The following is a 244,203-nucleotide window of genomic DNA, read 5'->3' on the forward strand; positions in this document are numbered from 1 at the left end:
GCGAGAACAACATATTCTGCAACACCAAGAAGTATTGATGCATACCTGCCTATAGAATCAGGCCGACATGTTCACCTACAAATTCTCAAGGGCGATATTACTACTGAAGACACTCAATTAGTAGTCGTCTACAGATCCAAAGACAATAACACTGCAGAAGGAGATTCCTTGCGATTGCTACAATCAGCAGGAGATGGAATAGAGACAGAGTATCTGAATGCTAAAGCTCAAGGAGGAAGGTATGTAGAGAAGGGTGTTGTGATGACAACAGCCGGAAACTTGCCACATCCACGACAAATACAGCATCTTCTGTTGGACAATGAATCCTCGCACGCTCCGGTCAACTCTATTAACTTCACTGCGTTTTGCTGAAAAGCAGGGATTTAAATCAGTCACCTTCCCACCACTTCTGGCTTCTCAATTCCGTTTTGATGAAGAGGAAATCAAATTAGAAGGAGGAGAAGAACCAGAATTAAGACTATTGCTGAAGAAAATGCTTACATGTTTTGAAGAATTCACTCAAAACGATCGGCCCATTTGCCTCAACTTCATCCAAGTAGTAATAAAGGATCCCGATAGTGATAACCTTACAAGGCAAGATGCACGGGCATTGTTCATGTTATTTGATATGTTCAGGAATTTGTTGCTTTTGGAAAGGTATCTAGCGTTCGCAGAAGCGGAACCCACAAAGTCCTATGGTATTACTGATCATCCTGATAGTTCATATTCATCTCAGTCTCTGTCAAAATCGCCAAATTCGACTGAATCGCAGAGCACGAGCTGTCTGACAACCCAGAAAAACTGCAACAATTCAGATATTACCTGTTCATCGCAATCCCCTCCAAATTCATCAAAATCAACAGAATCGCAGAACACAAACTTTCAGAAGAGCCAAGAACATTGTAATAATAGTACGCATTCATCGCAGGCTTTGTCAAAACCATCAACAGAACACATAAGCAGTCAGGAGAACCATTGTGATCTTGCACGAAATGCCACCATCTTGGCCGCAGGATTTGGGGTAACAGGGTGCGCCATGATGCTATCAGCCAAGTCGCAAAGCACATCACGCCCACCGCATCAGGAACACGGCAACGATCCGCATTTCACGTACTCAAACCAATCCCAGCCAGAATCTTCGCAGAACACAAACTTTCAGAGGAGTCATGTTGAACATGGTGATATTATGCGTTCACCAAAACAATCAACAGAAACACAAAATGCAATCAGTCACGAGAACCAATGTGAACTAGTACGAAATGCCACTGTCTTGGCCGCAGGACTTGGAGCGACAGGATCTGCCATACAGTGTCAACCAAATCGCAGGGTACATACCCTCCACATGATAGTACCGGGTGTCCCAAAAGTAACTTAACATTGTGAATTTGCCATAACTTGCGTTAGGGTAATAGTGTTGTTACAAAAATTGCACAGTATGTAGATAATTCTTTTAGAAATGTTATGACATCAAACATGCCTATGTGGTCATGACCATTTGGCATGAAATTAACGGATGTCTACCGTACCGTAAAACCCACTTTTATAAACGCAAAATAAGTCTCGTCATTTGAGACGGGATAACACGACATAGCGTGTTATCGTTTAAAAATCTGTTTTGTTTAATTTTGCTGTGTTTGTTTGATTGTTTGTTTGTTTTCAATGCGTAATCTTCATTTCCTGTTTTATCTGGATTTTGTATGGAAACTGCTTAAGATCTTTTCTGAGGATTCGATGACCAGTTGTACGCGGTACGTTGTTCTCCATTGAAAGTCGACGTACTGATCGCCTTGGGCTTTTCGCCACCGCTCTTCGTATGACATCGATGTTTGTAGCTGATCTTCCTGTTCTTCCACGTCCTGCCCGAGGTATATCATGAACAGATCCAGTTGATAGGAATTTCTGCACTAGTTGCTGGATTGTATTTCGCCTGGGTGCATAATATACATTACTGAAAACGTTCCTTAAACTTTGCTTGAGTGAGTTTGTCCGACTTTGTCTCGGCAAAGAACCATACGATCTGATTCCGTTGATCTATAGGAAATTCATCTTCACTTCAACGGTTTTAAAGTAAAGTTTAATATTGTCAATATATCCTAATTATAATCTAAAACAGCAGTCACGCTTACGCTAAGCCATGTACCGTAAAATGGGGTAACTTTGGGCACTTTTCAGAGTTTTTAAACCACTGCTTCCAAACAAAACCAATTATAATTCTAATTCACTCTTTTTTATGACATTAGGGTTCCCTTCTACACCTTGAAGTTGAGAAAGATTTTTTAATAATTTTGTAAGGGTGTCCTAGGGGTTAAAAATAGCCTGACCAAAGTTATCCCGCATTTGGGGCAACTTTGGTCAGAGTATTACATTCCATGAAGGAAAAAAAATCAAAAAATTGATCTTCGCTGTTTTTGGGCAAGTTGTTGTTTTTTGTGACATTTAACCCCTTGCAAAATTAATCAAGCACACATCCTTGCTCACAAATATCGATATTTATTTTTTCTGAAAAAAAATGTAAAAAAATGCTCATTTTTGGTCAAAATTCCGATTTTTTCGTAAATTTCGAGGAAATTGGACATGAGCGACTATTATGTCTTCCAAACATATTTCTTAACAAATTAACACCAAATATGACTAAAAACAATATTGCTGTACGTAAATATGACCATTTCAAAAAATATATTTGACCGACCAAAGTTACCCCGCTGACCGAAGTTACCCCATTTTACGGTAATCCATGAATGTTCATACCTAAATGTAGCGTGTGCAGTGAGTAAACCAACTCTATTGTTCAGGGAAGCACATCGTTCATGTGCTTGAACAAAGAACATATGAGCTTGCTTTTGTGGGTTTGATACACACATATCTACAGTCGCACAGTGAGGTCAATGGGTCATCAATAATGCTGTTTTTGGTATCAGAATAATTCTAAAAGATCAATCTATGTGAATATGTTCTCCATTTTGGTATGAAGTAGGAAATATTTAAGACACGGCAAATTCACAATGTTAAGTTACTTTTGGGACACGCTGTACATACTCGCATCCATCTTCGTCAAAATCATCAAAAATGCGAAATGACACCATGGTAGTCCTAAGCGGGGCTGCAGTGGCTGCAATGGGCGCCACATTTGGTCATGATGATTTTGGACATCGCAACGAAAATACGCATGGACCAAGACCAGACCACAATAAAAACTCATCAGAACAATATGCTCCCACGTGCAAAAATAGTTCAACGCCAACGTCGGATCGTTCAACTTCGTCCATTACAAACTCATCACAACAATGTGCCCTCACGACGAATAGTTCAACGCCAGCGTCGGATCGTTCAAATTCGCACGTGAATACTGTAGACAACGGTACTGATTTGAATACAGTTCTAGGCATGACAGGCATAACGCCCCTTTACTCTTTGTTGAATACCCCTAATGTCGGCCGAAGTTATTTGGGGTTTTGTATTTTTCAGTGTTTGCTCTTGTTTGCATTTCGGGATACCGAATTTGAAAGTTATTTCTGGATTTTTCTTATATATTCGTTGGCGCAATATCCATGTGTTGAGTTTTATTTGCTTTTGTTTAGTTCCTTACTCATATGTACACGTTTGCGTATATATAGTAATGGCTCATTGGGTCTTGATGTATAGGCCTATTTTATAGGCCTACTGTGCTTGTTTTTTCTGTTATATTTTTCATGGTTATTTCCTACACTGTCTGTGTATATTTTGCTTTTATGTGTTTCCTTGTGTGTTACTCTTATGTTAATAGATGGGGTTTTACTAGCCATTCAGTACTTAGTTTGATCTCGTACACATGATTTTTTAAAGCAATGGTAATTTCTTTCACACGCCCTGCCAAAACTGGTACTCCTTAGAACACAATGCCCTTTCGAGATGAGCGGTCACACGGGAGGGCGGGCGGGCGGTCACAGGGACTTCGTTAAATTTGTGTAACTTATAAGGGGCTGTGCAATAATTATGAGCCCTGGGGAGGGTTAAATGGGGGGGGGGGGGGGTCGAGGGGATGCAAATTTTGGCAAGCCAAGAGGGGGGAAGCAATTTTTGGCACATATTTTCATGGGACGCCTTTTAAATAAAACTATCTAAAAAGGCTTAGGAAAAATTTCCTGCTCGTTGCGCTCGCAATATTTATCTAGACCATTTAAGGTTTGCAAATTAGGATCCAAAAATTTTGCATGTACAAGGGAGGGAGGACAAAGATTTATTGGCAGGCCGAAAGGAGGATTGCGATTTTTGGCAGGCGAGAGAGGGGGTGCAAGCAATATTTGGCATGCCGTTTGAAAAATCTGACCCCGGCTCATAATTACTGCACAGCACCTAAATATCACGTGAAAAACTACGACTGTGAAGTGCTTTAATTACAGTAAAATTTAAGTTTTTATATTAAATCCGGAGATCTCAGGTTTTATTCAGAGTTCGCCGATCGAGTGATGGCTAAACACATCGCGTACATGTGTATCATTAAATCAGTGCCGTATAAACTGTGTACATATCGCTATTCGTCTTACGTCTTGTTTGTATATACATACCAGCTGCGTGAAATCATGATACTAATACGATCGGCGAGCTAATACACGCATTGCCAGCTCAACTAGCTGCAGTTTTCAAAAAACTTCTGAAAACTCATTTGTTTTAAACTGAATTTGTATTTTTGCTTTGTATTATATTTCATGTAGTATTGTTTGTTGTATTTTGTATGGCGCCTTGATCAAATTGGATATTGCGCCTTATAAGAAATTAATGTATGTATGTACACTACGCAAAAAAAAGTTTCTTTATGGTTAGGCAATTTACCCACTATTAAAATCTAGCGACTAATTTTGTACGTGTGCTAATTAATCGCATGCGGGTGATTGTCCTGCGCATTTTGACACCTCTATCCTTACTCCACGACACTCCTGAGAAAAGATATGAATGTTTAAGTAACACGAGGTCGAAAAATTTCAGGCATCATACTGCCGCTTCCAACTTCACTTGAGATTAATCTCTTTCTTTACCAGTCTTTCAATACTTTGTGTGTCCACCGTTGGCTTCCCTTACAGCAGCCACGCAGCGTCTCATGCTCCTAATGAGGCGTCGAATGTTACCTTGCTCAACCCCGTTCCACTCGTTGATAACGATGCGACGCAATCCCAACAGAGTTGTATCTGCCTTTATCTTCTTGTTGACTTGTCTCTTGTGCTGATCCCAAAGGTTATCCAAGTAAGATCAGGGCTTCTGGAGGGCTACTCAAGTGTCTCAATTCCTTCTGCTTCCAGGAATGCAGTTGTAATCATGACCTGTTTTGAATCCCTTTTCCAAATCCATCTCTCAAAACGTAAATGTCTTAGTACCCACTCACCTTTGTCTTTGATCATTCATCTGCACAATAAGCAAAGGATTATCTAACATGCATCAATTAAAATTTAAATTGAAAAGGCGGGAATAATGAAACCGTCTTGGATCAGTGAATCAGCTCTAAAACCATTGAATAGGCTTCTTTGCAATTTTCATTTTTCGACGTTTTTCATATCTTTTCTTAGGAGTGTCGTAGGGTAGTGATTGAGGTGTCCAAATGAGCAGGACAATCTCCCGCATGCAATTATTTAGCAAACGTACAAAATTGGTCGCTAGATATTAATAGTGGGTAAATTTCCCATAAAGAAACTTTTTTGGCGTAGTTTATGTATGTATTGTATTCGCTGGAATGAAATAGCAATTCTCTTTGTTTTATACCTCATTTGTTTGGCTCGAAATTAAAAGGGGACAATGTGATCAGTGAAAACTAACATTTAAGTAGGAATCTATTCTTTACGTAAATCACACATTATTGCTATAAGTTACGCGCGTCGATATCCTCGATGGTGAAAGTATATTAATATAAAACTTTTCAATTATAGGAAATTGAAGTTAACGTTACTTAGTTTTTTACTTCACTTACATTGAAGTGTTCACTCTATGGCACGTGGTCCTCAGATCAATCTTTCATTATGCTGTCACTTAGGTTTCTCTCTGTAACAGAGTACACCTCACTTGTTCTTTTGTAATTTAATTTGGGCTGGTTCAAATAATACCAGTCTAATGGAGTGTTCATAAATACTTTGGTGGGGGATTGGAAAATATAGGGGGTTTAAAAATATTGGTCCTAAAAAGGGAGGATCAAAAAAATTTGAGGGTAAAAGTACGTGGTGCAATGTACGACAAGGCATGCACATTACAAAAAAGAAGAATGTTAAGTATTCGATAGTGTACTCTCAAGCTTCAAATCAATAAAATTTGCGCACTTTACAATTCGGATGTAACTCTAATGAGTAATAACTCCAAATGGTCATTTTTAGCTAATGAGTTTAACATAATAACATATATTTTTGTGTTTTTTTCTTTAGGACATAGGACATGAAGAGGGATCACAAAAATTTTAGACCATAGAAAGGGGAATAAAAATATCCATCCTTTTTAGGGAGGATCTAAAAAAATTTTGATGTCGGAGGTTCCAACTTCTCCAATCCTCCACCAAAGTATTTATGAACACTCCTTAATAATTCTTTTTCTGTTCGAGATGCATCTCAAATAGAAAAGAATTATTAGACCTTGTTTCCTCACATGCATTCTTTATCATAGTATTAATATTAAACTATAATCTAGTCAACTGGACTTACTATTTTTGAGTGGGAAATTTTCACGTCCAATCCTGAACGCATCATCAGCCCTACTGATGTTGTGGCGGCAAAAGTTCATTGACCTGTGAAACGGATGTTGTAGTATCACAGGTCACCACCTTTGAGTTCAACCTGAGAGGTATCTTCCTGATCGCTGAACTGTAGGCCCCGGCCAAGTTGTGACGTAGGCCGCCTCCCCTGTTAAGTGAAGGCTCCTCCCGTTTCACGTAAATCGCTTCTTTGACCCCTCTCTCAAACCATCTGCTTTCCAAGATTTTCACATCCTTGTTATCAAAAGATACCTGTGATACTACAACATCCGTTTCACAGGTCAATGAACTTTTGCCGCCACAACATCAGTAGGGCTGATGATGCGTTCAGGATTGGACGTGAAAATTTCCCACTCAAAAAATAGTAAGTCCAGTTGACTAGATTATAGTTTAATATTAATACTGTTTACTACCTGGATGAATGATAATCTTCACAAACGTATTCTTTATCATACTTTATATATAAATTAGTAATTTATGCTATTCGTAGTTTATTCATCATGTTCATGTACAATAATTATAATTCTATTTTCAATAATCTTCATCACAATTTTGTTCTAATCAGATTCATTCATTTTATGGCTATTCCTCCCTTGCCTCAAATGTATATATCGTCCTTGCAACTTTGATTTTAAATTGCATGCAGTAGCGTAGCAGGACTTTTTCGAAGGGCTGGCAAAGGGGGGGGGGGATGTCAACTTTCTCGGTAGGGGGGGGTACTATAATTGTCAAAACTGGACCAAAAAGGATAAAAAGAAGGCCTAAATATCTTAAATATTAGGGCGGCCACTCAGCAAGGAGGGGAGGAAGGGGCAAGAGTCAAAACTTCTCACGGGGATGGCATGATGCCTCTTGCAGCTTACCCCCTGGCTACGCCACTGTCTGCATTGCAAGAAACACAATTAAAGACAGGGTCCTTATGATGGAATTCTGTTTGCTGTTAACTTAAAGGGGCATTCAGCGATCAGTCATTACCAAACTACGCAAACTAACCCCTACAATGAATAAGCTATAGACATTGCGTAACCTTTCACATTTTTGTCGATATTTTATAAATAAAATGGTTTAATGGTATATTCTCTCGATTTACCAACCATTTAGAATATTCCACAAACTTTATTTTAGATCCATGCCATATCTCTGAATGTCCCCTTAAAGGCTGGGGTATGAACGTTTGGACAGTATTTATTTTGGGACATAAGAGCACATCGGACATATCGAATTGCATTCTGAATACGAAGAATGTCATTCTGATATCAAATAATTTAGATTTTTTGAAATTCGCAATTTGATACATATTTGATACATATATATCAAAAATTTGAAAAATATCAAATTTTTATAATTTGTCATAAAATTTGTATTATATTGTGATTAAAAAAAAATGAAAATTATTTGATATCAGAAAGACATGCTTCGTATTCAGGATGCAATTCGATAGGTCTGAGGTGCTCTCATGTCCCACAAAAAATACTGTCGAAACGCAATAAACGCTCATTTTGGATCCCTTAAGATGATGATAAAGTATTATGTTTTTGTATAATATACCGGTACAATGTTTTAAAAAATAAATAAGGCAGCCGTTACAAACAAGTATATAGCTCGAGAACTACATGTATCATTCATATTCACAATGTTTTAACATGGAAAGACGGGTAGTTTATTTACGCGCATTTTCATACCCCCATTTGCCCAATTTCGTTCCACTTAAGGGTTGGGGTATGAACGTTTGGACAGTATTTATTGTGGGACATTAGAGCACATCAGACATATCGAATTGCATTCTGAATACGAAGAATGTCCTTCTGATATCAAATAGTTTTGATTTTTTGAAATTCGCAATGTATACATATTTTATGGCAAATGATTAAAAATTGATATTTTTAACGAAGTAAACTTTATAAATCTGATGATTTATACTTAAAGTGTATGAAGGTGGGATGAAAAGCCGACGATCAATTGCAAATTTTGACCTTTCGTATTGAAGATATGGATTTTTTCCCAAAACACCCAAAAAAATTAGGTCTTTTTGTGAAAAAAATCGATAATTATCTTCAATATGAAAGGTCAAAATTTTCAATTGATCGTCGGCTTTTTCTCTCAGCTACATACACGTTAAGAATATATCATTAGATTTATAAAATTTACTTCGAGGACTGTTATATATCAAAAATGTGAAAAATATCATATTTTAATAATTTGTCATAAAATTTGTATTATATCGTGAATTTCAAAAAATGAAAATTATTTGATATCAGAAAGACATCCTTCTTATTCAGAATGCAATTCGATGTGTCTGATGTGCCAATAAAAAATACTGTCGAAACGCTCAAAACGCTCATTCTAGATCCCTTAACAACACAGCAGTATCTTTGAAAAAAAACGGATTTAAAAGTCGCAGTACATTCGGTCATTTCAAATGTTTAGTTTTGGTTTCTCTTTTGTTCAGAAACCAAAAATAAAGGGATTAAAAAGTAGAGCAGATCTGGTCTACAATCATAACACTATTATGCTGGGAGGACACAGTATAGGATATATAACCAGAAGTATACAATAGCCTATTGTGCTAACATAATTATTATCATGATTGATATCGGAAATCTATCCCACGGACGACAGTTGATGCTCTCTGTCGAAGGTGGCATATCCCCCACTCACGAGTTCTAGGCCTAGAAATCATATACATGCGCGTATATTGAAGGATGGGTGGTGGGGGCTTTGTTTGTTTGTATGAAACATAAACGATGCATGGAGATGATTTGATTATGAATTAGTTTATTATCCCCGGAAGCACAACCCATACCTCTTTAAGAGGAGGATCCCTCCTATATAACCACCTCTTCCCTAAGTGACTCCCCGGTGACTCCTTCTCCCCTCCTCCCCTACATTCGATATCTTCATCTCGAGCTCTCCTCCCCTTCTCTTTCACTTCCAATGCTCTCTCCCATCTGTTTCTCTTTCTCCCGGCCCATACCCCTTGCCCACCCCCCACCCACCCCACACACACATACACCACACAATCTCTTCTCCCCTCTATCTTCTACTTTTTGCAGTTTAGGTTATTAGAGGTCATATAATGGCCTTCCATCGATTCTGGTACATGGGATTAAGGACATGAATCGATTTTGTTTACAGCACCTATACAATTACAATAGTGGCCCTTTTGTAATGTCGAATGCAAATATTTCGATGGCCTATATTTTTTCACAGGTGAAATAGCCTAGGCTTATTCGATTTTGTAAACCACGTCTTTCAATGTAGATTACCATGCTTGATTTCTCTCCTTGTGAATATTGCACTGCGAAATTTAAACATTTCTTTTGTATACTTAGAGTAGGTAACTTCAAACTAAATAATTTTCTTCTTCACACCACTTATAAGAAACTGAAACCAAAACCGAAACTGACTGACACAAATGTTCAGTTTTTAACAAAAGGTAGAAACAATGAGTTCGATATCTTATGATTCAAGTGGTTAGGCAGGAGAATAGGAAACCACGTGACCAAAACCAAAACCAAAACTAAAACTAAACATTTGAAATGAGGCAGAGTATTAATTGGAATCCGGCGCGAAGATAATGGCAGGTTTTACATGCCACAATGCTTGCGTTTAATAATCATCGTTGGAAGTGCAGCTTTTAAATTCATGGGTTTTGTCCTTGAAAATAATGATGTGTTGTTAATATATGCGTTCAATTTCAATTCGTATCCCCCTGGTTTAATTTTGGTGCCATAATTAGACTTATGTTCTCGCTCTCGGCATCATCCTAAGAATCATTTGAATTCCTTAAAAAACGGATCAATATTAATTAACTGTAGTGTGTTCTAAACATAAGACTGATTGTCAATTTGAAGCCATATACCATCTTTTTAAATGGATTTTTTTTTTCAAACCTGATTTCTGGTATCTTTTAATTGTTTACACAAGTTATAATGATTTTTTTAAATGATTAAATAGATATCCACGAAAACAAGCTTTATTCAAACAAACTTTATTCGCGTATAAAATTTACAATTTACACAGAATCGTGGGGGGCATGTAGGTCTATTATAGTGCCCCATATATGCAAAGGCTACTGTGTCAATTGGTATCTACAGAAGATAGCAATAAATTTTCAATTGCTTTCTACAGAAGATAGCCATAAATTGTCAATTGCTACGGAAGATAGCAATAAATGTAAATTTAAAGAAGATAGAAACAGTAATTTATTGCTATATGCTAAAGAGAACAATAAATAATTGTCAATTCGTAAATACAAATCTAGTAATAAATTGTCAATTGCTATCTACAGAAGATAGCAATGAATTGTCAATTGCTATCTACAGAAGAAAGCAATAAATTGTCAATTACTATCTACATAAGATAGCAATAAGTTGTCAATTGCTATCTACATAAGATAGCAATAAATTGTCAATTGCTATCTACAGAAGAAAGCAATAAATTGTCAATTGCTATCTGCAGAAGATATCAATAAATTGTCAATTACTATCTACAGAAGATAGCAATAAAATGTGAATTGCTATCTACAGAAGAAAGCAATAATTTTTTTACACCACCCTTCATGTCCTAAAAAGGAAACCAAAAATATATGTTATTAACTCATTATCTAAAAAATACCGTTTGGAGTTATTACTCACTGGAGCTCCATGGAGTTATAGTGTTACATGCAAATTGTAAAGTGCGCACAAATTTTGTTGATTTGAAGCGTGGGAGTACTATTATAGGCTAAGACTTTTTAATGGTTCAGCCAATTTTAATAAATTAAATTTATTTTTTTATTTAAAACCTGGAATATCCATACGAGTATAGGCCCTAAGTATTGTGAAATATACCTTCTTATGCTTAGACACCTGCGTGGAATTTTAACTTGCAAGTTAAATTAATTGCAGGCAAATAATAATAATGATGTATACCGTGGTGCGATACAAAAAGTGGGAAAATCCCAAAACAATAACCAGGGGACTGTTGTCCTTGAACTAGCTTCTTTTCCTTTGCAGGCATTGATCATATTATGTTTTACTGAAACTATTTTTATAACTATATGTTATGATTGTTATTGTGTTGTTGCCCCGCGAGACTGGCAGGTTACCAAGTGATTGCTCAACCGCTTGTTTTGGGTTTTTTCCACTCTTTGTATCATGCACCACATCACGCCACGAGGAAATATACAGACTGAAATGTATAAAGTAATTATCTGAATAAAATTTCAGTACAAACATATGTTACAGTCACAAGTCAAAATGGCTGCGAGAACACCAGGTCGACCTTCTGCAAGAAGTACTGATGTATACCTGCCTATCATAGGGTCAAGCAGACATGTTCACCTACAAATTCTCAAGGGCGATATTACTACTGAAGACACTCAATTAGTAGTCGTCTACAGATCCAAAGACAATAACACTGCAGAAGGAGATTCCTTGCGATTGCTACAATCAGCAGGAGATGGAATAGAGACAGAGTATCTGAATGCTAAAGCTCAAGGAGGAAGGTATGTAGAGAAGGGTGTTGTGATGACAACAGCCGGAAACTTGCCACATCCACGACAAATACAGCATCTTCTGTTGGACAATGATCCTCGCACGCTCCGGTCAACTCTATTAACTTCACTGCGTTTTGCTGAAAAGCAGGGATTTAAATCAGTCACCTTCCCACCACTTCTGGCTTCTCAATTCCGTTTTGATGAAGAGGAAATCAAATTAGAAGGAGGAGAAGAACCAGAATTAAGACTAGTGCTGAAGAAAATGCTTACATGTTTTGAAGAATTCACTCAAAACGATCGGCCCATTTGCCTCAACTTCATCCAAGTAGTAATTAAAGATCCCGAGAGTGATAACCTTACAAGGCAAGATGCACGGGCATTATTCATGTTATTTGATATGTTCAGGAATTTGCTGCTTTTGGAAAGGTATCTGGCGTTCGCAGAAGCGGAACCCACAAAGTCCTATGGTATTACTGATTATGCTGATAGTTCATATTCATCTCTGTCTCTGTCAAAATCGCCAAATTCGACAGAATCGCAGAGCACGAGCTGTCTGACAACCCAGAAAAACGGCAACGATTCAGATATTACCTGTTCATCGCAATCTCCTCCAAATTCATCAAAATCAACAGAATCGCAGAACATAAACTTTCAGAAGAGCCAGGAACATTGTGATAATAGTACACATTCATCGCAGGCTTTGTCAAAACCATCAACAGAAACAGAACGCACAAGCAGTCAGGAGAACCATTGTGATCTTGCACGAAATGCCACTATCTTGGCCGCAGAAATTAGGGCAATAGGAGTTACCACGCCATCATCAAAATCGCAGAGCACATACCTACCGCAGGAACACGACAACGATTCAGATTTTATATGCTCACATACGGAACAATCCCCGCCAAAATCTACAGAGTCGCAGAATACAAATATTCAGAAAAGCCAGGAACATTGTGATAATAGTAGGCCAACGCGTTCACCACAATCTTTGTCAAAGCCTTCAACAGAAACACAACATGCATGCAGTCGGGAAAAACTAAGAAATGCCGCTATCTTAGCCGCAAAAATTTGGGCGGCACGGTCTGCCATGTCATCAGCCAAATCGCAGAGTACACCAGGCTCACCGAAGGAACCAGAAAATGATACGGATTCTACATGCTCTAAACAATCCCCGCCAAAATCACCAGAGTCGCAGAACACAAATATTCAGAAAAGCCAGGAACATTATGATAATAGTACACCGCAATCTTTGTCAAAGCCTTCAACAGAAACACAATGTGCAAGCAGTCGGGAGAAACTAAGAAATGCCGCCATCTTAGCCGCAAAAATTTGGGCGGTACGGTCTGCCATGCCATCAGCCAAATCGCAGAGCACATCAGGCTCACCGCAGGAACACGACAATGATACGGATTCTACATGCTCTAAACAATCCCCGCCAAAATCATCAAAATCAACAGAGTCGCAGAACACAAATATTCAGAAAAGCCAGGAACATTGTGATAATAGTACACCGCAATCTTTGTCAAAGCCTTCAACAGAAACACAATGTGCAAGCAGTCGGGAGAAACTAAGAAATGCCGCCATCTTAGCCGCAAAAATTTGGGCGGCACGGTCTGCCATGCCATCAGCCAGATCACAGAGCACATCAGGCTCACCGCAGGAACACGACAATGATACGGATTCTACATGCTCTAAACAATCCCCGCCAAAATCATCAAAATCAACAGAGTCGCAAAACACAAATATTCAGAAAAGCCACGGTTATTGTGATAACAGTACGCGTTCACCGCAACCTTGGTCAAAACCATCGTTAGAAACACAATGTGCAAGCAGTCGGGAGAACGATCTCGTTCGAAATGCTACCATTTTAGCCGAAACAATTGGGGTCGCAGAGTGTGCCAAGCCATCGGCCAAATTGCAGAGCACATCGTGCCCACCGCAGGAATACAGTAACGATTATGAATTTAGATGCTTACAACAATCCCTGCTAGAATCATTGACATTAAGAGAGTCGCGGAACACCAACTTTCAGAAGAGCCAGGAACATTGTGATAATCATGATGTTATGTGTACACCGCAAGCTTTGTCAAAACCATCAACAGAAACACAAAGTGCAAGCAGTCACGAGAATCAATGTGATCTCTTACGAAATGTCACTATTTTGGCCACAGATGGGGCGACAGGGTCTGCCATATGCATGCCATCAGGAAAACAGGGCCCACCACAGGGACATCCCAACGATACAAGGCCAGCGTCGAACCTTTCAAATTCACACGTGAATTCATATTTAGGCAACGGTAGCTATTGGACGGTTCTTGGCATGACGCCGGGCATAGTTCCCCTTTGGTATTTGTTAAATACGCCGAATGTAGGCCTAAGTTATTTGGGGATTTATATTTTGCAATGTTCGCTCATGGCTGCACATTGGAATACCAAATCTGTATTCCTGGACGCGGTTTTTTCATATTTTGTTTACTTCTCAATTGCGTATTTTCCATGTATTGAGTTTTGTTTGCCTTTGGTTGATATTTTACTCTTATGTTTCTATTTGCGTGGTAACAATTATGGCGAATTGGGTCTGATGGTATATTTTATAGGCCTACTATGCTTGTTTTTTCTGTTATATTTTTCGTGGTTGTTTCCTACGCTGGCTGTGTGTTTTTTAATTTTGTGTGTTTCCTTGTGTGTTACTGTTATGTTGATAAATAGAGTTTTACTGGTCATTCAGTACATTTTCAATAGCTTCTAATTTATGGAAGTTACCATAAAGGTCATATCAGAAGTACTGCGTATTTGGGTCCCGGGGGGGTGTACGAGGCAGACTATTCAACACTTAATCTAGTTCTCAATTTTATAATCTGGGCAAGCGCCTGTTCGCAATACATAGCTATACATGCAGTGCTCCAAAATTTCAGAACGTGAATTTGTGAGGGACTGTGTGGGATAAAATAACTATTGTCGGGACTGACGACGGTGAGTGAACCGGAACTGATCATGCAACCGTTGAGCTAAACTGAGATTATCGGGATCGATGACAATAATGTGATTATTTGAGACCCGTCCAGTCTTTTAATTAGAATACAATGTAAAACTGTTCTTATCATAGGAAAAGTTTTAATAGACCCTGAGAACTGTTATATATCAAAAATATGAAAAATATCATATTTTAATAATTTGTCATAAAATTTGTATTATATCGTGAATTTCAAAAAATGAAATTATTTGATATCAGAAAGACATCCTTCGCATTCAGAATGCAATTCGATGTGTCAGATGTGCTCTCATGTCCCACAAAAAAATACTGTCGAAACGCTCAAAACGCTCATTCCAGATCCATTAACAACACAGCAGTATCTTTGAAAAAAAAAAACGGATTTAAAAGTCGCAGTACATTGTATTAATTGGAATCCGACGCGAAGATAATGGCAGGTTTTACATGCCACAATGCTTGCGTTTAATAATCATCGTTGGAAGTGCAACTTTTAAATTCATGGGTTTTGTCCTTGAAAATAATGATGTGTTGTTAATATATGCGTTCAATTTCAATTCGTATCCCCCTGGTTTAATTTTGGTGCCATAATTAGACTTATGTTCTCGCTCTCGGCATCATCCTAAGAATCATTTGAATTCCTTAAAAAACGGATCAATATTAATTAACTGTAGTGTGTTCTTTACATAAGACTGATTGTCAATTTGAAGCCATAATGTACCATCTTTTTAAATGGATTTGTTTAATTTTTTCAAACCTGATTTCTGGTATATTTGAAATGTTTACACAAGTTATACACAGCAAAAACACTGTTTAAAATGTCGCTGTTTAAAACGAGGTTGTTCAAACTTTGAACAACATTGTTTAAACGACAGTCCTTGAATTTTAAACAGGGTGTGTTTAATTCATGAATAATACCAAAAAAGGAACTTTTAAACAACGTTGTTTAAAAAAGATCGAATTTTGCAAAAGAGGGGTTTCCTTCCTTGAAATCAGGGTCAGATTCATCATCATGGCGGATGACTATGTGATTGACTTGCTCCAAAAGTGGAAAATGCCAGACCTATTTGATACATTCAGAGGTGAGTGTTTGGTTTAAATATTGTTTGATGTGATAGAGTATTATATGAACACACAGTTGTGTGTTGTACATGCTAAATGATGCAAGCTGTGCAGTAGTATCCAGCCGTGACAAGTACAGTGTGAGTGTAAGCTTAACCACATCAAACAATATTTAAACTAAACACTTACCTCTGAATGTATCACATTCACACTGCTCATGCACAGATGCATGGGCCTGATGTGCATGTTTTACAGTCAGTTCTTCTTGCCCATTCTCCCAAGTAAATTGATTTCAACAAACAAAAATGTTAAAAACTTTTAAACAACAAGTTTAAACAATTATGTATGTTTTAAACAATTGTTTTAAACAACAGCCACAAACAGCTTTAAACAACTGTTTGTTTTAAACATTTGTTGTTTAAAATACTTTAAACAACTGTGTACATTTAAACAACTAAAGTTAAAAAACTCAGATGTTTAAAAGCTGTTGTTTAAAAAATTGTTTAAAATCTTAAACAATTGGATGTTTAAAGTTTAAACAACCCAAGGTTGTTTAAACTTTGAACAGAAGTTGTTAGAGTGACCGTAACAGTGTTGTTTAAAATTTTTAAACAGTTGTTTAAAAATGTTTTTACTGTGTAATGATTTTTTTAAATGATTAAATAGATATCCACGAAAACAAGCTTTATTCAAACAAACTTTATTCGCGTATAAAATTTACAATTGACACAGAATCGTGGGGGTGGAGGCTACATGTAGGTCTATTATAGTGCCCCATATTATATACATGCAAAGGCTACTGTGTCAATTGGTATCTATAGAAGATAGCAATACATTTTCAATTGCTATCTACAGAAGATAGCAATAAAGTGTCAATTGCTATGGAAGATAGCAATAAATGTAAATCTAAAGAAACATTAATTTATTGCTATATACTGAAGAGAACAATAAATAATTGTCAATTCGTAAATACAAATCTAGCAATGAATTGGTTATCTACATTTAAGATAGCAATAAATTGTCAATTGCTATCTACAGAAGATAGCAATAAATTGTCAATTGCTATCTACAGAAGAAAGCAATAAATTGTCAATTGCTATCTGCAGAAGATATCAATAAATTGTATTGGCTAACTACCGCAGATAACAATAAATTGTCAATTGCTATCTACAGAAGATAGCAATACATTTTCAATTGCTATCTACAGAAGATAGCCATAAATTGTCAATTGCTACGGAATATAGCAATAAATGTAAATCTAAAGAAGATAGAAACAGTAATTTATTGCTATATACTGAAGAGAACAATAAATAATTGTCAATTCGTAAATACAAATCTAGCAATGAATTGGTTATCTACATAAGGTAGCAATAAATTCCCAATTCTCGCTATTCACAATAAGGGCGCCGCCAGCGGTTTGCGATGTAATCGTGATGTATCATGGGAAAAGGTCGACATCCAAGTCCGCGCAATACGAATATTACCATGCTATTACATAGGAACACGTGACAATATTTTTTAGTTTGTCAAAATAAAGGTGTTACACGCGAATCGATACTCAATAATACTTAATAATGTGATTTGAAATGTGCACAATTAATTTTTTCTCTATCGATTTGCGTGTAATACCGTTATATTGACAAACTAAAAAATATTGTCACGTGTTCCTATGTAATAGCATGGTAATATTCGTATTGCGCGGACTTGATGTTCAAGCTGGCGGCGCCCTTATTGTGAATAGCGAGAATTGTTATCTGCAGAAGATAAAAAATAAATTGTCACTTGATATCTACGGAAGATAGCAATAAATGGTCAATTGCTGTCTACAGAAGATAGCAATAAATTGTCAATTGCTATCTACAGAAGATAGCAATACATTGTCAATTGAGAAAATAGCAATAAACTCAGTTGTTATCTACAGAGAGCAATAAATTGTCAGCTTCTAAAATTTCCTACGAAACCACACACGGAAATAAGCACCTTGCTAGTAAAACGGGATATATCGATTTTGCTCAATTTTAGATATTAACGGCAAATATAACTCGTCAAATATAAAGAACATAATATTAGTAAACATGTGCTGTTTTTGATGCATAGTTTCAAATATACATTGGATTTTATGTCAACTAAAATCTAGCAATATTATGGCAGAAGTTGAAATGGCGTATATCGTCTTTTACATCTGAACTCTTCAGTCCTGTTATCATCCTTAAGCAACTTTTGTCTCCTTGCTTGGTTGCATTTAAGCCAGCAGTGGTTATTGTTTGACTTATTGTTACCATGGTTACCCATTAGGCCTAATCATTCCCATTAAAGCTTATATAATGTTCGAACCTTTTATAATGAATTTGGTTTGTTTGTTTGTTGGTTATCTGTTGACAACAGCACGCTCGTCTGAGGTGAGTTTTGTTTCATACAAGCTACCTTATGTGAATCGGCTTAACATGACCAGAAAACCTTCCTGATATCATTTCAAACTTCAAAAAAATAATATCAAAATTGAAATTTGACCGAAATCGTACAAATAATGGCTTTAATCATATACAAAGAAGAAACGAACAACCAGTATAAAACTGTTACAGAGACATGTTTTGATTTGAAATAGTTGAGGGCGCATTACCTTTTATTCCATTATGTGTTTTAACTTGGAATAATAAAAAGTTTACAACTGTAAATATGTAAATAAATTCACTATTTGTCACTCATCATTAAGTATACAGAACAACTTAACTTTGTAAATGTTTGTAAATTATAAGATTTACAGATTAATATAGTATAGGAAATGATAATAGACAAATGATACTGTAGTTGTTTGACACTACAGAGTTTCTTCAGACACCATCAGGCTTGAAAATCACACCCAAGAGTGTATTCAAATGTTTCAGGTGAATATTTGAGGAGAGGGGCATGCATATAATTGTTTGCAATGCTATAGGTCTACCCCATAATGGTTTGCTTGTTTTTTAGACATGTCCAGATCCAGAAAAAATTAGTACTGTACTCTTCTGGAATCAGAAGTAGTGTCTGCAAGTCAAAGTGGAGGTACATAGGGCTATCTGGGTGGGACCCTGTGAGGCACTTCCTGCTCATGCTATTGTGCCCGTGTTTTCATAAAATGCTTTGTATTTAAAAGTGTACTTAGATTTTGTTTCAAATATCAAGATGTTATTAATAAATTTAACGATTGCATGTGAAATTGGCATTGTATTATACTTGTTTGTTTGCTTATGAGAAATAATTTCTAATGCAAGTCTCCGCATAGTACTGTACATAAATGACCATTGAAAACACCATTCCAGTTGATCCATACACCCCTATGGAAGACATGACCTTAATTTTCCACACAGGGGGTGTGACTTTCAAATGGGGTTTACCTGAATGGGTCAGTCCATTTGAATTTAGGCCATGTCTTCCAAAGGGGGTTTAACTGAAATCATGTGATAAATTATGTTGTAAAATGTGACCCAGCGCAAGCAAATGATACCAATGTCAGAAACGCGAAACTGGGGGGATTAGTATAACAGCAATATCCATCATATGGAGCAGATAGTAATAAATTCTTAATTGCTATCTTCAGAAGATGACAATAAATTGTCAATTGCTATCTACACAAGATGGCAATAAATGGTCAATTGCTATCTACAGAAGGTAGCAATAAATTGGCAATTGCTATCTACAGAAGATAGCAATAAATTGGCAATTGCTATCTACAGAAGGTAGCAATAAATTGGCAATTGCTATCTAACGAAAATAAGCAATAAATGGATAATTGCTATAGCTACAAAAGATAGCAATAAATTGCCAATTGCTATCTACAGAAGATAGCACTAAATTGTCAATTGCTATCTACAGAAGGTAAAATAAATGGTCAATTACTATCTATGGAAGTTGGAATAAATTGTCAATTGCTATCTACAGAAGATAGCAATAAATTGTCAATTGCTATCTACAGAAGATAGCAATAAATTGTCAATTACTATCTACGAAAGATAGCAATAAATTGTCAATTACTATCTACGGAAGTTGGAATAAATTGTCAATTGCTATCTACAGAAGATAACGAAAAAAGCAATAAATGGACAATTGCTATTTACAGAAGATAGCAATAAATTGTCAATTGCTATCTACAGAAGATAGCAATAAATTGTCAATTACTATCTACGGAAGATAGCAATAAATTGTCAATTACTATCTACGGAAGTTGGAATAAATGGTTAATTGCTATCTACATAAGTTAGCAATAAATTGTCAATTACTATCTACGGATGATAGCAATAAATTATCAATTGCTATCTACAGAAGATAGCAATAAATTGTCAATTACTATCTACGGAAGATAGCAATAAATTGTCAACAATGCTATCTACAGAAGATAGCAATAAATTGTCAATTGCCATCTACAGAAGATAGCAATAAATTGTCAATTACTATCTACGGAAGATAGCAATAAATTGTCAATTACTATCTACAGAAGTTGGAATAAATGGTTAATTGCTACCTACATAAGTTAGCAATAAATTGTCAATTACTATCTACGGATGATGGCAATAAATTGTCAATTGCTATCTCTAGAAGGTAACAATAAATTATCAATTGCTATCTACAAAAGATAGCAATAAATTGTCAATTGCTATCTTCGGAAGATAGCAATAAATTGTCAATTGTTATCTAGGAGGGCGAGTTAGCGCAGCGGTAGTTCCCTCGCTTTGCACCACTGAGGTCCCGGGTTCAAGCCCCGGCGCGGCCCAAGGACTCATGTGCACTTGGTTTATCCCGATTCCATGCTCGCTCTCGCAGGTTTTCTCCGGGATCTCCGGTTTCCTCCTGTATCGCAAAAATTGGTGATTAGTTGTTTGGTTATCAAAACTTCCTTCACCCAATGGAATTTGGGGAGCTGCACAGATAATTGGTGGATGTTACAATCTAAATGCGGATAGGTGTGCGCCGTTCGGCAGCAACTGGCCTAGTTGATGCGATCTGATTGTGATGATTCACCATTGCAGCGAAATTACAGCGCTTTGAGTCCTCTAAGATCTGGAGAAAGGCGCTTTATAAATCCAAAATTTATTTATTTATTTATTTATTTTATCTACGGAAGTTAGCAATTAATTGTCAATATCTATCTGCAGAAGATAGCAATAAATTGTAAATTATTATCTACGGACAATAGCAATAAATTGTCAATTACTATCAACATATGTGATGCGATCAAGCAAAATCAGTCGGAACTCGGCAGTAATAAATTTTCAGTTTCCTATTGGATTGTAAAAAGTATTTATAAAGCTGGATTTCGCAGAAAACCCCATTGAAATTGAACAACCAGTTCCAAAGATATGAGCAATTAAAGAGTTTCCAAAACAATAGGAAACAAAGGGAAAATTTGTCTTTGTTTGGCTATATTTCAAAATCAATATTTACGAGTTCCGACTGATTTGGCTTGATCGCATCACATATGATAGTAATTAATGTCAATTGCTATCTACGGAAAATAAAAATATATTGTCAATTGTTATGTATCTACAGAAAACAGCAATAAATTGGCAATTGCTTTCTACGGAAGATAGCAATAAATGTCAATACGAAAGATAGCAATAAATTGTCAATTGCTATCTATAGAAGATACAATAAATTGTTAATTGCTATCTACAAAAGATAGCAATAAATTTCCAATTGCTATCTACGGAAGATAGCAATAAATTGCCAATTGCTATCTACGGAAGATAGCAATAAATTGTCAATTGCTATCTACAGAAGATAGCAATAAATTGTCAATTACTATCTACAGAAGATCGCAATAAATTGTAAATTATTATTTACGGACAATAACAATAAATTGTCAATTACTATCAACATATGATAGTAATTAATGTTAATTGCTATCTACGGAAAATAAAAATATATTGTCAATTGTTATGTATCTACAGAAAATAGCAATAAATTGGCAACTGCTATCTACAGAAGATAGCAATAAATTGTCAATTACTATATACGGAAGATAGCAATAAATTGTCAATTGCTATCTACAGAAGTTAGCAATAAATTGTCAATTACTATCTACGGAAGATAGCAATAAATTGCCAATTGCTATCTACAGAAGATAGCAATAAATTGTCAATTACTATCTACGGAAGATAGCAATAAATTGTCAATTGCTATCTACAGAAGATCGCAATAAATTGTAAATTATTATTTACGGACAATAGCAATAAATTGTCAATTACTATCAACATATGATAGTAATTAATGTAAATTGCTATCTATGGAAAATAAAAATATATTGTCAATTGTTATGTATCTACAGAAAATAGCAATAAATTGGCAATTGCTTTCTACGGAAGATAGCAATAAATGTCAATACGAAAGATAGCAATAAATTGTCAATTGCTATCTACAAAAGATAGCAATAAATTGCCAATTGCTATCTACGGAAGATAGCAATAAATTGTCAATTGCTATCTATGGAAGATAGCAATAAATTGTCAATTACTATCTAATATGCTGAAGAGCACAATGAATAATTGCCAATTCGTAAATACAAATCTAACAAATATATTATCAATGGTTATTTACAGAAGATAGCAGTAAATTGACAATTGCTATCTACAGAAGGTAGCAATAATTGTCAATTGCTATCTACAGAAGATAGCAATAAATTGTCAATTGCTATCTACAGAAGATAGCAATAAATGGTCAATTGTTATCTACAGAAAATAGCAATAAATAGTCAATTGTTATCTACAGAAGATAGCAATAAATTGTCAATTATTTTGTTATCTACAGAAGATAGCAATAAATTGTCAATTGCTAACTACAGAAGATAGCAATGGTCAATTGCTAACTACAGAAGATAGCAATAAATTGTCAATTACTAACTACAGAAGATAGCAATAAATTGTCAATTGTTCTCTACAGAAGATAGCAATAAATTGTCAATTATTTTGCTATCTACAGAAGATAGCAATAAATGCCAATTACTAACTACAGAAGATAGCAATAAATTGTCTATTGCTGTCTACTTTTTGAACAAACAAAAGAGTAACAAAATTAAAATTTGACCGAAATCGTACAAATGTGGCTTTAATCATATGCAAAGTAGACTACCCCGTAGTCCACTTGCCCATTGTGCATACTCTGGATATTGTATTTAAGCTTAAAACTCTGATTTAATTAATGTGTGCACAATTGATAGATTTTCACATCTGATCAGTCACCCTACTCCCTCTGTTTGTTAGCTTCCCAAGTGGACTACTGACATTGCCTTGTGGTTAAGATTTTTAACACGGGACTCTATGGAGAGTTAGGCCAATTTCTGGCCTAACTAAAATTGGCAATGATGTAATGCATCTTTAAATTGATCTGCCTTGTGATTGGTCGCCCATACCTCGCTATGGTTTAAATCGTCTGGACACGCGCCATTACCATTAACTACACCGTAAACAACTGTCTGTGGTATTTGCGGCGCTTTTGTGTTGACGCGAAAGTTAATCTCTCATCAAACATCTAGCGCGTACTTGTGGCTAATGGACTGATAAACAAGTATGCTTGACAGTGTGTTTTTAGAAAGCAAAGTCCAGGGGGTAAAGTTCTGCTTACAATTCAAAGTTCATAGTCGAAATTTCGGGGTTCGCTATCAATAAACTGGTAGATTCCAAAATCAGAATTGTTCAGTATTAAAGTGAGCCGTTATAATTATGCAAGATAATGTTGCATTCAATTATTTTTATTGTCACTAATCGTCTGATACTTTTAACTCTTTATGACCATTTTACTATTGAATACTTTAATTTTAATAAACATCAGTATAATTTTGAGTTCAACGAAATGGGTTCATCATGACTAATAATAACATATTTTTAATAAAATTCGACTATGGCATAGTCTATATGCAAAGAAGAAAAAAAGGCTGAAAAAAGCTTGAAAAAGAAACCAAAAATATAGCATATTAATTCAATAGCTAAAATGACCGTTTGGATTTATTACTCATTTAGTGTTACTGTTACAGTGTTACATCCAAATTTGAAGTGAGCTATCCCCCTATTAATGACTGAAATCCTTTTGATCCCCTTTTAGGACCCAACATTTTTTGATCCCCTATATTTTCCAACACCCTACCCCAATATGAACACTCCCTAACAACATGGCCGACTCACATATGCATAGACTATAAAGTGATAGACTAATATGAGCTGAGACCATTTCATGAATCAGCAAAAATCTGGAATGTCCCTACGAGTATAGGTATTGTGAAATATAACTCCTTTTATTTCTGCCAAAGTGAACTACCGGTATGCTAAAACACCTGCGTCGAATTTTATTTGTAAGTTAAGATAACTATAGCCAAATAATGAGCGGCGTGGTGCGATACAAAAAATGGGGAAATCCCAACAATTATAACTCGATATTAAACGGAAACAGTTGTGGATGTCACTAACGGCTGTTGATTAGTTGTCCTTGAACTTCTTTACATCCTTTGCAGGCATTGATCACTGTTATGCTTTACCAAGAGATTGCAGCAACCGCTTGTATTGGGATTTCCCACTCTTAGTACCACATCACGCCACGGGAAATGTATCAAGTAATTATCTGAATAAAATCACAGTACAAACATTATGTTATAGTCACAAGTCAAAATGGCTGCGAGAACAACATATTCTGCAACACCAAGAAGTATTGATGCATACCTGCCTATAGAATCAGGCCGACATGTCCACTTACAAATTCTCAAGGGTGATATTACTACTGAAAACACTCAATTGGTAGTTGTCTACAGATCCAAAGACAATAATACTGCAGAGGGAGATTCCTTGCGATTGCTACAAGCGGCAGGAGATGGGATAGAGACAGAGTATCTGAATGCTAAAGCTCAAAGAGGAAGGTATGTAGAGAAAGGTGTTGTGATGACAACAGCCGGAAACTTGCCACATCCACGACAGATACAGCATCTTCTGGTGGATAATGATCCTCGCACGTTCCGGTCAACTCTATTAACATCACTTCGTTTTGCTGAAAAGCAAGGATTTAAATCAATAACCTTCCCACCACTTCTGGCTTCTCAATTCCGTTTCGATGAAGAGGAAATCAAATTAGAAGGAGGAGAAGAACCAGAATTAAGACTATTGCTGAAGAAAATGCTGACATGTTTTGAAGAATTCACTCAAAACGACCGGCCCATTTGCCTCAACTTCATCCAAGTAGTAATAAAGGATCCCGAGAGTGATAACCTTACAAGGCAAGATGCACGGGCATTGTTCATGTTATTTGATATGTTCAGGAATTTGCTGCTTTTGGAAAGGTATCTAGCGTTCGCAGAAGCGGAACCCACAAAGTCATCGGTTATTACTGATCATGCTGATAGTTCATATTCATCTCAGTCTCTGTCAAAATCGTCAAATTCGACAGAATTGCAGAGCACGAGCTGTCTGACAACCCAGAAAAACTGCAACGATTTAGATATTACCTGTTCACCGCAATCTCCTCCAAATTCATCAAAATCAACAGAATCGCAGAACACAAACTTTCAGAAGAGCCAAGAACATTGTGATAATAGTACGCATTCATCGCAGGCTTTGTCAAAACCATCAACAGAACACATAAGCAGTCAGGAAAACCATTGTGATCTTGCACGAAATGCCACCATCTTGGCCGCAGGATTTGGGGCAACAGGGTGTGTCATGATGCCACCAGCCAAGTCGGAAAGCACATCACGCCCACCGCATCAGGAACACGGCAACGATCCGCATTTCACCTACTCAAAACAATCCCAGCCAGAATCTTCGCAGAACACAAACTATCAGAGGAGTCATGTTGAACATGGTGATATTATGCGTTCACCACAAGTTTTGTCAAAACAATCAACAGAAACACAAAATACAATCAGTCACGAGAACCAATGTGAACTAGTACGAAATGCCACTGTCTTGGCCGCAGGACTTGGAGCGACAGGATCTGCCATACTGTCAACCAAATCGCAGGGTACATACCCTCCACATGATAGTACATACTCGCATCCATCTTCGTCAAAATCATCAAAAATGCGAAAGACACCATGGTAGTCCTAAGCGGGGCTGCAGTGGCTGCAATGGGCGCCACATTTGGTCATGATGATTTTGGACATCGCAACGAAAATACGCATGGACCGAGACCAGACCACAATAAAAACTCATCAGAACAATATGCTCCCACGTGCAAAAATAGTTCAACGCCAACGTCGGATCGTTCAACTTCGTCCATTACAAACTCATCACAACAATGTGCTCCCACGAATAGTTCAACGCCAACGTCGGATCGTTCAAATTCGCACGGGAATACTGTAGACAACGGTAGTGATTTGAATACAGTTCTAGGCATGACAGGCATAACGCCCCTTTACTCTTTGTTGAATACCCCTAATGTCGGCCTAAGTTATTTGGGGTTTTGTATTTTTCAGTGTTTGCTCTTGTTTGCATTTCGGGATACCGAATTTGAAAGTTATTTCTGGATTTTTCTTATATATTCGTTGGCGCAATATCCATGTGTTGAGTTTTATTTGCTTTTGTTTAGTTCCTTACTCATATGTACACGTTTGCGTATATATAGTAATGGCTCATTGGGGCTGGATGTATATTTTATAGGCCTACTGTGCTTGTTTTTTCTGTTATATTTTTCGTGGTTATTTCCTACACTGTCTGTGTATATTTTGCTTTTATGTGTTTCCTTGTGTGTTACTCTTATGTTAATAGATGGGGTTTTACTAGTCATTCAGTACTTAGTTTGATCTCGTACACCCATTTTTAAAGAAATGGTAATTTCTTTCACACGCCCTGCCAAAACTGGTACTCCTTAGAACACAATGCCCTTTTGAGAACTTCTCACAGGGAGGGCATGGTGCCTCTTGCCCCTGGCTACCCTACTGTCTGCATGGCAAGAAACACAATTAAAGACAGGGCCCTTATGATGGTACTCTGTTTGCTGTTAATTTAAAGGGGCATTCAGGGATCAGTCATTACCAAACTACGCAAACTAAACCCTACAATAAGCTATAGACCTTTCAAATTTTTGTCGATATTTTAAAACAAAAATAGATGGTTTATATTCTCCCGATTTACCATGTTTAGAATATTTATTTTTGGTCCACGCCATATCTCTGAATGTCCCCTTAAGATTATGATAAAGTATTATGTTTTTGTATAATATACCGGTACAATGTATTTAAAAATAAATAAGGCAGCCGTCACAAACAAGTATATAGCTCGAGAACTATCATTCCTTTTCACAATATTTTAACATAGAAAGACGGGTAGTTTATTTACGCGCATTTTGATACCCCCATTTGCCCAATTTCGTTCCACTTAAGGGTTGGGGTATGAACGTTTGGACAGTATTTATTGTGGGACATTAGAGCACATCAGACATATCGAATTGCATTCTGAATACGAAGAATGTCCTTCTGATATCAAATAGTTTTGATTTTTTGAAATTCGCAATGTAATACATATTTTATGGTAAATGATTAAAAATTGATATTTTTGATATTTAACAGTACTCGAAGTAAACTTTATAAATCTGATGATTTATACTTAAAGTGTGTGTAGGTGGGATGAATTGTCAATTGCTATCTACAGAAGATAGCAATAAATGGTCAATTACTATCTACGGAAGATAGCAATAAATTCTCAATTGCTGTCTACAGAAGATAGCAATAAATTGTCAATTGCTATCTACAGAAGATAGCAATAAATTGTCAATTGCTATCTGCAGAAGATATCAATAAATTGTATTGGCTAACTACCGAAGATAGCAATAAATTGTCAATTGCTATCTACAGAAGATAGCAATAAATTGTCAATTGCTAGCTACAGAAGATAGCAATAAATTGTCAATTGCTACCGGTAGCTTTCTACAGACGGAAGATAGCAAAAATTCTCAATCTATAGCAGATAGAAATACATTTTCAATTGCTATATAATGAAGACAGCCGTAAATTGTCAATTACTATCTACGGAAGATAGCAATAAATGGTCTATTTCTACCTACAGAAGATAACAATAAATTGTCAATTGCTATCTACAGAATATAGCAATAAATTGTCAATTGCTAGCTACAGAAGATAGCAATAAACTCAGTTGTTATCTACAGAAGAGAGCAATAAATTGTCAGCTTCTGTAAAAAAAAGTGTCAGATCGGCCCAAACTCTTTACCCGTCAATCGATCCAGAATGTTCAAAATTTTCTACGGAACCACACAAGGTAATAAGCATTTACCTTACTAGTGCATGAAGAGTTCAGATGTAAAACGCGATATATCGATTTTGCTCAATTTTAGATAATGGCAGAAGAACACAATATTAGTAAACATGTGCTGTTTTTGATGCATAGTTTCAAATATATATTGGATTTTATGTCAACTGAAATCTAGCATTAATCTAGCATTAATATTATGGCAGAAGTTGAAATGGCGTATATCGTCCTTTACATCTGAACTCTTCAGTCCTGTTATCATCCTTAAGCAACTTTTGTCTCCTTGCTTGATTGCATTTAAGGGATCTAGAATAGAGTGGCAAGTTTTCCATGATTTAAAACACCGAATTCCGCGATTTTCCGTGCGTGGTTTTGAATACTAAATTTCGTGATTTTCCGTGATGTAATTTAGATTCCGTCACATTCGGGGTATAAAAAGAAGTTCCTTGCCGTTATCTTTTTAGTTGTTTTAAGCCTGATATCTTTCGAAACGGACTTCATTTTCATTATTCTAACCTCACATCTCATTACCTTTACTTCATTATTTTTTTTCTCATGGAAAAAAACACGTTTTCCGCGAATGTCCGTGTTTTCCGTTTTTTTTCTTAAATTCCGTGAATTTGTCCGTTTTTCCGTGACACGGAAAACTTGCCACTCTAATCTAGAATGAGCGTTTATGGCGTTTCGACAGTATTTTGTGTGGGACATGAGAGCACCTCAGACGTATCAAATTGCGTTCTGAATACGAAGCATGTCTTTCTGATATCAAATAATTTTCATTTTTGAAATTCACGATATAATACAAATTTTATGACAAATTATTAAAATTTGATATTTTTCAAATTTTGATATATAACAGTCCTCGAAGTAAATTTTATAAATCTAATGATATATTCTTAAAGTGTATGTAGCTGGGAGGAAAAGCCGACGATCAATTGAAAATTTTGACCTTTTATATTGAAGATATGGATTTTTTCCCAAAAAGACCTAGTTTGTTTTGGTGTTTTGGGAAAAAATCCATATCTTCAATACGAAAGGTCAAAATTTTCAATTGATCGTCGGCTTTTCATCCCACCTACATACACTTTAAGCATAAATCATCAGATTTATAAAGTTTACTTCGAGTACTGTTAAATATCAAAAATATCAATTTTAATGATTTGCCATAAAATGTGTATTACATTGCGAATTTCAAAAATCAAAATTATTTGATATCAGAAGGACATTCTTCGTATTCCGAATGCAATTCGATATGTCTGATGTGCTCTAATGCCCCACAATAAATACTGTCCAGACGTTCATACCCCACCCCTTAAGCCAGCAGTTGTTATTGTTTGACTTATTGTTACCACGGTTACCCATTAGGACTAATCATTCCCAATAAAGCTTATAAATGTTCGATCTTTTTTATGATGAATTTGGTTGTTTTTTCAACCCTGATTTTTGGTCGTAATGTTAACATATTATGTCCAATCAATTGGAAAACCTTCCTGATTATTTCAAACTTTGTGAAAAAACAGTATCAAAATTGAAATTTGACTTAAATCGTACAAATATGGCTTTTAATCATATACAAAGAATAAACGAACAACCAGTATAAAATACACCGTGATTGAGTCATCCAAACCAGAAACAGAGCTAAGGGAGTGTTCATAAATACTTTGCAGAAAAAAGTTAAGAGTCCCACGTAACATCGCATGGTAAAAAGTGAAAAGAAATTGAACAAAGTGGTGTTGTTATACGATGTTTTAATATAAAATTATACACTGACGTTTCGTACAAAAGTACATTATCAAACTACTTTGATAAAGTACTTTTGTACGAAACGTCTCAGTGTATAATTTTATATTAAAACATCGTAGAACAACACCACTTTCTTCAATTTCTTTTCATAAATACTTTGGTGGGGGATTGGAAAAGTTGGAACCTCCAAATTTTCAGATCCCCTAAAACGGAAAGTGGATTTTTGATCCCCCTTTTTATGGTCTATTTTTTTACACCACCATTCATGTCCTAAAAAGGAAACCAAAAATATATGTTATTAACTCATTATCTAAAAAATACCTTTTGGAGTTATTACTCACTGGAGCTCCATGGAGTTATTGTGTTACATGCAAATTGTAAAGTGCACAAATTTTGTTGATTTGAAGCGTGGGAGTACTAATATAGGCTGAGACCATTTAATGGTTCAGCCAAAACCTGGAATAGCCCTACGAGTATAATAGGCCCTATAGTATTGTGAAATATACCTTCTTATGCTTAGACACCTGCGTGGAATTTTAATTTAACTTGCAAGTAAAATTAATGATGTGCCGTGGTGCGATACAAAAAGTGGGAAAATCCCAAAACAATAACCAGGGGACTGTTGTCCTTGAACTTCTTTACATCCTTTGCAGGCATTGATCATATTATATTTTACTGAAACTATTTTTATAACTATATGTTATGATTGTTATTGTGTTGTTGCCCGAGACTGGCGCTGGCAGGTTACCAAGTGATTGCTCAACCGCTTGTTTTGGGTTTTTTTTTCACTCTTTGTATCATGCACCACATCACGCCACGAGGAAATATACAGACTGAAATGTATAAAGTAATTATCTGAATAACATTTCAGTACAAACATATGTTAAACAGTCTCAAGTCAAACACGTCAAAATGGCTGCGAGAACACCAGGTCGACCTTCTGCAAGAAGTACTGATGTATACCTGCCTATAGAATCAGGCAGACGCGTCCACCTACAGATTCTCAAGGGCGATATTACTACTGAAGACACTCAATTGGTAGTCGTCTACAGATCCAAAGACAATAATACTGCAGAGGGAGATTCCTTGCGATTGCTACAAGCAGCAGGAGATGGAATAGAGACAGAGTATCTGAATGCTAAAGCTCAGGGAGGAAGGTATGTAGAGAAGGGTGTTGTGATGACAACAGCCGGAAACTTGCCACATCCACGACAAATACAGCATCTTCTGTTGGACAATGATCCTCGCACGTTCCGGTCAACTCTATTAACATCACTTCGTTTTGCTGAAAAGCAAGGATTTAAATCAATAACCTTCCCACCACTTCTGGCTTCTCAATTCCGTTTCGATGAAGAGGAAATCAAATTAGAAGGAGGAGAAGAACCAGAATTAAGACTATTGCTGAAGAAAATGCTTACATGTTTTGAAGAATTCACTCAAAACGATCGGCCCATTTGCCTCAACTTCATCCAAGTAGTAATAAAGGATCCCGAGAGTGATAACCTTACAAGGCAAGATGCACGGGCATTGTTCATGTTATTTGATATGTTCAGGAATTTGCTGCTTTTGGAAAGGTATCTAGCGTTCGCAGAAGCGGAACCCACAAAGTCCTATGGTACCGATACTGATAGTTCATATTCATCTCAGTCTCTGTCAAAATCACCAAATTCGACAGAACAGAGCTCGAGCTATCGGAAGACCCAGAAAATCGGTAACGATTCCGGTGTTACCTGTTCACCGCAACCCACTCCAAATTCATCAAAATCAACAGAATCGCAGAACACAAACTTTCAGAAGAGCCAGGAACATGATGATAACAGTACGCGTTCACCGCAAGCTTTGTCAAAATCATCAATAGAAACAAAAAGTACAAGTAGTCAGGAGAACCAATCTAATCTTGTACGACTGAATGCCGTGATCTTGGTCGCAGAAATATTGGCGGCACGGTCTGCCATTCCATCTGCCAAATCGATGAGTACACCAAGGCCACCGCAGGAAGGTAACAATTCGGACTTTACCTGCTCACAACTATCTCCTCCAAATTCATCAAAATCAACTGTGTCGCAACACACAAACTTTCAAAAGAGCCTGGAACATTGTAATAATAATACGCGTTCACCACAAGCTTTGACAAAACCGTCGACAGAAGCATGTGAAAGTAGTCACGAGAATCAATGTGATGTACGAAATTCCACTATCGTAGCACCAGTATTTTGGGCAAAAGGGGCTACCATTCCATCAGCCAAATCGCAGTGCATATTAGGCCCACCACAGGGACATAATTACAATTTGGATTTTACATCCTCACAACAATCCACTCCGAAATCATCAAAATTAACAAAGTCGCAGAACACAAACATTCAGAAGAGCCAGAAATATTGTGATAATATAGATATTACTCGTTCACCGCAATCTTTGTCAAAACCATCGAAAGAAACACAAAGTGCAAGCAGTCACGAGATTCAATGTAATCTTGCACAAAATGCCACTATCTTGGCCACAGATTTTGGGGCAACAGGGTCTACCATGCTATCAACCAAGTCACAGAGCACATCACACCTACCGCAGGAACACGGCAGCGATTCGCATTTCACGAATTCACAACAATCCCCGCCAAAATCATTAAAATCAACACAAAATTTTCCGAAGAGTCATGTTGAACATGGTGATAATATAAGTCGTTTACCGCAATCTTTGTCAAACCCATCAACAGAAACACAAAGTGCAAGCAGTCACGAGAACCATTATGATCTTGTACGAAATGCCACTCCTGTCTTGGCCGCAGGAATTGTGGTAGCAGGGTCTGCCATGAAATCAGCCAAATTACAGAGCACATCAGCCCCACCTCAGGAACATGGCACGGATTCGGATAGTACGTACTCAGTCCCACATCAATCTCTGTCCTGGAAGGAGCTGTGGTCAAAATTATCGAAAATGCGATTTGCCACTATGGTGATCCTAAACGGGGTTGTATGGGCTGCAACGGACGCCCCAATTGATCATGATGATTTTGAACAAAATACGCATGTACCAAATCCAGACCAAAAGGTGTCCAGTACGAACCCATCAGAACAATATGCTCCCACGCGCGAGAATAGTTCAAGACCAGCGGCGTCGGATCGCTCTAATTCGCGCGCAAGCAGATCTATAGGCATGGTAAATTGGAACGGTAAAACATTGGAGACAGTCCAATGTATGACAGGAGGTCTGACCGGGGGTATGAAGACCTTGGGGATAATCCCCTTTTGGTATTTGTTGTACCGTTTGGTAGTGACGCCTATTGTAGGCCTACGTTATTTGGGGTTTTGCATTTTGCTGTGTTTGCTCTTGTCTGCATTTTTGCATACCAAATCTAGAATTCTGGCCGCTTGTTTCTTGGTTACTCTTATGCACTCACTGGGGCAGTGTCCATATGTTGAGTTTTATTTGCTTCTATCTGTTGCCTTATTCTTTAGTGCATGTTTGCGTAGCAATAATGGCTCATTGTGTCTGGCTGTACTGTCCTTGTTTTTTCTTTTATATTTTTTGTTGTTTCCTACACTGTTTGTGTATTTTTTGCTGTGTTTTGTTTTGTGTTTTGTTTCCTTGTGCGTTACTGATGGGGTTTTACTAGCTATTCAGTATTTATCTACGTATAGTCTAGGCACGCGTGCTGTTCGCACTAGTGGTCCAAAGTTTCATAGATGTAAAAGAAACTCATGTCTCCCTTGTATATTAAGTAGATATAATTCTAATATACATATCCCTGTTGATGACAAAATTGAATGCAATTTATGCAATTCTGATGTCATTGATACTGCATTTCATTGCTTGTTTGAATGTACTTTCTTCAATCATGAAAGACTCAAATATTTGAAACCATACTTTCGGACAAATCCTAATACACTTAAAATGAAAGAGCTTTTTAACTCAAAGGATTTCACAGTGCGCAGAAATCTTGCAATCTTTAAAAGGCTCATCATTCTCCAATTCAAAAAAAGAAGATAATATTAGTTTAAAACACTTGGTTTATGTATGTTTTTAAAAGGATGCTCGTATCGTGTATTTCTATGTTACCCTGTGCGGGGTCAAGAAAGTGAGACTTGAGTCACGTGAATTCTTGACGGACAGTGCGGGACACATTGTTGTCCAGATTGCGGATGGAACCAGGACTGTACCAATAAGTTCTTCGGGGAGGGAGAGGGGGAACAAAGTGAAATGGGGAACAATTTGAAACTGTTCCTAAAATTGGGCCATTGTATTCCAAAAGGGAAGCGGAAGAAGATAACGGACCGTCTAGTACAGGACCAGGCTGTAGAATCCGTGACCAAATCATAGAACAAAAGTTTGAGAGTAATTTTGGGATCTTTGATTGATTCTGAATAAATTTAGCTTTGGCTCACCTCCTGAAACTTCCGGGCATTCCTGGGAGCGGTCAATCAAGGTCACATGGGGGTCAAATTTTCAGAATGCTCCAATTATGTCAAGTAATATATCAAAAAAAATTAGATCTTTTTGGGAAAAAAATCCATATCTTCAATATGAAAGGTCAAAATTTTCAATTGATCGTCGGCTTTTCCTCCCAGCTACATACACTTTAAGAATATATCATTAGATTTATAAAATTTACTTCGAGGACTGTTATATATCAAAAATATCTAATTTTAATAATTTGTCATAAAATTTGTATTATATCGTGAATTTCAAAAAATGAAAATTATTTGATATCAGAAAGCCATTCTTCGTATTCAGAATGCAATTCGATATGTCTAATGTGCTCTCATGTCCCTGAAAAAATACTGTCGAAACTCGCAAAACGCTCATTCCAGATCCCTTAACAACGTCTGATTTTGGTAATTTTGGTGTCTAATTATGTTTTCTTGCATGAGAATACAACTAAGCAAATAAAAAAACTATACAAGGAACCGATGACCCTCTTTTGCAACATGGCTGCCAAAAGCATCCATATTGTAATAAAAATATTAATCTAAAGACTTCCCTCTTTCATGTGCACCATCAATTTTGTACCTGTGGTCAATATTTCTAGGCAAAAATTGACAGCAAACTTCCCCCATTTTCTCGATACTTGCTACTAATATTATTTCATAAATATTTGGCAAAGAACAGCAAAAATTTAAATTTGACCGAAACAGTATATTATGACTTTAAGGAATGTCAGTTGTAGATACAAAGTTGATGATCCTGAATGAAGATATTATTTCGAATCTTTCAAATGTTACAAGTCTATAAGTTCTTCGGGGCCGCAGAAAATGTTAAATGTATACATACAAGCTGTATCAAAATGATTGGTACCCATCAGTTTTCATTGATAACGGATGAGCTGACACATCAAAATTAAACATAAAATCCAAATAAGTTGTAGATTTATTGTATTACAAATCTATACATTGTGGGCATTCCAAGAGTGTCCAATGTTGTATTTGGAAGAGGCAGGCTTTTGAATAAACATCAAAATTGATGGGTACCAAACATTTTGATACACCCTGTATTCAAAATGGAACGGAATAAAGAAATCTGAATAATTATAATAATGTTAATAATATTTTAGATTTCAACTCAAATGAAAATTGTCTACAGAGCTGGGTGGATCTTTATTTGACCATTTTGGTAATTCCCAAATCATTTGCAAAGAAACCTAGATAGAATACAAATATGACATTACTGCGCGCCAAGTCAATGCACTTGTCGAACTTACACGAGGTGATGACGTATCCGGCATTTTTTAATCAAAGGATTTTGGGGCGTATAAAAAGGTAATGGTAGGACGTAGCCAGCTTTCTTGGTCGGCGCGGGTTGGGCAAAATAAAAATTTCAATGGCAAAGACAAAACAATTCCCCGGTTGCATTATTTTTTATTATCGGTGGAATATATATACATATAGAGACTGTATGTAAAGTTTTGTTGTAAAGTCTTCCAGTTTAAAAAAAATGTTTTATCGGGACAATGTGCGCGCGTAGCGCCCACAAATTCGTTTAATTAAGGGAAGGGGTATGAACGTTTGGACAGTATTTATTGTGGGACATTAGAGCACATCAGACATATCTAATTGCTTACTGAATACTGACTGAATACGAAGAATGTCCTTCTGATATCAAATAATTTTGATTTTTGAAATTCGCAATGTAATACACATTTTATGGCAAATCATTAAAATTGATATTTTTGATATTTAACAGTACTCGAAGTAAACTTTATAAATCTGATGATTTATACTTAACGTGTATGTAGGTGGGATGAAAAGCCGACGATCAATTGAAAATGTTGACCTTTCGTATTGAAGATATGGATTTTTTTCCCAAAACACCAAAAAAAATTAGGTCTTTTTGGGAAAAAATCCATATCTTCAATATGAAAGGTCAAAATTTTCAATTGATCGTCGGCTTTTCCTCCCAGCTACATACACTTTAAGAATATATCATTAGATTTATAAAATTTACTTCGAGGACTGTTATATATCAAAAATTTGAAAAATATCAAATTTTTATAATTTGTCATAAAATTTGTATTATATCGTGATTTTCAAAAATGAAAATTATTTGATATCAGAAAGACATGCTTCGTATTCAGAATGCAATTCGATACGTCTGAGGTGCTCTCATGTTCCATATAAAATACTGTCGAAACGCTCAAAACGCTCATTCCAGATCCCTTAAACGTTTTAAGAACATCTTTTTGTTTGCTGGGATATACGAGGGTCATTAAAAAAAATATTACCTCCATCGTCACGTGCCTGGATATTGAAATTACCCATGCTTATAGACGAATCCAACGAGCCAAGTCATGGTCAGGATTTGGTCGGCCATCTTTGGTTTCCCGCTAGCACCAACCTGGGGTTTTGAGCGCCCGATTGTGCAAATAAAAGCCGCCTAACCCCTAGAGAAGATGCAAAGACGAGGAGGTTTAATAGAATAATATATACAATAGAGGTAGGCCTAATCCTGTCGCATCTATTCATACATATAGTCCTTTTGTTCATCCATTTGTACATCTATGAATAGATGTGACGGGATTACCTGCGGAATTATCTCTATTGTATTATTCTATTAACCCTCCTCGACCTTCTGTAGGTGTAAGCCGGCTTTTATTTGCACAACTGTTGGAACTGTATTGTGTTGTTAAATCATTCTTTTGTCTACCTATGTTTTCGCGTAAGGTGTAAAACGGGTGATGGAATGCAGTTTAAAATTTCCGCCAAGGCCGAATCATTTCACATTTTGGATGCATTGTAGCTGACGGGGACCCAACTAAAGGCTGCTAGTCAGGTGTAGGAATGCGTGTATTTGGATTCGTCTATAGACGAATCCAACGAGCCAAGTCATGGTCAAGATTTGGTCGGCCATCTTTGGGTAGCCGCTAGCACCAACCTGGTGTTTTGAGCAGGGGCGTAGCCAACTTTCTTGGTCAGGGGTGGGGGAAAAATAAAATTTTGGGGAACAGACGAAAAAAATTGCAGTTGCATCATACAATACATAGAGACTGTAAGTCTTGGAGCTTCCCGAAAAGGGCCTTATTGGGATGATGTGCGTGCGTAGCCCGCAAAAAAAGGTATTTTACACTATTTTCGCCCATTATCCGGCTAAATGTGACCTAATGTGCGCGCACATTGTCACAATAAAGCCCTTTTCATCCCAATTATGGGCAAAAATAGTGTACAATACAAAACTTTTCCGCGCTACGTGCGTACAACGTCCCAGTAGGCCTAAAGCCTTTTTGGAAGCTCCACGACATAATAGTCTTTAAAAAAACCGGTTATGTATGTATGATGCAAATGCATTTTTTTTGGGCTGTGCCCTCAAAATTTTATTTTGCCACCTCTGACCAAGAAAGCTGGCTACGCCCCTGCTCCTAGTAACCTAATTGTTTGATCACGTCACGAAATCATTATGTCGAGGTTTCAGACTCTAACTACACGTATCCTTAATGCTGTTGGGATTTTACAAGGATGGCGCTCTCACATTTCTATAAAGTTCATAGCGCCATTAGGCGAACGTTTACGGTATATAACCCATAAAATTCCTTTTGTGTGTCAGCTTTATTTGCCTCAATATTTGAGTGCAAACACCGCAAGGACATGCTCCCATCTAGAAGACCTGGCCTAGATCATCTAGGCCATGTGGGTCTTTATTCAATCAGTAGGCATGTCCACAAAAACACACCGACATACATTATTTTAATGTACATAAGAAATAAAAAGCACAAAAACTGACATGAGCAAGCAAACCAATTACACGTCCATGTAGTAGGGCCTAAATGTTTTACAGGTATAACTTGTTATACAGGTTCACACTTTTTGATATGAATACAATTTTAGGCCTTATCTTTGCTCAAGGAAATGTCTTTCTCTACTATAAAATGTTAACACTCTTTGAAATAAAAAAAAAAATGCTCAGTTTTAACTCTTGAACTTTTCACATATAATACTCTATTTTATCTTGAGCCTCAATTTCATACTCCTGGGTTCGTTTCAAAATAGATTAGTTTGTAGCATAATTTGAATAAATTCATCCTGGTTAACCATCCTATCGCCATTCAAGTCTGCTTCTTCTATCATCTCCCATACATCCTTGTCTGTAAACTTCACTCCGGCTTGATGGGCCGCCCTCTTCAGGTCTGTGTAAGAAAGTTTGCCTCTGTTTCCTACAAGTAATAGGGGAAAATTGATTGAGTGATATATTGATTGATAAATCGGTTGATTGTTCATTCATTAACCGATTGATTGATTTAAAGAGTGCGTGAGCGATCTTACGACTGATTTTCATTGATCAATCGATTTATTGGTGCTTTATTTATCAACAAGCAATTATTGGTTAATTGATCTATCGGTTGATTATTTAATTGCTTAATTGTTTGATTGGTTGATTAGGCAAATGAGTGATAGATCGATTGATCAATTGATTTTATTTATTAAATGATCAATTAATTAATTGAAAGAAAATGTAAAAGGAGACAATGCAGATTCATGGATTTAATAAATAATTTCAGACTTACCAGTATCCATCATTTTAAAACCCTGCAAATATAGAAATAAATAAAACCAACAAAAACTGTTAAACATCAGCAAGCTAAATCAACCTTTTAAAAGAAAATAAACATCTTATTATCGGTATTAGAACGCGCTTGTTGAGGTAGACTTGTGTTTCGTCAAACTTGATTTCGATTAACTGCGGTAGTACTGCGGTAGCCGATACTACTGCGGCATGGTCATCGTGCAGCTTATGCCCGTTACTTTACGGTACGTGTTGTTACCCTTTCGGTAAAATAAAATAAGTGATATGCGTGACAGTGTGGGTCACTTGATATGGTCATCACTTGAAACCAATTTACCTGGATGAGTTCTTCGTATGGATCTCTGGAGTCGCCTTGTCTCAGAGAAACGATTTCCAAAAAATCACTAAATGTTACAATCATCCTTTAAAAGAAAAAGAAAAATCTTGAATAACAACTTTGAAAATAACATCAACAATGTAATAGCTTGAAGTGTGAAGAAACAGGGTAATTTAGTGAAAAAGATTTGTGGTAGTGGTCCCGTTATATTGCCCTTGGTATTTTACCAACTTTTCTTGTTTTGTTTACTGCAGATAATATACCAATAATGCAGTCAGACCATGAAGGTAGTAGAGAAGGAGTGAGCTCGCGCTAAGCGCATTATGTAAATCCTATTGTAAACACAATAGAGACAGATATACCTTTGATCTAATGATCATCGCCGATAATTTCTGGAATGACTCCGTCTCATGGGGGGTTCATATTTAGTTACAAGTAAATCACGTATGCGCAAAACATGTATTATGGATGCGCATACATTTTCTTAGCTGTTGAACTTGAATATTCATATTTCATTTAATATATGATGTTTTTACGATTAATATGTTGAAACATGTTGTTCCATAATGTTTCGAAACAGTTTATTATGGAATGGTGCAGTCCACACACATTTTAGGACGGGTAAAATTGTTTTAACCACTGTTTTAAAAATACGAAGATCTTATTAAAACAAATTGCGCATTGTTAAGTTGAGGAATTCTCCCATCAAACGAGATGTATCTCAGTGTTGCCCAGTACTGCCCGGGTTGGTCCGATTTTATTTGTTTACCCAAAACTTTAACAATTGTTCCTCCCCCGAGGTTTCAAAATAAACCGCGTCCTGAGCCCTCTTTTAAACTAGGCAATGAAAGAGATGTAAAGCATAATGTGCATCATTCTCATCAAGTTAGAATGACTTATGCTGTTTCATCATATTTATAGCGCACACAAATGTGCGACCATGCATGTATACAACACAAAAGATTATAAGTGATAATCGTGTTACATAATCAAAACGTTGATCTGGAAACCTCAAAGGGCGGCAATTATGATTGTACAATAGAATGCGTGCGAGCTTTCTCCTTCTCTACTACCTCCATGGTCAGACACATGCAGTTCTTCAACACCAGAGCCCAATTGATCATTTCAAGCTATACATTAGGCCTACTCGTTGACTGCCGATAAAACGCCCAATAAAGACTTAGTCACCGGACCGCGCCGGCCAGTTAAAGTACATGCCCTATCAGACCACTCCACACCATACATAAATTCTCCCAGTCACATTTCCCAAATATGAAATTAAAAAAGTCAAATTTTAATTTACTTTTTTAAAGTTTGGCAGAGGCGGGGTTCGAACTCACGGCGCAACGCTTAGTACTCTATGAGCCTAGCGCCTTAGACCACTAGGCCACTTGTCTTCTTGTTATTCAGCTGAAAAAAATAAAAAAATATAATCGCAACTTCAACATAGGCCTACCACGTGACAAGCAAAGGCAGAAAACGTATTATATTTTGGAATTTTATCTGCTTAAAACATTAATGTGTATTATAATAGAGCTAAAATTATTTATATTGTTGAATTCTCAAGCGCATAGAGACAATTAATACGAGCGTCCTATGATACATACACAATACATAAAATCGATTTTGATCTTCGGCATTACTCGGTGACCTCCGATAAAACGCCCAATAACGCCGGTCAGTTAAAAAAAATGCTTAAGTAAATGCCCTATTGAGATAAGCAATCCTTTTGTGATATGTCCATTCATCCATATAATTATAGCAATCAGATTTTTGGATGGATGTTTTACACAGTGATTGGAGAAGAAGCTATGTAAATAATCAAAAGTACATGTCTACAAATTGACAAGGACAACTCCTTTTGTCAAAATTGTTTTCACCTATTGCTCAGTATGTTAATTAATCCGATTAATTACGTAATTTCGCCAGCGTATGATATATCAGTACTAATATGTAGGCCCAAGGAGGTTAGATATAGAAAGAAGAGGAAATAGATTACGTATCGCATATTGGTCCTTTGTGCCTATTAGAGTTTCCGCCAAGGGGAGGAAGAAAAAAGGAAGGAGGGGGGGGAAGGAGAGAGGGAGAGGGAGACCGCGGGAGTCACAGGGCTCTAAATTACATAGGCGTAGATCGGGGGGGGATAAATGCCACAATATTTTGCCAGGGGGATGGTCAATATAATCACCCCCAATATTGACGCCTGTGTATTGCACACCATCATCATCCCTATATCTTCGTCTTAAAAATTGCCGTGGTAGTACGATAAATCCTCACGTTTTTCAACAACTACGCATGGTGATTTTGAGCTATTTTGTTCGAGATAGGCCGTGCGACTCAGGCTATGCATACAATTTGAGATTTTGAGAGCCGGCCACACTGTTTCTATTCTATGTTTTACGATTTTCGCATGATCAGTATATGGCTGGCCGTAACCGCCACAACGTGGAGCTGCTACGCGTAGCTTACTTTTCGCTTCGCGGAGCTAAATTGACCAATCATGTTAGATCTTTTCATTACGCGGAGCCAGTTGATGCATCATCGTTCCAGAGAGAAAACTCTTGCCAAAATTAATGTTTACTATGTGGATTTTAAATGAATCGAATGTAAATAAACCACAAACAGTTGTACAGGATCAATACCATTGTTTGATTAGTGTATAGTCAATGTTATCTTGCATGCATGTGCCATGTGTGTGGCGTGTTTGTTTGTTTGTCTACTGTGTCAGGCCAGGATCACTGACACCCACGGTAGGCCTACTGATACTGTCATACTATCACGGTGATCATATTGTTGAATGTTGTTGACTTTAAAATAATCATGATGCAGTCATGTCTACAGTAGAATTCACCACGACCTTTGAAGGACTTAAACCACATTAAAAGCTATTAAACCAAGATAACACTCAATGAAAACAGCTCAACTATGTTACATCAGATCTTCTCTGGTTAAATACACACTGCACTTGTGTCTGTTTTACCTGTGCAATGAACAATGAGCTGGTATTATAGTTTCAGTTGGGTGAATGATTATAAAGCGAACGCAAGGTAACAATACTGTCTGGGCTTTTGTTTACGAAATGAGACAATAGTCTGCTTATTGTTAACCAGCGTTCTTGAAAATGAGAAGCATAATGGTTTGCAGACTTAACACAGTTTAGAAATAATTTGTTCATATTTTTTGGTGTTATCTGTCGTTTACATATCCTTCCTAAAACACAAAAGTACCAATATTTCCAAACACCTAAATTAGCTAAAAATTTAGGAAATGTTACAAAACTATATTTTCTAGAATTTCAGAGAATACTTTAAATATTGACTGGTTATTTTTTACACAGTGACGTCATATAGGCAATGGCATAAAACCTTCTAACATACACTAGGTCACGCGTCAATGGTGAGCGCACTGAGTATTGTGTATAGGAAAACGGGCAGTACCGTAACTACAGTATGTATGGCCTACTACTAGTATATAAAGTAAATCCGAACTGGTTTGCTGAAGGTCGAATTCCGTAGGCCACGCCGCGCAAGATGTACAAATCAGCTCCCGGCGATACACTGCAGATCGCAGAATTGTGTGCATGGTTTACCACCACTCTGCCTAGCTATATAGTTGTGTACAATACTGTATGAGTTTCTTGTGAGTGCATGTCCATCTTAATAATAAGTCGGTTCGTACTTTTCATAAATTACTTTTTGAATCATAACTATCGTGACCGAGGATATCTTGCAACTACGTGAAGCTCGTCTGGCAAATTCTTAATGACTAAATTCGCTTCACGTAATGAGTAAGTCGTACTTGATTGGTCAGTTTTACCTCCGAGTAATGAAAAACTCTAACATGATTGGTCAATTTGGCTCCACGGAACAAAAAGTCAGCTACGCGTAGCAGCTCCACGTTGTGGCGGTTGCGGCCTACCATATCAGTATCCCATATGATATTTCTATTGTAAGAAAATTTTATTTGTTGTCACGTAAATCACAGGTTTCGTTTAAATGTACTAACTGGATATTAAATGTACTAATTGGTGAGGACCGGTATTTTGCTGTGGATATGTTTAACTGCAATTTTGATGTAAAACATTTGAAATCCGCTGTAAAAATTTTGATAATATTCAACTCTTTGAGAAAATTATTTTATAAAGGAATGCTGGTAAAACCAGGTGCAATACAATGTACATTATTGACACACTATCACGCTCTTTATCTTCGTCAATAATAGAATAATCGATTTCAATCGAATTGAATGCATGAGTTTGTAGTTGACTACTGAGCGACCTAAGCGATCGATTGCTAGCCAATCAGATAGAACTCCTTTTCTTGCGTTCAGTGAAATACCACTCGCCTGTCGCTCACTACCACTCGCCCGTCGCTCACCAACGGAGTATTAAATTTATATTTATCGTATAGGACGTCGACCGTGTGTATTGGTTTGTGTCGAAATTAACCTCATATTTGGCCATTTTATAGCCACAGAATGCCATTTTTAGCGCTTTGCGCGAATTTATTCCACTTTTGTCCCATATTTCACCAATTTAGTTTCAATAGGCCTATGCTAAAATTTTCGCGCGCATTTGTACCATAAGGTTCACTGTACTGGGTACTTTTAAAAAATCCTAACCTAACCTAAAACATAACTTTAACCCTTAGATTGGAGCTCTACTAGAAGTAAAAATATAGATAGTGAACGAATTTAGTATTTCTATATCTATGTGAGAATGATACAATAGAGGCCCTGCATGAAATTATTGATTGGCTCCAAACAAAGGTTTTCAACCGGTGTCCTTCACCGTAGTTATGGCGGAGTGCAGTCCATTCAATCAAATGTTGTCATCAACCTATTTGATCGTAGTGCAGGATTATGTGTGTGAGACGAACTGTCACGGTAGATTGCAATCATGCTTTTGTTGAATGCATTTGAGTAGTCCGCCATATTTACGGGATGATACGTCGCATGCAAGGCCTCTATATGACATGATGAACATAGTCATTGATGCATCAGTTTTAAAATAGACTAGGCGGTTACCCATATTTGGCGGTTCTCGGCTGGGCGCGATTACCAGGCTGATGGTGACATGCCCATATGACAATTTTTACTAATTTGACCTCAGATGACCCCAGGGTGACATTGGATGACCCCAAAATGACCTAAACTTATAACTCTAAATGTTGACTGTACCTACCAAGTTTCATGCCCATATATGAGCTTTTACTAATTTGACCTCAGATGACCCGTGGTGACCTTGGATGACCCCAAAATGACCTTCAAAAAATGCTGCTTTAAATGTTGACTGTACCTACCAAGTTTCATGCCCATACGACACTTTTTAGTAATTTGACCTTAGATGACCCCTGGGAGGGGACCCCGTGGTCGGATGACTTAACGAACATAAACATCTTCTTGCCAGGACAGAACTACACCCACCCACCGAGTTTGAGTCCCGTACGACCTAGTTTCATGTCCATATGACAGTTTGTAGTCATTTGACCTCAAATGACCCCTGGGAACGGGTCCCGGGGTCGGATGACTTAACGAACATAAACATCTTCTTGCCAGGACAGAACGTCACCCACCCACCGAGTTTGAGTCCCGTACGACCTAGTTTCATGCCCATATGACAGTTTTTAGTCATTTGACCTCAAATGACCCCTGGGAGGGGGCCCCGGGTTCGGATGACTTAACGAACATAAACTTCTTCTTGCCAGGACAGAGCTACACCCACCCACCGAGTTTGAGCCCCGTACGACCTACGACGGCCTCACATTAGCAGTCACAGACAAAACCTAAATCTACAGAATATATCCATTACTCGTCGATACTCGAAAGAGCTCAAAATAAATAACTTAGAAAATTTTCTTGATGTCCTTTAACATGTTTTCATAGTTAACCATCGTTAGCCATGGATATCTATCATGAGAACTGACCGGTGACTAAGTCCGATTTATTGGGACGTTTATCGGCAGTCAACGAGTAATGACATACCCATTTCGCTCATCATCAAGGTCCTCTGAAAACAAACCATAATAAAAATTCCCTTTAAAGGGAAAGCCAGCTTCAATGCAGAAGATGCCTTGTAATTAGTTTGGGTGGTGGCATTTTTAGGATCACTCTTTTTTATGATCCATCATGTTTCATGACAGTCCACCAAACCATCAGGCATCAATGATGAGAACATGCACACAGAAACAGCAAACCAAACAACTCCTATAACTTCCTGTCAATTAATTACTCCAAATTGTTCTGTCTTTTTGTCTTTTCTGCCTTTTAGGCTACCCTTAGCTCATTATTAATATAAAGAAATGCAGTTTTTAGTTAATTGGCTAAAACTGCCATCCTACTTTGCCTTATAGGCCTACATGCACATTAATTTTATATTAATTCGCAATTTATACTTAATATAGCACATTATAAAATGTATAAAGACTGATATTGTTCAATTATAATAGGCCTACATGTATATAAATTATACCCATATCAAAAATAGGCCCTGAAATTGCATCGAATTTTTCCCGTTGAAAAGACAAAACTGATGTTAAGATTATTTCATAAATGACATTTTGAGTCATTTTTATCCATAAAACGATACAGATTATAGGATATTTTTACTTTGACTTTTACGTCCATAAAGGTTTTAATCATGTTATCAATACACTCACATCTCATGCTGTGCTGATCTCCAGGAGGTCTGCGAATGTAAATCTAAGAACGCCTGATAACAAGGATTCTATAATTTTCTTTCGTTGATATGCTGTGGAAACTATTATAGGCCTGGCATGAACTTTTAATGTCATATTTCCTTCAAACCATAACTTTTGAAATTCTCACTCGTTTTCATTCGTTGAAACGGCAAAATATACTTTCTTTTTCTTACAAATCCAATAACAGGTCTATTATATATTTTCACCATAAAAAGTTCCGCAAAGTAATTCAAACCAATGCTAGTACCCCGTAATCTCTTTAGCAAACAAAGACGATCTCCGAATTAGATCATAGCCAGCTAACGCTGGCGAAAAGAAGGGATTTTTTTAATTATAAACAAACAACAAATAGTATATCTGAAAGCTGCCGCCCGCGTTCGTTTTGCGACGCAAATTTATTACGGAAAAATTGTCAAGTAAACCCTTTTTCCAAGTTTTTCTAACAAAAACATCGGTAAAATATGTTTTAAATCATTTGAATAATTGTGTCACTTTGAATTGGTGAATATATTTCAGTAATTATATGAATGTAAGTTTTGAATGTTTAGAGCATTTCTAGACTATGCCATAGTCAAATTTTGATAAAAAATATGTTATTATTATTTAACCATGATGAACGCATTCCTTTGAACTCAAAATTATACTGATGTTTATTAAACATGTTAAAATTAAAGTGTTCGATAGTAAAATGGTCATAAAGAGTTTATATAATTAGATGATTAGTCATTTTAGTGACAATAAAAGTTATCGAATTCAACATATCTTGCATAATTAATATTTATAATGGCTCACTTCAATACTAAGCAATTCTGATTTTGGAATCTACCAGTTTATTGATCGCGAAAGCCCCAGTAAAAAATCCTGGAAGCTAACAAACAGAGGGAGTATGGTGACTGAAAATATCAGATGTGAAAATCTATCAATTGCACACAAATTAATACAAATCAGCGTTTTATGCTTAAATGTAATAGCCAGAGTATGCAAAATGGGCAAGTAAACTACGGAGAAGTCTAGTGCATTTCAAGCTTACATTCAACTGCTTTTGAGTCGGGGGGGTTCCACGTTGGATTTTAAAATCTTCGTACTATATTCTCTTTGGCAGAGCACTTATAGAAACTTTATGTGGATTTATTTTGACGAATCACAGCCATATACGGTTAGGGTACAATTTCGAATAGTGGTCGCTACCCTAACCATCATAACCCTAACCCCGGCAGTTATAACGTTTCAGCATTCATTTGTTTGTTTGATTTATTTGTTTTTTACAAAAATTGTAGATAAAAATTTATTATAGCTGTTACTTACCAACCATTCTAGTTACTGTTTTCATAGATACCTTGAACCCGAGTACCCTCAATGCACGGCGAACATTCACAACATCTATACACCTTAATTTGAAACAAAAGAAATTAATCAAATATTAAATCAAACCGAATGCATTCACGAAATACTAATACTTAAACGACGCATCATAACTTTTCCATTGATTTTCATGTTAGAATCAAAATGGTTTAGGAAAGGGGTATGAACGTTTGGACAGTATTTATTGTGGGACATTAGAGCACAACAGACACATCGAATTGCATTCTGAATACGAAGAATGTCCTTCTGATATCAAATAATTTTGATTTTTTGAAATTCGCAATGTAATATATACACATTTTATGGCAAATCATTTAAAATTGATATTTTTGATATTTAACAGTACTGAAGCAAACTTTATAAATCTGATGATTTATATTTGAAGTTTATGTAGGTTGGATGAAAAGCCGACGATCAATTGAAAATTTTGACCTTTCGTATTGAAGATATGGACTTTTTTCCAAAACACCAAACAAATTAGGTCTTTTTGGCTTATCGTGAAAGTTCATAAAATGAAAATTATTTGATATCAGAAAGACATTCTTCGTATTCAGAATGCAATTCGATAGGTCTGATGTGCTCTCATGTTCCACAAAAAATACTGTCGAAACGCTGAGTAATCCGTGTCCAGATTTCTCGTCTTCTCTGATTCGGATTCACCTTTTCGGTAAATCCCATAAGCCTTTGCGAATACACCTGAGACCTCGTCATTTGACGTCACGCCGATCTGCGCCGATGCGCACATCGTTTATCGAACATCGTTACTGCGCATTGCAAGTCGGCATGACGTCAAATGACGAATTCTCAGGTGTACTCGCAAAGGCTTATGGGATTTACCGAAAAGGCGAATTGAGTCCATGGTTCGCTCTTTCCATAGTGTCGATTTTTTGGTGTTCCGAAATGAAGTATTTCCCCTCAAAATAGCCAAATTTAGTGAAAATTGTACATAATGATTGGAAATGGCAAAAGTTTTAATACCCGTCGATCATGCCACTGTTTTTGAATGGCAAGTTTTTCTACTGCGCAAAATTTCTTTTTTCACTGCGCTTCATGGCCTAAACTGCAACTGAAATAGCACACATCCTTTGAAGATTTAGCGTTGGAGCTAGCCTGCATGGTTGCTTCAAAAAGGTGACATTATTATTTTCGATGACAATTTAGATTCACTGTTTCGTAAAAGCTTGACTATATTATTACCTGGTGTTTGATAATTGCAAATTACAACATTTTTCCATGGAAATGTCCATTTTGATTTTCATCAATATGCACTCACCCTGTATTTTCTTGATCAAATGTGTTAAACACCATCTCCAGATCTCTTATTTCCTGTGCTGTAAATTGTGACCTTATAGCCTCATCCTCAGCAGTCAAACGCTCTTCTTTCTGCTGTACCGGTACTTCACTGTTAATATCAATACCACTGGCAAGTAGTAACGAGTCTTTAAAGTTTTGGGGGTGCTGCTCATTGGAAGAATCGGGTGTGGATTTGTATTCAGACGACATTGAAGACCTGGCTTCGTCGGCTGGATGAGACGACATCCAAGACTCGGGTTCGTCGGCCGGGGATGGCGGTAGACCTGATGGCAACTTTGTTACTTTTGTCGATCTTCGTGTAGACATTTTGAAAAAAAAGTCAGTACTATTGCGTGCAAATCCTAAACAGCTCTTTTCAGAGCCACTGGTGTCTCGTTAGATGCAGTTTAGCACATTTGCTCTCATAGATTATCCTGGAGAAGACAGTGCCGAGTTAATCCTTGGTTATAAATCTTACACTGCTGAAACATTAACCCTGTCGTAAAATTGTATCATAGGCCTATCCAATATCACACAGAACGTGTCGCACCCGGTATATAGCTCCCGGTGACGCACTGTAATGCTGAAAGAAAACAAAAGTATTTTTTGGCACAAACCTTTCAAAATGGTCGTTCGGTGCGAAAATGCATTGAGTCAAATTTGCGCTTTACAGTGCCCAGGAAAAAATGGAAATATGCATTTCTGGCTGATCAATTGGCAATTATGAACACTTCAAATGCTGTTTGATGTTTTACGTTGAACTGAATTTATAGCCTACAGGGTGTCCCAGAAAAAATTACCAAGTGAATAAAATTGAACATAAGTCGAGAAATAGACATCAGAATCAAAAATTTTAAAATGTAGTGCATAGCCTATTTTATTGTGCATCACATGCGAAAATTTTATTTGATTCGGTTGACTGGTTGGCAAAGAAATTAACGATTACACAATACGCGCATCAATGCAGTTCATTCCAAGTTTGATCAACAGACGCTTTTTTCATACTTGCTCACCGCTTCCTAAAGTTTGCGTATCTCATTCAATTTAGTCCACATTATCTATTTCATAATCCGACAGTATTATGTTTTCATGATTTCACTGAAGATGAATAACAGTTTGTCCTAGAAAACTCTGATTTCTGTAATTCGAAGCTTTCCAACTTTAATTCCTTAGGTTGTGCAAATATGTTATATTTTAACTTTCCAAAGAACATTTGAGCCGAGAATGACAATGATCAAGTTTTAAGTGTGATTTTTGATACCATGTAACATTATTTTTGAAGTTTTAAAAGATTTAAACTTTGCATTACAAATTCTTGGAAATATTCCAAAAACATTAATGTTTGTGAGAAATTTTTTAAGCTAGCTAGAATTCTTTATGCAATAATTCTTTATGCAACATTTATATCAACATTAACGAAGATTTAGCCCTACAAGTACCGAGCATCATCTTACTTGCAAGCTTTCAAATTCAATATCTTGCAGGTTTTCAAATTTGAACAAAACCTAATTAAATGTGTTCAAGAAACAGATTATTTAAAAAGAACGAAAAGGATTTCACAGAACAAAATATGAAGCCCATAAACAGTTATAATAATCACTAGTGCGCAATGTGTTGAATAATCTTTCTTTCAAACTTGGAATGAAGTGATTGAATTGACACACGCGTTATGTAATTGCTCATTTCTTCGCAATCAGTCAACCGATTTTAGTAAAATTGACGTATAAGATGCAGAATAAGATGGGCTACATACTGATGTTTAGAATATTGGATTCTGATATATATGTCTCCACTTATGGCCAAATTTATTCGCACGGTAATTTTTTCTGGGACACCCTGTATATGGAAACGGGAACGTCAAATTTATTGCACTTATTGGTACAGTGTAGTCTTAATTTAGTCCTTTATAGTATAATAATAATATATATAACATTGAACAGTGCTCAAGCCGCTGACTCAATATTTTAATTTGAAATTATAAAGAGGGAGTGAGCAAAGAATTTCAGAAATAAGCAAAGATTTTTTTAAAAGAACTTCCACCTGTATTTTTGTACACCTCATCTAATGTCAGTCATGACCTAATTTTATCTTTGACGAATTCATTCCAATATTTTTGCTTAAACGTAATAAAGTTTGATCTTTGAAGTTTTCAAAACACACGCCTATTTAAACTTACCTTCAGAAAGCGATTATAGACATCCACAATGGTTTTGGTGGAACGAAGATCCAAGCAATTAATATTGCTAATTAATTGCAGCTATATCATTAATCAATATCATCACGGATTATGTAGCTACCCAGGGGGGGCCACTTATATGCTTTTATGTGTTGTCATCATCAAGCAGGCCCTCAAATTTCACACCCTAAACACGGATATCGAGCATGTGAAAATACCTACCCTAATCACTGACCTTCTTGTAATAAAGGGAGGCTTTTCACTGACCACTAATATTTAGGCACCCTTTTCACCCCCACCATAAAAAGGTACCATTTCCACTGACCAGAAATGCCAGAAAAGGTGGTCAATAAACCGGCCCTTCATGTCCTCCAAATCCATACCTTCAATCGCCGACCTCATGTCTGTGAAATGGTGAAATCCATACCCTAAACGCTGACCTTTGTTGAAATGTATACCCTTTTTCCCAAAGTAGCATGAAATAGCTACCCTATTCGCGGTCCGCGACTATGCGTGAAAAAAGTACCCTTTCCCGTGGATTTCTGCTCGGTGATGACAACACATATGTATTGAGTGGTCCCCCCGGGTGTAGCTACCCTAACCTCCTTGTAGCTACCGTACGCGTTACCAACTTGCTCATGCACATTGGTCATACAGATCTCTAATGTTTAGATTTGAGCAAACCAAGGCGACATCGAAACCCAGGAAAGCAAATAGTTGCATTAGTAATGAATGACTATACTCCATGCTCTCATGAAATAAATACATGCCATGTTTAATTTAAGAACAAAAACGATCCAATGTTTATTTAAAGTTGGGTAAATAGAATGAGCGTTATTGTATGCTCGTATATGTAATGCAGTCATCGACGAACAAAAACCACTTATAATATATCTCCAAGACTCCCTGAAAATAATGCTGCTTTCTTTTATAGGCAGTTCTGCCTGTTCATTTCGCTTATCAAATGAAATACATTTAAAAATTATTATTTTTTAATATTACATAATTTTTATATAATATAAAAAAAAACCTTATTTAATATTTGGAAAGTTCACATGGAAGTATTAAAAATCAATTGATTTTGCAAACAAAACCAACTCATGAATAACAACATGCATCGCACCGGTAATATGTAATAGACAAGGCAAAACGTCAGCAAAGTAACATTGCTAATGCGACACAAGACTTTATTCTCCACCATATTTTTTAAAGCTTAATTTCCACGAGCCTTTTACAATTTCAAAGAAGCGTTGCACATTATAAAAGAAATTTTTTATCATAATACACACGCGCCATTCAAAAATAGAAACATTTTGGAAATATTATAAAGATAACATGAAAAATATGAATTGAAGCAACAACTGCTGCACGGAAATAATTTAGTACCAAACACGGCGTAAGTATTCAACTTTGTATGACTTTATTTGCTTGCATGTTAAAACATTTTATAGCACAATAAAACCAAAACGTAAAGGACTCCCAGGAAGGACTCTCCACAAACCCCGAAGATTTGCACACCTTGCAGAGTGTTTGATTTTGATCAAAAGATCTTGCAATATAATGTGGCAAACGAGTTTTTAATCAATCGATTTATTTGCAAACACAGAATTGGACTGCATGTCTGTTATTTATTTTACCAGGCAACTCACTCGCACCTTTCATGCAGTCAGTGAGCAGAACTCTCGGAACGAATTGACAAATATGTGAGTTGGTAATAAACATAAAGCGTAAATCGGGGTGGGCGGTGGTAACCCCATTATTTTGATAAGGGTAAATCGTCATCATATTTGGCTATTTCAGCCTAAAAAGTGCCAGTTTTTGCGCTCTTCTCAAAAAATCTGCCCACATTTGCACCATATTTCCCCATTACATCTTCACTAAGCAAACTTTTTTTGTACCAAAAACTTATTCTGTCGCCAAAAGGTGTATTACGCGTTTTCCTGTTGATTCTGAAATGTTTATACTTTATCTGGAAATAATTACAACATTAAAACGTCCACTAATGAGTAACCATCTTTTTTTTAAACAAAGGAAAAAAAGTAACAAACTAGATCTAGCTATACCTTCTTGGAATAAAAGAAATATTATCTTGTTTTGCCAAATGACACATAGCTAAATCCCCTAGTTCCAACTGGCAATAAAAATCAAATTTTAGTATTTTTGCAATTTCATGGAAAATGGGCCAAAAACATGCATTCTTACAATTGTAGTCAGTAGTCACACAATTCGAATCGTGAGAATAGGCTAAGAGTTAGCCAACATCATAATAAAGAGACTAGAAAATGCATTTTACAAAAACAAGAATGTATAACTTGATACAAGATTCTTTGTACAAGTCTTTGGGCTTGATTGTCACAACATACGAAAAACGCCCTAAAAACGCATGTTTTTTACCCTTATTTTCAAAAAGTATCCAACAATTAAAATTTTGACTTTCATTGCCAGTTTGCAATAACTAAAGGATTAGAATTTAGCTGCTTCATTTGGCAACACAGGCTAATATCTTTTTAATTAAAAAAAATGAGTGCTGGTTTGTTTTCTGGAATAGGGAATACATCACAGTGACATAGCCAGGATTGTCCAGTGTGAGTGTCAGGAACAATTTTATAGTCAAATTACAAAATCGAGTACAAATAGTAGCGTCACCACAAATAATTGTCCAGGAAGGCAATGTCACAAAGAGAATTTTTTGTATGTATGCCTACAAAAAGTTTTTCTGTGAGTTACCCATTCCAAACTAGGGGAAACCAGGGGAGGAAGAAAAGTTGAAGGTTTGGTGAAAAAGGCCCCAATGGCCCCACCACTGACAATATATTTTAAAAGACAAAGCAACACACAGAATTTGTGTAATTATTGTGGTTAAGTTTTATTACAAATGTTTTCAAATATTATTTATTGTCACATTTCAATGTTTACAATGTACCAGAACTTGACTATACAAAGTTGGAATGTCAGGGGTTCATAACTTTGATTGATGGCCAACAAAGGGTCAGACAGATTTCAAAGAAACATGACAGTCCTTACAAGTTAAAATACAATATCTCTCAAGAAATAAGGCTAAAACAAATGCTAAGTCTCAAAGCAGTTTCAAAAGTTAATGTGGAATGCATTTTTTCTTCTTTTTTAAAGATTTTTAAAACTTACTTTTGAATTAAGATGTCATTTGTGAGTGTTTAGAAGAAAATCATGAAATTGTTGTTCCTTTAAACAGAGTATAAATACAAATTGTTTTGTACCTATAATCGAATGAAGTAAATTTTCTTCAAAATATTTTTCAGAACTTCATGATTTAACGGCAAAAAACTAAAATAAAAGGGGAAATAAAAACTGAATTTGCCATTTCAGCTGAAATGGTCGCGCTAGGAAAAACAAATGTGCGCGAGCGCTTTGAGACATAGCATTTTTAGCCTAACATAGCAGATACTATACTTTGATCAGCTCGTAGTCGGTGGGCCTTATAACGGGTTAATATCAAAATATTTTCTTTCAAGAATTTTCTTGTGACATCTCGCTAGAAGCATCACTAATTATTAATTCAAGTCCTATACTTTGTCTACTTTCTTTGAAACACAAAATTTAGACCAGACAGGTCAACTAATATCACTCTTTACATGGGTCTACTTTTCCCGATTACGAGCTGATCAAAGTATATCTCTTTTACTTGAGAGGCAGTTGGTTTTGAATCATTCTACTCCCAGCCAAAATGCAGCATCAACAAGTGAATAACATAGCAAATACTGTGCATTGGGTTGGGAGGCTGATTAATCGGCTTCCAAAGTAAACTGCAGATATGGCATTTTCACTTGAGAGGGCAAGAATGAACTATTCCATTTGAAATCCATACACCCCCTATAGCAGACATAACCTTAATCTCCCACACAGGGGTGTACATTTCATATTGGAGTCACTCAATCAAATAACACCATTTGAAATTCACACTCCCTGTGTGGGAGATTAAGGTCATGTCTTCCATAGGGGGTGTATGGATTCAATTGGAATAGCTCATTATATCTCATGCTTTGTCTGAAGCTCTAGGCCAAACATCATCAAAGTGAAGGGTTGGTTTTGTCTCATGGACAACCTGCCTGATATACACTCCTGGTCATGTGACATGTGTGCATTGAATTTGCAGGTATATATTGTCATATTCAGGGGTGCAAGAGATCACAGATAAACAAATCTGAAACAGAGTTTGAAAGTCTGAAAAACTCTTAAATTTGGAAACCTCCTATACGTTTGAACAGAGCAAATGAAAGTAAAGAGTTGAAATCAAAATACATAAGTCGGCATTCAGAGGTCAATTTGAACTCTCACACCCCTGAATATTATACAGTCTGTCATAACTATTGCTAATATTCCATGCAAAAACAATATTGTACATCGGTGGGTGATAATACTGTTATAAATTGTGCAGGTACAGCGGTTTATTTTGGGCAGTTTATCATTGCCCCATCTACTGCAGATAACTGGTACTTTATCAATGCCTGCATCTGTTGATATCAGGTAGTTTATCAATGCTACTGAAAATAGCAATGATCTATCTACATGTACTGAATATACGTCGTACAGATCGTGTGAATGTTCCAATAGCACATCGTGCTAATGCTGCTAAGAATATCTCATAACATATCGTGTGACTGTTGCTGAAGATAACTAGAGTTTGAAATAAGGCGGGGCCTTGAAATCACTGCGGTAAGTAAGTCACTCCTCTTGTTTCAGCTTGATTTGTCTCAATATTTGAGTGTAAACCCCACTAGGTCATGCTCCAATTCGGCGCCTCTTTTAGAGCATGAGCAATTCTCATCAAATTAACCTATTAGTACTAGGGATGACCAATGAACCATCAACTTGCTTAGAACACTCCCATAGACATGCAGGGAGCTCAGCTGTGCACAGCTTGTACAGATATTTCTAAATGGAGCTCATTCTTTTATTTTGCAATATTTTTCTGTAAAAATTAAGGAAGTTAATGCCAATTATATTGTGTAACTATCCTGCAAATTACAGCAACATAGGTTATTTCGTTTTCCTGTAAGTGTGAGTCAAAATTGGTCCATCGCCACAGTGCGCTTAATTGCCAGTGGCTGAGTTCAGCACTGCTCAAGAATGGCACAAAATATTCAGATCAATAAGATCAGGTGAAAACCTTGGCCTACTGAGCTGTAATTTAGCAGAGTTGCCAGTAATACCTCTATCATACCCTCTGTAAAAAGGTTAAAAAATTTAACAAGTAGATCTGGAGTTACAAATTAAATCACCAGCTTCCCTTTGGAATTTCCATACTCCTTTCGAATAAATGTGAAGTTTCGTGCTCATTCGATGTATTTTTCACCTGATCTCAACCCTAAACGATTTCTTATATTTAGGCCTATGCCATCTACAACTTGCTGCTGGCTACACCTTGTTTAGGACTTTCAAAAGCAGTACCTGAATGTGCAACCATAATTGTTTCAAAATAGCCCGCGAAAGTCATGCAGGTAACTCCGAGGTCATGCATTGAATTGGTTTGAATGAGGAATACTACTGGAACCAGCGCCTCTTGTTAGAAGTCACACATGAGTGAAGTGGATAACCTCTCTTGTTGTGAATGAGTCTATGAGCTTCAATGGCACTTAAGATTTTGTTTGCATACACCTACTAATTGGTCATATTAAACTCAATAACATTTAATTTATTGGTTGTGAAAAAAGTTCACCTGGACTTAGTGCAATTTTGATTTTGTGCCATATCGGCCATCTTGGATGATTTTTGGCAAATGTTCTCTAAATGCATGATTTCAATGAAAAAAAAAAAAAAAATAATTTATGCCATTGACTAGTAAAGTGCCATTTCATAAGAAACCCTTTGATACTTTCACAATATGCTTGTTTCATGTTTGCATATATGTTAAAATAAAGAAATATATAAAGGTAAATATAGACGAATCCAACGAACCAAGTCATGGTCAGGATTTGGTCGGCATTCTTTGGGTATCCGCTAGCACCAACCTGGTGTTTTGAGCGCTCAATTGTGCAAATAAAAGCCGCCTAACACCTAGAGAAGATGCAAGGACGAGGAGGGTTTATAGATTATTACAATGGAGACAATTCCGCAGGTAATCCCGTCGCATCTATTCATACATAGTCCTTTTGTTCGCAAGTACATCCATTTGTAGCGTTTGATATGGTGTATGAGACAATTTGCACGCTGGAATCGGAAATATTTCCATGTTTCTATTCTCTCGGTCGGGGCCACGTCACATCCATTCATGCATTGGGTGTGAAAACAATATCGCATATTTTTGTTTGCAGAGAGTCGAACCTGGCACAATTCGCCAGCGAAGTGGTTACATAACTGCCTGGTAACTGGATCACGCACCTTTTGGAATTGATAGTACATGCCATAGACTTTGTGTTGCGATCATTTCGATCGTGGTGCAGAACTCAAAAGCGTGATCCAGTTGACATGGTGATAATCGGATTACACGTAACACTTCGCTGGCGAATAGTGTGATAGCTTGTGATACACTCCAGCATGTCCAGAGTTCAGTAATGCGAATGTTGTTTTCACTCCAGTGCTATTGTCAGCCGGTTCATGCCCGGATGTCCGACCGACAGAATAGAGGCCCTGCATGAAATTATCGATTGGCTCCAAACAAAGGATTTGAGCCGGTGTCCTTCACCGTAGTTATGGCGGAGTGCAGTCCATTCAATCAAATGTTGTCATGTCATCAACCTATTTGATCGTAGTGCAGGGTAATGTGTGTGAGACGAACTGTCACGGTAGATTGCAATCATGCTTTTGTTGAATGCATTTGAGTAGTCCGCCATATTTACGGGATGATACGTCACATGCAAGGCCTCTATAGATAATTTGTTTGAAAGTATTAAAGACCCCCCCCCCCGAACAAAACAAAATTGTAAATATAGGCCTATAACTTAGTTTATGATTGTTAGCATTTTTTCAGAGAAGTGATGATTATTGATCATTTTTATTTTTTTTCCTGTATTTTCGGTGGTTTCCTGAAGCCTGATAATCAAGATATTCTGGTAATTGACAGTATTTTGATAACAGGCTCATGAGGCTGAAAGTGACAATGCATAGATACCGCGTGTAGTTAATGCGATTATTATGTCACTTCAACAGCGAGTAGACCATGTAGAAGCTGTGTGTTTTGCCGAAGGAACTGTAGGGCATATTTAAAACTTTAATCATTCTTTTGCCTACCTGTGTTTTCGCGGAAGGTGTAAAACGGGTGATGGAATGCAGTTTAAAATTTCCGCCAAGGCCGAATCATTTCACATTTTGGGTGCATTCCCTCATTTCAAATCATTAGTTTTGTTTTGGTTTCTCTTTTGTTCAGAAACCAAAAATCATTTGATTAAAAATTGAAGTGGAACTTGTCTGCAATCATAACACTATTGTGCTGGGAGGACACAAGAGGGTATATATAAACAAAAGTATAATGGCCTATAACCATACGTATATAATAGCCTATTGTGCTAACATTTTCATTATCGGATATATATCAACGCGGGCGACAATTGATGCTCTCTGACGTAGGTGGCACACTTTCATGACACCTTATAATTACACCCGAGTTCTATATACGAGGCCTACATGTAGAAATCATGTGCATATTGAGGGGTGGGGGGTGGGGGGTGTTTTGTTTATTTGTCTGAAATATAAACGATGCATGATGATGTAGATGATTTGATTATGAATTAGTTTATTCCCCGGAAAGCACAACCCATACCTCTTACCTATGCTCCCTCCGCCACCTATATATAACCTCCTCCTTCCCCCCTCCCGTCTCCCCACACTCGATATCGACTCTTCCCTATTATTCCACTCTACTCTTGAGCTCTCCTCTCCCCCTCCTTCCCTTCCCACTTCCAAGGCTCTCTCCCCTCCTGTTTCCCTTTCTCCCTTGCCCTTAACCCCCCCCCCCCCACACACACCCTCTTTCCCTGACGATCTCTTCTCTCTCTTCTCCATCTTTCTTTTACTCTAGGTCTAGGCCTATCACATCATGCGATACCCAAATTAATAAATAAATTGAATAAAAGTCAATTTAAACCAGCTTTCTATGATATTGATCTTCCGTCATGCGACATGCACATGAATAGAGTTGTGTATAATAGTGTTTATATCACTGAAGTGCATATTATATCACTCAAGTGTATAATCTGTCAAGTGTCTATTGTAATGTCTGTGGAAATATTTCGATGGTCTATATATTTTCACAGTGAAATAAGCTAAGGCTATTTCGTAGTCTCAAGTCAATGCTTTCAAACTAAATCAATGCTTTCAAATGTAGACTGCTTTGTTCGACTTCTCTGCTCGTGAATATTGCACTGCGAAATTTAAACATTTCTTTTGTATACTTAGAGTAGGAAAACCGAAACTGACTGACACAAATGTTCAGTTTTTAACAAAAGGTAGAAACAAAGAGTTCGATATCTTGTGACTCAAGTGGTTGGGCAGGATAATAGGAAACCACGTGACCAAAACCAAAACCAAAACTAAAACTAAACATTTGAAATGACCGATTGTAGCCGACTGTTTGGTAGCCGACGGATACCCAACTAAAGGCTGCTAGTCAGGTGTAGGAATGCGTGGATTTGGATTCGTCTATATGCTTATGCCAATTTTGCTCCCAATTGCCATTTTGGACTTTGTCATTTTATTTTGTTCCAATGACCGGTCAGAATGGGAAACTTTGAAAATTCATAATTCGAAAAGTTTTGACCGATTTTGACCATTTAGCCACCAAAATACTTCTGTTGATGAGTTCTATCCAGAAAACAATCTTTTGTAGCAATAGGAGCAACATGAAATTGTGATAGTATTAAGTTGTATGCCTAGTTATACATTGATCAGATTCGTGAACTGTTAGGCAAACAATATTGTACATAATATCTCCAGTCAGTGGTGTGCGCAAAGGGTGGGGGTGTGGGCAGGGGCACATTCCCCGGTTTTGTCAAAAGCCGGGGAAATGCACCCAATCGGGGAGGGAATTGGGGAATTAGCTATTACGGTTGCGAAGCGAGCCGAAAAATTTAGAACAGTCGGTTATTGAAAACCTGAGTACGCTAGTGTCTCCAGGTGCGTAGCCATGCAGGTGTTTGGAACCGGGAAGGGGCGTCCTGGAGCACAAACCTGTGAATGTACCGATAAAACTGCACCGACGAGTGTTCATGTCAAGCATGTAACGTCAATGCTCTCTCCCAAAAAATATCTGAATGATTTTAATGCCTACTGTAACCAAATGCGCGCAAAATTGTGTGCTCAATGTTTAAATAAAACAGGTCAAAATGAAGAAGCACATCGAAGAATTTGGGCCAATTTTGTTACTATGAACTGTCGGTACACACGCCGTGGGACGCTTAATTTCTTTTTGCAACCGTAATGGGCAGCAATACCACTAACCCTTTTAACCCTTATGGTTAGGGCTAGGTTAGGGTATAGGGTTAGCGTATTGCAGCCCACTATGGTTGCAAAAATAAATTCGCGCCCAGGACCGTTACCAACAATCTGCGATGTACCGACGGTCAATGATTGGGGGCCGGGGGGTGCCCCTGCCTAGTGCCCCTACCACATGAAGCTACATGACTCCCTGCACACGGTTTATTCGCCATCTTCAAAAATAACGGTCTCAAAGATTCTTTTCAGAGTATCACTGAAAGAATACCCAAACAGTTCATAATCAGTCCGATAATACTTTCGTAATTTTTTCATCAAATCCAACGGTACTTTTTTATATTTATTAACAAGTTCATATGCCGCTCTTGATGCTTGTATCGGTGGATACTGAACAGCTTGATTCGCCCCGAAGAACTTCAGCATATACGGTGCCTCCGTCGTTAAATTTTCAAAATGACCAATGAAGTCGTAACGAATCGCGCATGGAGAAGCTATCAGGTTTTGCGGTAGAAAATGATCGGATATATTATCTAGGCCGATATGCCCCTCTTTATCCGTCATGAATTGAATAAACTCTGTAAGTGTTATATTCAGAAAAGGCATCGGTCCTGTATCATTATTCTGCTGTGCATTTGGATTAAAGGCACATCGGTACAGTTTGACGATATCTCGTCCATATATACGCTCCCATTTTCGTTGCAACTTACCAAAATTGCGCAATTTACCCAAATACATGGAGAGTAACCTCATTATTGGCTCTCGAACAAATACAGCTTTACGATAATGTGCAAGTCTGTATTGTATTTCTTCTTCCGTATATGAATCAAGAGTCACTTTAAATAATCTATTTGAATTATGTGTATGACGTAATTGGCGGAAGACACTTTTCCATGTCATACTAGAAATCTTTGGAATAAAGTTGAAGAGAAATTTGTATTCATCATCAACAATAAGATGACTAGTGTATCGAGTATTCAAGTTTGGAAGCGACCGAGATAAGTTGAATTTTTCACATCCTTCATCTAAAAGTTCGCGACGTCTTTTTTGTTCTATTTCCATCAAAATGTCGTCTCTCTGTTTATAAAAGAAAGAAAAAATGGTATATTGTTAACGGGGAATTTCAGGATTCTAGCATCCTCATTTTAAGTATTCACACAAAAAGATTATCTCCAAAAATTCAGTTGATTTGGACATTCAATATGAGAGTTGCGTGTATTGCTGTGTCGCATAGACAATTAACTAAATTTTATCTTGTAATGTATGCTTGTCGATAGACGTTGGACGACAGAAAAAAATACAAACTGGACAATGTCGTTATTGTCAAACAATCGAATCTGCAAGAAAGGATATGCATTCAAACATTATGTACCGGTAGCTCTATAGGTTTCTGATGGTTTAAAAATCTCAGTTTATTTGGAGTATAAGTGGGGGATGAGGCCGTGGATCACGAAGTTCACCTTCAAACAGACGTTTGTTGCTAATGGGAATATAATTATGATGCTTCAACACGAAGAACTACATGTATTTAAGATTTTATACCGTAAAAATAGATGTCGTACGTTTACGGATATTTTTTAAAAATATCATTTGGCACAAAGCAAGGCACAAAGCTATTAATCTAACAATACATTGAAGGATTGCTTGCCCTTACATTAAAATCAAAACATTACTGGAAAATACATTATATATATAAAATACATAAGCAAGACAGTATAAAATAAAGCAAACATAAATTACGGTGAACTAGTTAGAGGAAGTGGGACTGAATGGCCAGTAAAGGCCTGGAGGGAAGAAGTATTGACAATAGCCTCAGGGAGATTCCAGTCTTAGGTCATTGGTTTGTACCAACTCTGATGCGATGCGGGTACCCGTTTATTCAGAGGATTACGTCCAGATCCAGATCCAGAGATACTTCCAGATGGAGGAGGTAAACGGATAAAAGGATCTCTGGGACAGTGACAGCCGGCGGAAAGGATCTACAACAGCACGGGAATTGAGGTTAGCCCTACTAGTATAGGGCCTTTTGACGGTGGTGATCCAAAACCATATAATAAAACCTGGCTATATCCAGAGAACTCAGTGACTGCTATTCCTCAGTAGGTTTTAGCGGTTCTCGGATATAGTGTGTTTAAAGGGCCCTAGTAGGGCTAATTGAGGTTTTTCGTAGACCGGGTCTGGGATGAGACTGGAAAGGGTTGGGAGAAGAACAAAGTTTGGCAAAGATTTTAAATAAGTGACACAGAGAAGCAACATCACGACGCTTAAGAAGAGGCAGGTCAGAATCCAAGAGAAGGTCCTCATGGGAGAGGTTCCAAGACTGAAGAATGCCACGACAGGCAAATCTTTGAGTAGACTCAAAACGGTTGGTAAGGGTTACCGTATGTTCAGAGGATGCCAAATAGTACAACCATACTCCAGAATGGGGCGAACCAAGGCCAAGTACAAAGAGCGGCGGTAGAAATGGTATAGAAATACATGATATTCTATGAGAATATAAATTCGTAGTAAACTTGCTAGACGGGGGAATAATGAAAATAAGGGGGGTTACGTCAAAAAAATTGCAACAAAAGGTTTTTTAACTGATTTTGGTACTATGGGACCTCAGGAATAACAGAAAAAAAGTCCTGAAAAATCGGGCTACCGGAAAGTGGTTTTCCAAGATGGCGTCCAAAATGGCCGCCAAAAAATCTTTAAATTACTATAATTCATTTATTTTTCACCACAGAGTTGGAATTTTGGTGTCTAAACCCATGTTTTGGGGGTCAATGATTTTATTATGATCAACAAAAATATTGCAGAGTGATCAGATAACCTAGAAATCCAAGATGGCGTCCAAAATGGCCGCCGATACCCTTAAAATTGCTATAAATCACTTATTTCTTGTCATAGAGCTATAATTTTGGTGTCTATCCCTATGTTTGTGAGTTCAACAAATCCATTGAGACCATTAAAACTTTCACCAAGTGATAGCATCCATCTTGAATTTCAAAATGGCTGCCATTTCTGATATATTTTGCCAAAATGGCAAGTTTTTGAAAATAGCAGAAGCTATACATTATATTTTTAATGTTTTATAAAACTGTTTTATTAAACAATTAAAAAAATAATACAAAACAAATAAAATGGAATCATTAATTTTATTAATAAATGATTAATTCAATATATTTCCATCAATAAGGATATTGATATCTTATGGGAGCTCTCGATCAACTTCAAACAAGCAACTCCTAATTGGCCAGGAATGATGCACACTATCCATAGAGGAAACGAGCACCCGGGTCAGTCGTCGGTTGTGTTTTTGCCTATGATAGACATGTATTCAGGGGATAAGATCTGTATTCTTTCCACATTGGAGCCAGGGCATTGGAGTTCCTTTGCAGTTTGGCAATGAAATATAACCTGTCACCAATAGTCATATTTGACCAGCCCCTATGCTGAGATCATCCAATATTGCAGAGTGATCAGATAACCTAGAAATCCAAGATGGCGTCCAAAATGGCCGCAAAAAAAATCTTATAATTTACTTATTTTTCACCCATGAGTTGCAATTTTGGTATCTACACCCATGTTTTTGGGGTCAAGGATTCCTCTTTGACTAACAAAAATATTTCAGATTAATCAGATAAGCTATAAATCCAAAATGGCTGCCTAAAATCTAGTATTTAGGCGATAGTTTTTAACGCAATAATGATCTATTGAAAGTTGACATTTTAGTATCTACACCCATGTTTGGAGGTCCAACCAAAAATTGTTTTATACTGTAATACCTGTCGTTTCAGGTTGGTAGTGACGTGTCTCACTATGATTGGTTGGTAAAGTGAGAAAAACCTTAAAATGGCTTGAACTGTATTTATATTATCTTAAAAGTACTTCCCAGTGGGTAAAGACAACCGCCAAAGTTGCCAGCACTGATGGAGTCGAAAAAAAGGTGACATCCCGCTATCTCTAAGGTCCGCTATCTCAAAGGTTCGCTATCTCGAACTAACGTGTAAAGTCTATGGAGATCAGAATCCCGCTATCTCTAATAGAGAAAAAGGTTCGCTATACCTAAAAAAGGGTCCGCTACTTCTAAGGTTCGATATCACTAATTTAGAATAAGGTTCGCTAGTTCTAAGGTTCGATATCACTAATTTTAAATAAGGTTCGCTATCACTAATTTAAAATAAGGTTCGCTATCACTAATTTTGAATAAGGTCCGCTATCACTAATTTATTGAAGGTTCGCTATCTCTAAGGTTCGTTATCACTAATTCCAATAAAGGTCCGCTATACCTAAGGTTCGCTATCACTAATTTTGTTTAAGGTTCGCTATCCCTAATTAATTAAGGTTCGCTATCTCTAAGGTTCGTTATCACTAATTTTGATTAAGGTTCGCTATACCTAAGGTTCGTTATCACTAATCTTAAATAAGGTCCACTATCTCTAATTTAAATAAGGTCCGCTATCTCTAATTTCAAATAAGGTCCGCTATCTCTAATTTTAAATAAGGACCGCTATATTTGAAATTAGAGATAGCGAACCTTATTTAAAATTAGAGATAGCGAACCTTATTTAAAATTAGAGATAGCGAACCTTATTTGAAATTAGTGATAGCGAACCTTAGAGATAGCGAACCTTATAGATAGCGAACCTTATTTAAAATTAGAGATAGCGAACCTTAGGGATACCGGGATTGTTAAAATTAGAGATAGCGGACCGTATTTTAAATTAGTGATAGCGAACCTTAGAGATAGCGAACCTTAGAGATAGCGAACCTTATAGATAGCGAACCTTATTTAAAATTAGAGATAGCGAACCTTAGGGATACCGGGATTGTTAAAATTAGAGATAGCGGACCGTATTTTAAATTAGTGATAGCGAACCTTAGAGATAGCGAACCTTCAATGAATTAGTGATAGCGGACCTTATTTAAAAGTAGAGATAGCGAACCTTATTTAAAATTAGTGATATCGAACCTTAGAAATACCGAACCTTTTTCAAAATTAGTGATATCGAACCTTAGGTATAGCGGACCTTTTTGGTAATTAGTGATAACGAACCTTAGAGACAGCGAACCTTAGAGATAGCGAACCTTAGAGATAGCGAACCGTAACCGAAAAAAAATGCAGTGCGATGGTTGGTTGGTTGGTTGGCTGATATCCCTACCATCCCTATGCAGGAGTACTGAGACAAGTCTCCTAGTTAAGCTGAAATAGATTGCCCAATTTCAGCAATGATAAGATAAAAGTCAATATTGGTGAGACACAATAGGCAGGTCAAATGTTGGCTGTCATAAATTGGCTAGTCAAAATTAGGTAGAGGCGTAATCCCATTGGCTTGTAAAGAGTCTAATTTGGAAAAGAGTTCACAATATTATGTAGACTTGGACACAATTGGTAAAGAGAGTTCATACAATATTATGTAGACTCAGACATAATAGGCATAAAGAGTTCATACAATATTTTGTATACTCAGTCATACATATTATAGGCACATAATGATGATGATGTTTTACTAGAAGCCTTCATTTTCAATATCATATGACGTCCCTTACTCAGGCAGGACTAAAATTCTGATCATTTTAATTGAGTTAATTAGCTATAGTACATCAATTTCACTCTCCATCACAATCATCTTCCATAACTATTTGATTGCTGTATGGGTTGTCACATGAGTCAGTTTGGCAGGGTCCACATCCAGCATGACATGGTAGTCCGTATATCTTTGGCAGTTGCAGCGAGGTGGGCACTTTTTGCAATTACAGTGGATCATTTTGAGTAGGTTTTCAGGGGCAGCCTTCATGTCAGTCATGATCGGAAACATCTGATTGCTGTCTATTCCCAGTCCAAGACATCCATACCATTTAGACATAACTTATTTATAACCATTGTTTCAATACCATCATTACCATGTCATTATTATCATATACCATAATATATACTATAGTATGTTTGTTTATTATATCTTATTCTCAGTATACTTTGCATATAATATTTATCTAATATGTATAGGCCTTAACATTTGCAATTACATGCATGTTGCATAGTATAATTTGTGCTATACAGATTAGTATATATTTTTGTATTACACTGTATTTATATGCTTATATTTATATTTATATTGTACATGCCTTGTTGGATGAATAAATTTGATTGATTGATTGATTGATTGATTGATTGTTAGTCCCCATCCAGACCATAATCTGGTAGTAAACTCTGAGGCAGTGACATTTGGTGGAGGATGCAGTAGGAGGCAAACGTTCAGGAGTGACAAACGATTTTGCAGATGTTATACTAGTAGCGCAGGGTTGCAAGTGAACTCTCCCCATTGCTGCCAAACATAACAGCCATAGCTTTGCTACCAAAATCCACAATGATTTGCCTTGACTGGTTTGGGAGAATGGGTTTTGAGTCGTTGGTGTGTATTGTCTTTGATGGACGGACCTCCACCATACCCATCAAAGACCACAGTTGCCAATCCATAATGGAAAACAGTGAAATCTGCATATGACTGTGCAATCAACCCATAACTGTCTCCAGTTGTCCATGGTACGCGATGCAACAAGGAACCGCCATCAAGGACGTAATGATAAGTAATTGGATAAGACTCTTTGAGGACTTCGTAATCACCTGACGTCACGTTGCTTGAATGTTCAGCGATAGTGGTAGCTATTTGAGGCTCATCTGCTTCTCGAAAATGTTTCTAGCCTCAAACAAGGTGGGAGGAAATGTACTGAGGTCGTAATCCATAACCTCTTGCATTGAAAGCTCTCCTGTTTGCTACACTACTACAAACCGTTGAAATAAGAGGGCGGGGTCAATGGTCTGATCTGGAGCAATTGGTACAGCAGACGAATCTCCAAGGATTTTGCCTTGTCTTTGCGCTTGAATGATACTTTAAAGGCTGTTTGGTCATGCATTTTGGCTACAATTGCCATACCAACTGACTCATACTCATGAACATTAACATCGGCATCGGCCACTACACCATTCACAACATTTCTTAAGGAAGGGTCTGAAGAGAAGTGTGAGTAAGTATCCAACTTTGAACTTAATTTGGATAAGTCTAATGTATCTCTATTGATCCTTTATGCTGGTCACTTGTAGAGTAGGAGAGGCGATTGAATTCCTGCATGGCATTGTTATCATCCACGGTGATCGCTGCTCATCGTTCATACCGCTTCACGTGTTACTTCGATTACTAGATCTGAACTTAGGCCTGCCCAAAACTGATTACTGCGGCGAATGACATGGAAGTCATTGGAGAATTCCTGGAAAACGTCTGGATGTTTGGTCTCAAGCTCACTCATCTCTTGAATGTAGAGATATGCCGATTTCAAGTAGTTGTAATGTCCAGCTGCAGCAAAAATTGGAAGGCAGTCAGCAACAGCACTTAGGTACATGGACACACATCCGGTGCGATCTGCCATGATCAAAGCTCTGGTCACTCTCAACATCTTCAAGTTCTAGCTTGATCTTGAATATATATCAGATGTCTCAATACTCTCCAATGTTGTTTCCCTACCATCAAAGAAGAGTACACATCTTCAGATTCATCCATCAATGTCTGAAATTGGGGATTATCATGCAGCACATCTGATACAATCATTTGGTTTAGACACTTGTCTACCAGCAGGTGGTCCTGGAATGCTCTTTGGACAGACTTTCCAGTAAACATAAGCACAACAGCATTTTCACCATACACAGATTCTAGGATGTCTTTAAGTCCTGTCCCTTGCATTAGAGTACCTATTGCTCCAATTAAATTCATGAATGTATGAAAACAACCCAGCAGCAAGACGATCCTTTTCAATGGGCTGTTCTCCAGTGCATCATGGATGATCTCAGCATAGGGGCTGGTCAAATATGACTATTGGTGACAGGTTATATTTCATTGCCAAACTGCAAAGGAACTCCAATGTGGAAAGAATACAGGTCTTATCCCCTGAATACATGTCTATCATGGGCAAAAACACAACCGAAGACTGACCCGGGTGCTCGTTTCCTCTATGGATAGTGTGCATCATTCCTGGCCAATTAGGAGTTGCTTGTTTGAAGTTGATCGAGAGCTCCCATAAGATATCAATATCCTTATTGATGGAAATATATTGAATAAATAATTTATTAATAAAATTAATGATTCCATTTTATTTGTTTTGTATTATTTTTTTAATTGTTTAATAAAACAGTTTCATAAAACATTAAAAATATAATGTATAGCTTCTGTTATTTTCAAAAAATTGCAATTTTGGCAAAATATATCAGAAATGGCAGCCATTTTGAAATTCATGATGGATGCTATCACTTGGTGAAAGTTTTAATGGTCTCATTGGATTTGTTGAACTCACAAACATAGGGATAGACACCAAAATTATAGCTCTATGACAAGAAATAAGTGATTTATAGCTATTTTAAGGGTATCGGCGGCCATTTTGGACGCCATCTTGGATTTCTAGGTTATCTGATCACTCTGCAATATTTTTGTTGATCATAATAAAATCATTGACCCCCAAAACATGGGTTTAGACACCAAAATTCCAACTCTGTGGTGAAAAATAAATGAATTATAGTAATTTAAAGATTTTTTGGCGGCCATTTTGGACGCCATCTTGGAAAACCACTTTCCGGTAGCCCGATTTTTCAGGACTTTTTTCTGTTATTCCTGAGGTCCCATAGTACCAAAATCAGTTAAAAAACCTTTTGTTGCAATTTTTTTGGGGTCAAACCGTATATTCCCCCGTCTATGCGTCTTTTGACAGAAAATTACAGATCCGAAAAGTTTGCTGCCGGAAATGTTGTCAGTATTTCAAATATATTTCCATGCAGAATTAATTACCACAAATTATCACATATTACAGTGATATTCATTTGTATAAAGTTCAATCGGCATCATGCATGTACTAGACCGTCTGAATGTTGCTATCTACTGAAGAAAGCGCATTAAGTTGTGTGAATTTTGTTATGAATTAGGTATAATACTGAAGATACCTCAGATCATATCGTGCAAATTTTGCTATCTATATAATACTGAGCTATCTACTGAAGACCGTCTGATTATTACTCTAAGATAGCTCATATCATTGAGATCGCGCAAATATTGATATCTACTGAAGATAGTTGAAATCAGATCGTACAAATGGTGCTATCTACTGAATATATCAACATTAGCACGATCTGATACTGAAGATAGTAACAATCAGACGGTCTGATTTGAGCTATCTACTCATATCAGATCACATCATATTAGCTCATATCAGATCGTGCTAACGTTGCTATCTACTGAAAATAACTGAAATTAGACCATCGGGTTTTTACTATCTACTGAAGATAGTTCATTACATAATTTGGGAATGTTGATAGCTACATGTACTACATATAACTCTGATCAGATCGTGTGGGTGTTACCATCTACTGTTCAAAGATAGCTATATTTAGATTATAGATTGTGTGATTTTTGCTCTCTAGTAATAATAATAATAATACTCTTTCACATGCGCACAAATCCGCTTAATAGCACCCATGATCTCGAGCAAAGAATAATGAAACCAAAACAACAAGAAAACAAGAATTTATATTATCCATAACTTTTATATTCATGAGGTGAGTTTTAAGAGATCATTTAAATGAGGTATGAGTTCCACAGACGAGGAGCTTCCACTGCAAACGCTCCTTCCTTCACGACCGGAATGATTTTTGTTCAACACGACAACAGGAAGCTCTTTCATCTGAGCGAAGCCTGTGCACGGTGTATTGCAGTCTGCAGATTATATAAATTTATGATGGCGCAATTCAATTTACAGCGCGATAATGTGAGAAGGAGCAGCTTCTATTAAAATCCTCGTTTTGGGATGTGATTCAATGATATACACACCAAAAACCTTATTGCCAAAATTTCGGACATTGTATTTACGGGTTATGCATAATTGCATTATTACATTGCCCCACAGGCCACTGTGTTGTATTCCCTGCCTCGACAGTCCGAGAATACAAAGTGAACGATATCTTTGTCAAACTACTGAATCTGCAAGAAAGGTTATGCACACAACTATTATGTAGTCCCAGGTTTTTTTGATGTATAAGAATCTCAACTTGTTTGGAGTAACTTTGGGTAGGGGTGAGTGACCTTTAATGCAAAACAGGTAAATTGGAGTTAACGTGACTCGAAGGTTTGGTTAGACTGGCCCCCAGTCTCGGTTCGGTTCCATCTCTGGATAATGTAACAATAAATAATTACGTAATGCCCTATGAAAAAAAATGCCAACTCCCCCCTTATTTTCTTCAATGCCAAAAACCCATTCCTCTTCATCCACAAATCGACGCCACTAATTACACCCACCACAGTCAACCATGCAGCAATATAGAAATATACTCGTATTATAAGTGAACGCGAAAGTCCATTGAGCGCTGATTCCGACTGGCCCCAGTCTCGGTTCGGTTCCATCTCTGGATAATGTAACAATAAATAATTACGTAATGCCCTATGAAAAAAATGCCAACTCCCCCCTCCCCCCTTATTTTCTTCAATGCCAAAACCCATTCCTCTTCATCCACAAATCGACGCCACTAATTACACCCACCACAGTCAACCATGCAGCAATATAGAAATATACTCGTATTATAAGTGAACGCGAAAGTCCATTGAGCGCTGATTCCGAGACTGGTCCAATCTGTTAGAGATCTCACTTCCAAATATTCGTTCAACGAAGCACGGTGATTCCGATGTCAATTACGAAAGCCCCGCCCCAGTTTCAATTCAAATATGGTAGCACAAAGCTATGCCGCGGGATGTGACGCAAGATCGGATGGGACACTTGTCAACAACTGAGAGGTATTGAGCTCAAGTGGCACGCGTCTGATAGACCCATGGTACGCGCAATAATAAAAGGCAACCACTCGACTCGGACTTAGGCCTATTGTCCATATTGCGTACATTATCGCGTGCGGTTTGCAAATGTTTGCACATTATTTAGCTAGGGAAGCCTTTTCAAATATCCCCGCGCTGCCAAGCTGCGTTGATTGGTCGGATACAATATCGTTGTTTAGTCGCTTACACAAACGTTAATGTAGTGAAAACATGGACGTGGTATATAGAAAGATTGCGTGACTCCAAATCCGTAAAGTGAACTTCCAGCAGTTTGTGGGAGCTGGAAGTCAAATTGCCTACAGACTGGGAGGGTCCGTGTATTGGGTTGATTTTTAATGCTATGTAATCTACATTACCAGTCGTTCTCCACGGACCCGAGAGAGGGTTGATTTTTAATGCTATGTAATCTACATTACCAGTCGTTCTCCACGGACCCGAGAGAGGGTCTAAGGTTTGGTGCGTGTGACAAGACGAACAGCTTTGTTTTGAATCAACTGCAAATTATAAATTTGTTCTTTAGGAAGTCCAAGAAGCATTGAAGAGAGCTCACATTGAAGTGAGAGAATTTTGTTATCTACCGAAGGTAGCTCATAACAAACTGCGGTAATTTGTTATCTACTGCCGCAGGTGGATTAGGTGTATGTGTACTTACCTTTGAATCTGATGTAATTTCATGTGCAAGTTCCCTTTCAATTTCTTCAATTCCTACAAATAATGGCATAATTGGTAATTTAAACTTATGATCTCAACACAAAATTAAGACGTACCTCAAATACCTTTGACCTTCATCTGGACATTGGCAACCCAAGTTTGGGATTAGTGACCTTTTGGACACTTGACCCCAAAACCCGGTCGTACACTCTTGGTAAATTGTATCGGCCCCCGTCGCGGTTGAGAGATGGTTGGTTGACTCTGATGTAAATTGACTCCTTCACACCCCTTTCAACCGCTGATCCCAAACTTGGGTTGCCAGTCTCCAGATGAAGGTCAAAGTTGTGACCGAAAATTTGAGGTATGTCTTAATTTTGTGTTGAGATCATAAGTTTAAATTACGAATTAGGCCAAAAAAAAAGGTTTGTCTCAAAGCTCGCGCGCGCATTTGAATACCTGAGTGGAAGAAGGGCCCAACTCCAATTTTTTACAAAAATGAGTTTGACCCAGCATTTTATTGCCAACAGACTGTTCTTCCTTGTGTGTGAAAGATGAGTCAAAATCCACTCTCCAAATAGTCTTCCATGTAGGCCTACACTAAATCATGGTTTTTATGGAAGAAAGGCCCAACTCCATGGAGTTGGGCCCTTCTTCTACAAATATTGGAATATAAGAGAAATTTTGTTCACCCATGAAATCTGCTTTTCACTACAATAAACTTTCTTGCTAACATATTACATGCTTCTACTTGTGCTATTAATGGATAATTATCAAATTTCTGTGGCTATTTATAACACATCTGCTCACAGAATTAGCACTTGCGGTATATTAGTGGAAGAAGGGCCCAACTCCAGCTCGTATTAAGACCTGTACCGTTGCCATGGAAATATCACATGTAATTTCGAATGTATGTAGTATTGTATGTTCATGTATTAAAGGTCCTCTGAAGATGAAACCATTCTGTCTATAACACTTTTCCAAATATTAAGTTTTTTCTTAATATCTCAAAAACAGTTTTGATGGAGTTGGGCCCTTCTTCCACTCAGGTATTCATTTGTAAAATCGCGCGATTTGACAAAAAAGAAATGCGGAATTTTTTTTTATTTCAAAAAAAAAAATAATTGGGCGAAAATCAGTCTTTTTTTTCAAAATACCATAAAAAGTCTGGAATAAAAAAAATAAAAAATCGCATTTCGCATTTGTTTTCAACCACTCGTGAGCTTTGAGACAAACTTTTTTTTGGCCTTATGAAGTTTACCAACACAGATGAACTTTCATACTAATGCGTTATATCATAGTTATAGATAAAAGAGTATACGCATGTGTAATTTCAATATCCTAGCACGTAAGATAACAGAGATGTGATGATGGAGGTAGAACTTTCTGAAAGACCCTCGTATAACCACTGCACTGAGCAATTTAAATGAAAACAAAATATAGGAATGTTTGGATGACCGCCGCTCCGCCGTACGTACATGATGCATGTAGGTAGAAAACAAAATGTAATTATGTTTGAGATCTTTAAATAAAAAATAAAAAGCGCTTTTCAATTACCTAACGTTATTTTGGAAGAAATATCTATGGAACTATGAAGTTCTGTTTGGTATAACCAAAATGCAGCTAGTAGTAGGCTGATGATAGCGACACATCCAACACTATAATGTACAATAACGCGTCCATGCGTCATCTTGGTTAGAAATATCTGCAGTATAAATAAGCAAATTTGTAGTTATAGTGAGAATAAGAGGATCAGATCACTGGAGACGTCCGAGGGAGGCACTTCTCCATCTTGGGTTTTGCTCCCTCCCCCACCTACATCCTGGTGCCGCTACTGTATACAATAATTAAGACAATGCATACCGTAAAACGTCATCTACAAGCAGTGTTTTTGATGAAAGCTAAATTAATATACGAAACAGTCGTTAATATGCCACGGTCTTACTTGTTATCGGTAATTTGCTCAAACTCCATACTGTTATTACCTTGTCGATCATGGCGCTTGGATTAATTTAGCTTTCATCAAAAGCACGCTATATGCTTGTAGACGAGGTTTTACGATATACTATGGAAATATCTGGTGAAATGACAAACAAACAAGAATTGTCTTTAAAAAAGACTAAGTTCACGGATCAAGTGTACAGGCGGTATCAAAATGATTGTAATTGGTACACATCAGTTTCTAGTGATTATGGACATCACTGCCACATCAAAATGCAACACAGGATCCGCATAATGTGTTGATTAATGTCATAAACAGTCACAAAAGATTTATGGTCTGGTCATTTTATCACTTTAGGGACGCACCATTAGATTCGGGGGGGTAGGAAGTTTTGAAAAAAAAAATTCCCCACTACATGAGCAAAAAAAAAACTTTCACCACCAACACTAAAAAAAACCTTCCCCTACCTAACTGTGTATAAATGCACGAAATTTAAAAAAACAAAACCATCGCCGCGGCGAAAAAACAACTTTCCCCGACCCCAACTTCCTACCCCCCCGAGAATCTAATGTTGCGTCCCTTAAGGGGATCCAATATTGCACTTGGAAGAACCAGGTTTTTAATAACTATCAAAACTGGTGGGTACGAATCTTTTTGAGTCAGCTTGTATAGTAATTTGTTCTGATTTCCATGCAAAAGGAGCCAGTCGTTTCATCCTTAAAACAAATACATATACACCATTCAATTACACCATGCAAATAGATAAGACCTTGGTGAGATAGGCTGTCACTATCACTATCTTTGATCTTGATATAAAGATGCCTAACAGGCACTGCCTACTCATACACTGCATAGGCCTATGCACAACTATTATACTAGTCTAACCTAACCAGGGGAAGTTGAGCAGAATTGAATGTCCAAATTTGTCATTATATAGTGCCCCAGTTGAGAGCATGTTTTAGGCGAGTTACAATATGGGCGAGTTAGGTAAAGGCGAGTTAAAAAGGCGAGTTACCCCCCACAGAGTCAGGCTATTTTTAGATATTCCCATGGGTAACACTATGAAGTCCCGGTGGCGAGTTACAGTAACACTATGAAGTCCCGGTGGCGAGTTACAGTAACACTATGAAGTCCCGGTGGCGAGTTACAGTAACACTATGAAGTCCCGGTGGCGAGTTACAGTAACACTATGAAGTCCCGGTGGCGAGTTACAGTAACACTATGAAGTCCTGGTGGCGAGTTACAGTAACACTATGAAGTCCTGGTGGCGAGTTACAGTAACACTATGATGAAGTCCCATTAGTGAGTTGATGGAATATTCATCGAGACTTTTATGTTTTGAATTGATAATTTGGTACGGCTAATGTTTGTGGATACATTGCCACCAAGAAAGTTAAAAAGTTGTGTGTTTTTAAAACAATTTTAGATATTTTAAATGCTTGGGAAAAGAAGATGAAACCAGCAAAGTTTTCTTGCACATGCATGCATGCAGACACATATCTTATCTGGTTGTATAACAACCTTGACCATGCACAGCAGGAGCCCAGTGTGATATTTTCTGAAAATAACCATGTGTTTCTCAAACCACATGCCATCAGTGGCTGCAATGTATTCTGGGGTTACATTTAAACAACCTCTGAAGTATAATTATGGAACTGACATGAGTCAAAGAATACAAGTATCAATTTTTTTCCCAAATAATCAGTTTTTGAATTTTGACCAAAGCTGCATTTTTGGGTCAAAATCTTGGACTTTCCGGAAATTCACAACTCGCCACATGGATTTTAGAGTTAAAGGTGACATTTTTATTCACCAGTGTTGGAAAGCTTTCCGGAAATTCACAACTCGCCGCGTGGACTTTCCGGAAATTCACAACTCGCCACGTGGACCTTCTGGAAATTCACAACTCGCCGCGTAGACTTTCCGGAAATTCACAACTCGCCGCATGGACTTTCCGGAAATTCACAACTCGCCGCATGGACTTTCCGGAAATTCACAACTCGCCACATTAAAACACTGCAGGGGGTAACTCGCCATTTTAACTCGCCTTTTTCTAACTCGCCTATTTTTAACTCGCCAATAACCTGTTCTCGCCCCAGTTATAGACAGAAAATAAAAGTAAACATTACTAGACGCCACGTTCCCGGAACCACCGCTAGGTGGCAGCACACGACTAAGGCGTTGACGGAAGTTCACGGAACACCTTAATTACTTTCATATGCAAACCTGGTAATGCTCTGAGATGGCCCATATATCTATGATGTAGCCACAATTTTGACATTGTAGCGCATGGAATGCCTTAGAATGGTTTCAAAAGGGTTGGAAACGCTGATAAATATACGAAACAGCATAGATCTGGGCCAAAAAGGGCATTTAACAAAAATATCTACCCCCGTGACGTAACGCAGAACGTGAATTTTTCGTCATAGAGCACAAGATTTGGTGACATCACATGTTTTGCCGCACCCGCAGAGTTTGATGACGTGACCGATTGGAGTATAATTGAAGACCGAATTAATAAAAATTCCTTTAAAAAAGGAATGGGGCGCCCAATGTGAGCTTGGACGTGATGGTGAATTCCATGGTGTCACGTGTAGATTTGGTATTATAATGATTTTTCTAGGGAAGAGTAGAAGATGATCAAATGCAAGAGAAATGTGTTTGATTGGGGAAGGTGTATGACAGGACCGTTTTGGATGAAATAAATGGGAATGAAGCTTTCGTGTCAATTTGCGATTATGTGGGGTGGGGAAAAATTCTGTTTTTGGGACCTATTATAGTGAGGATATTGCTTTGGATATTGAATATTGTTGAATTTCGTTATGCAGGGGTATATGATGAATAGTATAGAAGACACAAATAAGTAAGCTCCCCTGGCAAAATATGGGGAGGGGGGTTATCCCCCACCCGGGATCTACGCCTATGTTGACCAATAGAAAATGTTAAGTTTTTATAAATGTATAACGTCTGTGATACATATACATCATCTACTTGCTAATACACTGAAAATCAAATAGAGATGAAGGATAAACAGGAAGAGTCTTTCAAAAAGACACAGTTCACGAATCAGGTGTATAGTCATATGTTGTAACTTTCCATTTTCATATCTAAGCAAGTGTTTGGCGATATTGTTTACTTTGTTGGGGAGGGAACATTACCATAGGGGACAGACAGAGGGTGGAAAGGGTAATTAAAGAAGCTAGTAAAATCATAGGCTCACCACGACAGGATTTCGAGACAGTGTACACTGATCTTTTGTTAAAGAAGCTCACCGATGTGATGGAGGATCCCCAACATCCACTCCACCATCGCTTGTCATATCACCATAACTCAAAATCTGGTCGTATGCAACTGCCGCGTGCAAATACAGACAGGTACCTGAACTCATTTGTTCCTCAAGCTATTTTCTATCATAACTCGAAGTACCGTCGTTAATTTATGTTTTCATTCCATTTCTAGGGAGTGCCCTAGAATTTCATTTTGCTTATAATATCTGTTTTTGTATAATGCTTGTTCTCTAATATAATGTAGTTTTATGATCTCATATGTGCATTAATGGATTAATAAAGTTTAACTTGACTTGACTTGACTTAACCTACTCTGCACTAATCTTACAATAATTCGTGATTTGAGGCATAATGATACCTACATCCTGACTCTGACATCTCCCTAGCAAACAAACGTTCCAAGTCAATTATACCATGCAAATAATAACCTTTGGCCTACTAGAGCTCTAATTAAGATAACATCTAATTAAGCAAACATTACTGGGTACTATGGACCACAAGAGTCTCATCCCAATGGCATAGTCCAATAATCTCAATTGCATAATCATAGTGCAAAATTTGACCTCAAGTTGCAGAGTAGAGGTTGTGTACCCAAATCTTCCAAGGATGAATGTAACTACAAATGTATTACGGTTTAAGAACTGTTCCCATGATAGATATATGAGCATGTTGTGGATCCTAGTGTATGGTCAAATGTCACCGTCTATCGGGTTCTAAGACACACGGTAAACTGGTTGAAGGCATACAAAGGTCAAAGGTCTGGATTTATTAGGTGTTTTTATAAGTTTTGTATTTATTAATTAATTTATTAATTTTGTATTTTAAACAAAGAATATACGCTCAACATTTTATCCCGTGCATATCAGAAAACAATAATAAAATAAAATCCAAACAAATTGTGGTTTTATTTCTGAGTTGGGCATATGGGCATAATTTTAGCAAAACAATTGCGAAGTAAATCTAGCAAGAGTGAAATTAGAAGCTTTTCACAAAGTCATGCCTATAGGTGCGCCCGCTTAAGGCGGGCGCCCTTAAGGCGGGCGCCCCAAAAAGACTAGTTCGCGTATGACGTCCTGTCAAACAGACCAAATGCTGTACTGCGCAGGCCAGCTACCAATCACGTCGCGCCTTTGCTCTGATGTCAGACGCAAACTAGTATTTTTAATTCGGTCTTCAATTATATATTCCTTCGTCTTCGTCTTCACCAATCGATAGCTAAGTGGGTAAGTGAAATTGCTCACCAATCAGTAAACCCTGTTAAACATGTGGTGGCCAGAATGACAATCCAATGATCAGTAACTGTTAACTTTGATATGACCTTGATGGTTTTAATACCTAATTGTGTTTACGTTTTATGACACGACTTTGAACATTATGACAATCCAATAATATATACTTAGTCGACCTCAGATGACCTTTAACAATTTTGGCACAGAATTGTGATCGACAATCTGTCCTATGTCAACAAAGCTAAAGTTCTTGGTGTCTACCTACAAAATGATCTTAAGTGGGAGTCACAAATTGAAAACATGACTAAGAACGCCAAGCAAAGGCTTTTTATGTTGAGATCACTTAAAAAATTTGGCTTTGACCGTGAAGAGCTTTTGACAGTCTTCAAAAGTTATGTTAGACCAGTTGTTGAATATGGGGATGTAGTGTGGCAACTACCTGCTTAATCCTTGTGGTCGACTTATCCAAAAAGTGTCTTTGTACACGATTTTAGGTCCTCTGGTTCAAAACTAAATTTTTCAAGATGGTGCTGGCCACCATCTTGGATTTCTGGGTAAAAATTATGCCGTAATGTCAATCGGAATCCTTGTACTCGACATATCCGAAAAAGCGTCTTTGTGCATGATTATAGGTGCTCTGGTTCAACACTTAAATTTTCAAAATGGTGGCGGCGGCCATTTTGGATTTTGGCCTCTATCGAAAAATGCCGGGATTTTCGCGAGGGACATGGGGGCTATTTTTTTTCTAAATGGTCCATAGAAGTCGAATCAATCGTCAAACCTTACTAGCCAGAGAGTGGTCACCAAATTGAAGTTTTTGACCTAACTAATAGGTCTATACAACATTAGATCTGTTATCAACCCGGGTTATCAACATGATCAAACATATCATGCTGTGCTCACTGCTCAGTGGTCTTGCATGTCTCCAAACAAGGTGATAGGAGGAGAAAATAGCAAACATTACTTCAAAGAAAGTATATCATATTTTCCTCAAAATGTTAACAACTTGAACGTGTTTGGTGTCAATCTGGACTGAAATTGAGTCATGCGCCAGATTTCTTTGATTATAGCAAAATCCACCCACAAACAAAAAACATATCCAGCACATTTCATATCTGCCTAAATTCTTCTAGTAATTTAAACAAAGTCATCGCCACTAGTACTAGGGCCTACAAGTCTCTTGTCTTAGGTACTTTTCCAAGTGAGCTAAAGCTTGCTTACATTCGCCCTCTTCTGAAGAAACCAGTTCTTGACTAACAGGATTTGAAGAACTATATAGACCTGTTGCTAATTTGAGTTTCCTTGGGAAACTGATTGAGCGTGTTGTTAATGCTCGCCTATGGTGTACCATTACTCAATACAACTTGCAAGACCCCTTTCAGTCTGCGTATAGACCGAACCATAGCATTGAAACTGCTTTAACAAGAGTTCATAATGATATTCTTCGTGAAATGGACAATGGGAGAATTACAGCACTGGTTTTACTCGATCTCAGCGCTGCCTTTGATACCGTTGATCATAGTATTTTGTTGTCTAGACTCGAAGCTGACATTGGTATCAAAGGGACAGTGCTGAGATGGTGTGAATCCCATCTTGAGGACAGAGCTCAGTGTGTCTGTGTATGAGAATCATCTTCGAATACTGTTCACCTGACCTATTCTGTGCCTCAGGGTTCAGTTCTCCTCTTCGCAATATAATCATGAAACATGGACTTGAATACCAAGTATATGCAGATGACACACAATTGTACTCGGTATTTGACCCAAATCAAGAGGCTGCCAACAACTGTATTTCTCGAATGGAAGCATGTGTTGAAGATATTCGTCATTGGATGAAAGACAACTACCTGAAACTTAATGACAATAAAACGGAGTTCATACTCATTGGTTCTAAACATAATCTTAGTAAGATTATCATACCACACATAAAAATTGGTGGTTCAACTATTGCTCCCGTTTCACAAGTTCGCAATCTTGGTATTATTATGGACAGTACAATGACTCTGGTTCCTCATATCTCATCTGTTATCAAATCTGCCTCTTTTCAACTCAGAAATCTTGGCAAGATACCTAAGCCCACAAGCCACAGAACAATTGGTCCACGCTTTTGTACGAGGGCTGGTCAATAAGTTCCACAACTATGGTGTATCTCCGCTCATGCATGACTTGGATGGCTGTTACTTACGCTAAATTCAAGTTTGTACTTTTGTCTTTCAAAACGAATATGTATTAGCGATGCTGAATGCTTGATTACGTAATGACATTAGAATAAACACAATAGCGTATGGGCACTGCCTGATTTATGGTGAAAAGTAGTCAAGAAAATCTCGCGCCGAATTGAGGTATTGTTACATAATTCTAAATATCTCGAGAATAAAAGTATAGAATCTGACACGGTTTTTGCAGCTTTATAGACCGATAACATAGGCATGATGCTGGACTCTTTTTAGACATATACCATTTTTATTAAATAAAAGAAATCGTGTTGAATATCTCCAATTTTGAGTAGGCTTGATCACCCATTGTTCTTTACATAATAAGAGATAGAAAGATTAATCGATGACAAAATTTAAACAATGGTACCTGGTTTGATTGGGTATCTACTGATTATAAAAAAGGGAGGTCCCAGTGGTGAAAACATAAACATTTCTTTCTTAATGAACCCTTAATTTCAAAAGTTCTTGTTTTTGTAATTAAAGTAGCACACCATAGAGAGGCTCTGGATTGAATAAGAAATTTGAATTTCGAAAGGTGTGTCTAATTTCAGCATAAGACTTGGTATAGTAATTCACTCACACAGTTACTGTTCCGCAAACCTTGTATTAGTCATATTTTTAGCGCGTTTTTGATGAATTTTTACTTTTTTCATACATTTTTGGTACTTTCAATCATGCATACCATCAACACATGCGCATATTTCTATTTTTGTTGCAACAAATTCTATTGTCCTGACTATGATCTCTAACACCATACCAATAACCATATTTTGTTTTGTTTTATTTTGGAGATAATTTGGATTCTTTCTTCTGCCGTGTGGGCTCTTTTTCGCGATTTTCACACCATTTTTGCTTGTTGTTATAGGCCTATTTCTGGTGAAGTTCAAAGACGGTCCCTTTCCTCATCTGTTGACGGATACATTTCTTCTTTCACAATTATCAATTGAATATACTCAGATTACCTCATACCAAAAACAAGGCTTGTAAACTGCTTTGGTCCTAACTTCTGCTTCTTTTATTACACGTTCCTCAAAGCCAATTCAAATTTCTCGCCAATGTTTTTTTTTTTTTTTTTTCCATTTTATTCACCTGTACTTGGGCCTGGTGGAAGGGAAAAAGAACATACAGACATGGTCCACCAGACCCCAACTTAATTACGGTAACCAAGATAGGCCCTGTCATTCCCACCATTCCAAATAAATTTAAAAAACAAAGATTTAGACATATTTATCTTGCATCCAGATAACCCAGCAAAAGTCCTAAGAGAATCAAACAAATTTCTAAATGACTCAAAATCCCCATGCAAAAAACAAGTTGTGTCATCAGCCAAAAGACTCAATTTTTCCTCAACATCACCAATCTTAATGCCATTGATATTCTCATTGTTCCTGATTGAAATTGCAAGCACTTCGATAGCGCAAAGAAACAACAGAGGCGAAATCGGACAGCCTTGAAAAATGCCACGTTCCATAGAAATACCTTCGGAGAGAAACCCATTATTACTGACATAACTTCTCCTATTACAATAAAACGTTTTTATCCACTGAATGAAATCTGAGCCAGAATTAAAGGCCTCCAAGACCTGAAACAAATAATCATGCTCAACAGAGTCGAATGCTTTTTCAATATCTAGCAACACTATAGAGCCAGGAATGTCATTTGAGTCACAATAATCAATCAAATCAATAATAGTTCTAACATTATTGCCTATATTCCTCCCTTTCATAAAACCAGTTTGATCATCATGGATAATTTCATGCAAAAAAAGCTTAAGACGGTTAGCCATAAGTTTAGCAATGATTTTATAATCTGTATTAAGAAGCGAAATAGGGCGATGATTTTTCACAAAGAGAGGATCCTTATCTTTTTTGGAAGTAAGGTAATCACACCATTGCGTTGTGAACTAGACATGAAACCTTGCTCAAAAGAGTAGTGATAACAATTTAAAAGCATGTCGCAAATGTCATTGAAAAAACAATGTAAAACTCAGCTGGCAGACCATCATAGCCTGGGCTACGATTCATATTCAACGACTTTAAAGAAGTTAAAATTTCAGCTTTGGAAATAGGCCTATTCAGCTTATTTTTACTTTCATCCATAAATTGGGGAATATCAAGTTTATCTAAATATGAAAGTATATCATCCTTATTGCTAGGAGAAGATTTGGAAGTGTACAAGGTTTCATAAAAAGAGTGTAATTCATTGAGAATATCTTTCTGATCTGAAATGATGGAGCCGGTATCCTTTTTCAAAATATTAATATTTTTCTTCTCACTGGAACGTTTCTCAAGATTACAAAAATATCTGGAACTTTTTTCACCATGCTCTGCCCACTTAATCCTTGATCTAATTATCAAACCAGCCGTTTCCTGATCCACAATTTTGTTATTTCTCGCCAATGTTGACAAATAGCAATGACTTTATGCAAATGAGATTACGTAATTAAAGGTACTCTGATACTAATTGTTGTGCGTTTTGAAAGACAAAGGTACAAACTTTATTGATCGTAAGTAACAGCAGAGAGTAGTTATTCTTGAGAGGGCACTCACCTCATTTGCATGGCAAAATTACCCGTCTCCTCTGCAGCCAATTTGGTTTCGCTCCATCGAAATCAAGCTGGTCACGGAGGAGACTACTTTCCTTTGTGTTTGTTCATTTGTGTATGGAGAGCCCTTCTTGGAGTCCGTTTGGACTCAGGCTACGCTCTCAGCTAGAGTCCGACGCTGCATTGTACTAGAAACACCTTCTCTGTGAACTCGCTAGAGCAAGGAAAATAAAAACTGGTTTCATTACTATCTGTTTTTGAGCTTTTTTGCAGGTCTGCGACCATGGTGTTACCACAACTGTCTTTGCGTCATTAACATGTGCTGGAGTCTAGCACAGGTCAACCAAAGTCCCAGATTTTAATAAGACAATAATGATTGACACACACACCAGGAAGTTTCTCATCCAAAAGAATGAGACATACTGCAGTTACTGTCCGTTTTCCTATACACAATACACAGTGCTCTTTCCCATTGACGCGTGACCTTTACAAATAGCCCTACGTTAACAGTATGGGGATATGACTAGTTAACGTCGCTGTGTGAAAAATAACCGGCCAATATTAAAAGTACTCTTCTAAAGTTCTAGAAAATATAGTTTTTAACATGTCCTAAATTTTTAGCTAATTTAGATGTTTGGAAATATTCGTACTTTGGTGTTTTAGTTAATGTTATAGGTAATAGTACATTGCCTAGTTAACGTCGCTGTGTGAAAAATAACCGGCCAATATTAAAAGTACTCTTCTAAAATTCTAGACAATATAGTTTTGTAACATGTCCTAAATTTTTAGCTAATTTAGGTGTTTGGAGAGGGTCGTACTTTTGTGTTTTAGGAAGGACATGTAAACGACAGACAACACCAAAAATATGAAAAAATTATTTCCAAACCGTGTTAAGTCAAAAATCATTATGTTGCTCATTTTCAAGAATGCTGGTTTACAAAAAGCACGCCATTGTCTGATTTCGTGAACAAAGCCACACATAACATTGTTTCCTTTCGTTTCCTTTATAATCGGTTACCCAACTGAAGCTATGAATACCAGCTTTATTGCGATATCGCACATGAAAACAGTCAATTGTGCACAACCAGAGAAGATCCGATTTAATCAGTTGAGCTGTTTCAATGAGTGTTATCTTGGTTTAATAGCTTTTAATGGGGTTAAGTCCTGCAAAGGTCGAGATGAATTCTACTGTAGACATGACTGCATCATGAAAATTTAAATTCTCACCATTTTGGCCGTTTCTCATCAAAATGTCCGTTTTCTCATCCAAAACTTCCTTTAGTGTATTAAGTTAGCTTAGGCCTATCCTAAATTTGCTGGTAGGGTAAAACTCGTTTTAGGGGGGTGTTTAAAAAAGTTGGCCACACATGCGTATAGGCCTACATTATCATACTTGAGTGCCCCTCCCCCCTCCCCGGTGAAATTTGAGACTCATTTGGTCACCGTCCTAAGCGTCCTTGCCCACACGAGTCGCCCAGGAGTAGGCCCTACCCGGCATTATTAATTATTAGTGGTTAGCCTCCCTAAATACAGTCGCGTATCGTGTTGTCAATTATCGTTACTTGTGTCCATGGATATGACCCCATGTATAAGTAGTCTTCATAGAATTCACACAGTCTATGCCATGTCATTTACGGATACAAAGAGGATAATAATGTTGAGGGCGCCCACAAAATCTTACACCGTCTTACACAATGTTCCAAGGCAAAGTTCAGTTTAATATTTACTCATCGTACAAATACAGACGTTTTATTATGTGATGATGTTGTCTGGATGGGTGGACAGTTGTCACACTGTGGAAAAACAACAACCGGGAATCCGCATTCATTTACAAATAGCATTAAATTAGTATCACATAGTGGCCTCCGCGCAGTGGAAAACCTTAATTCTTTCATCAAAAAGAAATAAAAATGACAAAAAAACAAACGGATCCACCTGTACGCCTATAAAATGGGCACAGAAATTTGTCTCAAATATGAATGAATTTTAAGAAACATACGGGATATGATGAACCAATGACCTGACGCCATGATAGTAGGATCTATTAGTCGTTTTATATACAATGTATATACCGTGTTGTCATAATACCAATATTTGACATAATATATAACGAGTAATATTTAGTATTGTAAATATGCAGTTCATATGCACAAACGAACACTGATCTTTATGATGTTCAGGTTGTTGTACAGGGTGTATCAAAATTAAGTATACAGTTTGAAAATTGACGCTAGATTAAAAAGTATGAGGTCTTTGGTCAAAATTTTCTAGTTGGTAACTTTATCAACATCTTGTCCTCCTACAGCTGAAAAATCACTGGCGTGTGACCATTAATAAGGATTTGGTGGCTACTTTTGTGAGCCGAGTACAAAAAGCAGTTGCGCGAAGTCAATTGGGTTTAAATGCCCGGTGCTTGTTATTGTTGTGCAGCCAAGAAAAACATGCAGGTGTACAGATCATTTGTCCTCATTGTTAAGGTTCCAATCCTATGCATGTGTGAGTTACATAACACGTGACTTTTGGTAAATCTTGGCAACTATCTCCTTACATAATGCTAGGTTTTACTTGACAAGGAGAATATCAACATTAAAATGGATACTCCGCAGAATACGCCAGATAGGGCAAAGGGCCTTCCTTGTTGCAGTGTACCATCGCACCCAGAGTACAGCAGAAGTGCTAAGGAGATTTCGTCAGCAGTACCCAAATGCACGTCCCCCTTAACGTGGCGCTATTTATAAAAATGTTGCGAAATATCAGATAACTGGAACGAGTCGTAATCTGAACAGAAAACACTGTGGTCGACCCCAAACTGGAAGATCTGCTGCTGATATCCTAGCAATTCGTAACATTCTGCAGGCGGGGCAAGCAGGAGGTCAAATTAGCTGCCATCGAAATGGCCTTGGAATTCCATCTGCAACCTTTAACAGAATAACTCGTTTATGACTTTTCATTTCATCCCTATTAGACGATAAGGAGACATCAATTTCAGCAAGCAGATCACCAACGTCGCACTCTGTTCTGTCAGTGGCTTCTTGCCCGTCCTCTATGTTTCCTGGAAGTTTTCATCATTGGCGATGAATCAGAGTTTGCATTAAATGTATCCACAAGTCCTCCTGCAGAACTTGATGAACTTCAGAGATGCATAATTGCACAAGTTGACTTTCTCAGTCAGGACATACCTCTCATTAGACGTGGTGTGAACGCCATGTTGAGAAGAGCCGAAATCTGCGTACAGACGAATTGTGGCTAGGCGACTAGGACTAAAACTGTCAATAACTGTAAACAGTTAAGAAAGTGATGAGACTTTCTTGTGATTTGTATGTTGTTTTGATTTTAATTGACTTCGCGCAACTGCTTTTTGTACTCGGTTCACAAAAGTAGCCACACAATCCTTATTATTGGTCACATGCCAGTGATTTTTCAGCTATAGGAGGACAAGATGTTGATTAAGTTACCAACTAGGGAATTTTGACCACAGACCTCATACTTTTTAATCTAGCGGCAATTTTCAAACTGTATACTTAATTTTGATACACCCTGTACATCTCATATAACATGTCATATAGGAGGTCATATGTGTTGACCTTCTCCTATTGTATTTGTTCATCTGTGTATGGAGAGGATTAGCGCCATTAAAACTCCATCAGTATTTGGGCGTAGTTCAGTGAACTCACCAGATTGCTATTCCAAGTACTTTGATAAATACAGATAATATGTATTATTGGGTCGAGGCGATTGCATTGAAAAACTAATAAATTATTCATAACAGTTACGTAATCAATCGATAGTGCGGACACTTTTCATTTACAAACCACCAAAATTCGTAATCTTTTAGCGTTGGAAAAGAAACCACGTGAATAGAGTGTCATAGCCCTGGTAACAGTCATCTAAGTCATGCATGAGCGGAGATAAATAATGGTTGCGGGATATTATTGACCAACCCTCGTATCATCTCGCTTGGACATGGGTAATGCCATTCTGTTTGGGCTTCCAAAAGATCACAGACTGCAACTTAACAAAATACCGCCGCTAGACTGGTCACCCGCGCAAAACCTTCTGAACACATCTCTCCAGTTTTGTGTGATTTACACTGGCCCCTGTTAACTTCCGGCTTAAATACAAACTAATGCTGCTCGCTTACCGTGTTGTCAATGGAATTGCTCCCTATACATATATGAACTTCTTGACATTTACAACCCTTCTCGCCCTGGTCTCCGTTCTGCAAATAAAACTCTCCTTGTTCAACCTAAATCATCTCGGTCATGGGGTGATCGTGCCTTCTCTGTGGCTCTGTGCAAGGGGGTGACACTAAATTCACGGTTGTTCTATTAGCAACGCAAAATCTATGAAAAATTCAGCTGGTTTACTAGCTAGAAAGTGAGGCCAGTTATCGATCCGTTATAGCTCGTTATGAATAATTCATGTTCGACCCCTTGGATCATGTTAATTGAGTTTGGCAAATAACAACGTTGTTAGTTTTGCGAACTTTGCCTGTTCAATGAGAGTATAGCGCGCCCCCAATACATCTGGGCGCAAAACACACGAAAACGATCCAGTTTAATGAAATGGCGGACGGGTATTCCCATCAGGCACCAGTGATATGTTTTTTTCAAAGAAAGTCTACTAATTTAATATGAAATGACATTTTGCAATAGCAAAGTCAAAATTAGGACTTGCTGTCAATAATATGAAGGAAATATGTGACAGAGGCAAGGTGTGAAATACAAGTAGTATTTAAGTTATAATAACCTTTGATACCCGACCTGACCTTCGATCATGGCGCCATATTCGTCTTATGTATTTCTATTATGCTCTCAAGTATAAAATAAAATACTAATCTGCACTGAGCAGACAGAATGTTACTTGGCTCCCAGCATGAATTATTGATTTTATACGGAGATAAAGAAATGCACAGTGTATGTGCCAGTCGTGTAACAATACTCTAAATATTTACGGTAAATCTGAATAGTGGTCACAGGTTGACATATCATGTGGTCGGGAAATCACGTGGCAACATTTTAAGATTTCAGGATTGTTTACTAGGTAATTGCCATTTGTACTCTTTATTATTTATCTTTGTTAATTAACACATATTTTAAATGCTGATAAATCGTGGTTGGCTACCCATGATATCTGTTAAATTCAAGTTTTATGAATATCATTCTACCACGCAGAGGGGTCACGCAGCAGAATTTCACATCACCTGACTTAGCTAGATTTCGAAGCTCTGCTCTTCAAATTCATGTAAATTTCAAAGTTTATACATTTAATATATTTAATATGATACTAATTTTTGTTATAACCAACTGGTACACGAAATATACTAGCTTATTACCTATACAGAAAGGTGATTATCAGCCTTCACTCAGCAAATTGACATGCCCGGCATATGCAGCCATTCTCCGTCTGGATAACATGACTGTCGCCCTCAATACGTCTGGGCGCAAATTTAGATAACAATACGCTATTTACATATCAATATGGTCTCATGCTAATTAAAGCTGCCCCATCCAGGAGTTCATCTATGCTCTGTGGCTGGTGAATAAAAATGTCACAGCACAACCAGGGGGATGACACTCTATTCACGTGGTTTCTTTTCCAACGCTAAAAGATTACGAATTTTGGTGGTTTGTAAATGAAAAGTGTCCGCACTATCGATTGATTACGTAACTGTTATGAATAATTTATTAGTTTTTCAATGCAATCGCCTCGACCCATTAATACATCCGGGTAATACATAATCTGTATTTATCAAAGTACTTGGAATAGCAATCTGGTGAGTTCACTGAACTACGCCCAAATACTGATGGAGTTTTAATGGCGCTAATCCTCTCCATACACAGATGAACAAATACAATAGGAGAAGGTCAACACATATGACCTCCTATATGACATGTTATATGAGATGTACAACAACCTGAATATCATAAAGATCAGTGTTCGTTTGTGCATATGAACTGCATATTTACAATACTAAATATTACTCGTTATATATTATGTCAAATATTGGTATTATGACAACACGGTATATACATTGTATATAAAACGACTAATAGATCCTACTATCATGGCGTCAGGTCATTGGTTCATCATATCCCGTATGTTTCTTAAAATTCATTCATATTTGAGACAAATTTCTGTGCCCATTTTATAGGCGTACAGGTGGATCCGGTTTTTTTTGTCATTTTCATTTCTTTTTGATGAAAGAATTAAGGTTTTCCACTGCACGGAGGCCACTATGTGATACTAATTTAATGCTATTTGTAAATGAATGCGGATTCCCGGATGTTGTTTTTCCACAGTGTGACAACTGTCCACCCATCCAGACAACATCATCACATAATAAACCGTCTGTATTTTTACGATGAGTAAATATTAAACTGAACTTTGCCTTGGAACATTGTGTAAGACGGTGTAAGATTTTGTGGGCGCCCTCAACATTATTATCCTTTTTGTATCCGTAAATGACATGGCATAGACTGTGTGTAACTTTTTTAAACACCCCCCTAAAACGAGTTTTACCCTACCAGCAAATTTAGGATCAATATGCCTAAGCTAACTTAATACACTAAAGGAAGTTTTGGATGAGAAAACGGACATTTTGATGAGAAACGGCCAAAATGGTGAGAATTTAAATTTTCTCATTCTTTTGGATGAGAAACTTCCTGGTGTGTGTGTCAATCATTATTGTCTTATTAAAATCCGGGACTTTGGTTGACCTGTGCTAGACTCCAGCACATGTTAATGACGCTATTAGACAGTTGTGGAAACACCATGGTCGCAGACCTGCAAAAAAAGCTCAAAAACAGATAGTAATGAAACCAGTTTTTATTTTCCTTGCTCTAGCGAGTTCACAGAGAAGGTGTTTCTAGTACAATGCAGCGTCGGACTCTAGCTGAGAGCGTAGCCTGAGTCCAAACGGACTCCAAGAAGGGCTCTCCATACACAAATGAACAAACACAAAGGAAAGTAGTCTCCTCCGTGACCAGCTTGATTTCGATGGAGCGAAACCAAATTGGCTGCAGAGGAGACGGGTAATTTTGCCATGCAAATGAGGTGAGTGCCCTCTCAAGAATAACTACTCTCTGGCACAACTCTAAAATATAAAAAAAATGGCAAAAACCGTATTTTTGTGCTATTTTGGCCATGTTTGACCTAAAAATGTAATTTTTGCATGGGAAAACAAATAAATATATATTTTATTGATTTAAAAAATATGTCATTATATCAACCTAGTTATTCTGAACAAAAAAGTTAATGCTGGTGAATGGCTGTGAGCTATAGTTTTTGATCTATGGCCCTTTGGACTAAAATAGCATGTTTTTTGTCAATTTTTCCAATTATTAGGCTGAAAATGGTACTTTTTTGTAATTTTAACAAAATTTTCAGTGTTTGGAAAGTGGGAACTTCACATATATTATGGATATATTATAGTACTTTCATTTTAAGCTATTTGTAGATCCACTGGTAGCTCGGTTTCCATGGCAGCAGCAATTATATTGGTCAATTTTACTAATTTCAATGCAGCAAAATCATTTTAGTCATCATTTTACTGCATTGAAAGTAGATAAAATTGCTGCTACCCCGGTAGTGGGCATACTAGTGGATCTTGAAATAGCTTAACATTGAAGTACAATTACATGTCCATATTATTAAGGGCTGGGGTATGAACGTTTGGACAGTATTTATTTTGGGACATCAGAGCACATCAGACATATCGAATTGCATTCTGAATACGAAGAATGTCATTCTGATATCAAATAATTTTGATTTTTGAAATTCGCAATTTAATACACATTTTATGGCAAATCATTAAAATTGATATTTTTGATATTTAACAGTACTTGAAGTAAACTTTATAAATCTGATGATTTATACTTAAAGTGTATGTAGGTGGGATGAAAAGCCGACGATCAATTGAAAATTTTGACCTTTCGTATTGAAGATATGGATTTTTTTCCCAAAACACCAAAAAAAAATTAGGTCTTTTTGGGAAAAAAATCCATATCTTCAATATGAAAGGTCCAAATTTTCAATTGACCGTCGGCTTTTCCTCCCTGCTACATACACTTTAAGAATATATCATTAGATTTATATAATTTACTTCGAGGACTGTTATATATCAAAAATTTGAAAAATATCAAATTTTTATAATTTGTCATAAAATTTGTATTATATTGTGATTTTCAAAAATGTAAATTATTTGATATCAGAAAGACATGCTTCGTATTCAGAATGCAATTCGATAGGTCCGAGGTGCTCTCATGTCCCACAAAAAATACTGTCGAAACGCAATAAACGCTCATTTTAGATCCTTAAGTGAAGTTCCCACTTTCCAAAAACTAACAAGTTGGTTAAAATGGCCATAAAGGACCATTTTTGGCGTAATATTGAAATATTGAAAAAAAAAAACATGCTATTTTAGTCCATATGTGAATTTGAAAGGGCCATAGATCAAAAACTATAGGTCACAGACATTCACCATCTTTTTTCACCATCTTTTTTGTTCAGAATAACTAGGTTGGCATAATGACATATTTTTTAAATCAATAAAATATATATTTATTTTTTTCCCCATGCAAAAATTACATTCTTAGCTCAAAATGGCCAAAATAGCACACAAATATGGTTTTTGCCATTTTTTTTTATATTTTAGAGTTGTGCTGTGACATTTTTATTCACCAGTGTTAGACATCCATGTGACATGTAACATCTACAATAGAAATGAAATTTCTACTCAATTTATTTTGAAAGTTACAGCTACCCAGCAAACACAAAACGTTTTCGACATCATTCGCAAAAAGTTATAAAAGGTTGTCAGAAAACGTTTAAATGTCGGGTTATATAAAGGGTATATTAAGAGTATAAAACGTTTTCATCACCTTAAAAAATATTGTTTGATAATCTACTGCTCAGCAAACAAAAATGTTTTACAGAAAACGTTTAAATGTCGGGTTATATAAAGGGTATAAAAACGTTTTAATAACATTCCAAAAACATTCTTGAAAACTTGATACAAAACATTCTAAACAAAATGTTATTTTGGGGTTGAAAAAATATTTTGCGAAAAATGTTTGCCCAAAATATTTTCAATAACGTTTTAAAAACGTTTTCATGACCTTTATATAACCCGACATTTAAATGTTATTAAAAGGTTTTGAAAAAACATTTTCAGAACATTTCTGTCTTTGCTGGGTTCAAACATTTTAACATAATGTTATTTAAGTATTGACACAATATTTGGCAAAATGTTTGTAAAATAGTTTTCAAAAACATTTTTGAAAACATTTAAAAATATTGTTGTAGTGTGTTTTCATACAAAACGTTTTAAAACGTTATCATGACCTTTATATAACCCGACATTTTAATGTTATTAAAACGTTTTTACCTAAACCAAAAGCCAAAATATAACTTATTTAAAACGTTTTTAAAACGTTTTTGTGTTTGCTGGTATTTAATATTTGATATTTTTGGGCAAAAATGGAAAAAAATCACGAAAAACACATTTTTAACCCTAAATAACTCCTAAATGTCCCAAGTAAAACGTGGGAACTTTTTGGATATTGATTCAGACATATCTTTACTGTTGATTTGTTGTGTTTTCATGTAGTGCCCAAGAGGGGACTACAAAAGTGGAAAACCAAGGGCCGTAGAGATGCATGCCCCATAGTCTATTTATAAAGATATAGCAAACTTTCCATGGTAGAGTTTGGACCCAAGACAAAGTACACCTAAATTAAGTGTCAATTCAGAATTAACCCACATGGCGGGAAATGGCTAACATTTTCCTACACTGTACAGTTTCAAACTAGATTAAATGGGCTAAATTGTCCTTGACATGTGAGGTAGAAAAAGGCATACAAACGAGGGTATGGGATATTATGAAATATTTCCTAGGCTCTTAACCACAGGTTTGGTGGGCTATACAATAGCTATTCAAGACACATGGTATGTAAGGGATAAATTGTGCATATGAGATGTGGGTGGAAGTTAAATTAGAAGTTCACTTCGTGAACAACAAGAAATGTCTTTAAAAAAGACAATGCCTCCAAGATACAAGTGGGCACCTTTTGTTATTAGTTAAGGAGATACTTATAGGCCTAATGCTAGCTTTAAGGTAGCGCTATTGGATATAGATTTTTGTCTGATTGAAATATGTGAGTCCATTCTCTCCTAATACAAGACTGAACATTTTATTTTAATCGGATATTCGGTTACCAAAATATGGCCTGTCAAAATGGCGTGAAACCAAGAAGTTGGCAACAACTTTCTTTTATTTTTGTTATGCAATGTTGTCAGGTAGGCCTTATTTTCTAATTATATATGCAAGAATTAGGCAAAGTAAAATTTTCAGATAGGCTACAAAATAAGATATAAAACCCATGGAAGCCTTTGGCAAATTTGAACACCACTGCAACAGTCCGACACACCGCTAGTCCGAATCTGAAAACACTTTAACAGTCCGACATGCCCCTAGTCCGAATCCGAAATACACTGCGCTAGTCCGAGTCTGGAAAACACTTCGTCAGTCCGAAACTGCGCTGGTCCGAAACTGAAAACCAAAGCTATATTTAAGCAAACAAATGAAAGACTGGCGTGGGAAAAATTAGACCCGCTCACCTGGTTATATTATGTATGGACTATTATGTAATTGGCCCATTATTAATAATGTTTTTTTAAACTACAAAGAACGTTACATGATGATACAAATGATCGATGTGATATTTTAAAAACTAGCAATATAAACTAAGTTACATGATGTACACCAAACAGACCTAATGCGAATAATAAAATGGCGGAGGGGAGGCCAACTCAAGAGCTTTCAGATTGGCCCAGGACAGGGACAAGGCGGGACGGACAAGACAAGACATGACGAAACAAAACATGGAGCAAATACAGTCTGTTTGGGGAGGCAGCCGTTGTGAAAATCTATCAATTGTGCACAAATTAATTAAATCAGAGTTTTAAGCTTAAATGCAATATCCAGAGTATGCACAGCGGGCAAGTGGACTACGGAGTAGTCTATAGGTTTGATGATAATATACCCATCAAATTTGGCCATATGGTTCTCAAATATGTATATGATAGTTGTTATTTTGCTGAAAATAATTAATTCAAGAGCAATTGTACTATTTTAGTAATAATTATCTCGTCATTAGTTTCATGGACATGGCCACCTGTCTTATTACACTTAAGGTGGTACTACATCCCCTGATAAATTTTGTGACTAATTTTGCATTTTTTTTCAAAAAATAACTACACACTGGTAACAAAAGTTATGTATATTATATACGGGCAAAGAATCCAATTACTTCACTGAAATGTCAGTGATTCAAGACAAGTGGTTCATTTATATAAATTATGTTAAGAAATGAGGTACATTCTATAGCGGCACCCCTTTTCTTATCATAAGTAACGTACCGCTTGTCTTGAGTCACTGAAATTCCAGTGTAGTAACTGGATTCCTTGCCCCTATAATAAACATAACTTTTGTTACCATAGTTATTGTTTTTTGAGAAAAATGCAAAAATAGTCACAAATTTATCAAGGGGTGTAGTACCACCTTAACGGCATGCATTTACATTCGTACTCATGGTTATAGTACTGATGACAAAACACAAATAGTATGAAAGTGGGGGTGTGTATGAGTGTAGATTTTATAATTAATGAATTAAAACCATGATCTCAACACGAAATTAAGACGTATCTCAAATGTCTGGTCAAAACTTTTCAACAGGAGACTTTGCCAGTCTCCTGTTGATGGTCAAAAGTTTTGACCGAAAATTTGAGATACGTCTTAATTTCGTGTTGAGATCATGGTTTTAATTCATTTGTTAAAAAACACAATTAATTGTTTGATTGACAAATATCCTCATCTTGTTGTCTGAGAAATTGAAATTCATAATAATTGAATATGGCATTTGAAGCCATTCCTAGGAGTGTATGCAATATAGCCGGAAGCCATGATAATGATCATGAGATTTTGGTAAAAGAAGTCCCTTTTATATTTTATTGTTTTCATTAGGCACGCAATACAAGAAACGTGTCGCACATAGCTTTCTCAAACCCATTTTTTACCTTTAAATGTTGTTTTATTTTTACTTATACTACTGATCGATCATCTTTATAGGCATTTCATCGCCTTTCAACTTGCTTCAAACACAAGACATTTCGACATCATTCGCAAAAGGTTAGAAAAGGTTGTCAGTAAACGTTTAATGTCGGGTTATATAAAGGGTATATAAGGGCATAAAACGTTTTCATAACATTCAAAAACGTTGTTTGATAACTTACTGCAAATATTCTAACATAATGTTATTTAAGTGTTGACAAAATATTTGACAACAAATAGTTTAAAATAACATTTTGAAAACATTTTAAAAGTATTTTATAGTGTGTTTTCATATACAAAACGTTTTCTTGACTTTTATATAACCCGATATTTAGACCTAATGTTATTGTTATTAAAACATTTGTACCAAAACCAAAAATCCAAAATATAACCTAATAAAAACGTTTTTGTGTTTGCTGGGGTATTGCCATTTCTGAAAAGAAAAGGTTTTAAAGGCCCGTTCCGTGATTTGCTCATCCGGACGATTGTAAAATTCATCAAAATTCAGATTTTGGTACATTACCTTTGTCATTGTCATAGATAGATGTGCTAAAATACATACATACATTAAGACAAAATAAGGCATTCACATGAATCTGTCATCAGCAATGTGCTTCACAAGAATACAAAAAAAAAAATGATTAGAAAATTTTAACAGTTAAAGACACAGACAGTAATACCATATGCTATAGAAATCATTTAACTATACCTGCAATTACTCCTTGTTTACGTTTTCTGAAACAACAAGTTGATGCCGAGTCTCTTTTGGCACGGAAATATAAGCCAACCAGGATCTAGAATATATCCAAACAAAGCGAGTTTTTGATTTTAAACCAGTGCTGCTTATGAATGTTATGCGGTGATAAAGGCTCTTGCGTTCTGCTTTACTCGAGTTACGGGGGCGACATTTGTCGCGTTCGTAGATATAATTGTGTACGAGGGATGCATGCCGTTTTAGTGCGCGTGGTGGATATAAAATAATTGGGGCTATAATTCTATGTTTATCCGTTTAGTGGTTTTTATCAGATCGGGCCTCATTTGCTATTGACACATAGAGCCTACTTATCATGCTTATATTAAAATATATCAAACTATGACAATGTCGCTATCTATAATTTGAAGATAGCTCATCAGATCATTTAAATGTCGGTATCTAGGCCTATATTGAACATAGAACATTATAAGATCCTTTGATATTGCTTGCTGAGCGATGGCGATCGGTTTTTAGCCAATGAGGTGGAACGCTTTTTGTTACTTAGGAAAAGTGCGCTACCTCATCGGTCAAAATACCAATCGCTCGTCGCTCAGCGATGGAGTATAAATTTGGCTATTAGTCTGAATTTTGCTATTTTAATACTGAAGATAGCACATATCAGATATTGTGAATGTTGCTATCTACTGAAGATAGCTCACGCATAAGATTATGTGAATGTTGCTATCTACTAAAGATAGCTCACGTATGAGTATGTGAATGTTGCTATCTACTGAAGATAGCTCACGTATAAGATTATGTGAATGTTGCTATCTACTAAAGATAGCTCACGTATAAGATTATGAGAATGTTGCTATCTACTGAAGATAGCTCACGTATAAGATTATGTGAATGTTGCTATCTACTAAAGATAGCTCACGTATGAGTATGTGAATGTTGCTATCTACTGAAGATAGCTCACGTATAAGATTATGTGAATGTTGCTATCTACTAAAGATAGCTCACGTATAAGATTATGAGAATGTTGCTATCTACTGAAGATAGCTCACGTATAAGATTATGTGAATGTTGCTATCTACTAAAGATAGCTCACGTAGGCCTATAAGATTATGTGAATGTTGCTATCTACTGAAGATAGCTCACGTATAAGATTATGAGAATGTTGCTATCTACTGAAGATAGCTCACGTATAAGATTATGTGAATGTTGCTATCTACTGAAGATAGCCCACGTATAAGATTATGTGAATGTTGCTATCTACTGAAGATAGCTCACGTATAAGATTATGTGAATGTTGCTATCTACTGAAGATAGCTCACGTATAAGATTATGTGAATGTTGCTATCTACTAAAGATAGCTCACGTATAAGATTATGTGAATGTTGCTATCTACTGAAGATAGCTCTCGTATAAGATTATGTGAATGTTGCTATCTACTGAAGATAGCTCGCGTATAAGATTATGTGAATGTTGCTAGCTATCTACTGAAGATAGCTCACGTATAAGATTATGTGAATGTTGCTATCTACTGAAGATAGCTCGCGTATAAGATTATGTGAATGTTGCTATCTACTGAAGATAGCTCACGTATAAGATTATGTGCATGTTGCTATCTACTGAGGATAGCTCGCGTATAAGATTATGTGAATGTTGCTATCTACTGAAGATAGCTCACGTATAAGATTATGTGAATGTTGCTATCTACTGAAGATAGCTCATATGTGTAAAAGATTGCATGAAGGTTGTTATAAATAGGCCTACTGAGGCTAACATATTATCATATCATGTGAATGTTGTTATCTTCTGAAGATAGCTCGTGTAAGATGTGTACGTCAGCTTTGTTTGCCTCAAGTGCAAGCATCACAAGGACATGCTCCCATCTAGGCCATGTGGGTCTCTATTCAATCAGTAGGCATGTCTACAAAAACACACCGACTTACATTATTTCAATGTACATAAGAAATAAAAAGCACAAAAACTGACATCAGCAATCAAATCAATCACACGTCCACGTAGTAGGGCCTAAATGATTTGTAACTTGATACAGGTTCACACTTGTTGACATGAATACAATTTTAGGCCTTATCTTTGCTCAAGGAAATGTCTTTCTCAACTAAAAAAATGTTACCACTCTTTGAAATAAAAATTCTCAGTTTTAACTCTTGAACTCTACACCAGGCGGCGAGTGGCATGATAGAGCCGGCAACTTGTGAAACCACCCGGCCGTATGGCATTTTCCATATACTCGGGTTAGTTTTGTGGGGTTCATTATCGAACCCCAACGGTTTTAGCTTGTATTTATATTATTTAGTAACATAGGCCTATTTGTTTGTGATATTTCAAGCGTTTTAAAATTTCAAAATAATCCCATTCAATTACACGGTTGACGATGGAAATTTACTGAATTTAGAGAATGCACGGCGCATACCACCTGCTCTACACATGTAAATATGTTATATTTTAGCTGAGCCTCAATGTCATACTCCTGGGTTCGTTTCAAAATAGATTAGTTTGTAGCATAATTTGAATAAATTCATCTTGATTTATCATCCTATCGCCATTCAAATCGGCTTCTTCTATCATCTCCCATACATCCTTGTCTGTAAACTTCACGCCGGCTTGATGGGCCGCCCTCTTCAGGTCTGTGTAAGAAAGTTTGCCTCGGTTTCCTACAAGTAATAGGGGAAAATTGATTGATATATTGATTGATAAATCGGTTGATTGATTTATCGATTGATTGCTTGATTATAGCAAATTGATTGATATATTGATTGATAAATCGGTTGACTGATCGATTGATTAATTCATTAACCGATTGATTGATTATTGTAAGAGTGAGTGATCAACCGAACGACTGATTTTCATTGATCAATCAATTTATTGGTGCTTTATTGATCAACAAGCAATTGATTGTTTGATTGATTAATTGCTTGATTAGTTGATTTGGCAAATGAGTGAGGGATCGATGAGATCAATTAACATAGTGCAGTTACGTCCACGGCAAATTCACCGTGACCTTTCCAGCCACAAACCCGTTTATTGAAGATTAAACCGATATATGCAGTACTAAACCATTATATAGTAATCTATTGTCCAATGCAAATTTATTACCACATGATAATATTAATCCAATGAGTGACCGAATTGTCCGCTACGGACGACTAATCCAATCGATAAAGACGCTATTGACATGTACGAGCGGAGCTCCACTGACCGAGTTTTGGGGTATTTTTTCACTGGTTTGCAGCTGTTTGCTGTCATTTAGTCATCAAGGCGGACCACCGTTATTATAAGGACTATGCTTATTATTTAAAGATTGACATGTAGAGAATAAGCCATACTTGATTGACAGAAAGTACTAAATTTGTACCTATTACGGTTTTATGACACCAATCTTCTAAATACGACCAAACCATGGCTGCCCGGTGAAGCAAAATGTGCATTGGAATAACACGGCGAGTTTGGATAGATGGTAGGATTTCTTTTTCATAAAATGTATGTTCCCCGTTATTAAAGCTTGTACCGGGTTGAAAATTCATATATTTGGAAAAGAATAAGTAATTGAAACATAGAGCAAGTACTAAAATCATAGCTTTTATACTTTTTGATATATGACGCTAACTAGTTCATCCCATATAGCTACAACACAGCGCTACCAGTAGGGTTCAATTGCCTATATTGTGACTGCCCCTGTGTTGTGTGCATACATGTAGTTAACAATAACTGCATGATGATTGATTGATTAGTTAATTGAAAGAATGTAGATTTAGCAAATAATTTCAGACTTACCAGTATCCATCATTTTAAAACCCTGAAAAATAAATAAATAAATTTATAACAAATTCAAAGTATAGACCTCTGGAATATAAATTTATAAATTATAATAAATTTATATATATATTACATTATATTTTTTATATTATATCCGTGACTTTACGGTAAGTGCTACCCTTTTACTAGTTTTAGTACAATATACAGCCTGTCTCAAAAAAAAAACTGTGCAAGTGAAAAGCGCCCTCTTTGGCAATTAGAAAACACCCTTGTGACGTGATGCTTACATCAACCTCAAGAACACAGTCTTAGCTCTCAAATACCGTTTGTTCTGTTCAATTTGCTCTTTTTAATCTCGAGATATGTTTAGTTAACAACGAAAGGGTAAAATCACAATATATATACAATTGTGCCACTTTTACTAGGGAATAGGGTTGTACATGTAAATCAATGATAGTTGATGCGTCTAATCATGGAAGTAATAGAGAGTTCCCGTGTTTTGGGTTACCCGCCATCTTGGAGGGAAACCTAAACTCCGTTTACAATTTTCAGAATACCAACACTCGCGCAATAATTAGCAAATGTTATTTTGTAGAATGTAGCACCAATAGGGTCATTGACCAAATCAAAGGAATGAGGAATACGGCGGTGCGAATCACGTTATAAACACTATTGTAGTCCGTTCCGCTTGAAAACACGGGAACTCTCTATAGTCTAATGCACTCCCCCTTCGGGGCTCGTGCATTAGACGCATCAACACCAGTGTGCGTGCATTATTTTGTCTAATTGCATTGATTTGTCAAATTTCATGAACTTGTCAAAGTTCATTAACCTATAAGTGTGCAATATTTGTTTGTCTTTTAACATGTCTTGAATGACAAAGAGAACAGTATTTACCATGGTAAAAATCATTGACATGCATGCACATGTATTTAATTTTACAGCAGAATGTGAAATATTTATTTATCGTTTAATTTGTCGTAAGTGGAAAAAGAAAATCATTATACCTTTATCATGATAAAACATTAAAAGCAATTTTGTATTGTTGTGTAATTGATGCATTATTTTGATTTTACGAAGGAACTCTTGATAAACTTGATGCTATCATTGATTTACATGTACAACCCTCTTCCCTAGTAAAAGTGGCACAATTGTGATTTTACCATTTCGTTGTTAAGTAAGCATATCTCGAGATTAAAACAAGCAAATTGAACAGAATAAACGGCATTTGAGAGCTAAGACTATGCCCTTGACGTTGATGTAAGCATTAAGTCACAACGGTATTTTCTAATTGCCACAGAGGGCGCTTTTCACTTGCACAATTTTTTTTGAGATAGGCTGTAAAATGCGACATGCGTGGCAGTGTGGGTCACTTGATACATATGGTGATCGCTTGAAACCAATTTACCTGGATGAGTTCTTCGTATGGATCTCTGGAGTCGCCTTGTCTCAGAGAAACGATTTCCAAAAAATCACTAAATGTTACGATCATCCTGAAATTTAAAAGAAAAGAAAAATCTTGAATAACAACTTTGAAAATAACATCAACAATGTAATAGCTTGAAGTGTGAAGAAACAGGGTAATTTAATGAAAAAGATTTGTGGTAGTGGTCCCGTTATATTCCCCTTGGTATTTTACCAACTTTTCTTGTTATGTTTACTGCAGATAATATACCAATAATGCAGTCAGACACATGCAGTTCTTCAACACCAGAGCCCTTGATCATTTCAAGCTATACATACCCATTTCGCTCATCATCAAGGTCCTCTGAAAACAAACCATAAAAAGAAGGGTTTTTTTAATTGTCGTCATAAGCCAACAACAATTAATGTATATCTGCTAGCTGCCGGCCGCGTTCGTTTTGCGACGCACATTTATCTCGGAAAATGGTCAAATAAACCTTTTTCCAAGTTTTTTCTAATAAAAACATCGGTAAAAATATGTTTTATATCATTTGAATAATTTGAATTGGTGAATACATTTCAGTAATTATATGAATGTAAGTTTTGAATGTTTTTAAACATTCTTAAAAGCATCTCAAGCTTACATTCAACTGATTTTTAGTCGAGTGGATGGGACGCATTCCACGTTGGATTGTAAAACCTTCGTACTATATTCTCTTTGGCAGAGCACCTATAGAAATTTTATGTGGATTTATTTTTACGAATCAGCCACAGACCTATATGGGTTAGGGTATACAATTTCGAATAGTGGTCGCTACCCTAACCATCATGTAACCCTAAAAAACCCTTATTTCTCAACCCTAACCCCGACAGATAATTAACGTTACAGTATTCATTTGTTTGTTTGCTTTATTGTTTTTACAAAAATTGTAGATACAAATTTATTATAGCTGTTACTTACCAACCATTCTAGTTACTGTTTTCATAGATATCTTGAACCCGAGTACCCTCAATGCACGGCGAACATTCACAACATCTATACACCTTTGAAACAAAAGAAATTAATCAAACATTAAATCACACCGGATGCATTTACTAAATACTAGTAGGCCTAATAGGCCTACTTACGACGCATCATATCTTTTCCATTGATTTTCATGTTAGAATTACGATGGTTAAAGGACATAATGCGTCGTAAATGTTAGTGTCAGATATTTCTCGTCTTCTCTGATTCGAATTGAGACCATGGTTCTCCATAGTGTCGATTTTTTGGTGTTCCAAAATGAAGTATTTTCCCTCAAAATAGCCACATGTAGTGAAAATTGTACATAATCATTGGGAATGGCAATTAAAGGAGTATTTCGTGATCCTAGCATCCTCTTTTTATGATATTTTTCAGTAGATATCCACAAAAAAAGCTTATTTCCAAAATTTCAGTTGATTCTGATTTTGCGTTTGCGAGTTATGCATGATTATGTGTATTACACTGCTCCATAGACAATGTGTTGTAATTTCGTTCTGGTGCACCAGAACGAAATTCAAATTTGGCGATATTTTTGCTAAACGAATTAATCTGCAAGAAATATTTGGTACATAAACATTATGTAGCCAGAGGTATCCAGTGGTGTAAAAATCTCAACTTGTTTTGGGAAAAGTGGGGGGATGAGGCTGTTGATCACGAAATGCCCCTTTAAGTTTATTGTATTTAATACCCGTCGATCATGCTACTGTTAGGCATTTTTATACCCGCATGCGAAGCATGGACGGGTATATTGCCATCCTGTGGTTTCATCTCCTTATACCCGCATGCGAAGCATGGACGGGTATATTGCCATCCTGTGGTTTCATCTCCTTCTCCTCCTTCTCCTTCATCAAACACATCATTCTGTCAAGGCTAGCGCTAAAACTACAAAGGCCCTGGGGCCCATATGTGGTACACTTATGGGCCCTACCCCGTAGAAGTGCCTTTTGCCCATCTTGGCCCCAGAGGTCAAATGTCACGGGCCCCAGGGGCCCAAATGTGAAAATACAAATCACGCTGTTTCTCATCAAATGAAGCAGCCTCAGGGCCCCGAGTTGGTACACTGATAGCCCTAGGGGTACTCTATATTTACAAATATACAAGGGCCCCATATGTTATATATTATGGGCCCCAGGGGCCCAAATGTTAACATATGGCGCAACAGATTGACAAGCCTAGCTCTAAAAGTACAAGATCACTAGGGCTCATATGTGGCATATGTATGGGCCCTAAGTTGTAGATGTGCCTTTTGCCCGTTTTGGTCCCAGATGTACAAGGCTAGGGGCCCCATGGGCCTAAATGTTAAAACAAAGGGCCGGCTGTTTCTCAGCAAATAAAGTAGCTACAGGGTTCAGATTTGGTACACAGATATGTCTTCAGTATTATATTGTCATATGTATATATGACCCCCATATGTCACATTATATGGGCCCCAGGGCCCCAATTGCTAAAAAATAGGGCCGGCCGTTACTCAGTAAATAAAGCAGCTACAATGCCCAGCTTGAGTCTACTGATAGCACTTGAGAATTATATTTCAAGATATGTACATGAGCCCCATAAGTCAAATATTATGGGCCCCAGGGCCCCAAATGTTAAAACAAAGGGCCGGCCGTTTCTCATCAAATAAAGCAGCTTCCGGGCTCAGAATTTGTACACAGATAGCACCTGAGAATTATATTGTTACTAACACCCACACCCCCCACCCCACACACATAGGACTAAACAGACAGATCCGTATGATAATATAATAATTGGAAATACCAGCGTGAAGCGTTAAGGCTGTTCCATTTAATTTACCCCCTCTGAAATGGCCCCAAAATAGGCTGTTCCGTTTAAGTTACATACTCCTTCTGAAATGGCTGTTCCATTTAATTGACATACTCCCTCTGGAATAGTTTTCAGTGCAACCTACATTCAATTAAAGCTTGTGACTTGGACTTCCACATTTTACACATTTTCTGCCCAATTAGGCGACTTTTTACAATTTCTTTGTTTTAAGTCATCAGCAAATAAGGACTGTAAGTTTGGGTACACCGATAACATGCGGGTATAGCCGTCTTTGTGTACACATATATAGCCTTCTAGTTCTTCTTCTTTTCCTATCAAACACATCATTCTGTCAAGGCTAGCGCTAAAACTACAAAGGCCCCAGGGCCCATATGTGGTACACTTATTGGCACTACCCCGTAGAAGTGCCTTTTGACCATCTTGGCCCCAGAGGTCAAAGGTCACGGGCCTTAGGGGCCCAAATGTAAAAATACAAAGCATGCCGTTTCTCATCAAATGAAGCAGCCTCAGGGCCCTGAATTGGTACACTGATAGCCCCAGGGGCACTCTATATATACAAGTTTACATGAGCCCCATATGTCATATATTATGGGCCCCAGGGCCCCAAATGTTAAAGTAAGGGGCAACAGATTGACAAGCCTAGCTCTAAAGCTACAAGGGCACTAGGGCTCATATGTTGCACATGTATAAGCCCTAAATTGTAGATGTGCCTTTTGCCCATTTTGGCCCCAGATGTACAAGGCTAGAGGCCCCAGGGGCCCAAAGGTTAAAACAAAGGGCCGGCCGTTTCTCAGCAAATAAAGTAGCTACAGGGCTCAGATTTGGTACACAGATAGGTCTTCAGTATTATATTGTCATATGTATATATGAACCCCATATGTCACATAATATGGGCCCCTGGGCCCCAAACGCTAAAACATAGGGCCAGCCGTTACTCTGTAAATAAAGCAGCTTTAGGGCTCAGAGTTAGTACACATATTGCATCTTAAAATCACATTGTTATATGTACATGTGAGCCCCATATATTACATTATATGGGCCCCAGGGCCCCAAACGCTAAAACATAGGGCCGGCCGTTACTCAGTAAGTAAAGCAGCTACAGTGCCCAGCTTGAGTCTACTGATAGCACTAGAGAATTAAACTTCAACATATGTCCATGGACGTCATAAGTCAAATATTATGGGCCCCAGGGCCCCAAATGTTAAAACAAAGGGCCGGCCGTTTCTCATCAAATAAAGCAGCTTCCGGGCTCAGAATTTGTACACAGTAGCACCTGAGAATTATATTGTTACTAACACCCCAACACCCCCTCCCCACGTACGTAGGACTATTAATATAATAATTGGAAATACCAGCGTGAAGCCTTAAGGCTGTTCCAGTTAAATTACATACCCATTGGCTGTTCCTTTTAATTTACATACTCCCTCTGAAATGGTCCCAAAATAGGCTGTTCCGTTTAATTTACATACTCCCTCTGAAATGGCTGTTCCATTTAATTTACATACTCCCTCTGGAATAGTTTTCCCCTAATCATATTGTATAGCCTCACTGTGAATAAGAGAGACTGACAACGACAATCTATGGAGAGATAACTCCCCTGGGAGGGGACTTTTTACAAGTTCTTTATTTGCACGAGAGTGCAGCAAATAAGGACTGTAAGTTTGGGTACACCGATAACATGCGGGTATAGCCGTATTTGTGTACAAATATATAGCCTTCTAGTTATACCCGTATGCAGAGCATGCAGGGTATCTTCCCATCCTTGGGTTTCATCTTCTCCTCCTCCTTCTCCTCCTCCTCCATCAAACACATTATTCTGTCAAGGCTAGCGCTAAAACTACAAGGGCCCCAGGGCCCATATGTGGTACACTCATGGGCCCTACCCCGCAGATGTGCCTTTTGCCCATCTCGGCCCCAGAGGTCAAAGGTCACGGGCCCCAGGGGCTCAAATGTAAAAACACAAACCATGCCGTTTCTCATCAGATGAAGCAGCCTCAGGGCTCTGAGTTGGTACACTGATAGCCCCAGGGGTACTCTATAAATACAAGTATACATGAGCCCCATATGTTATATATTATGGGCCCCAGGGCCCCAAATGTTAAAAACAAGGGGCAACATATTGACAAGGCTAGCTCTAATGCTACAAGGGCACTAGGGCTCATATGTGGCACATGTATGAGGCCTAAATTGTAGATGTGCCTTTTGCCCATTTTAGCCCTAGAGGTTCAAGGCTAGGGGCCCCAGAGGCCCAAATGTTAAAACAAAGGGCCGGTCGTTTCTCAGCAAATAAAGTAGCTACAGGGTTCAGATTTGGTACACTAATAGGTCTGCAGCATTGTATTGTTATATGTATATATGAGCCCCATGTGTCACACAAAATGGGCCCCAGGGCCCCAAACGCTAAAACATAGGGCCGGCCGTTACTCAGTAAATAAAGCAGCTACAATGCCCAGCTTCAGTATACTGATAGAACTAGAGAATTATACTTCAACATATGTACATGAGCCTCATAAGTCAAATATTATGGGCCCAGGGCCCCGAATGTTAAAATCAAAGGGCCGGCCGTTTCTCATCAAATAAAGCAGCTTTAGGGCTCAGAGTTTGTACACAGATTGCACTTGAAAAATATATTGTTATATGTACATGTGAGCCCTATATATCACATTATATGGGCCCCAGGGCCCCAAACGCTAAATCATAGGGCCGGCCGTTACTCAGTAAATAAAGCAGCTACAGGGTTCAGATTTGGTACACTAAACGGTCTTTAGCATTATATTGTTATATGTGTATATGAGCCCCATGTGTCACACAATATGGGCCTCAGGGCCCCAAACCCTAAAACATAGGGCCGGCCGTTACTCAGTAAATAAAGCAGCTACAATGCCCAGCTTGAGTCTACTGATAGCACTTGAGAATCATACTTCAACATATGTACATGAGCCCCATTAGTCATATATATTGGGCCCCAGGGCCCCAAATGTTAAAACAAAGGGCCGGCCGTTTCTCATCATATAAAAGCAGCTTCATGGCTCGGAGTTTGTACACAGATTGCACCTGAGAATTACATTGTTATATGTACATATGAGCCCCATATATCACATAATATTGGCCCCAGGGCCCCAAACGCTAAAACATAGGGCCGGCCGTTACTCAGTAAATAAAGTAGCTACAGTGGCCAGCTTGAGTCTACTGATAGCACTAGAGAATTATACTTCAACATAATTATGTACATGGGCCTCATAAGTCAAATATTATGGGCCCCATGGCCCCAAATGTTAAAATAAAGGGCGGGCCGTTTCTCATCAAAGAAAGCAGCTTCCGGGCTCAGAATATGTACACAGAATTATACTGTTACTAACACCCACACACTCATCCACCCCACACACGTAGGACTAAACAGACAGATCGTATTATATCATAATTGGAAATACCAGCGTGAAGCGTTAAGGCTGTTCCAGTTAAATTACATACCCATTGGCTGTTCCATTTAATTTACATACTCCCTCTGAAATGGCCTCAAAAAAGGCTGTTCCGTATAATTTACATACTCCCTCTGAAATGGCTGTTCCATTTAATTTACATACTCCCTCTTGAATAGTTTCCCCTAATCATATTGCATAGCCTCACTGTGAGTAAGAGATACTGACAACAGCAACCTATAGAGAGTAAGAGAGACAACTCCCTGGGAGGGGACTTTTACAATTTCTTTATTTTAAGTGCTCCGACAGTGCAACCTATATTCAATTAAAGCTTGTGACTTTGACTTTCACTTTTTACACATTTTCTGCCAATTGGGCGACTTTTTACAATTTCTTTATTTTAAGTCCTCAGCAAATAAGGACTGTAAGTTTGGGTACACCGATAACATGCGGGTATAGCCGTATTTGTGTACAAATATATAGCCTTCTAGTTATACCCGCATGCGAAGCATGGACGGGTATATTGTTATCCTGTGGTTTCTTATACCCGCATGCAGCGCATGCAGGGTATCTTCCCATCCTGTGGTTTCTTCTCCTCCTCCTCCTCCTCCTCCTCCTTCTTCTCCTATCAAACACATCATTCTGTCAAGGCTAGCGCTAAAACTACAAGGGCCCCAGGGCCCATATGTGGTACACTTATGGGCCCTACCCCGTAGATGTGCCTTTTGCCCGTCTCAGCCCCAGAGGTCAAAGGTCACGGGCCCCAGGGGCCAAAATGTAAAAACACAAACCATGCCGTTTCTCATCAGATGAAGCAGCCTCAGGGCCATAAGTTGGTACACTGATAGCCCCAGGGGTACTCTATAAATACAAGTATACATGAGCCCCATATGTTATATATTATGGGCCCCAGGGGCCCAAATGTTAAAAATAAGGGGCAACAGATTGACAAGCCTAGCTCTAAAGCTACAAGGGCACTAGGGCTCATATGTTGCACATGTATAAGCCCTAAATTGTAGATGTGCCTTTTGCCCATTTTGGCCCCAGATGTACAAGGCTAGAGGCCCCAGGGGCCCAAAGGTTAAAACAAAGGGCCGGCCGTTTCTCAGCAAATAAAGTAGCTACAGGGCTCAGATTTGGTACACAGATAGGTCTTTAGTATTATATTGTCATATGTATATATATGAACTCCATATGTCACATAATATGGGCCCCTGGGCCCCACACGCTAAAACATAGGGCCGGCCGTTACTCTGTAAATAAAGCAGCTTTAGGGCTCAGAGTTAGTACACATATTGCATCTTAAAATTACATTGTTATATGTACATGTGAGCCCCATATATTACATTATATGGGCCCCAGGGCCCCAAACGCTAAAACATAGGGCCGGCCGTTACTCAGTAAATAAAGCAGCTACAGTGCCAAGCTTGAGTCTACTGATAGCACTAGAGAATTAAACTTCAACATATGTCCATGGACCTCATAAGTCAAATATTATGGGCCCCAGGGCCCCAAATGTTAAAACAAAGGGCCGGCCGTTTCTCATCAAATAAAGCAGCTTCCGGGCTTAGAATTTGTACACAGTAGCACCTGAGAATTATATTGTTACTAACACCCCAATACCCCCCTCCCCACACATGTAGGACTAAACAGACATATCCGTATTATAATCATTAATATAATAATTGGAAATACCAGCGTGAAGCCTTAAGGCTGTTCCAGTTAAATTACATACCCATTGGCTGTTCCATTTAATTTACATAATCCCTCTGAAATGGTCCCAAAATAGGCTGTTCCGTTTAATTTACATACTCCCTCTGAAATGGCTGTTCCATTTAATTTACATACTCCCTCTGGAATAGTTTTCCCCTAATCATATTGTATAGCCTCACTGTGAATAAGAGAGACTGACAACGGCAATCTATGGAGAGACAACTCCCCTGGGGGGGGGACTTTTTATAAGTTCTTTATTTGCACGAGAGTGCAGCAAATAAGGACTGTAAGTTTGGATACACCGATAACATGCGGGTATAGCCGTATTTGTGTACAAATATATAGCCTTCTAGTTCTCCTTCTTCTCCTCCTCCTCCTTCTCCTCCTCCTTCTCCATCAAACACATCATTCTGTCAAGGCTAGCGCTAAAACTACAAAGGCCCTGGAGCCCATATGTGGTACACTTATTGGCCCTACCCCGTAGAAGTGCCTTTTGCCCATCTTGGCCCCAGAGGCCAAAGGTCACGGGCCCCAGGGGCCCAAATGTGAAAATACAAAGCACGCCATTTCTCATCAAATGAAGCAGTCTCAGGGCCCTGAGTTGGTACACTGATAGCCCTAGGGGTACTCTATATTTACAAATATACAAGAGCCCCATATGTTATATATTATGGGCCCCAGGGGCCCAAATGTTAAAATATGGTGCAACAGATTGACAAGCCTAGCTCTAAAACTACAAGATCACTAGGGCTCATATGTGGCATATGTATGGGCCCTAAGTTGTAGATGTGCCTTTTGCCCATTTTGGCCCCAGATGTACAAGGCTGGGGGCCCCAGGGGCCCTAATGTTAAAACAAAGGGCCGGCCGTTTCTCAGCAAATAAAGTAGCTACAGGGTTCAGATTTGGTACACAGATAGGTCTTATAGTATTATATTGTCATATGTATATATAACCCCCATATGTCACATAATATGGGCCCAGGGCCCCAAACGCTAAAACATAGGGCCAGCCGTTACTCAGTAAATAAAGCAGCTACAATGCCCAGCTTGAGTCTACTGATAGCACTTGAGAATCATACTTTAATATATGTATATGAGCCCCATAGGTCATATATATTGGGCCCAGGGCCCCAAATGTTAAAACAAAGGGCCGGCCGTTTCTCATCATATAAAGCAACTTTATGGCTCAGAGTTTGTACACAGATTGCAACTGATAATTACATTGTTATATGTGCATATGAGCCCCATATATCACATAATATGGGCCCCAGGGCCCCAAACGCTAAAACATAGGGCCGGCCGTTACTCAGTAAATAAAGCAGCTACAATGCCCAGCTTGAGTCAACTGATAGCACTTGAGAATCATACTTTAACATTATGTACATGAGCCCCATAAGTCATATATATTTGGCCCCAGGGCCTCAAATGTTAAAACAAAGTGCCGGCCGTTTCTCATCATATAAAGCAGCTTTATGGCTCAGAGTTTGTACACAGATTGCACATGAGAATTACATTGTTATATGTACATATGAGCCCCATATATCACATAATATTGGCCCCAGGGCCCCAAACGCTAAAACATAGGGCCGGTCGTTACTCAGTAAATAAAGTAGCTACAGTGGCCAGCTTGAGTCTACTGATAGCACTAGATAATTATACTTCAACATAATTATGTACATGGGCCTCATAAGTCAAATATTATGGGCCCCAGGGCCCCAAATGTTAAAACAAAGGGCGGGCCGTTTCTCATCAAAGAAAGCACAGATAGCACCTGAGAATTATATTGTTACTAACACCCACACACCCATCCACCCCACACACATTGGACTAAACAGACAGATCGTATTATATCATAATTGGAAATACCAGCGTGAAGCGTTAAGGCTGTTCCAGTTAAATTACATACCCATTGGCTGTTCCATTTAATTTACATACTCCCTCTGAAATGGCTGTTCCATTTAATTTACATACTCCCTCTGGAATAGTTTTCCCCTAAATCATATTGCATAGCCTCACTGTGAATAAGAGAGACTGACAACAGCAATCTATGGAGAGACGACTCCCCTGGGAGGGACATTTTACAATTTCTTTATTTTAAGTGCTACGAGAGTGCAACCTGCATTAAATTAAAGCTTGTGACTTGGATTTTCACTTTTTACACATTTTCCACCCAATTAGGAGACTTTTTACAATTTCTTTATAATAAGTCCTCAGCAAATAAGGACTGTAAGTTTGGGTACACCGATAACATGCGGGTATAGCCGTATTTGTGTACAAATATATAGCCTTCTAGTTATACCCGCATGCGAAGCATGGACGGGTATATTGCCATCCTATGGTTTCTTCTCCTCCTCCTCCTCCTCCTCCTTCTCCCATCAAACACAACATTCTGTCAAGGCTAGCGCTAAAACTACAAGGGCCCCAGGTTCCATATGTGGTACACTTATGGGCCCTACCCCGTAGAAGTGCCTTTTGCCCATCTTGGCCCCAGAGGTCAAGGTCACGGGCCCCAGGGGCCCAAATGTGAAAAATACAAAGCACGCCGTTTCTCATCAAATGAAGCAGCCTCAGGGCCCTGAGTTGGTACACTGATAGCCCTAGGGGTACTCTATATTTACAAATATACAAGAGCCCCATATGTTATACATTATGGGCCCCAGGGGCCCAAATGTTAAAATATGGTGCAACAGATTGACAAGCCTAGCTCTATAAGTATAAGATGACTAGGGCTCACATGTGGCATATGTATGGGCCCTAAGTTGCAGATGTGCCTTTTGCCCATTTTGGTCCCATATGTACAAGGCTAGGGGCCACAGGGGCCTCAATGTTAAAACAAAGGGCCGGCCGTTTCTCAGCAAATAAAGCAGCTATAGGATTCAGATTTGGTACACAGATAGGTCTTTAGTATTATATTGTCATATGTATATATAACCCCCATATGTCACATAATATGGGCCCCAGGGCCCCAAAAGCTAAAACATAGGGCCGGCCGTTACTCAGTAAATAAAGCAGCTACAATGCCCACCTTGAGTTTTCTGATAGTACTTGAGAATTATACTTTAACATATGTACATGAGCCCCATAAGTCAAATATTATGGGCCCTAGGGCCCCAAATGTTAAAACAAAGGGCCGGCCGTTTCTCATCAAATAAAGCAGCTTCAGGGCTCAGAGTTTGTACACAGGTTGCACCTGAGAATTATATAGTTATATGTACATATGAGCCCCATATGTCACATAATATGGGCCCAGGGCCCAAACGCTAAAACATAGGGCCGGCCGTTACTCAGTAAATAAAGCAGCTACAGTGCCCAGCTTGAGTCTACTTATAGCTCTTGAGAATTATACTTCAACATAATTATGTACATGGGCCTCATAAGTCAAATATTATGGGCCCCAGGGCCCCAAATGTTAAAACAAAGGGCGGGCCGTTTCTCATCAAAGAAAGCAACTTCCGGGCTCAGAATTTGTACACAGATAGCACCTGAGAATTATATTGTTACTAACACCCACACACCCATCCACCCCACACACGTAGGACTAAACAGACAGATCGTATTACATGTATATCATAATTAGAAATACCAGCGTGAAGCGTTAAGGCTGTTCCAGTTAAATTACATACCCATTGGCTGTTCCATTTAATTTACATACTCCCTCTGAAATGTCCCCCAAAGGCTGTTCCGTTTAACTTACATACTCCCTCTGAAATGGCTGTTCCATTTAATTTACATACTCCCTCTGGAATAGTTTCCCCCTAATCATATTGCATGGCCTCACTGTGAGTAAGAGAGACTGACAACAGCAACGTATCTGAGAGTAAGCACGACTCTCCTGGGAGGGGACTTTTTACAATTTCTTTATTTTAAGTGCTACGACAGTGCAACCTAGGCCTACTTTTAATTAAAGCTTGTGACTTGGACTTTCACTTTTTACACATTTTCTGCCCAATTGGACGACTTTTTGCAATTTCTTTATTTTAAGTCCTCAGCAAATAAGGACTGTAAGTTTGGGTACACCGATAACATGCGGGTATAGCCGTATTTGTGTACAAATATATAGCCTTCTAGTTATACCCGCATGCGAAGCATGGACGGGTATCTTCCCATTCTGTGGTTTCTTCTCCATCTCCTTCTCCTCCTTCTCCTCCTTCTCCTCCTTCTCCCATCAAACACATCATTCTGTCAAGGCTAGCGCTAAAACTACAAAGGCCCTGGGGTCCATATGTGGTACACTTATGGGCCCTACCCCGTAGCAGTGCCTTTTGCACATCTTGGCCCCAGAGGTCAAAGGTCACGGGCCCCAGGGGCCCAAATGTGAAAATACAAAACACGCCGTTTCTCATCAAATGAAGCAGCCTCAGGGCTCTGAGTTGGTACACTGATAGCCCTAGGGGTACTCTATATTTACAAATATACAAGAGCCCCATATATTATATATTATGGGCCCCAGGGGCCCAAATGTTAAAATATGGTGCAACAGATTGACAAGCCTAGCTCTAAAAGTACAAGATCACTAGGGCTCATATGTGGCATATGTATGGGCCCTAAGTTGTAGATGTGCCTTTTGCCCATTTTGGCCCCAGATGTACAAGGCTGGGGCCCCAGAACCCAAATGTTAAAACAAAGGGCCGGCCGTTTCTCAGCAAATAAAGTAGCTACAGGGTTCAGATTTGGTACACAGATAGGTCTTTAATATTATATTGTCATATGTATATATAACCCCCAAATGTCACATAATATGGGCCCCAGGGCCCCAAATGCTAAAACATGGGGCCGGCTGTTACTCAGTAAATAAAGCAGCTACAATGCCCAGCTTGAGTCTACTGATAGCACTTAAGAATCATACTTCAACATATGTACATGAGCCCCATAAGTCATATATATTGGGCCCCAGGGCCCCCAAATGTTAAAACAAAGGGCCGGCCGTTTCTCATCATATAAAGCAGCTTTATGGCTCAGAGTTTGTACACAGATTGCACCTGAGAAATACATTGTTATATGTACATATGAGCCCCATATATCACATAATATTGGCCCCAGGGCCCCAAACGCTAAAACATAAGGCCGGCCGTTACTCAGTAAATAAAGTAGCTACAGTGGCCAGCTTGAGTCTACTGATAGCACTAGAGAATTATACTTCAACATAATTATATACATGGGCCTCATAAGTCAAATATTATGGGCCCCAGGGCCCAAATGTTAAAACAAACATTCAATTAAAGCTTGTGACTTGGACTTTCACTTTTTACACATTTTCTGCCCAATTGGGCGACTTTTTACAATTTCTTTATTGTAAGTCCTCAGCAAATAAGGACTGTAAGTTTGGGTACACCGATAACATGCGGGTATAGCCGTATTTGTGTACAAATATATAGCCTTCTAGTTCTCCTTATACCCGCATGCGAAGCATGGACGGGTATCTTCCCATTCTGTGGTTTCTTCTCCATCTCCTTCTCCTCCTTCTCCTCCTTCTCCTCCTTCTCCCATCAAACACATCATTCTGTCAAGGCTAGCGCTAAAACTACAAAGGCCCTGGGGTCCATATGTGGTACACTTATGGGCCCTACCCCGTAGAAGTGCCTTTTGCACATCTTGGCCCCAGAGGTCAAAGGTCACGGGCCCCAGGGGCCCAAATGTGAAAATACAAAACACGCCGTTTCTCATCAAATGAAGCAGCCTCAGGGCTCTGAGTTGGTAGTACACTGATAGCCCTAGGGGTACTCTATATTTACAAATATACAAGAGCCCCATATGTTATATATTATGGGCCCCAGGGGCCCAAATGTTAAAATATGGTGCAACAGATTGACAAGCCTAGCTCTAAAAGTACAAGATCACTAGGGCTCATATGTGGCATATGTATGGGCCCTAAGTTGTAGATGTGCCTTTTGCCCATTTTGGCCCCAGATGTACAAGGCTGGGGCCCCAGGGCCCAAATGTTAAAACAAAGGGCCGGCCGTTTCTCAGCAAATATAGAAGCTACAGGGTTCAGATCTGGTTCACAGATAGGTCTTTAATATTATATTGTCATATGTATATATAACCCCCATATGTCACATAATATGGGCCCCAGGGCCCCAAATGCTAAAACATGGGGCCGGCTGTTACTCAGTAAATAAAGCAGCTACAATGCCCAGCTTGAGTCTACTGATAGCACTTGAGAATCATACTTCAACATATGTACATGAGCCCCATAAGTCATATATATTGGGCCCCAGGGCCCCAAATGTTAAAACAAAGGGCCGGCCGTTTCTCATCATATAAAGCAGCTTTATGGCTCAGAGTTTGTACACAGATTGCACCTGAGAAATACATTGTTATATGTACATATGAGCCCCATATATCACATAATATTGGCCCCAGGGCCCCAAACGCTAAAACATAAGGCCGGCCGTTACTCAGTAAATAAAGTAGCTACAGTGGCCAGCTTGAGTCTACTGATAGCACTAGAGAATTATACTTCAACATAATTATATACATGGGCCTCATAAGTCAAATATTATGGGCCCCAGGGCCCAAATGTTAAAACAAACATTCAATTAAAGCTTGTGACTTGGACTTTCACTTTTTACACATTTTCTGCCCAATTGGGCGACTTTTTACAATTTCTTTATTTTAAGTCCTCAGCAAATAAGGACTGTAAGTTTGGGTACACCGATAACATGCGGGTATAGCCGTATTTGTGTACAAATATATAGCCTTCTAGTTCTCCTTCTCCTTCTTCTATCAAACACATCATTCTGTCAAGGCTAGCGCTAAAACTACAAAGGCCCCAGGGCCCATATGTGGTACACTCATTGGCCCTACCCCGCAGAAGAGCCTTTTGCCCATCTTGGCCCCAGAGGTCAAAGGTCACGGGCCCCAGGGGCCCAAATGTGAAAATACAAAGCACGCCATTTCTCATCACATGAAGCAGCCTCAGGGCCCTGAGTTGGTACACTGATAGCCCTAGGGGTGCTCTATATTTACAACTATACAAGAGCCCCATATGTTATATATTATGGGCCCCAGGGGCCCAAATGTTAAAATATGGTGCAACCGATTGACAAGCCTAGCTCTAAAAGTACAAGATCACTAGGGCTCATATGTGGCATATGTATGGGCCCTAAGTTGTAGATGTGCCTTTTGCCAATTTTGGCCCCAGATGTACAAGGCTGGGGGCCCCAGGGGCCCTAATGTTAAAACAAAGGGCCGGCCGTTCTCAGCAAATAAAGTAGCTACAGGGTTCAGATTTGGTACACAGATAGGTCTTATAGTATTATATTGTCATATGTATATATAACCCCCATATGTCACATAATATGGGCCCAGGGCCCCAAACGCTAAAACATAGGGCCAGCCGTTACTCAGTAAATAAAGCAGCTACAATGCCCAGCTTGAGTCTACTGATAGCACTTGAGAATCATACTTTAATATATGTATATGAGCCCCATAGGTCATATATATTGGGCCCAGGGCCCCAAATGTTAAAACAAAGGCCGGCCGTTTCTCATCATATAAAGCAACTTTATGGCTCAGAGTTTGTACACAGATTGCAACTGATAATTACATTGTTATATGTGCATATGAGCCCCATATATCACATAATATGGGCCCCAGGGCCCCAAACGCTAAAACATAGGGCCGGCCGTTACTCAGTAAATAAAGCAGCTACAATGCCCAGCTTGAGTCAACTGATAGCACTTGAGAATCATACTTTAACATTATGTACATGAGCCCCATAAGTCATATATATTGGGCCCCAGGGCCCCAAATGTTAAAACAAAGGGCCGGCCGTTTCTCATCATATAAAGCAGCTTTATGGCTCAGAGTTTGTACACAGATTGCACATGAGAATTACATTGTTATATGTACATATGAGCCCCATATATCACATAATATTGGCCCCAGGGCCCCAAACGCTAAAACATAGGGCCGGTCGTTACTCAGTAAATAAAGTAGCTACAGTGGCCAGCTTGAGTCTACTGATAGCACTAGATAATTATACTTCAACATAATTATGTACATGGGCCTCATAAGTCAAATATTATGGGCCCCAGGGCCCCAAATGTTAAAACAAAGGGCGGGCCGTTTCTCATCAAAGAAAGCACAGATAGCACCTGAGAATTATATTGTTACTAACACCCACACACCCATCCACCCCACACACATTGGACTAAACAGACAGATCGTATTATATCATAATTGGAAATACCAGCGTGAAGCGTTAAGGCTGTTCCAGTTAAATTACATACCCATTGGCTGTTCCATTTAATTTACATACTCCCTCTGAAATGGCTGTTCCATTTAATTTACATACTCCCTCTGGAATAGTTTTCCCCTAAATCATATTGCATAGCCTCACTGTGAATAAGAGAGACTGACAACAGCAATCTATGGAGAGACGACTCCCCTGGGAGGGACATTTTACAATTTCTTTATTTTAAGTGCTACGAGAGTGCAACCTGCATTAAATTAAAGCTTGTGACTTGGATTTTCACTTTTTACACATTTTCCACCCAATTAGGAGACTTTTTACAATTTCTTTATAATAAGTCCTCAGCAAATAAGGACTGTAAGTTTGGGTACACCGATAACATGCGGGTATAGCCGTATTTGTGTACAAATATATAGCCTTCTAGTTCTCCTTCTCCTTCTCCTTCTTCTATCAAACACATCATTCTGTCAAGGCTAGCGCTAAAACTACAAAGGCCCCAGGGCCCATATGTGGTACACTCATTGGCCCTACCCATAGAAGTGCCTTTTGCCCATCTTGGCCCCAGAGGTCAAGGTCACGGGCCCCAGGGGCCCAAATGTGAAAATACAAAGCACGCCATTTCTCATCACATGAAGCAGCCTCAGGGCCCTGAGTTGGTACACTGATAGCCCTAGGGGTGCTCTATATTTACAACTATACAAGAGCCCCATATGTTATATATTATGGGCCCCAGGGGCCCAAATGTTAAAATATGGTGCAACCGATTGACAAGCCTAGCTCTAAAAGTACAAGATCACTAGGGCTCATATGTGGCATATGTATGGGCCCTAAGTTGTAGATGTGCCTTTTGCCAATTTTGGCCCCAGATGTACAAGGCTGGGGACCCCAGGGGCCCAAATGTTAAAACAAAGGGCCGGCCGTTTCTCAGTAAATAAAGCAGCTACAATGCCCAGCTTGAGTCTACTGATAGCACTTGAGAATCATACTTCAACATATGTACATGAGCCCCATAAGTCATATATATTGGGCCCCAGGGCCCCAAATGTTAAAACAAAGGGCCGGCCGTTTCTCATCATATAAACCAGCTTTATGGCTCAGAGTTTGTACACAGATTGCACCTGAGAATTACATTGCTATATGTACACATATATCTCATAATATTGGCCCCAGGGCCCAAAACGCTAAAACATAGGGCCGGCCGTTACTCGGTAAATAAAGTAGCTACAGTGGCCAGCTTGAGTCTACTGATAGCACTAGAGAATTATACTTCAGCATAATTATGTACATGGGCCTCATAAGTCAAATATTATGGGCCCCAGGGCCCCAAATGTTAAAACCATGGGCGGGCCGTTTCTCATCAAAGAAAGCAGCTTCCGGGTTCAGAATTTGTACACAGATAGCACCTGAGAATTATATTGTTACTAACACCCACACACCCATCCACCCCACACACGTAGGACTAAACAGACATATATCGTATTATATCACAATTGGAAATACCAGCGTGAAGCGTTAAGGCTGTTCCAGTTAAATTACATACCCATTGGCTGTTCCATTTAATTTACATACTCCCTCTGAAATGGCACCCAAAAAGGCTGTTCCGTTTAATTTACATACTCCCTCTGAAATGGCTGTTCCATTTAATTTACATACTCCCTCTGGAATAGTTCCCCTAATCATATTGCATAGCCTCACTGTGAGTAAGAGAGACTGACAACAGCAACCTATGGAGAGTAAGAGAGACGACTCCCCTGGGAGGGACTTTTTACAATTTCTTTATTTCAAGTGCTACGACAGTGCAACCTACATTCAATTAAAGCTTGTGACTTGGACTTTCACTTTTTACACATTTTCTGCCCAATTGGGCGACTTTTTACAATTTCTTTATTTTAAGTCCTCAGCAAAGAAGGACTGTAAGTTTGGGTACACCGATAACATGCGGGTATAGCCGTATTTGTGTACAAATATATAGCCTTCTAGTTCTCCTTCTCCTTCTTCTATCAAACACATCATTCTGTCAAGGCTAGCGCTAAAACTACAAGGGCCCCAGGGCCCATATGTAGCACACTTATGGGCCCTACCCCGCAGATGTGCCTTTTGCCCATCTCGGCCCCAGAGGTCAAAGGTCACGGGCCCCAGGGGCCCAAATGTAAAAACACAAACCATGCCGTTTCTCATCAGATGAAGCAGCCTCAGGGCCCTGAGTTGGTACACTGATAGCCCCAGGGGTACTCTATATATACAAGTTTACATGAGCCCCATATGTCATCTATTATGGGCCCCAGGGCCCCAAATGTTAAAATAAGGGCAACATATTGACAAGGCTAGCTTTAAAACTATAAGGGCACTAGGGCTCATATGTGGTACATGTATGAGCCCTAAGTTTTCAATGTGCCTTTTGCCCATTTTGGGCCCAGATGTTAAAGGCTAGGTGCCCCAGAGGCCCAAATGTTAAAACAAAGGGCCGGCCATTTCTCAGCAAATAAAATAGTTACAGGGTTCAGATTTGGTACACTAATAGGTCTTAAGCATTATACTACTATATGTATATATGAGCCCCATGTGTCACATAATATGGGCCCCAGGGCCCCAAACGCTAAAACATAGGGCCGGCCATTACTCTGTAAATAAAGCAGCTACAATGTCCAGCTTGAGTCTACTGATAGAACTAGAGAATCATACTTCAACATATGTACTTGAGTCTCATAAGTCAAATATTATGGGCCCCAGGGCCCCAAATGTTAAAACAAAGGGCCGACCGTTTCTCATCAAATATAGCAGCTTTAGGGCTCAGAGTTTGTACACAGATTGCACCTGAAAATTATATTGTTATATGTACATGTGAGCCCCATATATCACATTATATGGGCCCCAGGGCCCCAAACGCTAAATCATAGGGCCGGCCGTTACTCAGTAAATAAAGCAGCTACAGGGTTCATATTTGATACACTAAACGGTCTTCAGCATTATATTGTTATATGTGTATATGAGCCCAATGTGTAACTCAATATGGGCCTCAGGGCCCCAAACCCTAAAACATAGGGCCGGCCGTTACTCAGTAAATAAAGAAGCTACAACGCCCAGCTTTAGCCTACTGATAGAACTATAGAATTATACTTCAACATATGTACATGAGCCTCATAAGTCAAATACAATGGGCCCCAGGGCCCCAAATGTTAAAACAAAGGGCCAGCCGTTTCTCATCATATAAAGCAGCTTTAGGGCTCAGAGTTTGTACACAGATTGCACCTGAAAATTACATTGTTATATGTACATATGAGCCCCATATATCACATAATATGGGCCCTAGGGCCCCAAGCGCTAAAACATAGGGCCGGCCATTACTCGGTAAATAAAGCAGCTACAGTGCCCAGCTTGAGTCCCTTGATAGCACTAGAGAATTATACTTCAACATATGTACATGGACCTCATAACTCAAATATAATGGGCCCTAAGGCCCCAAATGTTAAAACAAAGGGCCGGCCGTTTCTCATCAAATAAAGTAGCTTCCGGGCTCAGAATTTGTACACAGATAGCACCTGAGAATTATATATATATTGTTACTAACACCCACACCCCCACCCAACACACAGGACTAAACAGACAGATCCGTATTATAATATAATAATTGGAAATACCAGCGTGAAGCGTTAAGGCTGTTCCAGTTAAATTACATATCCATTGGCTGTTCCATTTAATTTACATAGTCCCTCTGAAATGGCCCCAAAATAGGCTGTTCCGTTTAATTTACATACTCCCTCTGGAGTGGCTGTTCCATTTAATTTACATACTCCCTCTGGAATAGTTTTCCCTAATCATATTGCATAGCCTCACTGTGAATAAGAGAGACCACCTGGGAGGGGACTTTTTACAATTTCTTTATTTTAAGTGCTACGACAGTGCAACCTACATTCAATTAAAGCTTGTGACTTGGACTTTCACTGTTTACACATTTTCTGCCCAATTGGGCGACTTTTTTACAATTTCTTTATTTTAAGTCCTCAGCAAATAAGGACTGTAAGTTTGGGTACACCGATAACATGCGGGTATAGCCGTATTTGTGTACAAATATATAGCCTTCTAGTTATACCCGTATGCAGAGCATGCAGGGTATCTTCCCATCCTTGGGTTTCATCTTCTCCTCCTCCTTCTCCTCCTCCTCCATCAAACACATTATTCTGTCAAGGCTAGCGCTAAAACTACAAGGGCCCCAGGGCCCATATGTGGTACACTCATGGGCCCTACCCCGCAGATGTGCCTTTTGCCCATCTCGGCCCCAGAGGTCAAAGGTCACGGGCCCCAGGGGCTCAAATGTAAAAACACAAACCATGCCGTTTCTCATCAGATGAAGCAGCCTCAGGGCTCTGAGTTGGTACACTGATAGCCCCAGGGTACTCTATAAATACAAGTATACATGAGCCCCATATGTTATATATTATGGGCCCCAGGGCCCCAAATGTTAAAAAACAAGGGGCAACATATTGACAAGGCTAGCTCTAATGCTACAAGGGCACTAGGGCTCATATGTGGCACATGTATGAGGCCTAAATTGTAGATGTGCCTTTTGCCCATTTTAGCCCTAGAGGTTCAAGGCTAGGGGCCCCAGAGGCCCAAATGTTAAAACAAAGGGCCGGTCGTTTCTCAGCAAATAAAGTAGCTACAGGGTTCAGATTTGGTACACTAATAGGTCTGCAGCATTGTATTGTTATATGTATATATGAGCCCCATGTGTCACACAAAATGGGCCCCAGGGCCCCAAACGCTAAAACATAGGGCCGGCCGTTACTCAGTAAATAAAGCAGCTACAATGCCCAGCTTCAGTATACTGATAGAACTAGAGAATTATACTTCAACATATGTACATGAGCCTCATAAGTCAAATATTATGGGCCCAGGGCCCCGAATGTTAAAATCAAAGGGCCGGCCGTTTCTCATCAAATAAAGCAGCTTTAGGGCTCAGAGTTTGTACACAGATTGCACTTGAAAATTATATTGTTATATGTACATGTGAGCCCTATATATCACATTATATGGGCCCCAGGGCCCCAAACGCTAAATCATAGGGCCGGCCGTTACTCAGTAAATAAAGCAGCTACAGGGTTCAGATTTGGTACACTAAACGGTCTTTAGCATTATATTGTTATATGTGTATATGAGCCCCATGTGTCACACAATATGGGCCTCAGGGCCCCAAACCCTAAAACATAGGGCCGGCCGTTACTCAGTAAATAAAGCAGCTACAATGCCCAGCTTGAGTCTACTGATAGCACTTGAGAATCATACTTCAACATATGTACATGAGCCCCATTAGTCATATATATTGGGCCCCAGGGCCCCAAATGTTAAAACAAAGGGCCGGCCGTTTCTCATCATATAAAGCAGCTTTATGGCTCGGAGTTTGTACACAGATTGCACCTGAGAATTACATTGTTATATGTACATATGAGCCCCATATATCACATAATATTGGCCCCAGGGCCCCAAACGCTAAAACATAGGGCCGGCCGTTACTCAGTAAATAAAGTAGCTACAGTGGCCAGCTTGAGTCTACTGATAGCACTGGAGAATTATACTTCAACATAATTATGTACATGGGCCTCATAAGTCAAATATTATGGGCCCCATGGCCCCAAATGTTAAAATAAAGGGCGGGCCGTTTCTCATCAAAGAAAGCAGCTTCCGGGCTCAGAATATGTACACAGAATTATACTGTTACTAACACCCACACACTCATCCACCCCACACACGTAGGACTAAACAGACAGATCGTATTATATCATAATTGGAAATACCAGCGTGAAGCGTTAAGGCTGTTCCAGTTAAATTACATACCCATTGGCTGTTCCATTTAATTTACATACTCCCTCTGAAATGGCCTCAAAAAGGCTGTTCCGTATAATTTACATACTCCCTCTGAAATGGCTGTTCCATTTAATTTACATACTCCCTCTTGAATAGTTTCCCCTAATCATATTGCATAGCCTCACTGTGAGTAAGAGATACTGACAACAGCAACCTATAGAGAGTAAGAGAGAGACAACTCCCTGGGAGGGACTTTTTACAATTTCTTTATTTTAAGTGCTACGACAGTGCAACCTACATTCAATTAAAGCTTGTGACTTTGACTTTCACTTTTTACACATTTTCTGCCAATTGGGCGACTTTTTACAATTTCTTTATTTTAAGTCCTCAGCAAATAAGGACTGTAAGTTTGGGTACACCGATAACATGCGGGTATAGCCGTATTTGTGTACAAATATATAGCCTTCTAGTTATACCCGCATGCAATAGCATGCAGGGTATCTTCCCATCCTGTGGTTTCTTCTCCTCCTCCTCCTCCTCCTCCTCCTCCTTTTCCTCCTCCATCAAACACGTCATTCTGTCAAGGCTAGCGCTAAAACTACAAAGGCCATGGGGCCCATATGTGGTACACTTATGAGCCCTACCCCATAGAAGTGCCTTTTGCCCATCTTGGCCCCAGAGGTCAAAGGTCACGGGCCCCAGGGGCCCAAATGTGAAAATACAAACCACGCCATTTCTCATCAAATGAAGCAGCCTCAGGGCCCTGAGTTGGTACACTGATAGCCCTAGGGGTACTCTATATTCACAAATATACAAGAGCCCCATATGTTATATATTATGGGCCCCAGGGGCCCAAACGTTAAAATATGGTGCAACAGATTGACAAGCCTAGCTCTAAAAGTACAAGATCACTAGGGCTCATATGTGGCATATGTATGGGCCCTAAGTTGTATATGTGCCTTTTGCCCATTTTGGCCACATATGTACAAGGCTGGGGGCCCCAGGGGCCCAATTTTTAAAACAAAGGGCCGGCCGTTTCTCAACAAATAAAGTAGCTACAGGGTTCAGATTTGGTACACAGATAGGTCTTTAGTATTATATTGTCATATGTATATATAATCCCCGTATGTCACATAATATGGGCCCCAGGGCCCCAAACGCTAAAACATAGGGCCGGTCGTTACTCAGTAAATAAAGCAGCTACAATGCCCAGCTTGAGTCTATTGATAGCACGTTGAGAATCATACTTCAACATATGTACATGAGCCCCATAAGTCATATATATTGGGCCCCAGGGCCCCAAATGTTAAAACAAAGGGCCGGCCGTTTCTCATCAATTAAAACAGCTTTAGGGCTCAGAGTTTGTACACAGATTGCACCTGAGAATTACATTGTTATATGTACATATGAGCCCCATATACCACATAATATGGGCCCCAGGGCCCCAAATGCTAAAACATAGGGCCGGCCATTACTCAGTAAATAAAGCAGCTACAGGGTTCAGATTTGGTACACAGATAGGTCTTTAGTATTATATTGTCATATGTAGCCTATATGTAATCCCCATATGTCACATAATATGGGCCCCAGGGCCCCAAACACTAAAACATAGGGCCGGCCGTTACTCAGTAAATAAAGCAGCTACAATGCCCAGCTTGAGTCTACTGATAGCACTTGAGAATCATACTTTAACATATGTACATGAACCCCATAAGTCATATATATTGGGCCCCAGGGCCCCAAATGTTAAAACAAAGGGTCGGCCGTTTCTCATCAAAGAAAGTAGCTTCCGGGCTCAGAATATGTACACAGATAGCACCTGAGAAGTATATTGTTACTAACACCCACACACCCATCCACCCCACACACGTAGGACTAAACAGACAGATCGTATTATATCATAATTGGAAATACCAGCGTGAAGCGTTAAGGCTGTTCCAGTTAAATTACATACCCATTGGCTGTTCCATTTAATTTACATACTCCTCTGAAATGGCCCCCAAAAGGCTGTTCCGTATAATTTACATACTCCCTCTGAAATGGCTGTTCCATTTAATTTACATACTCCCTCTGGAATAGTTTCCCCTGAATCATATTGCATAGCCTCACTGTGAGTAAGAGAGACTGACAACAGCACCCTATGGAGAATAAGAGAGACGACTCCCCTGTGAGGGGACTTTTTACAATTTATTTTAAGTGCTACGACAGTGCAACCTACATTCAATTAAAGCTTGTGACTTGGACTTTCACTTTTTACACATTTTCTGCCCAATTGGGCGACTTTTTACAATTTCTTTATTTTAAGTCCTCAGCAAATAAGGACTGTAAGTTTGGGTACATGCGGGTATAGCCGTATTTGTGTACAAATATATAGCCTTCTAGTTCTCCTTCTCCTTATACCCGCATGCAATAGCATGCAGGGTATCTTCCCATCCTGTGGTTTCTTCTCCATCTCCTTCTCCTCCTCCTTCTTCTCCTATCAAACACATCATTCTGTCAAGGCTAGCGCTAAAACTAAATAAATAAATAAAGCAGCTTTAGAGCTCAGAGTTAGTACACAGATTGCACCTGAAAATCACATTGTTATATGTACATGTGAGCCCCATATATTACATTATATGGGCCCCAAACGCTAAAACATAGGGCCGGCCGTTACTCAGTAAGTAAAGCAGATACAGTGCCCAGCTTGAGTCTACTGATTGCACTAGAGAATAAAACTTCAACATATGTCCATGGGCCTCATAAGTCAAATATTATGGGCCCCAGGGCCCCAAATGTTAAAACAAAAGGCCGGCCGTTACTAACACCCACATACTGCCCCACCCCACACACGTAGGACTAAACAGACATATCCGTATTATAATTATTATTATAATAATTGGAAATACCTGCGTGAAGCGTTAAGGCTGTTCCAGTTAAGTTACATACCCATTGGCTGTTCCATTTAATTTACATACTCCCTCTGAAATGGTCCCAAAATAGGCTGTTCCGTTAAATTTACATACTCCCTCTGAAATGGCTGTTCCATTTAATTTACATACTCCCTCTGGAATAGCCTCACTGTGAATAAGAGAGACTGACAACAGCAATCTATGGAGAGACAACTCCCCTGGGAGGGGACTTTTTACAAGTTCTTTATTTTTAGTGGTACAAGAGTGCAACCTGTATTAAATTAAAGCTTGTGACTTGAACTTTCAATTTTTACACATTTTCCACCCAATTGGGCGACTTTTTACAATTTCTATATTTTAAGTCCTCAGCAAATAAGGACTGTAAGTTTGGGTACAACGATAACATGCGGGTATAGCCGTATTTGTGTACAAATATATAGCCTTCTAGTTTCATCTCCTTCTCCTCCTCCTCCTCCTTCTCCTATCAAACACATCATTCTGTCAAGGCTAGCGCTAAAACTACAAGGGCCCCAGGGCCCATATGTGGTACACTTATGGGCCCTACCCCGTGGAAGTGCCTTTGCCCATCTTGGCCCCAGAGGTCAAAGGTCACGGGCCCCAGGGGCCCAAATGTGAAAATACAAAGCACGCCGTTTCTCATCAAATGAAGCAGCCTCAGGGCCCTGAGTTAGTAAAGTGATAGCCCTAGGGGTACTCTATATTTACAAATATCCAAGAGCCCCATATGTTATATATTATGGGCCCCAGGGGCCCAAATGTTAAAATATGGTGCAACAGATTGACAAGCCTAGCTCTAAAAGTACAAGATCACTGGGGCTCATATATGGCATATGTATGGGCCCTAAGTTGTAGATGTGCCTTTTGCCCATTTTGGCTCCAGATTTACAAGGCTAGGGGCCACAGGGGCCCAAATGTTAAAACAAAGGGCCGGCCGTTTCTCAGCAAATAAAGTAGCTACAGGGTTCAGATTTGGTACACAGATAGGTCTTTATTATTATATTGTCATATGTATATATAACCTTCATACGTCACATAATATGGGCCCCAGGGCCCCAAACGCTAAAACATAGGGCCGGCCGTTACTCAGTGAATAAAGCAGCTACGATGCCCAGCTTGAGTTTACTGATAGCACTTGAAAATTATACTTCAACATATGTACATGAGCCCCATAAGTCAAATATTATGGGCCCCAGGGCCCCAAATGTTAAAACAAAGGGCCGGCTGTTTCTCATCAAATAAAGCAGCTTTAGGGCTCAGAGTTTGTACACAGATTGCACCTGATAATTATATTGTTATATGTACATATGAGCCCCATGTGTCACATAATATGGGCCCCAGGGCCCCAAACGCTAAAATATAGGGCCGGCCATTACTCAGTAAATAAACCAGCTACAGTGCCCAGCTTGAGTCTACTGAGAGCACCTGAGAATTATACTTCAATATATGTTCATGAGCCTCATAAAGCAAATACTATGGGCCCCACCAGGGCCCCAAATGTTAAAACAAAGGGCCGGTTGTTTCTCATCAAATAAAGCAGCTTCAGGGCTCAGAGTTTGTACACAGAATGCACCTGAAAATTATATTGTTACTAACACCCACCCCATACACTAGGACTAAACAGATCCACAGAGAATAGTGTAATTATAATATAGATGACATCAACGTTAAGGCTGTTCCATTTAAATTACCTACCCATTGGCTGTTCCATTTAATTTACATACTCCCTCTGAAATGGCCCCAAAAAGGCTGTTCCGTTTAATTTACATACTCCCTCTGAAATGGCTGTTCCATTTAATTAACATACTCCCTCTGGAATAGTTTCCCCTAATCATATTGCATAGCCTCACTGTGAGTAAGAGATACTGACAACAGCAACCTATGGAGAGTAAGAGAGACGACTCCCTGAGAGGGGACTTTTGCAATTTCTTTATTTTAAGTGCTACGAGAGTGCAACATATATTAAATTAAAGCTTGTGACTTGGACTTTCACTTTTTACACATTTTCCACCCAATTGGACGACTTTTTACAATTTAGTCTTCAGCAAATAAGGACTGTTAGTTTGGGTACACCGACAACATGCGGGTATAGCCGTATTTGTGTACAAATATATAGCCTTCTAGTTTCTACTGCGCTTCATGGCCTCTACTGCAACTGAAATACCTAGCACACATCCTTTGAAGATTTAGCGTTGGAGCTAGCCTGGTTGCTTCAAAAAGGTGATATCGTTATTTTTGATGAAAACTAAGTTTTCATGAATCAAATTTTCAAAATTTGATTCACTGTTTCTTAAAAGCTTGGTAATATCCCCAGCAAACACAAAAACGTTTTAAAAACGTTTCAAATAAGTTATATTTTGGCTTTTGGTTTAGGTAAAAACGTTTTAATAACATTAAAATGTCGGGTTATATAAAGGTTATGATAACGTTTTAAAACGTTTTGTATGAAAACACACTACAACAATATTTTTAAATGTTTTTAAAAAATGTTATTGTAAACTATTTTTGCAAACATTTTTGCAAAATATTGTGTCAATACTTAAAAAACATTATGTTAAAATATTTGAACCCAGGAAACACAGAAATGTTCTTAAAATGTTTTTTTCAAAACTTTTAATAACATTTAAATGTCGGGTTATATAAAGGTCATGAAAACGTTTTTAAAACGTTATTGAAAATATTTTGGGCAAACATTTTTCGCAAAATATTTTTTCAACCCCAAAATAACATTCTGTTTAGAATGTTTTGTATCAAGTTTTCAAGAATGTTTTTGGAATGTTATTAAAACGTTTTTACACCCTTTATATAACCTGACATTTAAACGTTTTCTGTAAAACATTTTCGTTTGCTGAGCAGTAGATTATCAAAAAAATGTTTTTAAAGGTTATGAAAACGTTTTATACTCTTAATATACCCTTTATATAACCCGACATTTAAACGTTTTTTGACAACCTTTTATAACCTTTTGCGAATGATGACGAAAACGTTTTGTGTTTGCTGGGTCATTACCTGGTGTGTGATAATTGCAAATTACAACATTTTCTGATTTTGATTTTCATCTTACAAAAAGCACTCACCCTGTATTTTCTTGATCAAATGTGTTAAACACCATCTCCAGATCTCTTATTTCCTGTGCTGTAAATTGTGATCTTATAGCCTCATCCTCAGCGGTCAAACGCTCTTCTTTCTGCTGTACATCACTGTTAACATCAATACCACTGGCAAGCAGTAACGAGTCTTTAAAGTTTCGGGGGTGGTGCTCCTTGGAAGAATCGGGTGTGGATTTGTATTCAGACGACATTGAAGACCTGGCTTCGTCGGCTGGATGAGACGACATCCAAGACTCGGGTTCGTCGGCCGGGGATGGCGGTAGACCTGATGACAACTTTGTTACTTTTGTCGATCTTCGTGTAGACATTTTGAAAAAAAAAGTCAGTACTATTGCGTGCAAATCCTAAACAGCTCTTTTCAGAGCCACTGGTTTCTCGTTATATACAGTTTAGCCCATTTGCTTTCATAGTTTGTCCTGGAGAAGACATGCACAGCTAATCCTTGGTCGAAATCTTACACTGTTGAAACATCAACCCTGTCATAAAATTATATCATATCAAAATATCATACAGAACGTGTCGCACCCGGTAGCTCCATGTACTATAATGCTAAAAGAAACCAAAAGTAATTTTGAGCACAAACATTTCAGAAGGGTCGTTCGAAATTGGCGATTTACAGTGCTCCGGAAAAAAATTAGATTTGCTGCAATTGGAAATTATGAAGACTTCAAATGCTGTTTGGCGTTTTACGTTGAAAAAAAGAAGAAAAGGAGAAATGAAGGCATTAAATTCTTATTCTGGCTTATAATAATTGACCTAAATTTATTATAGAAACGGGTAGGCCTATAACAAATTAGTGATCAGTATATATTCGCAAGCCTATCATTGCAATTTAAATGTACGTCGAATTTATTGGTACAGTGTAAGTAAATATTTTAATTTGAAATTATAAAGAGGAAGGGAGTAAAGAATTTCAGAAATAAGCAAAGAATTTTACAAATGAGATTTTACTTAAAACACGTTCATCTGGCCGGGGTTTTAAATATATAATTTGTACACCCCATCTAATTTTAATAATGATCTAAAATATTCATATATGTGCATGATTCTATCGCAAATATGGGAGCTTATATAGATATGTTGATGAGGCAAGTACTGTAGGCCTAAATATTCAATTTCTTTTTTGACGAATGCACTCCGACATTTTAAACGTAAAGTTGAAACGTATAATAAGTTTTTTTTTTAAACAAAACATACACCTACTTTTAGAAAAACTCACCTTTAGAAAGCGGAATCGCTCGCGAAATCGAAATAGACATCCACAATAGTTTTCGTGGAACGAAGATCCAATCAATTAAGATTGCTAATTAAACAGCTAAACCCTTAATTAGCATCATCACGGTCATATACGCATGCAGCTACCGTACATTGTACGCGTTTATACCAAATCGCTCATATGCATATACAGATCTCTAATGTTTAGATTTGAGCAAACCAAGGCGACATCGAAACTCAGAAAAGCAAATAGTTGCACTAGTAATGAATGACTACTCTATGCTCTCTCATGAAATAAATACATGCCATGTTTAATTTAAGAACAAAAACGATCCAATGTTTATTTAAAGTTGGGTAAATAGAATGCGCGTTATTGTATGCTCGTATAAGTAAATGCCGTCATCGGCGAACAAAAACCACCTGCAATACGGTATATCTCCAAGACTCCCACAAATAATGCTGCTTTCTTTTGCGGCAGTTCTGCCTGTTAATTTCGCTTATCAAATGAAATACCTGTAAAAATTATATTTTAATGTTACATAGGCCTATATAATATAAAAAACAAAAAACAAAAAACAAACAAAAAAAAAACATCAAAATATTTGGAAAAGTTCACATGGACATGATGGAAGTGTTAAAAATCACTTGATTTTGCAAACAAAACCAACTCATGAATAACAACATGCATCGCACGGGTAATATGTAATAGCACAAAGCAAAACTTCAGCAAATAAACATTGCTAATGTAACACAAGAATTTTTTCTCCTCTATATTTTTTAAAGCTTAATTTCCACGAGCCTTTTACAATTTCAAAGAAGCGTTACACATTATAAGAAGAAATTTTTATCATAATACACACGCGCCATTCAAAAATAGAAACATTTTGAAAATATTATAAAGATAACATGAAAAATATGAATTGAAGCAACAACTGCTGCACGGAAATAATTTAGTACCAAACACGTCGTAAGCATTCAAGTTTGTATGGCTTTATTTGCTTGCATGTTAAAACATTTTATAGCACAATAAAACCAAAACGTAAAGGACTCCCAGGAAGGACTCTCCACAAACCCCGAAGATTTGCACACCTTGCAGAGTGTTTGATTTTGATCAAAAGATCTTGTGATATAATGTGGCAAACGAGTTTTTAATCAATCGATTTATTTGCAAACATAGAATTGGACTGCCTGTTATTTATTTTACCAGACAAATCACTCGCACCTTCCATGCAATCAGTGAGCACAACTCTCGGAACGAATTGACAAAAATAATTGTGAGTTAAATAAACAAAGCGTAAATCGGGGTGGGCGGGAGTAACTCCCCCCCCCCCCCACCATTATTTTTATAAGCCTTAAAAAGTGCCCGTTTTTACGCTCTTCTCAAAAATTCGTCCACTTTTGCACCATATTTCCCCATTTATCTTCAATAAGCAACCTTTTGCGCACTTAGCGCGCATTTGTACCAAAAACTTATTCTGTCGCCAAAAGGTGTATTACGCGTTTTCCTGTTGATGGTATATACCTCCTTCAAGTTCATGTCAATCAATGATATGCCTTGTGAATAAAATGGAATGACTGGAGTGATCTCTAATACACTAGATCAAAGCCATCTACAATGCTCAAAAATCACTGTCAAATAATGCATTGAATATAATTCAGCGGGCTTTCTAAAAAGCATGACGTTAAGAAAAGATTTGAGCCTAATTAAATTATCTTGGAAAAATTCACGTTATTTTTAATATGTTTGCATATAAATAATTTTGTTCAGTGAAATTGTTCTTGATTTAATAATACCAAAGAAATTTACCCACAGCAGCTGATCAGTGTATCCCATCATGCTCTGCAGTACCACAGTAGAACTGCACATGCCATAGAAAGTGTACACAAAATCCCTTTGCTTCAACTTTCAATTACACGCTTATATCAGGGGAGCTTAGACTTTTGTTTGAAAAAGTATTGTGAAACTATCCATAGCTCTCAATATCTATACATGTAAGCGGCTCTTGCTCTTGTTTATATCTTGTATACATTTGCTATGGAGCAAACAGATAGACTGCAATGCATGATGGGATACTCCCCTTAGCTGCTGTGATATTTACCCAAAACTCAGGATAAGTAATAACTACTCCCTATTCAAAATACAGCACTACCTTTTTGGAATCAAAAAAATATTATCTATTCTTGTTTTGCCAAATGACACATAGGGGCCTACCGCCATTTTATCTTTTCTGTTTCTGTTTCGGTTTTCGGTTTCGGATCTCATTGTTATTTTGAAGTGTTAGCATGGTACGTGTGAACAATCCTTTTATTATAGTCTTTTGTTGCCTACTGAAAAGTTGAACGAAGATAACTTCTGTTTTCGGTTTCGGGAGTTATGTTAATTTTTGACATCAAAATTTGAGATGAGAGGGTTGATGCTAATCTAGACAAAAGAAGTGTCTAAATTTTACGGTCGAAAATTCGCGATAAATTGTACGGCTTCAATTGACTTGCGTTGGGTGTATAGGTACTGGCCGCCTAGGCGGGAGTGGCTCGTGAAAATAGCCCATCGTAGAAATATACACTAATCAATGTTGCCAAGAATTACGTATACTTTACTTGTTCGTGCAATCGCGCAAAGATCGGTCATATGATTATGTAGAGATGAAACGGGGAATTATTTTCGTCCCAAATACACCTTAAAATTTGCGTGTGTGGTAATATGCAACACCAAAGAAGTGCGTTGAAGTGAAACTAATTGGATTTCTTTTATGGGAATTGGTAATCTGATAATTGTTTCAGGCAAAATTGCCAGACTCAAATCTATTTTAAATGTATATTATTTGTCATTCATTGAACAGGCTGTTAAACATGTTAAAGATTGCAAATTGCGAAGTCTGAGGGGAAATGAGAGAGTGGGGATGATGAGACGAGGAGATGATAGGGTGGAGGAGAGGAGAGGAGAGGAGAGGAGAGAGGAGAGGAGATCCGAAAAGAGGAGGGCGAGTAGAACAGGGAGGAGTTTATTTGAATTTTTCCACGTTGATCATAGGCCTAATGCTAAAACAGTGAGAGGGGGAGAAGGGTAAAGGGAAACTTGGCAGAATACAGACTTGAAATACAACATGCAATAACATTCAGATATCCACGTAATTCAAAAGATGACAGAAATTCGAGTTGGGGAGGGGAAGAGACAGACAGACTAGAAAGAAAAGAAAGCGAGGGGTCCTTTTTTAAATGTCACATTAATATAGACCAGAATGACATCAAATTTGCGTACCTGATGTAGGCCTATCCTGCCTAGTTAAATGAGAGACATGAGTAAGATTGCCCTCTTGAAGCACCAGTGTTGCATATAATTGACTTATCCAACCTTTACTGACAGACATAAGCATTACCTCTTGAAATGAGAAGCATGATGCCCCAAACGTAACAATGAAGTCAAATTACACACCAACTCACTTAATCCCTTGCGTTTTCGTTTCTGAACAATAGAGCTCCCGAAACAGAAAAGATAAAAAGACCCATAGCTAAATCCTATAGTTGGTTAGTTCCAACTGGCAATAAAAATCCAATTTTAGTATTTTTGCAATTTGATGGAAAATGGGCCGAAAATATGCAATTGTGCATGTTTTCTTACAATTGTAGTCACACAACTCAAAGACTAAGTACTATATAGTATTCAAAATCGTGAGAATATGCGAAGAGTTACATTACATCATAATAAAGACTAGAAAATGTATGTTACAAAAATTAGAATAACTTGAAATTAGTCTTTGTACATGTCTTTGGCCTTGATTGTCACAACATACGAAAAATGCCCTGAAACGCATGTTTTTTGGCCCTTGCTTTCAAAAATTAACAAACAATTAAAATTTGACTTTCATTGCCAGTTTGAACAAACTAAAGATTTAGTCTTATATTTTTTTAATCAAAAAAAATTAGTGCTGTATTTTTCTGGAACAGGGGGTACATTACAGTGACATAGCCAGGATTGTCCATTTGTGTGTGAGGAACAACTTTATATTCAAATTACAAAATTGGGTACAAACAGTAGCGGCACCGCGAATAATTTTCCAGGAAGGCAATGTCACAAAGAGAATTTTTCATTTATTTGCCTAAAACATGTTTTTCTGTGATTTTACACCAGGGGAGGAAGAAAAGCTGAAGGTTTGGTTGGTGAAAAAGGCCCCCATGGCCCCACCACTGACAATATAAAAGACAAAGCAACAAACAAATGCCCCCATCACTGACGATATATTTTAAAGGACAAAGCAATACACAAATGCCCCCATGGCCCCACCACTGACAATATTTTAAAGGACAAAGCAACATACAAAGTTTGTAATTATTGTGGTTAGTTTTATTACAAATGTTTTCAAATATCATTTATTGTCACATTTCAATGTTTACAATGTACCAGAACTTGACTATATGAAGTTGGAATGTCAGGGGTTCATAACTTTGATTGACGACCAACAAGGTGTCAGACACATTTCAAAGAAACCTGAGTCCTTACCAGTTAAAATGCAATATCTGTCACGAAATAAGGCTAAAACAAAATGCTAAATCTCAAAGCAGTTTCAAAAGTTAATGTGGAATGCATTTTTTCTTCTTTTTTTAAAATTTACTTTTGAATTAAGACATGCATGTAAGATGTCATTTGTGAGTGTTCAGAATTAAATCATGAAATTGTTGTTCATAAAAACAATTAAAGTATAAATACAATTTGTTTTGTACCTATAATCGAATTAAGTTAATTTTCAGAACTTCATGATTTAACAGCAAAAAACTAAAAAAAGGGGGGAAATAAAAACTGAATTTGCCATTTCAGCTGAAATGGTCATGCTCAAAAAAACGAATGTGCGCAAGCGCTTTGAGACATAGCATTTTTAGCCTAACATGGCAGATACTATACTTTGATCAGCTCGTAATCGGCAGGCCTTATAACATGGCGTATTAATATCAAAATATTTTCTTTCAAGAATTTTCTTGTGACATCTCGCCAGAAACATCACAAATTATTAATTCAAGTCCTATACTTTGTCTACCTTCTTTGAAACACAAAATTTAGACCAGACACGTCAACTAATAGCACTCTTAACGTGGGTCTACTTTTCGCCGTAGTGTTACAAGCCTAACATTTCCCGCTTATTACGAGCTGATCAAACTATCTATTTTACTTGAGAGACAGGTGGTTTTGAATCATTCTACTCCCAGCCAAAATGCAGTATCAACAAGTATTAACATAGCAGAAACTGTGTTTTGGGTTGGGAGGCTGATAGTTTTTAACCAATCTGCATCCAAAGTAAACTGCAGATATGGTATTTTCACTTGGGAGGGCAAGAATTGGCTATTCCAGTTGACATCCATACACCCCTATGGAAGACATAACCTTAATCTCCCTTACAGGGGTGTACATTTCAAATGGAGTCACCAATTCAGGTAACCCCCACTTCAATTTATGCTCCCTGTCTGTCTGGACAATTAAGACCATGTCTTCCATTAAGGGGTGTATGGGTTTCAATTGGAATAACACAATGCTGCTTTACTGTGTATTTCTCTGGTTTGAAGCTTAAGCCAAGCATCATCAAAAAGTGAAGGACTGGTTTTGTCTCAAGGACAGCCTGTCTGATATAAACCCCTGGTCATGTGTGCATTGAATTTGCAGGTATTTTTGTCATATTCAGGGGTGCGAGTGACCACAGATAAAACAAAGTCTGAAAACTGGTATGAAAAGTCCGAAAAACTCTCAAATTTAGAAAGTTACTATTTTTTTTGTACAAAGCAAGTGCAGATTAGAGAGTTGAAAATCAAAATACCGAAGTCTGCATTTAGATGTAAATCTGAACTCTCACACCCCTACATATTATACAGTCCATTATAGCTATTGTTAATATTCCATATAAAACAATACTTTACATCGGTGGGTGATAATACTGTTTTACATTGCGCAGGTACAGTGTTTTATTTTCGGTAATTTATCATTGCCCCCATCTACTGCTGATAACTGGTACTTTATCAATGCCTACATCTGCTGATAGTTTATCAATGTTCACATCTACTGATGATATCAATTAGTTTTTCAATAACACATCTACTGCTGATAGCAGGCAATTTATCAATGCTCGCATCTACTGCTGATATCAAGTAGTTTGTCAATACACACATCTACTGCTGATATCAGATACTTTATCAAAGCTCACATCTACTACTGATATCAAGTAGTTTTTCAATACCCACATCTACTGCTGATAGCAGGTACTAGGTAGTCAATGCCCACATCTACTGCTAATAGCAGGTAGTTTATCAATGCCAACATCTACTGCTGATAGCAGGTAGTTTGTCAATGCCCACATCTACTGCTAATAGCAGGTAGTTTATCAATGCCTAAATCTACTGCTGATAGCAGGTAGTTTCTTAATACCCACATCTACTCCTGATAACTGAAAATGTAATGTTTTTGTATTATTTGGGTGAAATGTACAACAATCACCTAAGGCACCTTGGATTAAATAAAATAGTGGATAACTCTGACAGTAGCACCTAGGTATAGTTGCTTTCTTGCTATTACATATTTGTCTTTCTTCTCATTGGTTATATACCTACATATATTATTTGTCAGAGTATATACCCAGCAAACACAAAATGTTTTCTTTAGTGGTGTACAAATGCTGGCAAAAAAGTAAATGCCAAGTTTTTGAAAATGTTGTAGAAATGCTTTCTTAATATTTACAAAATATTTTTAAAATGTTGCCAAAACATAATGTTAATTAAATGTTTTGCAAACAAATTGTTCTTTTAAAACATTATAAAACATTCATGTAGCAATTTTGATACAAAATGTTTTCAACATTTTTATAATTTTTTTGAATCACCATTTAAAGATGGTGGTCTAATCATAACATGAGGCCCATCACCCAAATATTCCTATTCCAAGTTTTGAGTTAAAGTGCTCCAGGGATTTGGGATTCTAAAAGAGAAAATGTCTATTACAGAGACCCAAGAGCCATTACGGGCCCAGGGGTAAAATGATCGCACGGGCCCCCTTTTTACGGGCACCCTGAGGTATCTTTTCTTTCCTTTTATCAGGCATGAGACTGCACTTTCCTAAAAAAAACTGAAAAAACTGAAAATGCGCGTGAAATTGGGCAAAAAGTACCAAAAACAGGCTGAAATTAAATAAAGTTGCGGAAATTTTGAATAAAAAAAAACTGAATTCAGTTTTTAAACTGAAAATTCTCATGCCTGTTTTATGGACCCACTAGGCTGCGATCACATAGAAGTATACTGTATACGCTATTCGATCAGGCGAGTATAGGTCAGTTTGCCAATTTTAAAACTGAACCTTCATCTAATCAAATGCTTGTAACTTTACTTCTTGATTCTTGAGGTCACATTGCATTCAATGAGGTGTCATAATGAGCAGAATAAGATCTACATCTATTAAAACAATAAAATTACCCACATTATGGTTTAGTTTTAAATTTAGGACGGTATACGCTGCACTAAAATCGAACACGCACGATTCCCACTATACTATACTATACGCAGGTATTCGGCCTTTTCGAATAGTGCCCTCTTATGTGACCCGGTACTATGAAATTACCTTGCTCGATTTAAGCTATACGCGTGCACCGTATACCTGAATAGTATACTTCTATGTGATCGCAGCCTTAAAGTATGCTTTCTTTATTTTTAGGGGCCCCTTAGGACCCCGGGAGAAATGCACCCCTTAACCCCCCCTTGTCGGCGGCACTGAGAACAATACATGACTTTTATGGTGATGTACCATAAACTACCATATTTTTGTCATACTGGCTCTGGAGTTTATGAGATCATTATGAGCTTTCACCTGATACCAAAATCTGCATTTTTACTGAGTGGAGGGGGAGATGAAGCATGCACCTTCAACCAGGGCCGGATTTACCATAGGGCCAGATTGCCCTGTGCAGTGTGCATCTTCCATTTTAGCCGAAAAACACCATGTTTTGGGCAAAAGAAGCCTACGAAAATTACAAAATTTTGAGGCCCTGCCTTCAACGTTTTACCAACATTTTGAAAAATTTTGAAAAAATGTTTTAGAAAATATACCTGTGTTTGCTGGGATGAAGGATACAAGTTTGCTGTTTCTACAAACCACAGTTATGCATTGTTTCAAACTTATTACATGATATGTGTAGTTTTATACTGTACAATTCTTTTGGTAAATATACTAAATGCATGGGTACACTTCAAACTATACCACATATTTGGTTCATAAATCTGATCAATCTAGCTACTTTTTCCTTATATTGTGTACATGATACATATGCCTTAATTATATGGCACCTTTCAGATATTTTGACATATGTGATGCGATCAAGCAAAATCAGTCGGAACTCGGAAATATTAAATTTTCAGTTTCTTATAGGGTAGTAAAAAACATTTACAATCTGGATTTTGCAGAAAACACCATTCAAATTGAACAACCAGTTCCAAAGATATAACAATTAAATAGTTTCCAAAACAAGAGGAAAGAAAAGGAAATATTTCCTTTGTATACCTATATCTCAAAATCAATATTTCCGAGTTCCGACTGATTTTGCTTGATCGCATCACATATGTGACGTGTCATGTCAAAAGCAGACACTTTTGGGCAGGTTATCAATTTTGAGGTTTTTACATATCTTAAATATAGAGATAATTTGTTCCACAACGCCGTTTTCCCCCAATGAAATCGGACATTCCTAAGCGAAGATATTGAGTTCGTAAGTTATGGTATTATAAAATTGGAAATTGAGATATCAGCCTTTAAAAATATTATTGACAATGTTGAGAGTAGGAATTACCTTGAAAAATGTTTCAAAAAATACAAGATGCCAATTATGTTCTGGTCTGAAACTTTCAGACAATATTTTTAATATTAATAACATCACAAATTCGCAACAAACCCAAATTGTGAAAAAATCACCCCAGGCAGATTTTTGGCTATTTCTCCATTTACGATCCTGCCCAAAAGTGTCTCCTTTTGACATGACACGTCACATATTGTGATAACCCCCTCCCATAATAAAAAGGGGTTCTAGGGGGTCATCACAAGGACTCAATTTTTGACTCTTACATAGAAACCTACAGGTCCTATATGAAAACAAGTATGGACTGTAATTTCTACAGTCAACAGGCGAGATACTACCAGTGATGGCCCTTTCATCAAAAAAATATTTCTTAAAGATTTTTGCAGCATTTAGCACTAGGGAGTTCTTAGGCCATATAAAATATATATAAAGTTTGTCTCAGAAACCTGCATGCCGCATAGGTTAAGTGAAATTAGATTTGCCACATAGCCCTACGCAATGGGCCTTTTATTATATTTATTTACCAGTTGTCAATAAAAAATGTTTAAAAAGTCACCAATTTGGCCGCAAAGCAGCACCAAAACAAACCACCCCCCCCAAAAAAATAATAGCACATAGCTTTTTGAGCAAATGTTTCTAAGACAAACCTTGTATTTTTTAAGACCTATGTAGCGATCATTTAAATATGAACAGAGTTTTTAATATTTGTATGAAAATATTATAATTGACAAAGAGCACATAGATGAACAGAATACTACAGTAAAAATAAACAAATATAAACTTAAGGCAAGAATATGCTACCCTGCTAATTGCTACTGAATTGGGCTCTTCCAATTCAAATCTATATACCCCCTGTAGAAGACATGACCATAATCTTCCACACAGGGAGTGTGCATTGCAAATGGGGTTACCTGAATGAGTGACTCCATTTGAAATCTATACCCCCTGAGTGGGAGATTAATGTTGTGTCTTCCATAGGGGGTGTATGGAAGTCAACCGGAATAGCCCAATTATGTTTAGCCCAATCCTAAGGGAAATGATATAAAATAAAATAATATAAAATAAATCTCTGAAATAATACAAAAATAAACTAAAATGCTGTTTTCCAAAGTTCAAAGTACTAGGTACAGAAATAAAGTAAAGATTTGTTAACAATTAAGTTTACGATATCCATAGTTTTTACTCTATTGTAGAAAAAATCAAAATGATTTTGAAATTCATTAGATAGTTTCAATTGAAGGATTAGTTGAAGAAGTGAAATATATAGCCCTTTTAAAAAGAAACCATGACTGCTTGATGCACAAAAAGGTTAACTGCTTTTTTAAATCAGACTTGTACACTAGACTATGAGCATTGTAAATATGCGAAAAGTCAAGGGCAGAAATATCCGATCAGACTTTAAATGTACTGTGATCAAATTTTGTAATTTGATCACAGTACATATCTGACTTGTCTAATGCCCTTGGCTTTATGTACACACTATAATGCCCACAGTCCAGTGTACAAGTGCCTGATTTGAAAAAGCACATAACCTTTTTGTGACTATAGTAAAAATTTAATTTGAACGAACATGGCTGCAAACAGTGTGACGATTGTCCGCGTACGCTGTGTAATGAACACCCGCATGAGCGTGAACCAACTCACTTGTGATTGGTTAGTGTTTTTATTAGGTATGCAAGGTTGTGTGTTTGAATTGTGTTTTGAAATACAGCAGATTGTATCAGTTGTTGGCAGCTGCGTTCATTCAAGTGCAAGCCTTGAAATAAGCAGACTGGAACCAGGAGCAATTTGTTTTTGAGCAATTTTCAAACAGTAATACTTTTCTGCATACAATACCAGCAGTGCCCCAGCACTACTGCATAAGTGCAAAACTGGAACAGGAGCAATTTGTTTTTAAAATTGCTCCTGGTTCATGTGAATTTTATAAGGTCCCGGAGCAATTGGTGACTTTACGAGAGCAAATTTGCTCCCCGCGCCCGCTTATTTCAAGGCTTGTTCAAGTGAAATCATTTACTATGACGTCTTATGATTGAGTCAAATCTGGTATTTCTGGTTCATATTATAATATGAACTTATACAATATGAGTTCTGCAAGAAGAAAACCTGAGTTCTCTAATACAAAATTCACCTGGTAGCTAAGCCTATGATATAAAAAATACCAACAATAAATGTGATTCCCAATTAGAACATGACAACTGCTTATAATATTTGTAAACAATTCTGAAATGGCACGTTTGCTTTCACTGATACACACAGACGGTCATACAAAATGTTTTAAATTGTAATCTTAGTTGAAAAATATAGGGATAATTTTGAATACAAAATAATACAATCTTAAATTTCTATGTTATTGTTAAGCATACTTAATCAAATATGTTATAAATGGGCAATTCCACGGTAACTCGTGCTACACTTTATGGCGTCCTTTTACATACTTTGTGCTCCAGCTTTTAAATTGATTTGATTGGAATCTGTATTTTTTGTATTTTAATACCCAACATTCAAGGCTAGATCCTCATAGTATTGCTAATTCAGGATATCAACTTTTGTATGTATGGGACAGCTGTAAAATCGGTAACTTCGTGCTACGAGCAGAGGACATGCTTAAAAATCACTCATTTTTATTTTGATGGTGTGCTAAAACAAAAAACACTAAAGCCTTATTGATTATATGATAAGTAATTGCTATAATAAGGTTTGTTTTGGTATACCTTAAAAAGTTGTGCCCCTCATAGTTTTACATTGACTGGCAAAAAACATGGTAACTCGTGCTACGGTAACTCGTGCTACAGTTTGTCCGGCCATATATAAAATGGCATTGTTCATCTAAATGTCTTTTTTTTTTTATAACAATTCCTCAACAACTGGTGTAATGATCTAATAACTCAATCTATGTACAAATAACCCCCCAAATAACCCATCTATGTACAAATAACACTATTCAGTGTATGTACCAGCATACAATGTACCACACACATTACATACAAACATCCCAGCGTTACTTATACGCCTTGCTTGATCCTGTTTGGATATTTTATTCTAGGGCTTAAATTTAAACAGTTAAATTGAACAGTCAACAATTGATAAAACTTATACTTCCATGTTATTTGACTCTAAATTCCCTCACAAAACTTGTAATGTTCATGGTTATTTGCTCTGTAAGTTTTTTAAAAATTGCTTTCTGAGTTATAGAATGTTTGGTCATCTTTTGGTTGAGACCATTTCCTGCTTGGTGCAAATACTCTAGTTTGCCCGATTTCAATCACTTCACTAAGCTGGAAAATGAGCCTCATTACACTCAACAACAAACCAATTTCCAATACAAATCTCAGAACTATACAAATCTCAGTATCAACAATGTCACTGTGGCTGTTAATCTCAGGATTTCCAGTATCTATTTTGTTTGTTTTATTTCTTCTTTTGCCTCGGTTACTCATTCAGTGGATGTTTTAAGGTATCCTCTGTTCTTCCATGAGGCCCATATTAATTGATTGGTCTTAGGCTAGATCCTAGGGGGTGGAGGGCTAAAAATTTTGGTTGCATCATTTTGACCAGGTATTGATAGTGGGATATATGCTAAATAGCATGTTTTTTTAGAGGGACTGTACAATGTTAAGTCTTTGAGCTTAAAAAAAAGGACTTTATTGGTGTGTGCAAAAATTTGGTATAAATAAATTTACACTATTTTGGCACATGATCGGGGTGGAAACTGGCTCCTTGAATCTTATCTCTATCTTTGCCTTCCATATTTTTACTTTAATTTTCCTGCATGACAGGAGGTCACTTTTCTCTTTAATTTTTGGCCCCACACATGTGTGGTTGCCTGGTTGTTTGTTTGTTTCTTTGTTTGGCTGTCCGGGCGGAAGCAAATTCATTAATCCACTGTACAGCTCCAACACTTTATAACTACCGTACAAACTTGGTACCGGTATGGTGATAGAATAATGGTGGCTTGATGTGCTGTGTAGTTTTGTGTTATGTTTTTTGCATATTTATGAATATTAATGAGCTTATATTTACAAATTTTGCCTACATTTTCATTAATCCACTTTGCAGCATTATAAACACAATAACCAATCAACTTCAAACTTGGTTTGGTCGGATATGGTGGCCTGATGTGCTGTATAATTTTGTGTCATGTTATTTGCATATTTATGAATATTAATGAGCTTATTTGCATATTGCATATTATTTTTATTTACAAACCTTTGTTATTTACACACTTTTGTGTGTGTGTGTGTGTATGGGCACCTTAATTACTTAACTGCATAATTCTAGTTTGTCATGGGGCAGGCTGCCCCTCCCCCCACACTGGCTACACTGCTGCTAGAAAGCTGTTACCAATATCATGGTCACATATAAATGCATATTCATGTAGTTGGGAGATCCTCTATTGCTGCCAAGTGGTAGATTTTGCATTACCTTTGCTGGTACAGGGGGAAGTGGGCTATGGTAACTCGTGCTACATCGGTAACTCGTGCTACTGGTAACTCGTGCTACAGTTTTAAATGGGTCATTATTATGTGATGGATAGTGTTTTGTATATTAATTTCTTATTTTTACTCAAGGCACTACTAGTAGAAGGAAAATAATAAGTGGCATCAATTAAATTGCCAACATTTTGAAAATATATAAAAAAATGCATCTTTCGGTAACTCGTGCTACGCCATATTTAGTGCTATGAAAATGCAATGAAAGAAAAAAAATAGTTACCAATACCATGGTCACATATAAATGCATATTCATGTAGTTGGGAGATCCTCTATTGCTGCCAAGTGGTAGATTTTGCATTACCTTTGCTGGTACAGGGGGAAGTGGGCTATGGTAACTCGTGCTACATCGGTAACTCGTGCTACTGGTAACTCGTGCTACAGTTTTTAATGGGTCATTATTATGTGATGGATAGTGTTTTGTATATTAATTTCTTATTTTTACTCAAGGCACTACTAGTAGTAAGGAAAATAATAAGTGGCATCAATTACATTGCCAACATTTTGAAAATATATAAAAAAATGCATCTTTCGGTAACTCGTGCTACGCCATATTTAGTGCTATGAAAATGCAATGAAAGAAAAAAATTAGTGGGGGATTATTTAAAATATGTTGGATGTTTCTTGAAGACCATATTTCAGAGATATAAAATGTATCAAATTTAAAAGAAAAGTGCCCATGTTTAATAAAATAGGCCCACTTGGAAAATATCTAAGTTGAACAGGAGTTTTTCACTTAAAATACACTCCCCAAAGAAACTTTTTAAAAAAAACCAAAATGTTAGAAAAATGCGAAAAAAGTTTATAACTTGAACCTTACATCCGTTTGGAATAATATAAAAGTTAAAAGAAATATATATTGGCAATTTTATTTTTTTGAGTCATGTCCACTTTTGCTTGGAATTGCCCAAATATACATATACTGTCGTGCATAAGACCAATTTATCGGAAGTCATCTTCACTTTTCTTCTCTTTTTTTTTACATTTGTGCGTTCTGTACATGAATTTGTTTACAAAATACAACAGATTGATCCTGACATTATTTTTCAATTTTTTTCTTCTTTTTCTGTTTTTTCTTCAGGATGTTATTTTTGGTTAAGTATTATTGCCATTGCAACACACGGTATAACCTTACATAGGTTGGTCACAGGGTTCACAGTTTATCGAGTTTTCGCGTCCAGGACGCTTTTTGAACTCACTGGACCCGGAAAAAGTAAGATTATGTAACCTGAATGGGTCCAGCAGGCTGTGCTTGGACCCGGAAAAATCCCATCCAAGAAATAGAAAATGTCATCATAGATCGTCATTGTGCGATAACTCTGCTCTCAATCGGCTCACACTCACAGCACATTTTTAAACAACTTTTCATTCATAAATTACATACATGTACAATTACAAATATCGCTGCAACATGATACACACCTCATCGCTATTTCATGCACAGATATTTGATCAGTGATACGAGGGGAACTGTGGAAGAGGTTGACTTGCGATATTTTTTTCGGATCGTGCAAATATTATGTTACAATAATACTGTCAACAAAACAGGGTTAATTCCTGGTGACATCGCTGAAAACACGCTTTTTATGCGGTAGTTGTATATTTCAACCGAGCAAATATAACAAAATAACAAAATAATTAGATGATTAAAGTAGTGCATGTTATTAGGTAGTAATTGTAGTTCTTTATGAGAAAGTCGGCCGATCGCGGAAAGTCTCTTTTTACCCAGTAGTTTGACTCGACTTTGGTAAGTTTTGGGTGCCGAATTCTGCATACTTTCATATTTATCGTTTATGCCAGTACTGAAAATACATTTCCGGTGTTTATGAAGTTTCAGTACATAAGTACAATTTGGACCCACAAAAATCAATTTGGGACCCGCAAATTTCAACTAAATGGGAACTGAATGGGTCCAGCATAAAAAAGTGGACCCGCTTATTTGAGAGCAAACTGTGAACCCTGGTTGGTCATAAATGGCAACAGTGCGTAGAGTTGACAAGCATTTGGACCACCCTATGTGAGGACACTACCATGACACTGCAATGCATGTTTTTGAAACTGAAGTTGAAAACATCCATTTTGGTTACTATTATGACATTTAAGATTTACATTCACAAGTACAATTACAGTGTGCTTTTACAGAGTATCAGTATTAAATTGGTACAAATGTAAAACTTGTCTCTGTAAAATGCAATTTTCAAAGACCATACATAAACATATATACATTAAGTAACTTGCATGCTTTGATCAATGGCTCACTTGCTCAGCTGCAGAAAACTGTATAAATTATATCACAGGCAAAATCACACACAGCAACTACTGGCTATACATCTTCCTGCACTGAGTCATCTTTCTGCACTGAGTCATATTCTAGATATTATATTGAATTCTTTTCATTCAAACTTCTTGGACCTTCAAAGACGTTTCACAAGTCCACACACTTTCAAGACCTTGAAATTTAATATCTAAATTCAAGGATTGCCCATGGGTAATTGGGTATTCCAGTTGATATCCACCCCCCATCGAAGACATCACATTAAGGGGTGTAGATTTCAAATGGTGTCACACATTCAGGTAACCCCGTTATATAATTCACACTCCTTATGTGGGAGATTAAGGACATGTCTTCCATAGGGGGTGTATGGATTTCAACTGAAATAGCACAATGTTCCTGTACAAACCCTCATTACTGCATCTAAAATATGACGTTGTTATCATGCACCCATGAGTCAGATCCATTTCCGCTTTCATCCAAGTTATTCGCCAACCACGCTTCCGTCTCTCTCTCCATCTTCAGGATTTCGTTGATGATTGGCTGATAGACTCTCTTTGTTGCATCCATTCCCCACAGGAAATCAAGATGGTCGTAATCCTTCAGCTCCACATTGTTACGGATGTTGGTCAGTTGAGGAATGAGTTGAAGGACGTCGCTGGGGTCAGCTAGCCAATCTTGACCGCCCCAGTAGAGTGAGACGGGAACTGTCATTTTGGATGCGTCATATAGTGGTGGCGTAGTCTGTGAAATGAAAAAATAGAATTATTTGTGTGATTTTTATCATGAAGAGGAATTAGTTGAAGGACATCAGTGCATGATACAATGGGCTATCCCCTTTGAAATACTCCCCCTTCCACAGAGGGAGTATAATGGGTTTCGAATAGAATAGACAATTGGGTCACATCCATTTGAAATACTCATTGCTGTTATAGAAGATATAGGTAAACCATATACAAGGGGAGTATGGGTTTTAAAATCACTGACCCTGGCCAATTCCACTTGAAAAACATACCCCCCTCTGTGGATTTAAAAAAAAAATCTTATGCAGGTATCATTTCAACAGAATAGCCCAAAAGTGGGAAAAATAAAAATTGACTTTCTATCATGCAGCTGACATGAATAAAGGTATTTTCATCTGGGGCAGAAATTGGTAACCTATATACGACCCACCGGCAAATTTTATGAAGCCTACGAGACCCTTTTAGAAAGTTTGAATGTGCCTGGTTTAAGTGTTTTTATTTTTGGTAACCTTGCCAAGACTTCCAAAAGTTTCCAAATTCTAACGCTGCGAGAGTGCGAGTATGTGTCAATGATTTTGTCAAGCAGTTAGCTTGACAAAAAGGAGCAATTTATATTGCATCATAAACTTTACTTGAAAAATTAATACTGACTTTGGATGAAAAGTTCAGTCATCATATTTCCTCCAAATCAACCCCATAATTTTTTATTTGCTATGGCCCGCAGCAGTGTTGCCAATCCCTGATTTAGGGGCAACCCGGATGAGATGTGGGCCTTAGGTAGAGGCCTGGGGTAGCGGAATAGCCTGAGGCTGAGAGCATACAAAGGCCAAAAGTTAGTCCACTGGGCTATTCCTGTTGCCATCCATACACCCTTATGGAAGACATCATCTTAATAATCTTCCACACAGGGAGTGTGAATTTCAAATAGGTATGGGCGACTCCATTTGAAATCTGTACACCATATGAGGGTCTTCCATAGGGGGCGTATAGATTTCAACTGGAATAGCCCATTAAATGCTGCTATTCTTGGGACTGGAATTTATCAATATGAGGGTTAACCTTTGACCCATGTCATGACCTTACCTGATTGTATCTCTCCATATTCTTCTCCTCAGATCCATAGTCATACATCTGGAATTTTCCTGAGTTCACCATCTGCGGCATAATAAGAGGCATTCATACAAAAGGTGTCATGATCAACCATTATATGCTGCACATTCTGTTAACTTTGCTCCCTTAACAAAACTTCTTCGAAAGTTTGTCAAGGAATTCAAATACGAAACTCCCAGTTCTGTATACCTTAGCGTATATATTAAACCTTATATATTGCCATTGGGTAGTATGAGAATGGAAGTGAATTCAAAATTCTACAACACAAACCAACATAGTTTGTATATAGCAGATGCCAGAAATATATGGCAAAATATAATTATATTGCATTATGGGAAATTGGGAATAGTGAAATCCCTCGCTGGTATATTCGGGTTCCCAGCATTTCACAAAAACAAAATTCCCTGACAAATTTCCAAAATTTCATGAAAAATATTTCCACATTACCATGGGTTTATCATTATTCCCTGTTTTTGCCCGTCTGTTAAAATATATTTTCATTTTCCCCTGAGTGGTAGGAAGGGAACCCTGTTTATAATTGAGTGCAGTGCCTACCTGAGTGCCAGGGAATCCTGTATATAATCGAGTGCCAACCGGAGTGGTAGGCAGGGAACCCTGTATACAATCGAGTGCCAACCGGAGTGGTAGGCAGGGAACCCTGTATATAATCGAGTGTCTACCTGAGTGGTAGGCAGGGAACCCTGTATATAATCGAGTGTCTACCTGAGTGGTAGGCAGGGAACCCTGTATATAATCGAGTGCCAACCTGAGTGGTAGGCAGGGAATCCTGTATATAATTAAGTGCCAACCTGAGTGGTAGGCAGGGAACCCTGTATATAATTAAGTGCCAACCTGAGTGGTAGGCAGGGAACCCTGTATATAATCGAGTGCCAACCTGAGTGGTAGGCAGGGAACCCTGTATATAATCGAGTGCCAACCTGAGTGGTAGGCAGGGAATCCTGTATATAATTAAGTGCCAACCTGAGTGGTAGGCAGGGAACCCTGTATATAATCGAGTGTCTACCTGAGTGGTAGGCAGGGAACCCTGTATATAATCGAGTGTCTACCTGAGTGGTAGGCAGGGAACCCTGTATATAATCGAGTGTCTACCTGAGTGGTAGGCAGGGAACCCTGTATATAATCGAGTGCCAACCTGAGTGGTAGGCAGGGAATCCTGTATATAATTAAGTGCCAACCTGAGTGGTAGGCAGGGAACCCTGTATATAATTAAGTGCCAACCTGAGTGGTAGGCAGGGAACCCTGTATATAATCGAGTGCCAACCTGAGTGGTAGGCAGGGAACCCTGTATATAATCGAGTGCCAACCTGAGTGGTAGGCAGGGAATCCTGTATATAATTAAGTGCCAACCTGAGTGGTAGGCAGGGAACCCTGTATATAATCGAGTGCCTACCTGAGTGGTAGGCAGGGAACCCTGTATATAATCGAGTGTCTACCTGAGTGGTAGGCAGGGAACCCTGTATATAATCGAGTGTCTACCTGAGTGGTAGGCAGGGAACCCTGTATATAATTAAGTGCTTACCTGAGTGGTAGGCAGGGAACCCTGTATATAATTAACTGCCTACCTGAGCAAAGTGGATCATGTCTTGGACGGATGTTCCTGATGGACAGTGAGAGAAGTACACTGGAATACGAGTCTGATGAATAAACGAAGAGGTTGAAAAATATATCATAAGAATGTTAATATACTTCACATTATTGCTACGATTAATTGAGTTATTGTCAACACACAGTGCTCCATGAGCACAATGTGTTTTTTTTAAATTCTTAGTGCCATAAACCGAGCATTTATTATCTCTTGCACACAAAATAAAAAAACATAACAAGACAAGAACAAAAAAAAAAACCACATGATGTAAGCTATGATGCAATATTCACATGATGACTCTTTACACAGAACACAATTAATCAGAAGGTTCACTCCATGATTCAATAGGCACCCATTTGTTGAAATGAATATTTAACTTTGAGAGCCTTGTAGCACAGTAATATTCCAGTTTCCTGGTATACAAAATCATATTCTTAAGGGTAGACGAGGTATTGTTGGTCGAAGCAACCTACAAATCAATTTTCATTATATAGATCAATATTTTATTGAAAAATAACACCATGATGTTTTGCAAAAGTTCATCATACAAATCATATATTTTGCAAACTTGCTTAATTTATTGTTGTTAATGAGTTACCGTACGTTTTACAAAAGTGTTGTTGTTTCAGCCCTCTTTACAACGTAACTCAAGAACCGCAGCACCTATAAAAGTATATCTGTGATATCTCGTTATGAATTAAGCAATGCAGTTTTTGCCAAAGCTCACTACCATTCGTAAGATGCTGTGAACTACCAAAACCGCCTACCTAACAGTTTAAAATAGTTAATAGCATTGAAAGATGATAAAGATCCACCACATCTACATCTGTAGAAGCACATTAATGTGTTGACGATAACTCAATTTGGCTTATTGCTATAAATTTGTTACAAGAAAAGGAGAAAAAAGGAGCACATTCCAGGTACAATGAATTTTGAGAAAGTTTGGTTAAAGGTGCCCTTTCTCTAAATAATATTCTGCAATTTTGCACTGAACCCTATTATCGCTGGCTGCCCTAGTGATTGAACCTTGTAGCTCCGATAAAGATGAAATTGTGTACCGTATTTCGTCAAATAAACACTCCCGGGGGCGTTACATTTTCCCAAGGGGGGCGTTTATTCAAGGTCAATTTTAGAATGATAATTCCAGTTAAAATCTTTAGGTAAACTAAAAACACACGCTAAAATGGCTCACTTCCGGGTTTCTGATCCAGATTTTCGCCAATTATTGACACTATTATCGACCATGTGTGTAACTTGGTAAGCTTACTACACAAGATAGCATGGAAATATCAGCATTTTTGAAACATCTTGGTTGAAAAAAGTGGTGGGTGGCGTTTATTTGAGGGGGGGCGACTATTTGACGAAATATGGTATTTGACTTACCATGTTGAGATTCTTTTCATCATAACCACACAAGACAAATATGATGTTGGAGCAGAAGAGAGAAGCATGGCCTCCTGAGCAGACGTCACTTGCAAACCATTGGGTGACTGCATTGCTTGGCATGAAATCTTGAACACCTAATAGCTTAAATACAAACTGTCATAAGAAAAAAAGGTGACAAATGTTGAGAAAGCCAACACAGTATTCAGATACGCACACATTGTCACATACAGGGATTTCTTTGAGCATTTTGCTGAAGGGGTATGTTCAATTTTTTGTACATTTCCCATTGTGAAGGGTATAACACATTGCTCAGGGGTAATTTTTTAAAAATAATTTTGGAAAACCTTTTTTAAAACAATGTGTGTCTCCATTTCACTGTTGACCAAATTGTTTTTTGCCAGGATGCTTAAGAATCTTGGGGGGGGGGGTAGAGACCAAACATTTTGTCTACACTTTTTAGTAACTACTACTAATACAATAAATAAGATCTCAACAACTCTACATGTAGTAATTAATTTTTTTGCGAAATATCAGGTATTTTTATATTAAATATTGCAATAATTGAATGTGCACCTCATCAAGATTTTGTACGCATTCATTAATGAAAATCCTGGTCCCATATCTACCTCAATAACGCTTATTAAACAAATATAGGTAGTGGTAATGGTCATGCGGTCAATAAGGGTATACAATGTATACCATACATCCACTATTTCTAAGGTCCTGCTAGTCATAACAGTCACTAGTCCATAAGTTTACTATAACCCTTACCCTAACTTTCAGACCAGTGGCGTAGCGTGGATCATCATATTGGGGGGCACCGACCATGATTGGGGGCACCGGGTCTGATTGATTGGGGGGCACAAGCCATTTTTCTGCAATTTTCCTATGGGATTTTCTAATTTTTGCAATCGATTAGGAGCCTTCCATACCCTAAACCCCCCCATAATGCTACACCACTGTTTCGGACTAGTAAACCTTAGGACTAAGTAGTCGGCCCTGGTTATGTCAGCTTTTTCGACTAGTTAATAATTTTTGCTTATTAAGCCTGGTCCTATCAGGATCCAAGTGTGTTTCTGCCAGCATATTAGACATGCAACCTTACCTCCATCTCTGGTAGGAAATCAGCCAGCAATCTGAGTGGACTGGTCATCTGTCCAACTGTGCTCACTGGACCCAAAGCAAAGAAATGCTTGATCTAAACACACACAAAATATATATACATGTTAGTAGAAAATAATATGCTATTAAAGAATGTTTAAAAAAGTTAATGTTGTGCAGTGTTCGAAATAAGCACTTATCCTCTTGTCCTCTTGTCCAAAAATCACTGGGGACAACCATATTGAGCTAAGTACTTATCCCCTGGACAACCACTATTTGGATTCTTTGCACTCAAAAACATGACATATATATTTTGGGGATAACCAAAATGTTTTGAGGACAAGCAGAATTCATGCTTTAGTTGTCCTCGGGACAACCTCCATATTTTCCTTATTTCGGACACTGATGTTGTGTGTACTCATTTTTGTAAGTAATTTGTATTTTATGCCATCACGTCGCACTTCTCTTCAACAGGGGTGTGAGAGGCCTCAGACCAAAAAAGCTGAGAATTACTAACAAAAGCTGAAAAACAGTGTAAAAATGTCAAATATGGGCTGAAAATAAAAGAAAACGCGTAAATGTTAGCAATAAAAAAAGCTGAAATCAGCTTAAAAGCTGAAATTTCACATCCCTGCAATTTCAAATGAAATTGGCATTATATAAATGTTGATTTCTTCATGCATCAAATCTTAAAATACTTGTAAATTGTACCATATAAAGACCAAATCAAATAATCTGAAAATTGTAATTTTTCTCTGTTATATGCAGTTTATCAAAATCCAAGTATTTCATTTTAATACAATATTGGCTTTCCAATATTGCAATTATTACAAAAATATATAACATTAATTGGAATCACAACATACTTAACAGAAGTTTTTATTTTAAAAAATATAATGGTAAAACATATGGCAACACTTGTCAATACAGCCCAATTTGGAAATTAAATCTAAGAACTTAAAAGGAGCCCTAAGTGCCTCTAAAACTGATGCTTTGGCAACACTATGTAATGAAAATTTTATCAACCCACAGCAAATTTGTCATAAAGTAGCCCAACTTGGCAGCTTGCCATCTGTTCACACTTGTCACAAAACATGGCCCAATGTGGTAACTTAAAGGGGCATTTCGTGATCCACAGCCTCATCCCCCACTTTTCCCAAAAAAGTTGAGATTTTTACACCACTGGATACCTCTGGCTACATAATGTTTATGTACCAAATATTTCTTGCAGATTAATTCGTTTAGCAAAACGCTAAATTTGAATTTCGTTCTGGTGCACCAGAACGAAATTACAACACATTGTCTATGGAGCAGTGTAATACACATAATCATGCATAACTCGCAAACGCAAAATCGGAATCAACTGAAATTTTGGAAATAAGCTTTTTTCGTGGATATCTACTGAAAAAAGTCATAAAAAGAGGATGCTAGGATCACAAAATCCTCCTTTAATCAGTGTGATCACAGAAACCTATCAAAAAGAGCCCAAATTGCCTCAACTGGCAATGCTAATTTAATGAATCATGGGGTTCAGTACCCACTACCCAGCAGCTCAGGGGTGGTGCAATAATTATGTGTCTCTCAGGAGAATTATAGGGGGGCAAAGATTTTTGGCAGGCCAAAAGGGGGGGGGGGGGCGCTTTTTTGGCAGGTCGAAAGGGGGGGCAAGCGATTTTTGGCAGGGCGAAAGGGGGGGGGCAAGCAATTTTTGGCACAGATATTTTGGGCACCGTTTATATTACGCCCTATAAAGGCGTGAGGAAAAGCGTTCTGAACACGTTCAAATATGCAAAATTTCCTGCTCGCTCGCTCGCATTATAGTAAAAGACAATTTAAGGTTTTAAATTGGGTTCCCCAAAATCTTGCATGTGTAAGGGGGGGGCAAAGATTTTTGCACGTCAAAAGGGGGCAAAGGTTTTTGCACGGCCAAAGGGGGGCAAAGGTTTTTAGCACGGCCAAAGGGGGGCAAGCGATTTTTGGCAGACCATTTTGAGAATTCACCCCGGGGTACACATAATTATTGCACCACCCCTCAAGACATTAGGATTGATTGGTAATTTCCTACAATTCAGTACAAGATATTGATGAGAGCTGACAAGGTGAGCAAAGGTCAACTATTTGTGGCTTGATAAACATTTGGTCATTCAAAAAAGTTGCTTGACCCCTAATCAAAACTCTACTTACATTCACTTGGCTGGAAAATACTACTGAATGTATGCTCTAGAAACAACAAAAATATTTAGGGAAATAATAATAATTTTTGGCAAGCCAAAAGCGTCAGAAAAAGGGGGCCAAGGGATAAACACCCTGAGCCTGCTGCACCTCTGCACCATGGGGGGCAAGGCTGAGTGCCGGCAAAGTCCGAAAGTGCATTTGAGGGACCTGATTGGTGTAGATTTTGTTCATACAATTTGCATTTTCCTTGACAGAATTCTTCTATTGAAGGATTATACAGCTTTATTCTGTATGCTGATTAATTACTTTCTCAATTTCGTATTTTGACACCCCGGAAGAAAGGAAGGGGTGACAAAGTACAAGATTGAGGGACCCGCACCTTGGTTTCACTTTCATTATCATTGAGGTATAGGACTTTTTTATTTTTTTGGAGAAGAGCAGGAAGGGGAACTACTTGATTACATACTCTGCAAAATTTTAGAAAATTCGCATGAGTCCGGTTTTTTTAAATCACATTTTTGTTCCTAAAATGGGGGGTTATAGATAGTGCCCTCAACAGGCACTCTCTCCATAGGGCTACATGTAAAGACCAGTTATAGACAAATGGCCCTAAAATAAAATGGACTTGTGCGAATTTCCTCAAATTTTGCATATATATGATGTAGATTTAACATCTGGAATGTAATGCAAGTGATGTCGTTGCTGCTCTTCTAAATTTGTTTTTAAAATGTCCGCCCCAGACCAAGGTGCCCGTAATGCAAGTGATGTCGTTGCTGCTCTTCTAAATTCGTTTTTAAAATGTCCGCCCCAGTCCAAGGTGCCCGCCCCATGTCACCCCACTCACTGATTACAGTCACTGTTCCAACTTACCTTGCTTGCTAGATTCTTGTTTTGTGAGAAGCCAGCAAATCCAATGGTGGATCCCTGTGAGTGGCCTACATAGTACACTTGCTTCTGTTTGGAAAACATCAGAGCATAGTCAATACTTGCTGGCAGGTCATACTTGGCCATTTGGTCCCAGCTGTGAGGTGAGGGGAAAACAAGACATCCAAAATGAGTTAGTTTATGAGACAACAAGGTGTTTCCTGACAGAATTGGGAAAAATGTTTCTATCCCAGGCAGGAAGTTGAGGCTAAAAAAAGCTTCTTTCCAGGAGGCAGCTCACATTTAGATTTTGAGAGTAATTTCACTGGAGTTTGTTTTGTTTTGTTTGAGAAATACAGAAACCGGACATTTTCAAGCAGGAAATTAATGACCCAATTTTCAAAAGATTGTTTTCTCATAAACTTTTTACAAGCAATACAAAATCAATAATTTCCATGACAGTCAAAACTTCTAATTTTCAACCTACTGTACAGTGATTTGACAATATTGTAACTTGAGACAAATTACCATAAATCAATTAAAAATTTGAAAATTAAAAATGCATTTTGTACCCTATAAGACAAATTTCACTCAAAGATAGCAACATTTCCTATAATTCTTATATTTCTTTCATGAGGAAGCAAAATTAGGTACAACACCTCTTTATAGGCAGACAATTAAAACTATTAAAATATTAAAGTACTCATTGCGATTTCTTGACAGTGAATTTGAGTTTTTGGCAATGGGCTATTCCAGATGAAACATACACCCTCTATGGAAGACATTCACCTTAATCTCCCACAAAGGGAGTGTGAACATCAAATGGGGTTACCTGAATGAATTTGAAATCTACTCCTCCTGTGTGGGAGATTAAGGACATATCTTCCATAGGGGTGTTTGGATTTTAAATGTATCAGCCTGTCCTACAGTGTGAAAATACTTCAAGATCTTGACACACATCCTACATGTTCAAAACCCCTTCACCCCCTCCAGGGCCCGGGGGGCACATCAAAAAATTTTGGTGGGTATGCTCCCCGAATTTTGAGTGGTGGGTCTTTGGGAGCTGACGGCGTACTGTAAAGGGGGTGTTTGAGCTGCAAACCGGGCTGTGAACAAGTAAAATGGGGTCTTTTGGAGCTGCGAAAAGTCAAAATCAAGGGTCTTTCTTGATTTTTTGGTTGAAAATCGCCTGAAAAAACAAGAAATATGAGGAATGAGCAATTTTTGGGTCTTTTAGAGCTGAAATTATCAAAATCAAGGGTCTTTCTGAGCTATATTTTGGTCAAATATAGGGGGTCTTTCGGAGCTGCGAAACCCAAAAAGGGGGGTCTTTCCGGGGGAGCATACCCGTATGTTCATTTGTGTTGAGTGCCCCCCCCCCCCCTGGGCTCCAGGGATTGACAAACCACAAATTATGAGCACAAAGTGGGGGCTAGTCAAAGTGAAGGCGAAAGGTCTATTCTGATAAGAGTTTTTCACAAAAAAAGAAATATAAACAGGGAACAGACACTGCAACATAAAATGTTATATTTCACAATTTCAACACTTACCGGTACTAATATAGTGGGGGTATTGTAAACCAGCAAGCAGTCACAGAGGTCATTATCTAATAAATATGGAGGTTTTGGGTGGAAAATTAATGTCTACAAAATTTATAAACACCTCACCTTTTTTTTTTTTTTTTTTTTTTTGATAGGCACTGTACATCAGTTGGTCATAAGTCAATGTCACCAAAAACCCTATATTTGAGAGGCACTCCGATGTGCATTATAACAAATCACTTCCATACAAACAGCTCATTTTGGATGAATCAATCAACATCAATTAATTAATGAATTAATTAATTGAAATGCTGTGTCCGTCACATGTCAATAATTACAATGCAACGTGCCCATTGGCCTGCTCCCATACTAGGTCTCTACATGTATTGCATAATGAAGTCCTAATGCTGATAGCGATTTCCAGTATCCAAATTCAAATGAACAAAATCAACTTAGGTCCTTTAAAAGCCACCCTTTACTCAAAGTCAAAAAATTAAAAGGCAGCCATCTTACATTAACTGTAATTTGCTTAACAGGATGGATGGTATAAATACCTAAAAGTTCTAAAGTTACATTAAACTTTTAAGTCTAATTGTTTTGTGCATACGGACCTTCCTCAAAATCACTTGCATGTGATTAATGCTGACTCATAAACTTGTTTATCAGCAATTAACATTTTACTAAAATTGTATTAAAAACTTAAAATTTAATATGAAAATTGAAAATGAAAAAAAATGGACTGATCCCAGAAAGTGAAGAGGGAGTGTGACGCGAAACTATTTAAATTTTTAGACTTACCTCCAATCCCAGAACTCATCCTGATCTGGACGTAGATGTATATTCCCTTGGGAATACTTATTCCCGCGGGAATTCCCCAGCCAGACATCGAACCCTGCATCAGCTAAGATGAATGCAAAGCTGTTATTAGCCAAGTTTGTGATCCAGTTGGTAGCCGATGCGATAAGGCCATGTTGGAGAAAGACAACCGGGCGAGGGGTGTACGCTTTTTCGTTGCGACCATATGGAATACGTTGGATGTTGAGGATGAAACCGTCTTCGGTCACCGGGAAATGATTCTCACATGGATAACCTTTGCTGGTTATCAGCTCAGTCTGACGGAAAATCAAACAAAACAAATTACATTGTTGCAATTGGGGGTGCGGCTCCCAAATTTGCAAAAAAATTTAAAAGTCCCAAAATATCGCAATTTGCAAAAATATCAAGAAAAAAAAAGTCAAGTTTATTAAGCTTTCTTGGTCAAAAAAGTTCACTTTTTCAAAATCAACACCCCAGAAAATTTCCAGTATACCCTGCACACAAGTATAACCCTAACAAAAATTTATTAAGTGCCAATATACAAAAAAGTCAATTGTTCAAAGGTGCTGAAAGACAGACACAAGAAATCAAGTGTGATAGGCTTGTTGGAACAGATGGCATTTTAGCAGTTTCTTGAAAATGCCAACAGTCTGAGCATTCCTAAAGTTATAGTTTGTGATCTCCAGCCTGGTATTATCAATGCTCATAAAATTTCAATTCAATAAAATAATTACAATATTTCTTCAAATGATGGCATGATATTGGAACAAATAATATAGCACAGCTTGCAACAGATAACATGGATCAAATTTCTTGAACTTTGAAACTTGATGATTCACTTTTATAGTTACCATCAATTGTATAACATGCACTCATGTTGGTTTTCACCGGGATTGGCACACTGGGTCTGATATACATTGTAATTATATGTTTTTGAATGTAATCACAACAGTTGACAGCAATCAACTTAAAGGAATTGGGAAGAATATAGATTTGATTTGTCTCTTTAAGTTCAAGAACCAACGTCTAAATCTAGGGATCTGGACAAAATTATTGGTCTTTGGCAGGACTAGTGCCACCGAGAGCCATTACGGGCCCGGGGTCAACGGGCCCTTGAGGTCTCTTTTCTTTGCTTTTATGGGCCCATTAAGGTATGTTTTCTTTATTTTTACGGGCCCCCTAGGACCCCCGGGCCGGGGGTAATGCACCATGTTAACCCCCTTGTCGGCTGCACTGGTCTTTGGCACTAAAGTAGTTCCTACTTGACATTTAATATCCCACACCCCAGCACCACACCCACACACACCCCTATACAAAGAAAACAACAATGAGACAGCCAGGGGGGCTGCTGAGTGGCGTGGTGGCACTAAGAATTTTTCAGGGGGGGCGGTGGGGGAGCAAAGTGAATTTCAGGTGGGGATGGGGCAAAATTGCCACAAAAAGTGGAAATTTACACATTTTTGGGTTTGCCTCAAAAGTGGGGAAGGGCAAACTGGGGGGGGGGGGCAAGAAAAATAGTTGGGGGAAATGCCCCATTGTCCCCCTTGCTTGTGATTTTCAGGAAAAGCTAACGAAGGAAAGAAACAAAAACAGGCCTGGACATGGTGTTTCGGGTGATCACCACCCTAACAGTTTTAAACACCCCATATCTTTTTAGGGGGTGCAGGCTGTTAGCAATGCCAATTCTGCATTGAAAAAACAAACTCTTGCCCTCACCAATTCATGAAAATCCTCCAACAAGAAGTATCAAAGCCTCAGAGTCAGTTAAAGTTTCATGATCCACAGCCTCATCCCCCTACTTTTCATAATTTTTATGTCCAATATGATATGGGGATGCAAATATGAAATTTTTGGCACATTGAAAGGGGGAGGGTAGGTTTTTGGCAAGGCCAAAGGAGGGCAAGCAATTTTGGCAGACCATTGAGAATTCACCACCTTGTGGTACACATAATTATTGCACCACCCCTACTAGCCAACATTTTAATAGTAATAATATCTACACCCATCGAATGTGTGTCATCGGCCCGGTCATCGGCCCTCAGACGAGTCTGTAGGAACCCATGGATTCGATCCATGTAAATAATATCAGGACTCAGGTCATTAATTTTCAAATTGGAAAAACTCTGTTTCCAAAAAGGAACTTGTTAGCTGTATAAACTACATGAAGGACTCAGTCCCATGATCCCATCCCCAATTTTATATTATAAATGATAACTGATTTAAATGATAACTGATTTAGGCCTATAATTTATATGTGATGATGAATTTAACAAAAACACAAGTCATGTGACACAACAAATGCTGCATTGAATGCACACCCATGACACACCCCTGAACTGCTGCAAGCTGATTGGTCAAGTAGCAAGCACACACATGCCATGCTAGCTAGTACACTGATCGACATCACAAATCATGATCTACATGGATATTTTATGAACTGTCTATTTATACAATCATGTCTACATAAAAACAGCACACAAAAAATATTCAACTTTCAGTGACATTTAATATGTTATGACTGCAGCCAAATGACACAGTATAAATTCACACATGAATTTGCAAAAAATACATGTTTATGATTTATAGTTGAGCTTATGTGCGTCTGTAGCAAATAAATGGAAATCTGATATCACCTGACACACACACACACACCTATTTATAGCACAATATGATCAAACAAAATTTCAAGTACTAAGATTTTCTCAAACAAAATTCACTGGGCAAAATTCCAATTTAAACTTACCGCATCCATTGCAACTTCTGGGTCCACACGTCGAGAAAGTATTCCTGCATCTCCCTGACTAATTGTATATATAAAAACAAGGCAAATGAAGGCCAAATTCATCATTGTTATGATCTGTTTTGAATCTCCACGAGGAAGGTTCTTTACTACGCACTGCTGCCCAAAATACTACTACTTTCTCTTTCTGTGTTGTGGATGTTTATGAATTAGTTTTGGAGCTTGCGAATCGATGAATCACGTGCGGTGCACATCGGACCATGTTTACATCAGCGATTCTATAAATTTAATCTTATTTTTTTTAAATATATCTTTTTCAAGGTTAATTTTCATATTACTTCATTATTTTATCTAAGTAATGATAATATATGAAGGTTTTATTGATCAACTTGTCAGAAAAAGGAAAAATTATAGAGATATGGTGGTTTCAATTAGGATTTTTTTCTTATTTCCAATTAAACTAATTTATAATTCATAAATGCGTCATATATCGCTACGGGAACGTTTTTGCGACATCTCGATCCGGCTGATTTTCCCATTAGGAGACGAAAAATAAACACCCCGGGTGGGGCCGGGGGGTGGGGATGGGTGGGTACTCACATACAAACGCTACGGGGATGTGCCGCCCAAACGGGTAGGTTTTCCACGAAAAATCCTTAGACATGGGTCTATGTTTTGAAGAAAAAAATCCTTAGACATGGCCAAAATCACCGGTGTGTCCAGGATCTTTTCCTGCGGGGGGCTTGATGGCTATAATCACCAAAAACGGCTGATTTTACATGATTTTTAACAAAGTGCGGGGGGCTTCAGCACCCAAAGCCCCCCCCCCCCCTGGACACGCCACTGAAAATGTAGGTAGGCCTAGGCTATATGTAGGCAGGCACGGTTGTTTGATATAGAATTGGCTTCATTATTAACTAAATGCAAACTATAGATGGCGCTATTTATCCTAAATCATATTTCTTTATTTGCAAGGGCTGTGTGATTAATACTGCCATTAAAACAGCTGGAATAGGTGAAACAAGCAACAAGGAAATTTTATAAACATATTTTATCAAACAAAAAAAGGAATTATTTGCATTAAAAGCTTGAAAGAGTAATTTCCAGTAACTAAATAGCGCCACCAATTTTGTCATTAAAAGATACATTTTATATCCGAAAAAGCTTTAAAGGAGGATTTCGTGGTCCTAGCATCCTCTTTTTATGACATTTTTCAGTAGATATCCACGAAAAAAGCTTATTTTGCGTTTGCGAGTTATGCATGATTATGTGTATTACACTGCTCCATAGACAATGTGTTGTAATTTCGTTCTGGTGCACCAGAACGAAATTCAAATTTGGCGATATTTTTGCTAAACGAATTAATCTGCAAGAAATATTTGGTACATAAACATTATGTAGCCAGAGGTATCCAGTGGTGTAAAAATCTCAACTTTTTTTTTTTAAAAGTGGGGGGATGAGGCTGTGGATCCTTTAAAATATGCTACAAAGTGAATAATTTTGTGAAAGAGGGAAAATTAAAGTTGAAAATGACTCAAAAGCATCTGTATATAGCATGATATCACTTTTAGCTGTTTAAGCCTAAAATTTGGTTGTACATGATGTTTTGTTTGAAAAATTAATAAATGATCCCATCAAACAACCGTGGCTAGGTGAATTCAAATTTGCCATCAAACTGCATCATTTTTCATATCAAATTAAAGCCCCGTGAGTAAAGAAAGCCAAAACTGAAAACATTTTTGTCATAGCACTTTCCGTAACAAAGTTACATCTTGTCAAAGATTGACTTTCATCAAAAAGATTCTGCTAGCAAAATTCCCCAAAACGGCATTTAGGGGTGTTTCTAGATCTTAGTCTCATGGCGATAGCAGCTTTTTTAATGGAACTGCTATCAAAATCCTCTAAAATTCCATGTTTGACTTGATTACCACCATAAAAAATCATATATTTGGGTCAAGTGAAGTATAGAAAACATATTTATGTAGGTTTCCTTCACCGACCTATTCTCGAAAAAAATTCAAATTTCTATGTAAATATGCATTGTATTTGGGCCCCGGTCTCGGCGAATTTCGCTGACTAGCAAATGTGTTAAGGGATCTAAAATGAGCGTTTATTGCGTTTCGACAGTATTTTTTGTGGGGACATGAGAGCACCTCAGACCTATCGAATTGCATTCTGAATACGAAGCATGTCTTTCTGATATCAAATAATGTTCATTTTTTGAAAATCACAATATAATACAAAATTATGACAAATTATAAAAATTTGATATTTTTCAAATTTTTGATATATAACAGTCCTCGAAGTAAATTATATAAATCTATAATGACATATTCATAAAGTGTATGTAGCAGGGAGGAAAAGCCGACGGTCAATTGAAAATTTTGACCTTTCATATTGAAGATATGGATTTTTTTCCCAAAAAGACCTAATTTTTTTGGGTGTTTTGGGGAAAAAAATCCATATCTTCAATACGAAAGGTCAACATTTTCAATTGATCGTCGGCTTTTCATCCCACCTACATACACTTTTAAAAGATTTGCCATAAAATGTGTATTAAATTGCGAATTTCAAAAAATCAAAATTATTTGATATCAGAATGACATTCTTCGTTTTCAGAATGCAATTCGACATGTCTGATGTGCTCTAATGTCCCACAATAAATACTGTCCAAACGTTCATATCCCAGCCCTTAACTAAGGTGTGCCTGGGATACCTACAAAATGCGTCTCCTTTTAAAATTTTCCGTGCTATGTGTGAAAAACATGTTGCTTTTACTATTTTGGTCTAAATTGGTCTAAATGTTTTCTGAAAATCCTTAGATATGGGACCCAATGTTCGGAAAATCCTTGGACATGGGTTCCTATTTTCGGTAAAATTACCCTTGGAAATGGGTAAGGTCACTCAGAGCTCTGAGATAATTGGAAAATAACTCATTTTTGGACCTTTCCAATGGGGCATACCGCAATACACACTAACAATAATGTGCTTCATGTTCATTCTAGTTTAGTACGGTATGTGAGAAATAAATGAAGTGAACACCTAGTGTTGCTGGCAGTGGCGTAACTAGGGTCGGTAGCGCCCGGGGCAAGAAACAAAATTGGCGCCCCTCCCCCCCGAATTTCAGTTAATTCTTGAAAGAATTGCGCGCGGAGCGAGCGAAATTTTGGACAAATAAGGCCTCATACTGCAGTTACTGTCCGTTTTCCTATACATAATACACAGTGCTCTTTCCCATTGACGCGTGACCTCTACAAATAGCCTACGTTAAAAGAATGGGGATATGCCTAGTTAACGTCGCTGTGTGAAAAATAACCGGCCAATATTAAAAGTACTCTTCTAACTGAAGTTCTAGAAAATATAGTTTTGTAACATGTCCTAAATTTTTAGCTAATTTAGATGTTTGGAAATATTCGTACTTTGGTGTTTTAGTTTATGTTATAGGTAATAGTACATTGCCTAGTTAACGTCGCTGTGTGAAAAATAACCGGCCAATATTAAAAGTACTCTTCTAAAATTCTAGACAATATAGTTTTGTAACATGTCCTAAATTTTTAGCTAATTTAGATGTTTGGAAATATTCGTACTTTGGTGTTTTAGGAATGATATGTAAACGACAGATAACACCAAAAAATATGAAGAAATTATTTCCAAACCGTGTTAAGTCTGCAAACCACCATGTTTCTCATTTCAAGAACGCTGGTTAACAATAAGCAGAGTTTTGTCTCATTTCGTAAAAAAAAGCCCACACAGAATTGTTCTCTAGCGCTCGCTTTATAATCGTTCACCCAACTGAAACTATAATCCCAGCCATTGCTCCATTGTACGTGTAAAAGCAGAAACATATGATGTGTGTATTTAACCAGAGAAGATATGATTTAATCAGTTGAGCTGCTTTCAATGAGTGTTATCTTGGTTTAATAGCTTTTAATGGGGTTTAAGTCCTGCAAAGGTCGAATTGAATTCTACTGTAGACATGACTGCATCATGTATATACCACTAATTAATTTTGGTTACTAGAAGTTGAATATCGGTCTTTAAATGTTCTTTCAATTGACTTTGTGTTGAAAAATTTTTACTTTCATCACTTGGAGGGGCACAGAATCGATGCTGGCCCTGGCTGAATTGGTCAATTTGGCGCCCCCCTAACGGTAGCGCCCGGGGCATATTGCCCCCCCCCCCTAGTTACGCCACTGGTTGCTGGATAGACTGTTATTTATTATTATTTATTTGTTTTGTTAATATCACCATCAATACTATCATTTGAACCATTTCATTTTGAAGGAACCATTTTCTTTAGAATCAATTGTTTCAACCACTTCATTTAAAGGTCAGCCCTACTGTAGCTTGAGAAATGTGAACACTATTAGAAGATAATAGGCCTACTTTGACAAAAAAATAAGGAGGCGGGAGGGGTCGCTAAACAAGTAGAAAAAAGAAAAGAAAAGATGTTTGCTTGCCCTCAACCAACCGACGCGACCCTAATTTTGAAAATATTGTACAAAAGAATACCGACCCTATTTTTGGAAATTCCTGAAAAAGATTTTGTTCTTTTCAAATTTTTGCATTCTGAAGATGTAAAAAATGTAGAGCTCTGAGCTTGTGTTCAACATTTTAGTTGTTTTGTAATGTTAGTTGATTCATTTTGACGCCAACATTTTCTGATTTTTCATATTTTGACCCTTAATTATTATAATTAATACAAAAAGTAGAGTTGCTAGTAATTAAAAAAAAAAAAAAAAAGGACAAACAAATCCCGACCGACTGACCCAATTTTTAAAATTCATTTGAGGGCAAGCAAACATTTTTTTATGATAGAGGGTAGAGGGACCCGCGGCCGCGTACCACTGACAAAATGCTTTTTTGCCATAAATTGTTTGAGGAAAAACCCGGCCTGGGGAATGAGGGGGGGGGGGATTGAGAAACTCAAATCATTTCAAATATCTAGTCAAATGAACGCGGGATTTGCGGTGTAGTCACAGGGCGACCAGTGTTAAAGATGTTTTTTTATTTATGCGCTGTAAAATATGTTAATATGATTTATATAAAAATTATAATTTTTTTCATTATATAATATAACAGCATATTAAATTCAGATTAACTTAAAATAATAAAAGAACAAGTTGGACATTCTGGGGCTTTGTTGGATTGTTTTTTGCTGTTGATGAATTATCCCCTCATTACTTGCGCACAACTGAATGCTTTCCCCCCACAATAAAATAGACTGTCCCGTTCGTTGTTCATAATAAATGAACATTTTTGGAAGACAATTTATATTATTTTAGCACCGTAAATAACCTTAAGTACATTAAGCACATTTGACAGAGAAGATTCGTGCGAGAGGGATTGTCATATCCGTTTTAAACAATGCATAAAATCAAGTTATAATATTTACGACGCTAATTTGCATATAAAATTGATTTGCATACGTGAACATGGTCGCCGCCATCTTGGATTCAGCCCCGGATTCAATGCTCAATTGCAATACCCCCTATAAGGACCAATGCGATTTTCGGCATGTTCATTATGCCCTTTTTGTTACGGATTTCATGTACCGCTTTCCTACACTATTGAACTTCATGTGGGTTTGATTCAACGCCTAGCATCATCCGATTTTGGAAGGAGCGCTTAATCAAGTAGCGGAGAAATCAAACTTTAATGCCGGTGGGAAAAATCGGCGAGATTCGTCTCCAAAGGGTGTGAATTTTCGAGTTAAAAATCGCGTATTTCAGCCATCGTCGTTTCACGGACAGACAATATTCACTGTGGAAAAAAAAAGGTTTTTCATTCAATGAAGATCATAGTGGTCGCAAATGGTGCCAGAAATTTGAACTGATGCGCCAGTAGGCACGCAGGAAATTCATTAACAGATGACCTAACAAGAGTCTTCATCGAAAGAAATCAAGCAAGTGCATACATGGGGTACAAAAATGGCAGAATTTTTAGACAAAGATCCGTACCGTTACGACCAAGAGCGGCAGGCTTTCATCAGCGAACTTCGTCAATTTCATATGCGACTCGGGTGAGTGTGTTATTTTTTTTCCTCGACTATCTCAGTTACTCGATTCTATTCACTGGATTTTACACCAGTTGTTCGCTATTGTTTAGTCCAAAACTATGTTATGTTTATACCTGACACGTGTGTTTGTCTTTTGTTTTCTTTCTTCTAGAACACCGTTGGTTCGTTTGCCAAACATTGCAGGAAAAGAATTGGATTTATATCTGCTGTACAAAAAAGTGATCGCGTTGGGAGGATTAGCTAAGGTCGGTATATTTTTGTATCGTCTGAGTTGCGTTAGGGTTCCCATTTTCCCTCACTGATTATTGTCCAAAATAATTGCCATTTCACTTCAATCTTGCCGTGGGGTATAGTGCACTATTTCAAGTTCAATAGTATTGAGAATATATCCCAGCATCGAGCAGGAATTCAAGAAATTTATGACCTGTTTTATGGCCATATTTTTGTATCAAAATATTGCATCGTCAACGCCCAGCACAAAATGTAACATCTTGCGATGCGATTTAGAGCCGGTGTAATGTTGTTTACGTTGCACTGTTTTAGAACCAAATGTAACATATTTTTACCCATTTTCTAGACGTAGTCAGTAATTCAAACTCTCATCAACTGCTTTCATGGATTGTATAGATTGTAAATAGTAAATTAAATCAGTTGTGCCGTTTGTATTTATGGTGCTGTGATGAGCTGCTTCAATGGTTTTGTATCTCTTTGTTTCAATGAATGTAAATACCACAGTACTATCGATGACGATGGCGGGTCTGTGTGGTCAGCTGGGGAAGCCCATGTGTGTATGTGCTTGTGTACTGAGTGTGTGTGTACTACTGCGTGGGGATGTTAGGGAATCCCCCTTTTGTTTATCAACAATCAATATCTGTGGCTCTGTGGAGCAGATGTGCAATCTAATTAACTTTGTTTTTAGGCCTTGAAGGCCTACAAACTACAATCACAATCGACACAAAGAAATGGTTGCTCTGCACTGTAAATGGATGGTGTTGTGTAAAACGTCATAAACTATTGCTATAATTTAGTATAATTAAATAATAAACAATTCCTTGGCAAATTATAAATTTAGTAAGTATTTTTATTGCATTATTTATAATATGAAGTATATAAAATAGGCCCTTTAAAATGTTCCATATTAAATTTATTAATCTTTAAATACTGACATTTTAATTCATACTACCAAATATTTGATACCAATTACCATCCAAAATTCCAATGTGTGCATGTGACATTTGTGCACAAACATGGTGCACCTTCATCTTGATGGGTATACACATCAAGTCCGGACCAAATTTAAGTCCCGATTTTCAGTGGACTTTACTTAGAATTGGATGACTTTGACTTGGACTCAGACTTGAAGTTGAACATGACTTGGATTCAGACTATTTGGATTTGACTCCCTAAGCTATCAACATATTGCAGTTTAAATTTTTGTGTCTTGATTTATACCTCACAGACATGTGATCATCAAGTTTTTGATAAACGGTCATATCTGCTGACTCTGTAAAAATTTTAGATTCCCATCAAAATTGTAGCCATTAAACCATGCTTTATTTTTGAGAATTGAGCGACTCTTCACACATCAACAATCTTCTCCAGTACCGTACATAATGTATATTATGGGCCTTTGCGATGGGACTCGTGATGACGCATCATCAATGTGCATATCTTGACGGCACAGTTCAACCATCTTCAATATGCGCACTGGCATTGGTGTCTATGTGCGCATAGCTGATAGTAGGGTGGTTCTTATTTTACAAAAGTCTGAAATACCATGCTCCTAACCCCTAGAATGGTTCAGTTGGTTGAAAAACTTATCCTGTAAAATTTTCAGAAATATTGAACAATGTTTTAAGCTCAACCAGATATGGCACTTTGTACCGCGAATACTCCAGATACTGGTCGTCAGCCATTTTTGAGCAATTGTAAATGGTTCTAATTTCAAAATAGAGTGTCTCTTAATACTCAATCTTTGTAATTGCATTAACAGTAACTAGTTTAATAGATATATAACAAAAGATGTCTTGTATTCACTTCCATTGCTGTTTTGAACTCAACCAAATATGGTAGTTTGTGCCGTGAGTAGTTCTAAATACCGGTCGTCAGCCATTATGAGCATGCACTTATAAGGGGTCTATTTTCAAAATAGAGTGTCTTTTGATACTTTATCTTTGTAATTGCATTAACAACAACTGGTTTAACATTTATATAACAAAAGATGTATTGTATTCACTTCCTTTGTTGTTTTATTCTCAATCAGATATATGGTAGTTTGCGGCGGCGAGTATGCCTAAATATGGCCAGTTGTCAGCCATTTTGGAGCAATTATAAAGGGGTCTATTTTCAAAATAGAGTGTCTCTTGATACTCAATCTTTGTAGTGGCATTAACAGCAACTAGTTTAACATACATTATAAAGAGATCTTGTTTTCACTTGCATTGTTGTCTTCAACTCATCCAAATATGGTAGTATGTGCTATGCTGTGAGTACTCCTAAATGGCCATGCGTTTTGAGTTGGGCCAGTAAATAGGTGGAGATGTTACATGCGCGCGACATTTTAGGGTTCATCTTTTTAATTTTCTCAGTTAATATGCAGCCTATGTAGTTAAATTTGGTGTCAAATTAAAGCTTGTGATGAGACCAATACAGTAAACCTTAAAAAGTTGTAAAAAGTTATTAACATTTGAATAATTTGCATCTAATTAGCATAATGTGCGGGGTGGAGGAGGATCAGGAGGAGGAGGATCAGGAGGAGCAAATTTACTAAAACTGACCCCCAGGGGTCATATGATGCAAGAGGTCCATTTCTTTTTTCACATTTTTACAATTCACTTTAAACTGCATACTATAGGGCTATTTCATTATAAATGACAACATTGAGTCCCAAAAGGGGTCAAAATTCAAACTCATTTATTTCATGCAAATTCATTATCATTTCAAAGTTCAGATGGTGTGTCAATAATTCTCAAAATATTAGAGCGTCAAACCCTCAGGAACCATTAAAAAATTAAATTGAATTTTTGCTGTGTAAAACATAGCTGCCGTCTGGAGGGACATTTTTTAAACAATTTAATACACAACTTTGAAAGAGTATATGTAACCAACATTGGGTTCATACTTATTCATATTTAGTCTGTAATAATTGTTGTATGTTCCTTTACACTTCAGTGTCTTAAATATGCCAGTTTCAATATAAAACAATTAGTAAATTGATACTAATCCAGATAAATGGTGCAAAATTACTACATATTTTAAGGATAAACTTTATCTTCACATGAAAAATTCATGAAATAGTCATTTTGTCCTGCCCAATAGCTACACTGATGCATAAGTGAGTATTCTCGTCAATCTGTTGTACTAGTCATGGAAAACCTAAAATAAAAGACCCTCCTGTGTCATTTGTTCTGGATAGGACACATTTTTTAACACATAATAAAGCATACTTTAACTTTAGAAATAGCTGCATCAATATTATTGCATCAATATTATTGCATAAAAGATCCCCAGCATTTAAAATCCACTACAAACAGGGTTAATATTCTGGTTAAATTAGGAATATTGCAATTTTTATCTAACCGAAGAACAATGCAGAATAATATCATATGTGTTCTCAACAACTGGACAATAATTTGAACACTAAAGTGGTTTGTAAGCATAATTTGCAATAAAATGCAAAAATTTCTTGTGGGTTTGGCTCTTTGAAATTTTTATTTTTTAGTTTGTTTACCAATTCATGGAAATGACATAATTGTGCTGGAGAGGACATTTGTTAAATTGCAAACAGAATCGTGGATACAGGCTTGCAAAATGCAACAAATACCAAATCATGTGCCACCTTGGTAGAAGGAAGACCACTCTTCCTCTACAAATTTCACATTCTATGATATAATCCTTCTTATTTCAACAATTAGTAATTAACTTCAGTTCTGGAGAGGACAAATTTTTAACGCGAACTGTGGTATCAAGAACAAGTGGTCTACTGTATGTAAAATAAATGAATTCCTCAATCAGTGCCCTGTCCCATCAATTGGTAATATAACACAGATTATACAGGTAGGGTAAGGGTTTATATTTCCTCTTTAATGTTAACAAAAATGGAGGCATGAATTGGAGAGGACACTCATTTTTTTATTTAACGCAAAATGCCAATTTTGCAAGAGGCCCATTTCACGGTTAGGCGCCACTTTTTGATTTTCAACATATCTGGCCTGGTGTGTAAAAAATAATGGGGTTACAGAATTGACTGTTGGTGATTTTTCATTGTCTCTGTATGGCCTACCTCCACTAGCTTAATCGGCCTTTCTGCTTTTATCTTTCAGGGCGCACAGGGGTAAGAAGTGGTCAAAAACCACATTTTACTAGCAACCTGGAAACAGACATTTATTTTCCAATGCTGCCACTTTTAACTATGTTGAGCCTACCAGCTGCTTTTGTTGTTTTTATGTAGTGAACAAGTTGCACTATACAGCCATACATGAACAAAGTAGTAGTTGTCAGTTAAACTAGCATGAGAACCATTTAAATTTCTGAATTCGGATGTGACATTTTCCGTTCACATCTATGTACCTTATTCAATGTGGAATAGATCAACTAATAATTTACATGAATGGCAAACTAGTGTGTTTTAGTAAAGTTCAGAGTCTTGTTACTATTTGTTGAACAAATTACACTTGTTGCTCTTAATATGTAGATACAGCGATATTTTGATTTTTTGCCAACAAATTCCGTTCACAGTTTTGTCACATCCGATTAATTTTCCAAATAGTATAATTTATTAACAAATAAGTGGCAGAATTTTTTCTCCTTGATTTTTAAAATCTCCTGCTACAAGCTATCTAATGACACCATTTAATGAAAACTCCTTCATCAACTTAGCTTACAGATGTCATTTCAAAGTTTCCGTTCACATGTGTCACATCCATGGTACCTGTCACATCCAAAATAGTTTCTTCAAAGAACTAAGACAGGAATGGGACTAGGATGCCAGTTTGAAGTTATTTCATTACAGGTTTGTGGGGGATCAAAAGGCACAACAAATCTTTAATTCAGTATGCCTTCTTTAATTGTGACGGGGGACTCAAAAAGCTTCAATTTCCGTTCACATGTCACATCCTCAAAATTAGTAGTTTTTAGGTCAAAATACTTAAACAACATGATATTTGACTTTCTAAAATAGGTTTATTATTTCATACATGTCACATATGATTATTTCATGGCTTTGTTGATTGTCTTTAGGGGACAGTTTTGTATACAATTTACAGAAGCGGATGTGACATTTTCAATTGTGAACGGAATATTTCAGTAATTATAAACATTTTGCTTGTCAAAAATATAAAGGGTCAGGAAAAACATTTTAGCATTGCTCAATTCAATAGAATCTCACAAAATATATGTGTTAGAAGTACTTAAAGCTTATATTTTTGACAAGCAAACTGTTTGTAATAATGAAATATTCTGTTCACAATTGAAAATGTCACATCCGCTTCTATAAATTGTAAACAATGTTTTAAAATGAACACTAACACAGGTTGATATGTTTCAGTATATCCCATTTAATTTACTGGGGGTGTGAAAACTCGTTGAAGCATTATTTTCTGAAATATACTCTGCTTTACAGTGTGTGGTTTCCGTTCACATTGACATCAGTCACATCCAAAATTGAACAAACATCAGAATCTTGAATTTGACCTGTGTTTTCAAACTGGCTGATATTATTTGTGAACATTACCCATATTATGACCTTCAAAGCTGTGGAATATCAGAGTCATTCCTTGATTATTAAAATTGTTGAGTAAACCTTTTCATGTCAATTTCCTTTTTACCACAAAATTACATTTAAGTGGCCATAAATTTGTCATTACACAACAAAAGTTGCCCAAATTTGGTCAGAAGAGAGCCTATGACACACTTGTTTATTTTAAATATCTATTATATATGTATTGGACAGTCAAAGTATAAATATTCACTTCTCAATATTTATCCAATTTGTTAAAAAATTACATAACATGAGATAATAAATCATAATTTTCTTCAACAAGTAGAGAGATTTAAGCTGGGAAATGATATTTTTATGAAAATCTGGTCTAATTTCGAAAAGAAAACCCCCATTAAATGAAATTTAATCCATTTTGAAAATTTTGAGTTTTTTTTCACCAAAAGTGGCGCCTAACCGTGAAATGGGCCAAGAATCTACGGAATTTTAACATTTTTGCACCAATTTTCACCATTCAACTTGCATGATGTTCCACACATATCATATTTTCATTGCAACAAGCACATTGCCATAGAATGTACCTAATTTTTCAAAGAATTAATTCAGAATACATGGGCAAAATGAAATGGGACTCCAAAATTGGGTTAAAATGTACCTTTTGGCAATTTTTTTATACAAAAAATAGACAGAATTCTGTAAAAATGCTCATGTAGCTTGTAGTTTGTGGCATACTTAGAATTAAGTTAATAACACTGCATTATCACCCTAATTATATCAACCAGATATGATAAAAGCCATTTTTGTGAACGTGTCATTTATAATGAAATAGCCCTATAACACCATACAATCATATTCCAGGTAATTTAATTTGCTTTGAGAAGCAATTTTGCAAATTTTATTTTCCGTTCGGGTTACACATTGAAGTCAATGGGAAAATATGCCTTGAAAGAGGCTGGCGCAAAATCATTTTAATTTCATTGAACTCTATGATGTTATATATGTATTTAAAGCTCTGACTGAGAGGAATTCAAATATGGAACTTTTAAATATGTGGGGTGAAGCTAACTTTTTTTTTAAATTTGTCAAATTGTACATTTTTTCCCTTTAATATTTGATATTTTCAGTTTCATAACTCCTTAGTGTTACACCCTATGTCATTTTAAAGTGCATTTTTGGATTCCTTGGTTCATTTGCAGCCAGAAAATGTATACTTTTATATATGTTGGGTATAATATGTGAAAGATATTCATATCTAAACGAAAAACATGCAATTTTCTTCTCGCAAAAACATGTAACGCATTACCGGCCCAACTCAAAACGCATGGCCAAATACCGGTCATCAGCAATTTTAGGGCGGTATATTTTCAAAATAGAGTGTCTCTTGATACTCAATCGTTGTATTTGCATTAACAGTACCGTAACTAATTTAACACATATAACTAAAGATGTCCTGTATTCACTTCCATTGTTGTTTTTTTAAATCTCAACCAGAGATAGAAAGACATTCAGGAATTTTGTATATTTTCTGTGGCTGTAGGCCTTTATTCATTGCACTGCTAACGCCAGCCTGTGCTCCACGTAATGACCTCCAGTTGCTTAAGGACCAGGTCTTATCAAGACAGCCATGTAATTGTCTAGAAGGCAACATCCCCCCATCTGCCAAGTTTTAACTTGAGTATCAGTAGACCCTCTTAATTATTTGCTTGAAAATGGTCGACGACCGGTATTTATGAGTACTCATTGCGCAAACTACCATATTTGGTTGAGTTCAAAACAACAATAGAAGTGAATACAAGACATCTTTTGTTATATATCTGTTAAACTAGTTACTGAAATGCAATTACAAAGATTGAATGTCAATTAGAGATTCTCTATTTTGAAATTAGACCACCTTACAATTGCTCGAAAATGGCTGATGATGACCGGTATTTTGTGTACTCATGGCACTTCGTGCCATATCAGGTTCAGTTAAAACATCAATAAGTAAATACAAGACACCTTTTGTTATATTATATGTTAAACTAGTTACTGTTAATGTAATTGCAAAGATATGAGTATCAAGAGACACTCTATTTTGAAAATAGACCCTTTTGCTCGAAAATGGCTGACGACCGATATTTAGGAGCACTTCGGCACAAACTAGTGAAACTACCATATTTGGTTAAGTTCAAAACAGCAATGGAAGTGAATACAAGACATCTTTTGTTATATATCTGTTAAACTAGTTACTGTTAATGCAATTACAAAGATTGAGTATCAGGAGGTACTCTATTTTGAAATTAGACCCCCTTACAATTGCTCAAAAATGGCTGACGACCAGTATTTAGGAGTATTCACGGCACGAAATGCCATATCTGGTTGAGCTTAAAACAACAATGGAAGTAAATACATGAAACTTTTTGTTATATATATATTAAACTAGTTACTGTTAATGTAATTACAAAGATTGAGTATCAAGAGACACTCTATTTTGAAAATATACCCCCTAAAAATGCTCCAAAATGTCCGACGACCAATGTTCCGGATAGTCACGACCATATTGGAGGCTCTTGAGCTACCAGTAAATATTGTTCAATATTTCTGAAAATTTTACAGGATAAGTTTTTCATCCAACTGAACCATTCTAGGGGTTAGGAGCAGGGTATTTCAGACTTTTGTAAAATAAGAACCACCCTAGCTGATAGTCATAGTCACTGTTATTGGTTTTCACTATTACATTGGCATAGACGTAAATTTTCTGCGGAGTCGCCAGCGGCCTAGTGAGTAGATTTTCTTGCAATATTTGGCCTATTTACCTTCAAATTTGATCCTTTCCAGCACAATATCCAGCGTAGTAAAAAATAAATTTTTGGCGTTTCTGATCGTCACGATGAAACACTTTTTAATGACACAATTTTCTCAGTTTTCCCAGCCATTTTGTTTACTCGTTGTTATCGACATAAGTGATTAGTCTCGACCCCAGAGTGCAACATGTCTGTATTGCGAACATGACTTGACAACAGAAACCGGCTGTAAATGAGGTGGGTCATCTCGTGACTTGCATTGTTTCATCACCGAACACGCTAGTTGGACGTAGGGCGTCGATGGCTTGGAAATTATCTTTTAAGTATACATCAGAAATTACAAGTTTAATTTACTTGGATACATTGAATAAGGTAACTATGATTTGGAGATCAGATATATGTGAGTACCAATTTCATATAAATTGACTGAATTGCAAAAAAAATAGTTGAAATGTTTGAGCTGTGCAAAACGTTAAGTATGTAAATCCCATTGACACACAAAATGGCATTAAGCCAGTCTCTGTGTACAAATGGCGTACACGAGACTGGCAAGCGAGTCTAGATAGTCATGATACGTAATTGGCGGTTCAATCGCAAGTAAGCTTTCAGGATTAACTGAAAAGGTGGATTGCAGTGTGACTACAATCCACTTTGTATTCGGAAAAGGCGAATTTTGTTGAAAAAAAGTATGCCAGCTCATCTCTAGAGACCTCTTTACTATGGACACTGACTTTGAAAATGTATGTACTAATTTCTGAGATTCTTGCAAGAATTGATCCCCAGACTCGCGCCACAATTCTGACCAGGCCTGCCCAATTAAGTTTCACTCTCAGAAGCAAGAGTACTTTTGACTCATGAAAAGATACAGGATATAATAGTCCAGTAGATAACCCTAAAATATCACCCTAAGTGTAAACTTGTGTATAATAGGAAAGTTAAGGGGGTACTACACCCCCTGGCCAATTTTGTGCCTATTTTTGCATTTTTCTCAAAAAAATATATCGCATTGGTGACAAGTAAGATATATATTATAGGGGCAAGGACTACAACTACTGCACTGAAAATTCAGCAACTCAAGGCAAGTAGTTATTGATTTATTGATCAAATATTTGTTTTCCCTCATTTTTAACTGTAACTCCACAACTGTTGTCTGTGCTGTAATAAAATTATCAGTGCAGTAGTTGTAGTCCTTGCCCCTATAATATACATATCTTACTTGTCACAAATGCGCTATATTTTTTGAGAAAAATGCAAAAATAGGCACAAAATTTTGCAAGGGTGTAGTACCCCCTTAAGCAATTCTTGGCCAAGCTCGTCTTCACGTACCTGTTGCCTCCATATACATTGTAGCATACTAAGCGTGTACGCAGTGTAAGGTGGTATATGTACATGTGCGATTAGCTTTTTTCGGTACCGTGATATGTGTGTGTGTTTATCGCGGAGCCACTAGCGTTCTGATGAACTTGGCCAAGAATGACCACATTTACCTTTAATCATATTTGTGCTTTAAATGATGTACCGTACCGTAAATGTTCGCCTAATGGCGCACCTGGGCTCCTTTGCCTTGGACTGAGTAAATTTCATGTACCGGTACATGTACAAATAGAGAGCTCCCTCCTAAAAATCCCAACAAGAATTAAGGGACGTGCCCTTATTTGCTGGTGGGATTTTTATGGGAGGGCACTTTTAGTTTTAAAATTCCAGTTATGTCAAGGGAGCCCATAGCGCCATTAGGCGAATGTTTACGGTATAATACTCAGATGTACTGATGAAGAATGACACATGACCCACCTGAGCCCCTACTTCAGATACCGGTACATCTATGTTGTGACGATGGGCACCCAAACTCGCTTAGATCAAGAGATATCACAGTGACAAAGTTTATAGCAATTTTAAACACTATTTTACCCCATTTGACCTTTGCATGACACACCTCCAACACACGCCAACTTGAGAGATGCTGCTATGATTGACACCCATACTCGGACAGCCATTTATACTCACTTAGGTTCAAGACATATTGCGATGACAACAATGTATATAGCAATTTAACCCTATTTGACCTTTGACCCATTACACAAGACCCACCTCCAACCTAAACCACCACCAACTGTAGATGCAACTCTGATGTGAAGATGGACACCCATAGTACTCGTTTAGATCAAGAGCAATTTGACCCTTGACACATGACCCACTTCCAAACTGTACCAATACTCACTGAGATTGAGAGATATCACGTTGACAAGGTTCATAGCAATTTTAACCCTATTTGACCCATGACACATGACCCACCTCCGAACTTAACCACCGCGTACTTGAGATTTGATTGGACACCCATACTCAGATCAAGAGATATTGCGTTGACAATTTGTTGTGTTGTAGCAATTTCACCTTCAACAAGTTTGACATAATGACCCACCTCCGAATTCAACCGCTGCCTACTTGAGATACACAGCTGTGACAGCACTGGGCTGGAAGATGGACACCCATACTCACTTTGATCAAGATTTATCGTGTTGACTAGTGAGTGACGGACGGACGGACAGTCGGACACCTAAAAATATGGGTATTTTGTCAAGGTCATTGGGGATCAATTGAGGTCAAAATAGTGATGACTGACTTTACAATATTTTAACATAGAAAAATTGATGTACATTTTAATGTATATTCGCCGGCCCAATTGACAATATTAACAACACAGCACTGCAGTATTTTGAAAGAAAAATTTTGAAGTTGCATAGTAGGCCTATACTACGTCACAAGATGCATCAATATTCAATAACCTGCATTTTGTGTCCTCGTCTTTTTTATTATAATAAATTTTAATAAAATAGGATTGGATCGCATTCACTTTTAAAAGGGGGTACTACACCCCTCGATAAATTTGTGTCTATTTTTGCATTTTTCTCAAAAACTAATAACACACTGGTAACAAAAGTTATGTATATTATACGGGCAAGGAATTCAGTTACTACACTGGAATTTCAGTGACCCAAGACAATCGGTTCGTTATTTATAATAAGAAATAAGGTACCGCTACGATGTACCTCATTTTCTATCATAAAAACTGAACCGCCTGTCTTGAGTCACTGAAATTTCAGTGTAGTAATTGGATTCCTTGCCCCAATAATATACATAACTTTTGTTACCAATGACTTATTATTTTGGAGAAAAATTGAAAAATAATCACAAATTTACCACAGGGGTGTAGTACCCCCTTAAATGTGTTTATTCATGAGGTTATGAATACTGTTGAATTACAAATTCTTTCAAATTTTATATAGGCCTACAGTTTATCATCCTGATTGCTTGTATAAAGTTGTATGCATTCATATTAGTATAGGCACCGGAGTTTTGCGCAAAAAGCACGATTTTGGGGGTCCATCACGGTTTTGGTGGTCCATCGTGAATTTTGAGAATTTTGCCAAACACACTACTTTTCAATGTAAATTCACCAATAAACAAACACAAACTGATAATATTAATAAATAGTTTTCATGCAAACATCGACGAAAAAATAATGACTCACCAAGCTTCCAGAAGTTGTAAAATATAATCCGAATAAGACCTGCGCATGCGTCAGCATTTCTATTCTGTCAGTTTTACTCTTTCTTGGCTCAGGGATAAGAGTGGGAAACCCGTCACGTCATATGAGGACGGGTTTCCCACTCTTCGACTCTGGGCATGCTAGAGATTTCCCACGTCTTGCGGTATTAAAAAGTTTTCAGAATAAAATTATATACACGGAGGGGGGGTTATAATTTCCAGTGTAGCAAAGGCTCAAATATTGTATGCGGAACACGAAGAGGGAAATAACAAATGATAATTATCTGCTTTGTGATGTTTTTCAGCAGAGAAAAAAAAGGTAAGAAATAGAAGTCTAATTTGGAAGCTTATACTAGCATTGTTTTTGCAATGGTTTTCCGTGTTCCTGGTTGAGTGGTTGACTAGCAGCAGGGTAAATACTGGAAAACGCATTTTCGCGCTTTTTGACTTGAATTTTCGCGCATTTATAAAAAACCGGCCGCGCATTTTGCCGTTTTAAATCGCGCGAAACTCCGGTGCCTAATATTAGTACTACTACACAAAATTAATTATCAGTGTCATAGTATTTGAGAAAGCAAATTGCTTTGTAGCCAACCCATGGATATAAATAGACTGATAGTCTTACATGGTCATGTTACATTATTAGTTTCTCCAATAATGCAATCCATCATACCAAAAACCTACATATAATATATGTATGAAGCAGCGTTCGAAATTTTGGTTGTCCGGTTGCCCGGGACAACTAAAAAAGTCACCGGACAACCAAAAATACTGATTCGGTTGTCCGCCGGACAACCATAAATCTAGCCAAAAGTCACATTTGTAGGCCTACGGACAACCAAAAACTTAGACAGACAACCAGAAATTGTAATCTGGTTGTCCGTGGGACAACCACTTATTTTTCCTAAATTCGAACACTGGTATGAAGTATACATGTAGAAAACATTGTTTGTTTTCCTGATCTTGATGCATCACTAGTTTGCAGTTTGGAACTGGTTATTTTATGGGAAAAGTTGAACATACACCAGTACATCAACAAATGTACATATTGCACAAAGTAGTGAAAAAAAAAGTTGTACAATATTTCAATCACACAATCAGATTTCCATTTTCAAGGGTATAAAATTCTGCATCCTACAAGGCTACAATGTACGTGTATGCCAGGTTGTGTCAAACAAAATAACAATACATGTAGGAAATGAAATGAAGCACTTGCCTTTAGAAGCATACAGGCATATAGATTGACCATGTATAAATAAACAATCAAAATTTGTCACATTTTGTGGGTACAGCGGGTATCAATCAGCTCTTCATTGAGAAATGGCTGTTTAAGTGTTTGTTTTAATTTCATTCTTTATTGACATTCTACAGATTAAAATTTTTCATCTTTCGCAATTCCAATTTTCTCTGATGAACAAATAATCAATTCGAGGTACCATTATCGAAGCCTCAATTTATCCCAATTTACCATATAATTTTAAAATTGTGTGATATTTAACAGCGTGTTTATACTGAGCACCGCGCATTACCGCAAATTCACCTTCACCCGCATTTCAATCCTCTCGCATTCACTGGGTCGTTTCTACTGCGCTGTTAATGCAGGGTAACAATTCACTACCCACATATTTAGTGCGGAAGGCGGAAGTCCAGCAAATAGTTTTTGTGACCTTTCAAGGTCAGATTTTGAATGCTCACACTGTATTATAATAGGCTAACTTCCGGTGTCACCCGCAAAATCGTCACCCGTACTGTTTCTACTGCGAGCGTTACAGCGTATTAACCACTATTAACCACCTCAATAGGTGGTTGACGGATTCACTTTCGCATTACCGCGCATTAACCTTCACCCGATCTGTTTCTGCTGGGGCCGTTACCACAGCGTATTCCTCGCATCACCCAATTAACTCGAATTAACCCGCAACCGTCTGCTCAGTAGAAACACGCTGTAAAAAACCAAGATAATTGTTTTCAAGAATCTTTGAATTACTTGATGGTGGGATAAAATAAAAATAAATAAATAAGTGTTCATTGTGGTAAGCATCTACCGTATTGTTTGTAATAAATGCCCAGGGGGTGTTGCATTTTTAAAAAAGGGGGGCATTCATTGGAAGTTTTGTTAATTGATGAAAAAATCTTGAAAATCATGTTCAATTTCCCGATGGTGCTCCTGTAGAAAGGAGGGATTTATGACTATACTAATACTACTACCATGGCGGCGCCCACAGAAATTGAGTGGAAAATGACATTTTTGTGGTAAATACAACAAAATCTGGTGAAATTCTACCATAATTAGGCATTGAAATGGATAGAAGTTTGAATCATAATACTTTTCCACGCAGTAAGGACCCCCAAAGCTTCATTTGACAAAAAGCTATGCTATGTGCTATGCTTTTTTTAAACTGTTTTTGCTGCTATGAGGCCCTTTTCTTTTTTATTTTGAAAAGTAAAAAAAGAAAGATCCTACGCACTAGGGATAGCTTGAGAGACTAGCCATTTTAAGTTTCAAAGTCGGGGTCGGTCGCTCAATTTTTTCAAAAATATTTTGCCACCACAGACGATATTAAAAACACACAAGTTCCTGCAAAATACGACTGTAAACGATGATTTGTCTGCTTGTTTTGGAGATGTATTCAGGCTTTTGCTGTACAATTACATGAAAAACATCTTGCAAATTTTACACCAAAAATATGGAAAAAGTGAACCTATATTTTCCTATTTTTGGGTCAGTCAGAATTCATAAAAGGTATTTAAAGTTAATTTTTTATTACTGGTGAATTGCGATCGCGTAGAAGTGACAAGTTCGCCTACTCCGCGCCGCGCCGACGACCAATGGGTCAACCGGCTTGTTGTCAAGTGCGTTGATCAGCCAATCTGCGTGATTCGGACCACGGAAGTAATAAAAAATTTACTGTAACTTTTAGTTTCATTTTTTTGCCTTAATACTGCTCATGTACGGTACTTGGATTTTGGGCTTCCAGAATAGGCAATAGCATCTCTGAACTTCAGAACATTATGTAGTGTTCTTCAGAAGTTCAGAGATGGCTATTGGCGCCCCAAGACCCAAGCTTGATCAGCTGATGAACACACCATTGTAATCATGTTCATGCTGCCCTCACTACATGTAGGTCATCAGCTAAGTTGAGTCTAGATGTGAGTGAATATCAATGCCTGTAGTAAATGAATACAGTAGAGAGAGTGTAATTTTGTGCTCAGTAGTGATGATTGGGAGGATGATTGTTGTGGTTAGTCACTTGTCTATTTACAAAATATACAGTGTACTTACTGACTCGGTACTATCATTTATTAGTGTTTTGGGATATTGATAAAGTCCGTAATTGAATGAGTGTGTAAGCTGTAGGTGGGGGTGCGTGTGTCATGTACAGGTGTGTATATTACAACAGTGGAGCTTCATCGCAATCCATGTTTGAAGATTGTTTGAGGGGGGGTGGCATTTATGCATTTTTATTTATTTATACCATGTTTTGGACCTTTTAAGGCTGAATTCACACACTTTTTCAGGCAGTGAAATGATAACAAGCATTAAGATGACAAAAACATGTTTTTCTCATTTTTTCCTCCCTTTGCAGATTCATGATGATGAACAATGGGACGAGATCCTTCAGGCCTTCAAAATACCACTTTCTTGCTGCCATGCCATATTTGCTCTCCGCACATTTTATGTCAAGTAAGTATACATGGTGTTGGTTGAAATGAAATGGGTACATACTTGACTCGAGGATGGGTACTATAGTAGGAATTCCATTTGAATGAACGCAGCTTTCAATAGCGTGACATTTTTTTTTATGCGTACAGTCTTGCGATGTACGCCAGCGTGTCTTGATTGTGCGTGAGTAACGCTGAAGTGAATCCAACCATGCCAACGCACTCGTGATTGGTTAGCATTGTATCCAAGGATGTGCGTTCGCGTTGTAGTTTTAATATGTGATATACGATCGCTGTTGGATGGAATACAACTGTTGAAAGCTGCGTTCATTCAATTGGAATTCCTACTATAGACACATGTTCCCGTTATTAGCAACAAGTTCCTTTTCCAGGGGAATTTCAAGCTAACTCAATTTTTACAGGAGAGCGTACTAACCACTGCCAGGGTGCGAACCCACAACCTCTCGCACCATAGTCAAACACCTTATCGATTGCGCTAATTTGAAGGTTTTGGGAACATACCAAATATTGATGAAGCAAAACTAGTTTCGCTAATGGGGAGGAGGAGTGTGTGTAAAAAGTAGGGTAAAATATTTTGATGCAAAATTGATGTATTTTCATCATTTCATATTTATGTTTTGGGCAGGAAGGGAGGGGTAGCCTTCTAATGACTGAAACTAGTTTTGTTAAAGGTCCGTAACCCGATCGACAGCATCATCCCCCCGATTTTTTTCATTGTTGATGAGGTTTTGGTATCATATGATAGATACTATTTTTCTCATTACTATCCTGAAATTTGACGCTCCAAGTCGATGTATTTCCGAAGAAATCATGAAACACAGCGGCTTTTACAGGTTACCAGTTTGTAAGTACTAAAACTTAGGCCTACTTCGGATTTATGGGTAGGGAATGAATTGCGAATCATGAGTCCCCTCAACAGCTACTTTGGTTTCGCGTCATACACATTCTGTGAAAAAAGCGAACCACACTAACTGCTTAGGAGACGGTGCGCCGTATATATTTATAAAACTTCCACATCGGACGTAGCGGGCCGAATAGCTCAATTAGTTAGCGCCTCATGCTTCACCCGTGAGGTACCCGGTTCAAAATCCGGTATCGGAAGATTTTTTTCCTCTCCATTTTTAACCCAAACCTTTTTATATTCATTTGAAATGTACATATTGCAAGGTGAAATATATTTTGTTTCCTTTTTTCTGAAGCGGTGCGAAAAAAACAACAAATATTTTCCGTTCAATACGAGCCGGGCATTGTACAGCATGTCATGTCAGCATTCGTCATACGAACGGGCATTGTTGTTGTCAGTGTCCGAAATAAGGAAAATATAGAGGTTATCCTGAGGATAACTAAAGCATAAATTCTGCTTGTCCTCAATACATTTTGGTTGTCCCCAAAATGTGTCATACTTATGGAGGTAAAATATAGTGGTTGTCCAGGGGATAAGTACATAGCTCAATATGGTTGTCCCCAGTGATTTTTGGACAAGAGGACAAGAGGATAAGTGCTTATTTCGAACACTGGTTGTTGTTGCTTGCCTGCCCAGAATGCAATTCACGTATACCAGGTATTGGATTGCAAATTTGGCTATTTATTCACATTTACGCTGAAAATGCTCTCGTTTTTTCATAAAGCAGCATAAAGGGGGCGATATTTGATATTATTATGTAATTTTAAAGACAATCCATATCCAAAACCAATAGGGTTACCCCCAGTGTTCTTAATTAACCGGTTAATTATAAATGGCGGTTAATTAACCGGTTAATTAACGTTAATTAACCGGTTAGATTGGTTAATTATGGTTGTAAAATATATAAATCCGAGCTCGGAATTCAATATGCCATCATACAAGAACATTGTGCAAGCATTTAACATGAGCAGATGAAGTGTGCTTGTCCACCTTTAGCTTTAAAACATTCCATTTTAAAATTTTAAAATTAAAAAGTTATTTTCATATACCGGTAAACATGATAAACTTATAATGTCAGTTCACCCTGTTTAAAAAAATTCATTCATTGACACAGGCGCACAATGACAACTTTATATTTATCAACTTTTTATTTATTGGTTGAAACAATCCTGGGCAAAATGGTATAATCTGCTCACTCTGCTGTGGATTTTTGGTTACTTGTACAACAGGTGGTGGGGGTGGCGTTCTGCCTGGTTGAATGTGTACGGGATGTGCCTCGGTTTGGGGATGTACCCTTTCAGCAATTTTGGTATATCTATGGGTAAGGTGCAAAAAGCGCAGAAAATTTGCGCATTTTGGGTCATATCATTTTGTAAGTGCTCTTTAGCAATGAATGTCATATTTCATTGAACCGTATGTATGACAAAACAGGCAAAAATAGTAACTTTTTGCACAAGATTTAGAGAATTGGCCATTGTATGATATATAAAATTTGAAAATTATTGTAAGGAACACTTGAAGTTTTGACTTTTAAAACCTACATTTTGGTCAAAAAATGTGCTTGGATAGGTAGTTTTCAATTTTTTTTTTAATATTGCAAATCCAAACTTTTTGGGGAGAGAATTTATGCATTTTGGAAAAAAAGCGCAAATTACGCATTTTAGAAAACTGGCGCGTGTATTTTGCTCTCAAAAAATCGCACACTTTCCCTATGCTTATCTATGGGTGGGTTTTCAGTGGAGACCATTATGCTCCTAAAAGCGCCCAATTATAAGCAAATTTGGGTGCTTTTTGTGAAATATTGGTACACTGATAGCAGCAACGGGTAGGTATAGAGAAAGTCAGCATCCAAAAGTCTGCATGGCACATCCCTGTACCAAATTTGTCAAAGAACCACCCGGTACCCCCATGGATTTGTACATGTGATCATGCCTCATAGACCATGATATAGTCTACATATGGTCTATGATGTGCTGCATGACACTCTAGGACTAGAGAACAAGAAGAAGAATACTATTTTAATATTTCCAGTGAATGAAGTGATATTAAAATGTTAAAACTTAAAAAAGCATCACAATTATTCAAAATTCATAATTAACCTATTTTACCACCGGTTAAATATGATGCGGTTAATTAACCGGTTAATTAACCGGTAAGATTGAGGTTAATTAACCGACTAAGAACACTGGTTACCCCCCTTTAATAGGATGTCATCAATCTTTTGGCTTGCTCACTTGTGGCTCTGGGTATTAGTCCTTTAAGGTGGGTTGCAAAATTGGAGTCGTAAATTTCCACAATGATCCATCACATTTGATGATTATGAACTATTCACATTGATGATGTAACCAGTCAATGCAGCACTGCAACATTGAGAGCAGAATTTGCACACACTTCTTCAAACTTCAAGTTTGAAGTACTATGTAAGTACTACATGTATGTTGTATGTTGAGTTGAAATGAAATCAACCAACTTCACTGCATCCTACGTGTATGCAATCTTCGCAATTTACAACCAATCCTACTTGTAGAAAAGCACTTGTAAGCTATCAATGAGTCTGTCAGTTGTCAATTGTCACACTGTCCGGGCATGGATAGCCATCCATCAATGAGTCCCGTCAATTGTCATACTGTCTAAGCATTTTTATAGTAATGTTGCCCTACCCCAAATAGGGGCAGTCATGGCTGTAAAACATATACACACATAGTTAGGTAATACTGATCAACAAAAGTCAAAAGACAACATGATTTTGCTCGGCATATATTTGGTAAAAAAATGAGACTCAAAATATCATGTATGGATATTAAGAATGGCATGCACACAGTTGGGCGCAGCACTTACATATATGTACGCTAGTTGCGCGTTGCAGCAGGGTTCACAGTTTTTCGCGTCCAGGACACTTTTTGAACTCACTGGACCTGGAAAAAGTAAGATTATGTAACCTGAATGGGTCCAGCTGGCTGTGCTTGGACCCAGAAAAAATCCCATCCAAGAAATCATCATAGATCGCCATTGTGCGATAACCCAGCTCAAACGGCTCAGTCGGCTCACAGCACATTTTTTTTAAAACAACTTTTCATTCATAAATTACACACGATTACTAAAATAGCTGCAACATGATATACACCTCATCGCTATTTCATGCACAGATATTTGATCAGCGATACGAGGTGAACTATGGAAGAGGTTGACTTGGTTTTTTTTTTGGATTCTGCAAATATTATGTTACAATAATAATGTCTCAACAAAACGTGACATTGCGAAAACATGTTTTCGCGGTAGTTGTATTTTCAACTGAGCAAATATAACAAAATCACCAAATAATTAGATGATTTAAGTAGTGCATGTTATCGGGTAGTAATTGTAGTTCTTTATGAGAAAGGCGGCCGATCGCGGTAAGTCGTCTTTTACTCAGTAATTTGACTCAACGTTGGTAAGTTTTGGGTGCCGAATTCGGCATACTTCAATATTTATCGTTTGCACCAGTACTGAAAATACATTTCCAGGTGTTTCTGAAGTTCCGTACATAAGTGCAATTTGGACCCACAAAAATCAATTTGGGACCCGCAAATTTCAACTAAATGGGATCTGAATGGGTCCAGCATAAAAACGTTTTTGCCAATTATATAGGTCGAACAAACTATAGACACAGAAATTGTGATTGGCGTGTAACATTGGCAACCTTTTCCAATGGGGGATTTTTGGGGTACTCAAAGAAAGGAGAACATGACCTTATGATAAACAGACCAGAGGAAACTGTGATTTTGGAAGCATAATCTATTCTACAGGATTGAAAATTCCCATTTGAAATGACATTTTAATGTGTTTGAAATGATATTTCAATGTGTACAGCTAAAGAGCAAGACTTATGAAATCACCAGACAGGCTTTTGAAAGACTTCTTGCTTTTAGGTACCCAGTAATAATAACATGGTATTATACATTGTACATTGGACATGGAGTACATAGCAGCAATAATACTTGTAATGTAATGTGTTTTGTTCTAAACATTCATTGTCTGATGCATGCTTGTTCATTCATGGTTGCAATCACTTTCACTTTTTTAGAGTTCATGACTTGATGTATTATTCTTGTACATGCATGTAAATGAAGCATGGGAAGTTTAAATGTAGGCCAATAGTACACATAGGTCAGGTGCCACTTCCTGTCTGAAGTCAAGATAGTGCATTAACTGAAACATGCCTACAAAGATTAGTGCTTGATCAATTCTTTTTGGCAATCATTAAGCACTGATCTACACTGATTAACGTGAGAGTGAAAGAAGAAGAACCCAACCTGCAATAGGTACCTTTGTTTAAAAAACAATTTCTTTTAAATCACCACAATGCCAAGATGCTATGTTACTATGGCTTCTACGTAGCAACATGTCAATGACTCAACAGATAAAGTTTGCAAGTTTCTAGATGATTTAAATGTTATATTTGTACAAGAGTTAAATAAAATAAACATCAGGCTGGCAGCATTTTGATTAGATGTTTTTTTTGTTTCACAAACAAACTACCAGTACTTTAAAACTAATATTAATGACATGACTTGTGTATACATGTACATGCAGACTTGTGTATAGGCCTACATACATGTACATGTCCTATTTTTTTACCTTTGGTAAGTGAGGTTACCAATAACTTAGCCCCTGCCTTGGCTTTAGGGCTTTTGAAACATGCCATACACTGTACGTACATGTACTGCGAGAACTCAGAACTGCTAAAAACCCAGTGACCACTGACTACTCCACCCGAATTGTTGTTGGAGCAGTCACTGGGTTTAACAGTTGTCACAAGGTCTAACAGTTTTCACAAGGTCTAGCAGTTGTTACTAAATTTAGCCATTCTCTGGTTATAACTGCAGGTTTTTTGATAATCTATGGTTAAATCAAAAGGTCCTATAAATCATAGATTATCAAAAAAATAAATAGTAGGGCCAATACAAATTGTACAGCTTTAATTTTGTGAGTTGAGTTGAGCATATTTGGCAAAGAGCTCTCATGCACAAAGTTGAATTTCTATGATGAATTTTAAATCATATTCAAATATCTATCAGGTACATTGTAATGATCACTTTCTGGAATTACGTTTCCAACTTTCCACAAAAAATAGGGCACATTGCTGAATTTTGAAAAGAAAATCCTGCAAAGCCAAGTTGTTTACGTTATTATGGCACACACAAATCCATATGGACCTACACATCTAGATACAAAAATGTAATGTAGGCACCCAGGAGCTTGATTTGAAAAAAAAAAACATGATGTCAACATTGCTGTATGTCTAGATTTCATTATTTCCGATCCTATCGCCTGAATCCAGGAGTTGTTACAATACAACCTGATTGGGCCCCAGGTATATAAAATTGCTCATCCAATTAGTGTTGATGGCAATAATGCTGCCTGCACAAAAGTAGGTTACAACAGTAGGTTGGAAAAATAATGTCTTTGAAGGTAGGTAACTCAATGTTTGTGTTCAGTGTACATGTTATTGCATGTTTACATTAAATGCAGCATCTGACTGATATACTAGTATGTAGTAGCCAACAAAATTGGTAAAATATAGGCCTCCCATGAATATTTTATTTGAAAAAGCGATACATGCATTGAAGCCATTGTTTTGATCATTTTGTTGTGGCAATGGCATCAAGAATCAAAGTAAACAAAATTTTGATCATCCTCTACCAACCAACATTTTTGGCAATTGGGGAAAACATAATTTTTCTCCAATATCATTTAAAAACATGGTACCCCTATTTAAATTTGTAATATTTTAAAAAGTAAACCTCTGTGAAATATGTTGCAGTCCTTTCAAATGCACACTGTAGGTGTAGGGGGTGGGGCAGTTGAAACTGGAACGGAGGTAGCCAGGTACTTCCATATCAGTAATCCATATTATCCATTGTGGTCTGGGGTTTCCCCGATTTCTTTTTCAATTCAAGTTTACTGTGTAATTCTATTGGCATGTGACCTGTGCACTGTTATTCCACAGAATTCTAGGATTGATTTAGCCAAGTGAAGGCCTTTCTTTTCACCAACTGGACCTTGGTTGTTTGCATAGAAACTTGCATTGCATTATTAACCATTGCCAGGATTTAATACAGAATGAGTTGAACAGTTGATTGGAAACTTCATCTGATGAAAAGGAAAATAAATCATTGTGCAAATACCATGGAAATAGATCTAGTAAAAATCAAAACATAGAAACGCCAGTAAATAGGGAAGATAATAACAGATCGAAATTGGTACAGCCATCTCAGACAGGTATATATTTGAAATAAGTTTTCATTCATAATTTCAACTTCATATATTTTGCCTATTCTTTCATTGTTTACTGCTACAGCTACACATACCTAAAACATCAAGGGATATTAAAAACAGCCAGAAATTTATTAACTGAAAAATAGCATAAAGCTGTTGTCAATTTTTCATATCCTAATTTGCAATTCTTGCAGCAAAGATCATACATACAATATCAGTCTCCATATACTCAGTGAGTGACCTCACCTTGATGAGGTTTGCCTTGGGGAAGTCAATTTACACAGCAAGTCTCCAGGAATGGGTAGTCCAACTTACTAGCTCCTACATTCAGAGAAATATTCTAGAGTTCCTATATTCAATTGTGATGTCCTCAAATGTATGTCACATATTCACTGAACCAGAGCTAATGACTAATAAAATAATATGAAACAAGCATCACCCACCAACTTTTGCCCAGTAGAAACACACAGCTTCATATGTTTCTACTGGGGAAAGGTTAGCAGGTGATGCAGTTTAGTTTATTGAGTGTTACCGGTTAATGTGCTAAGTGGAAACAGATCGGATCGGAGTGATGCAATGTGGACACCGGCAACCGTGATCCACCGGCAGCCGTGATCTACCTCGTGAGGTAGACCATCACGACCATGCGGTGTGACACTCGGTATTTCTGCCAGTAGAAACACAACTGGTAACAGTTGCTGGTTGATGTACTTCTTTTACATACATTTTATGTATCCCATCGTGATCTTAAAAGCAACTTGGGGGTCAGGAAAACATTTTCAGTACTTCCAGTACACAGCACACCCTTTATTTTTTTAAGCATCATTAGAAACATGCTGGACTGCTGGTTGTTGATGAAACAGATTGTGGGTTACCAGGTAATACCTGTGGGTTACCAGGTAATACCTGGTAAAAGTACAGAGTACTCAGTAAACATGCAGAAGTAGGCCTACATAATAAGTGAAACTGGCTTGCCCCTACCCTGTTTCTCTGGGAAGTTGCTGTGGAAAGGGAAAATCATTTTGTGTCCATTTCTATTTTCATCATACATAGGCCTACGTACATATCGTAAGGTATGTAGTAATCCTATAAACCTCCATTAATCATATTTATAACAAATAAAATAGAATAAAAAATATATGGCTTTCAATATTTTGTTGATCAACTCTGGCTGGATGAATAAAGTCTCCCTTAAATTTGTACATGTTCATGTATCCATAAATTTGTTTTCCTCCAGTTTTCCTGCAAAGGCAACATTTTGTTTGGCAATATTTGCCCCATAGTTGACCTGAATGGCAGTGTTGAGTAAAATAAGTGGGAATTTTTGTGATATCATTTTTTTTCACACTGCAATAATTTTATGTTTTTTTCGGTATTTGGCAAATTTCACATTTATTTCACAGACTTGCACACTAAGTAAAAAGAAAAAGTTGTGTCATAGTTCGTAGTTTGTGCAAGCTTAGATCATGGTGAAAATTATTGGCACATGAAAAATTTCCATTTTTACAGCACACAAATAGCCAGCTTGACCTTGGTAGCCCTTTGTGTTAGTGTTTTGTAGAGTGCATAAAGTAAGGACATTTAAATTGTAGTCACATGGTAAGCAAAGCCACAATAAAGAATTTGCCTGGATTTCAATGCATTGCATACAATTATGTTTCCTGTGGTTTCAATGTATAGTTGAATTATTACATTGGTTACATGGATACACAGGAGGGGAAAAGAAAAGAAAATGCGGATAGAATTTGTTGGATTTAAAATTGATATCGCCCTTTTCTGAAGATGCATGAAACAGAATACAACCATTACAGGGTGGAAAATCTTGGGACTTGGATAAAGTTCCAGTCAAGGTACTAAGCTCGCAATAATGTTGATCAAGGGTGAAATTTAGCAGGCTACAGGCATTATTGTTCCACATCCTTGATTGAGGACAAGATAATCATGAAACCAGGCAACAATTTTTGTCCCCAAGTATCACCCTCCATGCCATACAAAAGATATAACAGGAAATGCATGTAGGCCTACTACTAACTTGGTATCTTTTAAAAAAGCAAGTTCATTTTTCACTCAAAATATATAGGCACTGAATTAACATTTTCTCTAATAACACTGAGCTTAATGAAATATTCAGTTCAGTCAGGGAAACAAACAAAAATGAACAAGCTGACAAATCTGTTGCAAACATTCCTTCAAGAATCAAATGATTTGTTTGGGAGAGAGAATTGTAGTCTTAAATTAATCCAATACTAACAGATGAAATCTGTTTTTGAAAAAAGGTAAAACGGTAAATTATGCATGTCAGCATTCGTGCCTAGCAAAAAAAGGAAAGAGGATTGCATGGAATGTAATCAGAGCTCTATAGACACATCAATTTGCCAGATAAAACTCAAGAGAGTTTTCATTTTGGTTGACTAGTTTTAATGTGCAGGATGCTATGTTGTAGTTCATCATACACTGTATCAATTACGGATTTAAGCTTTCTTATTTTGATTGTAAAATATTATGGGTTTACCAAATTTTGTGCACATAATACGGTCATAGTGTTTCTATCTGACAATGACGATTGGGGAAATACAATGCCAGAATAAAGGATACATTATTATGCTTGTTAACTACCGGTACTTTTGTATAATCCTCACGTGAATACATAATTAGAGTAAAAGAAACGAAAATAAGAACACTGCAAATATTGTTTTGAGTACCCGCTATCCAGAGATGTAAAAACAAACGGAGACAATATTACATGTATGCTGATGTTTACAGTGTATTTTTTAACATAATCCCCTCTGGCATTTCAGCTTACTGTGCAACAAGAGAGATAAAAAAAAGTAGTTTGTACGGTATTAGCAAAATATTTGATTGTTGAGTGAACGACGGCAGTCTATCAAACCAAATAAAATTTGATCTGCATCGCGCATAATGGGGGATTTAAATGGATGTGGTAATCGTCAGACATGTTTTTGTTTTATGGGGTGATAGTAGGATATGTTAATCGGATGTAGCTGAAGGAATTAATGTCGCTCACTCACTCGGTGTTAATTTGATGTGCAGAATTTTGTTTTTTAATGTAAGTATAGATGCGAAGATATGGTTAGATTTCTTCAGTTTACATTGTACCGGTGCATATTTTGAAAGAACATTTTCTCCATTGAGATCTATGAAAACAAGACACATACATGTAAATGATTGAAATAAAAAATGAATGATTTGAGAAGTAAAGCAATTTCATCGAATCGGCCTACATTGCCCATTGAAAATACATCAAAAACAATAACTTGGGCAAGATAAAGCCACCTTCATAAAAAGGGAATTTCCCATATGGTAAATAAATGGTTCCCTGCTGTACAACAGTGTAGGGTCTGTGCTGTGGTCTGTGGTACAACACACAGGCAGGCTGAGGCTGTGGCCAAGCCTATAGGCAACCATAGACATGATAGAGTGCAACCAGAAATGGTTTTGCATATTTTGATGATTTGAAGGTAAAAGTAGCATTTGAATTGGGAATTTGCTTCCTTGTTTTCAATGGGGGGGCATTTTCCAACACAATGACTCAGCGTGATTACCTGTCTCTCAAAATTAAGACATTCACTTCTTTTAAAAGAACTCTATAATGGCAGAAAAGTCAAACATTGGATTCAATACATGTTTTTTTTGTAATTTTAAATTTTCATGAATGCCAGGAAAAAGAAACTTGAAATGCAGCTGTTTGTTGCTGGCTTTATAGACATTACAAGAGCCCTTCCTATGGTATTACAGACTGGGACAGTTTATCTATTCTGTGCATAAAATATGTGGAATGGAGCCAGCTGGTTCTACTAATATTTAAGTTCCTCTAAAACAAATCTGTAAGGGACAGTTGAGATGGACTATAGATTGTGTGGATCTATGGATGGACAGACCCTGGGCACAGACCCTTTACAAATCATTAAGAAGAGAGCTCTAGGGTACACTTTACATGTACAAATGGTGTCCCATCCATAATAATGGGATAACTGTAAAGCACAAGATTTTCAGAACACAAAATGATTGCCATTGAAAAGAGCAATTTTTGCGCCATGTAATTATCACAAAATTGATACATTTTCATAAAGGCCTAGAGATAGATAGGAAAATGAAATAGTGTGATATAATGTGAATCCATGTCACTAGCAAAATGGTCATGCACGCATAGTCGCATACTGTTTCACAGATCTCTGTTAAAACTTACACTAGGTGAAAAATGGTTTGAATTTAATTTTTGCATAAAACTTGGGTGTGAAACTGTTGATATTGTATCAAATCTAACTACAATGGATGGCTGTCCAGCTGCTAATTGTAGTATGTTTTATATTGTGATAGGAAACTGAAAGGGTTTGCATAAGATACCACTGTGAAACTTGTAAATGATTCTTTTCATTAATTTTTAGTTGGCAGTGGGAATAAAAGGGGGTAGTACTGTAGTGTACATTATGATTATTTGCAACACGCATGTTTGCTACACATTTGTGTACCTGGGAAGAGTGGAATATAAGGAAAAAGTTAAAAATGAGCAGGTTTACGTACTATGGATTGTGGACAGTAAAAAATGTACAAAAATAAACAAAAATTGAAATCATTTTATGTATACCACCCCTCCAAAGAAAAAATCCTCTAAAGCGTCTACATGTATATATGACATGGTCTCAGATTTGAAGCAGGTTTCACTGCCAAAGTGTGTAAAAATTCACCCCAGAGTGAAAATAGCCATGTTAAATTTCTAAGGTGTCTTTTCTAGGGTAAAATTGTTTGTAGAACATGATTTTTTATAAAAACGCATGCATCGTACATCGTTTTGCTACAAAATGTTGATTTGTGGCCGATTTTGCCCGAAAAACGCACTTTTTGGGTGACAAAAATTTTCACATGCCAACTTTGTATACTCATAGAGTCTACAATATACATAGATATGGCCCTTTAAAATGTTAACATATCAGCTGAGGGTACTATTTGATGGATTCAGGTATTTGTCTTGTGATTGACTTAATAATTTATGCCCAGAATCATTCAAATATGACATGCCTCGTGACAATTGACATGCCAAAATAAGCCGTTTTCGGCAAAAAAAATGATTTGAAAAATCATAACTCTTGATAGGAAGGTGCTACAGTGATGGTTGACCTACCAGTCTATGCAGTATTTAATTGGCTTTCATTTGATACCTAACTTTGTTCATTTTAACTAAGGAAAAGACTTGCAAAATGTAAAAATGTTTCCCCTACCCCTTAAAATTTTGATGTGTGTAAAAATTCCTGCCATTTATAAAAATCGGGATTACAAGAAAACTACAAGAGCTATAGGCTTGAAAAACTAATCAGTTATGCACAGTATAAGTTCCTACTTTGGTATAACATTAATATCTTTCCTTTCCTTCTCAATTTTCTTTTCTAATTTTTTTAACAATTTGTGAAATCTGTAAATTACGTCAAATTTGGCATTTCGAAAAATCACAAAAAAAAAAAAAATATGAGGGCGACATGTTTAAAAAACTAATCAGTTATTCCCATGATACAGTACTGTATACGCTGAAATTTTCGCGGTGGTTTAATTTTCGCGGATTTCGCTGATCAAGAGGCATCCGTGAAAATAAAACCCTCATAAAACATGATAATTAAGCATTTTACTATGTTATTCTATTGAGGAGATATCCACAACCGCGAATTTAACAACCCGTGAAATTGTCAATGATACATGAAACCGTGAAAATATATTCCCGCGAAAATATTGGCGTATACAGCAGGGATATAGTACCAAACTTGTGCTAAAATGCATATTTTTTGAGTTCTAATTTTTTAACAAATTGATTTCGCCACCCCATTTTTGAGCAAAAACGGAACAATTAGTACCTGTAATATTATGCAATCATGTGACCTATATTCAATGTGTGTGCACCAATCAGATATCAGACTTGCACTACAACATGATGTGAGCCTTGCAGAGCCTTTATAAGTGTGCCAATGGAGTTCAAATATGTTGTGATGATGTTGTCAATTATGGATCTCATATTTTTATTTACGTCAAAAGCATATGCCTCTACTGTAATGCTCATTATCAGGAAAACAATGACAGATTTTGCATTTCTGACTTCAGAAAAACTAATCAGTTATTCCCATGATACAGTATTACAGGGATATAGTATCAAACTTGTGCTAAAATGCATATTTTTTGAGTTCTAATTTTTTTATCAAATTGACTCGCCACCCCATTTTTGAGCAAAATCGGGAACAATTAGTATCTGTAATATTGCGCAATCATGTGACCTATATTCAATGTGTGTGCACCAATCAGATGTCAGACTTGCACTACAACATGATGTGAGCCTTGCAGAGCCTTTATAATTGTGCCAATAGAGTTCAAATATGTTGTGATGATGTTGTCACTTATGGATCTCATATTTTTATTTCCGTCAAAAGCATATGCCTCTACTGTAATGCTCATATCAGGAAAACAATGACAGATTGTGCATTTCTGACTTCAGAAATGAATTCTGCACGAAATTTCAGTCTAGAAAACATATTTAAAACAATATTTTTGAAACTTTATATTTTGCCATTTTTGGCAGTCAAACCTGCTTCAAATCTGAAACCGTGTCATATATATGAAATCCAAAAATAATGAATCGAATGAGGAGGAATAAGTAATAATGTCCAATAATAATTTTATGCCAGCTAGTTCAGTGGAGGAAAGGATATTTTTATTTGATATTGTATCAGTTGATAATTTTAAAAATTCCATTTTTGTTCTTAAACAGGTTAATAATAATATCTAGCATGCTCTTTTTCAAGTATATGGCCACACAAAAAATGAAGCATTCTGAACCAAAATTTGCTCAGGTGCTGTGACATCGCCCTAGATCTCGCATCAATATTTCCACCGTAAAGCCACCATTTCTATAGGCAAACTACCTTGCAACATTTACAACGGTTTCTGTAATTCTGATGTGATTTAATTTGAAAGAATTGAGAAATCAGATTCATTGGAAACAAAAATTGCAATTACTTTCATGTTCAATTCAACAGTGTCAAGTTTCCGTTTGGTCTTATATTTCAGTATGATCTTAATTTTGTTCGATCTTTGGAATGGGTAAATTTTATGAGGAGTAAAAATAAATTTGTGCAAATTTTTGTACTCACACAGGGCAGAAAGGATTTGGTTTTCACCATTGCAGGTGGTTAAATAGAGGAAAATATTATAAGAATTGGAAATAATATGAGATTATGATTATGATGGCACAATGACACATTTGCTTGCAAAAAAACCCAAAAACATGCCAATTCATTTTGGTCCTAATTTCTTTCATAAGTCTGTTTGTATTTGTTCAGTTTTAAATGATGAAAGATTTCAAGTAGACAAACTGATTTATAAGGCAAAATTCACAAACAAACTGCAATTTGCATACATTATTCATAAAAATATGCATGTTGTTAATTTACATGTAAATTGCAAACTGAACTGCTTTATTTGGAGCAATAAAATTCCTAATCCATTTTGTTTTTATTATTATCAGTAAATGGTCAAATTATATATCAAATTTCAATTCGATTATACATACGGGACCGCTCATTATTTACAGGGGAGGGGGGGGGCCGGGAAAAATGTAGGGGGGCTATGTGATTTTCACTTAACAAACAGGGGGGGTTATGTGAATTTATTTTTCCTGATAGGGGGGGTCAGGTGAAATTTAATATTAAATTATTCACTATGATTATGATTCACTACAATTTTTACCTCATATTTGGCCATTTTAGCCACAAAATGTCAATTTTTAGCGGCTTCATGCAATTTATTCAACACCATATTTTGAGTTTAGCTTCAATATGGCAAAATTTTTGTGCGCTTCGCACGCATTTGTGTCATAAACTTATTCTCTCACCAAAAAGTGCTGGATTCACATAATACTTCAAGAAATTTTTCCAACCACCTCAGGTCAAAAAGAAATCTACGCCACTGTTCATCAGCACATTAGCCATATGGCAGGCAAGTCAGTCCCCTCCCCTGCTCAGTCGATTTGTCGTATTGTGACAAAACTTATGATTTGCATCTTCCTTTTGGTCTATTTTAGACCCTAAATTAATCCCATTTTTTTAGTATCAAAATGCCAAATTGCTGCGCATTTATCTCAGAAAAACCATTCTGTGAGTAGATCTACGAGACTTGCCCTTGTAAATTCTGGTGTTTTTTCATCTTGAACTTGAACACGAATGTCAAAAATGAGAGTTATAATTCCATCCATTCTATAATATAAATCATAAATATGAGTGCTAGGGCAGCTCCTCTGATAGCTTCTGATGCTTGGAAAAAGCATAAAACTTGTATACTGGATCAACAGTGGACTTCGGTTGTATATAAATGCGATATATAAATGCGCGACGTGACCAGATGGCCAGTGCCATGTTCGTGTTACCTCACTGTCAATCACTGAAATTGCGACCACAGTTCCAGGTGGTGGCCGCATTGCATTCTCTAAATTCAGTAAATTTTCATCGTCAACCGTGTAATTGAATGGGATTATTTTGAAATTTTAAAACGCTTGAAATATCACAAACAAATAGGCCTATGTTGATAAATAATATAACCGTTGCCCGTTGGGGTTCGATAATGAACCCCACAAAATTAACCAACTATATTGGAAAATGCCATACGGCCGGGCGGTTTCACAAGTTGCCGGCTCGATCATGTCATCCGCCGCCTGCACAGTTCTGACCTTTAAAGCCAATCATGTCCCCTTTCATACTTTCATGCCGTTGCGACAAGAGGCATGACTTATCAGCCATTCACAAGTCTTGAAATCTTGTGTCTGTTTGTCTACAATGCGCGTGTGTCACGCCGCTCGTCGGCAAGCAGCATGATAGTATGAAACCAGCACTACATCATAGATATGGCCAATTGGCACGCCCATTTAGCACGGAAATTATGAAATATAAGTTTGTAAATCAGCTATATCTAGCTTTTCGGTAGTTAATTTTTTTTTTCCGTGATGGAAAAGCGTTAATAAGGAGTTTATCTTTCGGTCAAGGTATTTTACCCTTTGCAATCAATGCCACTATTTTGCAAAAGCAATTTTCCTTGCGACCTGTCATTTTCCCTATACTTTTGCACGGGAGTTTATGTACATCCGGGTACCTTATATCGCTTTAATACGGTATGGCGACTTGTAGATGTCACGTGCGCATTTATATATGCGCATTTATATATACAACCGAAGTCCACTGATCAAAATACTGGGACTAAATTAACCAAAAGTTGTGAAAGCCCTATATGCATCATCCTTTGGAATGATTTTAGGGCACATATTGTCCTTAATTTGTTCATTTTAGCTTTTTTTTTTTTTTTTTCGAGCGCATTTGGTAATGTTCTTTTAGTAGCAGATCAGTGGGACGATTTGGAAATTTTGCCCCTGGCTCGGTGACTCCGATACATCTCTCTTTGAATTTTAGCATTGAAATAGCATGTTTTCTGGGGACAGCTTGGAAAAAACTTAGATTACAATTGTGGGGAGAGGGTGTCTTCTATACGAAGAGCCAGAGGTGGCAATCATGTTGCCATGCCCAGGGGCCATCAAAAGGTGAATCCGGCCATGGTATACCAGCAAAATGTATTTCTAGATGTGAGGGGGGGTTACGTATTTTTTTGGCAGCAATAGGGGGGTTATGTAATTTTAGATGCTGCTAATAGGGGGTTGTGTAACTTTATGAACTCAATTTTGAAATCCTCCCGGCCCCCCCCCTCCCCTATAAATAATGAACGGTCACCGGCCCCGGGGTATTAAAACATTAAACAGATTGAATTTAAATTAAAAGACATCAAAAACAAATTGCACACAAAACATTGACTTTTTGTATACATGTACTGCAATAAATACTCTTTTACCTGAGGTGACAACCGTGAAATTTATATAAATTTAAGAAAAAGAAATACCGTACTGACGCTGAGTATAGTCCCACCTTGAGTAAAGTCCCACCCCAAAATTTAGGTCAACCATGAATGATCCTAGCATTTAGGTCTAGGTCCAGGGACACTACAAAACCGGGAAAAAAAATTGAAATTCGAGTATAGTCCCACCCCCCAGTTTTGAAAAATGTTCACCCAAAAACGGGGTGGGACTATACTCGCGTCAGTACTATAATAGAAAAACTGGGCTGGGAAAAAAAGGAAATAAATAAAGAAAAAAACATTACCATCAAATTTAAAATTTATGATTGTGTGTACGTGTGGAGACACAAATGTATAATTTGTATGCAACACAGTTACCTTCAATTCATACAAAGATCCATATTGTGAAAAGGCACTAGAGCATATTGAGTTGGAAAATAATTGTTACACAATGTTGCTAAGTGTTAGAAATTTAATATTTTTATTATTATGAGTACAAAGAAATCAACTGAATATATAATTCTTGGGTTCAGTGCTTAAGTCCCTATCTGCAATAGCTGCCCTCTAGATAGACAATTTAGAACTGCAATCTGTACTGCAAAATACAACATGCGGCAGCTTTAGAAAAGGTTTCTTGTCCTAAACACTCTTGAAAATAAATGTCATGGAGCGTTGCATTTTTTCCAAGGGGGGGGCAAGGGCAAGTGAATTTTCAGTGGAAAAAGTTCTCAATGCAATTTAGTGATCGTCATTGTATCTGACATGACTGACACAAGTTTTAAGTTGACTCACACGATATGGCATGGAAAGTTTCGCATTTGTATCAATTTTCATTGAAAAATGGGGACGTTTACAAACAAGTAGACCTTTAATAGATTTTTACATTGTGTGTGTTATCTTTAAGAGTTTGTAATGAACACTAAATCAATTGTGTATGTAGTTTGCAATTTGTATGCTATACAGATTCAATAATTCATACTTCATATCATAGAGCTGAATTGGATCAAATATTGATTGTTTTGTTAGCTGAGCATCGGTTAATAGGAAAGCTTAGACAAAGAAAAAACAAAGAAAAAAGACTGGTTGACTGGGATGGATATACAGTAGGCTATAACATATTTGACTTGGGGAAAAAATAGAGACATTGCTATTCTTTTTATATTCCGTGGCAGCTTGTACCATTGTACATTATTTGTCTATTTGAAATAAGTAGTTTATTTTCTGAATGTCTGTTTCATGTGTATAGACTAGAGATAATCTAAAAGTGTTCTGACGTAGTTTGTAAATTGTGCATTTAAAATAAACAAATATTCTGTACACACATTCTAAAAAATATCTTTAATTTAGTCTTTATGTTCATCGTTGTTGAATTCCATGTGATAAGGAGAAATCAAAGCAACAATTCATGGTAGCAATAGCTGACTATAATTATCCATGCTAACCACAAAATCTGTTATTGCTTTTGCTTGATTTTTGCAGATATTTGGAGGCCTATGAGAAGATCCACCACCAGGGTGAAGATGCTGCAGAGATTATGGCTGCATACAAGCCCAGCGTACCAACGGGCCAAATGCAGGGCAGCAATAGAATACCAGGTAAAGCAAGGGCCACAAGCCCTAACATTTGGGCTATTCCATTTGAAATCCATACACCCCGGCCTTATGAAAGACATGACCTTATTAATCTTCCATGCAGGGGGTGTGGATTTCAAATGGAATCACCCACCCATTCAGGTCATAAGATATCACAGCATCACCATGTACTGGGTTTTTTTGGGAGCCAGGTATTTTTGAATTTTTCTGAATATGCCAGCTCCCAAAGTAAAATCCAGCACCTGATTGTGATTTTTAAGCATTTGAAGCAGATAAGTACATTTTTTCTTGAGAAGTTCAGCAAGTATTCACATGCATCAGGTAATTAATTAATATTGTGTTTACTTGTAACCTGCTGGTAGACTTCCGACCAATACCTGACTTTCAATATTACTGTTTGTTATGTTAGTGAGCAGTTGGTGTTTACAGTTAGTGAAATTTTAGTTAGCATCGGAGTGACGATCCGATGTAGATTGATTTCTGGTGGGAATAGTATGGATACGGTATGTGTTGGTGTATGTACATGTAGGGTACTGAGACAAGAGTCACTAGCCCTGCCTTCAGTAAAGCTACTCACATTGGCAGACAGTCATGATGCTCCATCACAGAGCTAGGTAATCAGCAGTGATAGTGTGCATTGTGTGATGGCGCATAATCTTCTGTCTGAGTTTATGTCTTTACGAAAAGCTGAATCATGAATGACAAAGAGCCCTCCTCCGTCATTTTCACTTAGTATTTCCTTGAAAGCCATGAAATGAGTAGGATAATGGCACAGATGAAAAATGGTAATAGAAATTGACATCCACAGTCCCACTTGCGATGAACACTGAACGGCACATAAGTGACAAATCTGGCAATATTATGAAGGTGGTAGTGGAAACATAGTTCTAGCAGGTTATTATCGAGCACAATGCTAACATAAAGACCAATAGCAACACGACATACATTAAATTGCTTCTTGACGAGGACAGCTTAGTATTTCAATAAGTGTTTTGGAGACAAGTAGTTAGCATCTGCCATCCCCCTACTATGCCTGCTTCAACCCTGTCTCTGCTCGTTTACAGAGCCACTTAATTAGTGAACAGTTAAAGTGCAAGCGATATTGTGTGATGGTCTGATATATTTCAGAATAGGATAGTGACAGTGTTTCACATGTGTTGTGCAGACAAGAGTCACTGTAATGTCTTCCTGTTTTCTCTGCACACTCGCGCAATGAGCCAGTTTACCAAGGGCTGACTGCCAGTTAAAGCATTGCATTGATGACTGTATTGATTTTTGATAATGTTTCGTACAAGTATAACACAGTCAGTCTGTGTGTATGTTACTTTGTTAGGGAATGAAACAGATTTATGCTCTTTGAATGGAACCTATATTAGGATTATCAGGTAAAGTGTCAAGTATTCATTTCTTTCTGGGGGTCAGGTAGGGGGTTTACAAATTTCATTGTTTCTTTACAAAACATTGATGTTAATATTTTGATATGCTTCCGGTTCTGTTATACATGTAGAAAAGGGGGGGGGTCTACTTAAATAGTGAACATTCTTAGGGCTTTGTATGGTTTTTCTTGTAACAGTTTGGTAGATGTAGACAATGAATAACTTAGGAAGTCCTATTTGATACAGATAGGGAGGGATAGAGTTAGTCGACAAAATACTTTATGGCATCATCAATTCTGCGCTTTGATTCATTGGAAAATTGAGAAAATCATCAATATTCATTTTTTTTACCTTTGTTAGTTGTAGTAGTATAGCATGATGTACTAAAATACATAGCCTGCTAGTGGTTAAGCCAAAAACCGTGTAAGGAAGGTAAAATAGGACATGTTACACCCAATTGTAATACCTCTACTTAAGTAGAGAAATTATAGGGCTTCAATTTTGTAAATACTGCTGTTTTCTTCAAATTTAGCAAAAAAATCCAATGACAATTTTAATGACAATCCTTCACTTTAAAAGCAATTTATACACAATTTTAATTTTTTTTACACTTTTGCTGGGTTCATTGAAAATTAACAATATCTGTTATTTGTAAGCAATATTTAATCCATTTGAATCGCTTGTTTTTTTAGAAAAGTTCAGAGGGATCATTTTACAACAAATTGGAAATGTTATTGCATATTTCAAGCTTGGGATATAAACGAAAATGCACAAATATTTACTTAGGTTGTACTTTGTGTAGGTGTATGCAGTAGGAAACTGAAGGATATTGTGAATTAACCCTCAAAAGTGAAACTGTTTTGGAAAATACAACTTTTTCATAAATATGGCTCCAAATTTTAAAATAGTTCACAACAATGATGTTCTTACAGGCACTATAAATAATCAGTGATCCATGCAAAGCAATTGTATTTTTAGAAATGGCTTCAATGGAAGGATTTAGTCAATTTATCATTGTATTTTTCAGTATACTGATGAAAGGAATTGTTAAAAATGAAGAAAATGGCAGTGTTGATATGAAGCTCATTCATTTGTATGTCTCGACAAATTTCACAAGTGTACACATGGACAGACTCCTCCAACATTGACTAAAATATGACCTTTTACTCTCACTAAGTTGTGGTCCATCTTATCACATGCAGTGTAAAACACACCAATATTTTTATAAATAAAATACAGCAATTTATGCAAAAATGTAAGATTTTTTGATCTGGTGAATGACTGATTTTGCTGCCTTTAATTATAGCAGATTCAACCTACCCTGGAACGCTTTTCAAACAAATTGAAGCTACCTGGCGATCATGCATGCATATCACGCTAAAGATGAGGTACGGTACTCATATGTGATACAAGTCAGGTGCACACAGGTATTAATTGCATGTTTTCCAGACAGTTTGTTAAAAATGTAAACAGTAATAGAGCTATATACATGTAATTCTATCCAAACAAGCCATGCTAAATTCTAAATCATTTATTTTCTGATAATTCAATACATGTTTACAAGCATCTCTATTATCAGGGTACTGCATCAACAAATTTTTACGAGGTTTATAATTTTCGTGCTATTTTGCATTTCAATTGAAACCATGAAATTAAAGTCCACAAAAATGTATTTAACCTGGAGGGCTTTTGATGTATAGCAAACAGGGAAAAAGAAATCGCAAAAGTGTTTAGACTAGGTTGTGAAAAATTAATACCACTAAAATTTCTCACTACGTTGTTTTGATGAAACATGCTATAAACAAGCTATTTTGTCTGGTTTGATGATTTTAATAATTCATTCATTATCCTGGTAATACCGGTAGTAGCATTGTATTATGCAGCCATTGGGAACAAATTTTATTGAAATAGTGACAAAAATACTAGTATAGGCCTACAATTTTTATTTATCTTGGAACTTGTTTTAACAATTCACAAATTGAAACTGTTTTGTGGCATTTATAAATTTCCATATTTTGCCTTTACACAGATGAGGGTATTTTGAACAGATGGGAACAAACATGTTATGAATGCAAAAGAAAAAAACCCCATAATATTATAAAGAACTCCCTAAGGGTAACACATTTATAAATTTGATTGTGAATTCTATAAAATTCAGTAGCATCCGTAAATTTATACAGAATAAGTAATTCCTAACAAAAATTCAATGGTGTCCTAAACAGAATTTATTATTAAAAATTGTCATAGAAATATGCTTGTTAATGAGGGGGAAACGTGGCTGAATATGTTGAATAGCAAAGAGAATGAATTAATTATCAGTGAAGTGTAATCGTAGTGGTGCCTGCCTGTTAACAAAATAATTTAGCATTGACCAAATGGTGTGGTTTCGAGTAGAGGTGAACGCAGAATATTTATTGAGAATGGGCTATTCCAGTTGAAATCCACACTACCCCTGTGGAAGATTTGGGAAATATCTTCCACAGAGGGAGTATGTTTTTCAAATGTAATTGGTCAGAGTTATTCATTTTGAAACCCATACTCCCCCTGTATTGTGGCTTTACCTATATCTTCCACAACTGGAGTAAGTATATCAAATGGAAGTTACCCAATTGTGTATTCTATTCAAAATTGATACTCCCTCTGTGGAAGACTTTAGCTAAATCTTCCACAGGGGTAGTGTGGATTTTAAATGGAATAGCCCAATATATGCCCTTGTCTGTTATTTAACTGAAAAAAAATTGTATGCATGGTTGTCCAATGCAGGTTTCATTTGTATTTGTTTTTTTAAATATTGCAATTTTGCCCTTGATGTGATACAAAGAAAAGCCAAGGGCAGTGAGGCCACTGCTAATAAATTCAGCTTTGTATTTCACCATGCACAATTACATAATGCTATGTACAGCAAGACTAGCAAACAATTTTGTGTGATTGGTTTGTGTAAAGATGGGCAATGGGCATGGGTATGCATGGCAGATTAGTAGCATTTTCAGGCTCTTAGGTTTAATAGATTTAGGTAACTGGTTTGGAGAAGACTCGCAAAAAATGGGTACAATTACCAAACTAGGTACCACTTGCTAGACTTGAGTCCAGTCCTCGTTTACGGAGTTTTGGGTTGGGGTAGGGCAGTTTTGTAATGAGACTAGTAGAGTTACACCTTATTCAGTAATAACTCCAAAAAATCTGCAAAAATTGTCCCTTATTTCGATCAGAAATAATTTCAAATTTAAAAGTTAGTTTATATTCTGGTCCGTTTTTTTTTATACAGATTTTACATATTTTTGGTGTACAAATGTAGGTTTGGAATCCATACATACCCACCCAATTCAAAATAAGGCTAGAGGGTACACATAGAAGGACTGACATTTTGTTGTTGCTTTTGTTGCTAATTAAGAAGGCCTAAATAAGGAATAGCCATAGCAGAAGAGCAATAAAATGCATTCTGAAAACATTGTCCAATTATATACTTTTTGCTACACTGATTGGCTTTTCTGCAAGAGCATTGATCTTTTTATGTACGCTTTCCAGCTTGAATGCAAAATTAGAAAATGGTATCTCTTCAGTGTACAGTATAGCCTTAGTCATTGTAGAAATTATGTTTGTTCATAGACTAATTCAAAATTATGTAAATGTTTGCACCATGAAAAATTAATAGCACTTGCTCAGAAAATTAATTGGATCCCAGTTTTCCTGTATTTCATTTATTTTCAATAAAACACTTTGCCATAGTAGTTTTACCCGTTGTTACACTACATTAAAGAATTGATTTTTGCCTGTAAAACAACCAGCATATATATATTGACGCGCTGCAGGAAGTGCATTTTGTGCTTGATAATGTGCTTCCTGTTCAGAATGTGTGAGACAAGTTTGAAAATTGTGGATGGATGGAGTCAAAAAGACATGAATGGAAAGGTCTCCAAGTGGCATTGCTTTTGTGCAAATTGGAACAATTTTTGTGTGAATTTTTTAAAAACAATAAAGAATTAGTGCACATGCTGGTTTTTTTTAGCAAGTACTGTATGGCAAAGCCCAATGCTACACATAAATGCTAGTATGCTACAACTTGCAATGTACATAGCAGGAATTTTATTTTACCCATATGCTTTAATGTGTAACTGTTTGTACTTCAAACAGTACAAAACACAAAAAATTAATACCGTGAAAATATCACACTTTGCTATGTTTAATTTATCGGCAGAACCTGAAAAGTGCTATATTTTTCAAGTAAAATATATGGTCTAGGCACAGGCTACAAAAAAATGTATGTATTACTCATTCTGGAGGTATAATATCTCCATGCGAGATGCTACATTACAAATTTTGACATCAATCCATCATGTTATGTGGCCTGAGTGTTTTGAGTTGATCATTAATCATTTAGAAATGATGTCTATAAACAACCTTGCGAATGAGATATGAAGATCTCTAATTACAGTTCATGAAATTAATTGACCACACTTTATATATGACATGATCTGAACCAATCCAACCAAATTGACGACAATGAAATTGTGGTGGAGGCAAAAAGAAGGAGTAAAAATACAATAAAAACATAAAGAAAATGGGCATATAAGAAGATTGTAACTTTGCAACCAAGTATGCCAGGGATGAGGATCAGAAAATGTACTGAGCATGTTAGATATGGTAACAGAAGAAAGAGCAGCGGGCCCAAAACTGTACCCTGGGGTACCCCTGACAGGACTGCTTACAGTAATAGTTTGGATAAACATAACTAATTCTGTTTGAATTCTCTTATTTTCTCATTTCAGATAAATTACGTTCCAGTGTGGGACTATCCACATCCAAATCCCGCGTAACAGACTACGAGAAGATTATCCACTCGTTACAGAGTGGCCTTCCTAATGAAGTAGACTTTGCAATTAATGTGTGCACTCTTCTCTCCAATGAAGGCAAACATGTGATTCATTTAGAGAAAGCACCCCTATTGATAGATTTACTGTTAGGCCATATAGGAGTATTTTTTGAAGGTAAGTGCAGGTTATCACTAGCATCTCAAATGTATTCTCATCTGTTAGTACCCAGTCCTCGGGGATATAGTTTTAAGGTGTGCGAGTGCTATCGCACACCTTATATCGCCTGTCCGAGTGCAATTTATAGCACAGATCAATTCCTGAACTTCTTATCAGTGCAATTTAATAGCACACCTGACAGGCTACATGTACCTTAACATTTCCAGAAGTGTGATTTGTAGCATATCTGTTATCTTCAAAACTCAAGCCCTGGGGTTCATTTCACTATACCTTTAACCCTTCGTAACTCAAATAGCCATTTGTATAGTTACGAATACCCAATACTAAACGTAACTTAAAGAAAGGTCCCTGTAGAAAATCCCTATTACTTACGAAGGGTACCGTTTGTAAGTAAGTTTAGTGAAATGGAACTATGAACAAATTCATGATTTATGAAGCTTCGTAAAGTTAATGAAATGGACCCCTGGTCCTTTAACCCTAATAAACTTTTACATGCATAGAATGACCTTATAGTGTGATTGATATAAAAACTCATACTCCACAACTTGATATCAGCTTTTGAGCTGTGCTTATTGAATGGAGGTTATTGACCTTTGCCATTGGAGATGATAGTATTTTGACACATACATGTACATTATACAGCTTCGCTGCTACCTTGAAGCCGATACATAAAACTTAACTTGGCATCCAGAAAGTTGGTAACTTTGATCGTGACAAAACAAACGAACAGATAAACAGGAAATTGTTAAAAATTGCAAGTGCGATATCGCAGCTGCGATGTTGAATATACATGGGACTGAATACTAAGCATTAATATTTCCTCTTGCCATTTCATTTACAGGTCCAGGTAGTTTACGGGTGTTGTATGAAGAGGACTGGCACCAGACAACAAAAAGAGATTTTATCAAATACTGGTATGACACAGTAGAAGATAAAGAAGTTAGAGAAGTCATCGGTCCAGAACCTTTCAAACCTAAAGGTAATTATCTATACTTATTGTTCCTCTTATTAGCAATTATTTCGCCTAAAAGCCGCTAAGACACAGTGAGAGAGTATGTAAACCATAGAGGAAAGAGATAAACAGAGAAAGTACCAGCAGTCAAAGTCAAAGATAAACAGAGAAAGTACCACCAGTCAAGTACCACCCCGTGTATTGTATGCTACCAGTTCTCGCATATTCATGAGGGCCGATTGTTCGATCGTGCTGTGTCTAACAATCACACAGGCGCTGCGTGCCTTTGCGATATCTGCCGATAGAGCGTTGCGTGCTTTTCGCGATTACGCGATAGACCGTGAAAATATGCGGAAATTGCGTAGCAGTTTCGCCTGTCGCATTTCATGGAACAATCGGCCCTCATTATCGGATGAGGCGGAGACTTTGACTGGTGGTACGCGCTGTGTAGTCCTCTGTGATGTAAACATTACTAGGTGAGATTACCTGTGTAGTGTACCACTCAGGTAGTCCAGTGATATCACAGACTATAGATAGAGACATGTTTGCGTTGTCACCACCTTCTTGTATTGCGCTGGTATAGGATAACATAATTCTCAACCAGTAATTCTGAGTCCTCTTTTTTTTGCTCTCTCAATATATTAATTTGCCTGAGCTTTTAAAAGTCATTTAAAGTTATAGAATTTATTACCGTAAAACTTTCTCACACTGTCAACTGGTTGGACAACAAATTCAAATGGTATTGGTATACATGTACCACTCACTCTTTGTCAGAACGATCATGATTCCGAGGCATGTGATTGACACAAAATATTCTCATTTATTTTCAGGTGATGTGAGCTACAAAGATGGGGAATTATTCTGCGGCCGCTCCCAAGGTTTAACTGATGTTGAGGAACAAAGAATAACACAGGTAAAAAATAACAAGATAAATAAATATAGGCATTTATATAGCACCTTAGATCTGTAAATGGATACCAAAGTGATTTGCATTTATTTTAAAAACAACACTATACTAGGATATATCACACCATTTGGCTGCCAGCAGTAATGCCTCTGGCATGAGAGCCCCTTGAAAGCTCCCCATTTTACACTTGGGTGAGTGGGACAAACAAGATCAAGTGTCTTGCCCAAAGACACAACACCCTGATGGGGTTCAACCCACAACGTTGCTCTCATGAGTAGAACATACTAACCGTAAAGGCCACCATGCTCATAAATGATAATGCTGACAAACACTGTTGCATACTTAAATATTATGAGTATTGTTAATACTGACATCAAATTGAAATTTAAATTGAAATTTGAATGGTTGCTTTTATTATCCGAATTGAGGTACATTATAACCTAATATGTTTCCAATTAACTTAGACAGGTGGTTTTATTGAAAACTGGATTAAAAAATATATATATTATGAAATCCCCCATTTCTATTCAATTTTGCCATATTTTAGCTTCACAACAGTTACAAATCTAAAAGCCATTTAAAAGCGTGTAAAGTGGATGCTGGGGAACTTTTTGCAAGAATAATTATTTCAAAAGATTGTCCAAATTGAATAGATTTACATGATCACATTTTTAAATCTCTACGTAGAAAACAACATGTTAGCTCCAGGGAGATGATAAATAAGGGGAAAAAACCCAAAATGTAAATAAAGAAAATTGTAAAGAAAACTATGAAGGAAAATCAAATTTGATACTTCGTTTGATTTTATCAACTTTACTGTGAGACATCACTAACTTGTTAAATTTATCAAGGCATTCAGAATTTACAAAGAGAAAAACAAGTCCATTTCTTTTTAAGATCTTAATTTGTTCATATATCTTGAAAAGCTACAAAGCCACAAGTCCCTCCCTTTGACTGGGCACAATCTTTTCCAAAAAACAATAAAAACTTGTCCAAGTTAATTTTAGGTTAATTTAAGTTAATTTTATGCATAATAATAATTTGTCTGGTGTTTGTATGATGCTTAATCTTGATCACAATCAGCTATTAAATGCTAGTCACTCACTCCATACCTTACACAGGCCATACATTGTGTGACATTTGGTAGCTTAATGATTTGCATCCATTATGAATGTAACATCCTGTCATGAAGGCAGTAATGAACATATAACAACAAAGAGTGAAAGGGTGACCTCTTGGCAAAACAAATACTTGTTGATGGATGCAACACTCCAATGTTGTACAGGAAAAGGAAGAAGAAAAAAGGAAGAGCAAAAAATCCTGAGTTAATTAACAAATAATTGTGAAAATTTCAATTTCTGAATTTGAAGTTTTCACAATTATATGTTAATTACAGGGATGCCAGTCTTCCGGATATTTCCGGAAATCCGGACCGCGCGTATTTTTTTACAAAATTTCCGGCCGCAAAAAAAATCTCCGGTTGGAAGGAAAAAAAAAATACCGTCGCGTCCGCCCGGCTCTGAAAGAAATAAAATAAAATATACTGCCCTCTTTTGTCAAGTATTTGTCAACTAATCACTCTCATGCTCAAGAGCACGTGGCCCTATGCATGGTACAATACGCAGTGTTTGTAGCTGTACACCTCTAGGGATGAGACGGAATCACGGAAACACGAAAAATGTGACTTGTTGTGGCTGCAAATTCGAAGCCTTGATCGTATGAACGTGCGTTTTGTTTTGACAATAAAATATTAATAAACTTTAAACTTTAAACTTGCGTGTGTGGTATTGAATTACGGGCGAATTACGATCGGATTTGCTCTTTGCTACCAGGAAACCATAGGTAAGTTGTAATTTTAGCTGTATATTTGTAAATCATTTGCTTTAATTTTTAATCTGTTGACATGTAACTTCCCCTAAAATAGCCTCCCTGTGGTTTAAAATGTGCAGAAACTATCTGGCTTGAGGGGCTTCGCCCTCGACCCTGACCAGGGGCTTTGCCCTGGATTCCCCTCAGGGCCCTTAAGCGGGCCCCTGGACCCCACGCCGTGAGGCGAGAGCTCCACTGCTTCGCTCGCTCCGCTTAGCCTTTAGTATTTTATGAAATATTATTTTCCTTCCCAACTTCAGGAGGCAACTGGCATCCCTGTAATTAACTCAGGATTTTTTGCTCTTCCTTTTTTCTTCTTCCTTTTCCTGTACAAAACTATTGAAAAATTCAGATTTTCAGGAATTTTTGGAACTATTTCAGGGTTTCTGTTAACACTTCTTACTTACGTCCTTTGCACAATATTGTAGAGATTTCTTTGTGAAAGTGAAGTTGAAAGAATTCGGAAATTAGATTTCTTTTAAGGGGGTTTACGTATCTCTGACAATTCACTTGCAGTCATAAACAAAGCAAAAACAAAAAGAGAAACCACAATTCTCGATGACAATTTTATAAAATGCATACTTGTTTAAATGGGAAAATTTCTCTTGCGTTTGATAATCTGCTTCACCCTAAAGTAAAACCTGTGTTTCTTCAGTTACACTGAAAGGCAACAAAAACATGCACAGAGCACTAATACTCCAGATAGCATCAATTACTTTGCTAGTCATTGATAGTATCAGCTGCATTTGATCAAAGCACAATTGAATGTCAGTGCATAATGAGAGGATAGGCTTTTAATTACCGTTGAAGTGGAAAATATTTGCGCTACACTCATTTTTGTCTTTTTCATGCTCTTAAAATGGCAAGGTGAGAATAAAAATGTAAGTCTAGAAAATTTAAAAGCAGCAAAATCAAAAAAGATACAAATTATATTTGAAATTAGATATTTAAATGTACATGTCTATATTGATGCAATGTGTTTTAGGCATAGTGGGAAAGATGTCATCTATTTTTAAATTTAATCAAGCTACAGCTAAGATTTTTTTAAATGCCTTCAAGTAATCAGTTTAGGAAGGATATAAGATGAAACTTCCTGAAAATAGCAAATCTTTCACTCTGTTGAACCAGGTTGTCAATCAAATTTACTGTGAGTAGTGGTTACACAATAATGCAAGTGTCATTAAACTTGACAATGTACTGCATTACATAGTACATACAGATTACAACTTATTATATCATACAAGCATTCCTATCTGGGGTAAATGATAAAATACAGAATTGATTTTAATTAATTTTTAGCATCAGATTTATCCTGACCATCCACTTGCAAAATTAATGGGAATCTGAAATTTGAAGGTATTTACAACAATTTCTTTTCCTCTCAAGATCTCTGAAAGAAAATAGTCATAACTAATACAAGTTTGCGTCGGCAAAGCCAGAGCACTGCAACTTAAGTTTCATCTTCACTCTAGGGAAATGTTAAAGAGGTTCTTATTTGATTATCAAATTTGGCCAACTTGTCATCATAAAATGTACTCTCCACTTCTTGTTTTTGCAGATTTCCATTATTCTACGTAACTTATCATTTGAGAAGCACAACAGGAGGGTTATGGCGGCTCATAGGACTTTGTACAGGTTTCTATTATTGTGTGTGCACAACAGCGACTCAGCGCTGAAACAACTTGGCATAGACACGCTTAGTAATTTAGCTGCAGAGGTAAGTTATAACTGATTACACTTGAGAAGGTTCACAATCTTATTGGTTATTACCTGTGTGATATGACACGATATCACACGGGTCAGCGTGTGTGCATCGACGCGATATGCGTACTCGCTATTTGAACCAATCGTAGGCGCATAGCAACAATGGGACTGACCGATTTTAAGCCTTAGGTAATTCCTTGCAAAATGTAGGATTTAATTTGATTAAAATTTGTATATAATACTTACGATATTTTTATTTGAAATGAATTGTAAAACAACTCGGCTTGGCCTCGTTGTTTTACTTAAAATAATGATGTCGACCGTGTTATATGAGACGATAGATGCACTCCAGCGGCTAAAAACAATACCTTTATTCTCTAAATACTACATACAGCAAGTCTTGGTTATCTCTTCCAGGGAAATTGACCATTTACATTCAGTAGTTCATATCAGAGCCTTTAATTGCCTAAAACTTGAAAAGAAAAAAGAGGCAGTTCAACTACTCATGCTTGTGCTTCACATCGTTTTGTGCATCAAGCTGTCGTTGGACATTCAGCTCAATTTGCAAGCCTGTGAGGACTTTCATTCCATAGTATCACAGGAAATAATCAAAATATTATTTACTAACTTCACACTATTCACATGGAAAAAACACTTCAAGAAAATATTATTACAAAAAATACATTTTGAGCAATTTAAGGTGTATGGGCAATTGAGCATGACACATTAACAGTGATTTGGGCGATAATGGTATTTTGTTATTGAACAGCCGCATATAGCTCACAGCTGAGGTTTTAAGCTAAAAGATGGGTGCCACATAAGTGGTATAAACATCATAAGAGTGTTGTCATTCTACAGAAGAAAATGTAGCAGTCACCCGGTTTTCTTTGTTTCTCTCTATTCAGTTCACTTTAGACCCAATCGACTATAGAAGTACACAACTCATGTTCCACACCATTGACAAAGGCATGAAAGATCCCGACAGGCTCGTGGTGCTCCGTGCCATGGAGGTGCTCCAAAAACTGTCCAAAGTCAAAGCGAACCTGGAGACCATCAAGCTGTGTCTGGAAACTCGGGTGTACCATGCCATTGTTCAGATGCTGATCATCCATGATGTACAGCTGCTGCTGGGGCGCTGGAAGTACTGCTGGCGTTGTCTCAGACGGGGAGATTATCTGTACTAGGATTGCCAAAGTAGATAAATGTATAGGTTAGTATCGATGTACATTTTAGGTGTTAGATTTTGTTATGCTTTCTTGAAACCTTTGTATTTTTGTTCTGTGTGTTTGTCTGTGTATTGTATGAAGTGAAATGACAATGAAAATGATTTGATCACACTGATCTTCACATTTTGTGATTTATTTATGACAATTAACTTGTGTGATCAATTTCTCTTAAAACTAAAGAGCAAGATTCCTTTATAACATAGTCCTTGCACAGTACACGCTTTACATCAAGTGTGTGCCACAAATCCTCATTCAAAACAATATGTTTAGAAGCATGTGGTAGTGCTTGATTTTTTGAAAAGGAATTTTGCATTTTAGTTAAGACCCATGCACCTTTGACAGGTTTCCTTTAATGTGATACATGTGTACGTTTTATCCACAATATAATACTGGGCTGTGAATTTGAAAAGATGCCATTTGAAGCCTGTTTTGATGGTCAGAGGTAGAAAATAAAATTTAAAGGCAAGAGAATAACACCATCTTGGAAGTTTTTAATTGTTGACAAGAACGTTAATATTTACCCCTTACAAATTACAATCTAGTGTCAAACGTTTGTATAAAGTTTGTATAACTTTTATCATTTTCTCATTACAGACATTCTAGTATGTCTAGTCACATTGGATGCCCAATCACTAGGAGCAGAAGCATTCATCGGTATCAAAATTGTAGACCATGCTCCCGATGGCATCCATCATCCTATCGTTACCATGGCGAGATACCAGGGGAGGGGCCCAGCTCCTGGTCCATCCAAACCTGTGATGGCTCAGATGTCAGTGGCACGTAAGTACTGTAATACTTGTGATTTAAGAAGTAAACTCTAGGTCTCAAGTTGGCCAATATACAAATACTGTGATGGTTGAAATATAATCACAAGGTGAAAAGTGATTATATTTCAACATTATGCACAAATTAAAGACAGTTAATATTTGTTTATTATCATGCATACATAAATTCAATAATATTTTAATAATATTTCATATTGTTAATCAAATCACCAACTTCTGTCGTATCTAAATCAGGCTAAGGATCAGTCTCTTCCCTGCACATACACGAAACACATGTTGTGTTTGAGCAATGCATGGAGGTTTACATATTGTGCGGCATAAGAGTCTTTGGGATGGTTAAACAGTTGAGGATGAAAGTAAAAATATCAAATGGTAAACCAATGAATTTTCTAAACTTCATGTATGAATGATATAATCACTTTTGGTAATGCCAGTAAAACAAAATCACCTGATATTATTTCCTCTTCCATTTACAGGATCCAGTACTCTACAGCAGCAAGATAGAGTAGCTACTCCACCTCCTCCTCAACAACAGAACTCTACATCATCAACAGCTTCAAGGGCTGCTGAAAGCGAGAACTTTGCTAGCCAATGGTGAGTTTACTGTGTATTTTCCAACTTTCAAGGCTGACTGGGTGATTCTCATTTCATGCATTTCATGCAAGGCAGCAGCCATGACAAATCATTTTCTCCAGAATTTTATCAGTTTTCAAATATTGAAGAAAAAAATCCTTCCTATGCATATGGAAATGTAGGAATCTGGAGAGATTAGAACATAAACCCAAAAAGAACAGACTCTACTATGTTTGCATGATACTCTTGGTGGGCAATATAAGGTGCCTCCAGATTATTTTTGCACGTGCCTGGAGAACTTCTGATTTAAAGTGCATGTATGTTTGTGTTATGCAACTTAATGTGTTGTACCAACAACAGATAAAGTGATTTGCTCATCCGCAGGATCGTAAAAATCATCAAAATTCAGATTTGGGCACCTTTGTTAGTGCCAGAGATGTGTTAACATAGCCTGCTGCTAGTGGTTAAACCGAAAGCCGTGTATTAAAGACAAAATAATACATTTTATGCGAATCTGTATGTATTTTTTCTACTTAAGTAGATAAATTAGCTACATGTATTTGAATGGGGCTTCAGCTTTGACTATACTGCTGTTTTCACCGTCTTTTGCCAAATCTTCCATTTCAAAAATACTTGCCAATTTGAATGACTTATCCTTTACTTTTAGGCAATTTGTAAAGAATTTAATTTTTTTTACAAAATTTCAGTTTTTTTTAAACAATTTCGATTTTTTTTTTACACTTTCCCCAGAGTTTACTGAATGGGCCTTTAACCCTTAACGTGGTGTGATGACGCAATCCCCCTAAGTGATATGCACGGTTTCGCTGGCCAGCGAAGCCCAACACCCCTGGCAAAGTGTCGCCGACCCAGTGCTTGGCCCACACTGCAGAAAAGATTTGAACCGGGTATATTTAACAAATTATAAAAAAACAAAAAAACATTTAGCACATTGATATTATCAGCAATGACACCAGCTCATTTGAACCATGCTTGTTTTGCTTTCGCTACTAGGTTGCATTCCACATTTGAATCTAAACCGCAAGGTTCCGTGTCCAGAATAGACCTGTATGCCGACTATCTTTCCGCATGTAGCAAGATGACGAGGGGATGTATACTCAATTCCAACAGTTTTGCTACTTGTATACGGTAAGTGCCTTGGTTTTGCAAAATTGATTGAAGCAACATGATGCCACCATGGGTGAGGAAACAAAATTCATTGATCATCATCCATGATTCTCATCTTGGACATAAGGATCCCCAGGCAGATTCTCTACCATTTGAAATCCACACACCCCCTATGGAAAACATGAACTTAATCTCCCACACAGTGGGTGTAGATTTCAAATGGAGTCACCCATTCAAGGAACTTTATTTGAAATTCGCAATCCAAGTCATGTCTTGCATAGTATGGATTTCAACTGGATTAGCCCAATGTGTCCCGGTAACATATGATGTGATATGGAGGGCTCATTGCATCATCATCTCCATTTTGTCTATTGTGAGATTTGTCCCTCTCGAGTCTGTGTTGCACTAGCAACTTAGCCTAATGGAGATGAGGCTATATATTACTGGTCTGTGACTCTATTATTGGGGTTAGAAATGGACATAAGTTCATTATTTTTTTTCTGGAAAAAAATCTTGAATAAATTTGGACAACAAAATTGCCTGATTTCAGGCAAAAGCCTGAAAATTCTCATGTAGTTGAAATCATGACGTGATTGTAACACCCGAGACATGTCCTGATGGCAAACATAGTGAGGATTAAGTACGCTGCCTCATGTCCATTTTTTTCATCCTGTTTTGGGCCTTTTAAGGCCAAATTCACACGCTTTTTTAGGCACATTCTTAGTGTTCAGAGACCGATGTCACACGCTTTTTCAGGCAGTTTTCAAAAAAACCAAAACATTCTCATGCCTGGAACTGAATTATTTGCCAGCCATACCCATATTTATGCATTGTGATAATAAAACTCCTTAAATAGATTCAATTTAAAATATCTTTTATACTAGCCAAGAAATGATTTTCAATGTATCTCAATGTTTTTGTCTCCTATCGCAAACAGAGAAACAAACAATGAACTTTTTCTGATGTATCTTATTTTCAGGAATGTGTTTCCTAACGTTGGTTTCCAAAGAATAGAGCAAGAGAACGGGGCACAGTACCATATCACCGGGATCCAGAGGAGGGCAACCCCACTTCCCATACGATGGCAGAATCAAAACCAACAACAACAACAACAACACTCACAAGGTATAGTTGCATTATTGTAATGGACTGGTTGCATAGCTTTAGCTAACATGGATTTTACAATGATTAGTACTGAGATTTCTGTGGTATTGAAAGAATAATTGAAAATTCTGAATTTGTTAGGCAAGCACTGATTTTCAGTCTTGCGAATGCTGAATTGTTACGGAGAGTTTACAGTTCTACATGTGGACATTTTCCATTCCTGTAACTTGCTCATTAAAAATAATTTAGACACGGAGGCAAAGTTTTTTAAACAGCAGACCTATGATAAGAAGTATACTTTGGCCAGGTTAGCTTAACGCATTAATTTTTCGTCTTATCAATAGAGGTGAGAATCTTGTTGTGAATGCCCCCATACATCCTCCTGGTGGCACTGACCAATAAACCACCTTTGACATATAGGGCTATACATAATCTGTAGAACATTTGATTTACCATCAAAATGTTTCCGAGATTACTCAAGCTGTGAATCTGACCAAAATGGGCAATTATCAATTAGTGAACAAATAGTGGTTTTACTCACTTCTGTTGAAATACAGTGGGGAGTGGACAGACTATACCTATAAACATACTACTTTAAATAAATATCTAATTAAGTACTTAGACACTATTGACAAATTGCCAAAGAAATAAGATAATGTTCATATCTTCTCTTGCAGTTAATTATCACATGCAAGTGGGGACCAACCAGAACACAGCCTCCAGCATCATGGCTCATCTTGCCAGAAAACACTCCCCAGTCATCAGTGGGGTATCCAGTCCCCCCGCCACCCAGGCCAAACTTTCCCGGCACCATGCTACCAAACCAACCTCAAGCTATGGCGACCGGTAGGCCTCCTCCACCTGGGCCTCAAGTGAACCCACCTGGTTCTGGGAGGAATCCAGGCGGGCTCATCCAAATGACCAATCCAATACCCCAGACTGTCCTTCAGCGGCCACCGGCATCTCACGCAAATCCGATATTAACCAGTCTAAAGAGTCCCAGGTCAAGATCTAAAAGCCCGGGTGCAACTTCAGTAGCAGTATCCCAGCAACCAAACACCAATCCAGGGGCACCAATGATGTCTCCAAGGAACGGTGGGAATACAAGTAACTTACCAGCAACGGTGATCATCGGCGGGGCTGGAGGACTCCCAACAGAAAAATGCCAGCCCCCTTCCCAGATTCCACTACCAGATGGCGAAGTCCGGATTGAAAAGGTACCCAATCTCCATGCTCAGCTGTTGCAGCAGGCTCAGAGAAACGCCAACAGCAGAGCATTCACCCTGCTTTACCTCTTCCACTCCAGGTACAACCCCAGCAACAGAAAGGCAGCGAGGTTCCAGTGGCAGCGCCGTCGCCAGACAACGACACGCTTCCGAATCCTGTCGGTCTGCAACAGCAGATGCAGCAAGCCATGCAAGCGGCGAAGGCAGTGACTGCGCAACCCATCATGTTACCAAGAACTGCGCAGCAGACAACAGTGCCTGTTGGCTCTCCTCAGCAAACCAATCACAGTACAGTTACGCCACCTCTTCCGGGAACGACGCAGTATATCCCCATCCAACCTAAACCTAATGTTTCAGTGCCTTCCTCCGCCCCTAATCCGCCGCTGCAGTCAAACCAGCAAACAGCGCAAGTCAGTGGTCCCTCTCAAAATCAAATGCAAGTACTGTTGATCAATAAACCCCCTCAACCTGGTAGTGTTCAACCCCAACAACAAAATGTTACCATGATGCCCCAACAACAACAACAAATTGGCCAAGTGCAGCCTCAGTTAGTGCCCCAGCAGGGTAGTTTACCCAATCAGTTCCCAAGGTTAGCAGGTCATATTCCACATAACCCATCATCATCAGCAAACACTGATTCCCCACTTATCAAGAGGCTTCTCCAGACAGGCACAGCTGTGCAACCGCCTGTCCGAGTGTCCCCTCCTACTAGGGTATCTCCTCCCCAACAGCAAGTGGTACAACCCTACCCTGCTGTATCTATGCCCAATAATAGCCAGTGGGCTGGACCAAACCAACCCGCCCCACAGGTGTTGCAAACTCAGGGATCAAATCATGCAGTACCTGTTCTGACAACTCAACAACCAGCAATGCAATCACAGAATGCAGTGGGCTATGTGAACAATGCCGCTATCAGGCCCATGGTACCACAGGCAAATATCATGCCAAATGTACAAGTGCAAAACACAGTCGTGCACCGGCCCTCGCTGCCGCCACCACCTTTACCTACTGTGAATGAACAGCTACAGCAGCATAGAGAAAATCAGCGACAACTACAGCTTCAGCAACAGCAGGCAGTTGTGAATAATGTTTCAACACCGTCACCTCAATCTGGTGCAAACTGTAATAATGGTGAAAATCATGTTGAAAATCATAAAGCAGATCCTGGCCAAAAGACAAATGGCCCTACTAATCCTCCAGTACTCAATCAAGAGTCCACAAACGGACCGAAATCGGTAGAGGACAAAGAGAACACAGGGGTTACGCCAAAGTGTAATGGCACCTCCCAAGTGCATGAAAACATTTCAAAAAGTACGGAAGAGGAGGAAAAAATGGAAGTAGACCCTGTTGTGAAACCAGTTAACAAGCCTCTTGATTCTTTGCTTAAGCAGCATCTTGTAAACGGGTATGCAAGCGATAGTGATGTACCCATCAAAAACGATGTTGTTACAGTGGGCAGAGTGGAAGACGACATGCCAGACAAAAGTTCTGGAATACTTGAGGCTGCTTTGAGTATAGCAGGCATTGAGCCTGATTCTGATGAAAGAACTAGCTCAGGAAAGAGCACGCCCATCGATCCACTTTTGATGGGTGCAAAGGGTGTTGAACCTTTGAATCATATGCTTAACGGTGACATGTTGTGCGAGAACAATAAGAGTGTGTCGCCACTTGTTGCGGATGTGAACTCCAATCAGGGAACAAAGACAGGCATTATGATCATTGGTAACAATGGCACATTGCAAGATCCAAACATTCCAAACCCGAACGCAGGTAAAGCGGTCAACCAGCTGATCTTATGTAGGGACATTAGAGAGAACCTGCCACCCAATCTGCATATATTGCCAAGCAATTTCAACAATAATAATCAGCAACCGCAAACGTCAACTGTTGTATCATCTGCTGTAGCACCTCAAATGGCCACTGGCTTGAATGTGGCGAGTGGGTCGGTGCAACTTGTTCCTCAACCTGGCTTAAAACAGGTTGCTCCACAACAACAACAACCGGTGGCGGTTTCTTCTAACACAGCAGTATCAAGAAACAACACAGTACAAGTCCAGGGTGCTTATATCACGGTGCAACAACCAACAGGACAGCCACAATTGCAAATGTCCAGACCGCAAGGACAGCCAGTAACCTTTCAACTTCAGCAACAGCAAGCTGTCGGTCAGACGATCAACGTCCAACAGCCCACAGGTGGTGTGAGGCAACTGGTAGTCGCTACTCAACAGCAAGTGCCGGCCAGTGTCCAACAGACGTATGTCGTACGTCACATGCAGCCGCAACAGATCGCTACCATCAACAAGACGGCAGGGCAACAGACAATGAACATTCAGGTGCAAAATCCAAGCGGTCAAACCGGTCAGCAAGTGATCCGGTTACCGGTCAGTATTCAAGGTGGTCAGCAGCAGATTCTTAGTGTTCAGAGACCGATGTCGCAAGGTGGCCAGCAACAAACGCAACAGTCAATGATCATTTTGAATATGAACCCTAACCAGAACTCTACTTCCACTATGCCTGCACCAACTAGTGTGACCACCATCAAAAGTTCATCGTCAAATTTGAAAAGACCATCTCCGGCCATTTCCCCAAAGAGTCCCAAATCATCCAAAGAGAAATTAAATAACACATCTGATCGGTCATCATCCCCCTCGCATCATAAAGAGAAGAAGAAGAAGCATTCCAGTAAAAAGAGGAGGAAATCATCATCTTCATCTTCATCGTCGGGTTCATCGCATCATTGTAGCAAGAAGAAGGATAAGGATAAAGATAAGGAGAGGGAGAAGGAGAGTGAGGAACCAAAGACTCCACCCATGGTGTGCATGTGTGAATGGAAGGGGTGCAGAAGGTAAGAAACAAGTAATACTGAGTGTAATGTTTGAAATTTATTCACTTGGGGAAAGATGGATGCAACAATCTGTCTCTTCACCGAATGATTATATTTCTATCATTACACACATAAGACAATTAATATTGGTTTTATAATATCACTCATATTTAAATTCTAGTATAATTTACCCACAGCTAGTCAGTGAATTGAAGAGACCATAGCCCACAAAAATTGTGCATGGCTAAAGCATGAAGGGTCGTAACATATCGCGCGGAATAAGCATCATTGGGATGGTAATAATATCAAACAGTTTTGGTTGATAGTAAAAATTATGTGCTCGGGTACACGATGGAATCCGGAAACCAGAGAAATGCTGCCACTAAAAAAAAAACCCAAAGGGACACATTGAATTACTATGCATTGCTAGCTGTTCAATAGAAATAAAAGTAATTAAAACGTACAACGTAAGCAGCTTTGAAAAAAAAAAACTTAGCCATTAGAAACGCATCTCTATAATAGATATAGCACCAATTTAAATCACCTTGCCAGTCCCATATTTCGTCAAATTGCAATTCTATTTTGAGCTGAGTAAAGCAGATTCAACTTCAAAAAAGTTGAACAATTAGTTGTAACACTCTTCAGTGAAACCTCTGTAAGGGATAGCTTCAAACCCAAACGCCAAGCAACCGCCAGGGCCCTGGCAGTATCACTGTGTTCTGTTGTGGTGAGCAATAGAAACCAAACCTGGTAATGGAAGGGGAAAGGGGGTTGTACCCCTCCAGATTGACCTTTGATCATAATGCTATTAGGCCCCTAACAGTCAATTTTGAGTTTCCCGTCACATAATTTCTGAAAACAAGTGAGGTAACTTTTTCATTATTCATTATTCATTATTTGTCTGCCTTTCATTATATGACCAACACGCATGTAAAATGTGTTGTTAGTTGTCGCTCACTCACTTGAAGATGGACGTTTAGCCCAAATGAGATTCATAAATTGTATATTACAAAGAGTCTGTAAGGTTGACAGCAAAGTGTATGTTTTGATTTTGATTTTTCCACAAAAAATAAAGGGATATTCATATTTTTTTTGCAAATATAACCAGTTTTCATTGGTATTTTTTGGAAAATCACAATAATGAATTCAAGTGAGGGTCAGAAAATGAAGTGAGGGCGGTTGACGGGAAACTCAAAATCGACTTTCCTTGGCTTAAACTGTCATTCTTTGAGCTGGAGGGAATTATTAAGTTTAGGTATCAAAGTGAAATAGTTTTCCACAAAATATTGACCTTGTGTTCTTAATCTGCATTTCAGGTCATTTAGCAGCCCCAAATCCCTACACATCCACGCCAGCAAGATGCACGTCATGGGTGCTAATTATCGTATGATGTGTGAGTGGGATGGGTGCGACCATATCCAGAGACAACGATGGTCCTGCGTTAGCCATATCCTGGTAAGTACATGTCATAGGTTAACTTGATTTAACTTGGGATAGTGGGTCATAGTTTAAATGGTTTAGCAATTATTGGTAAGTGACTAAATGTATTGGGTTGTAAATTCTTGGGTTAGTGGGTTAAATGTTTGGGTGATCTGAGTTGATAAAGTGATGAAATTGTGTCCTAGTGTAGTTCTCTAATAAATATGTGTATATCTTGTTCATTCACATTCATAATATTTCTAATGTGTAATACATCCTATCACCTCTTTAAGAACTTATTGTTTTATGACTATACTTGATTAATTTATGCTTTTGCTTATTTCTATGTAATCTGAATTATAAATCATTCTTTCATCTATTCTCTGACTTCAAATTTGATCCAAAACTTGTTGAGATATAATGTTACATGCATGCTAACACTGAGCACCATTCACTGTTCCTGGTATATAGGAATTGAGCATGTAGTGATCAAGTGATGAATAGCAAACCAGTGCATGTGTGCATGCATGTATCATTGTGTCTAGATAACAATTTATGGATTTAATTCATGCAAATGGGTTATTACATGTCTATTCAGTTGTTGATGGATAAACAGTGTGGCAAGGTCCAAAAGAACCAAGAAATCATTAACCAGTTTTACCATTGCACGGAATGTCTCAAATACAAAGGAAAATATTGGTACTCCGATGAAAAATAAAAATAGTGTCTTGTTCTGATCTACAAAATCTGTTATGTCACTGGCTTATAGATACTACATTTTCGTTATGGAACATAACTTTCTTTCTGATCTCTTTTGGACCTGTCCGTATTGTTATGGTCTACACACAACTTTATGGACAAGTTATACATATTAGTATTATCATAATTTCTGCCTTCTTGAATTCTGAACTTTATAAATGATGTGTATTTGGGCTATTACCGTTGAAATCCATACCCCTACTAAGGAAGACATGACCTTAATCTCCCATACAGGGGGTGTAGATTTCAATTAGAGTCACCCACTCAGGTAACTCCATTTGAAATTCACACCCCCTGTGTGGAAGATTAATGGCATGTTTTTCCGTAGGGATGTATGGATTTGAACTGGAATGGCCCATTAAATTGTTGGTTTGTTGTTATGTTAGTGTTAGCAAATTTGTGATATTATCAACATAGTGCAACCCAGGAGCATGACTTTATAACTCCAGGAGCGTTCTAAGTTGACAATATCTGAAATTTGCAATATGAATTGAAATACCTAAACTGAAAATATATTATTTATGTTGAATTTGTGTTCTTTTCATCGTGGTTATGGTTACTATTGTGTGTTCAATGAACAGAATTGTAATTTTTAATTGTTTATTTGAAAACTTCACTATATCTTTACAATATCTTGAAAGAAAAGACTCTTTATTATAGCATTCTGGCTGAAAAATACTTGAATTTGAATACATACTGCAGCTGCAGATTCAGGAAGTAAAGCTGTTGAGGCAGAACAATCGCCATGGTTTTAACCCCGAATCTCTTCATTTCCGGCCTATTTTCAAAATAAACTTTGCAATGTTGGGAACAAGGTTAAAATTCACTAAATCGAGTCATCATTGCCAATTTAAAATTGTACACAATTGTGTAGAGAGTGCTCTGGAAAATAACATGTTGGGTTTAAGGATGCAAAAACAATGTCAAACATTTTAAAATAAGGAAGTTTTCAACAAACAATTCTTTGAAACTTTATGGCTTGTGATGGACAAGTGATTGTGGGTTGGTGATCTGACCATTCTGATCGTTTCATAATCTATTGTTCATCACAAGCAACTGAACTGTGATAATTAGGAGGTTTAGCTTGAGAGGTGGATGTGGAGTACATAGTGGTTATCATGAGTAGAGTGTGGTTGGTGTATTCAGCCCGTATGACAGTGTAGGGATTTGAATAGGTGAACCAGTTGTGGTTTGCCCTTTAGCAGCTTTGAAATGTACCTAAATGTATCAAACGAAGTTATATTTGGCCTTCAAACACAGATCTTTGAAAAAGTTTGTCCTCCATGGGCCACAAGTAAATAATTGAGAACCCCTGGTCCAGTGGATCAACAGCAACTACATCATACGCATGACATCACTTCTGCACTCTCTATACACTCGCAGCTAAACCTCATAATTAAATAACCCCGGTGATGGGTGTAATGTGATCTTATTGGTGTATAATTGTGTTTTCTAACCATCTATAGTGTCATATTTGTCAAACATGTGTCTTCTTGTTCTTCCAGACCCTTTTTCCCTATTTTTCCCTTTTTCTGCTTATTGTTTTTTACTTTTTATTTTTTCACTGAATACACTTTGTGATAGTGCATTTATTTGTAGTATTTACATAATCATTATAGAATTAGTCACTGGTTAATTGTTTTTAAAAGTCAGTCACAGAAATCTTACAGTAAATTAGTAAAAGTACAGTAAATGAATAAAGGTAAGAATAATTTAATCCAAAACAAAAATGCCAGAATTTTTTGAATGGAAGTTTTATAGTTTACAATCAATTTTAAATTAGGTACTGGTTTAGGAATAATGTAGTTTTGCATGGTTGATCATTTTATTTGGATTTCTGATTTCAAAGAGACAGATTCTGAAGGCAAAATAGGAAAATCAAATCAAATCAAAGAGAGTTTAAAGGTTAAAAAACTTAATGAATACTGTATAACGCTGTTATTTTCATGCACAGAATTTGTGTGGGTTTTCAAATTTTCAGATATTGTACAAATTTCTGATTTCTGCATCTTTGTCAAGTATAATGTAATTTTTGCTAGTGGTTATTTAACATTTTCATGTTCATTCATGAAATTGAACCCTCATGAAAATAACAGCATACAGTAATGACTCTTTCCATATTCATGCCACTAATACCAAATTTTCATACCGCCTCTTTCCTCAATCAGGACAAGCATTGCACTCAGCAGGCCGTCAAGGCAGCGAATGATAGGCGTAATAAACAACCTGCCAGTAACAATGACGTAGTCACTGGTCCAACCCAGCCTCCTATTGTGTACAATGCACACAATGCATATCACGCCATTCGTAGAAGTCTATGTACGCCATCTCTAAAGGATCTTCTGGTGAGTAGTTTAGTGTGTGTGGTGAAGTTGGGAGGGCCAATAAATCGGTGTTTACATAATGAGAATGCAGAATAAGTCAAAACCATCTGAGTCCGGATGAATCCTCAATAAATTTGTTATCTTAAAAGTGTAACCTGCCCTTCTGTAAACAGATGCATCAGTAGGATTATATTGTAGATCATCAGATTATTTGTTTTTGGGTGACAATCCAAAATTCTACTCACAACTTGAGCTTTCACCATCCAGGCTGATTGATACCTTGATCACTAGTGATCTGGTCCACTGTTTCCAGCAGTGTTTGGATGTACTCTCACTCTTCAGGATCAAAGTTGTTTTCAGCAGTGTGTCATGTGTGGCTAAGAGAGAATGTGGCATCTCAACAGCCATGTGTCCAACCAACACACTCAAAAGTGTCCTTGTTAATCTGAAATACAATAAATACATCTTGGAAACCAACATTGTATACGGACTATATGACATCACCTAAAAAAGCTGTGATAAGTCGTATAATATTTGTCAGCCTGAAAATGTGGGATTAGATCATTGAAAAGTCATGGCAGGTTAAATTTGAAGTCATTGGGAAATGTGCATTAAGCAGTTAAGTTGCTCAGTTGGTTAGACTCCTGTGTATTGGTGTTTGGCAATGCGAGTTTTAGCCCCGACACAGTCCCGGTTTGTTCGCTTGAAATAATAGAGGCATTCCCCAAGACAAGGTAACTGCTTATTGTCTCCGCTACCTGTACGAGAACTTGCGGAAATGGTCCTGGCTTGGACTGATTATTGCGGTATGTATAGGGTGTGCGCTTCTCAGCCTGAAGTCCCTGATTGTATTTAGATATTTATATGGCATTTATGTCTGTGCATAGTGCACTATAAATCACTGCACTTTTTTTGTATGTTTGTTTGTTTTAATGTTTTGTTATATATGCATACAGTAGTTGGTAATGACACCTGATTTTGTTTCCAATTTGCAGGGTGAAACGGAGGGTCCAGTTACCAAGAGTATTAGATTAACAGCATCTCTAGTCCTCAAAAACTTAGCGACGAGGTCTTCAGATGCAAGAAGGTAAGAAAATAAGTGCCAGGATGTTATCGATCATGTTCAAGGATGCCAGATTTCCGGTAATTACCAGATTTCCCGTAGTTGATGTTTTTCCCAAAAATTTTCTGTTAATACAGATTTTTCCTAACATTTTCCGTCAAATTATCGGGAAAATAAATTGGTAAAAAAATAATTGAAATTCCTGTCGTTCGCCCACTGAATTGAAGCTACAGCCGCTGTGTGACTCCACATGCTTCGATGGTGCTCCACTAATACATGTAGGAATAGGAGTTTGCACTTGTTGGGGTCAGAATCAAGACAGTTCATCGGGGTCACAATAACCTGGTGCTTGAAATAGCCTCTCCTGCGATGCCAAATTGTGTGAAACCCTCTGGCTTCGCCCCCTCCACTCCCATCGGGGCGTTACCCCTGGCTGTGAGGGGTGAGACTCCGGGCGCTTCACACCTCCGTTCACCATTTTCCTACAATTTCATGAACTTACACTGCCATCCCTGCACGTTGCATTGGGTTGAATACAGTGGTTGAATTGTAAGATATATGTGACACAATCTGATCCAATCAGACAAAATTGGGCAATGATGGAATTGAAATATATACAAAGTTCGGGCACTGAGGTAATTTACAGCTAGCAATATATAGGGTCGATGTTAGTGGTCTTAACTCAAAAAGTTTGTAAAGGGTATTTACAGGCTTTTACATTGTAACTCTTCAAGTTCAAATAGTGCAGACACCAAGAATATTTTTGGTGCGTATGCAAACTTTAATTTAACCAGTGATTAAGTGAGTATGAGAAAGTGAAAAGATAATTTCTATTCATGTGGTAAGATATTGAAGCAAAATGCCAATGATTTGTTCCACAAGGGGTTCAGAGGAGGGCACTGTAAATGGGTCATGGTCTGAGTAGTTCATAATTAAGGCCCATCGCCTAAACATTCTTGTTCAAAGTTGCTTAAGATTCTAGAAGCACAAAAAGTTTATTACAGTGACTAATAGAACAGTACACGATCTGCTACTTTAATAATAAATAATAAATTTCGGAATTTATATAGCGCTTTTTCCAGAGGATTCAAAGCGCTGTAATTTCGCTGCGTGGTGAATCATCACAATCAGATCGCATCAACTAGGCTAGTTTACTAGTTCACCAATTGGGCTTTGCTATATGTGAGCTGTAGGGAAAAATCCACTAATACCGTAATTTCTTTTTTGATGAAAATATCAATACTTTGTTTCTTTCTCTGTTGCAGATTAATACGAAGGCACGAGGGTCACCTTGCCCGTTTAGCCATTAGCCAAGCAGAAGCCTCCACCACCTTGTCCAAGTGTATTCAAGAACTCAACTCAAAATCATGACAGTGGACCAAAGACTCTATTACAGCAACAACAGAAGTAGATCCCATCAACAGAAACAGCAGAATACCATGACCTTGCCTTTACCAATCTGTTTTGCCTATGTTAATTTGAATAAGATTCAATTTGATAGGACAACATCACCAAATCCACCAGCATCATGCAAGCTCAAAAACACTGGTGTGCCCAGCTAGCCTATAACAGCATCAAAATAAAGAGTAGCTTAACTCTACTTGCAGTTCTTCACAGGAACAATAACACCTGTTAGTGTTAACCTGATAGCAGAGGGGATTGCAAATGATCTGTATCTGTCAAGTTAGCCAAGGAAGGAACAATTAACCTTGACCAGGATTTCACGCTGACCTGGAACACTCTGGATGGGATATATTGAAGTATTCACATGCCTGCACTGGGCATTGCCATATTGATTGCAAAGCTTACCATAGTTCTTCTTGTATCACCTCTTGCCACACCTAGCAACCAGTGACCACACCTAGCAACCAGTGACCACACCTTGCATCTTCTTCCACCAATTCAAAAGAGACACATGTGCACCTCTTGCCACACCTAGCAACCAGTGACCACACCTAGCAACCAGTGACCACACCTTGCATCTTCTACCACCAATTCAAAAGAGACACATGTGCACATAATGGTGAAGGAAAAAATGGCAACAGAATATTTATTCTCATCTTAGCACAATCAGCTGAACCACTGGCCGTGAGATTTCTGCTCACTCCTTTGATGCAACTGGATTTATAGCATAGACAACTGTATTTACTTCGGGAGATTTCTTTGTAACAGGCAAAAAATATTGTGTGTTCACATTGTAGTGCTGATAATACATGAATCTCTTGTCAATTCTTGGTTGAGTTGGATATCTGGTTACTGCAGTAAGTCATTGTTGGTTACAGATTTCAGCTACTCCAGGTCGCAAACATCTCCAAGCGTCATGCAATATCCTTTGCCAGCCATCAATTCAAGACTATACTGCAGTGAGCATTCTGGCGATGGTTATGGAATTCGGCTACTTTTCGTTGCAAAACTTGAATAGTATGACTTTAAAACTTGTCCTAACTTGTCAAGTATCCTGTTTACGATTGACATGAAATGACCTCCACGTATATGACCCACTGAACCGAACCTGACTGAATGAGAATGTTGATTAGGATGATGTTAATGCTGCATACGCTCATTTTGGCAATATCAATGTGTGATCAAATCATTCAATAATTAATATTTTTAATCCGCTTTGATCAATGATATCAGTTCATGTCTTTGTATCTCCCGCTACTACTATGAATAGTGCTTGCTTGACCAGTCTCCTCTGCTGTGCTTTGATTCCATTAGCTCTCCACACAAACTATTTGCCAATGATAGCATTATAAACCCTTTTTGATAAGCATATGATAGCGGCTTCATGATATTCATGAGTTGTGACTATAGTCACATGGAGTGATTAAACATACTGTAGAGCCCAATTCATGCTATTTTCAGTAGGAAATGGACCTTTCTGTTCGCTGATCATAAACAGTATTATACGTTAAAATTAGTGGACAGTTTGTGTGGAGTGAGCCGATTCAAGCTGACGGCAGAGGAGACTTGCTTGATATGCATATTAGCCTTTATTTCTCGGTATGAACCACAATGGTCTCATCCCCATTGACAAAGTTCATTGACATCCATTCAACCATCATAGTTCAAAATTTGACCTCAAGTTGTGGACTATGAGTTTGTGTAACCAACACAACCAAAGGTTGGATACTGTGAAAATTCTGCAAAAATTACCACTAAACATAATTGCAAAAATATCTGATTCGCCGTTAAAAGAGTTGCCTGTGCCTCAAGAGTTCCTTCTCTAAGCCAAATAAGTGCAGATAAGTGCAACTTCTTGCTGTAAAAGTGTAGTTTGCACATTGTTTTTGTGTTCAAATCAACAAGGGCAAATAATATATATAATACTTCTGTGTGGCACGTTGTCTTCCAGTATTAATGCAAGCATTCTCTGTCGCTTTGACATATTTTGACTATAATATTGTTAAATATCACAATGCTGTGGACATAATGGCTGCTTGAAGCACACAAACACCAACTGCATTAGCTGCCTGGTGCAAAAAGAGGTTAACTGCTAAGGTGTTTTACTCTTTTGTGCTCAAGGCAGCTAATAAATTTTGCCTTTGTCTGGTTCAAGCAGTCAATAATGACTTATGAACTCATTTAATCAAAACACTGAATGCACTGCTAGACTTCTCCTTATGGGATACTTGTGCACCTTCCTTCCCACATTAGTGGTATAGAGCCAGATGCTGGTCAACTATGCGCTGCCTAGACCTTGGTACATATGTGGAACCCATCTTCCATTTACTATACAGTCAAATCCTGGCTATGGAAAGAAGGTGGTTAAAAGTATAGTACCAACGTGAGGTGAAATAAAACAGGTCTTAGCACCGTGTAAACCATGTGGTGTTCAGCTTGTCATCAACAAAAATATGGCTAACATTGCACATTTAAAGACCAGGTCTTTCCAATTGTTCTTGAAATTCTTACTACTAGCGAACCTGTGTCAAAATCGAGCTTTTGGCACCCCCACGTTGGCTGCTTGTGATGCAGTGGTTGATTAGCAATCCCGTACAGGAGTAGTCTGACAGTATATGATTGTTATAATTGTTGTTGGACCAAACAAACTTTCATTTTATTTTCATGTATTTATGATGCTATATTTGACTCTTTAAAAAAGGAATACGATCTATGCACTGTACATGTAGCATGAAATGGGATATTCCAGTTGAGATGCACACCCCCTATGGAAGACATTACCTTAATCTTCCACACAGGGAGTGTCAAATGGGTTTACCTGAATGGTTGACTCCATTTGGAATCTACACCCCCTGTAATACCCTGCATGTAATGCAATGACACCCATGACAATGTATGCACTAAACTGGGTGTAATGTATACAATTGACACACATGCGACCTGAACATGAGAGACCAGAGACAATGTGTAACTGTCATTTTGCTATTTCAGATCGGTATAAAACGTCACAAGTAAACATAAAAATTCTGGACACTGCAAACTACATTTTGTAAAAGCATATTACAGTAGATTCTATTACTTTATAATTGAAATGTCTATGACCCTAACCACGCTGGAAATTGCTTCATTCAATGATTCAACAGCAATGAAAAATATGAATTTCCTGATGTGTGCACACGGTTCTTCCAGAATGATTAAAATTTAAATGAAGCACAAGAACTTCTGTAATTGATTACGCAAACTTTTGTGATGCATAACAAGTGACTGCCTGGCTATGTGTTTCCACATCTTTGCAGCAGTATGGTCTTCTGAAAGTTGTGATTTTATCCCAATAACTTTTAACAGAAATTCACAGTTTTTCAAAGAATAATGTGGAAATACACACATCTAGAGCACCAACAAAGTGCTGTAAAAAGCGGAAAGCTTGTTTTGGAAAAGTCAAGGTTTGCACAGAAGAGGAGGTCATAAAACTTTTTTCAGTCTTTGTTTTAGTATGTTCCTCTCACGGTGACACCTCGTGATGTCACGCTAAACAAATCCCATTCACCGTCGGGAGGTTTGTGGGTATAAATGCAGTGGAACAAATCAATATGTAATCAATACAGCATTGAATTGAACATGACACCTGTCTCATCAAATCACTCAATTACCGCTTTGAAATTGACAGAGGTGTCATCGAAGTTGGAATAGACAATAATTCATGATTAATGTCAATGGAACAGCATATCATTGTTCTTGTTTGTTTTAATTAACTATTAAGGACTAATTAATCTTTGCCAAATGATGGTAGTTTCTAATGTGAGCAGGGTCTATGCCAAGGTTTTATCGCCTTAGGGGATTGGTAATGATAGTTAACACAAAGATCGTTTAACTTGGTTCAAGATTGTTCACCTTGGTTAAAGATCATTTATTTTGGTTTTTTGAACACCAAAAGAAGGAATTTATATCATCTTAGATGATTGATATTTGAACCATGTAACGACTAGGCTGTGCTCTTTTATTCTAGGATCAGATTGGCAACCTTGTTATCAAATATATAAACCTGGTTTAATCTATGCTTAAACTGGGTGAATCTACTGATGCACTTGGGTTATTACTATCGGAACATAACCAAACTCATTTCAAACCTTTTATTTGTAAGGCTGAATGCTGTTACATTATCGTTTCTATTGTTTTTGTTACATGGCTGGTTTATTGGTTTATTTCTGTAAGATATTTATAGTTTTGTTTGTTTTTTGTTTGTTTGCTAGTCTAGCAGCTTTCTTGTGTTTCAGTGGACATATTTATAGAAAAAGTGTGCTTTTTATATCAATATTGAATTCATTATCAATATAGAATTTTTCTATTGGTTACTGGTAATCTATCATAACGGTGTGTGGGAAAAACTATTTCCTTAGTTGTAAACTGGTTATATCAGTGTTTCTAGATACAATGTATATTTTTAGGCAGAAGACACAATAAGGCGGTTGCCTTTTTTGGCTTTCTAATAAAGCACAAAAGAAGAGAAAAAAACCTTTGTTTTGGCATCATTCTACTGATTTCACCAATATTTTGCATTTTCTCTCCCACACATAAAGCAGAAATGAGTCTTTTTTTCCACAAGCACAAAAAAATTTAACAGGCAGTTGAGGACTACAGAGGGTTTTTCTCTCTTTTTTTGCTTAAAATATCTGATAAAATACTGACTATTTTGTCTTAAATGTATAAAGGAATTGAATGGATTGTGAATGGTTGTGTTCAATATGCTCACTGGCTTGAACAAAAAACACCGGTTATGTGTGACCATCAAAACACATTCAACTAATTCAATTTCTGGTGATTTGAATGTATATTTGATACCGCATTTGATACGCTGCGTCAACTAAGACTAACGCAGTACTAATTAGTGTGAATATGCATACAAAAGGCCACTTGCACTTGCTACCACAGAAGAACGACACTGGCCCTGTGTATTGTGTCAAAAGAACCGCTTCACATTGGGGTCACACAATGCTACACGGCTCGTTTAGCGAATGAGGTGCCAATGTTTCTTCTCACAATTCAAATGGCCAATCCGAGCCGTGTGTGTTAATGCAGCGCACTCACCAAACTGGTTAAACAAGTGCCGTTTTTCTTTGCAAGCGATGGCAAGGCAGCCATTTCACCACTTGTTGGCAGTAAACAAGACATTTGCTTGCAACTATCAAGAGTAACAGAGCTTATCTTAAAGGTTTACAATGTAGAAATGAGCTATTCCCATTTGAAATCCGCTATACCCCTGTGCAAGATTTAAGAAGTTTTCTACAGAGGGAGTATGTTTTTCAAATGGAATTGACTACGGTTATTTTGAAACTCATACTATCCCTGTGTATGGCTTTTCTTTACCTATATCTTCCACAACTGGAGTGCGTATTTCAAATGGAAGTTACCAAATTATCTATTCTATTCGAAACCCATACTCCCTCTGTGGAAGACTTAACCTAAATCTTCCACAGAGGGAGTGTAGATTTCAAACGGATTAGCCTAATGTATTATGTACTGTTTATGATTATGTGCCTTTTTGTAAAGTAAATGTATAGCTGCAGATAGAATTTACAAAAACTCTTTATTCACATCACTATAAATACAACAACAAATGTTTTCGTACGATTAATGTGTGTCCCATCCAAGCGGCATCTGCTTTTGGTCTATACTCTGTCTGGTTTGATGTGAGTGCTGAAATACAATTTGGTATAGTTTTTTGGTCAATTAAAACTTCTTTGGCGACACATCAAAACTTGCTTTGAGGTGGATGAAGTGTAGACCATTGCAAGAGCCTGTTGTCATGATGATAGCTGTATACATGTAGGCTGGTTTTGGGCTGGGACATGTGTATCAAAGGTTTCTATCTATTATACCAAAGCCATCTCATGAAGTGTAGACCATTGCAAGAGCCTGTTGTCATGATGATAGCTGTATACATGTAGGCTGGTTTTGGGCTGGGACATGTGTATCAAAGGTTTCTATCTATTATACCAAAGCCATCTCATGAAGTGTAGACCATTGCAAGAGCCTGTTGTCATGATGATAGCTGTATACATGTAGGCTGGTTTTGGGCTGGGACATGTGTATCAAAGGTTTCTATCTATTATACCAAAGCCATCTCTTATTACTGAACATCTATGGTGTAACAAAATACAGTTACACTTTCAAACCAGTCATTGTCAATCACAAAACAAAGTAGTCACCTCAAAGGTAGAGCTTTGTTGCTTCTAAAGCATAACCGTGGATAAGTCAGTATTTTAATAATTTACCATTCTATGTTTTGTGTATTGTTTTTTTGGTACTATGCATTATGTGTAAAAGTATTGTAGATTTTGTGTTAATTAAATTCAAAGCAGAACTTGCTATTTATTAATTTTCCATTATGTCCATTGTGTAACAGGGCAAACTAAACTTATCCTTACAAAGTGTATTCAGTAAATTTGTATGTCTGTTACACAAAGGATAAAATGTGTTTTTGTTGTTTAATTCAAAACGCACTGTAAAGATAGAATCTTTGTCAACCTTCCAGGTGCAGAACATCTCAAAAATCCAGACGGTCTGTCTTTGAAAGAGTGGCTATAAAATGGTAACAGGATGTACCTGTCACTTACATCACTAACAGTTACTTCTTTTGACCAATGTTGAGGTTGCTTTCTATTTGATTGGCATACTTGGCAAAAGAAAGTATCTTCCGCTTTACGTTACATCCTTTTCCCATGCAAGGGTTGTTGAAAAAGTTGACCAAAGCTATGGCCAAAAACAAAGTAATGTGTTCAGTGAAGTAAATATAAGATACACCATTTACCATGTTAGGAATGAAAGTATAATCTTTTCCTGTAAACTTTTGACGATGTATTTTTAGCGTACATCACATATTTATTTCATTGAAATGCCCTGCTGAGGCGATCTGCTGTAGTGGAGTGGAAATTTATGAATAAACTTTGCACAGTGCGAGTTGTTAACTCGGACTGTGCAACATCACAGTAGTACACGCTTGTCAAAGGTTTACAGCAAAATATTATAGTTCTTCTTCTCAACTCCCCTTAGTTTTAAGCATGAGAGTGATTTTTAGCACCTCTTGGTGTATCAACTAATTTTTTCTTGGCTAGATATTTCCTACATGTGATAACCCTCTCCTTAGGAGAGCTTCTTACAGCTCACATCAATAGACCTGCACACAAATGAAGTAACTGCACAAGTAGTATAAGCATTAAATGGGTAGACTACTTAGTCATCATGTAATGTTTGTGACCTGTTTAAGTTAAAATGTTGTCTTTGATTTGTCCTGAATATCACTGCCTAATAACAAACTAGTCATAATGGTTAATAATTAGGCTATTCTAGGTAAAATCCATACACCCCTGATGGAAGACATTACCTTAATCTTCCACACAGGGGGTGCAGACTTCAAATGGAGTTGCCCATTCTGGTAACCCCATTTGACATTCACACTCCCTGTCTGGAAGATAATATTTTCCTTAGGGGTATATGGATGTCACCTGAAATAGTCCATTGTACCGGGCTTTCGTTCTAAGAGCATTTTACTGACTATAATAAATAGTTACAAGAGTAACATGCGAATCAGTATTATAGGTACATATAATGTGAAGCAAGTTAACAAGCCCAAGCCTATTTCACAGTGGTTCTTCACAAGAAAGATTAGCCTTGATAACTTTGAGATGTATCTGGTCAGAGCGAGGTGTTTTCAGAATCAATCGAGACATATTTACCTTGTGTAAATCCAACAGAGGCTGGATAGTGGCCATGTCTACAAGGAAAGGTAACCTTGCAGTTTTGCATGCACATAAATATTTCTATTTGCATTGTTTTGTGCATATACACCCATGACTGATCAGTCACATAGGCAAGGACACCGTTAAGTGACCTGATGAACATCAATATTTTATGAAATGATTTTGTAAATTCCTTTGAGATGCCAAACTTCACTAAACTTCATGCTAGGCCAAGAGAAATACGAGTTTTGGGTTCTTTCAATAAAATGATTATCATGAAGTTAGTCTCTTTGACCCTGTCAGTTTATGCTCTGTTTTAATTTCAAAGCATATTTACATGATGGGTTTTGTCATTGTAAAAAGTTGACTTGCTGTGGAAGAGATCTTCATTGTAAGTCACACTGCCTTGTATGATCCCTGTGAATTTTCTTGGAATGGTCAAGATTCATTTTTATCCTCTCCACCAATAATTGGTGTTTTTTGGAGCTATCAAATAGCAGAGCTAGCTAGTGCCAAAATAGGGTAACTAGGAATAGTGGAACTGGTGTCATATGTTAGAAAACCACATTAATTATATGTTTTTGTGTGAAGTCAATCTTTCATGTTTAAAGCTTGATTTCATGTTTGTATTAATCATATTTGTAAACGTTTTTCACTGATGGGAATGTTGTGCAAAACTTTTGAAAATGAAATTGAAGTTGCTTCACATGAATTTGATATAACTCACCTGGCAGAGCCCAATAGGTACAAATAATTAGGAACAACCAATTTATCTCATATCTTGTTAATTAAATGCTTCTTTTTCTCAAATGTACAATGACATTTTGTTGCAAAAATTTTGAATGTGGAATGAAATTTGTTTGGAAAGATTTTTTTTTTTTTACTTTTAACTTCGAACTACACTGCCAAAGAAAACTAGACTGAATTTGAAAGAAGACTGAGGGTGATTTAACAAAGAAAATAGGAAATGCTCAAACCACACGTAATTTGACAGCAAATATTGAAGTGACGATAATACCAGGGGTGGAATTTTGTTGCAATAGTTTAAGAAACTGTGCAAATCAAATTCTCACTCAATCTTAGCTGTGTAAACATAAAAGTTTTGAATTTGTTATTTCTTTATAATTCTATGTCAGATTCTGGGACTTGAGATAGGTGTGGATTATATCGCTTTGTCAAATGAGCTTCAGTCTCCCTAAATGCGCCTTGAATATGATTGTTATTAAAACGAGCAAATTGTTATGTCCATGTTATTACAAAGAAACTGAAATGTGCCTCCCTATTCCATTTTTGTGATCCACTCATCCACTCAGCCTAAGCTCGCTGACCCATATGTGACATTGTGCAGGTTATCATGACCTGTAATTAAGTAAGGAGGATGATGGTAAATAGCCAGAATGTAGTTGTGTGTATATATATATTTGTGTATACATGGGTTGTCAATGGACTTTGTACTGGGTATTTGAGAAATGTATTAGTCTGTAGTCTTGTCACTTGTTTGTAACATCTTCATCTGCAGTGAATGGCGCCAATTTGTTGTAGTGCATTGAAGACATGGTGTTTGGCCTTTCTCTTACGCCACACATCTTTTGTTGTGCATCATGTGATGGACAGGAATAGCACTTACTGTTTTGGATAACATTTTCTATAGAAGTTCTGTAACATATCGTCACCAGTCATACTAAATCCGCAAAAGTTTATTGCACAATACAATTTTATCCAAAGAACTAAAGATATTTTTCCTGTATTTCTAACACATCGTATCATTCCCAGAATAGCAAGTTCCACATGCTGTCTCAATGAAGGTCTGAACTGAACCAAGCATTCTTGCTTATGCAATCATTCCCAGCAATCAAGGTTCCATTTTTGGGGTATTGTCATTCCTTGATTACGCAAACTTAAAAAGTTTTAAATTTGTCTTGGTGACGTACGGTTGGTCCAGGGACTGTTTTGCAAGTTGTCTTGAAAATATCGCTCGGATGGAGATGTTACAATGTGTGTGTGTGAAGGATACTAATAGAAAAGGGATATTTGTTGTTGTAAATAAGAATTTTTTTCCAAATCTAACAGAAAAATGTAGAATTGTATATTGCTATGATGAAATGAACTTATTTGACTGTCAATGGTTTGATAGAAAGAAATCTTCAATTTTTTGTTTTTTTTTTTCTGTAATTGTTAATTTTGTCATATTTGTAAAGATCTTAGACATTGTTGCCTCAGAGTTGAGATATGAAAACACGCCTAGTGCGGATTACATTATTTATTTACATAAAAAATGTCTGGGTTTTAAGAAAAATTTAGACCCATGAACGGAGTGTGAAAATAAATATACAATTTTGTACATAGGAAAAGGTCAAGAAAAGTTGAACGCACAGGCGAGTTTCCAACTCTCACAAAGATTCTATGATACTTGTTTCAAATGTTCACATTTTTTCTCCCAAGAAATGTGTCTATTGTGTAGTTATAACAGAAAAATTAGGGGTACATATACCTTTGTATCTTGTATGTAGTTTAATATATTTGGTCGGGGACAAACTTGTGTTCCCCTATCTCTGTGTGATAAAAAATATGGTATAACTTAAAATTGATGAATTCATGTGCAGATTTTTTGCAGAAGAATGAAAGAAAAAAAAATAAAACAATTTTTTTGTTACTTTGATGAAATGATAATAAGTTGTAATTGTTTTTGTATGCTTTGAATGGTTTTTAGTGAGAGCAGCATTAAAAACGAATAGATCATTTGTATAATTAGCACTTCTGTCGTTGATCATCAGTTGATCAATATCACATAGTATTAAATAACAAAAGCGAGATCAAGAAGGGTATCAAGCGATTATAAAATAAATAAATAATCATGTGATACCCTTATTGTCATTGACCTCACTTATTTTATGTGACCCCCAACAACCCAGGAAGGTGCCAAAATAGGTCAAGGTCAATAGGCCTTTACCTATTTTGTTGCGTTACCTAGGTAACGAAACATCCTAGATGGTGCAATCCTATCCTTATTTAACACCTTTTGTCAAAATCGGAGCACTTTGAAATTTGACTCTGTGTGAAGTTTGATGACCTTTTCCCGCTAAAAGCTACTCCGGTTCAATTTCTATCAGGCGTTTTTATGTAGCCCATGGTGTCAACTACCTATGGTAAAAGTGCAGCTTTGCCCCCCCCCACTGATACCAAACACCCCATCTGAGGAGGCAGGCTCATACACTACAATGTCATTACTTTGACTTCAATATGAGGCACATCCACAATTTAACATGAAATAACAAATGAAAGTGCAACAACATGTATATTTTGACAAAACAGCATGCGAAAATTAATAGGATCTGATAAATTTTCATCACTAATCACATTCTATTCACACCTGTAGATATGTTGGGCTTGTTTGTCTGAATATTGTGATGTTTTAAATTCATTGTGATGTTGGAATGGGGTACACCACTTTGTTGTTCACACCATCTTAACGAAATATCTCTGGTGTTCACTTTTATTGCCGTATTATATCAATTTCAGTTTTGATGAGGTCAAAATCTCAAAAGGGGAAGATTGGGCAGCCACCTTAAAGGAGCCCTAGATTTACACATGGCTTGTTGGCAAATGACAAAACAATCATTACATGTATCACATTTTATTTTTATTTGAATATTCTGCATTTCAACAAAAATTATTATAATTATATATGAACAAATATTTTCAGTTTAACTGTTCAACAGTTTCAGTTCAACTGAGTAAGCTCAACTTAATCTACTATTGAAGGAGAAAATATATATTATTTTCTTATTGCACTTAAAAAATAAAACTATCATGGTATTCTTCAGCTTTTTAAACATTTGTTTACCCTTAAGATTTTTACCCTAAAGTTTCATGGCAAAAAACTATCTAAAATCAAAACTCTTTCGCCATGAATATAATACTTTGTGCAGATTTGACATTAGAATTGGCAGTTTACAAATTGCATCAAACAAAACTGCTAAAATGCAGTCGATATTTCTTGATTCAAAAATGAGTGTTTTTGGTATTACATGTACAACATGTAATCCAAAAAAATGTATTTCATTACCGGTACATATATCGCTTGTTGAGCACTTATATAGATTTCTGCATCATATTTAAGGGTCTTGATCTGTCGTTATGTGACTCCTTATTTTCAATTTAAATCAAAATTCTTCTTTACCACCACTTTGAATTAATAGCCCATTCCTATAAATGGCACTTCCCTGCCGTTGATAGGGTGAACTTTGATATCATACCCTTCTTGACCTTGCTATCATTATTTTATAATATTTGATATCAAAGTTCACCCACGGCAGGAAAGTACCATTTATAGGAATGGTCTATCTATATACCTCTTCAATTCCTGATTTGTGTGAATGTGCTCGCCTAACGCCACGTCAGCATGCATACCCTTACATTAAAATCCACCACACTGAATTGCCCCTCCCCATCCATGATTCATTTAAAATGTAATTGTCCAATATGTGGCATTGAAGATAGCAAATAGGAGAAAAAATAACCATCTAGAATGGAAGTCCAAGTGACGTGAGGTGCACCTGGAGCTGATCCCATGTTTAATTGCTGGCATCAACCACAATGGCAGTAAATCACTGTCCTTCCCTTTAAAATCATCTTCTTCGGCAGCCTGTAAATCAGTCGTACTGCCCATGTCAGTGCTTTCTCTAGCGGTGTTTTTGTTGTGTAGTTGGAAACTGTTTAGTTGAAATATATTGTGCCTCAATTGTTCTGTCTTCTTGTGTTGTTTGCGGTCCTAGAATGGGAAAAAATATGGGTGATTTTTTACATTAATATGGAAGCCATGTTGTTGGGGCATATCTATCTCCAAATTAGTAAAAACAATATTAAAGGCTAATTTTGGACAGGAAGACCACTTTGTAATAATGCTGCTGCACGGAAAAATCCATTTAGATAAATTTCCACTTTTGTGGGACAAAACAAATCACTCTTTGTTGCCATCACCCAACAATTTTCTCCCAAAATCTCCTTAAATATCAGGTGCAAGTGGAGGAAACTGGAGTAGGCCTACCCGAGGTGAGAACCACTATGCTATAACCCGCTTACCCTTTCCATACAAAATAATAATGAAATTATTTTTCTTACCTCCCGACAGTTGAGTTGACTGGCTATAGCATATTCAACCAGTGCAGCAAAGATGAACACCAGACACGCAGCTAACCAAATATCCATTGACTGTATGGAGAGAAATAATGACAAATTTTGATTGCAGGGTTTGATGAAAACAGATTAATAAGTTGGCTGTCAGATAAGTACATGCATGATAAGTTTTTGCAAGAATTGGTCTATTTCAATTGAAGGCATGACCTTTATCGCCCACACACAGAGTGAAGATTTTAAATAAACTTTAAAGTCAGTATTCAGATAACTCTATTTGCAATAACACTCAGACCATCAGCTCTATGACTTATGTAGACTGTTCCTTGGGCTGTCCAAAGTCCGATATACAAGTAGGTTACCTCTTATCTATAGTGGCTCTGAAAAGAGTCGTTTCCCTTTCCTATTAAAGATTTAGTGGCTCTGAAAAGAGCCGTTCAAAATAGGCTTATGCTGACCTACTGAAAATTCTTATTGAGGATACATCAAAGCCAAAATGTACAATCTTTTTATATTTTATTTTTTTCAAGCTGATTTTTCTGGCATATTTGTAATATTTACAGGTTTTGGTAAAAAAAAGGCTATACCTACCTTAATTTTGTAATAAAATTTAAATTTTACAGAAATCATCAGCAAATCACAATTGAATATTCTGTAAAATTATTTTGACATTATCCTGATTTATTAGGATAACATATGAAAGACCTAATGAAGCAATGCAAGTCTACTGGCCTCACAAATCTGTGGCTGACAATTACATTGACAATCTGATACTTTGTACTGTGTGTTGTTACAATCACAGCATTTCTCCAGTAATGATTATAGGCCAGTTCAAATTTTGGTCTTCCTTTTTGTGACATTTTAGTGATTCCTGCCCAGGTTTCTGCATTTAAACTAAAACAAAATTATCATATCACAAATTTCAAAAGTTGAAGGCTACACTCTTACCTACACCAACCAGGTTGCGATGGTTAAATAAGTTTAAAAAAAGGTTCTGCGTACCTTTGTATAAGTTACATGTGGGAGTGAATTCAGCACCGATGTTGTGAGAGTAGTCATGGTGAGTACAGTGGTCACTCCCAAACTGACCCTGGCCGGAGCTGACTTTGTATCAATGAAGAAAGATAGCCATGAGATGATGACCAGTAGATAGCTTGGTAGGTAGACGGTCAGCATGTAGGCCTGCCAGTATCGGTCAAAATGGAAGGTAATACCAGCACAACTGTAGTCACCTGTACACAAACCAAATCGGACCAAATCAAAATCATTAATTCTAAAAGTCTAAATATATAATAAAATCATATAAAATAGGAAATCAAATCATTCAAATCAAATCATATCATATAATATTACATCTATGTAAATATGGTAAATCAAAAACAAAATCAATGTATATATCAAAGCAACACCTAAGTCAAAATTAAACCTTACAATAAAAAGACAACATATAATTAGATAAAATTAGACAATTAAACGTCAAATCAAAATCAAACAATACATATTTTCATGATTTTGAACAAACTCAGTGGAGATAGTGGAATATTTATCCAGCAAAAATTAGACCCTTTCTCCATTTTAACATAAATCAAAGACACACCCCCGCCCACACACCCCCACTTCCGGGGCCCACCTCCCTCCCAAAAATTATAAACACCATGAAAAAAGCATGTTTTAACCCAAATTTCCCCTCAATATGGTATGATGGAATATTTTTGTTCACAGATATAAAATATTCATATGCCCTCTATTACTCAGAGCAAAAAGGTTGCAGTCGATTTTCTTTTGAAGTTATGGCTATTTTAAATTTGTCATTTTTGGATAAAAATTGGAAAAAAGTTGCAAAAAACACATTTTTTAACCAAAATATCTCAGTTCACGTCACTTTCAGAAATGCCAGCCGGTTAATCAGAAAGACGATTATGTTGCACGGGACCCTATGTAGCCAGAAAGTGGCCTCTCTACTATACATCATCTGTCAATCAATGAGGTGGGATAGGCCTACCAGAAAAAGTACTGAAGGTTCATAAAGGCTACATTGCCGTATATGCTAAGAACCAGGTCTGGAACTTAAACTAGGCCCCCACCCCATCTTCATTTGTGGGTGCTGTAGAAAATTATGTACATGTATAGCCTATTGTCACTTACCCATCGCATATTCTCTAGTCCCGTTGTAGCTGGTGACTTCTTTGAGTTCAAATGAAGGAATATTTGTAAACACGATAGGGTCTAATTTGATATCAACTGGTGCAATTCCTAGTTGTAGATGATTTAATGTGTAGGCATCTGCATTAAAGCAAAAAGTGTAATGAATTGGTTGGAATTATTAAAAAGTCATTTTAACATTTTGTGATCGATTTTTGCAATTTCGTGTTCAAGTTTCGTTCGAGTCAAAAAGAACTACAAACACACACCGACATCGCCTGGCTAATAATTACTTTCTCTGCAGAGATACTAAAATCAATACCCGGGATCGATACACGTGAATATCCTATGCACGAGTTTGATATGAGACGAAAATCTTTGGATACCGGGGTAGAAAATGATGAATATCTCCCGTAAATGATTTCGTATAAAGAAACCAGATATGGTTCCTTGCACTTGAATATATATTTTGAACAGATATGATAGTCGTTAGCTTGCGTCTTGAGATAGAAGCTTGCGTCTTGAGTCAAAAACTGACAATAATTCTGATTTATATGTGCCGAATTATATAGCGCAGTGTATACACCAATCGTGAAGATAGTCTAAAAGCACATGACCTATGGCGTACATGTACCATGCTCGACTCGGCGAGGTCAGTCACTCACCGGCCTATTAAATCGGGGCTATTGTCAGTAGCCTTAGTCAGATGTCCTTCGGCCCATTATGCGACTCAAAACTATTAAACAGGTCGATACAAAATGGCCATGCGTGGCGGTGGATTCAACCTACCATGGCGATTTCTGCCATGAAGATATCGGGGCGATGACACTGTGAAACACACGATATAAGGCCTATTAAAGTATAACATAGTCATAGATTAACAATTAAACAAACAAACATATAAACGAACACAACAAACCGATTAGTGCATAGGAGATTTGCTCATAAAACAAAATCAGGATTTGCGCTTCTTAGGTCCGTATGCACGAAAGAGTTAGACCGAGTCTAAAGTTAGACCTGGTCTAAGTGGAATTTAGTTGCATCAGGAATGGACGAATGGTCCCTTAAAAGTCTTATTTCCTTTCTAGATTACCTAGCAAATTCTAAAGATTTAAAAAAAATTAAAATGCAAAGTTCAAAAATAATACAAAATAAATTAAGCAAATGTGAGGGAAAATGTCCTT

The 244,203-nt window shown here is 37.4% G+C and overlaps 5 protein-coding genes and 1 long non-coding RNA gene across 6 annotated transcripts in view; 1 reads left to right on the plus strand and 5 right to left on the minus strand.

Moving 5' to 3' along the window:
- Positions 1–38,604: 38,604 nt before the first annotated feature.
- LOC140139257 (uncharacterized) lies at positions 38,605–49,196 on the minus strand. Its single transcript, XM_072161038.1, has 6 exons — positions 48,850–49,196; positions 47,520–47,602; positions 45,499–45,523; positions 39,517–39,601; positions 39,181–39,202; positions 38,605–38,829 (listed from the first exon to the last, which is right to left on the minus strand). The coding sequence occupies exons 1-6, from the start codon at positions 49,194–49,196 to the stop codon at positions 38,657–38,659; spliced, it is 735 nt and encodes a 244-aa protein (XP_072017139.1). The 3' UTR covers positions 38,605–38,656.
- Positions 49,197–97,482: 48,286 nt separating this feature from the next.
- On the minus strand, positions 97,483–129,579 carry LOC140139258 (centrin-1-like). Its single transcript, XM_072161039.1, has 6 exons — positions 129,083–129,579; positions 102,118–102,200; positions 101,496–101,520; positions 101,161–101,245; positions 99,771–99,792; positions 97,483–98,650 (listed from the first exon to the last, which is right to left on the minus strand). The coding sequence occupies exons 1-6, from the start codon at positions 129,421–129,423 to the stop codon at positions 98,478–98,480; spliced, it is 729 nt and encodes a 242-aa protein (XP_072017140.1). The 5' UTR covers positions 129,424–129,579; the 3' UTR covers positions 97,483–98,477.
- Positions 129,580–134,650: 5,071 nt separating this feature from the next.
- LOC140138858 (uncharacterized) lies at positions 134,651–138,840 on the minus strand. Its single transcript, XR_011857074.1, has 2 exons — positions 138,347–138,840; positions 134,651–138,217 (listed from the first exon to the last, which is right to left on the minus strand). It is a non-coding gene; the product is annotated as an uncharacterized lncRNA (long non-coding RNA).
- Positions 138,841–146,140: 7,300 nt separating this feature from the next.
- On the minus strand, positions 146,141–160,214 carry LOC140138857 (gastric triacylglycerol lipase-like). The gene is made up of 8 exons (XM_072160636.1): positions 159,994–160,214; positions 157,233–157,546; positions 154,900–155,050; positions 151,859–151,951; positions 150,751–150,906; positions 149,345–149,416; positions 147,735–147,806; positions 146,141–146,652 (listed from the first exon to the last, which is right to left on the minus strand). The coding sequence occupies exons 1-8, from the start codon at positions 160,096–160,098 to the stop codon at positions 146,332–146,334; spliced, it is 1,284 nt and encodes a 427-aa protein (XP_072016737.1). The 5' UTR covers positions 160,099–160,214; the 3' UTR covers positions 146,141–146,331.
- Positions 160,215–165,510: 5,296 nt separating this feature from the next.
- On the plus strand, positions 165,511–234,384 carry LOC140138856 (uncharacterized). Its single transcript, XM_072160635.1, is given in 22 exon segments — positions 165,511–166,012; positions 166,161–166,254; positions 181,642–181,739; positions 200,268–200,383; positions 206,523–206,741; positions 207,586–207,723; positions 208,527–208,609; positions 212,031–212,189; positions 213,082–213,301; positions 213,304–213,336; positions 213,339–213,386; positions 213,997–214,182; positions 214,664–214,781; positions 215,772–215,906; positions 216,865–217,010; positions 217,667–217,821; positions 217,823–218,206; positions 218,296–221,060; positions 222,356–222,494; positions 225,386–225,562; positions 226,537–226,628; positions 227,870–234,384. Coding segments are annotated over 22 exon segments (5,703 nt in total). The 5' UTR covers positions 165,511–165,920; the 3' UTR covers positions 227,976–234,384.
- Positions 234,385–238,986: 4,602 nt separating this feature from the next.
- The window catches only part of LOC140139530 (glycine receptor subunit alpha-2-like), a 5,511-nt gene continuing 294 nt past the window's right edge, over positions 238,987–244,203 (minus strand). The window contains exons 2-5 of the mRNA XM_072161251.1: positions 243,023–243,160; positions 241,880–242,109; positions 240,866–240,955; positions 238,987–240,515 (exon numbers count right to left, since the gene is read on the minus strand). Of these exons, the coding sequence (XP_072017352.1) occupies positions 240,207–240,515; positions 240,866–240,955; positions 241,880–242,109; positions 243,023–243,160 (767 nt within the window). The 3' untranslated portion in view covers positions 238,987–240,206. The remainder of the gene's footprint in view (positions 240,516–240,865; positions 240,956–241,879; positions 242,110–243,022; positions 243,161–244,203) is intronic.

The sequence above is a fragment of the Amphiura filiformis genome, chromosome 18, assembly GCF_039555335.1.
Source record: "Amphiura filiformis chromosome 18, Afil_fr2py, whole genome shotgun sequence".
In the NCBI taxonomy this organism is placed as follows: Eukaryota; Metazoa; Echinodermata; class Ophiuroidea; order Amphilepidida; family Amphiuridae; genus Amphiura; species Amphiura filiformis.

Excerpts from the sequence above, each read along its gene's own strand:
- LOC140139258 (XM_072161039.1), bottom strand. The coding sequence starts at position 129,423 with ATGTCTACACGAAGATCGACAAAAGTAACAAAGTTGTCATCAGGTCTA. Across the intron at positions 99,793-101,160 it reads CATACGAAGAACTCATCCAG|GGTTTTAAAATGATGGATAC; the intron begins GTAAATTGGTTT and ends TTTATTTTTCAG. Across the intron at positions 98,651-99,770 it reads TTTTAAAATGATGGATACTG|GAAACCGAGGCAAACTTTCT; the intron begins GTAAGTCTGAAA and ends TATTACTTGTAG.
- LOC140138857 (XM_072160636.1), bottom strand. The coding sequence starts at position 160,098 with ATGATGAATTTGGCCTTCATTTGCCTTGTTTTTATATATACAATTAGT. Across the intron at positions 155,051-157,232 it reads GATGAGTTCTGGGATTGGAG|CTGGGACCAAATGGCCAAGT; the intron begins GTAAGTCTAAAA and ends CTCACCTCACAG. Across the intron at positions 146,653-147,734 it reads ATATGGAGAGATACAATCAG|ACTACGCCACCACTATATGA; the intron begins GTAAGGTCATGA and ends TTCATTTCACAG.
- LOC140139257 (XM_072161038.1), bottom strand. The coding sequence starts at position 49,196 with ATGTCTACACGAAGATCGACAAAAGTAACAAAGTTGCCATCAGGTCTA. Across the intron at positions 45,524-47,519 it reads AACAGTAACTAGAATGGTTG|AGGACCTTGATGATGAGCGA; the intron begins GTAAGTAACAGC and ends GTTTGTTTTCAG. Across the intron at positions 39,602-45,498 it reads CTTGATGATGAGCGAAATGG|GATGATTGTAACATTTAGTG; the intron begins GTATGTCATTAC and ends TTTCTTTTAAAG.